The 263,963-nt window shown below is 42.1% G+C and overlaps 2 protein-coding genes across 4 annotated transcripts; both read left to right on the plus strand.

The window, feature by feature from the left end:
* The first annotated feature begins 24,606 nt into the window (after positions 1–24,606).
* Positions 24,607–160,684, plus strand: LOC106583888 (seizure protein 6 homolog). Of its 3 annotated transcripts, none has more exons than XM_014168513.2 (19): positions 24,607–25,122; positions 26,540–26,616; positions 28,059–28,124; positions 50,996–51,196; positions 51,320–51,453; positions 84,380–84,572; positions 85,048–85,233; positions 85,500–85,683; positions 122,733–122,896; positions 129,166–129,360; positions 129,530–129,668; positions 130,192–130,388; positions 130,628–130,822; positions 153,815–154,009; positions 155,256–155,447; positions 155,601–155,636; positions 158,115–158,232; positions 158,426–158,537; positions 159,323–160,684. In XM_014168513.2, exons 2-19 carry the CDS (start codon positions 26,559–26,561, stop codon positions 159,350–159,352), a joined length of 2,595 nt encoding a protein of 864 aa, XP_014023988.1. In that variant the 5' UTR covers positions 24,607–25,122; positions 26,540–26,558; the 3' UTR covers positions 159,353–160,684. The 3 variants fall into 3 exon arrangements, with proteins under 3 accessions (XP_014023988.1, XP_014023987.1, XP_014023989.1); XM_014168512.2 differs by having other exon boundaries at positions 24,609–25,122; positions 28,059–28,187; XM_014168514.2 differs by lacking the exon at positions 28,059–28,124 and having other exon boundaries at positions 24,609–25,122.
* Positions 160,685–165,805: 5,121 nt separating this feature from the next.
* LOC106583883 (exportin-6) lies at positions 165,806–244,776 on the plus strand. The gene is made up of 23 exons (XM_014168507.2): positions 165,806–166,027; positions 180,004–180,094; positions 180,917–181,029; positions 183,764–183,961; positions 197,258–197,417; positions 208,241–208,318; positions 208,585–209,107; positions 212,704–212,830; positions 213,108–213,217; positions 213,641–213,749; positions 213,965–214,057; positions 214,360–214,429; positions 229,231–229,390; positions 229,776–229,868; positions 231,502–231,652; positions 232,001–232,147; positions 232,627–232,813; positions 238,832–238,946; positions 239,203–239,374; positions 239,553–239,714; positions 240,716–240,814; positions 241,798–242,028; positions 244,155–244,776. Exons 1-23 carry the CDS (start codon positions 165,806–165,808, stop codon positions 244,254–244,256), a joined length of 3,513 nt encoding a protein of 1,170 aa, XP_014023982.1. The 3' UTR covers positions 244,257–244,776.
* Positions 244,777–263,963: the final 19,187 nt, after the last annotated feature.

A 263,963-nucleotide genomic window follows, 5' to 3' on the forward strand; every position in this document is an offset into this window, starting at 1 on the left:
TTCCACAACGACCATGGTCCCACCTGGCGGTGGATTTCCTGACCGATCTCCCGCCGTCTCAGGGCAACACTACGATCCTGGTCGTTGTGGACCGGTTCTCTAAGTCCTGCCGTCTGCTTCCGTTACCCGGTCTTCCTACGGCCCTGCAGACCGCGGAAGCCTTATTCACCCACGTCTTCCGGCACTACGGGGTGCCCAAGGATATCGTCTCAGATTGAGGCCCCCAGTTCACGTCCCGAGTGTGGCGGGCGTTTATGGAGCGACTGGGGGTTTCGGTCAGTTTGACCTCGGGGTTTCACCCCGAAAGTAATGGGCAGGTAGAAAGGGTAAACCAGGAGGTGGGCAGGTTTCTGCGGTCCTACTGCCAGGACCGGCCAGGGGAGTGGGCAAGGTTCGTGCCATGGGCCGAAATGGCTCAGAACTCTTTGCGCCACTCCTCCACCAACATGTCACCATTCCAATGTGTGTTGGGTTATCAGCCGGTCCTGGGGCCATGGCATCAGAGCCAGACGGAGGCCCCTGCGGTGGAAGAATGGGTTCAGCGCTCAAGGGAGACCTGGGACGCTGTGCAGGAATCCCTGGAACGAGCCAGGGAGCGACAAAAGGAGAGCGCTGACCGGCACCGCAGCGAGGCCCCCGTGTTCACCCCAGGGGAGAGAGTCTGGCTCTCGACCCGGAACCTGCCCCTCCGCCTGCCCTGCCGGAAGCTGGGTCCGCGGTTTGTGGGGCCATTTAAAGTCCTGAGGAGAATAAACAAGGTGTGTTACAGATTACAACTTCCTTCTTATTATCGTATTAACCCCTCGTTTCATGTGTCTCTCCTCAGGCCGGTGGTAGCTGGTCCGCTGCAGGAAAATGAGGTACGGGAGGTCCCTCCACCCCCCCTGGACATCGGGGGGCCCCCGGTGTACACAGTCCGGTCCATCTTGGACTCCAGACGCCGGGCGAGGGGCCTGCAGTACCTCGTGGACTGGGAGGGGTACGGCCCGGAGGAGAGGTGCTGGGTACCGGTGGAGGACATATTGGACCCAGCGCTCATCCGGGAGTTCCACAGCCTCCATCCGGATTGCCCTGCGCCTCGCCCTCCGGGGCGTCCTCGAGGCCGGCGTCGGCGCGCTGCGGGAGCCGCACGTCAGGGGGGGAGTACTGTCACGACACCGACGGATGGTGGCGCCCCTCCTCGGCCAGGCGGGGCTCGGCGGTCGTCGTCGCCGGCCTACTAGCTGCCATCGATCCTTTTTTGTTTCACTTTCTGTTGGTTAGGTCTAGGTAGGCACGCACCTGTTTTGGGTTAGTCATTAGTAGGGGGGGGTTATTTAGTTTAGCGTAGGATGTCTGTGTTTTGTGCGTGATTGTGTTTCTTGTCCGGTTTATGTGCTTGAGGAACGTGTGCTGGTTTTCCTCTGCCTGTGGTTGGTTTCGTTGTGTTCACCACCGCAGAAGTATTTAAGGGCTGCGTCCCTATATTTTTGGCGACCACATCCATTTTCTTGAATAAAGAAGTGTGGTCAAGAATTCTCTGTCTCCTGCGCCTGACTCTACCTCTCCTGCTTTTTTTTGGAGCCAGCCCGTGACAACGTCTTTGATTCGGTGGACTGATATAGGGTACATACCATTTTAAATCTGCAATATGTAACTTTTTGGGCGACTTCACCAAATTCACATAAAAATGTGAGTCATTCTCACTGAAAGCAAGTCTGAGAAGCGGTAGATATGTTCTATGTGCGCTATTTCTATGCTTCCCGTTCTTAAGTTTTAGCTTATTATACTTTCACTTTTGTACACCAGCTTCAAACAGCTGAAATACAATATTTTTGGTTATGGAAAATATTTTGTTCACAGCGGTTTACATGGTATAATGATTATCTACACTATACTTGCTTGTTTTGCCACATAAACTGAAATTAGGCAAACTGTTAGAATTTTAGCAACCAGAAAATGGCAGAGCGATTTGTGAATAGTGCATCTTTAATATTAGAATTAGAATGGATCAATACAATGGAATGGCCCACCCTGTTCTTCATTCACAAGTGGTGATTATGCACCGTTGCTTCCCCTCGCTTATCAACTCACCCATTCTACCCCTTTCTCCCCATCATACTTTACTTAAAATTTTTCATCTGTTGTTATATGTGTGAAATTAGTTTACGTTCAGATTTGAGGAAATTATCAGGGTGTTTATCTGCTGGGCACTACACTTTCAACTGGAAGAAGGAGCGGAGCAGGCCCTACTGTCAGGAGGAGATGCAATGGGGAAAACCATTCAAAAAAGAACATGCCCTCCTAAAACTCAAACAGTTCTGTTTGTGATATTAAGATTCTAACGCAGACAGTATGTTATATAGACTTATTTAGGAAAAGTCAAGGACGGAGGGTGGCATGACTTAAAAAATTGCAGAGTAATAAATAAATTCAATTATTGAGCAGTCAGAATGACTGCTTCAGCAGTTCTAGCGTTAAAGGTAGACTCAGCAATATTATGTAGATGCAGAAAGAAAACAGCAGAGTGAGTCAATTTCCACAACAAATAAGAGTGTTGAAGTGCAAGGCTCAACTTCTCCTCTGTTTTGGTGCACATGCACAGAAAGGGTGTGTGACTGTGTGAGAGTGAAGTGTTGCATATATCACCATGTTAAAATCTTTGGTGTTGCTCGTGGTAAAGTCATTTAAGAAAGGGCTTTTCATAGCACCATAAAAGTTCTATATAGAACCTTTTGAGCATGTTTTTTATTTATTTTATTTAACTAGGCAAGTCAGTGAAGAACAAATTCTTATTTACAATGACGGCCTACCACTGCCAAACCCTAACCCGAACGACGCTGGTTGAATTGAGCACCGCCCTATGGGACTCCCAATCGCGGCCGGTTGTGATACAGCCTGGAATTGAACCATGGTCTGTAGTCTCTAGCCTTAGACCGCTGCGCCACTCGGGAGCCCAAAATGGTTCTTTATTAGACGTTTAAAAAGGGGTTCTATATAGCATCATAAAGGTTCCACTATTGTTACTGTACCTTTTCTGGTACAACAGTTGAAGTCGGAAGTTTACATGCACCTTAGCCAAACACCTTAGCCAAACACATTTAAACTCAGTTTTTAACAATTCCTGACATTTAATCCTAGTAAAAATTCCCTGTTTTAGGTCAGTTAGGATCACCACTTTATTTTAAGAATGTGAAATGTCAGAGTAATAGTAGAGAATGATTTATTTCAGCTTTTATTTCTTTCATCACATTCCCAGTGGGTCACATAACCTCAATTAGTATTTGGTAGCATTGCCTTTAAATTGTTTAACTTGGGTCAAATGTTTCGGGTAGCCTTCCACAAGCTTCCCACAATAAGTTGGGTGAATTTTGGCCCATTCCTCCTGACAGAGCTGGTGTAACCGAGTCCGGTTTGTAGTACTCCTTGCTCGCGCACGCTTTTTCAGTACTGCCCACCAATTTTCTATGGGATTGAGGTCAGGGCTTTGTGATAGCCACTCCAATACCTTGACTTTGTTGTCCTGAAGCCATTTTGCCACAACTTTGGAAGTGTGCTTGGGGTCATTGTCCATTTGGAAGACCCATTTGCGACCAAGCTTTAACTTCCTGACTGATGTCTTGAGATGTTGCTTCAATATATCCACATAATTATCTTCCTCATGATGCCATCTATTTTGTGAAGTGCACCAGTCCTTCCTGCAGCAAAGCACCCCCACAACATGATGCTGCCACCCCCGTGCTTCATGTTTGGGATGGTGTTCTTCGGCTTGCAAGCCTCCCCTTTTTTCATCCAAACATAACAATGGTCATTATGGCCAAACAGTTCTATATTTGTTTCATCAGACCAGAGGACATTTCTACAAAAAGTACTATCTTTGTCCCCATGTGCAATTGCAAACCGGTCTGGCCTTTTTATGTAGGTTTTGGAGCAGTGGCTTCTTCCTTGCTGAGCGGCCTTTCAGGTTATGTCGATATAGGACTCGTTTTACTGTGGATATAGATACTTTTGTACCTGTTTCCTCCAGCATCTTCACAAGGTCCTTTGCTGTTGTTATGGGATTGATTTGCACTTTTCGCACCAAAGTACGTTCATCTTTAGGAGACAGAACGCGTCTCTTTCCTGAGCGGTATGATGGCTGTGTGGTCCCATGGTGTTTATACTTGCGTACTATTGTTTATACAGATGAACGTGGTACCTTCAGGCATTTCGAAATTGCTCCCAAGGGTGAACCAGACTTGTGGAGGTCTACAATTTGTTTTCTGAGGTCTTGGCTGATTTTCCCATGATGTCAAGCAAATAGGCACTGAGTTTGAAGGTAGGCCTTGAAATACATCCACAGGTACACCTCCAATTGACTCAAATGATGTCAATTATCCTATCAGAAGCTTCAAAAGCCATGACATAATTTTCTGGAATTTTCCAAGCTGTTTAAAGGCACAGTCAACTTAGTGTATGTAAAGTTCTGAAATTGTGACACTAGAATTGTGATACAGTGAGTTAAACGTGAAACAATCTGTCTCTAAACAATTGTTGGAAAAATGACTTGTGTCATGCACAAAGTAGAGGTCCTAACCAACTTGCCAAAAGTATAGTTTGTTAACAAGAAATTTGTGGAGTGGTTGAAAAACGAGTCTTAATGACTCCAACCTAAGTGCATGTAAACTTCCGACTTCAACTGTATATAGAATCATTTTTGTTAAAGGCCCAGTGCAGGCAAAATTCAGTTTTTCTGTGTTTTGTGTCATATATGTACAACAGCTGGTGAAACTAACACTGTAAAAGTTTTTCAAAATGTGATCAGTGTTATTTGCTGATAGTTGCTAGCTGAAAATACAATCTACACAGCACCTTTTAATCAGAAGGTTTTGCATAGGTTGAGTTTTGGCCTGCCTGGTGACATCACCAGAAACAGAGTTCCAAACCTCTCTGCCAATAACAGCTAGTTTTCAGGTTACATATCCCTTCAATTAGGTCCTTCACTCAGACCACTCCCAGACAATCCTAGCAAAAGTCATGCTTGAGAAAAGTTGTTTTTGCTAAAAAATCTATTTTTGTTTCTTTTTGAATATTTTAATGGAACACATATTATGGTAAGGTACTTAATTGTTACATAGAATTGATTTGATATTGAGATAAAAACAGCAGCATTGGGCCTTTTAAGTGTGTAGGTGGCACCTGAGATTCTGATTCACCTTTATCAGTTTTCTCTAGTGTCTTTTCAAAATGCAGGCAATTTTTGCCAGACTTGGCACAGATACACAAACACTTGGTTTACAAACAATGGAGTAAATCAACCACTAACACTTTATTTGGATAGTCTATCTGTAGATGCTCTACAGACTATTAGTAACATTTCAACTAACTATCTACTAATCCTAAGCATTAACCCTTATTATAATCCTTAACTTAACCCTTGCCCTACTTAATGCCCTAATACATATTCTATACCGTACCCTAATCACACATTTAGAAGGGGTTGGGTTAAATGCAGAAGACACATTTCAGTTGAATGCATTCAGTTGTACAACTGACTAGGTATCCCCCTTTCACTTTCCCTTTCCAGTTGCTTATGAAAATATAGTTTGTTGATAGTATGACCATCTGTAGAGCATCTACAGATGGACTATCTGTACTATCGAAATAAAGTGTGACCAACCAACCAACAACCCATATTTTGGGTTATGATGGGGTTAGACAGTTGTATTAAGCTCATCAGGCATTTCATATTCTTCAAAAATCAATGGGTATATCATTAATTGAAATTACTGTAAATTTCAGATTTCACATTACCTGCTCCGGAGTCCTTTATGAATGCGTCCCATGCCAGCCCAGCTGTAGCGCTTTGCATACTCCTGCAGTGCTGCATACAGCTTCCTGCCACTCGCTGTGGCCTGGGCTGGGAACAGGGCATGGCTCAGCACAGGGGTCAGGTAGCCTCGCCCCTGTTCCTCCTCTCCCGTCTCCATGGAGATGCAGGGAGTCCCCTGATCTCCAGTGGCCATCTTTGATGTGGCACTGCACTCTGCTCCCGCACAGCTGCCGGCACGAGACAACACAGAGTGCCTGGAGCCGGACTTGTGCTTTCCTGCGATGGCTCGGCCTGGGGCTGGCGGGTCGGAGCCCACCCTGTAACAATACCATAGGAAGAGGAGCAGCAGGGTCCACAGGAGCCCACTCAGAGGACGGACCCCCAGCTCAGCACAGGGGGGCAATGGGAGCAGATCCATGGGCCAGCACATCCTACAGTGATGAACTGAAATAACAGAGGGGAACTAAAAGAGAAAGAGCAGCAGATAAGTAAGCTATAGAAGGAGGAAGCGAGAGAGATATCAATAGATGCCGGCCCTGGACTATAAGGCATGGTCAATGGAAATTGAATTTAAATCGCTTTTTAGTCCAGGACCAGGCATAATGAAGAGATGTGCAGCAATACGGAGTAACAGGTACCAGTCAGAGAGAAGTAGTTGAGCTGTTTTTCTTGATTTCATCCAGAGAGACATTACTGTTTATGCACAGTGAAAATTCGACATGTACAGTGCATTCGGAAAGTATTCGGAAAGTATGACTTTCTTTACATTTTGAGACGTTACAGCCTTATTCTAAAATGCATGAAATGATTATTATCTACACACAATACCCCATAATGACAAAGCAAAAACAGGTTTTTAGAAATGTTTGCAAATGTATTACAAATAAAAAACATAAATACCTTATTTACATACAGTACCAGTCAAAGGTTTGGACACACCTACTCATTCCATAGTTTTTCTTTATTTTTACTATTTTCTACATTGTAGAATAGTAGTGAAGACATCAAAACTATGAAATAACACATATGGAATAATGTAGTAACCAAAAATGTGTTAACCTCTTACATCTAGACGTTCCGCTAGCGGAACACCTGCTCCAATATCCAATGATAGGCGTGGCGCGAATTACAAATTCCTCAAAAATACAAAAACTTAAATTTTTCAAACATATGACTATTTCACAGCATTTTAAAGACAAGACTCTCCTTTATCTAACCACACTGTCCGATTTCAAAAAGGCTTTACAGCGAAAGCAAAACATTAGATTATGTCAGCAGAGTACCAAGCCAGAAATAATCAGACACCCATTTTTCAAGCTAGCATATAATGTCACAAAAACCCAGAAGACAGCTAAATGCAGCACTAACCTTTGATGATCTTCATCAGATGACACACCTAGGACATTATGTTATACAATACATGCATGTTTTGTTCAATCAAGTTCATATTTATATCAAAAAACAGCTTTTTACATTAGCATGTGACATTCAGAACTAGCATACCCCCCGGGGAATTTACTAACAATTTACTAAATTACTCACGATAAACGTTCACAAAAAGCATAACAATTATTTTAAGAATTATAGATACAGAACTCCTCTATGCACTCGATATGTCCGATTTTAAAATAGCTTTTTGGTGAAAGCACATTTTGCAATATTCTAAGTACATAGCCCAGAGTACCATCACGGGCTAGCTATTTAGACACCCGGCAAGTTTAGCCTTCACCAAAATCAGATTTACTATTATAAAAGTTTGATTACCTTTTGTTGTCTTCGTCAGAATGCACTCCCAGGACTGCTACTTCAATAACAAATGTTGGTTTGGTCCAAAATAATCCATCGTTATATCCGAATAGCGGCGTTTTGTTCGTGCGTCCCAGACACTATCCGAAATGGTAAATCAGGGTCGTGCGCATGGTGCAATTCCTGACAAAAAGTCTAAATATTCCATTACCGTACTTCGAAGCATGTCAACCGCTGTTTAAAATCAATTTTTATGCAATTTATCTCGTAAAAAAGCGATAATATTCCGACCGGGAATCTCCTTTTCGGCAAACAGAGGAAAAATCACAAAGACGGGGGCAGCCAGGGCACGTGCCTAAGCCCACAGTCCCTTGATCGGCCACTTGAGAAAGGCGATAATGTGTTTCAGCCTGGGGCTGGGATGACAACATTCAGGTTTTTCCCGGGCTCTGAGCGCCCATGGAAGACGTAGGAAGTGTCACGTTAGAGCAGAGATCCTTTGTAAATGATAGAGATGGCAAAGAAGTTCAAGAAATGGTCAGACAGGCCACTTCCTGTAAAGGAATCGCTCAGGTTTTGACCTGCCATTTGAGTTCTGTTATACTCACAGACACCATTCAAACAGTTTTAGAAACGTTGGAGTGTTTTCTATCCAAAGCCAATAATTATGTGCATATTCTAGTTACTGGGCAGGAGTAGTAACCAGATTAAATCGGGTACGTTTTTTATCCAGCCGTGAAAATACTGCCCCCTAGCCATAACAGGTTAAACAAATCAAAATATATACTGCTCAAAAAAATAAAGGGAACACTTAAACAACACATCCTAGGTCTGAATGAAAGAAATAATCTTATTAAATACTTTTTTCTTTACATAGTTGAATGTGCTGACAACAAAATCACACAAAAATAATCAATGGAAATCCAATTTATCAATCCATGGAGGTCTGGATTTGGAGTCACACTCAAAATTAAAGTGTAAAACCACACTATAGGCTGATCCAACTTTGATGTAATGTCCTTTTAAAACAAGTCAAAATGAGGCTCAGTAGTGTGTGTGGCCTCCACGTGTCTGTATGACCTCCCTACAATGCCTGGGCATGCTCCTGATGAGGTGGCGGATGGTCTCCTGAGGGATCTCCTCCCAGACCTGGACTAAAGCATCCGCCAACTCCTGGACAGTCTGTGGTGCAACGTGGCGTTGGTGGATGGAGCAAGACATGATGTCCCAGATGTGCTCAATTGGATTCAGGTCTGGGGAACGGGCGGGCCAGTCCATAGCATCAATGCCTTCCTCTTGCAGGAACTGCTGACACACTCCAGCCACATGAGGGCTAGCATTGTCTTGCATTAGGAGGAACCCAGGGCCAACCGCACCAGCATATGGTCTCACAAGGGGTCTGAGGATCTCATCTCGGTACCTAATGGCAGTCAGGCTACCTCTGGCGAGCACAAATAGGGCTGTGCCGCCCCCCAAAGAAATGCCACCCTACACCATGACTGACCCACCGCCAAACCGGTCATGCTGGAGGATGTTGCAGGCAGCAGAACGTTCTCCATGGCGTCTCCAGACTCTGTCACGTCTGTCACGTGCTCAGTGTGAAACTGCTTTCATCTGTGAAGAGCACAGGGCGCCAGTGGCGAATTTGCCAATGTTGGTGTTCTCTGGCAAATGCCAAACGTCCTGCACGGTGTTGGGCTGTAAGCACAACCCCCACCCGTGGACGTTGGGCCCTCATACCACCCTCATGGAGTCTGTTTCTGACCGTTTGAGCAGACACATGCACATTTGTGGCCTGCTGGAGGTCATTTTGCAGGGCTCTGGCAGTGCTTCTCCTGCTCCTCCTTGCACAAAGGTGGACGTAGCGGTCCTGCTGCTGGGTTGTTGCCCTCCTACGGCCTCCTCCACGTCTCCTGATGTACTGGCCTGTCTCCTGGTAGCGCCTCCATGCTCTGGACACCACGCTGACAGACACAGCAAACCTTCTTGCCACAGCTCGCATTGATGTGCCATCCTGGATGAGCTGCACTACCTGAGCCACTTGTGTGGGTTGTAGACTCCGTCTCATGCTACCACTAGAGTGAAAGCACCGCCAGCATTCAAAAGTGACCAAAACATCAGCCAGGAAGCATAGGAACTGAGAAGTGGTCTGTGGTCCCCACCTGCAGAACCACTCTTTTATTGGGGGTGTCTTGCTAATTGCCTATAATTTCCACCTGTTGTCTATTCCATTTGCACAACAGCATGTGAAATGTATTGTCAATCAGTGTTGCTTCCTAAGTGGACAGTTTGATTTCACAGAAGTGTGATTGACTTGGAGTTACATTGTGTTGTTTAAGTGTTCCCTTTATTTTTTTGAGCAGTGTATTTGATATTGGAGGTTCTTCAAAGTAGCCACCCTTTGCCTTGAAGACAGCTTTGGGGTCTGAATACTTATGTAAATGTGATATTTCAGCATTTTCTTTTTTATAAATTTGCAAACATAAAAAAAAATGTTTTTGCTTCGTCATTATGGTGTATTATGGGGGGGATGATTTAATCCATTTTAGGATAAGTTTGTAACGTAACAAAATGTGGAAAAAGTCAAGGGGTCTGAATACTTTTTTGATTGACATTCATTCAAAATAAATGCTCTGTAATGTTTGCCTTGGGTATTGGGATCAGACTAGCTTAATAAGACTTGACAGAATAAAACAATGTGGTGTGAGCTCATCTGTAGGATGGATAAGTACTACAGAGTCTGCTTTTATTTTGATCAGGATGCTTTCTCCGTCTCCAATGAGAACTAAGAAAAAACTATAACTATACTGAATTATGTAGGCTACTCAATTGTGTTAAATTAAAAAGTGTGTTCACCATTGCTGGACTCTTACAGGATAAACAGCTGGATGTACAGCCTGGTCTCATAGACTAGACGTATCATAGTAAAAGTAAATCCGGGACACTGAAATTAGTATGATATGTTAAGTTTGCTCTAGTTACATAAGACAGAAGGTTACTTAACGCAAAAATGAAAGGAGGGTGGGCAAATAATTTGAACGTCTAGAAACCCAAAGGTCGCGTGTTTGAATTTCATCACGGACAACTTTAGCATTTTAGCTAATTAGCTACTTTTCAACAACTTGATACTTTGCAACTACTTAGCATGTTAGCTAACCTTCGCCTTACCCTAACTGTAACCCTTTTAGCTAACCCTTCCCTAACTTTAACCTAACTCCTAACCTTAACCCTAACCTTAACCCTAGCTTCTAGCCTTAGCCACAACAAATTGGAATTCATAACATATTGCATGTTTTGCAAATTCGTTCATGATACATTCATAATGTATCATACGAAATGGATGATGGACATTGTCAGCGGTTTTGGTTTTCCATTTATATTTCAAGGTAGCACGCTGGCACGTAAGGTTCACCAATTTGTATCACCTCGTTAATAAGTATGTGTTACACCTGTGCTGGTCTGTCCATCTCGTTAGTCAGAAGGTGTTTCACCTGTGCTAGCCCAGGTGAAATTTAAGAGTGTCTGGCCCAGTGCTCCAATTGAGCTTGAGAGATGTTGGAAGAGCTACACTTCACGGCAGCTGAGGTGCGATTTGGAGCTCAATCTATTTAAGTTTGAAAGAAGCCTGATTTTTTTTGTGTTTCCCCTGTTTGTTTTGCTCTATATTCTTTTTACTGCCCACTAGGTCTGCCTCTTTTCGGAGGCAGACCTAGTGGGCATCCATGGTGGGTGTCTTTTAGAATCCCTTACTAGTGGCTTTGCCAACGTTCAATGGGTACCCACCTGGGTGCCTTTCAGAACCCCTTTTAAACCCTTTTTTGTTTTGGTTGTCAAAATGGGGGCTCGTCCAGGATCTTGGTTCCCATGATCCTGGATGAGCCAGCTTGTACCTCCTTTTAACGAAAAAGAAGCGGATGTATATTTTACTCTGGTGGATTGCCACATTCCTAAAATGGCCGCAAGATATTTAGTCACTGCTCCTCCAAAGTGTTGTTGTGGGAAAGGCTCAAAGTGTACGCCGCTTTATCTCTTGACCATGTTCAGATTGTAACACTGTTAAAGCTGCTATTCTTCGGGTTTACGAGTTGGTCCAAGAGGCGTACAGACAACAGTTACACAAATTACGAAAGACAGAATCACAAAGCCATGTTGAGTTTGCAAGGGAACAAGCATATATTTTTGATCAGTGGTGTGGTTCTCAAGAGGTAAAGGACCTGGAGGATTTAAACACTCGTACTTCGAGTAGTTCAAGAATTGCCTTCACGAAAGGGTTACGACCTACATTTTTTAGCACAAGGATCTCACTCTTGAGAAAGCTGCAGTTCATGCAGATGAGTTTGTGACACATACAACTACCTTCACAAACAAAGCACCTAGTAATTATCCTTACACAAAAAGCAATCAACTGAAGTCACGTCATACTACAAGATTTCAGGCTTTTTCTACAGTGCCCAAAGATAAAGATTGGCAGAAAACTGTTTTTTCGTATCTGCTAGTTTGTCATTACTGCCGTGGGAAAGGACACATTGTCCTTGGTTGAAACAGAAAACTTACAGAGAAAAATACGTTTCTTCTTGTGGGAGCCATTAATAAGTCTGGTTGGGATTGGTGTACGTATCTCCTAAAAAAGATTTTGGAAAAGATGTGTATGAACCCTTTGTTTCAGACAGGTTCGTGTCTCTGCTGAGTGGCGATACTTTTAAGAAGCAGGTAAAGATACTTTCATGCACTGGGGCAGCCCAATCCTTAATTTTGGAGGGTGTTTTTGCCTTTGCCTGACAGTTCAGCAACTAGTTACAGTATGGTAGTACAAGGCGTGGAGATGGGTTGCATGGAAGTTCCTTTGTATTCAGTAATGTGGAACTCGAGTCTGATCTTATTTATGGTTCCGTTGTCGTTGGAGTGAGGCCTAGCCTATTGCTGAAGGGGGTCTCATTCATTTTGGGAAACGATTTGGCTGGAGGGAAGATCGTGCCAAATCCTGTCATTTGTAAGGAACCCAGAGTAGAGGAATCTGATGGGTTATGAGAATAGTACCCTAGTGTTCCCAGCGTGCTATGCGTAAGAAAGTTGCCGGGAGAAAGTCTAATGTTGAAGAGGATGTCAGAGATCCCACCATGGTCAATCTGTCCGAGATGTTTATGGGTGATCCTGATTTCGCTAAAACTGCTCACGATGGCAGGCCATTTTGGGGTCAGTTTCTCTTGACCATTATGTACACTCCAGATGGTTTGTTTTCCTACCTTTGTCTCCTGTTCTGGTTACGAAATGCCGGAGCCATGTTTCAAAGGCTCATGCACATTGTTCTATTTGGTCTAGAAAATGCTGAGGCATATTTGGATGTGGTCGTATTTACCACCACCTGGCCACAATACCTTCAGGATATAAGGAGTTTGTTCGGGCGTTTCGCAGCTGCCAAACAGCGAAATTGCCCAAGCAACAGTGAAATATTTTGGGAAGATGGTAGGGCAAGGGAGAGTCCGAAAAAGTAGATGCCATCAATAACCTTCCAGTGCTAGCTTCTGTGCCGATTCTTGGAAGACCTGGCTCACAATTTATTTTGACTGCACGTTTTGCCATATTAGGAGATTAGCTTTGGTCGTTCCAAAGGGATGAAAGAACGTCTGTGATTTTACACACACAGAGACAGAGAGAGACAGAGAGAGACAGAGAGAGACCAGTAGAAACCATGTTTATATTGGAGAAGGTGACGCATTTAAGTTGATCATGTTGTGAGATGGAAGTTATTTTCTGTTGGTTGTGATGAGATTATGAAAATATTGGATATATTTGTTGTGATGAGATGAAAATATTGGATATATTTGTTGTCTTAAGAGGGAAGGTGTTACCAGTTTTGGTTTTCCATTTATATTTTGAGGTACCACGTAGGCTGCAACGATTGGTTTCACCATGATAGTTGGTATGTGTTATACCTGTGCTAGGCCAGGTGATATTTAAGAGTGGCTGGCCCAGTGCTCCTGTTGAACTTGAGAGATGTTGAGAGAGCTACACTTCAGCTGAGGTGTGATTTCAAGCTCAACCTATTTAAGTTAGAAAGAAGCAGCCTCTCAAGTGGTGCAGTGCTTGAGGTGTCACTACAGACCAGGGTTCGACCCCCGGCTGTGTCACAGCCAACCGTGACCGGGAGACCCATGGGGGGTGCACAATTGGCCTAGCGCTGTCCGGGTTAGGGGAGGGTTTGGCCGGCCGGGATTTCCTTGTCCCATAGCGCTCTAGCAACTTCTTGTGGCGGGCCGGGCGCCTACAAGCTGGCTCCGGTCGCCAGCTGGACAGTGTTTCCTTCCTGGTTAAGTGAGCAATGAGTCAATAAGCAATGCGGCTTGGCAGGGTAGTGTTTCAGAGGACGCATGGCTCTCAACCTATGCCTCTCCCGAGTCCGTAGGGGAGTTGCAGCGATGGGGCAAGACTGTAACTACCAATTGGGGAGAAAAAGGGGTAAAAGTAAAAAATAAAGGCCAGATTTTTGGTGTCCCCCCTGTTTCTTTTACTCCATGTTCTTTTTACTCCCGTTACGAAGTTGTTGTGGTTTTCTTTTAGTTTGTCTTTTCAGAGGCAAATCTAGTGGGCATCCATGGTGGGTATCTTTTAGAACCTCTTTCAGTGGGCACCCATATGGGTGCCTTTCTGAACCCCTTTCTGTTTTGTTTTGGTGATCAATGATTTTTCTTTGTTAGTTCCCTTTGTTGTGAGCGACATTTTGAGTTTGTCAGCTGGGAACGTAACATCCACTAATTACCATACAAAACATAACATATCATACTAAATGGACTATTTCGTATTTACATACAGAATAATACAAAATGCTCTGAGCCCAGGTTGGAATGTAAAGCAGAAACATGACATAATCAAATCACTTCTTCTTGTTACCTGACATGACAGTGAAATATGTAACAAAGTTGTGGTCAATTAAAAGTAAACTTTAAGATAAAAATGTAAACCATACGCAATGCTTTTATTCATCATGTTATCTCACAGGCTTTTTATTTGAGAGAAACAGTGGTGTAGTTGACCCTGGTTGACCCTGGTCAGTCAATCAAATGCTCTTCCCTCTGCCAGCCTCTAGCTGACTCAACAGTTAACATGTCAACTTCTAGTGAATCTTTTTTTCATTTCAACAATTTACTATCTGTGATGTGCTAGATGCCTTGCTTAAGATTGATGTAAAGTACCAGTCAAAAGTTTGGACGCCTACTCATTCCAGGGTTTTGCCTTATTTTTACTATTTTCTACATTGTAAAATAATAGTAAAGACATCAAAACTATGAAATAACACATATGGAATCACGTAGTAACCAAAAAAATTGTTAAACAAAACTAAATATATTTTATAGCTGAGATTCTTCAAAGTAGCCACCCTTTGCCTTGATGACAGCTTTGCACTCTTGGCATTCTCTCAACTACCTTCATGAGGAATGCTTTTCCAACAGTCTTGGAGTTTCCACATATGCTGAGCACTTGTTGGATGCTTTTCCTTCACTCTGCGGTCCAACTCATCCCAAAGCATCTCAATTGGGTTGAGGCCGGGTGATTGTGGAGACCAGGTCATCTGATGCAGCACTCCATCACTCTCCTTCTTGGTCAAATAGCCCTAACACAGCCTGGAGGTGTGTTTTGGGCCATCGTCCTGTTGAAAAACAAATGATTGTCCCACTAAGAGAGAACTAGATGGGATGGCGTATCGCTGCAGAATGCTGTGGTAGCCATGCTGGTTAAGTGTGTCTTGAATTCTAAATAAATCACGCACAGTGTCACCAGCAAAGTACCACCACACCTAATTTAACACACCTGATTCTACTAATTAGCTGCTCAACAAGACCTTAACTAGCTGAATCAGATATGCTAAATTAGGGTTGGACTGAAAACCTACAGGACAGGAAGATCTCCAGGAAGAGGGTTGGGCAGCCCTGAGCTAGAGCCCCTAGGTCTCAACCCCACCCTGTGCAATTGGGTCCTGGACTTCCTGACAGGCCGACCCCTGGTGGTGAAGGTAGGAAACAACATCTCCACTTTGCTGATCCTCAACACTGGGGCCCTACAAGGGTGCATGCTCAGCCCCCTCCTGTACCCCCTGTTCACCCATGACTGCGTGGACATGCACGCCTCCAACTCAATCATCAAGTTTGCAGACGACACAACAGTAGTAGGCTTGATTACCAACAACAATGAGACAGCCTACAGGGAGGAAGTGAGTGCACTTGGAGTGTGATGTCAGCAAAATAACCTCTCACTCAACGTCAACAAAACAAAGGAGATGATCGTGGACTTCAGGAAACAGCAGAGGGAGCACCCTCCCTATTCACATCAATAGGACAGCAGTGGAACATTTAAGTTCCTCGGCGTACACATCACAGACTAATTGAAATGGTCCACCCACATAGTGTAGTGAAGAAGGCGCAAAAGCACCTCTTCAACCTCAGGAGGCTGAAGAAATGTGTCTTTTCACCTAAAACCCACAAACTTAGACGCACAATTGAGAGAATCCTGTCGGGCTGCATCACCGCCTGGTACGGCAACTGCACCACCCACAACCGCAAGGCTCTTCAGATGCGGTCTGCACAACGCATCACCGGGGGCAAACTACCTGCCCTCCAGGACATCTACAGCACCCGATGTCACAAGAAGGCCAAAAAGATCATCAAGGACAACAACCACCCGAGCCACTGCCTGTCCACCCGCTACCATCCAGTACAGGTGCATCAAACCTGGGACCGAGAGACAGCTTCTATCTCAAGGCCATCAGACTGTTAAACAGCCATCACTAACACAGAGATGCTGCTGCCTACATACAGACTTGAAATCATTGGCCACTTTAATAAAAGGATCACTTGTCACTTTAATAATGCCACTTTAATGTTTACATATCTTGCATTACTCATCTCATATGTATATACTGTATTTTATACAATCTATTTATTTGTATTATTTTATTTAACCTATATTTAACTAGAAAAGTCAGTTAAGACCAAATTCTTATTTACAATGACAGCCTAGCAAAAGGAAAAAGGTGTCCTGCGGGGATGGGGGCTGGGATTAAAAATATAAATAAATTAAAGAAAAATATAGGACAAAACACACATCACGACAAGAGACAACACTACATAAAGCAAGACCTAAGACGACAACAGAGCATGGTAGCAACACATGACAACAACATGGTTGCAACATAACATGGCAGCAGCACAACATGGTAGCAGCACAAAACAGGGTACAAACATTGTTGAGCACAGACAACAGCGGTCTTTGAATGAAGAGATTGAGATAAAACTGTCCAGTTTGAGTGTTTGTTGCAGCTCATTCCAGTCGCTAGCTGCGGCAAACTGAAAAGACGGGCGATCCTTTAACAGAATGTGACTGGCAGAACGGGTGTTGTATGTGGAGGATGAGGGCTGCAATAGATATCTCAGTTAAGGGGGAGTGAGGCCTAAGAGGGTTTTATAAATAAGCATCAACCAGTGGGTATTGCGACGGGTATACAGAGATGACCAGTTTACAGAGGAGTATAGAGTGCAGTGATGTGTCCTATAAGGAGCATTGGTGGCAAATCTGATGGCCGAATGGTAAAGAACATCTAGCCGCTCCAGACCACCCTTACCTGCCGATCTATAAATTACGTCTCTGTAATCTAGCATGGGTAGGATGGTCATCTGATTCAGGGTTAGTTTGGCAGCTGGGGTGAAAGAGGAGCGACTACGATAGAGGAAACCAAGTCTAGATTTAACTTTAGCCTGCAGCTTTGATATGTGCTAAGAGAAGGACAGTGTACCGTCTAGCCATACTCCCAAGTACTTGTATGAGGTAAGTACCTCAAGCTTTAAACCCTCAGAGGTAGTAATCCCAGAGGGGCATTCTTCTTACCAAACCACATGACCTTTGTTTTGGAGGTGTTTAGAACAAGGTTAAGGGCAGAGAAAGCTTGTTGGACACTAAGAAAGCAGAGCGTTTAACACAACATCCGGGGAGGGGCCAGTTGAGTATAAGACTGTATAATTTGCATATACATGGATGAGAGAGCGTCCTACTGCCTGAGCTGTGTTGTTGATGTAAATTGAGAAGAGCGTGGGGCCTAGGATCGAGCCTTGGGGTACACCCTTGGTGATAGGCTGTGGCTGAGACAGCAGATTTTCTGACTTTATACACTTTCAGAGAGGTAGTTAGCAAACCAGACCAAAGACACCTCAGAGACACGAATACTCCTTAGCCGGCCCACAAGAAGGGAGTGGTCTACCGTATCAAAAGCTTTGGCCAAGTCAATAAAAATAGCAGCACAACATTGCTTAGAATCAAGGGCAATGGTGACATCATTTAGGACTTTTAAGGTTGCAGTGACACATCCATAACCTGAGCGGAAACCAGATTGCATACCAGATAGAATACTATAGACATCAAGAAAGCCAGTCAGTTGATTGACGTTTTCCCAACTCTTTTGATAAACAGGGAAAAATATACATTAGCATCTTGCCTATGCCGCTCTGTCATTGCTCATCCATATATGTATATATTTTTATTCCATTCCTTTACTTAGATGTGTGTGTATTAGGTAGTTGTTGTGTAATTGTTAGATTACATGTTAGATATTGCTGCCCTGTCGGAACTAGAAGTGCAAGCATTTCAATACACTTGCAATAACATCTGCTAACCATGTGTATGTGACCAATACAATTTCATTTGAGCTGTCATCAAGGCAAAGGGTAGCTACTTTGAAGAATTGTGTTTTGTTTCACACTTTTTGATTACTTCATGTGTCATTTCATAGTTTTGATGTCTTTACTATTATTCTACCATGTAGAAAATAGTAAAATAAAGAAAAACCCTGGAATGAGTAGGTGTCCAAACTTTTAACTGGTATTGTAAAAAAATACATTTTTGCTGCAGCTCTCTGGCCCACTGATTTGCTGAATCATTAACCCATATTTTTTACCTGACGATTATACTCTCCCCAAGGTTTGGAAGGGGGAGTACATGACCTAAATAATTATCGGCATATTTCTAAACTTTCTTGCCTGGCTAAACTATTAAAATCATTTAATTCTCAGCTAAGATGTTTCTTATCTTTGAAATGTATTCTAAATGTACATCAGTCGGGTTTTAGACCAGGTCATAACACTATCTCTGCTGCATCCCTAGTTATAAATGATGTGGTTAACTGTATGGCTGAAAAGCAACATTGTGCCGCCCTCTTCATTGACCTGTCAAAGACTTTCAAAACTGTTGATCACTCACTGCTAATTAATTCAGAGGATTTCCTTAATTGGCCTAGACCAGGCTGCATGTAATTGGTTTGAAAATTACTTGACAGAACTCAATGTACTGATGGTGTAAAATCAGGTTTCCTGGATATTACAAAAGGTTTCCCGCAAGGGGGTCGATTCTGGGTCTTGTACTGTTTACATGAACAATGTCGACCTGCACTTGTAAACTGCACTTGTATGCCGGTGATACTGATGTTTATGCTATTGCCCCCACTTTTGACCAGACTCTATCTGAACTACAGTCTGCCTTTATTGTACTACAGAAACTTTATTGACCTGAAATTAGTACTGAATGCAGGTAAACCAAAGCATTTCTTCTCTTGAGCGCATAAAAATAAGTCTGATTTAAACATATGCACTGGTGTCCAAATTGATTGTGTCCGTGCTTACAAATATCTGGGCATCTGAATTAGAGGTTGACCGATTATGATTTTTCAACACCGATACCGATTAAATCGGACGATTTTGTAATAATGAATATTACAACAATACTGAATCAACACTTATTTTAACTTAATATAATACATCAATAAAATCTATTTAGCCTCAAATAAATAATGAAACATGTTCAATTTGGTTTAAATAATGCAAAAACAAAGTGTTGGAGAAGAAAGTAAAAAAGTGCAATATGTGCCATGTAAGAAAGCTAATGTTTAAGTGCCTTGCTCAGAACATGGGAACATATGAAAGCTGGTGGTTCCTTTTAACATGAGTCTTCAATATTCCCAGGTAAGAAGTTTTAGGTTGTAGTTATTATAGGACTATTTCTCTCTATACGATATGTATTTCATATACCTTTGACTATTGGATGTTCTTATAGGCACTTTAGTATTGCCAGTGTAACAGTATAGCTTCCGTCCCTCTCCTCACTCCTACCTGGGCTTGAACCAGGAACACATCGACAACAGCCACCCTCGAAGCAGCGTTACCCATGTAGAGGAAGGGGAACAACTACTCCAAGTCTCAGAGCGAGTGACGTTTGAAACACTATTAGCGCGCACCCGCTAACTAGCTAGCCATTTCACATCGGTTACACCAGCCTAATCTTGGGAGTTGATAGGCTTGAAGTCATAAACAACGCAATGCATTGCGAAGAGCTGCTGGCAAAACGCACGAAAGTGCTGTTTGAATGAATCCTTACGAGCCTGCTGATTTCTACCACCGCTCAGTCCGACTGCTCTATCAAATCATAAACTTAATTATAATGTAATAAACACACAGAAATACGAGCCTTAGGTCATTAATATGGTCGAATCCGGAAACTATCATCTCAAAAACAAAACGTTTTTTCTTACAGTGAACCAGTCTGTATTTTATCTAACGGGTGGCATCCCTAAGTCTAAATATTCCTGTTACATTGCACAATCTTCAATGGTATGTCATAATTACGTAAAATTCTGGCAAATTAGTTCGCAACGAGCCAGGCGGCCCAAACTGTTGCATATACCCTGACTCTGCGTGCAATGAACGCAAGAGCAGTGACACAATTTCATGTTAGCAAGCAATATTAACTAAATATGCAGGTTTAAAAATATATACTTGTGTATTGATTTTAAAGAAAGGCATTGATGTTTATGGTTAGGTACATTGGTGCAACGATAGTGCTTTTTTCGCAAATGCGCTTGTTAAATCATCACCTGTTTGTCGAAGTAGGTTGTGATTCGATGAGAAATTAACAGGCACCGCATCGATTATATGCAACGCAGGACCCATGGAGTGCAATGTAAGGCAGGTGGTTAGAGCGTTGGACTAGTAACCGGAAGGTTGCAAAAATGAATCCCCAAATCCCCCCTGAACAAGGCAGTTAACCCCCATTCCTAGGCCGTCATTGAAAATAAGAATATGTTCTTAACCTCTATGGGCAAGGCGGGACGAATTCGTCCCACCTACGTAACAGCCACCTGAATTCAGTGGCGCGATTTTTGAATCGTTTGAAATACTATTACTTCAATTTCTCAAACATATGACTATTTTACAGCTATTTAAAGACAAGACTCTCCTTAATCTAACCACACTGTCCGATTTCAAAAAGGCTTTACAACGAAAGCAAAACATTAGATTATGTCAGGAGAGTGCCCAGCCAGAAATAATCAGACACCCATTTTTCAAGCTAGCATATAATGTCACAAAAACCCAAACCACAGCTAAATGCAGCACTAACCTTTTATGATCTTCATCAGATGACACACCTAGGACATTGTTATACAATACATGCATGTCTGTTCAATCAAGTTCATATTTATATCAAAAAACAGCTTTTTACATTAGCATGTGACGTTCAGAAAAAGCATACCCCCCGCAAACTTCCGGGTAATTTACTAACAGTTTGCTAAATTACTCACGATAAACGTTCACAAAAAGCATAACAATTATTTTAAGAATTATAGATACATTACTCCTCTATGCACTCGATATGTCCAATTTTAAAATAGCTTTTCGGATGAAGCACATTTTGCAATATTCTAAGTACATAGCCCAGCCATCACGGCTAGCTATTTAGACACCCGGCAAGATTAGCCTTCACCAAAATCCTATTTCCTATAAGAAAAATGTTCTTACCTTTCCTGTTCTTCGTCAGAATGCACTCCCAGGACTTCTACTTCAATAACAAATGTAGGTTTGGTCCCAAATAATCCATCGTTATATCCAAATATCCTCTGTTTTGTTCGTGCGTTCTAGACACTATACGAATGGTAAATAACGGTTGCGCGCATGGCGCATGGCGTGACAAAAAATGTCTAAATATTCCATTACCGTACTTCGAAGCATGTCAACCGCTGTTTAAAACCAATTTTTATGCCATTTATCTCGTAGAAAAGCGATAATATTCCGACCGGGAATCTGCAATAAGCTAAACAGCCGAATGAAATTTCTCCACGGGGGCGAATCGTTAACACGCCTCATTCAATGGTCCTCTGATCGGCCACTTGGATAAGGCGATAATCTGTTTCAGCCAGAGGCTGCCTCGTCATCGTTCAGGTTTTTCCCGGGTTCTGAGAGCCTATTGGAGCCCTGGGAATTGTCACGTTACAGCTAAGATCCTTACTCTTCAATAAACAGATGCAAGACGCACGACTCCTTGTCAGACAGGCCACTTCCTGCATGAAACCTTGTCAGGTTTTTGCCTGCCATAGGAGTTCTGTTATACTCACAGACACCATTCAAACAGTTTTAGAAACTTTAGGGTGTTTTCTATCCAAACCTGAACAATAATATGCATATTCTAGCTTCTGAGTTGGTGTAGGAGGCAGTTAAAAATGGGCACATATTTTTTCCAAAATTCTCAATACTGCCCCCTAGCCCAAACAGGTTAATCTGATTTACCTAGTTAAATAAAGGTGTAAAAAAAAATACAAAAAATAAATCGGCAAATCGGTGGCCAAAAATACCGATTGTTATGAAAACTTGAAATCGGCCCTAATTAATCGGCCATTCCGATTAATCGGTCGACCTCTAATCTGAATAGATTAAAAGCTGTCCTTTGAAAATAATATTGATGAGTTCAGATGCTGAGAATAAAAATGGGTTTCTTCAATAGAAATAGGTCCTGCCTCTCGCTAAATAGTAGAAAGCAGATTATTCAGTCAATGTTTGTCGGTCCTCGACTATGGCGACATCATCTATATGAACACAGCTGCCACTTCACTAAAGCTGTTAGATGCAGGTTATCATAGCGCACTGTGCTTTATTACGGGTGACAATTTTAGTACTCATCAGTGCATTCTCTACCAGAATGTTGGTTGGCCCTCTTTGATGTCACGTAGGTTGATACATTGCTAGTTTTTCATTTATAAAGCCATTTTACAATAAGTCCCACTGTACCCAACATAATTACTCAACTTTAGACATGAGTTATCACAGGGCTAGTCCTTGCCGTTCTGGCGCCCTAGTCAAGACCAAAAATTATCCCCCCCTTATGCTCACTGGGATGTAGCCCACCATGTCGGCCGCAATGGAATTTTATGAATGCCCATCCATGTGGTAGGCCCATCATTTGCAAAATGGGCCGTTGCATTGGCTTTATTAGTCCTGATTCCTGTGACTAATCAATTTGGCTATTTAAACTCTGAATATCAGCTACCCAAAGTTATCAGCAATTATTGTGAGCCTATTTTCAATGTGTTTACACAGCAGGAAATGCAGAAGTATTTTCTTTTTCGCTATGATCAGCTTGTCAGAAATGTAAGGATACAAACTTCAAACCACTGATCATGACAATCGTGTGAAACTCCTGGACAACAGTTGTGATTGTCCATTCCATATTGTCCATTTTACTTTGACCTGTCCTGTTTTTAGGATATGTTTGTTAAAATAACAGTGCATTTTTTATTTGATTGTGCGCCATTTAGGTGAGGGTATTTGATTTGAGAAACCTGCATGATGTAGAAAGTGTCCGTCTCATTACATTGATATTCATTTTATCTCCAGTCTGTAGGCTACAGAAAAGGCCACATACTCTTTCTACCATATCCTATATCTGCTACATGATTTATGTTAGGCTACTTTTGGGACGGAAAGTTGGTGGAGCGCCACAGTGATGCGTCTCTCCAACAGCACCCTATAGAGACATGCTGGGAATAGACAAGTAAAATATTTTGCGCCCTTGCCTTTGACAAAGTGAGCACTGTTTATCACACATAGGCATTAGCACTCACATAAAAAGTCCATATGCCACTGGTTGAGAGACATTGTCATTGTTTTTGGGCAGAATTATGTGAGTTTTTATGTGTTGGAGGTGCGTCTTGGTTAGTTTAGCTCAGAATATGTCGCCATCGTCAATCTGCCGCCATAAGTGGGCTGGCCGTACCTGGTCTCAGGGTACTCTGGAAGTTACTTTGGTCTCTACTGAGTTAGCTAAACCAGCTTTAAGTTTTATTGCACCTTATCTTCAAAATGTTCTTAAATTTGATATTCTGGTGCCTCTAGGGAAATTCAGAAAGCTGATTTGAGGACCTTGTTACTTATAAATGTGTTTGTTTTTTATGACCGTTTTTTTCTTTCTGCTTGCATTTTGTATTTATATTTTGTGTGTATTTTCTGCAATGTCTGTAATTCAGGGATCATCTGTAAAAGAGACCTTGGTCTCCCTGATAAAATAAAGGAGAAAAAAATAACAGTTGAGGAATCATATTATAACTTGTCTGATTGAGCTTACCATCTTGCACACATCCAAATACATAGGCCTATTAGATTTACTGTATGAGCGAAGGTCTTTTTTGGCTTACACAAAAATAACGTTCCCCCCTAGAACGGTCCCCCCGTGCATTAACAAGGTATCATCGTTAGCGCACATTTCAGTAAACATATTGACAACATAGCACAACTGCGCAGATACTTCCACCACAGCCTTTCACTTGTGATTTTGTCGATGAAAATCATTGTAAAATAAGCGTTCCCAGGCGAATGTCCAAATATAGTGAGGAGGGGGGTGGGGGCAAAGCATTGAGTAGCCTAGGCTATTTATTCTGAAGATAGTCGACATTTAAATATACAGGCTATATTGTGTAGGGCATTCAGTTCTAGACAACCATTAAAAAGGTATCTGGTAAGCGTGCATGCATGGATCCTAATACATTTTAATTGTAGCCTAATGACTCACCACTGTCACTCTTTTTTTCTGTCCTTCACTGTCTATCTGTCTTGATGGGCTGAGCCGATGCAACTCGATCATAGTAGTAGTAGAATATCGTCCTTTACGGAAAATACCGAAGGGTATTTCATTTTAGACTTTGTTTATTTATCGTGTGGTCAATTCAGTGTTTCAGCACTGTTAGTGTACAGCTCTTCGCCAAGAGAACCAAGTTCATGCAAATCTGCGAACATCCACCAGGGCGCATCTGTGAGCTATTACTCCCGATTTAAATGCCCTCACTCACGCCAACGTTTCAACCATACGCGTAGAAACAGCTACCAGCGTTCTACACACCCGCTCGCCTGCTTCGGGGCCAAGAAATAAGAGAGAGGCGGGATAGACATGCCATCAAGGACAAAGGGGGAGCGGATTCAGAAGACAGCAGGATACCTTTCCACATATTTGGGAAAATCAATGGTAGTGATTAGGATATTAGAGGGGTGTAGTCACAAAACCCCCTATATACTCACACAAAGAGCAGGGCCGGGTGAAAGTAAATTATAATTTAAACAAATTTAACGCGCAGCGTCAGCGCTGGTATTTTATGTAAGGGACTCGAAGGAACGCAGTAAAAGAGAACATAGCTCAACCAACAATAGCCAGATTTTTGACTGAAACGCGAATACCAGTGTGTAAGAGAAGCGGATAATAATAGGGGGATAGTTCAGGACGTGATTTTCCAGGTATGTATGTTTCCCTCGCTGTTAACTATTACGCATAGGCCTAATAATAAGCGCAGGTCTCTTTTTCTTATCCATCACCTTGCACAACAAACGCTACCTGCAATGAGATCTTAAACCAAACAAATATACTCCGTTTTTCTCAGACGCAAATACAAATTAGGCCTATTCATTTTTGAATAGTGATTGTCGGGCAAATATAATGAGTTTGTGGATATTTTGAAAACGAAGAGGGATGTGATAGCCTTTTCCTCTTATGTTCTGTTGTGAGATAGATTTACATGGTGAGATATTGATGGAAGGCAACACTAAAAACACCAATGATAAACAATACTGCACTGCTAATAATATCACGTTTTGAGCAATTTCACCAAGGCACTTTTATTGTAGGTTTAAATATACATAATGGGATTATGGGGATATGTTCAATGACATTGAAATGCTTGATATACCCATGTATATACTTAAACATCTCTTGAGTTTAGCACAACTGTCATAGCATGACCTTACCCTAACCTATCATAACCTAAAATAATGTTTTATTACCCAATTGTTTACAAATAACAATAATGTGAACACATGTAAATACATGTTTTAAACTGTCATGTGGATTACATTAGTCTATGAATTTGAGAGGGGTTTATACATTTGGAATGGATGGTTTGGGGAAATGAACCCTCCCTAATACACATTTTGTAAATTAGAATGTGTTCTTAATTTACTTGCCTGATTAAATAAAGGTTACATAAAATAAATAAACAACCGTTTTAAACATTTTGAAGCTATACCTTGTTTGTTTATTGTTTGTAAAGAATGGAGCAATACAACCTTGGCTTATGATGGAGTAAGACAGTTGGGCTAAGCCCATGTGTATGTTATATTCTTTAGGAATCAAAAATGTAAATTACCATGAACAGATTCCCAGGTCACAGACTGCACCTTTTTAATATCTGTCTCTCTAAAGCAGGGGTGTCAAACACATTTTGCCCTGGGGACCTCATTCGGTCTTCAGTGAGGTCCGGAGGGCCGCACCGAAATTTGTTATATTTCTTGCCTGTTGAAATAAAGGTCAATTATAATTTTTTTAATTGTACTTTTGTATTTTTTTTTTGTCCACCACCACCGCGAGCCAGATTGTACCCCCTCCGTATGTTTGACACCCCTGCTCTAAAGCTTAAGAAAACTACAGTTTTACTGTAGGTTTTTAATGATCAGTGTAGTTGCTGGTGCTGTTGTTCTGATTGATTAAAGTACAATACTGCAGTAAGGCATGCATTGAGAAATGTACTCAGATTTTGAAGCATTTTCCTTTTGCTCTCTTGCTTTACATTCTTACCATCATATAAGTTGTATCTGTTCTCCCTGCCTTCCTCAAAATCTCTTTCTCTCCCCACTTGTGTTTCCCTCCACTCTCTGTCAGGCTGTTCTGATACTAAGCCATGGTGTCTACAGTTCTTGCTGTGACACTATCTGTCACCATCCTCCACCTAGCTACAGGTAACGTGTGTGTGTGTGTGTGTGGGTTAGTGCTGAGCGATTAACTGAAATGTTGGTTATTTTTTGTTTTTTAAATAACAAATTGACTGAAATCAGTTACATTATTTGAATTTCATGTCATTCAGCTTTTTTTCTGTGAGCTCAATGCAATGTGCACTGTAGTTTCTCTAGAGATAAATCAGATCATATGCCCGAACTGTGCTTAGAGGTAGGGAATTGTAGTTTATCACAACAGTCCAAATTTCTTTATACCGTAGTTATCCGCAGAAAATTGTATAATTAACTACAAGGATCATAATCCATTGTGCGGCTAAACTTGTCCGGTCTTTGTTTCTTTTACGCCTGCTACTTAAGAGAGAAGAATTCACAATCAAGAGGTGATATATAGAGAGCAGTTTATTTGCGAGGTATCTCTACCTGAAAATACCGTACATGATCTAAGTGATTGATAGTTGGCATTCAGCAGTCATAACAGTATGGCTTATTTACTTTGAAAAACTACAAAAATAGTGTCTTTGTTAGACAGCATAGCCAGCAGCTCTATAGAGATGAGATGATGACTTGGAATTACATAAGTTGTCAAATAAAACAAATGTAATATACACAACAACTGAAATATTTTAGTAAAGTAAAGTAATGTGAATAACTGATGGTTAATATTGTCACGTCCTGACCAGTAATGGGGTTATTTGTTATTATAGTTTGGTCAGGACGTGGCAGGGGGTATTTGTTTTATATGGTTTTGAGTATGTGTTTATGTAGAGGGGTGTTTGATTTATGTATTCTGGGGTTTTGGTCATTGTATCTTTCTATGTCTGTTCTAGGGTGTTTAATTCTATGTTTAGGTATTTGGGATTGGGGCCTTCAATTGGAGGCAGCTGTATATCGTTGCCTCTGATTGAAGGTCCTATAATTACGAGTATGTTTGTTTTGGGGATTGTGGGAGGTTGTTCTTAGCACTGCTGTATTTAGCCTGCAAGACTGTTAGTTTGTTCGTTTCTTGTTTTGTGTATTTAAGTGTTCACTAATAAAGTTAAGATGAGCACTTGACCCGCTGCACCTTGGTCCATTTACTACGACGATCGTGACAAATATATGATAAACAGTCATGGGCAGTCACTACTATCATGGGACTTTTATTAATGGATGTATCTGTGTTACAGCATTCAACTCACATATTTAAAACATCTAATGTTTAAAAAAATTATTGAAATCGAACATTTTGATATTTTTTTAAATAATCGAACCGACCTCAAAAAGCTCTAATCGCTCAGCACTGGTGTGTGTGTGGGAGTGAGAGAGATAGAGAAAGAGGCAGCAATGTTTCTTGTGAAAAAAGAAACGAATTTGCCAAATCATAGTTTAAATTCCTCCCTTTCCTCTGAAGTTTTTTTTTTTCATCCCACAAGTCATTATATATATATATATATCTTTCCTCTTAGGTGGGAGCTTTGTGACCCCTGACCATGAGGCTACTCCCACAGCAAGTCCTGGTCCCCATCCATTGGGTGAGCTGATCCATGCAGCCCTTCTGAGTAAGGAGTACCTGGGCCATGCCCCAATTAATACAGGTAGTATAGCTCACCAATAGCAGATTTAGATTATTCTATCAATACTGATATTCATTAATATCATTCAAATGTTATTCGTTTTATGCGCCAAACACAACCTTACAGTGAAATGCTTACTTACGAGCCCCTAACCAACAATGCAGTTAAAAAAAAATACGGATAAGAAATAAAAATAACAAGTAATTAAAGAACAGCAGTAAAATAACAATTGCGAGACTATATACAGGGGGGTATTGGTACAGAGTCAATGTGTGGGGGCACCGGTTAGTTGAGGTAATATGTATATGTAGGTAGAGTTATTAAAGTGACTGCATAGATGATAACAGAGTAGCAGCGGTGTTAAAGAGGTGGGGGGGGGGGCGCATTTCATTAGATGTTCAGGAGTCTTATGGCTTGGGGGTAGACGCTGTTTAGAAGCCACTTGGACCTAGACATGGCGCTCCGGTACCGCTTACCGTGCGGAAGCAGAGATAACAGTCTATGACTAGGGTGGCTGGAGTCTTTGACAATTGTTAGGGCCTTCCTCTGACACCGCCTGGTATAGATCCTGGATGGCAGGAAGCTTGGCCCCAGTGATGTACTGGGCCGTTCGTACTACCCTCTGTAGTGCCTTGCAGTCGGAGGCCGAGCAGTTGCCATACCAGGCAGTGATGCAAACAGTCAGGATGCTCTCGATGGTGCAACTCTTGAGGGGGAATAGGCTTTGTCGTGCCCTCTTCATGACTGTCTTGGTGTGCTTGGACCATGTTAGGTATGTGGATGTGGACAATATGCTACTATTAATTAATAATAACAACAGTAATACTTTTATTTGTGAAGCCCTTTTCAAATGAACCAAAACCAACTACATATATAGAAGGGTAGGTTGGGGCCAAGATGCGGGCCAATCAGCACACATGACAAAACTGTGCATGTTTAAAATAGGGATGGGCAACTTTCATGGGGTTGGGGGCCACAAAAAATAACTTATCACAGGGGACTGTAGTGGCTTGTGGTTCTGCGTATCCATATCCACACATGCAGTCCTTTTGGGGCCCTAAGCAAAATTAAGTTTTACACATCATTTCCTGCAATTCTACACATTTTGCAATGGGGTGTTGAGAAAATTGATACATTTTATGAATCATTTCATGCAATTCTACTCATTTTGCGATAGGGTGTAGAGAAATGTTTGCATTTTTTTATATAATATCTGACAGAGTGACTTGTTATCAACGTGGGCCCCCCGGTCGGTATTTCAACCATTATTACTACAAGTTTAGATAGCTGGACACAAGGCTAACTTACAATCTAAAAAATGTTAGCTGACTTGAGCTAATTCAGTGACTTTCATTAACTGACATCACAAGAGATAACTGCTGATGCAAAACTATATTTCAAAATTGCACCTTGTGTATTCTACTATTGTGGGCTCTCCTTCTCCATGGCCGACATGAGTAAAACATTTAAACGTGTTAACCCTCGCAAGACTGCTGGCCCAGACCGCATCCCTAGCCATGTCCTCAGATCATGCGCCAACCAGCTGTCTGGTGTGTTTACGGACATATTCAATCAATCCCTATCCCAGCCTGCCTTCCCCACATGCTTCAAGATGGTTGTTCCTGTTCCCAAGAAAGCTAAGGTAACTGAACTAAATGACTATCGCCCCGTAGCACTCACTTCTGACATCAGGAAGTGCTTTGAGAGACTAGTCAAGGATCATATCACCTTCACCCTACCTGTTACCCTAGACCCACTCCAATATGCTTACTGCCCCAATAAGTCCACAGACAATGCAATCGCCATCACACTGCACACTGCCCTATCCCATCTGGACAAGAGGAATACCGATGTAAGAATGCTGTTAATTGACTACAGCTCAGCATTCAACACCATAGTACCCTCCAAACTCATCATTAAGCTTGAGACCCTGGGTCACGACCCCACCATGTGCAACTGGGTCCTGGACTTCCTGACGGGCCGCACCCAGGTGGGGAAGGTAGGAAACAACATCTTCACTCCGCTGATCCTCAACACTGGGGCCCCACAAGGGTGCATTCTCAGCCCTCTCCTGTACTCCCTGTTCACCCACGACTGGGTGAGCATGCACGCCTCCAACTCAGTCATCAAGTTTGCAAATGACACCACAGTGGTAGGCTTGATTACCAACAATGACGAGACAGCCTACAGGGAGGTAGTGAGTGCCCTCGGAGTGTGGTGTCAGGAAAATAACCTCTCACTCATCGTCAGCAAAACAAAAGAGATGATCATGGACTTCAGGAAACAGCAGAGGGAGCACCCCCCTATCCACATTGACGGGACAGCAGTGGAGACGGTGGAAGGTTTTAAGTTCCTCGGTGTACGTATCACAGACAAACTGAAATGGTCCACGCATACAGACAGTGTGGTGAAGAAGGCGCAGCAGCGCCTCTTCACCACACTGAAGAAGGGGCAACAGTGCCTCTTCAACCTCAGGAGGCTGAAACAATTTGGCTTGTCACCAAAAACCCTCACTAACTTTTACAGGTGCACAATTGAGAGCATCCTGTCGGGCTATATCACCGCCTGGTACGGCAAACTGCACCGCCCACAACCGCAGGGCTCTCCAGAGGGTGGTGCGGTCTGCATAATGCATCACCGGGGGCAAACTACCTGCCCTCCAGGACACCTACAACACCCGATGTCACAGGAAGGCAAAAAAGATCATCATGGACAATAACCACCCAAGCCACGACCAGTACACCCCGCTTCCATCCAGAAGTTAAGATCCGTACAGGTGCATCAAAGCTGGGATGGAGAGATTGAAAAATAGCTTCTATCTCAAGGCCATCAGATTGTTAAACAGCCCCCACTAGCACAGAGAGGCGGCTGCCTACCTACAGACTTGATATCATTGGCCACTTTAATAAATGGAACACTACTCATCTCATATGTATACACTGTACACTGTGTCCTTCACTATCTATTGCATCTTAGTCGCTCTGTCACTGCTCATCCATATTTTATACTTATGTATTCTCATCCCATTCCTTTACTAGATTGTGTGTATTAGGTTTTGTTGTGGAATTTGTTAGATATTACCTGTTAGATACTGCTGCACTGTCATATCTAGAAGCATAAGCATTTCGCTACACTCGCAATAACATCTGCTAGCCATGTGTATGTGACCAATAACATTTGATTTGATTTTTAATTTGATATTCTAACTCTCAATAGTAAGTTAAGCTAAAATGAAAAATCCCAGAAATTTTCCAAGCGTATTTCTCTAAAATTTTTGGCACAAATGTGTTTACATCCCTGTTAGTGAGCATTTCTCCTTTGCCAAGATAATCCATTCACGTGACAGGTGTGGTATATCAAGAAGCTGATTAAACAGCACCTTGTGCTGGGGACAATAAAAGGCCACTCTAAAATTTGCAGTTTGTTACACAACACAATGCCACAGATGTCTCAAGTTTTGAGGGAGCGTGCAATTGGCATGCTACTGCAGGAATGTCCACCAGAGCTGTTGCCAGAGAATATAATGTTAATTTCTCTACCATAAGCCGCCTCCAACGTCATTTTAGAGAATTTACATACATGTGGTCTGCAGACTCACAACCGCAGACCACGTGCATGGCGTCGTGTGGGCGAGTGTTTTGCTGATGTCAACATTGTGAACAGAGTGCCCCATGGTGGCGGTGGGGTTTTGGTATGGGCAGGCAGGCATAAGCTATGGACAGCGAACACAATTGCATTTTATCGATTGGCAATTTAAATGCATAGAGATACTGTGACGAGATTCTGAGGCCTATTGTCGTGCCATTCATCCGCCGCCATCACCTCATGTTTCAGCATGATAATGCATGGCCCCATGTCGCAAGGATCTGTACATAATTCCTGCAAGCTAAACATTTTCCAGTTCTTCCATGGCCTGCATACTCGCTAGACATGTCACCCATTGAGCGTGTTTGGGATACTCTGGGTCGATGTGTACGACAGTGTTCCAGTTCCCGCCAATATCCAGCAACTTCGCACAGCCATTGAAGATGAGTGGGACAGGTTGGATGGGGAGCATTGCTGCACAGCTATTTTTAGGTCAGGTTCAAGTCCAGGGTCTGGATGGGCCACTCAAGGACATTCAGAGACTTGTCCCAAAGCCACTCCTGCGTTGTCTTGGCTGTGTGCTAAGGGTTGTTGTCCTATTGGAAGGTGAACCTTCGCCCTAGTCTGAGCTCTCTGGAGCAAGTTTTCATCAAGGATCTCTCTGTACTTTGCTCTGTTCATTTTTGCCTCAATCCTGACTAGTCTCCCAGTCCCTGCCGCAGAAAAACATCCCCACAGCATCCCCAGTACCCTTCCCCAGATCTGTGGCTCGATACAATTCTGTCCCCGCACTCTATGGACAATTTCTTCGAGCTCATGGCTTGGTTTTTGCTCTGATATGCACTGTCAACTGTGGGACCTTTATATAGGCAGGTGTGTGCCTTTCCAAATTATGTCCAATCAATTGAATTGACCACAGGTGGACTCCAATCAAGTTGTAGAAACATCTCAAGGATGATTAATGGAAACAGGATGCACCTGAGCTCAATTTCGAGTCTCATGGCATACTTATGTAAATATGGTATTTCTAAAAACCTGTTTTTGTTTTGTCATAATGGGTTATTGTGTGTAGATTGCTGAGGGAAAAAAGTGTTTGTATATATTTTTATTGAAGTTGTACAAAATGTACATCAATGTAAGTAGAACGATTTTACCATATCTCAACCACCCTTCCTCCCTCCACACAACACTTCCACCCCCCAGTCCCTTCCTTACTTCTACGCCCTTCCTCAGTCCACCCACCTCAATTCCCTCACAACCACTCACCCCAACCATCTCCCAATCCTTCCACCCCATATACCCACCCCACACCCTTCCACAGTTCGGTCCTAGAAAAAAAACATTCCACAGCGATATCACAACAAATAAACAAGAATACAGGAAAAATAAAATTGGCTCACATACAAACAACTCAATACAGATTCAAAATACAAAAAGTGGAGCAACAGAAATAAATAAATAAATTATCAGTAAACAGACGAACTTGCTTGTACTGGATAGCATTATATTGATGACTGCATCTATAATGTAATGACTACTTGGAAACCTTAAAGCATCTCGTCAGAGGGGAACTTCTGCAAGTCATTGAAGTATGATATAAATGGTTGCCATTTTCTAACAGAGAATACTTCATTTTCTCAAACTTTAGGAAGAACATTACATCGTTAAGCCATTGAGAAGTAGAGGGGGGCTGAGCAGACTTCCACTGGAAAATAATTATACGTCGAGCCAATAAGGATGTAAAAGCAACAATATCGGCATGTTTGGGTCCAAGGAGAACAAGTCTTCTGAAATACCAAAAACAGCTACCAAGTGTCATCATTGCAGGTTAATTTCAAGCACCTCAGATAATTAAAAAAACAATTGAATCCCAGTAATTTTGTAGTTTAGAACATTGAATGAACTAAGATCACATGTTGAGACATGACATCTATCACACTCATGATTTACATTTGGATATACAGTATTTCAGACAATCTGGATTTGGAAAAATGCACTCATATAAAAACCTTAAATTGTATGAGACCAAGACGAGCACAAGATGTAGTGGAGCGTACTCTATCAATCGCCTCATCCCACCACTCTTGTGTAAATTCAACACCCATTTCCCGTTCCCAAGCAGATTTAGTTTTGTTAGTGGAATATTTGTCCAATGACATAATACACAGATCTGAGAAATGACTGCTTTCTGTCGAAGTAATAGAGTCAATATGCCATTCCAGGGTTAGCAAGGGGGTGGAGCAGGGAAGCCAGAACATTGGGAGGAGACACAATGCCGAATTTGAAGGTAACTGAAAAAGTGAGATGGAGGCAAAGAGTATTTAGAGGCCCGGTTGGGAAAACTAGAAAAAATTCCATCTACATATAAGTCTTGGAAGGACTTAATACATTTACTTGTCTAGTAAGAGAAATCATTATCTATTAGGGAAGCGGAGAATAAGTTATTCTTATCAATAGGATCCATAGTAGATGCAGAGGAGAAATTAAAATGCAGTCGAAACTGATACCAAATGTTAAGTGTGGAAAGCACTACAGGATTGCCAGTATAGCGAGTGGAGGATGCTGGGAGAAAAGAGCAGAGTAAAGTAGGAAGAGAAGCAGAAATACAAGAATGTGCCTCTAGGTGGCACCATGGGGTATCTGGAGCATGTAACCAGAATGGCAATTTCTGAAAGTTGTCTGCCCAGTAATAGTATAAAAAGTTGGGTAGTGCAAGCCCTCCACTAAACTTGCATCTCTGAAGTAAAGATCTACTGACTCTGGGTACCTTTCCTCCCCAGATAAATGTGATAACAGCCTGATTGATTGACTTGGTAAAACAATGGGAGAGATTGAAATAGATAATGGAATTTGGGTAAAGGGTTAATTTTTACAGCATTAATCCTTCCTATAAATGATATTGGTAAGTTACCCCATCTCTGACAATCTGATTTCATTTGCGTAAGGAGGGGAGCAAAGTTTGCAGAGAAAAGAGAATGTAATTAACGAGTTAGGTTCACTCCAAGATATTTGAAACCAGAGCAGCTAAGCTGAAAGCCAAGTCTGTCTGCTGGAGTTGTAGCGCTGATTGGGAAGCACTCACTTTTCTGGAGATTCAGCTTATAACTGGAGAAGAAGTTCTTCAGAATGTGAGCAGACGACTTGCCCTGTCTCCATGTTCATAGTAGGTACCACGTGAATGCAATAATAACTGTTCTGCATCTGTAAAATCAAATTTGATTTATTTGTCACATACACATGGTTAGCAGATGTTAATGCTAGCAGATGTTAATGTTAGCAGATGTTAATGCTAATGAAATTCTTGTGCTTCTAGTTCCGACCATGCAGTAATATCTAACAAGTAATCTAACAATTTCACAACAACTACCTTATACACACAAGTGTAAAGGAATGAATAAGAATATGTACATGAAGATATATGAATGAGCGATGGCCGAATGGCAAAGGCAAGATGCAGTAGATGGTATATAGTACAGTATATACATATGAGATGAGTAATGTAGGCTATGTAAACATATAAAGTGGCATTGTTTAAAGTGGCTAGTGATACATTTATTACATACATTCTTCATTATTAAAGTGGCTAGAGATGAGTCAGTATGTTGGCAGCAGCCACTCAATGTTAGTGATGGCTGTTTAACAGTCTGATAGACTTGAGATAGAAGCTGTTTTTCAGTCTCTCGATCCCCGATTTGATGCACCTGTACTGACCTCGCCTTCTAGATGATAGCGGGGTGAACAGGCAGTGGCTCGGGTGGTTGTTGTCCTTGATGATCTTTTTGGCCTTCCTGTGACATCGGGTGGTGTAGGTGTCCTGGAGGGCAGGTAGTTTGCCCCCGGTGATGTGTTGTGCAGACCTCACTACCCTCTGGAGAGCCTTACGGTTGTGGGCGGAGAAGGTGCCATACCAGGCGGTGATACAGCCCGACAGGATGCTCTCGATTATGCATCTGTAAAAGTTTGTGTTTTTGGTGACAAGCCAAATTTCTTCAGCCTCCTGAGGTTGAAGAGGAGCTGCTGCGCCTTCTTCACCAGGCTGTCTGTGTGGGTGAACCATTTCAGTTTGTCCATGATGTGTACGCAGAGGAACTTAAAACTTTCCACTTTCTCCACTACTGTCTCATCGATGTGGATAGGGGGCTGCTCCCTCTGCTGTTTCCTGAAGTCCACGATCATCTCCTTTGTTTTGTTGACATTGAGTGTGAGGTTATTTTCCTGACACCACACTCCAAGGGCCCTCACCACCTCCCTGTAGGCCGTCTCGTCATTGTTGGTAATCAAGCCTACCACTGTAGTGTCGTCTGCAAACTTGATGATTGAGTTGATGTCGTGCATGGCCATGCAGTCATGGGTGAACAGGGAGTACAGGAGAGGGCTGAGAACGCATCCTTGTGGGGCCCCAGTGTTGGGGATCAGCGGGGTGGAGTTGTTTCCTACCCTCACCACCTGGGGGCGGCCGGTCAGGAAGTCCAGGACCCAGTTGCACAGGGCGGGGTCAAGACCCAGGGTCTCGAGCTTAATGACAAATTTGGAGGGTACTATGGTATTGAATGCTAAGCTGTAGTCGATGAACAACATTCTTACATAGGTATTCATCTTGTCCAGATGGGATAGGGCAGTGTGCAGTGTGATGGCGATTGCGTCCTTGACTAGTGATATGGTCCTTGACTAGTCTCTCAAAGCACTTCATGATGATGGAAGTGAGTGCTGCGGGGCAATAGTCATTTAGCTCAGTTACCTTAGCTTTCTTGGGAACAGGAACAATGGTGGCCCTCTTGAAGCATGTGGGAACAGCAGACTCGGATAAGGATTGATTGAATATGTCCGTAAACACACCAGCTAGCTGGTCTGTGCATGCTCTGAGGACGCTGCTGGGGATGCCGTCTGGGCTGGCAGCCTTGCGAGCGTTAACACGTTTAAATGTTTTACTCACGTTAGCTGCAGTGAAGGAGAGCCCAAAGGTTTTGGTAGCGGGCCGTGTCAGTGTCACTGTATTGTCCTCAAAGCGAGCAAAGAAGTTGTTTAGTTTGTCTGGGATCAAGACATCGTGGTCCGCGACGGGGCTGGTTTTCCTTTTGTAGTCCGTAATTGACTGTAGACCATACCACATACCTCTCATGTCTGAGCCGTTGAATTGCGACTACTTTGTCTCTACAGTATACTGACGCTTAGCTTGTTTGATTGACTTGCATAGGGAATAGCTACACTGTTTGCATTCGGTCATGTTTCCGGTCACCTTGCCCTGATTAAAAGCAGTGGTTCGCGCTTTCAGTTTTGCGCGAATGCTGCCATCAATCCACGGTTTCTGGTTGGGGAAGATTTTAATAGACGCTGTGGGTACACCGATTCACTTGCTAATAAACTCCCTCACCGAATCAGCATATTCATCAATGTTATTGTCCGACACTATGCGGAACATATCCCAGTCCACGTGATCGAAGCAATCTTGAAGTGTGGAATCCGATTGGTCGGACCAGCGTTGAACAGACCTGAGCATGGGCGCTTCCTGTTTTAGTTTCTGTCTATAGGCTGGGAGCAACAAAATGGAGTCGAGGCCAGATTTTCCGAAAGGAGGGCGGGAAAGGGCTTTGTATGCGTTGCAGAAGTTAGAATAACAATGATCCAGGGTTTTGCCAGCCCGGGTCACGCATTCGATATGCTGATAAAATGTAGGGAGCCTTGTTTTCAGATTAGCCTTGTTAAAATCCCCATCTACAATAAATGCAGGCTCGGATATGTGGTTTCCAGTTTACATAGAGTCAAATGAAGTTCTTTCAGGGCCATCTGTGTCTGCTTGGGGGGGGGATATACAGTGAGGGAAAAAAGTATTTGATCCCCTGCTGATTTTGTACATATGCCCACTGACAAATAAATGATCAGTCTATCATTTTAATGGTAGGTTTATTTGAACAGAGAGAGACAGAATAACAACAAAAACATCCAGAAAAACGCACGTCAAAAATGTTATAAATTGATTTGCATTTTAATGAGGGAAATAAGTATTTGACCCCTCTGCAAAACATGACTTAGTACTTGGTGGCAAAACCCTTGTTGGCAATCACAGATGTCAGACCTTTCTTGTAGTTGGCCACCAGGTTTGCACACATCTCAGGAGGGATTTTGTCCCACTCCTCTTTGCAGATCTTCTCCAAGTCATTAAGGTTTCCAGACTGACGTTTGACAACTCGAACCTTTAGCTCCCTCCACAGATTTTCTATGGGATTAAGGTCTGGAGACTGGCTAGGCCACTCCAGGACCTTAATGTGCTTCTTCTTGAGCCACTCCTTTGTTGCCTTGGCTGTGTGTTTTGGGTCATTGTCATGCTGGAATACCCATCCACGACCCATTTTCAATGCCCTGACTGAGGGAAGGAGGTTCTCACCCAAGATTTGACAGTACATGGCCCCGTCCATCGTCCCTTTGATGCGGTGAAGTTGTCCTGTCCCCTTAGCAGAAAAACACCCCCAAAGCATAATGTTTCCACCTCCATGTTTGACGGTGGGGATGGTGTCCTTGGGGTCATAGCCAGCATTCCTCCTCCTCCAAACACGGCGAGTTGAGTTGATGCCAAAGAGCTCCTTTTTTGTCTCATCTGACCAGAACACTTTCACCCAGTTGTCCTCTGAATCATTCAGATGTTCATTGGCAAACTTCAGACGGGCATGTATATGTGCTTTCTTGAGCAGGGGGACCTTGCGGGTGCTGGAGGATTTCAGTCCTTCACGGCGTAGTGTTACCAATTGTTTTCTTGGTGACTATGGTCCCAGCTGCCTTGAGATCATTGACAAGATCCTCTCGTGGAGTTCTGGGCTGATTCCTCACCGTTCTCATGATCATTGCAACTCCACGAGGTGAGATCTTGCATGGATCCCCAGGCCAGGGGAGATTGACAGTTCTTTTGTGTTTCTTCCATTTACGAATAATCGCACCAACTGTTGTCACCTTCTCACCAAGCTGCTTGGCGATGGTCTTGTAGCCCATTCCAGCATTGTGTAGGTCTACAATCTTGTCCCTGACATCCTTGGAGAGCTCTTTGGTCTTGGCCATGGTGGAGAGTTTGGAATCTGATTTGATTGATTGCTTCTGTGGACAGGTGTCGTTTATACAGGTAACAAACTGAGATTAGGAGCACTAACGTCCCACCCTAGTCAACAGCCAGTTGAATCCCGTGGTGCGAAATACAAATACCTCAAAAATGCTATAACTTGAATTTCTCAGACATATGACGATTTTACACCATTTTAAAGACAAGACTCTCGTTAATCTAACCACACTGTCCGATTTCAAAAAGGCTTTACAACGAAAGCAAAACATTAGATTATGTCAGCAGAGTACCAAGCCAGAAATAATCAGACACCCATTTTTCAAGCCAGCATATAATGTCACCAAAACCCAGAAGACAGCTAAATGCAGCACTCACCTTTGATGATCTTCATCAGATGACAACCCTAGGACATTATGTTATACAATACATGCATGTTTTGTTCAATCAAGTTCATATTTATATCAAAAACCAGCTTTTTACATTAGCATGTGACGTTCAGAACTAGCATACCCCCCGCAAACTTCCGGGGAATTCGCTAACATTTTACTAAATTACTCACGATAAACGTTCACAAAAAGCATAACAATTATTTTAAGAATTATAGATACAGACCTCCTCTATCCACTCGATATGTCCGATTTTAAAATAGCTTTTTGGTGAAAGCACATTTTGCAATATTCTAAGTACATAGCCCAGGCATCACGGGCTCGCTATTTAGACACCCGGCAAGTTTAGCACTCACCATAATCATATTTACTATTATAAAAGTTTCATTACCTTTTGTTGTCTTCGTCAGAATACACACCCAGGACTGCTACTTCAATAACAAATGTTGGTTTGGTCCAAAATAATCCATCGTTATATCCGAATAGCGGCGTTTTGTTCGTGCGTTCCAGACACTATCCGAAATAGTAAAGAAGTGTCACGCGCATGGCGCAATTCGTGACAATAAAATTCTAAGTATTCCATTACCGTACTTCGAAGCATGTCAACCGCTGTTTAAAATCAATTTTTACGACATTTTTCTCGTAGAAAAGCGATAATATTCCGACAGGGAATCTCCTTTTCGGCAAACAGAGGAAAAAATCCCAAAGGCGGGGGCGGCTAGTGTCCCTTGATCGGCCACTTGAGAAAGGCGATAATGTGTTTCAGCCTGGGGCTGGAATGACGACATTCTGTTTTTTCCCGGGCTCTGAGCGCCTATGGACGACGTGGGAAGTGTCACGTTAGAGCAGAGATCCTTAGTAAATGATAGAGATGGAAAAGAAGTTCAACAAATGGTCAGACAGGCCACTTCCTGTAAAGGAATCTCTCAAGTTTTGACCTGCCATTTGAGTTCTGTTATACTCACAGACACCATTCAAACAGTTTTAGAAAATTTAGGGTGTTTTCTATCCATATGTAATAAGTATATGCATATTCTAGTTACTGGGTAGGAGTGGTAACCAGATTAAATCGGGTATGTTTTTTATCCAGCCGTGTCAATGCTGCCCCCTAGCCCTAACAGGTTAAGTGATTCCCATAAGAGATAATGAGAGGTTCAGCTTGTCTGATTTAAAATCTGATTTAAAATCTCGCGTCTTGTGACGGCCGGCCGCCCAACAACCTGCCCACTTACATTTACATTTACATTTAAGTCATTTAGCAGACGCTCTTATCCAGAGCGACTTACAAATTGGTGCATTCACCTTATGATATCCAGTGGAACAACCACTTTACAATAGTGCATCTAAATCTTTTAAGGGGGGGGGGTGTTAGAAGGATTACTTTATCCTATTCCTTAAAGAGGTGGGGTTTCAGGTGTCTCCGGAAGGTGGTGATTGACTCCGCTGTCCTGGCGTCGTGAGGGAGCTTGTTCCACCATTGGGGTGCCAGAGCAGCGAACAGTTTTGACTGGGCTGAGCGGGAACTGTGCTTCCTCAGAGGTAGGGGGGCCAGCAGGCCAGAGGTGGATGGACGCAGTGCCCTTGTTTGGGTGTAGGGCCTGATCAGAGCCTGAAGGTATGGAGGTGCCGTTCCCTTCACAGCTCCGTAGGCAATCACCATGGTCTTGTAGCGGATGCGAGCTTCAACTGGAAGCCAGTGGAGAGAGCGGAGGAGCGGGGTGACGTGAGAGAACTTGGGAAGGTTGAACACCAGACGGGCTGCGGCGTTCTGGATGAGTTGTAGGGGTTTAATGGCACAGGCAGGGAGCCCAGCTAACAGCGAGTTGCAGTAATCCAGACGGGAGATAACAAGTGCCTGGATTAGGACCTGCGCCGCTTCCTGTGTGAGGCAGGGTCGTACTCTGCGAATGTTGTAGAGCATGAACCTACAGGATCGGGTCACCGCCTTGATGTTAGTGGAGAACGACAGGGTGTTGTCCAGGATCACGCCAAGGTTCTTAGCACTCTGGGAGGAGGACACAAGGGAGTTGTCAACCGTGATGGCGAGATCATGGAACGGGCAGTCCTTCCCCGGGAGGAAGAGCAGCTCCGTCTTGCCGAGGTTCAGCTTGAGGTGGTGATCCGTCATCCACACTGATATGTCTGACAGACATGCAGAGATGCGATTCGCCGCCTGCTTATCAGAAGGGGGAAAGGAGAAGATTAATTGTGTGTCGTCTGCATAGCAATGATAGGAGAGACCATGTGAGGATAAGACAGAGCCAAGTGACTTGGTGTATAGCGAGAATAGGAGAGGGCCTAGAACAGAGCCCTGGGGGACACCAGTGGTGAGAGCGCATGGTGCGGAGACAGATTCTCGCCACGCCACCTGGTAGGAGCGACCTGTCAGGTAGGACGCAATCCAAGCGTGTGCCGCGCCGGAGATGCCCAACTCGGAGAGGGTGGAGAGGAGGATCTGATGGTTCACAGTATCAAAGGCAGCAGATAGGTCTAGAAGGATGAGAGCAGAGGAGAGAGAGTTAGCTTTAGCAGTGCGGAGAGCCTCCGTGACACAGAGAAGAGCAGTCTCAGTTGAATGCCCAGTCTTGAAACCTGACTGATTAGGATCAAGAAGGTCATTCTGAGAGAGATAGCAGGAGAGCTGGCCAAGGACGGCACGTTCAAGAGTTTTGGAGAGAAAATAAAGAAGGGATACTGGTCTGTAGTTGTTGACATCGGAGGGATCGAGTGTAGGTTTTTTCAGAAGGGGTGCAACTCTCGCTCTCTTGAAGACGGAAGGGACGTAGCCAGCGGTCAAGGATGAGTTGATGAGCGAGGTGAGGAAGGGGAGAAGGTCTCCGGAAATGGTCTGGAGAAGAGAGGAGCGGATAGGGTCAAGTGGGCAGGTTGTTGGGCGGCCGGCCGTCACAAGACGCGAGATTTCATCTGGAGAGAGAGGGGAGAAAGAGGTCAAAGCACAGGGTAGGGCAGTGTGAGCAGGACCAGCGGTGTCGTTTGACTTAGCAAATGAGGATCGGATTGCACTTGACCCTATCCCCTGTCCCCCAGGGCTCTGTTCTAGGCCCTCTCCTATTCTCGCTATACACCAAGTCACTTGGCTCTGTCATATCCTCACATGGTCTCTCCTATCATTGCTATGCAGACGACACACAATTAATCTTCTCCTTTCCCCCTTCTGATAAGCAGGCGGCGAATCGCATCTCTGCATGTCTGTCAGACATATCAGTGTGGATGACGGATCACCACCTCAAGCTGAACCTCGGCAAGACGGAGCTGCTCTTCCTCCCGGGGAAGGACTGCCCGTTCCATGATCTCGCCATCACGGTTGACAACTCCCTTGTGTCCTCCTCCCAGAGTGCTAAGAACCTTATCGTTCTCCACTAACATCAAGGCGGTGACCCGATCATGTAGGTTCATGCTCTACAACAATCGCAGAGTACGACCCTACCTCACACAGGAAGCGGCGCAGGTCCTAATCCAGGCACTTGTTATCTCCCGTCTGGATTACTGCAACTCGCTGTTGGCTGGGCTCCCTGCCTGTGCCATTAAACCCCTACAACTCATCCAGAACGCCGCAGCCCGTCTGGTGTTCAACCTTCCCAAGTTCTCTCACGTCACCCCGCTCCTCCGCTCTCTCCACTGGCTTCCAGTTGAAGCTCGCATCCGCTACAAGACCATGGTGATTGCCTACGGAGCTGTGAAGGAAACGGCACCTCCATACCTTCAGGCTCTGATCAGGCCCTACACCCAAACAAGGGCACTGCCTTCATCCACCTCTGGCCTGCTGGCCCCCCTACCTCTGAGGAAGCACAGTTCCCGCTCAGCCCAGTCAAAACTGTTCGCTGCTCTGGCACCCCAATGGTGGAACAAGCTCCCTCACGACGCCAGGACAGCGGAGTCAATCACCACCTTCCAGAGACACCTGAAACCCCACCTCTTTAAGGAATAGGATAAAGTAATCCTTCTAACCCCCCCCCTTAAAAGATTTAGATGCACTATTGTAAAGTGGTTGTTCCACTGGATATCATAAGGTGAATGCACCAATTTGTAAGTCGCTCTGGATAAGAGCGTCTGCTAAATGACTTAAATGTAATGTAATGTAAAAGTATCAATAGAAATGGTGATAACGTTACAGAAGTCAGACAGGAGAAGAGAATTGAATCTCCAACAGAGAAGATTACGAGTTTGTCCTGATAGGACTATGTTGAGGGCTAAAGGTCCATTGTCAGAAATTACAATGGGTAAATAATCAGAAGAGGTGACATTTGGAAGTAACTTATGATCAATAAAGAAAGTCAATATGAAAAAAATAATGGTGTACATGTGACAAGAAAGAATACTCTCTTGCCTAGGGATTCTTAAATCTCCAGGGATCTGTACACCCATTCTGAACCATAAAATCTGAGAAGAACTTTGACATAGCAGAAGGAGACATAGTTCTGGGGTTGGAGCGGTCTAAAGCCGGGCTAATAACATAATTCAAATATCAGAAGATGGGTCTTCAGAGAAGGTATTTTCCCCAGCAACCCATTGGTAAATTCTACATCATCAAAATTGGGAGCATTTTCATTTACCAATACTACAGGTGTCTGCCAAATGGTCCCAGTTATGATTAAGTATCTCCCATTACTGTCTGAAATAACATTAGTAGTAGGGAAATGTATTATTTTACTAACCAAAATTGCAACCCCTTTGGCTTTGGAGTTAAAGTCTGAATGGAAAACCTGACTGCACCTGGAGTTTGGTAGCCTTGTGATCTTTAATGCATAAATTCTCTTGTAAAATAAAGTCTCTTGTAAAAATACATCTGCTTTTAGTTTTTTCAAATGGGAGAAGGCCCTAGACATCTTAACATGATTATTCATTGTCTTAGTATTGCAAGATAAAAACTTTATAGGATTAGGCCTACCTATTCCAATATTACTATTATTGTTAGCCATCAAAAATATTGAAAGTTGTGAAAACAGACCAAGCATTTGCAAAGATAACCGAGAAAACTGATGAAAAAAGCAATAAATAAATAAATAAATAAAAAATATGACCAAAAAAGGTCACTCTCTCCCCTCCCACACAGGTTGAAGTTTGTGCCGCTTCGGTGCATATAAACAGAAAACCTTCCTATCCTAACACAGAGAGGCTCCATAGCACGAGTAGTGAAATACATTTAAAAAGGCATTCACAAAACGGTAAAGTAGGTCAACAGGTAACAAAGACAGAAAACCCCATAACAGTAAAACGGAACTGGCCTGACTCAGGGACTCTTCAATCAGTGCAACACATACAATGATGGCCAAATAAGGATGGGCAAATAAGTTTCCCGCAGTATGTTCCAACAAATTGTGTCAAACGCTCCACAGAAATGCTGGCCCATGATGACTCCAATGCTTCCCACAGTTGTGTCAAGGTGGCTGGATGTCCTTTGGGTACACACAGGAAACTGTTGAGTGTGAAACACCCATCAGTGTTGCAATTCTTTACACAAACTGACAGTGTCTGTGAGAGGTTTGGAGCAGATTGACATAAGGAATAGCTTCACTGCATTGGTGTCTGATCTACCTTCTCTTTCATCGCTGGGATTGCCTGTGTCTGCGACGACTGTGCTGTCTCCAAATACACTGACTCCAACAGCGACTTCGTCCAGCAGTAGCTCCTTTCCCTCTCTCTGTATCTGATGGGGCACTGCCTGCTGTGGGAGGTCTGGACTTATTGCTGTGAGCAGCGGGAGTATGCTATCCTGCTTCTCGTGGGCCTGTGAAAGGTTCAATGGGTGTATTTCTCCATCCCCCCCATTTTTAGCTCTTTTCTGGGATGTTTGATTGTTTTCATTACTTTACTGGGAAGCATAGAAGAAGTAGACATGCTATTTATGTTAGTGCAGGGTTGTATTGTGCAGTTCAATGGTGAGAAATGTCTCAGTCCCTGGAGCAAAAACGTTGTGCTATTCAGGAGCACGGGTACAGAATATCAATAAGCTACTCCCAAACATTTTAAACCTGTAGTATCTTATTTCATGTGGGATTCAATGACATTATGAAGGGCAGCGCTGAACAGCTGATGATGGATTTTAAAGAAGTGATTGGGTCTCTTCTTCACACCAACAAGCGCCCCATAATATCTGTCCCTGTGCCCTCCCTAAATCATGGCATTGAACGTTTCAACAGACTTTTAGCCCTCCATAACTGGCTACGAGACGATTGCAGCTCTGTGGGTATAACATTTATTGACAATTGTGATACCTTCTGGAAACAAAGCTTGTTTTATACGAAGGATGGGATCCACCCAAATCCTTTGTGTTACTGGGTCCTTCCAAAGTATTATAAGGCAACGTTGAGACAATGACTTATCAATGACCCAAGCCCAGCTCAGTTAATCCTTACCATTGTGTCACTGAGTTGTCATAATGCTTCTGCAAATGTACATTATTCCAGGGGTGTCTATGTCACTCTAACTACCCTGAATGCCTCTGCTAATCCTACAGCTATTGTATGCAGTAATTATGTGCCTATGAACCAGAGTTATACTGTTAGCACTGAGGCGGTGTACCCAAGTAGGAAGTCTAGTGTGTGCACCTCACCCTGCACTAACATAAATAGCATGTCTACTTCTTCTATGCTTCCCAGTAAAGTAATGAAAACAATCAAACATCCCAGAAAAGAGCTAAAAATAGCCCACGTTGTAATGTTTGTCGTAAGGAGTGGATCAAAATGCAGCGGGTATATTGATCATCTTCTGATTTATTAAAGAAAACACACTTAAAACAAAACAAACGACAAAAACAGTCCCGTAAGGTGCACAGACTATACAGGAAACAACCACCCACAAAACACAAGAGAAAACTAACCCAACTAAATATGGCCTCCAATTAGAGGCAACGACAACCAGCTGCCTCTAATTGGAGGTCCTACCAAAATCCCAACATAGAAATAGAAAAACTAGATAAACACATAGAAATAGAAAATGTAGAACATAAAACAAAAAACCCGAACCACACAAAACAAACACCCCCTGCCACGCCCTGACCAAACTACAATAACAAATAACCCCTTTTACTGGTCAGGACGTGACACACGTTAACATATGTAGCCTAAGAAACAAGGTTCATGAAATCAATAATTTGCAAGGAACAGATGACATTCATATTCTGACAATCTCTGAAACACTTATATAATACATTTGATACAGTGGTAGCAATATATGGATGGTTATAACATCTACATAAAATACAGAAATGCCACAGGTGGAGGTGTTGTCATTTGATATTCAGAACCACATTCCTGTAAAGCTTAGAGGATCTCATGTTAAATACTGTTGCAGTAATATGGCTACAGGTTCTTCTGCCTCACCTAAAGCCCATTTGGGTGGGAAGCTGATGTAGACCACCAAGTGCTAACAGTCAGTATCTGGATAACGTGTGAAATGCTTGACAATGTATGAAATATAAACAGAGGTATATTGGCTGGCTTTCATCAAGCTGCCCACTCAAGAAAACGCTTCAGGTCATACAAAATGTTTTGTAGTGATTCCTATGAATCCTAATTTTGCTGGACCCCAGGAAGGGTAGCTGCTGCCTTGGGGATCCATAATAAATACAAATATAACAATTACAGCATACAAAAGCTGTAGGATCAGCAGAGGCGTTCAGGGCAGTTAGAGTGACATGGGCGTTGGTAGACATTGTGTCTACCAACGCCCATGGGATAATGTACATTTGCTGAAGCATTATGACAACTCAGCGACACAATGGTAGGGATTAACCTGTTATGGCTAGGGGGCAGTATTTTCACGGCTGGATAAAAAACGTACCCGATTTAATCTGGTTACTACTCCTGCCCAGTAACGAGAATATGCATATAATTATTGGCTTTGGATAGAAAACACTCCAAAGTTTCTACAACTGTTTGAATGGTGTCTGTGAGTATAACAGAACTCAAATGGCAGGTCAAAACCTGAGAGATTCCTTTACAGGAAGTGGCCTGTCTGACCATTTCTTGAACTTCTTTGCCATCTCTATCTTTTACAAAGGATCTCTGCTCTAACGTGACACTTCCTACGTCTTCCATGGGCGCTCAGAGCCCGGGAAAAACCTGAATGTCGTCATCCCAGCCCCAGGCTGAAACACATTATCGCCTTTCTCAAGTGGCCGATCAAGGGACTGTGGGCTTAGGCGCGTGACCTGGCCGCCCCCGTCTTTGTGATTTTTCCTCTGTTTGCCGAAAAGGAGATTCCCGGTCGGAATATTATCGCTTTTTTACGAGGTAAATTGCATAAAAATTGATTTTAAACAGCGGTTGACATGCTTCGAGGTACGGTATTGGAATATTTAGAATTTTTTTGTCACGAATTGCGCCATGCGCACGACCCTGATTTACCATTTCGGATAGTGTCTGGGACGCACGAACAAAACGCCGCTATTCGGATATAACGATGGATTATTTTGGACCAAACCAACATTTGTTATTGAAGTAGCAGTCCTGGGAGTGCATTCTGACGAAGACAACAAAAGGTAATCAAACTTTTATAATAGTAAATCTGATTTTGGTGAAGGCTAAACTTGCCGGGTGTCTAAATAGCTAGCCCGTGATGCCTGGGCTATGTACTTAGAATATTGCAAAATGTGCTTTCACCAAAAAGCTATTTTAAAAATCGGACATATCGAGTGCATAGAGGAGTTCTGTATCTATAATTCTTAAAATAATTGTTATGCTTTTTGTGAACGTTTATCGTGAGTAATTTAGTAAATTGTTAGTAAATTCCCCGGAAGTTTGCTAGTTCTGAACGTCACATGCTAATGTAAAAAGCTGTTTTTTGATATAAATATGAACTTGATTGAACAAAACATGCATGTATTGTATAACATAATGTCCTAGGTGTGTCATCTGATGAAGATCATCAAAGGTTAGTGCTGCATTTAGCTGTCTTCTGGGTTTTTGTGACATTATATGCTAGCTTGAAAAATGGGTGTCTGATTATTTCTGGCTTGGTACTCTGCTGACATAATCTAATGTTTTGCTTTCACTGTAAAGCCTTTTTGAAATCGGACAGTGTGATTAGATAAAGGAGAGTTTTGTCTTTAAAATGCTGTGAAATAGTCATATGTTTGAAAAATTTAAGTTTTTGTATTTTTGAGGAATTTGTAATTCGCGCCACGCCTATCATTGGATATTGGAGCAGGTGTTCCGCTAGCGGAACGTCTAGATGTAAGAGGTTAACTGAGCTGGGCTTGGGTCATTGATAAGTCATTGTCTCAGTGCAGCCTTATAATGCTGTGCAAGGATCCAGGAGCCAGGTTTCCTTCCTCTCCAGCAACTGAATGAGGAAGGAGGCCTGTATCTTTGTAGTGACTGGGTGTATTGATACACCATTGAAAATGTAATTAATAACTTCACCATGCTCAAAGGGATATTCAATGTCTTTTTTTTACCCATCTATCAATAGCTGCCCCTCTTTGTGAGGCACTGGAATACAGCCCTGATCTTTGTGGTTGGATCTGTGTTTGAAATGCACTGCTCAACTGAGGGACCTTACAGATAATTGTATGTGTGGGGTACAGAGATGAGGTAGTCATTAAAAAAGAATGTAAAAAAATCCTTAAGAATCTTGCTTCAATCTAAGTAACATAATACAATAATTGTTTTGCATGGGCTGCATCTCAATCCACCGCACCCACCTATGTCAGCCTTCCGCATCTGTGGTGGAAGGTGATAGAGCTACAGTGGTGTTTTTCAGACCATGAGTCATCCCCATAAGACTTCTCACGAGAATGTCTGTAGAGTCCAAAATAATATTGACCATTCTATGGAAAAAACACGATGGTGTTCTCCGCTTTGCTCAACAACCCCCACAAGTGTCACAGGAATCATCTGAAGTTAACCCGGTATCGATTAAAACATTTTATGGATGTATGGAGGTAGTTTTGTGACAACAAAAAACTAAAAATATTCCCTGAACTTTCTTATGTCCTATATATAGGACAGACATTTCAAAACCTTATTCCTTATGATGTATTTTTTGACTGTCTGTTTTGCCATTTATGAATGTGTTATTCAATGTGTTCTTATGGGCTATAGTAGTAATGGCAGAATTCTATATTTTATCAAATACTAAAACAAATATTTTGATTTTTGTGTGACCATCTTAATCTTACATCTAGATGTTCCGCTAGCGGAACGCCTCGCCAATATCCAATGATAGAGCGTGGCGCGAATTACAAACTCCTCAAAAATCCCAAATCTTCAATTTTTCAAACATATGACTATTTTACACCATTTTAAAGACAAGACTCTCCTTTATCTAACCACATTGTCCGATTTCAAAAAGGCTTTACAACGAAAGCAAAACATTAGATTATGTCAGGAGAGTACCCAGCCAGAAATAATCACACACCCATTTTTCAAGCTAGCATATAATGTCACAAAAACCAAAACCACAGCTAAATGCAGCACTAACCTTTGATGATCTTCATCAGATGACACTCCTCTAGGACATTATGTTATACAATACATGCATGTTTTGTTCAATCAAGTTCATATTTATATCAAAAACCAGCTTTTTACATTAGCATGTGACGTTCATAACTAGCATACCCACCGAAAACTTCCGGTGAATTTACTAAATTACTCCCGATAAACGTTCACAAAATACACAACAATTATTTTAAGAATTATAGATACAGAACTCCTTTATGCAATCGCGGTGTGCGATTTTAAAATAGCTTTTCGGTGAAAGCACATTTTGCAATATTCGGAGTAGATAGCTCGGCCATCACAGGCTAGCTATTTTGACACCCACCAAGTTTGGCACTCACCAAACTCAGATTTACTATAAGAAAAATTGGATTACTTTTGCTGTTCTTCGTCAGAATGCACTCCCAGGACTTCTACTTCAACACCCAATGTTGTTTTGGTTCCAAATAATCCATAGTTATATCCAAATAGCGGCGTTTTGTTCTTGCGTTCAAGACACTATCCGAAGGGCCGTCGCGTATGTGATAAAAAAAATGTCAAAATATTCCATTACCGTACTTCGAAGCATGTCAAACGCTGTTTAAAATCAATTTTTATGCGATTTTTCTCGTAAAATAGCGATAATATTCCGACCGGGAGACCTTGTTTTCGTTCAAAGACTGAAAGAAGTAAAATGGTGTCTTCACATGCATGTGCGCACCCGTGTCATTGTTCTCAGATCGACCACTTTCCAAATCCCCTACTGTTTTTCGCCCAGGGACTGCAGAGTCATCATTCCCCGTTCTGGCGCCTTCTGAGAGCCTATGGGAGCCTTAGAAAATGTCACGTTACAGCAGAGATCCTCTATTTTCCATAAAGAGGCTATAGAAGGACAAGAAATGGTCAGAGAGGGCACTTCCTGTATGGAATCTTCTCAGGTTTTGGCCTGCCATATGAGTTCTGTTATACTCACAGACACCATTCAAACAGTTTTAGAAACTGTACGGTGTTGTCTATCCAAATCAAACAATTATATGCATATTCTAGTTTCTGGGCAGGAGTAATAACCAGATTAAATCGAGTACGTTTTTTATCCAGCCGTGAAAATACTGCCCCCTATCCTAAACAGGTTAAAACAATTCCATATGTTAGCTTAGTAGAATCCCCTTCCACTTTGATATTATGGAGTATTGTGTATAGGCCAGTAAAAATCTCAAGTTATTCCATTTTAAATTCATACTGTAGCACAACAAAATGTGTAAAAAGTTAAGGGGTGTGAATACTTTCTGGAAATTGATCCGACTACAAAAGAGGGGGCCCGTGGGCCGCCAGTTGCCCATCCCTGGTTTAAACACTCTGCCTTTATTGCAGGAACAACAACCAAACCTATTCAGGCTGTACCACAGCTTGGGCAGACTGAGCCTGCAGCCACTGTGATGCTAACCACAGCCCTGACCTCATCGCCCCCAGCCAGCCAATCAGGAGCAGGGAAAACTGTAACATCACCCACAGAGGAGGAGACGACAACCACTTTGATCACCACCACAACCATCACCACAGTGCATATGCCAGGTAAATGAATGGTGGAATTGCATGCCTAACATTATGTACAATGTAGTGTTTCATAGGCATTACTTCCAAAGGGTTGAGATATTTGTGCATTTTCAGTCAAGTATCCTGACTTTCTCTCTCCAGTGCAGTGCAATGCCAGTCTCTCTGGGATGGAGGGCATTGTGGAGTCTCCAAATCCTCTCTCCTCATCCCCTTACTCTCCTCTGGAGTGCATCTACAGCATCACAGTGTATCTGGGTTATGGAGTGGAAATTCAGGTAAGGCACCGTTAGTCATCAAATCAAATAAAATGTTTCACATGCGCCAAATACAACAGGTGTAACCCTTACAGTGAAATGCATACTTACAAGCCATTCTCCAATAATGCTGTTTTAAGAAAAATAAGTGTCAAGTAAGAAATTGAAAGTAAAATGTATTTTTAAAAAGTAACAGGTAATTAAAGAGCAGCAGTAAAATAACAATAGCGAGGCTATATACAGGGGGTACCGGTACATAGTGAATGTGCCGGGGCACCGGTTAGTCAAGGTAATTGAGATAATATGTTGTTTTTTAAAAATCTAATGCTATTGAGACCAAAAGCTCAAGAGAAGTTTCAAGTGTTTATTACCAAGGATGCCATCAGCTGAGTGCATACATTTAGAAAGTTCATAACACATTTTATACTCTCCCCTCCTTTGGTCATCACCCTCTTGTAACTGTCACCTCCCCAGCTATACATTTTATGACTCCAATGAGTTTCCCTTATCTCCCCTGTGGAATGTCCATGGTCCTCTCTCTGTTCAGCTAGATGTCAGAATCACACCCGTCCATCTCAATTGTCCTGGGCCTGACCATGCTCTCTGATCCTAGGCAATTTCTCTGATCCTAGTATTCAGACCCCTTGACTTTATCCACATTTTGTTACATTACAGCCTTATTCTTAAATGTATTAAATCGGGTTTTTTCTCATCAATCTGCACACAATAACACATAATGACAAAGCAAAAACAGGTTTTTAGAAATGTTAGCAAATGTATTAATAACACAAAAAGAAAATAGCATATGTACATAAGTATTCAGTCCCTTTACTCAGTACTTTGTTGAAGCACCTTTGGCAGCGATTACAGCTTCGAGTCTTCTTGGGTGTGACCAGGGTTGGGTAAGTTACTTTCTAAATGTAATCAAATCAAATCCAAATCAAATCAAATGTTATTGGTCACATACACATGGTTAGCAGATGTTAATGCGAGTGTAGCAAAATGCTTGTGCTTCTAGTTCCGACAGTGCAACAATATCTAACAAGTAATCTAACAATTCAACAACATCTACCCAATACACACAAATCTAAGTAATGGAATGGAATAAGAATATATACATATAAATATATGGGCTCCCGAGTGGTGCAGCGGACTAAGGCACTGCATCTCAGTGCAAGAAGCATCACTACAGTCCCTGGTTCGAATCGGGAGTCCCATAGCGTGGTGCACAATTGTCCCAGCATCGTCCGGGTTTGGCCAGGGTAGGCCATCATTGTAAATAAGAATTTGTTCTTAACTGACTTGCCTAGTTAAATAAAGGTCAAATAAAAAATGGATGATCAATGACTGAGCGGCAAAGGCAAGATGCAATAAATGGTATAAAATACAATATATAGAGATGAGTAATGCAAGACATGTTAACATTATTATAGTGACAAGTGATCCATTTATTAAAGTGGTCAATGATTTAAAGTCTGTATGTAGGCAGCAGCCTCTGTGTTAGTGATGGCTGTTTAACATTCTGATGGCCTTGAGACAGCTTCTATTTTTCAGTTTCCCAGCCCCAGCTTTGATGCACCTGTACTGACCTCGCCTTCTGGATGGTAGCGGTGTGAACAGGCAGTGGCTCGGGTGGATGTTGTCCTTGATGATCTTTTTGGCCTTCCTGTGACATCGGGTGCTGTAGGTGTCCTGGATGGCAGGTAGTTTGCCTCCGGTGATGCGTTGTGCAGACCACACCACCCTCTGGAAAGCCCTGGGTGGTGTAGTTGGGGTGGACCATTTCAGTTTGTCCATGATCTGCATGTAGAGGAATGTAAAACTTTCCACCTTCACTGCTGGCCCGTCAATGTGGATAGGAGGGTGCTCCCTCTGCTGTTTCCTGAAGTCCACGATCATCTTCTTTGTTTTGTTGACGTTGAGTGTGAGGTTATTTTCCTGACACCACACTCCGAGGGCCCTCACCACCTCCCTGTAGGTCGTCTCGTTGTTGTTGGTAATCAAGCCTACCACTGTAGTGTCGTCTGCAAACTTGATGATTGAGTTGGAGGCGTGCATGTCCACGCAGTCATGGGTGAACAGGGAGTACAGGAGAGGGCTGAGAACGCACCCTTGTGGGGGCCCAGTGTTGAGGATAAGCGAAGTGGAGATGTTGTTTCCTACCTTCACCACCAAGGGGCGGCCTGTCAGGAGGTCCAGGACCCAATTACACAGGGCGGCGTTGAGATCCAGGACCTCAAGCTTAATGATGAGTTTGGAGGGTACTATAGTCTTGAATGCTAAGCTGTACCCAATGAACAGCATTCTTACATAAGTATTCCTCTTGTCCAGATGGGCTAGGGCAGTCTGCAGTGTGATGGCGATTGCATTGTCTGTGGACTTATTGGGGCGGTACGCAAATTGAAGTGGGTCTAAGGTGACAGGTAAGGTGGAAGTGATATGATCCTTGTCTAGTCTCTCAAAGCACTTCATGATGACAGAAGTGATTGCTACGGGGCTATAGTCATTTAGTTCAGTTACCTTTGCCTTCTTGGGTACAGGAACAATGGTGGCCATCTTGAAGCATGTGGGGACAGCAGACTAGGATAGGGAGAGATTTAATATATCCGTAAACACACCAGCCAGCTGGTCTGCGCATCCTCTTTAGGACGCGGCTAGGGATGCCGTCTGGGCTGGTAGCCTTGCGAGGGTTAACACGTTTAAATGTCTTACTCACTTCAGCCACGGAGAAGGAGAGCCCACAGTCCTTGGTAGCGGGCCGCATTGGTGGCACTGCATTATCCTAAAAGCAGGCAAAGAATGTGTTTAGTTGTCTGGAAGCAAGACGTCGGAGTCCGTGACGTGACTGGTTTTCCTTTTGTAGTCCGTGATTGTCTGTAGACCATGGTGCCTACATCTCGTGTCTGGGCTGTTGAATTGTGACTCCACTTTTTCTCTATACTGACATTTCCCTTGTTTGATTGCCTTGCGGAAAGAATAACTAAACTATTTGTATTCGGCCATATTCCCAGTCACCTTTCCATGATTAAATGCAGTGGTTCACGCTTTCAGTTTTACGCGAATCCCGCCATCTATCCATGGTTTCTGGTTAGGGTAGGTTTACCAGTTACGAGTTACCTGTGCAAAATTGCAATCAGTAATGTAACTTTTGGATTACCCAAACGCAGTTGCGTAATCTGATTGCATTCCATTACTTTTAGATTATTTTCCCCTTAAGAGGCATTACAAAAATAAAAAAATGTATGTTACCAATTGAACGACATCTATTGCAGGATAAATCAATGTTAAAGTTTACATAGCTAGCCATATATGGATGTTAAATCTTACTTTATGGGTTTATTATGTTGGTTTCTTCTAACCCATCGCTTTCTACTACATTATAATAATACGATTGAATTAGAGCTTTACATTAAACCAAAGTCTATCAGAATTCCAGTCATTCAGTCATTGTGACAATGAGTCGTCATAATGCTGCATCAAATGTTCATGATCTTAGGGGCATAGGCTAATACAATGTAAGTAATTTAATATATGTACCCCTAATTGCACCGAATACATCTGTTTATCCTACAGCAATTGTAAGCAGTAATCATGAGCCTATAAACCAGAGTTACACTGTTAGCACTGAGGCAGTGTGCAATAGTGGGAAGACCACTTTATGCAGCTCACCCTGCACTATCAGCTCCAATGTAAATAACATGAGAAAGTCTACCTCTGATAAGCTTCCCAGTAAAGCATTAAACACAATCAAGCAACTCAGAAAAGTGCTAAAAAATAGCCCATATTAACATATGTAGCCTAAGAAACAAGGTCCATGAAGTCAATAACTTGCTTGTAACGGATGACATTCATATTCTGACTGAAATCTCTGAAACTCACGTAGATAACACCTTTGATGATACAGTGGTAGCAATACATGGTTATAACATCTACCGAAAAGACAGAAATGCCAACCGAGGCGGTGTTGTGGTCTATATTCAGAACCACATTCCTGTAAAGCTTAGAGACGATCTAATGTTAAATACTGTTTGAGTAATATGGCTACAGGTTCATCTGCCTCACCTAAAGCCCATTCTTGTGGGAAGCTGCTATAGACCACCAAGTGCTAGCAGTTAGTATCTGGATAATGTGTGTGAAATGCTTGATAATGTACAGTATGTGATATCAACAGAGAAGTATATCTTCTGGGTGATTTAAATATTGACTGGCTATCATCAAGCTGCCCACTCAGGAAAACACGTCAAACTGTAACCAATGCCTGCAACCTGGATCAGGTTGTCAGTCATCCTACCAGGGTAGTTACAAACAGCACAGGAATTAAATCATTAACATTTTACTAACGCTGCAGATATTTGCTTTGAAGCAGTATCCAAATCCATGGAATGTAGGGATCACAATATAAAATCCGTATCTAGGAAAACCAAACTTCCAAAGGCTGGGCCTAATATACTGTATAAGAGGTCATACAAGAAGTTTTGTAGTGGGAGAATGTTTTGGGGAAAAAGCCTACTTGGCTCCTTCATTCATTGAATCAGATGGCTCATTCATAACAAATCCCACTGATATTGCAAACTACTTTAATGACTTTTTCATTGGAAAGATAAGCAAACTTAGGGATGACATGCCAGCAATAAACGCTGAAACTACACATCCAAGTATTGGACCAAATTCTGAAAGACAAGAATTGTACTTTTGAATTCCATAAAGTCAGTGTGGAAGAGGTGAAAAAATGATTGTTGTCTATCAACAATGACAAGCCACTGGGGTCTGACAATCTAGATGGAAAATTACTGAGGCTAATAGCAGAAGATATTGCCACTCCTATTTGCCACATCTTCAATGTAAGCCTACTAGAGAGCGTGTGCCCTCAGGCCTGGAGGGAAGCTAAAGTCATTCCGTTACCCAAGAATAGTAAAGCCCCCTTTACTAGCTCAAATAGTTGACCAATCAGCCTGTTACCAACCCTTAGTAAACTTCTGGAACAAATTGTGTTTGACCAGATACAATGCTATTTTACAGTAAACAAATTGCCAACAGAATTTCAGCATGCTTATAGGGAAGGACACTCAACAAGCACAGCACTTACACAAATGACTGATGATTGGCCGAGAGTAATTGATGATAAAATGATTGTGGGGGCTGTCTTGTTAGACTTCAGTGCAGCTTTTGACATTATTGATCATAGTCTGCTACTGGAAAAATGTATGTGTTATGGCTATAATGTGGAAAAAGAGTTACTTGTCTAACAGAACACAAAGGGTGTTCTTTAATGGAAGCCTATCAAATATAATCCAGTTAGAATCAGGAATTCCCCAGGGTAGCTGTTTAGGCCCCTTGCTTTTTTCAATGTTTACTAGCAACATGCCAGTGACTTTGAGTAAAGCCAGTGTTTCAACACTATACACGTCAGCTACTACAGCAACTGAAATGACTGCAACACTCAACAATGAGCTGCAGTTAGTTTCAGACTGGGTGGCAAGGAATATGTTAGCCCTAAATATTTCTAAAACTTAAAGCATTGTATTTGGAACAAAACACTCATTGAACCCTAAACCTCAACCACATCTTGCAATAAATAATGTGGAAATTGAGCAAGTTGAGATGAATAAACTGCTTGGAGTGACACTAGATTGTAAACTGTCATGGTCAAAACATATTGATGCAGTAGTAGCTAAGAATGGGAGGAGTCTGTCTATAATAAAGCGTTCTGCCTTATTAACAACACTATCACTGATTTTGTCGTACCTTGACTACTGGTCAGTCGTGTGGTCAAGTGCCACAAAAAAGGATGGCTGTTCCTTGGATGTACACAGAGAGCTAATGTTAATAATATGCATGTCAATCTCTCCTGGCTGAAAGTGAAGGAGAGATTGATTTCATCACTACTTTCATTTATGAGAGGTATTGACATGTTGAATGCACCGAGCTGTCTGTCTAAACTACTGGCACACAGCTCGGACACCCATGCATATCCCACAGACATGCCACAAGAGGTCTCTCACAGTCCCCAAGTCCAGAACAGACTATGTGAGGAGCACAGTACTACAAAGAGCCATGACTACATGGAACTCTATTCTACATCAGTTAACTGATGCAAGCAGTAGAGTCAGATTAAAAAAACAGATAAATATACACCTTATGAAATAGCGGGGAATGTTAACACACACACAAGCATACGCACACACACGCTAGCACACGCACTCTGCACACGCTTACATTGTAATATTGTTTTATGGTGGTATTATACAGTTTGTATTGTAGACATGTAGTGATATAAAAATCTTATATCTTCTGTTTTATTTGTGATGTAAGTGCCTGGAGGCAGGTGCTCCAGAGCCCCAAATGCTCCTGGCCAGTTCAGTATCCTCTGCTCAGTTGCGCTGTGTATTTAACATTTTCATACTGCAAAAGAGTTTTGTTAGGATGGCAACTCACTTCCGACAGTCATGCCAGTTCCTCTCCACTCTTTCTTCATTTTCAAACCCTCAATATTCATGATATCAATTAATTCTGTATATTTCTATTAAAAATATGTTTCTTTTCAATCTCTTTTCAAATTCAAAACTCAGGTTCATCATTATTCCAGAAGAATTTACACTTATCGCCATACCTTTTTTTTTTTTCATACCAGATTAGGTCAATTTCTCATCACTTACAGAAGTCCTTTTTTTTTTTTTAAGTCTCCCGGACCACCTGAAGAACTGCAACAGAACATCTACTGGACATTCCATTCAATAACCTTCTGCCTATCTGTCACTGTTGCTTAAGCATTTTACATGAGTCCCTTCTCTTTATTTTCTTCTTTTTTTTACCCTGATCCATCATGTTTTTCTTTTTCTTTGTGTAAATCCCCAACTATCTGTTTCTCTTTTTTAATGGTCAGGATATCATGTTTTTGTTTATTTTGTTCTAGTAATATTTGAAAGGGGGCGATACCTTACAATATAATAACATATGCCATTTAGCAGACACTTTTTATCCAAAGTGACTTACAGTCCTGCGTGCATACATTTTAAGTATGGGTGGCCCGGGAATCAAACCCACAATCCTGGCATTGTAAGCGCCATGCTCTACCAACTGAGACATATAGGACCACAACCACTGTACCACGCAGCACACGTGGTACAGTGGTTGCTCCAAAAAGGTTTTGCGATTATGCTGCGGGACTTAAAGGTAATTTGTGGTTTAGTACGGTACCCTGCATCACCACTTCATTGCTCCAGACCAGCGCAAGGGGGAGTTAGAGCACTGATTATGCTTTTGGGTCGTACTGTGTCTCTAACTGACAATGAATGGGTGACATACACCTACAGTTGAAGTTGGAAGTTTACATACACTTAGGTTGGAGTCATTAAAACTCGTTTTTCAACCACTCCACAAATTTCTTGCTAACAAACTATAGTTTTGGGAAGTGGGTTAGGACATCTACTTTGTGCATGACACAAGTCATTTTTCCAACAATTGTTTACAGACAGATTATTTCACTTATAATTAATTCAATGTATCACAATTCCAATAGGTCCGAAGTTTACATAAACTATGTTGACTGTGCCTTTAAACAGCATGGAAAATTCCAGAAAATGATGCCAATGCTTTAGAAGCATCTGACAGGCTAATTGACATCATCGTGGGCGGCAGGAAGCCTAGTGGTTAGAGCGTTGGACTAGTAATCGAAAGGTTGCAAGATCAAATTCTCGAGCTGACAAGGTAAAAATCTGTCTTTCTGCCCCTTAACAAGGCAGTTAACCCACTGTTCCTAGGCCATGATTGAAAATAATAATTAGTTCTTAATTTACTTGCTGAGTTAAATAAAGTCAATTGGCAGTGTACCTATGGACATATTTCAAGGCCTACCTTCAAACTCAGTGCCTCTTTGCTTGATGTCATGGGAAAAATCAAAAGAAATTAGCCAAGACCTCAGAAAATAAATTGTAGACCTCCACAAGAATGGTTCATCCTTAGGAGCAATTTCCAAATGCCTGAAGGTACCACGTTCATCTGTACAAACAATAGTATGCAAGTATAAACACCATGGGACAATGCAGCTGTCATACCGCTCAGGAAGGAGATGTGTTCTGTCTCCTAGAGATGAATGTACTTTGGTGTGAAAAGTGAAAGTCAATCCCATAACAACAGCAAAGGACCTTGTGAAGATGCTGGAGGAAACAGGTACAAAAGTATCTATATCCACAGTAAAACGAGTCCTATATCGACATAACCTGAAAGGCCGCTCAGCAAGGAAGAAGCCACTGCTCCAAAACCGCCAAAACAAAACAGACTATGGTTTGCAATTGCACATGGGGACAAAGATCGTACTTTTCGGAGAAACATCCTCTGGTCTGATGAAACAAAAATAGAACTGTTTGGCCATAATGACCATCATTATGTTTGGAGGAAAAAGCTGAAGAACACCATCCCAACCGTGAAGCACGGGGGTGTCAGCATCATGTTGTGGGGGTGCTTTGCTGCAGGAGGGACTGGTGCACTTCACAAAATAGATGGCATGAGGCAGGAAGATTATGTGGATATATTGAAGCAACATCTCAAGACATCAGTCAGGAAGTTAAAGCTTGGTCGCAAATGGTTCTTCCAAATGGACAATGACCCCAAGCATACTTCCAAAGTTGTGGCAAAATGGCTTAAGGACAACAAAGTCAAGGTATTGGAGTGGCCATCACAAAGCCCTGACCTCAATCCTATAGAACATTTGTGGGCAGAACTGAAAAAGTGTGTGCGAGCAAGGAGTCTTACAAACCTGACTCGGTTACACCAGCTCTGTCAGGAGGAATGGACCAAAATTCACCCAACTTATTGTGGGAAACTTGTGGAAGGCTACCTGAAACATTTGACCCAAGTTAAACAATTTAAAGGCAATGCTACCAAATACTAATTGAGGTTAATGTAAACTTCTGACCCACTGGGAATGTGATGAAACAAATAAAAGCTGAAATAAATCATTCTCTCCACTATTATTCTGACATTTCCCATTCTTAAAATAAAGTGGTGATCCTAACTGACCTAAGAGGGAATTTTTACTTGGATTAAATGTCAGGAATTGTGAAAAACTGAGTTTAAATGTATTTGGCTAAGGTGTATGTAAACTTCCGACTTCAAATGTAAATAGAAACTGATAATTGTGCATGACTTAAGTATTACTTACTAAAACTTTTGTTACACTGTTGTCATTATTTTATTTTGCTCTTACTCTAGTCCTGTAGCCAACTCCCGACCGATCACATTGTACAGCACCAGAGTGGTGCAACGGTCTAAGATACTGCATAGCAGTGCAAGCTGTGTTGCTACAGATGCTGGTTCAATACCTGTGCCAACCTTGACTGGGAGACCCATGAGATGACTGTAGGTTTTGGTTTCTCTCCCTCTAAAAACAGAAATATATAATTCTAAATAACAAACTGGCTTTATTTACAAATTAGTAATAATGTCTCAGCCCTTTTTCTCGCTCATTTTTCATTATTTGAAAATGAAATCATCTCCAAAATATTGTTATTTTTTAAACAAAGCGATTATTATTATTGATTAAGAATTATATAAAAGTTTGTTGGATATTCTCACAGTTATATTATTAACCCTTTTATTAGCAGGACAATATATATTGGTAATATTAGTAATGGCAATTGCTCAAATTGGTCATATTGGTCGTGGCGCACAATGGGATTGCCTTGTAGTTCTCCAGCTGTATCCACTGAAAGAGCGCAAGGTTCAAGGCACGAGGGCAGGGATGGGCCACAGAGACGCGCACAGAAGACCGACCTAGTCCAGGAGGATGGGGGAGGGGGGGGGTCGCCTGGTGCCCAAATGGATGACGTATGTCACGCAGTTGAGAGTCGAGTGTGGAGACGATAGGATTCGGTTCAGTCAATCATCCCGATAAGCCCTTCCCAGCTAGTTTATGCTGGCTAGCTGACAACAGCAGCAGCATGGTGCTAGTTAAATAAAAGTGCAGTTCACATTGATGGGCGAAGGAGAAATCATTTGTAATATTGATCACCATCTGGATTTGGTCACCATCTCCAATTTGTTCCATTCCACTTGATCTTACTTTGAGTACCCATGAGAAATAACTTTTAATATTGGTAGTAACCATCTGGATGTCACCGTGATACAGTGCTCAATGGGTAGGTAACACCACCAATTTGTCTCAGCCCTTTTTGACAGGCAGCATAAGGGCTGAAAGAGGCACTACAGAAAATGCTTTTATTAAACACACAAGAAATACTAGCATAGTAATCAAATGTGCTACAATATCTTTATACAATTACCAATTATACATTTATTCTGAATGAGGATGGGAATTAAGAATCTCCGATGAGTATACAAAACTTTAGGATCACCTACTCTTTTCATGACATGAAAACAGGTGAAAGCTAGCCTGTTAGGGCTAGGGGGCAGTATTGACACGGCTGGATAAAAAAACATACCCGATTTAATCTGGTTACCACTCCTACCCAGTAACTAGAATATGCATATACTTATTACATATGGATAGAAAACACCCTAAATTTTCTAAAACTGTTTGAATGGTGTCTGTGAGTATAACAGAACTCATTTGGCAGGCAAAACCCTGAGACATTTTCTGACAGGAAGTGGATACCTGATGTGTTGTATTACCTTTAAACCTATCCCATTGAAAAACACAGGGGCTGAGGAATATTTTGGCACTTCCTATTGCTTCCACTAGATGTCACCAGCCTTTACAAAGTGTTTTGAGTCTTCTGGAGGGAGATCTGACCGAACAAGAGCTATGGAACGATGATGGCCCATTAGACACCTGGCGCGCGAGTTCATGTTGGGTACCCTCGTTCCAATACGTTATAAAAGAGTATGCATTCGTCCACCTTGAATATTATTCATGTTCTGGTTAAAAAGGCCCTAATGATTTATGCTATACAACGTTTGACATGTTTGAACGAACGTAAATATATTTTTTCCCCTCGTTCATGACGAGAAGTCCGGCTGGCTTAGATCATGTGCTAACAAGACGGAGATTTTTGGACATAAATGATGAGCTTTTTTGAACAAAACTACATTCGTTATGGACCTGTGATACCTGGAAGTGACATCTGATGAAGAGAATCAAAGGTAATGGATTATTTACATAGTATTTTCGATTTTAGATCTCCCCAACATGACGTCTAGTCTGTATCGCAACGCGTATTTTTCTGGGCGCAGTGCTCAGATTATTGCAAAGTGTGATTTCCCAGTAAGGTTATTTTTAAATCTGGCAAGTTGATTGCGTTCAAGAGATGTAAATCTATAATTCTTTAAATGACAATATAATATTTTACCAATGTTTTCTAATTTTAATTATTTAATTTGTGACGCTGACTTGACTGCCGGTTATTGGAGGGAAACGATTTCCTCAACATCAATGCCATAGTAAAACGCTGTTTTTGGATATAAATATGAACTTGATAGAACTAAAAATGCATGCATTGTCTAACATAATGTCCTAGGAGTGTCATCTGATGGAGATTGTAAAAGGTTAGTGCATCGTTTTAGCTGGTTTTATGGTTTTGGTGACCCTGTCTTTGAATTGACAAAACATTACACACAATTCTTGTAAATGTACTGTCCTAACATACTCTAAATTTATGCTTTCGCCGTAAAACCTTTTTGAAATCGTAAAACGTGGTTAGATTAAGGAGATGTTTATCTTTCAAAGGGTGTAAAATAGTTGTATGTTTGAAAAATTTGAATTTTGACATTTATTTGGATTCAAATTTGCCGCTCTTGAAATGCACCTGCTGTTGATGGAGTGCACCACGGGTGGGACGCTAGCGTCCCACATAGCCCCAAGAGGCTTTAGGATCCCTTATTGACGTCACTTGTTAAATCCACTTTAATCAGTGTAGATGAACAGGAGGAGACAGGTAAAATAAGGATTTTTAAGCCTTGAAACAATTTAGACATGGATTGTGTGTGTGTCATTCAGAACACCTTCCTAATTGTACTATTATGATAGTAGGTGCCAGGCGCACCGGTTTGAGTGTGTCAAGAACTGAAAGGCAGTTGGGTTTTTCGACTCAATATTAGGAAGGAGTTCCTAATGTTTTCTGCACTCAGTGTATAGCCTACTTTTTATCACAGTATCTTTCTGTCAGGGCTCAAAATGAAAACCTGCCTTTCGGGAGAGTTTCAGCAAGCTTGGAGAACTGCGTTCTTTGGTGAAAGAGCATGAGATTACTATATATGAGCACATGATGCTCAACAGTCATATCAGGCAATGTTATTGGAGTGACAGAGAGTTAAACATGAGGAGACATGTTGAGACGGCATCACTTACTATAGATTATAGCCCATGTCGACTGTCTACTTTACTAGGGGGCATCGCCACTCATACAATGCCTTCAGAAAGTATTCACACCCCTTGACTTTATCAAAATTCAAAATATATTTTTTTAGAGCAGACATTGAATATCCCTTTGAGCATGGTGAAGTTATTAATTACACTTTGGATGGTGGATCAATACACCCAGTCACTACAAAGTGTTATGTTTGAGGCAAATCCAATACAACACATTACTGAGTACATCTCCATATTTTCAAGTATAGTGATGGCTGCATCATGTTATGGGTATGCTTGTAATAGTTAAGGACTGGGGAGATTTTCAGGATAAAAAAGAAACGGAATGGAGCTAAGCAGAGGCAAAATCCTTGAGGAAAACCCGGTTCAGTCCGCTTTCCACCAGACACTGGGAGATTAACCTCTTGGGGCTAGGTGGGACGCTAGCGTGCCACCCGTGGTGCACTCCATCAACAGCAGGTGCATTTCAAGAGCGGCAAATTTGAATCCAAATAAATGTCAAAATTCAAATTTTTCAAAAATACAACTATGTTACACCATTTGAAAGATAAACATCTCCTTAATCTAACCACGTTTTACGATTTCAAAAAGGTTTTACGGCGAAAGCATAAATTTAGAGTATGTTAGGACAGTACATTTACAAGAGTTGTGTGTAATGTTTTGTCAAGTCAAAGACAGGGTCACCAAAACCATAAAACCAGCTAAAATGATGCACTAACCTTTTACAATCTCCATCAGATGACACTCCTAGGACATTATGTTAGACAATGCATGCATTTTTAGTTCTATCAAGTTCATATTTATATACAAAAACAGCGTTTTACTATGGCATTGATGTTGAGGAAATCGTTTCCCTCCAATAACCGGCAGTCAAGTCAGCGTCAGAAATTAAATAATTAAAATTAGAAAACATTGGTAAAATATTATATTGTCATTTAAAGAATTATAGATTTACATCTCTTGAACGCAATCAACTTGCCAGATTTAAAAATAACCTTACTGGGAAATCACACTTTGCAATAATCTGAGCACTGCGCCCAGAAAAATACGCGTTGCGATACAGACTAGACGTCATGTTGGGGAGATCTAAAATCGAAAATACTATGTAAATAATCCATTACCTTTGATTCTCTTCATCAGATGTCACTTCCAGGTATCACAGGTCCATAACGAATGTAGTTTTGTTCAAAAAAGCTCATCATTTATGTCCAAAAATCTCCGTCTCGTTAGCACATGATGTAAGCCAGCCGGACTTCTCGTCATGAACGAGGGGAAAAATATATTTCCGTTCGTTCAAACATGTCAAACGTTGTATAGCATAAATCATTAGGGCCTTTTTTAACCAGAACATGAATAATATTCAAGGTGGACGAATGCATACTCTTTTATAACGTATTGGAACGAGGGTACCCAACATGAACTAGCGCGCCAGGTGTCTAATGGGACATCACCGTTCCATGGCTCTTGTTCGGTCAGATCTCCCTCCAGAAGACTCAAAACACTTTGTAAAGGCTGGTGACATCTAGTGGAAGCAATAGGAAGTGCCAAAATATTCCTAAACCCCTGTGTTTTTCAATGGGATAGGTTTAAAGTCAATACAACACATCAGGTATCCACTTCCTGTCAGAAAATGTCTCAGGGTTTTGCCTGCCAAATGAGTTCTGTTATACTCACAGACACCATTCAAACAGTTTTGGAAACTTTAGAGTGTTTTCTATCCATATATAATAAGTATATGCATATTCTAGTTACTGGGTAGGATTAGTAACCAGATTAAATCGGGTACATTTTTTTTATCCAGACGTGCAAATGCTGCCCCCTAGACCCAACAGGTTAATTCACCTTTCAACAGGATAATTTCCTAAAGCAAGGACAAATCTACACTGGAGTTGCTTACCAAAAAGACTGTTAATGTTCCTGAGTCGTCAACTTACATTTTTGACTTAACACTGGAACCGCTAAAGCAGTAATTTTGACTGATAATTAATTAATTTTATTACTCTGCCATTTTTAAAGCCCTGCTCCATCCTTGACTTTTCCCAAATAAGTCTATATAAAACACACCGCCGTTGTTAGAATCGTAATATCACAAACAGAACTGGAGTTATAACCAGGTGCAGTGGCCAGTTGATAATCACCCCGACAATTGCCTGGAAATTGAGCCTAAACTAGATCGACACTAATTTCACACATACATTGCATTCGGAAAGTATTCAGACCCTTTCATTTTTTCCACATTTTGTTACGTTACAGCGTTATTCTAAAATGGATTAAATGAATACAAATCCTCATCAGCCTACACACAATACCCCATAATGACAAAGTGAAAACAGTTTTTTTGAAGATTTTGCACATTTATTAAAATGAAAAACCGAAATACTTTATTTACATAAGTATTCAGACCCTTTGCTATGAGGCTCGAAATTGAGCTCTGATGCATCCTGTTTCCATTGATCATCCTTGAGATTATTCTAAAACTTGATTGAAGTTCACCTGTGGTAAATTAAATTGAATGGATATGATTTGGAAAGGCACACACCTGTCAATATAAGGTCCCACAGTTGACAGTGCATGTCAGAGACAAAACCAAGTCATGAGGTCAACGGAATTGTCCGTAGAGCTCCGAGACAGGATTTTGTTGAGGCACAGATCTGGGGATTTTTTTTTGCAGCATTGAAGGTCCCCAAGAACACAGTGGCCTCCTTCATTCTTAAATGGAAGTAGTTTGGAACCACCAAGACTTCCTAGAGCTGGCCGCCCAGCCAAACTGAGCAATTGGGAGAGTTGGGCCTTGGTCAGGGAGGTGACCAAGAACCTGATGGTCACTCTGACAGAGCTCCAGAGTTCCTCTGTGGAGATTGGAGAACCTTCCAGAAGGACAACCATCTCTGCAGCGCTCCACCAATCAGGCCTTTATGGTAGAGTGGCCAGACGGAAGCCACTCCTCATTAAAAGGCACATGAAAACCCGCTTGGAGTTTGCCAAAAGGCACCTAAGGCACCATGAGAAGGCACCAAAAGGCACCATGAGAAACAAGATTCTCTGGTCTGATGAAACCAAGATTAAACACTTTGGCCTGAATGCCAAGTACAGAGAGATCCTTGATGAAAACCTGCTCCAGAGCGCTCAGACTGGGGTGAAGGTGAACCTTCCAACAGGAAAACGACCCTAAGCACGGAGCCAAGACAACACAGGAGTGGCTTCGGGAAAAGTCTCTGAATGTCCTTGAGTGGCCCAGCCAGAGCCCGGACTTGAACCCAATCAAACATCTCTGGAGAGAGCTGAAAATAGCTGTGTGGCAACGCTCCCCATCCAACCTGACAGAGCTTGAGAGGATCTGCAGAGAAAAATGGGAGAAACTAAGGGAATACAACAAAAATGTAATTGTAATCCGTTACGTTACCAACAAAAATATTGTAATCAGATTACAGATACCTTTAAAAAACTAAATGATTACTCCTAGGATTACTTATATATTCAGAAGGATGTTTGCGAAAAAAATCTTTGTTACTTCTCTGTTTTCTCAAGTACATTCAAATCAGTATTGAAAAAAGGCACAAGTTTAAGTTTGTTCCACCTGAGCGACCACAAGTCAGAGACCACTATGATGACACACCAAATGTGTTTGATGGATCGTGGGAAAAGAGCAGGAATAGGCTTTTTTAGGCTAAAGTCCTAGCTATGTCTTCCAATGGTGTGACTGCTGTCGATATCCAAAGATTATCCAATTTGAATAAATGCTTGGAGGTAAGGATGACAGCAGTGATGTAGTCTATGGCGATACAGATATCACTTATTATTGGTATCTACTGTACATAGTTCATTGATGTGAATCACACTTCTGTTCTCTCATTTAGCTATTTTCGCCTTATGGATTGTGGTTGTTGTGGATGGCTGTTCACAAATCTAAATGTGTATTTGAACCCAATAATGGTTGAATTCAACAAGTTTAAGCTGCCTATCAATCATTGTTTTTGAAACCAGTGGACAGCCAGTGAAAAATGTGCTCTTGCAACAGCTGCATAGTGTGGATCCAAGCCGATTGAATTAAAGTGGGGCTTTTATTGCTCAATCTAATTCTTGCTAATAAAAGAAAATCCATAAGCATAATGGAAACATGCTCGAACTTGCACACTTTTGATAGACTTAAAAGGGGCATTCTGTAGTTGCAACATCCATTTTTGGATTTATAAATTATATATATAGCCCAACAGAGCCGCAGGATTCAAAATAAAATATATAAAAACACTGTCAGCTTTTAAATCAAGGTCTTTAGTTCAGGTTTCAGCATTCGACAGGTTTCAGTTTCGGTCTTACGACCAACAATACAACTTTCCCGAATTGGGTCCTTTGTTCGTACACCCCAGGGCAATTTAACTTATTCCAGAGGCTGCTCCAAAACACCGCCGGTGGAGAAGAGGTATTCGCAGTGGACTTCTAGTCCAACTCAAGAGGCGTGAACACCATCCACTGCTTCTGAGTATATTACTCGGTAATGTTCAGTCTCTGGATAATTAACCTGTTTAGGATAGGGGGCAGTATTTTCACGGCCGGATAAAAAACATACCCGATTTAATCTGGTTATTACTCCTGCCCAGAAACTAGAATATGCATATAATTGCTTGATTTGGATAGAAAACACCCTAAAGTTTCTAAAACTGTTTGAATGGTGTCTGTGAGTATAACAGAACTCATATGGCAGGCCAAAACCTGAGAAGATTCTAAACAGGAAGTGCCCTCTCTGACCATTTCTTGGCCTTCTATAGCCTCTTTATTGAAAACAGAGGATCTCTGCTGTAACGTGACATTTTCTAAGACTCCCATAGGCTCTCAGAAGGCGCCAGAACGTTGAATAATGACTCTGCAGTCCCTGGCTGAAAAACAGTAGAGCATTTGGATAGCGGTCGATCTGAGAACAATGAAACGGGCGCACGCGTGCACATGAAGAGTCCAGTTTACATTTTCAGTCTTTGACCGAAAACGACGTCTCCCGGTCGGAATATTATCGCTATTTTACGAGAAAAATCGCATAAAAATAGATTTTAAACAGCGTTTGACATGCTTCAAAGTACGGTAATGGAATATTTTGACATTTTTTGTCACGATACGCTCCGGCACGTCACCGTTCGGATAGTGTCTTGAACGCAAGAACAAAACGCCGCAATTTGGATATAACTATGGATTATTTGGAACCAAAACAACATTGGGTGTAAACTAGAAGTCCTGGGAGTGCATTCTGACGAAGAACAGCAAAGGTAATCCAATTTTTCTTATAGTAAATCTGAGTTTGGTGAGTGCCAAACTTGGTGGGTGTCAAAATAGGGCTATCTACTCAGAATATTGCAAAATATGCTTTCACCGAAAAGCTATTTTAAAATCGGACATAGCGATTGCATAAAGGAGTTCTGTATCTATAATTCTTAAAATAATTGTTATGTTATTTGTGAACATTTATCGTGAGTAATTTAGTAAATTCACCGGAAGTTTTCGGTGGGTATGCTAGTTCTGAACGTCACATGCTAATGTAAAAAGCTGGTTTTTGATATAAATATGAACTTGATTGAACAAAACATGCATGTATTGTATAACATAATGTCCTAGGAGTGTCATCTGATGAAGATCATCAAAGGTTAGTGCTGCATTTAGCTGTGGTTTTGGTTTTTGTGACATTATATGCTAGCTTGAAAAATGGGTGTGTGATTATTTCTGGCTGGGTACTCTCCTGACATAATCTAATGTTTTGCTTTCGTTGTAAAGCCTTTTTGAAATCGGACAATGTGGTTAGATAAAGGAGAGTCTTGTCTTTAAAACAGTGTAAAATAGTCATATGTTTGAAAAATTGAAGTTTTTTGGATTTTTGAGGACTTTGTAATTCGCGCCATGCCCTATCATTGAATATTGGAGCGGTGTTCCGCTAGCGGAACATCTAAATGTGAGAGGTTAGTAGACGAGCTCAGGGCATGGATCTCCTTCCAGAGAGACATCAGGGATTGTAACATACTCTGTTTCCTGGAAACATATCTCTCTTGGGATATACTGTCCCCATCCGTTCAGCCATCTGGTTTTTCAGTACATCGTGCAGACAGAAATAAAGAACTCTCCGGAAGAAGAAAGGCGGGGTGTATGTTTCATGATTAACCACTCATGGTGTGATTGTGATAACATACAGCAACTCAAGTCCTTTTGTTCACCCGACCTAGAATACCTCACAATCAAATGCCGACCGTATTACCTCCCAAGATAATTATCTTTGGTTATAGTCACAGCCGTGCATATTCCCCCTCAAGCCGATAGCACGACGGCCCAACTTGTTAGGGCTAGGGGGCAGTATTTGCACGGCCGGATAAAAAACGTACCCGATTTAATCTGGTTACTACTCATGCCCAGTAACTAGAATATGCATATAATTATTAGCTTTGGATAGAAAACACTCTAAAGTTTCTAAAACTGTTTGAATGGTGTCTGTGAGTATAACAGAACTCATATGGCAGGCCAAAACCTGAGAAGATTCCATGCAGGAAGTGGCCTGTCTGACAATTTCTTTCCATGCAGGAAGTGGAAATCTGATTTGTGGAATCCACATCAATACTTTGCCTATGAAACACACCGTGAGTTAGGATTCATTTAGCACTTCCTAAGGCTTCCACTAGATGTCAACAGTCTTTACAAAGGGGTTTGAGTCTTCTATGGTAGAAACTGACCAAAAGAGAGGCTTGGAAAGTTGGTCAAAGAGGGAGGGCCATTACTACTATAATGCGGACGCCCGTGGGTACCCTTTTGTTCCGAAACGTTTAGTAAGACAATGCAATCGTCCGCCTTGAATATTATTGAAGCTCTGATTGAAAAAGGCCCTAAAGATTTATGTTATACAACATTTGACATGTTTGAACGAACGTAAATATATACTGCTCAAAAAAAAAAGGGAACACTTAAACAACACATCCTAGATCTGAATGAAAGAAATAGTCTTATTAAATACTTTTTTCTTTACATAGTTGAATGTGCTGACAACAAAATCAAACAAAAGTAATCAATGGAAATCCAATTTATCAACCCATGGAGGTCTGGATTTGGAGTCACACTCAAAATTAAAGTGGAAAACCACACTACAGGCTGATCCAACTTTGATGTAATGTCCTTAAAACAAGTCAAAATGAGGCTCAGTAGTGTGTGTAGCCTCCACGTGCCTGTATGACCTCCCTACAACGCCTGGGCATGCTCCTGATGAGGTGGCGGATGGTCTCCTGAGGGCTGTGCGGCCCTCCAAAGAAATACCACCCCACACCATGACGGACCCACCGCCAAACCGGTCATGCTGGAGGATGTTGCAGGCAGCAGAACGTTCCCCATGGCGTCTCCAGACTCTGTCACGTCTGTCACATGTGCTACAGGGGCCTTCCATGTAGCTCAGTAGGTAGAGCATGGTGTTTGCAATGCCAGGGTTGTGGGTTCGATTCCCACGGGGGGCCAGCACAGAAAAACAAAAATGTATGAAATGTATGCATTCATTACTGTAAGTCGCTCTGGATAAGAGCGTCTGCTAAATGACTAAAATGTAAATGTAAATGTAATGTGCTCAGTGTGAACCTGCTTTCATCTGTGAAGAGCACAGGGCGCCAGTGGCGAATTTGCCAATCTTGGTGTTCTCTGGCAAATGCCAAACGTCCTGCACGGTGTTGGGCTGTAAGCACAACCCCCATCTGTGGACGTTGGGCCCTCATACCACCCTCATGGAGTCTGTTTCTGACCGTTTGAGCAGACACATGCACATTTGTGGCCTGCTGGAGGTCATTTTGCAGGGCTCTGGCATTGCTCCTCCTGCTCCTCCTTGCACAAAGGCGGAGGTAGCGGTCCTGCTGCTGGGTTGTTGCCCTCCTACGGCCTCCTCCACATCTCCTGATGTACTGGCCTGTCTCCTGGTAGTGCCTCCATGCTCTGGACACTACGCTGACAGACACAGCAAACCTTCTTGCCACAGCTCACATTGATGTGCCATCCTGGATGAGCTGCACTACCTGATCCACTTGTGTGGGTTGTAGACTCCGTCACATGCTACCACTAGAGTGAAAGCACCGCCAGCATTCAAAAGTGACCAAAACATCAGCCAGGAAGAATAGGAACTGAGAAGTAGTCTGTGGTCACCACCTGCAGAACCACTCCTTTATTGGGGGTGTCTTGCTAATTGCCTATAATTTCCACCTGTTGTCTATTCCATTTGCACAACAGCATGTGACATTTATTGTCAATCAGTGTTGCTTCCTAAGTGGACAGTTTGATTTCACAGAAGTGTGATTGACTTGGAGTGACATTGTGTTGTTTAAGTGTTCCCTTTATTTATTTGAGCAGTGTATTTTTTTTGCACATTCGTGACGACAAGTCCAGCGCGCCTCATACATTATGAGTAGCCTTCGGAACGCGCTAACAAGAAGGAGTTATTGGGACATAAATTATTAACTTTTTCGAACAAAACTACATTTGTTGTGGACCTGGGATTCCTGGAAGTGCCTTTTGATGAAGATAATCAAAGGTAAGGGAATATTTACAATAGTATATTTGATTTTAGATGGTTCCAAGATGGCGCTAACCTGTATCACCTAGCCTATTTTTCTGAGCATAGGACCTCGTTTATTGCAAAGTGTGATTTCCCAGTAACGTTATTTTTAAATCTGGCAATGCGGTTGCATTCACGAGATGTTAATCTATAATTCTTTGAATGACAATATAAAATTTTAACAATGTTTTCGAATAGTAATTTTGTAAATTGTAGCGCTGATTCACCGGAAGCATTTGAGGGAAAATATTTTCTGAACGTCACGCGCCGATGTAAAATGCTGTTTTTATATATAAATATGAACTTTATCAAACAAAAAATGCATGTATTGTGTAACATGATGTCCTAGGAGTGTCATCTGATGAAGACTGTCAAAGGTTAGTGCTGCATTTAGCTGTGTTTTGGGTATTTATGATGCATGCTAGTTGCTTTGAAAATGGCAGTGTGATTATTTTTGGCTGGGTACTCTCCTAACATAATCTAATGTTTTGCTTTTGCTGTAAAGTCTTTTTGAAATCGGACAACGTGGTTCGATTCAGGAGAGGTGTATCTGTAAAATGGTGTAAAATAGTCATATGTTTGAGAAATTGAAGTTATAGCATTTATGAGGTATTTGTATTTCGCGCGACGCGATTCCACTGGCTGTTGACTTGGGTGGGACGCAAGCGTCCCAGGTTCCCAGACAGGTTAAGGAACTACACTGAACTTTATGCAAACTGGAAACCACATATCGTGAGGCCACATTTATTGTAGCTAGGGATTTTAACCTCTCTAGGGGGTGTGGGACGCTACCGTCCCACCTGGCCAACATCCAGTGAAATTGCAGAGCGCCAAATTCAAAAACAGAAATACTCATTATAAAAATTCATAAAACATATAAGTGTTATACATCGGTTTAAAGATTAACTTCTTGTTAATTCAACCATGGTGTCAGATTTCAAAAAGCATACCATGCGATTATCAGAGAAGCGCCCAGCAGCCAAATCATTACAAACAGTTACCAGCCAAGTAGAGGAGTTACACAAGTCAGAAATAGTGATAAAATGTATTAATTACCTTTGATGATCTTCATATGGTTGCGCTCACAAGACTCCAATTTACTCAATAAATGTTATTTTTGTTCGATAAAATCCCTCTTTATATCCAAAAACCTCAGTTTTGTTCGCGCGTTTTGTTCAGTAATTCACAGGCTCAAAGGCAGTCACAACAGACAGATGAAAAATCCGAAATGTTTCAGTAAAGATCGTAGAAACATGTCAAACGATGTTTATAATCAATCCTCATGTTGTTTTTAGTTATAATAATCAATAGCATTTAAACCGTACAATAGCTACGGGGTGGCAGCGTAGCCTAGTGGTTAGTGTTGGACTAGTAACTGAAAGGTTGCAAGTTCAAATCCCTGAGCTGACAAGGTACAAATCTGTTGTTCTGCCCCTGAACAAGGCAGTTAACCCACTGTTCCTAGGCTGTCATTGAAAAAAGAGTTTGTTCTTATAATTAACCTCTTACATCTAGACGTTCCACTAGCGGAACACCTGCTCCAATATCCAATGATAGGCGTGGCGCGAGTCAATTTTTCAAACATATGACTATTTCACAGCATTTTAAAGACAAGACTCTCCTTTATCTAACCACACTGTCCGATTTCAAAAAGGCTTTACAACGAAAGCAAAACATTAGATTATGTCAGGAGAGTACTCAGCCAGAAATAATCAGACACCCATTTTTCAAGCTAGCATATAATGTCACAAAAAACAAAACCACAGCTAAATGCAGCACTAACCTTTGATGATCTTCATCAGATGACAACCCTAGGACATTATGTTATACAATACATGCATGTTTTGTTCAATCAAGTTCATATTTATATCAAAAAACAGCTTTTTACATTAGCATGTGACGTTCAGAACTAGCATTCCCACCGAACACTTCCGGTGAATTTACTAAATGACTCACGATAAACGTTCACAAAAAACATAACAATTATTTAAAGAATTATAGATACAGAACTCCTTTGTGCAATCGAGGTGTCCGATTTTAAAATAGCTTTTCGGTGAAAGCACATTTTGCAATATTCTGAGTACATAGCCCGGCATCACGGGCTAGCTATTTAGACACCCAGCAAGTTTAGCCTTCACCAAAGTCAGATTTACTATTAGAAAAGTTTGATTACCTTTGGTGTTCTTCATCAGAATGCACTCCCAGGACTGCTACTTCAATAACAAATGTTGGTTTGGTTCAAAATAATCCATAGTTATATCCAAATAGCGGCGTTTCGTTCGTGCGTTCAAGACACTATCCGAAGTGTAAATAAGGGTCACGCGCATGACGCATTTCGTGACAATGTTTTTTGAAATATTGCATTACCGTACTTCGAAGCATGTCAACCGCTGTTTAAAATAAATTTTTATGCCATTTTTCTCGTAAAAAAGCGATAATATTCCAACCGGGAGCGGTGGTTTTCGTTCAAAGATAAAACATGGAGTCCACTCGTGCACGCGCCTGAGTCTCACAGTACTGTTACCGGCCACTATCCAAACGCGCAACTTTTTTTCAGCCAGAGCGTGCAAAGCCACCATTCAGCTTTTTGCCGCCTTCTGAGAGCCCATGGGAGCCGTAGGAAGTGTCACGTGACAGCAGAGATCCCCTGTAATGGATAGAGATAATCAAGAAGGCCAAGAAATTGTCAGACAGGGCACTTCCTGCATGGAATCTTCTCAGGTTTTGGCCTGCCAAATGAGTTCTGTTATACTCACAGACACCATTCAAACAGTTTTAGAAAATTTGGAGTGTTTTCTATCCAAAGCTAATAATTATATGCATATTCTAGTTTCTGGGCAGGAGTAATAATCAGATTAAATCGGGTACGTTTTTTATCCGGCCGTGAAAATACTGCCCCCTATCCATAACAGGTTAACTGACTTGCCTAGTTAAATAAAGTTAAATAAAGGTAAACAAATGTAAAAGGACAACAAGAAAGGTGTGCTCTCGGTTGTGCACATGACACTGCAGTGTCCACTCATTTAGACTGGTCTTACTCATTTTTCAGAATACAAGCTTTAAACAATTTCTAAAGACTGTTGACATCTAGTGGAAGCCATAGGAAGTGCAATTTGAGTCCTAAGTCAATGGATACTGTAATGGCATTCAATAAAATACTACAAAAATAAAATAAATCCCACTTCCTCAATGGATTTTTCTCAGGTTTTCGCCTGCCATATCAGTTATGTTATACTCACAGACATTATTTTAACAGGTTTGGAAACTTTAGAGTGTTTTCTATCCAAATCTACCAATTATATGCATATCCTAGCTTCTGGGCCTGAGTAGCAGGCAGTTTACTTTGGGCACGCTTTTCATCCGGAGGTGAAAATAGTGCCCCCTACCCTAGTGAGGTTAACAAAGCAAATTTGAGGAAAACACAACCGAAGTTCTACCAACACATTGACTGTAGTACGCTGGTAAAACATTGGACCACTGCTACTCAACTTTTCGAAATGCCTACTAGCCCCTCCACCACCCTCCCTTCGGCAAATCTGATCACGACTCCATTTTGCTACCCCCTTCCTATAGGCAGTAACTCAAACAGGAAGTTTCCATGATAGGGTCTAGTCAAAGCTGGTCTGACCAATCGGAATCCATACTTCAAGATTGTTTTGATCACGCGAACTGGGATATGTTATGGGTAGCCTCTGAGAATAACATCGACAAATACACGGATACGGTGAGTGAGTTCATCAGGAAGTGTTTAGATGTTCTACCCACTGTGACTATTAAAACCTAACCAAACCAGAAACTGTGTATAGATGGCAGCATTCACGCAAAACGGAAAGCGCGAACCACCGCATTTAACCATGGCAAGGTGACTGGCAATATGGCTGAATACATACAGTGTAGTTATTCCCTCCGTAAGGCAATCAAACAGGCAAAACGTCAGTACAGAGACAAAGCGGAGTCGCAATTCAACGGCACAGACATGAGACATATGTGGCAGGATCTACAGCCAATCACGGACTACAAAAGGAAAACCAGCCACATCGCAGACCCGACGTCTTTCTCCCGGACAAGCTAAACACCTTCTTCGCCCGCTTTGAGGATAACACAGTGCCACCAACGTGGGCCGCTACCAAGGACTGTGGCTCTCCTTCTCCGTGGCTGATGTGAGTAAGACATTTAACCTCTATGGGCTAGGTGGGACGCTAGCGTGCCACCCGTGGTGCACTCCATCAACAGCAGGTGCATTTCAAGAGCGGCAAATTTGAATCCAAATAAATGTCAAAATTCAAATTTTTCAAACATACAACTATTTTACACCCTTTGAAAGATAAACATCTCCTTAATCTAACCACGTTTTACGATTTCAAAAAGGTTTTACGGCGAAAGCATAAATTTAGAGTATGTTAGGACAGTACATTTACAAGAGTTGTGTGTAATGTTTTGTCAAGTCAAAGACAGGGTCACCAAAACCATAAAACCAGCTAAAATGATGCACTAACCTTTTACAATCTCCATCAGATGACACTCCTAGGACATTATGTTAGACAATGCATGCATTTTTAGTTCTATCAAGTTCATATTTATATCCAAAAACAGCGTTTTACTATGGCATTGATGTTGAGGAAATCGTTTCCCTCCAATAACCGGCAGTCAAGTCAGCGTCACAAATTAAATAATTAAAATTAGAAAACATTGGTAAAATATTATATTGTCATTTAAAGAATTATAGATTTACATCTCTTGAACGCAATCAACTTGCCAGATTTAAAAATAACCTTACTGGGAAATCACACTTTGCAATAATCTGAGCACTGCGCCCAGAAAAATACGCGTTGCGATACAGACTAGACGTCATGTTGGGGAGATCTAAAATCGAAAATACTATGTAAATAATCCATTACCTTTGATTCTCTTCATCAGATGTCACTTCCAGGTATCACAGGTCCATAACGAATGTAGTTTTGTTCAAAAAAGCTCATCATTTATGTCCAAAAATCTCCGTCTTGTTAGCACATGATCTAAGCCAGCCGGACTTCTCGTCATGAACGAGGGGAAAAAATATATTTACGTTCGTTCAAACATGTCAAACGTTGTATAGCATAAATCATTAGGGCCTTTTTAACCAGAACATGAATAATATTCAAGGTGGACGAATGCATACTCTTTTATAACGTATTGGAACGAGGGTACCCAACATGAACTCGCGCGCCAGGTGTCTAATGGGACATCATCGTTCCATGGCTCTTGTTCGGTCAGATCTCCCTCCAGAAGACTCAAAACACTTTGTAAAGGCTGGTGACATCTAGTGGAAGCAATAGGAAGTGCCAAAATATTCCTCAGCCCCTGTGTTTTTCAATGGGATAGGTTTAAAAGGTAATACAACACATCAGGTATCCACTTCCTGTCAGAAAATGTCTCAGGGTTTTGCCTGCCAAATGAGTTCTGTTATACTCACAGACACCATTCAAACAGTTTTAGAAACTTTAGAGTGTTTTCTATCCATATATAATAAGTATATGCATATTCTAGTTTCTGGGCAGGAGTAATAATCAGATTAAATCGGGTACGTTTTTTATCCGGCCGTGAAAATACTGCCCCCTATCCATAACAGGTTAACTGACTTGCCTAGTTAAATAAAGTTAAATAAAGGTAAACAAATGTAAAAGGACAACAAGAAAGGTGTGCTCTCGGTTGTGCACATGACACTGCAGTGTCCACTCATTTAGACTGGTCTTACTCATTTTTCAGAATACAAGCTTTAAACAATTTCTAAAGACTGTTGACATCTAGTGGAAGCCATAGGAAGTGCAATTTGAGTCCTAAGTCAATGGATACTGTAATGGCATTCAATAAAATACTACAAAAATAAAATAAATCCCACTTCCTCAATGGATTTTTCTCAGGTTTTCGCCTGCCATATCAGTTATGTTATACTCACAGACATTATTTTAACAGGTTTGGAAACTTTAGAGTGTTTTCTATCCAAATCTACCAATTATATGCATATCCTAGCTTCTGGGCCTGAGTAGCAGGCAGTTTACTTTGGGCACGCTTTTCATCCGGAGGTGAAAATAGTGCCCCCTACCCTAGTGAGGTTAACAAAGCAAATTTGAGGAAAACACAACCGAAGTTCTACCAACACATTGACTGTAGTACGCTGGTAAAACATTGGACCACTGCTACTCAACTTTTCGAAATGCCTACTAGCCCCTCCACCACCCTCCCTTCGGCAAATCTGATCACGACTCCATTTTGCTACCCCCTTCCTATAGGCAGTAACTCAAACAGGAAGTTTCCATGATAGGGTCTAGTCAAAGCTGGTCTGACCAATCGGAATCCATACTTCAAGATTGTTTTGATCACGCGAACTGGGATATGTTATGGGTAGCCTCTGAGAATAACATCGACAAATACACGGATACGGTGAGTGAGTTCATCAGGAAGTGTTTAGATGTTCTACCCACTGTGACTATTAAAACCTAACCAAACCAGAAACTGTGTATAGATGGCAGCATTCACGCAAAACGGAAAGCGCGAACCACCGCATTTAACCATGGCAAGGTGACTGGCAATATGGCTGAATACATACAGTGTAGTTATTCCCTCCGTAAGGCAATCAAACAGGCAAAACGTCAGTACAGAGACAAAGCGGAGTCGCAATTCAACGGCACAGACATGAGACATATGTGGCAGGATCTACAGCCAATCACGGACTACAAAAGGAAAACCAGCCACATCGCAGACCCGACGTCTTTCTCCCGGACAAGCTAAACACCTTCTTCGCCCGCTTTGAGGATAACACAGTGCCACCAACGTGGGCCGCTACCAAGGACTGTGGCTCTCCTTCTCCGTGGCTGATGTGAGTAAGACATTTAACCTCTATGGGCTAGGTGGGACGCTAGCGTGCCACCCGTGGTGCACTCCATCAACAGCAGGTGCATTTCAAGAGCGGCAAATTTGAATCCAAATAAATGTCAAAATTCAAATTTTTCAAACATACAACTATTTTACACCCTTTGAAAGATAAACATCTCCTTAATCTAACCACGTTTTACGATTTCAAAAAGGTTTTACGGCGAAAGCATAAATTTAGAGTATGTTAGGACAGTACATTTACAAGAGTTGTGTGTAATGTTTTGTCAAGTCAAAGACAGGGTCACCAAAACCATAAAACCAGCTAAAATGATGCACTAACCTTTTACAATCTCCATCAGATGACACTCCTAGGACATTATGTTAGACAATGCATGCATTTTTAGTTCTATCAAGTTCATATTTATATCCAAAAACAGCGTTTTACTATGGCATTGATGTTGAGGAAATCGTTTCCCTCCAATAACCGGCAGTCAAGTCAGCGTCACAAATTAAATAATTAAAATTAGAAAACATTGGTAAAATATTATATTGTCATTTAAAGAATTATAGATTTACATCTCTTGAACGCAATCAACTTGCCAGATTTAAAAATAACCTTACTGGGAAATCACACTTTGCAATAATCTGAGCACTGCGCCCAGAAAAATACGCGTTGCGATACAGACTAGACGTCATGTTGGGGAGATCTAAAATCGAAAATACTATGTAAATAATCCATTACCTTTGATTCTCTTCATCAGATGTCACTTCCAGGTATCACAGGTCCATAACGAATGTAGTTTTGTTCAAAAAAGCTCATCATTTATGTCCAAAAATCTCCGTCTTGTTAGCACATGATCTAAGCCAGCCGGACTTCTCGTCATGAACGAGGGGAAAAAATATATTTACGTTCGTTCAAACATGTCAAACGTTGTATAGCATAAATCATTAGGGCCTTTTTTAACCAGAACATGAATAATATTCAAGGTGGACGAATGCATACTCTTTTATAACGTATTGGAACGAGGGTACCCAACATGAACTCGCGCGCCAGGTGTCTAATGGGACATCATCGTTCCATGGCTCTTGTTCGGTCAGATCTCCCTCCAGAAGACTCAAAACACTTTGTAAAGGCTGGTGACATCTAGTGGAAGCAATAGGAAGTGCCAAAATATTCCTCAGCCCCTGTGTTTTTCAATGGGATAGGTTTAAAAGGTAATACAACACATCAGGTATCCACTTCCTGTCAGAAAATGTCTCAGGGTTTTGCCTGCCAAATGAGTTCTGTTATACTCACAGACACCATTCAAACAGTTTTAGAAACTTTAGAGTGTTTTCTATCCATATATAATAAGTATATGCATATTCTAGTTACTGGGTAGGAATAGTAACCAGATTAAATCGGGTACATTTTTTTTATCCAGACGTGCAAATGCTGCCCCCTAGCCCTAACAGGTTAAACATGTTAACCCTCGCAAGGCTGCCGGCCCAGACGGCATCCCTAGCCACATCTTAAGAGCACGCGCAGACCAGCTGGCTGGAGTATTTATGGACATATTCAATCTCTCCCTATCCCAGTCTGCTGTCCCCACTTGCTTCAATATGTCCACCATTGTTCCTGTATCCAAGAAAGCAAGGGTAACTGAGCTAAATGACTATTGCCCCGTAGCACTCACTTCTGTCATCATGAAGTGCTTTGAGAGGCTAGTTAAGGATCATATCACCTCTACCTTACCTGATACCCTAGACCAACTTCAATTTGCTTTCCGGCCCAATAAATCCACAGCCGCTGCCCCATCCCATCTGGGCAAGAGGAAAACCTTTGTAAGAATGCTATTCATTGACTATAGCTCAGCATTCAACATCATTGTACCCTCCAAGCTCATCATTAAGCTCGGAGCCCTGGGTCTGAACACCGCGCTGTACAACTGGCTCCTGGACTTCTTGACGGACCGCCCCCAGGTGGTGATGGTAGGAAACAACACCTCCACTTCGTTTATCCTCAACACAGTTGCCCCACAAGGGCGCATGCTCAGCACTTTCCTGTACTCCCTGTTCATCCATGACACGCCTCCAACTCCATCATCAAGTTTGCAGACGACACAACAGTAGTAGGCCTGATTGCCAACAATGACGAGAGAGTCTACAGGGAGGAGGTGAGGTTCCTGGGAGAGTGGTGCCAGGAAAATAACCTCTCACTCAACGTCAACAAAACAAACAGCACCTGAAGTGACAGGAAGGCCAAAAAGATCATCAAGGACATCAACCACCTGAGCCACGGCCTGTTCACCCCTCTATCATCCAGAAGGCAAGGTCAGTACAGGTGCATTAAAGCTAGGACCAAGAATAAAAAACAGCTTCTATCTTAAGGCCATCAGACTGTTAATTAGCCATCACTAGCCGGCTTCCACCCGGTTAAGCAACCCTGCACCTTAGAGGCTGGTCCCCTATATACATAGACTTGTAATCACTGGCCACTTTAATAATGCAACACTAGTCACTTTAATAATGTTTACATACTGCAAGACTCATGTCATATGTATATACTGTATTCTATTCTACTGTATTTTAGTCAATGCCACTCCAACATTGCATGATCTAATATTTATATATTTCTTAATTAGATGATTTTACTTTTAGATGTGTGTATTGTTGTGACTCGTTTTTAGATGCTACTGTACTGTTAGATACTACTACACAAGCATTTCGCCACACCCGCAATAACATTTGCTAAATATGTGTATGTGACCAATAAAATTTGATTTGATTTGATAGCAGGGGGTGTAAAGCCATAACACATGAGTTTTTCCATCAACAGACTATGATCGATAATCTCAAAAGCCGCACTGCAGTCTAACAAAACAGCTCCCACATTCTTTTTATCATCAGTTTCTCTCAGCCTATTATCAGCCATTTGTGTAAGTGCTGTGCTTGTTGAATGTCCTTCCCTATGAGCGTGCTGAAAGTTTGTTGTCAATTTTTTTACAGTAAAATAGCATTGTATTTGGTAAAAAAAATTTTTTTTTCCAAAACTGTACTAAGGGTTACAGGCTGATTGGTCAGCTATTTGAGCCATTAAAGCGGGCTTTACTATTCTTGGGTAGCGGAATTACTTTTGCTTCCCTCCAGGCCTAAGGGAACGCACTTTCTAGTCGGCTTAGATTTAAGATATGGCAAATATGAGTGGCAATATCATCCACTGTTATCCTAAGTCATTTTCCATCCAAGTTGTCAGACCTCAGTGGCTGGTCACTGTTGATAGACAACAATCATTTTTTCACCTCTTCCACACTAACTTAAGAGAATTCAAAATTACAAGGCTTGTCTTTTCTAATTTGATCAGTTATACTTGTCAGCATTTGTTGCTGGCATGCCATGCCTAAGTTTACGAATCTTGCCAATTAAAAAATTGTTAAAGTAAATGACAATATCAGTGGCTGTTGTGATGAATGAATGATGGAGCTGAGTTTGCCTTTTTCCCATAATGTCTTTATACACTGCTCAAAAAAATAAAGGGAACACTTAAACAACACAATGTAACTCCAAGTCAATCACACTTCTGTGAAATCAAACTGTCCACTTAGGAAGCAACACTGATTGACAATACATTTCACATGCTGTTGTGCAAATGGAATAGACAACAGGTGGAAATTATAGGCAATTAACAAGACACCCCCAATAAAGGAGTGGTTCTGCAGGTGGTGACCACAGACTACTTCTCAGTTCCTATGCTTCCTGGCTGATGTTTTGGTCACTTTTGAATGCTGGCGGTGCTTTCACTCTAGTGGTAGCATGAGACGGAGTCTACAACCCACACAAGTGGCTCAGGTAGTGCAGCTCATCCAGGATGGCACATCAATGTGAGCTGTGGCAAGAAGGTTTGCTGTGTCTGTCAGCGTAGTGTCCAGAGCATGGAGGCGCTACCAGGAGACAGGCCAGTACATCAGGAGATGTGGAGGAGGCCGTAGGAGGGCAACAACCCAGCAGCAGGACCGCTACCTCCGACTTTGTGCAAGGAGGAGCAGGAGGAGCAATGCCAGAGCCCTGCAAAATGACCTCCAGCAGGCCAGAAATGTGCATGTGTCTGCTCAAACGGTCAAGCCGAGATCCTCTCTAAGCTTTACAGGAATTTGATTCTGAATATAAACAGCAACACCTCCACCATTGGCATATGCCAGTATTCTGCTGAATCTTTCACACTTGCTAGAATCAGTTCTTTAAAATCCATTTTGAGAATTTCCAAGCTAGCCCTCCTAATGTTGTTTGACCCCACATGGACTACGACAGCGTCAGCTCCCGGCAACTGTCGTAGAACGGTCGAAAGCAGCCTTGTAATGTCCTGTACTCATACTCCAGGATAGCACAGAGTTTTTTTTTTACTGTGAAACTGGCAATGACGACAGCTGGTGCAATGGCTGAGGAGGAACATCCGTTCTTTCGCCTCAACTGATTTCGCAAACCCTCGAGGACCGAAGGGCCCGATGGGTCGGAGCCAGCTGTAGTATCCATTGTGGATGATGAATGGGCTGGCGTCTCAGACAGCCTCACGGTGGATCTGAACCCGAGGTAGAAGCCACCGGAGAGGAAAACGGAACAGACAACAGAGGCGCAGGTACCTCTGGATCCGATCTCGAATTGGAAGCCCCCAGGGAAGAAGGTGCCGGAACCTCTAGATCCAGGGCGGCGAAGCTGTTTCTAGTCTGTGTCCGGTCCGGGCTTAACATCTCCAAGGAGGCCCCCGTTGCCAGAGGACACTGCTTTCAATTTCCACGGCAAGTGTTATATCTCCATGGCTGGTTGGTAGGATTGAGAACAGGAACATCCACCAAGTCATCCAGGAGCATCCCACCAACTCCATTCTCCAGGGAAGGGGGAGACCCCTTCTGAGAGGGATTGCTGCAGAGTACCAGCCAGTCGACTGTGGGGAGCAGACACTTCCACCAGGCTAGAGCGGTGTCCGGCTATTGGGGTAGAAGAGAAAGAAAAAGTAGGTGGGTGTGGATTCCCCAGCTACCTGTTTGCTAAGAGTACCCATTTCGCCCCTGTAGTCCTCTGCAAGCAAACAGTTGCAGTATACATCATGTGAAATCCATTCGACATTGTGTAGAACCAGTTTAGAATAATGTAAACATGTTGGTTACTAACCAGTGTTAGGCATTTTTACTCCTCAATGATTCCTTAATGAATCACTAGATGTCCACCATCTCCCCTCTCCCCAGGTGAAGAAAGTGAACCTATCCAAGGACGAGTCCCTGACTATCCTTGGCTATGGAGGGACGGGACCAGAACTCTTAGCCAATGAGACCCTGATGCGTGAGGGTCAGGTGATTCGAAGCTCAACCAATCAGGTGCAGATTTACTACCGCAGTCTCCGGCAGACTGATCATGGTGTGTTCAGCCTACACTATCAAGGTAAATTCAGAGTGGCGTCTTTTCTTTTTCAAGAAAACATGTTTGAGTCAATACAATGGTTTTATAAGGGTGTTGCCCACAACAAGGAGGGGAAGCACATCAAACTTGAGGTGATTATTTTAGTTTAATACAACAACAAAAAATGAAACAACTACTCAAATTTCGCATGAATACATTATCAAGGTGTATCACATCCGGCCGTGATTAAGAGTCCCATAAGGAGGCGCACAATTGCCCCAGCATCGTCCAGGTTTGGCCAGGGTAGGCCGTTATTGTAAATAAGAATTTGTTCTTAGCTGACTTGTCTAGTTAAATATATATCTTTTTATAAAATAAAAGGTATTCCACCCCAGTGAGCGCTTTGAGTGTGATGGTTTGTTCACATGTCATCCTGCCTTGTTTTGTACAATTGATCTGTAGCACTCTCTCTTTCCTCCATCTTTCTCACTCCCTTAATCTGTCCTACATGCAACAGCCTTCCTCCTCTCCTGCTTGTTCCCTCTTTCTCCTGAGGGAGGGGGTGTGACAGTAACGGACATCCACCCCGGAGGCCAGGCCCACTTCCACTGTGACCCTGGCTTCCAGGTCAGGGGCCACGAGGTAGCCAACTGCTTGAACATGACTCAACCCCATTGGAGCTCTCCTGAACCTCAGTGTGTGGGTTAGTGTTCGCTATCTTCTGACTGTAGAATCTTTGACCATGTCAATAGGATACAACAATTGTCTGGCCTGCACAGAAAATGTGTTTCCTGAAACGGACAATGCAGCTTTGTTGTGGCCAGTATGGGTACTGTGAGCTCATTGGAAATTGTTTGTCCATGGAAGGCCCCACATCTCACACAGTTGAGGGAAGTGCTGATGTTTCTGTGGCTGGCCCCAACGCCAGTATATAACTGATGACTCTTGATTGTTCTTCCCAACTGTTAGCTGTGTCATGTGGAGGGTGGATCCGAAATGCGACCGTGGGTAGAATCTTCTCGCCGCCTCCTCCATCTACGAGTAACCATAGCAACAGCAATAATCTGAGCTGCCATTGGCTACTGGAGGCCAAGGAGGGACACAGGCTTCACCTCCACTTTGAGAGGGTTGCGCTGGACGAGGACAATGATAAGTAAGTTAACCTGTTGGGGATAGGGGGCAGTATTTGCACGGCCGGATAAAAAACGTACCCGATTTAATCTGGTTACTACTCCTGCCCAGTAACTAGAATATGCATATAATTGTTTGATTTGGATAGGAAACACCCTAAAGTTTCTAAAACTGTTTGAATGGTGTCTGTGAGTATAACAGAACTCATTTGCCAGGCCAAAACCTGAGAAGATTCCAAACAGGAAGCGCTCTCTCTGACTATTTCTTGGTCTTCTTGATCATCTCTATCCAAAACAGGGGATCTCTGGCATAACGTGACATTTTCTAACGCTCCCATAGGCTCTCAGAAGGCGCCAGAACATTGAATGATGACTTTGCAGGCCATGGCTGAAAAACAGTAGCGCATTTGGATAGTGGTCGATCTGAGAACAATGAGACTGGGGCGCTCGTGCACGAGAATCCACCATGTTTACTTTCTCTCTCTTTGAACGAAAACAACGACTCCCGGTCGGAAAAATTGCATAAAAATTGATTGTAAACAGCGTTGACATGCTTCGAAGTACGGTAACGGAATATTTCGAATTTTTTTGTCACGAAACGTGCCGGACGCGTCACCCTTCTTTACCCTTCGGATAGTGTCTTGAACGCACGAACAAAACGCCGCTATTTGGATATAACTATGGATTATTTGGAACCAAACCAACATTTGTTATTGAAGTAAAAGTCCTGGGAGTGCATTCTGATGAAGAACAGCAAAGGTAATCCAATTTTTCTTATAGTAAATCTGAGTTTGGTGAGTGCCAAACTTGGTGGGTGTCAAAATAGGGCTATCTACTCAGAATATTGCAAAATATGCTTTCACCGAAAAGCTATTTTAAAATCGGACATAGCGATTGCATAAAGGAGTTCTGTATCTATAATTCTTAAAATAATTGTTATGTTTTTTGTGAACGTTTATCGTGAGTAATTTAGTAAATTCACCGGAAGTGTTCGGTGGGAATGCTAGTCACATGATAGTCACATGCTAATGTAAAAAGCTGGTTTTTGATATAAATATGAACTTGATTGAACAAAACATGCATGTATTGTATAACATAATGTCCTAGGAGTGTCATCTGATGAAGATCATCAAAGGTTAGTGCTGCATTTAGCTGTGGTTTTGGTTTTTGTGACATTATATGCTAGCTTGAAAAATGGGTGTCTGATTATTTCTGGCTGGGTACTCTGCTGACATAATCTAATGTTTTACTTTCGTTGTAAAGCCTTTTTGAAATCGGACAGTGTGGTTAGATTAACGAGAGTCTTGTCTTTAAAATGGTGTAAAATAGTCATATTTTAGAGAAATTGAAGTAATAGCATTTCTAAGGTATTTGAATATCGCGCCACGGGATTCCACTGGCTGTTGAGTAGGTGGGACGCAAGCCCATAGAGGTTAAGATGTTAAAAGGTGCAATCTGCAATTGCTACATCCTTTGTTTTACTTTACTTTTAAATTAATGATATATACCCTGTGATCCTTAAAGAATAGAACTTATAAATGCTCATGAGCTTAGTTCAACTGTCTTACCCCATCAGTACCCAAAATATAACCTTGTTTTTACTTCTATCTAATTGTAAACAAACACTGTATAAAGTTTCTTACTTCTCATGGACTTTGAAAAAGTGAAGTTGCATAAGTACAACAATAATTTGGCTGCATTGTATCGTGAGTTCAGCATAGACCATCATAGGCTGGTCCAGTATAGTTGCTGGTTTTTCTGGTGACCAGCCTTTACTGTGTTTTTGCTGGTGACCTGCCTTCGCTGTGTTTTGGACACTAGTGTTAGTTTGTCATAACCTAACAGACAACTAGTCAAAGCTCAAATCAAGTTCATTCACCCAATGGGTCAAACAGCTGAAAAGACAAAGACATTTTTCCACCAGCACAGTCTCCTCCTTCCACATTAAGACAGCCAATACATATCTGTTGCTAGGAGGGAAGTTAACTTCTTAGCCAACAGCCAATGGGATCGCATGGTGCGAAATACAAAAACAACTAAAATACCACAATTCAGTTTTCTCAAACATACGACTATTTTACACCATTTGAAAGATAAACCTCTCCTGAATCCAACCACGTTGTCCGATTTCAAAAAGGCTTTACAGCGAAAGCAAAACATTAGATTATGTTAGGAGAGTACATGGACCAAAATAACCACACAGCAATTTTCCAAGCACGCATATATGTCAATAAAACCCAAAACACAGCTAAACGAAGCACTAACCTTTGATGATCTTCATCAGATGACACTCCTAGGACATTATGTTATACAATACATGTATGTTTTGTTCATTCAAGTTCATATTTATATCCAAAAACAGCTTTTTACATTGGCGCGTGATGTTCAGAAAATGTATTCCCACCAAAAACTTCCGGTGAATTTACAAAAATACTCATCATAAATGTTGACAAAATACATAACAATTATTTTAAGAATTATAGATACAGAACTCCTTTATGCAATCGCTGTGTCAGAGTTTAAAATAGCTTTTTGGCGAAAGCACATTTTTCAATATTCTGAGTACATAGCTCGCCATCACGGCGAGCTATTCAGACACCCGCCAAGTTCGGGGCAACCTAAACTCAGAATTAGTATTAGAAATATTGTATTACCTTTGCTGATCTTCATCAGAATGCACTCCCAGGACTGCTACTTCCACAAGAAATGTTGTTTTTGTTCGAAATAATCCATAGTTATGTCCAAATACCTCCGTTTTGTTCGTGCGTTCAGGTCACTATCCAAAGGGTAACGCGCGAGCGCAATTCAAGACACAAAAAGTCAAAATGTTCCATTACCGTACTTAGAAGCATGTCAAACGCTGTTTAAAATCAATTTTTATGGGATTTTTTACGTAAAATTGCGATAATATTCCAACCGGACAATAGTGTATTCATTCAAGGAGAAAAATAAAAAACAGCGTGCTCGCGGGAACGCGCATAATCAATCTCTTTGTCCTCAGGCAGACCACTCAGTAACTGAGCTCCTATACTCTGCCCAGAGACAGGAGAAGGCTCAATCCACTTTCTGAAGGCTTTAGACAGCCAATGGAAGCCTTAGAAAGTGCAACGTAACAGCACAGATACTTTAGTTTCGAAAGGGACTAGAAAGAAGGACTACATTTCTCAGATCCTACACTTCCTGGTTGACTTTCTCAGGTTTTTGCCTGCCATATGACTTCTGTTATACTCACAGACACCATTCAAACAGTTTTAGAAACTTCAGAGTGTTTTCTATCCAAATCTACTAATAATATGCAGTTTAAATCGGGTATGTTTTTTCATCCGGCCGTGAAAATACTGCCCCCTAACCATATCAGGTTAAGTGATGTGTAATAAAACTGTTCCTTCTCACTTCATCTGACCTCGGCCCACATTCCTCACTAATCCACAGCTATCCAACCATATCAGTGACCAAAACCAAGTGATTGCCTTTTCCCTCACTCAGTAACTTTCCAGACCGCTAGTTCTTATCCACCCTCCATTTGTATTTGTATTTATTATGGATCCCCATTAGCTGCTGCCAAGGCAACACAAAATCCACATATACGTGTGTGTGTATAGTGCCTATGTTATTGTGTGTTTGTATGCATGTGTCTGTGCCTATGTTTGTGTTGCTTCACAGTTCCTGCTGTTCCATAAGGTGTATTTTTATCTAACTTATTCCTTGCCACGCATTCTGAAACTAACTGTTGCAATTATTTCAATCGCTGTGGTAGCTGACGTGTATGGTGTTGAGTCATCCGCATACATAGACACACTGGCTTTACTCATTGACCCCACCATATACATTCCTTATAAACTCAGCAAAAAAAGAAACTGCCCTTTTTCAGGACCCTGTCTTTCAAAGATAATTTGTAAAAATCCAAATAACTTCAGAGATCTTCATTGTAAAGGGTTTAAACACGGTTTCCCATGCTTGTTCAATGAACCATAAACAATTAATGAACATGCACCTGTGGAATGGTCGTTAAGACACTAACAGCTTACAGACGGTAGGCAATTAAGGTCACAGTTATGAAAACTTAGGACACTAAAGAGGCCTTTCTCTTGACTCTGAAAAAACCCAAAAGAAAGATACCCAGGGTCCCTGCTCATCTGCGTGAACGTGCCTTAGGCATGGTGCAACGAGGCATGAGGACTGCAGATGTGGCCAGGGCAATAAATTGCAATGTCCGTACTGTGCGACGTCTAAGACAGCGCTACAGGGAGACAGGACGGACAGCTGATCGTCCTTGCAGTGGCAGACCACGTGCAACAACACGTGCACAGGATCGGTACATCCGAACATCACACCTGCGGTACAGGTACAGGATGGCAACAACAACTGCCCGAGTTACACCAGGAATGCACAATCCCTCCATCAGTGCTCAGACTGTCCGCAATAGGCTGAGAGAGGCTGGACTGAGGGCTTGTAGGCCTGTTGTAAGGCAGGTCCTCACCAGACATCACCAGCAACAACGTCGCCTATGGACACAAACCCACCGTTGCTGGACCAGACAGGACTGGCAAAAAGTGCTCTTCACTGACGAGTCGCGGTTTTGTCTCACCAGGGGTGATGGTCGAATTTGCGTTTATCGTCAAAGGAATGAGCGTTACACCGAGGCCTGTACTCTGGAGCGGGATCGATTTGGAGGTGGAGAGTCCGTCATGTTCTGGGGCGGTGTGTCACAGCATCATTGGATTGAGCTTGTTGTCATTGCAGGCAATCTCAACACTGTGCGTTACAGGGAAGACATCCTCCTCCCTCATGTGGTACCCTTCCTGCAGGCTCATCCTGACATGACCCTCCAGCATGACAATGCCACCAGCCATACGGCTCGTTCTGTGCATGATTTCCTGCAAGACAGGAATGTCAGTGTTCTGCCATGGCCAGCGAAGAGCCCAGATCTCAATCCCATTGAGTACGTCTGGGACCTGTTGGATCGGAGGGTGAGGGCTAGGGCCATTCTCCCCAGAAATGGGTGGGGTGGGGTAACATCTCACAGCAAGAACTGGCAAATCTGGTGCAGTCCATGAGGAGGAGATGCACTGCAGTACTTAATGCAACTGGTGGCCACATCAGATACTGACTGTTACTTTTGATTTTGACTCCCCCTTTGTTCAGGGACACAATATTCCATTTCTGTTAGTCACATGCCTGTGGAACTTGTTCCGTTTATGTCTCAGTTGTTGAATCTTATGTTCATGCTTTACATATGTTAAGTTTGCTGAAAATAAACGCAGTTGACAGTGAGAGGATGTTTCTTTTTTTTGCTGAGTTTAAATGTAATCTAGGTATCCTTTTTCCCTTTCCCTTTAATCATTAACTTCTAGTATAGCAAGTATTTCAAGCTATAATCTAACAGTCTCTCCTTATTTAATAGTTTCTCCATACTGTTCCACATTATAGAAACTTTGAAATTGCTTATAAAGAAAATAAAACATGATTAACATTCACAGTTGAATTGTATATTTACACCTCAGAGAGTGGCCTCTGATCTATAATCACACTATGCACACTCTTATCCCCATTTACATTTACATTTACGTCATTTAGCAGACGCTCTTATCCAGAGCAACTTACAAATTGGTGCATTCACCTTATGATATCCAGTGGAACTACCACTTTACAATAGTACATCTATATATTTTTTTTGGGGGGGGGTTAGAAGGATTACTTTATCCTATCCCAGGTATTCCTTAAAGAGGTGGGGTTTCAGGTGTCTACAGGAGGTGGTGATTGACTCCGCTGTCCTGGCGTCGTGAGGGAGCTTGTTCCACCATTGGGGTGCCAGAGCAGCGAACAGTTTTGACTGGGCTGAGCGGGAACTGTGCTTCCGCAGAGGTAGGGGGGCCAGCAGGCCAGAGGTGGATGAACGCAGTGCCCTTGTTTGGGTGTAGGGCCTGATCAGAGCCTGAAGGTACGGAGGTGCCGTTCCCCTCACAGCTCCGTAGGCAAGCACCATGGTCTTGTAGCAGAAGCGAGCTTCAACTGGAAGCCAGTGGAGTGTGCGGAGGAGCGGGGTGACGTGAGAGAACTTGGAAAGGTTGAACACCAGACGGGCTGCGGCATTCTGGATGAGTTGTAGGGGTTTAATGGCACAGGCAGGGAGCCCCGCCAACAGGGAGTTTGCAGTAATCCAGACGGGAGATGACAAGTGCCTGGATTAGGACCTGCGCCGCTTCCTGTGTAAGGCAGGGTCGTACTCTGTGAATGTTGTATAGCTGAACCTACAGGATCGGGTCACCGCCTTGATGTTAGCGGAGAACGACAGGGTGTTGTCCAGGGTCACGCCGAGGCTCTTAGCACTCTGGGAGGAGGACACAATGGAGTTGTCCACCGTGATGGCGAGATCATGGAAAGGGCAGTCCTTCCCCGGGAGGAAGAGCAGCTCCGTCTTGCCGAGGTTCAGCTTTAGGTGGTGATCCGTCATCCACACTGATATGTCTGCCAGACATGCAGAGATGCGATTCGCCACCTGGTTATCAGAAGGGGGAAAGGAGAAGATTAATTGTGTGTCGTCTGCGTAGCAATGATAGGAGAGACCATGTGAGGATATAACAGAGCCAAGTGACTTGGTGTATAGCGAGAATAGGAGAGTGCCTAGAACTGAGCCCTGGGGGACACCAGTGGTGAGAGCACGTGGTGCGGAGACGGATTCTCGCCACGCCACCTGGTAGGAGCGACCTGTCAGGTAGGACACAATCCAAGAGTGAGCCGCGCCGGAGATACCCAACTCGGAGAGGGTGGAGAGGAGGATCTGATGGTTCACAGTATCAAAGGCAGCAGATAGGTCTAGAAGGATGAGAGCAGAGGAGAGAGAGTTAGCTTTAGCAGTGCGGCGAGCCTCCGTTACACAGAGAAGAGCAGTCTCAGTTGAATGACCAGCCTTGAAACCTGACTGATTTGGATCAAGAAGGTCATTCTGAGAGAGATAGCAGGAGAGTTGGCCAAGGGCGGCACGTTCAAGAGTTTTGGAGAGAAAAGAAAGAAGGGATACTGGTCTGTAGTTGGTGACATCGGAGGGATCGAGTGTAGGTTTTTTGAGAAGGGGTGCAACTCTCGCTCTCTTGAAGATGGAAGGGACGTAGCCAGCGGTCAAGCATGAGTTGATGAGCGAGGTGAGGTAAGGGAGAAGGTCTCCGGAAATGGTCTGGAGAAGAGAGGAGGGGATAGGGTCAAGCGGGCAGGTTGTTGGGTGGCTGGCCGTCACAAGACGCAAGATTTCATCTGGAGAGAGAGGGGAGAAAGAGGTCAAAGCATAGGGTAGGGCAATGTGAGCAGGACCAGCGGTGTCGTTTGACTTAACCTCTCTGGGCTAGGCGGGACGAATTCGTCCCACCTACGTAACAGCCACTTGAAGCCTGTGGCGCGATTTTCAAAACCTTAAAAATCCTATTACTTCAATTTCTCAAACATATGACTATTTTACAGCTATTTAAAGACAAGACTCTCGTTAATCTAACCACACTGTCCGATTTCAAAAAGGCTTTACAACGAAAGCAAAACATTAGATTATGTCAGCAGAGTACCAAGCCAGAAATAATCAGACACCCATTTTTCAAGCTAGCATATAATGTCACAAAAACCCAGAAGACAGCTAAATGCAGCACTCACCTTTGATGATCTTCATCAGATGACAACCCTAGGACATTATGTTATACAATACATGCATGTTTTGTTCAATCAAGTTCATATTTATATCAAAAACCAGCTTTTACATTAGCATGTGACGTTCAGAACTAGCATACCCCCCGCAAACTTCCGGGAATTCGCTAACATTTTACTAAATTACTCACGATAAACGTTCACAAAAAGCATAACAATTATTTTAAGAATTATAGATACAGACCTCCTCTATGCACTCGATATGTCCGATTTTAAAATAGCTTTTTGGTGAAAGCACATTTTGCAATATTCTAAGTACATAGCCCAGGCATCACGGGCTAGCTATTTAGACACCCGGCAAGTTTAGCACTCACCATAATCATATTTACTATTATAAAAGTTTGATTACCTTTTGTTGTCTTCGTCAGAATGCACTCCCAGGACTGCTACTTCAATAACAAATGTTGGTTTGGTCTAAAATAATCCATCGTTATATCCGAATAGCGGCGTTTTGTTCGTGCGTTCGAGACACTATCCGAAATGGTAAAGAAGGGTCGTGCGCATGGCGCAATTCATGACAAAAAAATTCTAAATATTCCATTACCGTACTTCGAAGCATGTCAACCGCTGTTTAAAATCAATTTTTACGCCATTTTTCTCGTAGAAAAGCGATAATATTCCGACAGGGAATCTCCTTTTCGGCAAACAGAGGAAAAAATCACAAAGGCGGGGGCGGTCGGGTCACGCGCCTAAGCCCAGAGTCCCTTGATCGGCCACTTGAGAAAGGCGATAATGTGTTTCAGCCTTGGGCTGGGATGACGACATTCAGGTTTTTCCCGGGCTCTGAGCGCCTATGGACGACGTAGGAAGTGTCACGTTAGAGCAGAGATCCTTAGTAAAAGATAGAGATGGAAAAGAAGTTCAAGAAATGGTCAGACAGGCCACTTCCTGTAAAGGAATCTCTCAGGTTTTGACCTGCCATTTGAGTTATGTTATACTCACAGACACCATTCAAACAGTTTTAGAAACTTTAGGGTGTTTTCTATCCATATGTAATAAGTATATGCATATTCTAGTTACTGGGGAGGAGTGGTAACCAGATTAAATCGGGTATGTTTTTTATCCAGCCGTGTCAATACTGCCCCCTAGCCCTAACAGGTTAACAAACGAGGATCGGATGTCGTCGACCTTCTTTTCAAAATGGTTGCCAAAGTCATCCGCAGAGAGGGAGGAGGGGGGGAGGATGATTCAGGAGGGAGGAGAAGGTGGCAAAGAGCTTCCTAGGGTTAGAGGCAGATGCTTGGAAGTTAGAGTGGTAGAAAGTGGCTTTAGCAGCAGAAACAGAGGAGGAAAATGTAGAGAGGAGGGAGTGAAAAGATGCCAGGTCCGCAGGGAGGCTAGTTTTCCTCCATTTCCCCTCGGCTGCCCGGAGCCCTGTTCTGTGAGCTCACAATGAGTCGTCAAGCCACGGAGCAGGAGGGGAGGACCGAGCCGGTCGGGAGGATAGGGGACATAGAGAGTCAAAGGATGCAGAAAGGGATGAGAGGAGGGTTGAGGTGGCAGAATCAGGAGATTGGTTGGAGAAGGTTTGAGCAGAGGGAAGAGATGATAGGATGGAAGAGGAGAGAGTAGCAGGAGAGAGAGAGCGAAGGTTGTGACGGCGCAATACCATCTGAGTAGGGGCAGAGTGAGTAGTGTTGTAGGAGTGCAAGACGGAAAAGGATACAAGGTAGTGATCGGAGACTTGGAGGGGAGTTGCAGTGAAATTAGTAGAAGAACAGCATCTAGTGAAGATGAGGTCAAGCGTATTGCCTGCCTTGTGAGTAGGGGGGGACGGTGAGAGGGTGAGGTCAAAAGAGGAGAGGAGTGGAAAGGAGGCAGAGAGAAATTAGTCAAAGGTAGACGTAGGGAGGTTAAAGTCAACCAGAACTGTGAGGGGTGAGCCATCCTCAGGAAAGGAACTTATCAAGGCGTCAAGCTCATTGATGAACTCTCAAGGGAACCTGGAGGGCGATAAATGGTAAGGATGTTAAGCTTGAATGGGCTAGTGATTGTGACAGCATGGAATTCAAAGGAGGAGATAGACAGATGGGTCAGGGGAGAAAGAGAGAATGTCCACTTGGGAGAGATGAGGATTCCAGTGCCACCACCCCTGCTGATCAGATGCTCTCTGGGTGTGCGAGAACACATGGTCAGACGAGGAGAGAGCAGTAGGAGTAGCAGTGTTTTCTGTGGTAATCCATGTTTCCGTCAGCGCCAAGAAGTCGAGGGACTGGAGGGTAGCATAGGCTGAGATGAACTCCCCCCCCTCATCGTACAATTGATAATGACATATCAGCTGGAGCTTTTGACTTTCTCTATTTACTCCTTCTGCTTCCAAAGAGAGTGATAGCACAAGACTTGAAAAGCAAAATGAAACACAAAAAATAACAAGTATTAATAAGCAAATGTAAGTAATTATAACGTCATAACGAGTCAAGCAAAAAATATATTCCATGATATTCTTAAGATATATGTGTTAACTGAATACAAGCAAGTGATGTCTGCTAAATAATCAAGTTAGGTTTCTCCATAAATAAATCATTTTAAATAACAAACTGGCTTTATTTACAAATTAGTGAGAATGTCTCTCCCCATATTCAAGAATTGCCTTTTTCTCGCTCACTCTAGGTTAAATGAAAACAAAATCTCCAAAATATTGTTTCCTCAGGTTTTCACCTGCCATATCAGTTCTGTTATACTCACAGACATTATTTTAACAGTTTTGGAAACTTTAGAGTGTTTTCTATCCAAATCCAATTATATGCATATCCTAGCTTCTGGACCTGAGTAGCATGCAGTTTACTTTGGGCACGCTTTTCATCCAAAATTCCGAATGCTGCCCCCTACCCTAGTGAGGTTAAGCTTTATTTTGATGTATTACACTTATGATTTTATGAAAGTTAAATATTTATAATTCTGTAGTTAGAATTTCGCGCTCTGCAATTTCACCAGATGTTGGCCAGGTGGGACGTTACTGTCCCACCTGCCCATAAGACGTTAAACAAAGTGATTATTATTATTATTATTAATTAATTTAGAATTATATAAACGCCCCTTAGGATCTGTGAGAATATCTAACGGAAAATGCCCTTTAGATATAAATTTAGAATCTCCAATCCTCTAACTGTAATTATTGGCGGAGAGTCACGTCATTGAAAAAAAAAATAGTTCTGGTAGCAGTAGTTTGAAAGTTATCACCTGACCTTCAGCTGATTTTAGAACCTTGGCACATTATGTCCATCTGAGGCAAAAGAGAAAATATAGTTTCATTCTTTAGGCTGTGGTCTTCACTGTAAGGAGTACCGTGTGTGGTCCAGATCAATGTAGTCCCAACACCCCCGCCTGGTGGATCTTGATGTACAACTCGATCTCCGGGATTCAGCCTGTACTCTCGGTTATCTACAGGTGCCTGCTCCTCATGTGCTGCTTTCACCTGGGAATATACACACTGCAACGCATGGGTCATTTTCTGACAATAGTACAACATAGACTCTCCCATTATTGCCAGATCGCCAATTTGTGATGTGAATACAGCTCCTGACATTCTCATCGGTTTCCCCGTTACCACTTTATGTGGTTGTGAGTCCTGTGGTTGCGTTAGTTCATGTCCTCATTAACATCAGTACCACAGGTAAATTCGAAACCCAGTCTTTCCCTTCGGTGCTCAACATTTTGGCCAATTTGTCTTTAATCAAACAGTTCTGACGCTCCATAATCCCCGCTGAAATGTGTCACTTGATTGGAGTCTAGTGTCCAGAATAAGGCCCATCTTGGTATCACTTCCCTTAACCATGTTTGTGCTACAAAGTTTGCTAAAACTTAGGAAGTTGCAAATACTTCTGTCCATCTGGAGAATCTGTCCACCACTACCATGCATGAGTCTTTCCACTGCTTCGATGGAGTGGCCCTATAAAGTCTATCTGTAATTATGTAAAATGTTCCTCCGGCAGGGGTTGCTGTCGGGCAGGAGTAGGCATTGTAAGTGCAATATTGTGTTGGGCACAAATCTCAATTTTTTTAACCCAGTCCTAAAACGTTCCCAACACCCCGTTTCCCCACCACGTCGAGAATACATGTTCACAGCCATGACGGCAGGTAGCCTAGTGGTTAGAGCGTTGGGCCTGTAACCAAAAGGTTGCTAGATCAAATCCCCAAGCTGAAAAGGTAAAAATCTATAATTCTGCCCTTGACCAATGCAGTTAACCCACTGTTCCTAGGCTGTCATTGTATGTAAATAAAAATGTGTTCTTAACTGACTTGCCTAGTTAAATAAAATAAAAACAGCTGATTGATGTGTTGGTCCATGATACATTTCAGAAACAGTAATACGTATCCTGCTTGGTGCTATGGGCCTTCCAGTGGTAGTATTATACCACAACCTCTCATTGTCTACTTGGCACCAATGTTCTAATTACTCCCACATTTCTTTCTTGTTAGTTTGCTGCTGTAAATCCTTTAGACTTAGAATCCCAGCCTTGTATTCGCAATATTTACATGTGGTTTCTTAACACCTCATCTTACACAAATCAAATTCTACAGTTGTAGACCTTACTGTGAAATGCTTACTTACAAGCCTGTTATGGATAGGGGGCAGTATTTTCACGGCCGGATAAAAAAACGTACCCGATTTAATCTGATTATTACTCCTGCCCAGAAACTAGAATATGCATATAATTATTAGCTTTGGATAGAAAACACTCCAACGTTTCTAAAACTGTTTGAATGGTGTCTGTGAGTATAACAGAACTCATTTGGCAGGCCAACACCTGAGAAGATTCTGTACAGGAAGTACCCTGTCTGACCATTTCTTGGCCTTCTTGATCATCTCTATCCAAAACAGGGAATCTCTGCTGTTACGTGACACTTCCTACGGCTCCCATAGGCTCTCAGAAGGCGGCAAAAAGCTGAATGGTGGCTTTGCAGGCCCTGGCTGAAAAACATTAGCGCATTTTGATAGTGGTCGATCAGAGAACAGAGACTGGAGGCGCGTGCACGAGGCGACTCCATGTTTTTAATTATTTCGTCTTTGAGCGAAAACAGCGACTCCCGGTCGGAATATTATCGCTTTTTTATGAGAAAAATAGCATAAAAATTGATTTTAAACAGCGGTTGACATGCTTCGAAGTACGGTAATGGAATATTTAGAATTTTTTTGTCACGAAACGCGTCGGGCGCGTAACCCTTCGTCACCCTTAGATAGTGTCTTGAACGCACGAACAAAACGCCGCTATTTGGATATAACTATGGATTATTTTGAACCAAACCAACATTTGTTATTGAAGTAGAAGTCCTGGGAGTGCATTCTGACGAAGAACAGCAAAGGTAATAAGATTTTTCTTATAGTAAATCTGACTTTGGTGAGTGCCAAACTTGGTGGGTGTCTAAATAGCTAGCCCTGTGATGCCGGGCTATCTACTTAGAATATTGCAAAATGTGCTTTCACCGAAAAGCTATTTTAAAATCGGACACCTCGAGTGCATAGAGGAGTTCTGTATCTATAATTCTTAAAATAATTATGTTTTTTGTGAACGTTTATCGTGAGTAATTTAGTAAATTCACCGGAAGTGTTCGGTGGGAATGCTAGTTCTGAACGTCACATGCTAATGTAAAAGCTGTTTTTTGATATAAATATGAACTTGATTGAACAAAACATGCATGTATTGTATAACATAATGTCCTAGGCGTGTCATCTGATGAAGATCATCAAAGGTTAGTGCTGCATTTAGCTGTGGTTTTGTTTTTTGTGACATTATATGCTAGCTTGAAAAATGGGTGTCTGATTATTTCTGGCTGGGTACTCTGCTGACATAATCTAATGTTTTGCTTTCGCTGTAAAGCCTTTTTGAAATCGGACAGTGTGGTTAGATAAAGGAGAGTCTTGTCTTTAATATGGTGTAAAATAGTCATATGTTTGAAAAATTGAAGTTTTGGGATTTTTGAGGAATTTGTAATTCGCGCCACGCCTATCATTGGATATTGGAGCAGGTGTTCCGCTGGCGGAATGTCTAGATGTAAGATTAACCAACAATGCAGTTTTAAGAAAGAGTTAAGAAAATATTACTAAATAAAAAAATATATAAATAAATAAAAAAGTAAGACAATAAAATAACAATAATGAGGCTATAAACAAGGGGTACCGGTACCGAGTCAATGTGCGGAGCTACAGGTTAGTCAAGGTAATTTTTACATGTAGGTAGGGGTAAAGTGACTATGAATAGATAATTAGCAGCAGTGTAAAAACAAGGGTGGGGTGACTGGAGTCCATGACAATTTTTTGGGCCTTCCTCTGACACCGCCCAGCATATAGATCCTGCATGGCAGGAAGCTTGGCAGCAGTGATGTACTGTGCCATACGCACTACCATCTGTAGCGCCTTACGGTCGGAGACCGAGCAGTTGCCATACCAGTCAGTGATGCAACCGGTCAGGATGCTCTCGATGATGCAGCTGTAGAACCTTTTCTAGGATCTGGGGACCCATGCCAAATCTTTTCAGTCTCCTGAGGGGGAAAAGGCGTTGGTGTGCCCTCTTCATGACTTTCTTGGTGTGTTTGGACCATGATCATTTGTTGGCGATGTGGACACAAAGGAACTTGAAGCTCTCAACCCACTCCACTACAGCCCCATCAATGTGAATGGGAGCGTGTTCGGCCCTCCTTTTCCTGTAGTCCACGATCATCTCCTTTGTCTTGCTCACATGGAGGGAGAGGTTGTTGTCTTGGCACCATACTAACAGGTCTCTAACACTTCCTCCCTATAGGCCGTCTCATCATTGTCGGTGATCAGGCCTACCACCGTTGTGTCGTCAGAAAACTTAATGATGGTGTTGGAGTCAGGCTTGGCCACACATTCATGGGTGAACAGAGAGTACAGAAGGGGACTAAGCATGTACCCCTGAGGGGTCCCCGTGTTGAGGATTAGCGTAGCAGATGTGTTGTTGCCTACCCTTACCACCTGGGACGGCCAGTCAGGAAGTCCAGGATTCAGTTGCAGAGGGAGGTGTGTAGTCCCAGGGTCCTAAGCTTAGTGATGAGCTTTGAGGGAACTATGGTGTTGAACGCTGAGCTGTAGTCAAGGAATAGCATTCTCACATAAGTGTTTCTTTTGTCCAGGTGGGAAAGTACAGTGTGGAGTGCATCATCATGACCAGCTTTTCAAAGCACTTCATGGCTACAGACGTGAGTGCTATGGGTCTGTAGTCATTTAGGCAGGTTACCTTAGTGTTCTTGGGCACAGGGACTATGGTGGTCTGCTTGAAACATGTTGGTATTACAAACTCAGACAGGGAGAGGTTGAAAATGTCAGTGAAGACACTTGCCAGTTGGTCAGCGCATGCTCGGAGCACACGACCTGGTAATCCGGCTGGCCCTGCGGCCTTGTGAATGTTGACCTGTTTGAAGGTCTTACTCACATCGGCTGCAGAGAGCGTGATCACACAGTCATCCGGAATAGCTGATGCTCTCATGCATGTTTTAGTGTTACTTGCCTTGAAGTGAGCATAGAAGTAATTTAGCTCGTCTGGTAAGCTCGTGTCACTGGGCAGCTCTCAGCTCTCTCCCTTTGCAGTCTGTAATAGTTTGCAAGCCCTTCCACATCCGACGAGCGTTGGAGCCAGTGTAGTACGATTCGATCTTAATCCTGTATTGACGCTTTGCCTGTTTGATGGTTCGTCGGAGGGCATAGCAGGATTTCTTATATGCTTCCAGGTTAAAGACCTGCTCCTTGAAAGTGGCAGCTTTACCCTTTAGCTCAATGTGAATGTTTTCTGTAATCTATGGCTTCTGGTTGGGGTATGTAAGTACAGTCACTGTGGGGATGATGTCCTCGATGCACTTATTGATAAAGCCAGTGGCTGATGTGATGTACTCCTCAACGCCATCAGAAGAATCCCAGAACATATTCCAGTCTGTGCTAAACTACAGGACTGCTTTGCTAGCATCTGCTTCATCTGACCACTTTTTTTAAAGACCGAATCACTGGTGATTCCTGCTTTAATTTTTGCTTGTAAGCAGGAATCAGGAGGATAGAATTATGGTCAGATTTGCCAAATGGAGGGCGAGGGAGAGCTTTGTACACATCTCTGTGTGTGGAGTAAAGGTGGTCAAGAATTTTTTTTCCCTCTGGTTGCACATTTAACATGCTGATAGAAATGAGGTAAAACTGATTCAAATTTCCCTGCATTAAAGTCCCCGGCCACTAGGAGCGCCGCCTCTGAATGAGTGTTTTCCTGTTTGCTTATGGCGGTATACAGCTCATTGAGTGCGGTTTTAGTGCCAGCATCGGTCTGTGGTGGTATGTGGACAGCTATGAAAAATACAGATGAAAACTCTCTAGGTAGATAGTGTGGTCTACAGCTTATTATGAGATACTCTACCTCAAACGAGCAAAATCCTTGAGACTTCCTTAGATATCGTGCACCAGCTGTTGTTCACATATATGCATAGGCCCCCGCCCCATGTCTTACCAGAGGCTGCTGTTCTGTCCTGATGATGGAGTGTATAACCCACCAGCTGTATGTTCTTAATGTCGTCGTTCAGCCACGACTCGGTGAAACATAAGATATTACAGTTTTTAATGTACCATTGGTAGGATAAACATGCTTTCAGCTCGTCCCATTTATTTTCCAGCGATTGAACATTAGCTAGCAGGACGGAAGGCAAGGGCAGATTAGCCACTCATTGCCTGATCCTCGCAAGGCACCCTGATCTATTTCCACGAAATCTCAGTTTCCTTCTCCAGCGAATCATGGGGATCTGGGCCTGGTCGGGTGTCTGTAGTAGTATATCCCTCCCATCTGACTTATTAAAGAAGAACTCGTCATCCAGTTTGAGGTGAGCAATCGCAGTTCTGATGTCCAGAAGCTCTTTTCTGTCATCAGAGACAGTAGCAGAAACATTATGTACAAAACAAGTACCGAACAATGCACAAAAAAAAACTAATAGCACGGTTGGTTAAGATGGCAGCCCTCCCCTCCGGCGCCATCGTAATTTCTACTACGTATTTCGCTTACGCTCGGTGGCTGATGGTGATGCTGAATTTGGATCCGTGCTTGGGGTTGTGCGTCTTCGGGAATAGGGTTGTCCTCCCCTGGTGCTATTTGTTCCGGATAATATGTAACCGGGGTTGCGTGTGTTGGGCGCACATCTCTATGATTGCCTGAATCATGCTGATCCACTATCCAGTCCTGGATTACTATATCCGGACTCATAAAGTGCCTGTCCTCTGCCTCACGCAACCCATATCGCTCTTTTTCCTCTTTAAGAGAGGGGTATAATGGTGGCCCACTAGATAAGACCTGTTTCACCTTGTAGCATGGGTCGAATGGCGGAGCAGTGGCAATTGCATATACAGTGCCTTTTGAAAGCATTCGGACCTCTTTCGCCACATTTTGTTACGTTACAGCCTTATTCTAAAATGGATTAAATGAATAAAAATCCACAGCAATCTACACACAATACCACATAATGAAAAAGCAAAAACAGGTTTTTAGAAATTAAAAATTAAACAAAAACATAAATACTTATTTACATAAGTATTCAGACCGTTTGCTATGACACTCGAAATTGAGCTCAGGTGCTTCCTGTTTCCACGAATCATACTTGAGATGGATCTACAACTTCATTGTTGTCCACCTGTGGTAAATTCAAAAGTCTATATAAGGTCCCACAGGTGACAGTGCATGTCAGAGCAAATATCAAGCCAGGAGGTCAAAGGAATTGTCTGTAGAGCGGATTGTGTCAAGGCACTGATCTGGGAAGGGTACCAAAAAATGTCTGCAGCATTGAAGGTCCCCAAGAACACAGTGGCCTCCATCATTCATAAATGGAAGAAGTTTGGAACCACCAAGACTCTTCCTAGAGCTGACCGCCCGGCCAAACTGAGCAATCGGGTTGAAAGGGCCTTGGTCAGGGAGGTAACCAAGAACCCAACGATCACTATGACAGAGCTCCAGAGTTCCTCTGTGGAGATGGGAGAACCAGCGTTACACTGTTAGCACTGAGGCGGTGTGCAATAGTAGGAAGACCACTTTATGCAGCTCACCCTGCACTATTAGTTCCAATGTAAATAACATGAGTAAGTCTACCGCTGATAAGCTTCCCAGTAAAGCATTAAAAACAATCAAGCAACCCAGAAATGTGCTAAAAAAAAGCCCATATTAACATAAGTAGACTAAGAAACAAGGTCCATGAAGTCAATAACTTGCTTGTAACAGATGACATTTATATTCTGACTATCTCTGAAACTCACTTAGATAATACCTTTGATGATACAGTGGTAGCAATACATCGTTAAAACATCTGCAGAAAAGACAGAAATGCCAACGGAGGCGGTGTTGTGGTCTATTTTCAGAACCACATTCCTGTAAAGCTTAGAGAGGAGCTAATGTTAAATACTGTTGGAGTGATATGGCTACAGGTTCATCTTCCTCACCTAAAGCCCATTATTGTGGTAAGCCGCTATAGACCACCAAGTGCTAACAGTCAGTATCTGGATAATATGTGTGAAATGCTTGATAATGTATGTGATATCAACAGAGAAGTATATTTTCTGGGTGATTTAAATATTGACTGGCTATCATCAAGCTGTCGACTCAGGAAAAAACGTCAAACTGTAACCAGTGCCTGCAACCCGGATCAGGTTGTCAGTCAACCTACCAGGTTAGTTACAAACAGCACAGGAATTAAATCATCATGTATTGATCATATTTTTACTAACACTGCAGATATTTGCTTTAAAGCAGTATCCAAATCCATAGGATGTAGTGATCACAATATAATAGCCATAACTAGAAAAAACAAAGTTCCAAAGGCTGGGCCTAATATAGTGTATAGAAGAGGTCATACAAGAAGTTTTGTAGTGATTCATATGTTGATGATGTAAAGAATATTTGCTGAGGTGTGTAATGAGGAGCAACCAAATGCTGCACTTGACGTATTTATGAAACGACTTGTTCCAGTTACTAATAAGCACACACCCATTAAGAAAATGACTGTAAAAACAGTTAAATACCCTTGGATTGATGAGGAATTTAAAAATTATGTTGTTGAGAGAGATGAGGCCAAAGGTATGGCAATTAAATCTGGCAGCCCAACTGATTGGCAAACGTAATGCAAATTAAGGAATCATGTGACTAAACTAAATAAAAATAAACTACTCAGTGAAACAAAGATAAATTATATAAAAAATGATAGTAAAAAGCTTTGGGGCACCTTACGAAGTTAAGGCTAGGCGTCCTGCTAGCGGTGAAACCGGTGAAACTTCCGGTGAAACCGGAGGGCCGCGATTCAAGTAAATAATCATACAAATGATGTATATTAAACATTTAGGAACATACAAGTGTCTTATATCGGTTAAAAGCTTGAATTATTTTTAATCTAACTACATTGTCCGATTTACAGCGAAAGCATGCCATGCGATTGTTTGAGGACGGCGCCCCACATCAAAATATTTTTCCACAGGCACAGGTTTCATAAATTCACAAATAGCAATTAAATATTCACTTACTTTTTGAAAATCTTCCTCTGATTTGTCATCCAAAGGGTCCCAGCAATAACATGTAGTGTTGTTTTGTTAGATAAAATCCTTCTTTATATCCCAAAAAGTCTGTTTAGTTGGCGCCATCGATTTGAGTAATCCCCTCGTTCAACATGCCAAGATAGGAATCCGAAAATCTTACCCTAAACTTTGTTTCAATGAGTCAAAATACATTTCTATTTAATCCTCAGATACCCTAAAATGTAATTCAACTATAATATGTAATACGGAAAGAAGTATGGTCAATAGGAAAACGATATTAGCTGGTGCATGTCCTCTTCCTCGCACACATACACGAATTTCGTAGTCTGTATCTCTGTGGTAAAACGTATTATTCTTAATTCTTCCTCGTTTTGGAAGAAACAAGCCTGAAACCTTGAACAATGTGTCCTGACACCCAGTGGAAGCTATAGGAATTGCATCAGAGCTAGATTTCAGAACGCCGCTATTCTTTCCATTGTAAGAGCATGGGCTCTCAAAAAAAAATTCAGGTTGGTTTTTCTTTGGATTTTCTCCTACCATAGCTATTGTGTTATAATCTCCTACATTATTTCTACCAACTTCAAAGTGTCTTCTTTCCGATGGTTCCAATTATATGCATATCCTGGCTTCAGGGCCTGAGCAACAGGCAGTTTACTTTGAGCACATCAGTCAGGCAGAAATTGAGAAAAAAGGACCCTAGCCCTAATGACATTTTGGGGGGAAAAGCCAACTCAGCTCCTACATTCATTGAATCAGATGGCTCATTCATCACAAAGTCCACTGATATTGTAAACTACTTTAATAACTTTTTCATTGGCAAGATAAGCAAATTTAGGGATGACATGCCAGCAACAAACGCTGAAACTACACATCCAAGTATATCGGACCAAATTCTGAAAGACAAGAATTGACTTTTCCGTAAAGTCTGTGTGGAAGAGGTGAAAACATTATTGTTGTCTATCAACAATGACAAGCCACCAGGGTCTGACAATCTAGATGGAAAATTACTGAAGATAATAATAGACAATATTGCCACTCCTATTTGCCACATCTTCAATTTAAGCCTACTAGAGAGCGTGTGCCCTCAGGCCTGGAGGGAAGCTAAAGTCATTCCGCTACCCAAGAATAGCAAAGCCCCCTTTACTGGCTCAAATAGTCGACCAATCAGCCTGTTACCAACCCTTAGTAAACTTCTGGAACAAATTGTGTTTCACCAGATACAATGCTATTTTACAGTAAACAAATTGACATCAGAATTTCAGCATGCTTATAGGGAAGGACACTCAACAAGCACAGCACTTATAAAAATGACTGATGATAGGCTGAGAGAAATTGATGATAATATGATTGTGGGGGCTGTCTTGTTAGACTTCAGTGCAGCTTTTGACATTATTGATCATAGTCTGCTGCTGGAAAAATGTATGTGTTATGGCTTTACACCCCCTGCTATAATGTGGATAAAGAGTTACTTGTCTAGCAGAACACAAAGGGTGTCCCTTAATGGAAGCCTATCAAATATAATCCAGGTAGAATCAGGAATTCCCCAGGGTAGCTCTTTAGGCCCCTTGCTTTTTTCAATGTTTAATAACGACAGTTCACTGAGTAAGCCAGAGTGTCTATGTATGCGGATGACTCAACACTATACACGTCAGCTACTACAGCGACTGAAATGACTGCAACACTCAACAAAGAGCTGCAGTTAGTTTCAGAGTGGGTGGCAAGGAATAAGTTAGCCCTAAATATTTCTCAAACTAAAAGCATTGTATTTGGAACAAAACACTCACTAAACCCTAAATCTCAACTTAATCGTGTAATAAATGTGGAAATTGAGCAAGTTGAGATGACTAAACTACCTGGAGTAAAACTAGATTGTAAACTGTCATGGTCAAAACATATTGATGCAGTAGTAGCTAAGATGGGGAGAAGTCTGTCTATAATAAAGCGATGTTAACAACACTATCAACAAGGCAGGTCCTACTGGCCCTAGTTTTGTTGCACCTTCAGTACTGTTCAGTCGTGTGGTCAGGTGCCACAAAAAAGAACTTAGGAAAATTGCAATTGGCTCAGAACAGGGCAGCACGGCTGGCCCTTGGATGTACACAGAGAGCTATATTAATAATATGCATATCAATCTCTCCTGGCTGAAAGTGGAGGAGAGATTGACTTCATCACTACTTTTATTTCTGAGAAGTATTGACATGTTGAATGCACCGAGCAGTCTGTCTAAACTACTTGCACACAGCTCGGACACCCATGCATACCCCACAAGACTTTCCACAAGAGGTCTCTACACAGTCCCCAAGTCCAGAACAGACTATGGGAGGCACACAGTACAACATAGAGCCATGACTACATGGAACTCTATTCCACATCAAGTAACTGACGCAAGCAGTAAAATTACTTTTAAAAAACAGATTAAAAAAACACCTTATGGAACAGTGGGGACTGTGAAGCAACACAAACATTGGCACAGACACATGCATATCCACACACACACACACACACACACACACACACGATAACATACGCACTATACATACACATGGATTTAGTACTGCAGATATGTGGTAGTGGTGGAGTAGGGGCATGAGGGCACACAGTGTGTTGTGAATGTATTGTAATGTTTTAAAATTGTATAAACTGCCTTAATTTTGCTGGACCCCAAGAAGAGTAGCTGCTGTAAATATATGACAGCCCGCTTGAAGTTTGCCAAAAGGCACCTAAAGATTTTCTGGTCTGATGAAACCAATGTTGGCCTGGAGGAAACCTGGCACCATCCCTATGGTGAATCGTTGTGATGGCAGAATCATACTGTGGGGATGTTTTCAGCAGCAGGAACTGCGAGACTAGTCAGGATCGAGGCAAAGATGAACGGAGCAAAGCACAGAGAGATCCTTGATGAAACCTGCTCCAGAGTGCTCAGGACCTCAGACTGGGGTGAAGGTTCACCTTCCAACAGGACAACAACCCTAAGCACACAGCCAAGACAACGCAGGAGTGGCTTCGGGACAAGTCTCTGAATGTCCTTGAGTGGCACAGCCAGAGCCCAGACTTGAACCTGATCGAACATCTCTGGAGAGACCTGAAAACACCTGTGCAGCAACACTCCCCATTCAACCTGACAGAGCTTGAGAGGATCTGCTGAGAAGAATAGGAGAAACTCCCCAAATACAGGTGTGCTAAGCTTGTAGCGTCATACCCAAGAAGACTCAAGGCTGTAATCGCTGCCAAAGGTGCTTCAACAAAGTACTGAGTAAAGGGTCTGAATACTTATGTACATTTAATACTTCCTTTTTTATTTTAATAAATTAGCAAAAACCTGTTCTTGCTTCGTCATTATGGGGTATTGTGTGTAGATTGATGAGGAAAAAAATAATTTTATAATAAGGCTGTAACCTAACAAAATGTGGAAAAAGTCAAGAGGCCCAAATACTTTCCGCAGGCACTGTACACCTCCACACTTATTTTGATACTGTTGAAGTGCAACCAGGAGTTGTTTTATGTTTTTGTCTATCCTCAAGGGCTCCCTCTAATTCCTGATTGAGGTTTTTACTCTTTTCTAGCACAATAGCCAATTCCTGCTTCTGTTCATCTAATCTATGCGCACGCCCTTCGGATATGCTCAGTTTTTTATTTGTCGCTTCGTTCTTGTCTACTACCTGCTCCATTTTACCTGGCAGGTGTCTATTTTTCTCTTTTTCCATATTTATCCGCTGCTGATAAAATGCTGTGGTCGTATTGTGGTCTGGAACGTTCCCTGATTTCAGTATTCCACACTACGATTGCATCCATACACTTTTGGCTGGTTTTAAACTATCCATCTTCAGGATAATGTGTACCAATTTTGTACAATTTGGCACATTTTTTCCACCATTTATTTGGTTGTTGGTGTTGGTCATATTCCTTTTATAATGCCTCTAATGCTTTGGTGACATTTTCCCCTTCTACCCCTCCCACTCCGGGAGTCTCCTGTCCTCTAGAAGCAATATCAGTTATTATTGACTCAGTGTCACCCCCCAACGGCGTTAAGTAGTGACAGCTTAGGCTATCAATAATTTGGTCACTACTGTGTTCTGTCAATTCACCACAGGCAATTGTGGATGACTAATGTGTAGCATGGAAAGGGGTTTTAGTCCAATTTCTCAACATAAAATACTACTGTTCCCAACAATCCTCATTACCGAAAATACTCACAGTTGTCCTCCTATTTCCACCGAATCTGTCATGGTTCTCCAGTCCAATATGGAATGGACCAACCTCTCTCTTTATTGCTGCAGTTACTACAGACTAATCTTATTCAAACATTCACACACATACACCCTACAGCCTCATGGCCACCGCAGCTGGGCTATCCCCCCCCCCCACACACACACACTTACAGATCTAGATCTAGCAGGGAACCAACCCCACCTGGGATTTACCCCCTAGGACTTACCCTCCGCAGGGACTACCCTGCTCAGGCTTACCTTCCGGGACTTACCATATACCATAAATCTACGACCGGTCGTTATACAATGAGACTACTGAATAAGCTCAGGCTTTCTAGGTCCATGTTCTATTATTTTTCAGCCTACGACTCTCATCTCCCCAAGATGTCAGAATGAATGGTAACAGGTGTAGGAACTGTGCCTACCTTGTTTTTTGTGCCGGCTCCTGCTCCACTGATTCGGACTCTCCAGTTCGACTGTAAATCGTGGTGAATCCTGCTGACAACGCCAACTGTTCGCTTCTGACAAAAAACTGACAACTAGTCAAAGCTCAAACCGAGTTTTCACCCAATCGGTCAAACAGCTAAAAAGACAAAGACAGGTTTCCACCAGCACAATAATTTATACCCTCCTGTTAGGCAGTCTCCTCCTTGCACATCTAGACAGCCAATACATCTCTTTTGCTATGCAGGAAGTTAAGCAATGTGTGTAATAAAACTGTTCCTTCTCATTTCATGTGATCTGACCTGAACTCGGCCCACATTCCACACTAATCCACAGCTATCCAACCTTATGAGTGACCGCAACCAAGTAATTGCCTTTTCCCTCGCTCAGTAACTTTCCAAACCCCTAGATTTTATCCACCCTCCATTGAACCCACCATACACATTCCTTATACAAGTTTTTATTTTATTTTTATTTAACCTTTATTTAAACAGGGAGTCACATTGAGATTAAAAATCTATTTTACAAGAGAGCCCTGTACATATTACAATACAAACAGAATATTAAAACAACATATACAATCATTTAATTCAGCACAATAAACAAAAATAAACATTTAATAAAAGCAATCACATTCAACTACATAGAGGTCCTCAATTAATCATTTGAACTGCCTGAGTGGCACCAGGACATCTAACTACAGTGAACTCTGCAGATTGTTCCAAAAAACAAAACGCAGATTTTCCCAAATCTTTGGAGACTGGAGGAATCTCTAGTGTTATCCATTCCTGTGAACGGGTTTGGTAACTTATGATTCTTATCTTAATGATGTTACATATAGAGGGAGTTTCTGTAAGATTGCTTTGTAAATAAATAAAAGAGAATGCAGCTCTCTTCTTACAGACAGAGGGGTCCATCTCACATTTTTATACAGACTACAATGATGAGTCCTAAAATTGTCCCCTGTGATAAAATGTATTGCTGAATGGTAGACTGCATCCAAGGGTTTTAAAACAGAGGTTGCCACATGCATGTTAACAATATCACCAACATCCAATACAGGGAGAAGCGTTGTTTGAACAATCTTTCCCCTATTTTTAATACTAAGGCATGATTTATTTTGATATAAATGTCACGGCTGTTCGAATGATCGGACCAAAATGCAGCGTCGGTTTCGTTCCACATATTTATTGGACTGTGAAACTTAATGCGATACAAAAATAAACTGAAGGAACAAAACAACAAACCGTGACGTAGGAGGAACAAACACACTCACAAAATATAATCACCCACAAAACACAAGTGGGACAAAAGCAACTTAAATATGACCTCCAATTAGAGACAACGACAACCGGCTGCCACTAATTGGAGGTCATACCAAACAAAAACCAACCTTGAAATACAAAACTAGAAACTAAACATAGAAATACAAAAAACGGACAAACACCCCCTGTCACGCCCTGACCTACTCTATCATAAAAAATAACAACTTACTATGGTCAGGACGTGACAATAAAAAACAATCTTGGATCTTAGCTTCTTAGACATATTTTTTGTGTGTTACGAAGGACAACTTGTCATCAATCCAAACACCCAGGTACTTATATTGAGAAACAAGCTAAATTTGGGCTCCATTTATAGTGAAAACTTGCAGGTCCTCAGGGTCAACATTTCATAACCTAGCGAACAGCATGAGCTTGGTTTTACTTGTATTTTACACAAATTTAAGATCTGTGAGTGATTTCTGAATTGAATCAAAATCATGCTGAAGTTCATGAATGGCCTGCTGCACTGAGGTGGCACAGGAATACAAAACTGTGTCATCTGCATAGAGATGAATGTTACAAGTATTAACAGTGTTTCCTATGTCATTAATATAGAAAGTGAACAATAATGGACCCAAAAGGCATTGACGAGATCATTAACAACTAGTGTGGTTGCTGTGGTAGTTCTATGCCCAGGCCTAAACCCTGATTGGTTTATATTAATAATACAATTATCAGATGAAAAGGAACAAAGTTGTACATTACCCAAGGATTCAATAATCTTAGCTAAAGAAGGTAGTCTTGAAATGGGGCGATAGTTATCAAGATCATTTGTATCCCCACCCTTATGGAGTGGCAGCACATATGCGTATTTCCATGCTCTTGGAATACTTCCTGATAACAATGTTAAATAAGAAATGTGGGCTTACTGAGCCAGCAATATGGGGTGCTGCACACTTAAGCAGATCAGGCTCCAAATGATCAGCCCCTGTGGATTTTTTTTGGTCTAACGTTAACAAAGCTTCCAGGACTTCTTTATCAGTGAATTCCCGAAAAGAAAACTCCTGACCAGCATTTTCAGTATCATTCAATAGATTTTCACCATCTACATCCAAACTAACTACTCAGCAGATATAAAATGGTGATTAAATGCATTAATTATATCAATTTTGTCAGTAATAGGGCCAGAATCTAAATCATTTAATTTGGGGAGAGAAGATGAGACACAACCCTTGAGTGATTTAACAGCTTTCCAGAATTTTGCAGTGTTCCCTGTACATTCAGATAGTGTATTAACATAATAATCAGATTTTGCTTTTTTAACTAGTTTTACACACAGATTTCTCAATCACATAAAAGATTGCCAGTCTGGGCCCGAGTCTGTGAGTCTAGCTTTGGCCCAGGCAGCATCTCTGTTGTGTATGACTTCAGATAGCTCTGGACTGAACCAAGGGCAAGACCGATTTTTAATTCTCAATTTGATAATTAAAGGGAGCATGTTTATCTACAATATAATTGAAAACATTTGTGAAGGGGTTCAGAGCCAACTCTGGGTCAGGTATAGATGCAATACAATCAAAATCACAAAAATAAAGGTCACAAAAAAAGGCCTGTTAATTGAAATGTTTTAAATTCCTCTTGTTGATAAAGAGGATTGGATCGAGGCATCCATATATCCCTGACACATATAATGGGACAGTGGTCACTAATATCCTAAGCAAATACCCCACTCTCACTGGAGTATTTGTAAATATGAGGTCAATCAAACTCGATTTCGTAGGGTCTTTTAAGTTCTGTACTAATCTAAATTTGACTGCTGATTACAAAGCCCACTTGTCCAAAGTCATTTATACAGTCAGCATCCTGCGTTCCCATGCAAGATTAAAATCTCTGGCGATCAACACCTCTGGGGTAGTAAAAATGGTAATTAAATCAGTAAGTTCGTTTAGTACACACTTCTTGGCGGAGGGTGGACGATAGATTCTTCTAACTGTTATTTTTGAGTTTGAAACCAACTGAAGACTTAATAAAGCCAACAATTAAAATTGTTTAGGACTGGAGGTAGCCATTAACAGAGACACAGAAAGAATATTCCTTGTGTAAATAGCAACACCACCACCTTTGCCTTTCTTATCAGCCCTAAACACATTGTAACCAGCCATAGAAACCTCAGAGTGCAGGGTTTTATCAGTTAACCAGGTCTCAGATACAATAAAAATATCAGGGTCTGCCTGAGGCCCAGATCTCGACATGATCCATTTTAGGTAATAAACTACGAATATTAAGATGTAAAAATGGCAAACCTTTTCAGCATTTAAAATCATACAGAGTTTCAATACAAGTCAGATTACTTTGAGATTTCAGAACAACAGGAGACTCAAAGATTGGATTATACTATACCTATTAGGAAAATAAAACAAAGTAGGAATTTAAATTACATTTCTCCGGTTAGCACCATTTGGCATGTCACCACTTTCAGATACAACATGTGGAACTCTCATAGAGACCAAAGTGGAGATGGTAAAAACTGACTAACATGTAATGCTAATATTGTCCTCACATCAATTTAGTTGGCCAATAACCTTTCCAATGTTTGATGATAACAACTGGGTGCCATTTTCACCCAGGTGAATTCCGTCTTCCACAAAGTAGCCAGGCCTATTCCAGAAGGACATGCCCAAGTCCTTGGTCAGACGTATTAACCACTGGTGAAGAGACCAAATATGGCTAAAACACTCACAACGGCAAGATGGAATTGGGCCTGAGACAATTATATGTCTTGCTAATTTCTGAGCATTCTCCAAGAGTTGTAAGAAATTGTCTCTTAGCTTTACAGATTTCACACGCATAATATCATTAGACCCAATATGGAACACAACAGTTTTCAGAGCAGGAATCTGTTTCTTGATGGTGGGCATGATTTCAGATAAATCCAATATCTTAGCTCCAGGAAAACAAAGTGTACGGGTATTTCGGACTTCCACCGATCTAACCATGCTTCCCATAATAATGGTTGATGGCTGTTATCCATTTCGAGCCGGAAATGGACAGGGGGCTTCTTTAATAACTCGCCCCCCACAAATGATAGGAATAGTAGACTACAGTGAAGCAGAACCTACCTTATTCCCCGGCGATGCCATCACAATGTTGGCCGATACCGAAGGAACCTCCGACGCTTCATGAGAAGATGGAGCTGTTATCATTAACTTCTAGTATAGCAAGTATTTCAAGCTAGAATCCAATACTGGTAACCAGCATCAAGTCATATCATGCTGGCTTGCAAAGTGATGTTTAATTCACAGTGGAATCCAGCCAGGGTGGGGATATCCAACAATTGGAACGTTTCTTCACCCACAATCTGCATTCAGAAGAACTGCCAGGATTAAAAAGAAGAATGAATGAGACTACCTAAACCATCTAAACTGGAACAACCATTTCAGTAATGAGTGCAAGAAGTCCGTCTAACATATTGGATTAGTTTAGAAAAATGTATGTTATTTATCTTTGTGTAAAATAAGATTAATGAATCAATCAAATGCAAAAACAAACAAAACTAAAACGATATTGAAACAAACCATTTTAAAACTCAACTGCAATGGAGCATGCTGGGAAATATGATAATGATGGGTGTGGTCAGACCAGTTTGACCAACTAAACCATGTTGGACCTGCATAGAACAGCATGGACCAGCTTGGTCACCACCATACCACTATCCAAAACACAGTGAAGGTTGGTCACCAGTGTACAAAACACAGTGAAGGCTGGTCACCAGCTTGACCAGCTAGACCATTCTGGTAAACCAGCATGTCCTGCTAGACCATATGCTGGTCAGACCAGCTTGACCAACTAGACCACAAAACAATTTGGTTGTGCATCAGATGTTTTTCTCTTATGTCAGTCACTGACAGTCACTCAATTAGTCATGTCAGCTAACAGTTTTTTGATTGGTAAGTTAGTCTAGCCAGCTATCTAAACATGTCGCATACCAACCAGGCTTGCAGGACACGTGCCCATGGGCCCTGACCTGTAGGTCACTCTAATTCAGATATCATATTAACATGGCTTGCAGGACACATGGAAAAAATTGTAGAACTGCAGGAAATTATTTATAAAATATTTTCTCTCTGCAGCGTGGCAAAATGTGTGGAATTGCAGAAAATCTGCGTTAAAACGGCAACATTTCTCTATGCCCCATGGAAATATGTGTAGAATTGCCGGAAATGTACTTTAAAACGTACATTTTCTATCCGCCGTGGGGGCCCTCTTGCTTAGGGCCCCCAAAAAGCTAGGGCCGGCCCTTGCTACTGGTATAATGCATTTAGTTAAGAGAGTTAAGTAGTTTAACTGCACAAATAGATTGATTGCACAAATCAGTTGACTACATGTGTGGGTATAGCTCTGGGTACGCCACTTTTTTTTGTGGCCCCCACATCAAAGTTGCCCATCGCTGAGTTAGACCAGCTAGACCATGCTGATCAGACCAGCTTGACCAGCGTCTGAACAGCACTGACCAGTAATAGACTTTCATGGACCAGCATAAAATAGCATGGACCAGCTTGAAATGTATGCTGGTCTATGCTGTTTTTTCTAAGCAGGGATGTTATTTTGTATATCGGTGCAAGATGTATAAAATACGTTCAAATACCCTGTGTAAATAAGCTCTATTAGAGTTGCTGTCTCATGGACAGACTACGTAAACTACGTACAATAGATCTGTCATGATACCACAAGATGAGTGAGATAATGATCAGCATTAGTTACAGTAGTTTGGACATGTCTGTAACTTGCAAAGAGTGAGGGTGGAGCTCTTCGTTCCAGTTCCAAACCTCATTCTATCTCTTCTCTTAACATGTATGGACCCAGAATTTAATCGAGCATCTGACCAAGACTTTAGTTCTGGGTTAAACTAAGATTATATGTAAGTTATCACTGCAACAATGAGAATGCCACAGTGTATTTAGTGATCTTTGTTGACTGGTGTTTTGGCTCACTGACCGCAATTTACTGCTTGTTTCTACAGCACCAACTTGCGAGTTGGTCATCTCCCGCTCGTACAGTGTATGTGCAGCCAGGATCAATAGAGAGAGTAAGGCCTCTGCTTTCTCTCTGTTTGCCGTACTGATGTGTGCTTGTGTGTTTGCCATTTCACTGGCTGTGCTTGTTTCGGGAGGCGGAGTTAGGGCTGTATTTGCGAACCCACTGAAGCTCATAGCAAACTTTTAGTAAATTATTTTCAAGAACAGAGACACAGAAGCCCAGCTAGCCTGTAGTTTCAAATGGAGGTTGCTAACAAATGTTTTCAACGCTGCAGGAGCTGTGTTGGTGGGAGTGTTGCCGCTCTGTCGTCTCTCCGCAGCCGACTGGCTGGTGCCCTGCAGGGATTCCTCCCTGAATAGGTCTCCACATTCCCTGGAGAATGGAGTTAGTAAGATGCTTCTGGATGACTTAGTGGATGTTCCTATTCTTCACCCTACCAAGCAACCATGGAGGCATGTCACTCGCCGTGGAGTTTGAAAGCAGCAGCCTTTGGCAATAAGGGCCCCCTTGGTGGTGGTAAGCCTGGATCGGATACATACTTCAAACAACTTCACCGCCCTGGATCCAGAGGTTCCGGCACCTTCATCCCTGGGGGCTTCCACTTTGAGATCAGATCTGGAGGTACCTGTGTCTTCGTCCCATGTTCTGTCTCCCTCTCTGGTGGCTTCTACCTCGGGTTCAGATCTTCAGAGCTCCCCCCTTCGTTGGACCATGAGGGTGTCTGGGCGAAAGAAAGTCCAGACCTCCTCAGATATTTCACCAGCTGTCATCATCGACAGCTCTATGGTGAGAAACATCTCAGTTCCCGGGGCAAAAACTCTGTGCTATCATGGAGCATTGAGTACAGGACATTACAAGACTGCTTCCTACCATTCTCCGACAGCTGTCGGGGACTGACGTTGTCGTAGTCCATGTTGGGTCAAATGACATTAGGAGGGCTAGCTCGGAACTGCTGAAAATGGATTTTGAAGAACTGATTCTAGCTCTGAAAGAGTACAAAAAGCTGTCAATTATTTCAGGCCCGGTACCACCGCTGGGCCACGGCTGTGAAAGATTCAGGAGGCTACTGGCATTACACACCTGGCTAAAATACTACTGTAGATGTGTTGCCATAGCTTTTATAGATAACTTTGACACCTTTTGGAAACAGAAGATGCTCTACAGGAATGACTCCATCCTAATCATCTTGCCTCCTGGACCCTGTCCACGCATTTCAAGGCTGCGTTGAGACAATGACGTATCAGTGACCCAAGCCCTGCTCAGATAATCCCTACTATTGTGTCGCTGAGTTGTTATAGTGATGCTGCAAATGTGCATTGTCCCAGGGGTGTTGGCAGTCAAGAGAGTAACCTAATTTATGTCCCTCTAACTCCCCTCAATGCCTCTGTCAATCCTACGGCTATGCAGTCCTATGCAGTATTAATGCGCCTATGAACCTGAGTTATACTGTTAGCACTGAGGAGGTTTGCCCTAGTAGGAAGTCCACTGTGTGCAGCTCACTATCATTATCAGCTCAAACATATCACTGTCATGTCTACCTCTGATAAGCCTCCCAGTAAAGCAATAAAACAATCAAGAATTCCAGAAAAGTGCTAAAAATAGCCCACATTAAACTGGTCCCCGGCTACCTTCAGTCTAGTCTTGTGTGGTTTATAGGCATGCTAGACCATAACAACCGACAAGTACGTGTGTGTTAAAGACTCACCTTTTCATAGAGAGGTCATATTAGTGTTTGGATGCTACAGACTGTAGTTGGCAGATTGGCTGTACCGACGACAAATGAGTCCCGTGACGCTTGTGGGGGTCGTAGAGCAAAACGGAGAACAACATCGTGTTCATGAGAGTCATTTCTCCGTAGACTGGGTTGTAGGCCAAATAGTTTGGATGCTACATCAATTTTTTTATTATGCGAGTTAGCATTCCGCTACCCAAGAATAGCAAAGGATCCTTTACTGGCTCAAACAGACGACCAATCAGCCTGTTAATCACCCTTAGTAAACTTTTGGAAAAAATTATGTTTGACCAGATACAATGCTATTTCACAGTAAAAATTAACAACAGCATGTGTATAGGGAAGGGGCATTCAATATGTACGGCACCTACACAAATGACTGATGATTGGCTGAGAGAAATTGATAATGAAAAGTTTGTGGGATCTGTTTTGTTATACTTCAGTGCAGCTTTTGACATTATCAATCATAATCTGCTGCTTGAAAAATATATGTGTTATGGCTTTACATCCCCTGCTATATTGTGGATTGAGTGTTACCTGTCTAACAGAACACAGAGGGTGTTCTTTAATGGAAGCCAATCCAACATAATCCAGTTAGAGTCAGGCATTCCCCAGGGCAGCTGTCTAGGTTTCAGAATGTGTGGCAAGAAATAAGTTAGTCCCAAATATTTCAAAAACTAAAAGCATTGTATTTGGAACACATCATTCACTAAACACTAAACCTTGTTGAAACATATTGATGCAACAGTAGCTAAAATGGGGAGAGTCCATAATCTGTCCATAATAAAGTGCTACTCTGACTTCTTAAGAACACTATCAACAAGGCAGGTCCTACAGGCCCTAGTTCTGTCGCACCTGGATTACTGTCCAGTCATGTGGTCAGGCGCCACAAAGAGGGACTTAGGAAAATTACAATTGGCCCAGAACAGGGTAGCACGGCTGGCCCTTAAAAGTACACGGAGAGCTAACATTAATAATATGTCAATCTCTCCTGGTTCAAAGTAGAGGAGAGATTGACTTCATCACTACTTGTATTTGTGAGAGGTATTGACATGTTAAATGCACCGAGCTGTCTTTTCAAACTACTAGCACACAGCTCAGACACCCATGCATACCTCACAAGACATACCACCAGAGGTCTCTCACAGTCTCACAGGTCTCTCACAGTCCCCAAGTCCAGAACAGCTGCACCATCGAGAGCATGCTGACTGGTTGCATCAATGACTCGTATGGCAACTGCTCGGCCTCCGATCGCAAGGCACTACAGAGGGTAGTGCGCATGGCCCAGTACATCACTGGGGCCAAGCTTCCTGCCATCCAGGAACTCTATACTTGGCAGTGTCAGAGGAAGGCCATAAAAATTGACAAAGACTCCAGCCACCCTAGTCATAGACTGTTCTCTCTGCTACAGCATGGCAAGCTGTTCCGGAGTGCCAAGTCTAGGTCCAAGAGGCTTCTAAACAGCTTCTACCCCCAAGCCATAAGACTCCTGAACATCTAATCAAATGGCAACCCAGACTATTTGCCTTGCCCCCCCTTTACACTGCTGCTACGCTCTGTTATTATAGTCACCTTAAAAACCTCTTAGCGACACATCTGGTGAAATTGCAGAGCGCCAAATCCAAAATAAAAAATCGTAATATTAAACATTCATGGAAATACAAGTGTCTTACATCATTCAAAAGCTTAGAATCTTGGTAATCGAACTGGTTTGTCAGATTTCAAAAAGGCTTTATGGCGAAAGCATAGCTTTCGATTATCTGTGGACAGCGCCCCACATCAACATATTTTTCAAACCAGCACAGTCGTCACAAAATTACAAATGCCGATAAAATAAATCAGTTACCTTTGAAGATCTTGCTCTGTTTGCAATCCCATGGGTCCCAGCTACACAATAAATGGTCGTTTTGTTCGATAAAGTCCTTCTTTATATCCAATAAAGTCTGTTTAGTTGGCACCATTGATTTCAGTAATCCACTCGTTCAACATGCATACAAAGGAATCCAAAAAGTTACCGGTAAAGTTCGTCTAAACAAGTCAAATGATGTTTCTAATTAATCCTCAGGTACTCTAATATCGAAATAAACAATAATAATTAATACAGAGATTAGTATGTTCAATAGGGAAGATAAATAATGAAGAGCACGCCCTCATTCACGCGCGCCACAAGACTACTTTCCTAATGAGGGACACCTTGGATAAACTACAACTACTTGTTCGTTTTTCAAGAAACAAGCCTGAAGACTGTTGACATCTAGTGGAAGCCATAGGTACTGCAATCTGGGGGCTATTTATTTGGATATCCCATAGGCATCCATTGAAAAGGACTGTGTCCTCCAAAAGAAAAATTCCGGATGGGTTTTCGCCTGCCATAACAATTCTGTTATACTCACAGACATTATTTTAACAGTATTAGAACCTTCAGGGTGTTCTTTATCCAATTCTACCAATTCTATGCATATCCGAGCTTCTGAGCCTGAGTAACAGGCAGTTTACATTGGGCAGGTCAGACAGGCGGAAATTAAGGAAAATAGACCCTACCTAACCCTACTTACATGTACATATTACCTCAATTACCTTGACTAACCGGTGTCCCCGCACATTGACTCTTTACCGGTACCCCCAGTATATAGCCTAGCTATTGTTATTTTACTGCTGCTCTTAATTATTTGTTACTTTGATTTCTTTTTCTTCTCATCATTTTTTGGGGTGGTGTTAAAAAAATATTAATATATACATTTTAAACTGCATTGTTGGTTAGTGCTTGTAAGCAAGCATTTCACTCTTGCATTTGGAGCGTGTGACAAATAAATTTGATTTGACTTTATTTGAGACTATGGGAGGAGCACAGTACTACATAGTGCCATGATCATATGGAACTCTATTCCACATCAAGTAACTCATGCAAGCACTAAAATTGGATTTAAAAACAGATAGGTATACACCTTATGGAACAGCGGGGACTGTGAAGAGACACTCACACAGGCACAGACACATGCATTCACACACACACGATACATACGCACAACATACACGCGTACACCTGGATTTTCTGTTGTAGATATGTGGTAGTAGAGTAACGGCCTTGGTAGCAGCTAATGGGAATCCATAATAAAATAAAATACCATGGTTAAACATCTTGAAGGAATAACCTCTCTCCTTTCACCCTTCTTTTCTACCTTCTTTCCTTCCTTTCATCTTTCCTTCCTTTCTACCATCCATCCTTCCTTCCTACCCACTATTCTTCCTCCCTCTGCACCCCCTTTCTCCCCACCTGCATACAAAGCTCTCCCCCGCCCTCCATTTGGCAAATCTGACCATAATTCTATCCTCCTGATTCCTGCTTACAAGCAACAACTAAAGCAGGAAGTACCAGTGACTCGCTCAATACGGATGTGGTCAGATGACGCGAATGCTACACTACAGGACTGTTTTGCTATTACAGACTGGAATATGTTCCGGAATTCATCCAATAGCATTGAGGAGTACACCACCTCAGTCATCGGCTTCATCAATACGTGCATCGACGACGTCGTCCCCACAGTGACTGTACATACACATCCCAACCAGAAGCCATGGATTACAGGCAACATCCACATTGAGCTAAAGGCTAGAGCTGCCACTTTCAAGGAGCAGGAGACTAATCCGGACACTATAAGAAATCCTGCTATGCCCTCAGATGAACCATTAAGCAAGCAAAGCGTCAATACAGGATTAAGATTGAATCCTACTACACCGGCTCTGATGCTCGTCGGATGTGGCAGGGCTTGAAAACTATTACGGACTACAAAGGGAAACCCAGATGCGAGCTGCCCAGTGATGTGAGCCTACCAGATGAGCTAAGTGTCTTTTATGCTCGCTTCAAGGCAAGCAACACTGAAGTGAGAATGCTGTTCATTGACTACAGCTCAGCGTTCAACACCATAGTGCCCACGAAGCTCATCACTAAGCTAAGGACTCTGGGACTAAACACCTCCCTCTGCAACTGGATCATAGACTTCCTGACGTGCCGCCCCCAGGTGGTAAGAGTAGGCAACAACATGTCTGCCACACTGATCCTTAACACTTGGGCACCTCAGGGGTGTGTGCTTAGTCCCTCCTGTACTCCCTGTTCACCCACGACTGCGTGGCCAAACACAACTCCAATACCATCATTAAGTTTGCCGATGACACAACGGTGGTAGGCCTGATCACCGACAACGATGAGACGGCCTATAGGGAGGAGGTCAGAGAACTGGCAGTGTGGTGCCAGGACAACAACCTCTCCCTCAATGTGAGCAAGAGAAAGGAGCTGATCGTGGACTACAGGAATAGGCGGGCCGAACAGGCCCCCATTAACATTGACGTGGCTGTAGTGGAGTGGGTCGAGAGTTTCAAGTTCCTTGCTGTCCACATCACCAAGGAACTATCATCGTCCAAACATACCAAGACAGTTGTGAAGAGGGCAAGACAACACCTTTCCCCCTCAGGAGACTGAGGGCCTTGGTCAAAAGGTTCTACAGCTGCACCATCAAGAGTATCCTGACCGGTTGCATCACCGCCTAGTATGGCAACTGCTTGGCATCTGACAGTAAGGCTCTAAAGAGGGTAGTGTGAACGGCCCAGTACATCACTGGGGCCAAGCTTCCTGCCATCCAGGTCCTATATAATAGGCTGTGTCAGAGGAAAGCCCATAAAATTGTAAGAGACTCCAGTCACCCCATTTATAGACTGTTTTCTCTGCTACCGCATGGCAAGCGGTACCGGAGCACCACTTCTAGGACCAAGAGGCTCCTCAACAGCTTCTACACCCAAGCCATAAGACTGCTGAACAATTAGTAAAATCGCCACCGGACAATTTACATTGACCCTCCCCCTCCCTTTTGTACACTGCTGCTACTCGCTGTTTATTATCTATGCATAGTCACTTCACCCCCACCTACATGTACAAATGTCCTCAACTAACCTGTACCCCTGCACACTGACTCGGTACCGGTGCCCCCTGTACATAACCTCATTATTGTTATTCTTATTGTGTTACTTTTTAATTATTACTTTTTATTTTAGTCTACTTGGTAAATATTTTCTTAACTCTTCTTGAGCTGCACTGTCAGTTAAGGGCTTGTAAGTAAGAATGTGACCAATGAAGTTTGATTTGATTTCCGCCTCTCTACTCTTCTTTCTTTCTTCCCCTCCATCCTTTGTTCTCCCTCTTTGTCAGGCTGATTGTGCGAAGCGGAAACAACTCCATGGCTCCGCTGCTCTTTGACTCAGACCTGGACGATGTTCCAGAGCGTGGCATCGTGAGTGAGGGCTCCATACTCTACCTGGAGCTCACGGCCGACTCCTCTTTCATCCCGTTACTGCTAGCTCTGCGCTATGAAGGTGAGACCTTAAAATGCTCCCAGCATCAGTACACAGTTTCTCTTGTGTCTTTCTCACTCTTAATTGTTAATTGACTGTGCAGTACAGTCACTGATGCTTGCTTTAATTTAGGACTGTCCCTGTCAAAATAAACGCTAGTGTCCCACCTGGCCAACATCCAGTGAAATTGCAGAGCACCAAATTCAAAAACCGAAATACTCATTATAAAAAATTCCTCAAACATACAAGTGTTATACATAGGTTTAAAGATTAACTTCTTGTTAATCCAACCACGGTGTCAGATTCCAAAAAGGCTTTACGGCGAAAGCATACCATGCGATTATCTGAGAACAACGCCCAGCAGACAAATCATTACAAACAGTAACCAGCCAAGTAGAAGAGTTACACAAGTCAGAAATAGAGATAAAATGTATCACTTACCTTTGATCTTCATATGGTTGCACTCTGAAGACATTCATTTACTCAATAAATGTTCATTTTGTTCGATAAAGTCTCTCTTTATATCCAAAAACCTCCGTTTTGTTCGTGCGTTTTGTTCAGTAATCCACAGGCTCAAACGCAGTCACAACAGGCACGAAAAGTCCAAATAGTATCCGTAAAGTTCATAGAAACATGTCAAATGATGTTTATAATCAATCCTAAGGTTGTTTTTAGCCTAAATAATTTATAATATTTCAACCGGACAATAACGTCGTCAATATAAAAGGTAAACAAGAAAGGCGCGCTTTCGGCTCGTGCATGAAAAATCTCTAGGCCACTGTAGTGTCCACTCATTCAGACTGGTCTTACGCTCTCATTTTTCAGAATACAAGCCTGAAACAATTTCTAAAGACTGTTGACATCTAGTGGAAGGCATAGGAAGTGCAATTTGAGTCCTAAGTCAATGGATACTGTAAAGGCATTCAATAAAAAACTTTTTATTTTTATCCTACTTCCTGGATGGATTTTTCTCAGGTTTTTGCCTGCCAAATCAGTTCTGTTATACTCACAGACATTATTTTAACAGTTATGGAAACTTTAGAGTGTTATCTATCCACATCTACCAATTATATGCATATCCTATCTTCTGGGCCTGAGTAACAGGCAGTTTACTTTGGGCACGCTTTTCATCCGGATGTCAAAATACTGCCCCCTACCACAAAGAAGTTAAGCATACTGTTTGATTAAATAATTAAGACACACAAATGACTCAAGAAAGGTCAGACTGTGTTAAAAAAATGACAGCGAGTGCCTGTGTGACTGGCGCACATTGTCTCGCTCTCATCGCATGCATATAACCAATAGGGCCTGACCTATAGCTTATCATAATCACATCAATACATTTGTTATAACAAACTCCAAACACAGTAATGTCGACAGCAAAATGGATGAGGAAGACGTGAAAAATGCAAAACGGGCGAATGTTTACTGGTTGCTCAAGAGGGAAAGGGGAAGTCAGATCTGTGGAAGACATTTGACTTAGCTGTGGAAACTACTGGAGATCAAGATAAAGGAGGGTATAGGAGCAAGCGTTGCATGAGTATTATGTGTGCCAAACAGCTGCTGTTAAATTACAATATTATTATTTTTTCTGACCATTTGGAACTGTGTAAACAACACTAAATAAATAACTGTACCAGAGAGTCTGTTCTAACACAAAATAAATCATATAAAGCCTTTATTACAGCAGACAAAAAATTGTTGCATGCATTCTTGAATTGCAGTTTATTTGTTGTTTAGGCAAATTATTCGAAGCTCCCTTTGTTATTTCATTTTAAAACTAAAATGCTTGATTGCATTTCAAAGCATAAATGTCTCGCATAGTGTGATGGCATGAACGAATGAATGATTGATTCAGTAGCCTATATATTGAAATGTAGGCCTAAGTAAGTTACGGTATTAAGACTAAACAGGACACCCTCTTATGCCTACAGTTCAATGGTGGTTATACAAGACCTACTAATGCTAACGACATGACTTATTATTATAATGATGATCATAATAATAATGGTAATAATAACCATAAGAAGGAGATCAAGAAAAAGGAGGGTATAGGAGCAAGAGCTGTGTGCATATTATGTGTTAGATTACAATATGATTTTTCTGCCTGTTTGGAACAGTGTAAACAACCCTAAAGAATTAAGTAATGCCAGTCTGTTCTAACGAAAAAACAATTGTAAAGCCTTTATTACAGCATAGCAAAGATTAAAAACAGCCAAATCTGCTTTATCCGACATTGTGCCATTGCATGAGGCTTGGTGCTCACAGAATCAGTAGGCTATTAAACAAACACTCAAACAGAAGCAAGATCTGTCTTCTGTAGATATATATGGTTGATTTATAAAGCCAGGCACAATTAACAGTTAGGCTATTGATTATAGATCTAATTAAGTTGGGGTTTGCGCTCTCCTCAATTTTCGTAGACGATTAGGCTGTCATGGTCAAAACATATTGATACAACAGTAGCTAAGATGGGGAGAAGTCTGTCCATAATAAAGCACTGCTCTGCCTTCTTAACAACACTATCAACAAGGCAGGTCCTACAGGCTCTGGTTTTGTCGCATCTGGACTACTGTTCAGTCGTGTGGTCAGGTGTGACAAAGAGGGACTTGGGAAAATTGCATTTGGCCCAGAACAGGGCAGCAAGGCTGGCCCTTAAAAGTACACAGAGAGCTAACATTATTGTTATGCATGTCAATCTCTCATGGCTCAAAGTGGAAGAGAGATTGACTTCCTCATTACTTGTTTTTGTAAGAGGTGTTGACATGCTGAAGGTACAGAGCTGTCTGTTTAAAATACTAGCACACAGCGTTATGGAACAGTTGGGACTGTGAAGTAACACAAACATAGGCACACACATGTACAAATTGATTTTGCGTTGTAGATATGTAGTAATGGAGTATGGGCCTGAGGGCACATACTTAGTGTGTTGTAAATTCTGTAATGAATGTATTGTAATGTTTCTAAAATGTTGTAACTGCCTTAATTTTGCCGGACCCCAGGAAGAGTAGCTGCTTCCTTGCCAGTGTCACGTTGTATAATGATTGGAGGCAGGTGCAGGTATGCGTAATAGGGGTTTTTATTTTCTCCACCCAAACAAAAGAGCGACGTGTTAACCACTAAATAATACACGGGACGAGACCCGTAAAACAAGTGCAAAATGGAAGCCGATATAATAGGACAGGTACTCACACAACCAATGGACATGGTAACAACAAAACCGACAAGAACAATGGGGAACAGAGGGCACATACTGTATATACACATACTAATCAGGGGGAATGGGAACTAGGTGTGCATATTGAGACAAGACAGTCCGGGGTTGGTGGTAATGAATCCAGTTCAGTGACGCCTACAAGGCCGGTGACGTAGACCTCCGGAGCTGGTGAACGAAATGAGCAGCACCACCGGGAGGATTCGTGACAGGAAGCAGATAATGGGGATCCATAATAAATACAAACCCTATTCGCATTGGACTAGTATTACTAGAGAATGTTGGTTATGTAATTGTTACACCAGAATGTCCATTATTCCAGAGGACGATTCGGACGGGTATAGTTTTTGTCCAAACTTCCCCCTGTAGTTCTTTCTTTTTTTCAAGTAAATTGACAGTTATGACGGAAGCCTGGAGGTTTCTTTGTAGGCGTGAAGATATTTCAACAAGTCCAGGCAATAACAGGGCTACACTGATAACTCGAGCTTGGTTCCCAAGTTTCTAAACCATACAAATCCATCTTTGGTATAGTGTTGCCATAATATTTCAGTTGAGGAAGTGTGATCATAATAATAGGATATTTTAGCGATCCGCAGTAGACGTCCTAAATGCCCCCCAGCCTTCAGATGTGAGTTAAACAGTGCACTTGTACTTGAGATACATTTTAAGGCTATGGAATGCGAAAGTGAACTTTGTTGTCAGTTGTATGCTGCTATTAACAGGAAGGGTTAAATTAAATAGGCACAATATTTTTTACAGACGCATTTGGCAATATTCAATTCATACGCACAAAACATATGAACAAAAGCATTCATTGAAAGTTGATGCATGTAGGCCCTTCACACAGTGCATTCGGAAACTATTCGGACTCCTTTCCTTTTTCCTTATTTTAAAATGGATACAATTATTTTTTTCCTCACTCTACACACAATACCCCATAATGACAAAGCGAAAACAGGTTTTCAGACATTTTTGCTGATTTATAAAAAAAACTGAAATACCTTACTTATAAAGTTTTCAGACCCTTTCCTATGAGACTTGAAATTGACATCACATGCATCCTGTTTCCGCTGATCATCCTTGAGATGTTTCTACAGCTTGACTGGTGTCCACCTGAAGTAAATTCAATTGATTGGACATGGTTTGGAAAGGCACACACCTGTCTATATAAGGTCCCACAGTTGACCGTGCATGTCAGAGCAAAAACCAAGCCAAGAGTCCGAAGGAATTGTCCGTAGAGCTCCGAGACAGGATTGTGTCGAGGCACATATCTGGGGAAGGGTACCAAAACATTTCTGCAGCATTGAAGTTCCCCAAGAACACAGTTTTCTCCATCATTCTGAAATGAAAGAAGTTTGGAACCACCAAGACTTTTCCTAGAGCTGGCCACCCAGCCAAACTGAGCAATCGGGGAGAAGGGCCTTGGTCAGGGAGGTAACCAAGAACTGATGGTCACTCTGACAGAGCTCCAGAGTTCCTCTGTGGAGATTGGAGAACCTTTCATCTCTGCAGCACTCCACCAATCAAGCCTTTATTTTGAGTGACCAGACGGAAGGCACTCCTCAGTAAAAGGCCCATGACAGCCCGCTTGGAGTTTGCCAAAAGGCACCTAAAGGACTCTCAGACTGAGAAACAAGCTTAAACTCTTTGGCCTGAATGCAATGCGTCACACCTGGAGGAAACCTGGCACCATCCCTGCGGTGAAGCATGGTGGTGGCAGCATCATGCTGTTTTGTTGTTTTTCAGTGGCAGGGACTGGGAGACTAGGCAGGGTCGAGGCAAAGATGAGCAGAGCAAAGTACTGAGAGATCCTTGATGAAAACCTGCTCCAGAGTGCTCAGGACCTCAGACTGGTGCAAAGGTTTACCTTCCAAGAGGACAACAACCCTAATCACACAGCCAAGGCAACGCAGGAGTGACTTCGGGACAAGTCCCTGAATGTCCATGAGAGAAAATAGCTGTGTTGCGACGCTCCCCATCCAACCTGACAGAGCTTGAAAGGATCTGCAGAGAAGAATGGGAGAAACTCCCCAAATACAGGTATGCCAATCTTGTAGCATTATACCCAAGAAGACTTTAGTCTGTAATCGCTGCCAAAGGTCCTTCAACAAAGTACTGAGGAAAGGGTCTGAATACATATGTACATTTAATACTTCTTTTTTTATTTTAATAAATTAGCAAAAACCTATTCTTGCTTCGTCATTATGAGGTATTGTGTGTAGATTGATGAGGGGGGATAAAATGCTTTAATACATTTTAGAATAAAGCTGTAATGTTACAAAATGTGGAAAAAGTCAAGGGGTCTGAATACTTTTTGATGGTAATACTAGACTATGCGCAGCACTTCGTTCAATTTATTGAATCAGTCATTGTTTTCTTGCTCAAACCGTGAGCAACACCTGTCAAACTCAGATATTTCTCTCAAAACACAGGGATGTCGATTCTCTCAAAACACAGAGACTGGTATTAATCAGAGGACCTTGGAGTTTGCCAAAAAGCAGTAGGTTATTCTGGCTGAAATGACTCTACTGCCATGTACTGACATGGCAGATTCGGATGGGACAAAAATTACAGATATGGTGTTTTGTGTTTGTGCACATAATTACATTACCCGATTCACCCTTCTGAATAGTGCAAGGCTGTTTCCTCGTCTCTGCTGCTGCTGCCTCTGCCGCATTGTTCTCAATCCCAATATGCTGGTTAATTTTGCTATTATGCACATAGCTTAATACACTAGTAATATTAGCTTTATTAGTGTTGCACTATTCTTTTTTTCCAAATATAACAATATACAATTTCAGTATCACATGTCTTAAAGTGATGGACTGTGCCATTGCCGTGGCCTCCGCAATGGATTAGTCCAATGATACAGGCGGGAATCAAACAGGTGTCTTGTGCACCATAAAAAAATACATCTTGGTCGACCAACAGTCTATAGACCAAACAATCGACCAGTCGACTAAATGGGGTCAGCCCTACTTTAGTTCATCTTATATTATGCTTTATCCTACTTCTCTCTCTTTCTCTCCTCATATTCACATGAGCACACTATTTTATCTCTCTCGCTATCTCTCAGCCTTTGACGGGGAACACTGTTATGAGCCCTACTTGCCCCATGGGAATTTCAGCAGCAGTGACATTACCTTTCCGTTGGGCACCACAGTCATCTTCTCCTGCTCCCCAGGCTTTGTCATGGAGCAGGGCTCCGGGGTCATTGAGTGTGTGGACCCAAGCGATCCACACTGGAATGAGAGTGAGCCTGTGTGTAAAGGTAATACTATTGAATACTACCATTTCATTATGATAATGTGTTCTTAAAGCCCCTTTCATTCACTAAAATAAAAAAAGATAATAATACAAGTAATGTTACAATAACTTTTTCTCCCCCCCTTCCATATCTTGCTTTCTATCTTCCGGCCCTAACTCCTGCTCTCTCTCAGCTTTGTGTGGGGGAGAGTTGACCGATCCCTTCAGCACTGTTCTGTCCCCTGATTGGCCACAGAGCTACTCCAAGGGGCAGGACTGTGTGTGGCAGATCCATGGTAATGAGGAGAAGCGCATCGAACTGGACATCCAGATGTGAGTTTGGCCTCTCCAACTCCCAAAAGGCATTATTTTGGTCTTTGAAGCTGTGGTTGGAGCATTTGGGAGAGGGAATTTTTCTCCTTGAATTTTCCCATTGCCTCAGAAACCTCACTGCATAACATGAGCGCTCCCTTTGCATATTTTTTTTTTTTTACCACTACACCGGAGGTATATCATGGAGATAGAACTCAAATTAAGTATGTGTGTGCATGTTTTGTAAGGAATATACTTAAAGCATAAAACAAAGGTTGAACAATGTGAATCTTGCGTTTCGTCGCTTCACTGATGGCTGCTTCCGTGGCTGGTGTAGCAAGTCTCATTGATTTTAATGGGTGCGTTTCAACTGTGACTGACATATATTAAAAAAATGATGTGATGCTTCCAGTGAAGTTTTTATTGTAAGGATTAGAAATGACAATGATTGTGAGAATATATATTTTATGATTCCATTTGAAGTGACATTGTGATTAAAGTGAAAGTTGTTTTCCTCTCTTCATGTATTTTGTCTCCCTCAAAGTTTGAATATCCGCCACAACGACGTTCTCACCATATTCGATGGTCGTGACCTCATGTCCCATGTGATTGGCCAGTACATGGGGTCACGAGAGCGTTTCCAGGTCGTGTCAGGTGGTTCTGAGGTCACTATTCAGTTCCAGAGTGACCCTCACGACTCCTCCTTTATTCTCAGCCAGGGGTTCCTTATTCACTACCGTGGTACGTACACATACAGGACTTTTACATACAGGACATTGCATACACATAAAGGACATGATATGCAGAACATTGATTGCCCATACATAACATCACACAAATACAATATGTACATTTTCCTGCCGTGTATTCAGTGAGGCAATATGTTAATAACTTTGTAGATATAATATGAACATTATATCCTCCTGAACAAGCACTTGGTTTATCCTACATCTAATGACATCAACTTCTTTCACATCCAGAGGTAGAGCCTAATGATACCTGCCCTGCCCTCCCTCAAATCGAATTTGGCTGGATTAGCTCCTCCCACACCTCTCCCGTGAGGGGAAGTGTGTTGACCTATCAGTGCCAGCCGGGGTACGACATCAGTGGCTCTGACATCATCACTTGCCAATGGGATCTTTCCTGGAGCAACAGCCCACCCACCTGCATCAAAGGTGAGCTAAAGTGCGTTCCTGCCCGACTACATTGCTAACTCATGCCAGATCATATGTTGTAGCAATCTGGTGCCCGACGGCACAGTCAATATGGTATGCAACCATTGGTTGATGCAACGCAACACCTGAGCAGGGGAACACAACCCGAACTTCCAACAACACTTTGGGTGTGTTTGAGAGCATCACTTTTGCTCTGTTGCAGATCACCGACTGAGCATACTAACTGATTTAAAAATCACTTTACATCTTAGAGGTTGAGTAAGGCAGATCAATCAGATCTCGCGTTAACTGGCAATAGTCGACACCCACAATAGCTGTTTTGGTGGTGTTGGAGGTGGAACTGAATTGGCGTTTTCAAATTGGTGAGCAGCTGCACTTGATAATTGTCATGAAGCCAGACCTGTCCCACTCACATTCGAAGTTCAGAAAGAGAAAATGTAGGCTACATAGAAATAATGACACTCAAATAAAAAATCATTAAACAAAATAATGAGAATTTCTATCAGCCTAATCAAGGTGTAGATTTACATCTCATATTCCAGTGTTCGAACTTGTAAGCAAGGCTATATGGGATTACTCTGAATGCGACTCTGAGCAGCCAATGGCAATGTCTGCGTTAGGTATAAGGCCAGGAGACGTTTGTAGATTTGACAGCTCTAACACAGTTCCACCTCCGACGCTGCCCAAACAACCACTATGCAGATGTTGGCTAATTTGAATAGAGCCTTAGGTCTTTCAGACACTTAAAGGGAAGATTGCAGAAATAGGTTGCTGTTAAACATTCTGATCATCTTTCCTATTAAAAGTTCTCAATATGACATATCACTTTACATTTGTTTTTTGGGAGAAATTTACATTTATCCGAATTTGACACGTCATGTTGGAAATTGTTTGGAAAAGTGATGTCAAGAGAATAACACACGAGTGAATACACAGCAGGAGTGAGCCACTGTCCACATAAGACGGTAAAGGCCCACATCATACCGAGTCCTCATTGGCACTGAATAAAACCAACTTATCATCTGACCATATCCTGTGATTTCTTTATTCTGTATCAGCAAAAAATGTATCACTTATACGGTGTGTAGGCTTTTAGCATAGTCTTTTTTACACCCCTGCTGGCTTACCCCTACTAGCTAACCACTAGCAGCCTTGAAACACATCACTTTTTAGCAGTTCAGAACATCTGCATTTCTTGTGCTGTTACACAAAAATCAAGATAAACTTTTACCATCATAGTAGACATTGAACATCTATAACAAAAAAACTCTGTTGTTGGGCGATAGTACAGTGGTTCTTCCTTTAAAAGTTGCGTCATACTACAGCACAGCTTGCAGCGTGCTGCATAAATGTATGGCACGTTGGAGTGCATGAAGTCATATTATTTTACTGTCAGCCATTGTTGTTGTTAAGGCTAGTTTGACCACCAGAGGGCATCTTTGAGAAGCGAAGTTATTGAAATGACATGGAGCTCTAGGCCTAAGAGTCCTGTTTAGTGTAGCTGTTTTAGCTTAACTTATTTATTGGCATAAAGGCCTACTTCAATATACAGTATATCAATCATTCCATCATTCATTCATTTGTGCATGTCATCACACAGCATGCAAATCATCCAAGTCTTAAAATACAGTCAAGCATTTTAGTTATAAAACAAAATAACAAAGAGATTCTTGAATAATTAAATAATTAATGAACCGCATTTGACTGTTTTTAATATTGGCTGTACTAGAGACTTTAAAACCTTTTTTTGTAGAAATTAAGCTTAATTAAATTGATTAATATTATGTTGTTTCTATTCCAAGAAAAATTAAAATGCATTTTATAGTAGCCTATGTAGGCCTCAGGGTTTCCGTTAGAAAAAAATGGCGCTGTACAAAGTGACCAGTTGGGAGTAGGTCTAGGCTGCTAAGTGACTGCGAGGGAAGAGCAAAATAATCACATTTCCACACCCTAATTGTAGGCTAACCAATACCCAAACGGAGTATGTGAAAATACAAATCGGATTTATCAAGACCAGTCCCCATACTTGTCTCAAAGCAGCGCAAAACGGTGTTAAAGTAGTTGACCACACACAGATAGGCTATTACTTGAAATCCTATTATAACAATTGGATGACTTTGGGTGTTTCAGTAAGCAACAATTTGGTGCCTTCATTAGCCTACTTTATTCCAATATTTCTGTCATTCAGTGATATTTATTCCCATAGTAATTCATTATGAATACCTAGGATAGGATAAAGTAATCCTTCTAACCCCCCCCCTTAAAAGATTTAGATGCACTATTGTAAAGTGGTTGTTCCACTGGATATCATAAGGTGAATGCACCAATTTGTAAGTCACTCTGGATAAGAGCGTCTGCTAAGTGACTTAAATGTAAATGTAAATGTAAAAATTATGGATCTATCCAGATGTGGTTAGAAAACAGTGCATTTGGTGGGCTATGCAAAGAGATGGGAGAAGTGATATGCCTCGCAAACATCCATTAATACATTCAAAGTCCCAATGAATAAACCGCAACATGTCGGCTAAAGTGATTGAATTCACAAATGTATTTGACTTTTTTAAATAGTGGCTGTACTTGTCACACCCTGATCTGTTGCCATTGTCTTTGTGCATGTCTCTACCCCCCTCCAGGTGTTGCCCATCTTCCCCATTATCCCCAGTGTATTTATACCTGTGTCCTCTGTTTGCCTTTTGCCAGTTCATTTTGTTCGTCAAGCCTACCAGCGGTTTTCCCCTTGCTCCTGTCTGTTTCTAGTTTCTAGTTCCTGTTTTCTAGTTTTCCCGGTTTTGACCATTCTGACCCTGAGCCTGCCTGCCGTTCTGTACCTTTTGGACTCTTATCTGGATTACTGACCTCTGTCTGCCCTTGACCTGTCGTTTTGCGTGCCCCCTGTTCTAGTAATAAACTTTTGTTACTTCGACACTGTCTGCATCTCATTTTTTTAGTTGCAGCCTTCTTCCTTCCCCTTGGACCGCTCGAGGACAGTGTACATCATAACGCTAATGTCCGGGAGGGTACTTGCCTGGGCCACGGAGGTGTGGGAGCAACAGTCCACTGTCTGCATCAGTCTGGAGGAGTTTGTGGAGGAAGTTCGGAAGGTATTTGATTCTCCGTTGTTCGGGAGAGAGGCTGCTCGTAAGCTGCTCCATCTATGTCAAGACTCCCATAGTTTGGCAGACTACGTGGTGGATTTTCACACATTTGCTCGACATGTTCCTGCATGGAGTATCAGAGGAAGTAAAGGACGGGCTTGCAGCCCGGGACTACTGAAGGATCTCGACTCGCTAATCGCCACCATTCGGAACGATTGGCGACTACGGGAGCAAAGGAAGGAGAGCAGGTTCGATTTCACTCGTCCGCCCAAGCCATCCACCTCGCCTCCGAGACCTCCCGGAAGTCCCCAATGGCTCTGTTGCCGAGAGAACCGGAGGCTACCCGAGTTACACCGAGAATATCCGAAGTCTGCCAATTAACCTCTATGGGCTAGGTGGGACGCTAGCGTGCCACCCGTGGTGCACTCCATCAACAGCAGGTGCATTTCAAGAGCGGCAAATTTGAATCCAAATAAATGTCAAAATTCCAATTTTTCAAACATACAACTATTTTACACCCTTTGAAAGATAAACATCTCCTTAATCTAACCACGTTTTACGATTTCAAAAAGGTTTTACGGCGAAAGCATAAATTTAGAGTATGTTAGGACAGTACATTTACAAGAGTTGTGTGTAATGTTTTGTCAAGTCAAAGACAGGGTCACCAAAACCATAAAACCAGCTAAAATGATGCACTAACCTTTTACAATCTCCATCAGATGACACTCCTAGGACATTATGTTAGACAATGCATGCATTTTTAGTTCTATCAAGTTCATATTTATATCCAAAAACAGCGTTTTACTATGGCATTGATGTTGAGGAAATCGTTTCCTCCAATAACCGGCAGTCAAGTCAGCGTCACAAATTAAATAATTAAAATTAGAAAACATTGGTAAAATATTATATTGTCATTTAAAGAATTATAGATTTACATCTCTTGAACGCAATCAACTTGCCAGATTTAAAAATAACCTTACTGGGAAATCACACTTTGCAATAATCTGAGCACTGCGCCCAGAAAAATACGCGTTGCGATACAGACTAGACGTCATGTTGGGGAGATCTAAAATCGAAAATACTATGTAAATAATCCATTACCTTTGATTCTCTTCATCAGATGTCACTTCCAGGTATCACAGGTCCATAACGAATGTAGTTTTGTTCAAAAAAGCTCATCATTTATGTCCAAAAATCTCCGTCTCGTTAGCACATGATGTAAGCCAGCCGGACTTCTCGTCATGAACGAGGGGATTTATTTCCCTCATTAAAATGCAAATCAATTTATAACATTTTTGACATGCGTTTTTCTGGATATTTTTGTTGTTATTCTGTTTCTCACTGTTCAAATAAACCTACCATTCAAATTATAGACTGATCCTTTCTTTAACAGTGGGCAAACGTACTAAATCAGCAGGGGATCAAATACTTTTTTCCCCCACTGTACATATGCTTAAATCATCAGTTATTTTTATGCAGTCTAGAGATCAACCTGTACTTAGTTTTAGAAATACCTTATTTACATAAGTATTCAGACCGTTTGCGATGACTCGAAATTGAGCTCAGGTGCATCCTGTTTCCTTTGATCATCCTTGAGATGTTTCTACAACTTGATTGGAGTCCACCTGTGGTAAATTCAATTGATTGGACATGATTTGGAAATGCACACACCTGTCTATATAAGATCCCACAGTTGACAGTGCATGTCAGAGCAAAAACCAAGCAATGAGGTCGAAGGAATTGTCTGTAGAGCTCTGAGACAGGATTGTGCCGAGACACAGATCTGGGGAAGGGTAACAAAAAATGTCTGCAGCATTGAAGTTCCCCACGAACACAGTTTTCTCCATCATTCTTAAATGGAAGAAGTTTGGAACCACCAAGACTCTTCCTGGAGCTGGCCGCCCAGCCAAACTGAGGATTCGGGGGAGAAGGGCCTTGGTCAGGGAGGTAACCAAGATGGTCACTCTGACAGAGCTCCAGAGTGCCTCTGTGGAAATGGGAGAACCTTCCAGAAGGACAACCATCTCTGCAGATCTCCACCAGTCAGGCCTGTATGGTAGAGTGGCCAGACGGAAGCCTCAGTAAAAGGCACATGACAACCCGCTTGGAGTTTGCCAAAAGGCACCTAAAGGACTCTCAGACCATGAGAAACAAGATTCTCTGGTCTGATGAAACCAAGATTGAACCTTTGGCCTGATAGCCATGTCTAATGCTCATCACCTGGCCAATACCATCTTTTCGGTGAAACATGCTGGTGGCAGCATCATGCTGTGGGTTTGTTTTTCAGCGGCAGTCAGGATCAAGGGAAAGATGAACAGAGAAAAGTACAGAGACATCCTTGATGAAAACCTGCTCAAGAGCGCTCAGGACCTCAGACAAGAAGACTCAAGGCTGTAATCGCTGCCAAAGGTGTTTCAACAAAGTACTTTTAATACATTTGCAAAGAATTCTAAAAACCTGTTTTTGCTTTGTCATTATGGGATATTGTGTGTAGATTGATGATTGGAAAAACGATTTCATCCATTTTAGAATAAGGCTGTAACGTAACAAAATGTGGAAAAAGTCAAAGTTGTCTGAATACTGTCCGAATGCACTGTATTGTGCAACCTTCCCTTTAAGGATCATTATTTACTGTACAAACAACAGCTGCAAATCCCAATAAAACTGCATTACGTTTTGAAGTTTAATTTCCTTGCTTTGTCCAACACTATAATGAATCTAGCAAATACGTTTTGTGGTTCATATTGCACTATTTATTTAGTTTCATAGTGCAACTGTTTGCTAGCAAGTTTCTCAAACTGGCTTTAGCCATGAGTGGAGCAGGGTGGTTGACATGGGTTCAAATACTCTATATGAAAAATAAAAAACTATGTTTTTAGTAAGTCATTGGTCTGAAACCGAAAAAGAAAGTCAATTCACGAGCACTACAATGCCAGCTCTACCAAGATTTTCCAGCACACAGCTTTGACCTACTATTATATTTCAAACAATGAATAGGCATGTTGCTTAGGATTTAAACCTCACCAATCCTGGCTGTGCCGTCTGGAGATTATAAGAGTACATGGCCATTAAGGCTAGATCGTTCGTCAAGATGATCAAATGTTCATAGATGACCAACAGGGTCAAATAATAAACACAGTGGTTGTAGAGGGTGCAACAGGTTAACACCTCAGGAGTAAATGTCAGTTGGCTTTTCATAGCTGAGCATTCAGAGGTTGAGAAAGCAAGTGGAGTAGAGAGAGCGAGAGAGAGGGAGGGAGGGAGAGGGAGAGGGTCAAAAACAACAGGTGCGGGACAAGGTAACAGGTCAGGGTTCCATAGCCGCAGGCAGAACAGTTGAAACTGGAGCAGCAGCACGACAAGGTAGCACGTCTGGTGAACAGGTCAGGGTTCCATAGCCACAGGCAAAACAGCAGAAACTGGATCAGCAGTACGATCAGGTGGACTAGGGACAGCCAGGAGTCATCAGGCCAGGTAGTCCTGAGGCATAGACCTAGGGCTCAAGTCCTGAGAGCGAGAGAGAGAGAGAGAAATGCCTTCAGAAAGTATTAACAGCCCTTGCTAACGAAGAAAAGAGCACAGACTGAATATTTCCCAAGTAAATTGTTTATTTAATATTTTTATGAAGCTACAACATTTACATGAGAAATGTGAACACAATGGTGCTGTTGACCTTAGGGTGTTTAAAACCCCCTAGAGTCGATTGACACACCTGTGCATAACACAGTGACATAATTTTGCTCCTTGTGTGTTTATGCTAGATTTACCGTTTCTTAACATGGGGCTTGTGAAAGTGTCCTTTTTCTACACACGATAGGATCTGGACAAGAAATCACCAATATCGAAAGGGGAGACTCATGAACAAGAAGGGTTGTTCTGCTTTACAACGCACACAAGCTTCAGGGGAATCGTCTGTAGGTAACCCAGTACCGGGCTGTAAAAATAGTTAAAAGGTAATGGGGGTAAACTGTTTCACGAATAACGTGACCTCGTGACCTAGATCTCTCATCTATAGGACAGACACTTCAAAACCTTGTTACTTATGATTTATTTTTGTACTGTTTGTTATTCAATGAGTTTCTATGGGCTCTAGCAGTTTCTATGGGCTCAATGTTTCGTCAAAGAAAGAAAAAATATACCTACAGGCGTCCTAAAATTCCAAATCAAATGGCTAAATGATGAAACAATGCTAGCTTAGTAGATATTGCAGTCTAAGGGCTTAGACTTACAGGGTGTTAAGTGGCAACTACAGAATTTACATGAGGCAAGTGATAACTGACAGAGTTGTGGACTCAAGTCACATTTGTTTGTTTTTTTACCCTTATTTTACCAGTTAAGTTGACTGAGAACACATTCTCATTTACAGCAACGACCTGGGGAATAGTTACAGGGGAGAGAAGTGTAATATTCATATGTGAATACATACTGAATTATAATTGGATGCATTTTACCGCCGTATCATACTGTGCGGTGATTGGTTAAGACCACCCAGACGGTTAGGTCATGGTCAGTTGATCGTGGTTGGAGAAAGGCTAACATGTAGTTGTAGCTAGTTAATAAAGAGTTATGTTAAGAAACATCCTGTAGTTCTGCGTTTTATTATTTTGTACAAAGCGTACAAAACAAGACATGGTGTCAGAGTAAATGGTCTTAAAAGATGGATTTTTCTGGAGTTCCTTCACCTCGAATGGACTGGGAGTCTACAAACTTACCCGATGCATGGCGTAAGTACAAACAGCATGTGGAGCTAATGTTCACGGGTCCTCTGAAGGAAAGAGGAGAAGAGGAAAAATGTAGCTACCTGCTCCTCTGGATCGGTGAAAAAGGGAGAGATATTTACAACACATGGACACTTACCGAGGCTGAATCAAAGGTACTGAAAACATACTACGATCGTTTTGAAGCATATGTTGTGCCGAAGACTAATACAATTTTCGCTAGGTACAAATTCCATGAGAAAGTACAGGGAGCTAGCGAGTCTTTTGAACAGTTTGTGACTGAGCTGCGTCTGCTTGTGAAAGACTGTGATTATGCAAACAAGGATGAGATGGTCAGGGACCGTATTGTATTTGGAATACACTCACCGCGAGTGAGAGAGAAACTTTTGAATGTTGGGTCTGAGCTAACGCTGGACAAAGCTATCGACATAGCCAGATCTCACGAGCTAGCACAGGCTCAGATGAAAACCATTTCGCACGGCAGCACGAGCGCATCACGTGAGCAAGCAGTGCACGCAGTCAGGCAGACATCAAAGCACACCTCCGGTGCCCAGAGAGAGCATTTCAGAACGGAGAGAGACATAACTCCAAAACAGAGCGACACAGACTCAAAACGCCCCAAAACATGTGGATATTGTGGATACAAAGTGCATGGCGAACAAGGAAATTGCCCAGCTAGAGGCAAACAGTGTACTAAATGTGGTAAATGGAATCACTTTGCAAAAGTGTGCAGAGCTTACCGTGGAAAAACAGTACACACAGTGAGTGAAGATGAAATGTCAATCAAAGAGTCAAATGATGATGAACTGTTTATTGATTCAGTGACACAGAAAAGTCACATATCAGAGACAGAGCAAGCCTTTGCTGACATTGAGATAAGAACACAAGGCACAAAGCTAAAGTTCAAACTAGACACTGGTGCACAAGTAAACATTATTCCTCTGAATAAGTACCGCAGCTTGACATCTGAGTGCGAGCTACAGCCCACCATGCGCAGACTGACTGGTTATGGTGGTGAACAGCTCCCAGTAAAAGGCACATGCACTTTCAAATGCAAATACAAAGAAAGTGACATGATGTTGGACTTTTACATTGTTGACACTAGAGCACCTGCAGTGCTAGGTCTTAAAGCATGTTTAGACATGGACCTCATCAAGCTAGTTTTATCAGTAACAGCACCAGTAGAGACAGAAAATGTACTGGAGGAGTTTGCTGATGTCTTTACAGGAATAGGATTATTCCCAGGAGAATGTACCATTCACCTTGACCCAGACGCAACCCCTGTGGTCTACCCACCGAGAAAGATTCCCCTTGCTCTCCGTGCCCGTCTGAAGAAAGAGTTGGAGAGCATGGAGCAATCTGACATAGTCACCAAGGTTACAGAACCGACTGACTGGGTAAACGCGTTAGTGGTGGTGGAGAAACCACGCACAGGCAAGCTCCGAGTATGCCTCGACCCAAGAGACTTGAACAAGGCTATCAAACGGCCCCATTACCCTTTACCGACGCTAGATGGTATCACGCACAAGCTCGCGGGAGCACACTACTTCAGTGTCATGGACGCTAGATCAGGCTACTGGGCTATCAAGCTCACAGAAGAGTCATCTAAGCTCACAACATTCAACACACCGTTTGGACGCTACAGGTTCCGATACCTGCCTTTTGGGATTATCTCAGCCCAAGACGAGTTTCAGCGAAAGATTGACGAAGTATATGAAGGCCTCGACGGAGTTATGGCAATTGTGGACGACATCCTTGTTTATGGTCGAACCAAAGAGGAGCACGACCGAAACCTCCGTGCGATGCTGCAAAGGTCCCGCGAGAGAGGAGACCGGCTCAACCCCGAGAAGAGCACAGTCAGCGCTACAGAGGTCAGCTACTTCGGACATCTTCTCACAGCGAATGGAATCAAGCCAGATCCACAGAAGATCTCAGCCATAAAAGAAATGGAGCCACCAAAGAACCGTGCAGAGCTGGAAACAGTGCTTGGCATGATCAACTACTTAGCCAAGTTCGCACCCAGCCTCTCCAATGCTAATGCACCCCTGCGTCAACTGCTAAAGCAGTCCAGTGAGTTTCTTTGGGACAAGCAACACGACATTGCTTTCCAGAATGTGAAAGACTTGATCACGAGAGAACCAGGACCAATCCTTGCCTACTACGACCCCAACAAAGAGCTCAGACTCCAAGTGGACGCGTCAAAGTATGGACTAGGTGCAGTGCTACTGCAAGAAGGAAAGCCCATCGGCTACGCTTCCAAATCTCTCACAGACTGTGAAATCAACTACGCTCAAATCGAAAAGGAGCTCTATGCCATTCTGTTCGGATGTAAACGTTTCCATCAGTACGTATATGGACGACAAGTCATTGTGGAATCCGACCACAAGCCCCTTGAGTCAATCATGAGGAAACCACTAGCTGCAGCCCCGCCAAGGCTACAGAGAATGATCCTTCAACTACAAAAATACGACTTCACAATCCAGGCAAAGACATCCCTGTCGCAGGCACACTCTCCAGGAAGTTTCTTACCTACAAGGACAGCAGCCTCAGTGAGGGCATGGACATGCAAGTGCACACTGTGTACAGCAACTTACCAGTTAGTGACACGAAACTGAAGGAGATCCAAGCAGAAACAGACAAGGACTCACAACTCACACAGCTGAGGAAAGTCATACAGGATGGATGGCCTGAGGAGAGGAGAAAATGCCCTCAGAGCGTCTCAGAATTCTGAAACCATCGTGATGAACTATCACAGATCAACAGAATCATTTTCAAAGAAGAGAAAATCATTATTCCTACCAGTCTCAGAGAAGAGATTTTGACAAAGATCCATGCTGGACACATGGGCATGGAAAAGTGCAAACAGAGAGCACGGGACATTTTGTTTTGGCCTGGAATGTGCAAACAAATAGAGGACATTGTTGGTAGATGCACCATCTGTCTTGAAAGACGCCCCTCAAACACCAAAGAGCCAATGTTACCTCACTGTATCCCAGACCGACCCTGGCAGGTTGTGGCAACCGATCTGTTCACCTGGAACAACGACGACTACATCGTAACAGTGGACTACTACAGCAGATACTTCGAACTCAACAAGCTTCACAGCACCACATCTGCAGCTGTGATACACAAGCTGAAAGCAGCCTTTGCCAGGCATGGCATTGTAGAGACTTTAATATCTGACAATGGGCCCTGTTACAAATCAAATGAGTTTGAATCCTTCACAAAAGCATGGGAGTTCACACATGTCACCACAAGCCCACATTACCCTCAAAGTAATGGCCTTGCTGAAAAATCTGTGCAGATTGCTAAATCACTCATGGACAAAGCAAAAGCAGACGAGAGACCCCTACCTCAGTCTCCTTGAATACCGCAACACTCCAGTTGACAACTTCAAATCCCCAGCCCAGCTGTTGATGAGCCGCAGACTTCGCTCAACCCTTCCCAGCACCAACCAGCAGCTGCAACCTGAGGTTGTCAGCTACAAGGAAATGCATGAAAAACGTGCACAGAGACAACAACAACAAAAGCGATACTACGACAGGTCAGCTAGACCACTGCCACCACTGATCGACGGAGAGTCAGTTAGAATCCAGGAGCATGGCCTCTGGAAACCAGGAGTCGTCATCCAGCCAGCTGACACTGAACGTTCATATCATGTCTGCACAGCAGAAGGAGCAGTGTACCGCCGCAATCGTCGTCACTTACTGAACACAAAAGAACAACACACTGATGAGATTAACTGTTCCCCTGAAAGAGAACGTGATGGACTAAACACACACACAGCACAACATACACCACACTTACCTGCAACACCACAAGAGCTGTTGACTGACACAGAAGCATGCTCAACATCATATCGCACAAGGTCAGTAAGAGAGGTCAAGCCCAGAGCTGTCCTCGACCTGTGAAATGTCAAAGGGTGTAGGCGGATCGCTGCCCTAAAAGCGTTCCAGACTGTAAACTTGTTATTGAAAGTTCACTTGACATGTTTTGGTATTGTATTTGTTTGAAATGTTAAGATGTCATTTCTACAGTGAAAGCTGAGTTGCTGAGAATCCCTTGTTTGAAAAGTTGGATCATTGTTTCAGAGTCTATGTTGATTCAGTTGGTGTATTATGCAATATAAATGGTTACTTACCTTGAGTTCAAACTACAGAGCATGTATCCAAAAGAAAAGCTTAGAATATGTAAAACATTTGTATTTTGTTTAAAAGAAGGGGGATGTAATATTCATATGTGAATACATACTGAATTATAATTGGATGCATTTTACCGCCGTATCATACTGTGCGGTGATTGGTTAAGACCACCCAGACGGTTAGGTCATGGTCAGTTGATCGTGGTTGGAGATAGGCTAACATGTAGTTGTAGCTAGTTAATAAAGAGTTATGTTAAGAAACATCCTGTAGTTCTGCGTTTTATTATTTTGTACAAAGCATACAAAACAAGACAAGAAGGGGGGATGAATGAGCCAATTGTAAGCTGGAGATGATTAGGTGACCATGATTTAGCCATGAAACTGGGGTTAACACCCCTACTCTTACAATAAGTGCCATGGGACCTTTTGTGACCACAGAGAGTCAGGACACCCATTTAACATCCCATCCAAAAGATGGCAACCTACACAGGGAAATGTCCCCAATCACTGCCCTGGAGCATTGGGATATTTTTTAAGACCAGAGGAAAGGGGGCCTCCTACTGGCCGAGTCTAACTCAAGTCACAAATTTGGTGATTTGAGATTCGACTTAATAGAAAATAAAATGACTTGACTTGGACTTGAGACTGATGACATGAAATTATCTGGCTAGGTTTTGTAATGTTTTGTCACAAATTTTGTGGCACAGAGACTACGTAAGAGGTGTCACGCTCACTCTAACCGCAGCCAAAGACAGTAGCCGCAGCATCGCCCGTGCAAAAAAACCTGCATCAGATTGGCTAGTGAAACGCACACTTGGCTCTATGATTGGACCAGCAAACTGTCAATCATCACAGGTCGGGTGGTGAGCTTGCGAACAGATTTCTGATTTGCTGTACAGCTATAGGATCTGGTGCAGAGCAAATGTCAAATTGTAGGGAGAGAGGATTGCCATAATAAATACATATGCAGCTCCAAAAATTGTTTGGTGATCACGAATATTAATTGTTTATTTTGCAAGCTCATCAGCAATGGGGCAACAATTACTAGCATAGGCATACTGGTATTTTGGTATGTAACAATTGCTTGAAATTGATCATTTACATATGAAGCTTGCACTCTCCAAACTCCCGCCAATGGAGAATGTTTTATTGCTCTTGTTTAAATCCATCTAATACAGCAATAATTGCAAACGTTTCTTCATCATTCCATCCCCATACCGTTTATTGCAAATAAATCTACACTCTGAGCACGTCAACCTGCCTTGCCTTCTGCTGATTTTATGCCCTTACTACTGCTACATGGTCACAATTACATAGGCTAATCAAAATGTGTAGACAAATAAATGTAAATGTAGACAAAATAATGAAAGGGGCTGTCTGGTGGCCTCAATAAATAGACAAAGATTTGTAGTTGAACAAGTCATTGCATGTTTAGATTTATTTTTTCTTGACTTGAGACTTGACTTGAAAACTTGTAACTCGACTAGACTTGACTTGGTCTTAGAATGCACGGCTTGGACTTCACTCGAGTCTTGACCCATTCTACTTGGGACTCGACTTGAGACTCGAAACTTGAGACTTGCTTGTGACTCGAACAATATTGACTTGGTCCTACCTCTGATAACTGAGCAATACATTTTCAACTAATGGATGTTTAAAAGAGAATGAACAAAATTGAAAAAATGTCAACAACAAAAACAAAATACAAACCCAGTTCAGAGCTATTGACGCTTGAAGTGAACTTTGGAGATGGTGGCCCTGTATTTCAGCAGCTACTCTTCCTGGGGTCCAGCAACAATAAGGCAGTTATGTACAATAAAAAATATTACATTACATAACGTTACATTTCATAACCCATTAAGTGTGTGCCCTCAGGCCACTATACTACCAAATATCTACAATACAAAACCCATGTGTATCTGTGTGTAGAGTGCGAGTGTTAGCATGTGTATGTGTATTTGTATGCCTGTGTCTGTGCAGTCCCCGCTGTTCCATAAGGTGTATTTATATCTGTTTTTTTCATCTGATTCTACAGCTTGCATCAGTTAGCTGAAGTGGAATAGAGTTCAATGCAGCCATGGCTCTATGCAGTACTGTGCACCTCCCATAGTGTGTTCCGGACTTGTGAAAAGACCTGTTGCGGAGTGTCTTGTGGGGTATGCAGACAGCTTGCAGCATTCAACATGTCAATACTTGTTACAAAATCAAGTAGGGATGAAGTCAATCTCTCCTCTACTTTGAACCATGAGAGTGACATGCATACTATTAATGATAGCAGCCTTGCTTGGCCCTCTTTGTGGCACCTGACCACACGACTGGACAATCCAGGTGCCACAAAACAGGGGCATGTAGGACCTGCCTTGTTGATAGTGTTGTTAAGAAGGTAGAGCAGTGCTTTATTATGGACAGACTTCTTAGCTACTGTTGCGTCAACATGTTTTGACCATGACTGTCACGTTCTGACCATAGAAAGCTTTTATTTTCTATGGTAGAGTAGGTCAAGGTGTGACAGGGGGTTTTGTCTAGTTTATTTATTTCTATGTTGGTTCTAGTTTCTTTTTTCTGTGTTGGGTTTTTTGTCTAGTTTCTGTATTTCTATGTGGGGTTCTAGTTTCTTTATTTATATGTTGTTGTTTTTTGGGATGATCTCCAATTAGAGGCAGCTGGTTATCGTTGTCTCTAATTGGGGATCATATTTAAGTTGTTGGTTTTCCCACTAGGTTTTGTGAGAGATTATTTTGAGTAAGTGTATGTTGCACCGCTTCGTCATGGTTTGTTGTTTTGTTCATTAGTTTATTTATATGTCTTGCATAGTTTCACAGTTACAATAAAATGTGGAACGATACACACGCTGCGCTTTGGTCCCATTCTTCAGACAGTCGTGACAATGACAGTTTACAATCCAGGGTTTCTACAAGCTGTTTATTCACATGAACTTGCTCAATTTCCACATTAATCATCACAAGATTTAGTTGAGGTTTAGGGTTTAGTGAATGATTTGTCCTAAATACAATGCTTTTAGTTTTGAACTATTTAGGACTAACTTATTCCTTGCCAGCCGTGCTGAAACTAACTGCAGCTCTTTGTTAAATGTTGCAGTCCTTTCAGTCGCTGTAGTAGCTGACAGGTATAGTGTTGAGTCATCCGCATACATAGCCACACTGGCTTTACTCAAGGCCAGTGGCATGTCATTATTAGAGATTGAAAAAAGTAAGAGGCCTAGACAGCTGCCCTAGGGAATTCCTGATTATACCTGGATTATGTTGGAGAGGCATCTCTGTATTCTGTTAGGCAGGTAACTCTTTATCCACAATATAGCAAGGGGTGTACAGCTATAACACATATGTTTTTCCAGCAACAGACTATGATCGATAACGTCAAAAGCTGCGCTGAAGTCTAACAAAACAGCCCCCACAATCCTTTTATCATCAATTTCTCTCAGCCAATCAGTCATTTGTGTAAGTGCTGTGCTTGTTGAGTGTCTTTCCCTATAAGCTTTCTGAAAGTCTGTTGTCAATTTGTTTACTGTAAAATAGCATTGTATCTGGTGAAACACATCTTTTCCTAAAAGTTTACTAAGGGTTGGTAACAGGCTGATTGGTCGGCTATTTGAGCCAGTAAAGGGGGCTTTACTATTCTTAGGTAGCAGAATGACTTTTGTTCCCTCCAGGCCTGAGGGCACAGACTTTCTAATAGTCTTACATTGAAGATATGGCAAATAGGAGTGGCAATATCGTCCGGTATTATACTCAATAATTTTCCATCCAAGTTGTCAGACCACGGTGTCTTGTCATTGTTGATAGACAACAATAATCTTTTCACCTCTTCCACACTCACTTTATGGAATTCAAAATTACAATGCTTGTCTTTCATAATTTGGTAAAATATACAGTTGAAGTCGGAAGTTTACGTACACTTAGGTTGGAGTCATTAAAACTTGTTTTTCAACCACTCCACAAATGTCTTGTTAACAAACTATAGTTCTGGCAAGTCGGTTAGGACATCCAACTTTATGCATGACGCAAGTACTTTTTCCAACAATTGTTTACAAACAGATTATTTCACTTTTCACTGTATCACAATTCCAGTGGGTCAGAAGTTTACATACACTAAGTTGACTGTGCCTTTAAACAGCTTGGAAAATTCCAGAAAATTATGTTATGGCTTTAGAAGCTTTTGATAGGCTAATTGACATCATTTGAGTCAACTGGAGGTGTACCTGTGGATGTATTTCAAGGCCTACCTTCAAACTCAGTGCTTCTTTGCTTGACATCATGGCAAAATCAAAACAAATCAGCCAAGACCTCAGAAAAAAAATTGTAGACCTCCACAAGTCAGGTTCATCCTTGGGAGCAATTTCCAAACACCTGAAGGTACCACGTTCATCTGTACAAACAATAGTATGCAAGTATAAACACCATGGGACCACGCAGCCGTCATACCGTTCAGGAAGAAGACGCGTCTCCTAGAGATGAACATATGATGAACACATGTACTTTTTGGAGAAATGTCCTCTGGTCTGATGAAACGAAAATAGAACTGTTTGGCCATTATGACCATCATTATGTTTGGAGGAAAAAAGGATAGGCTTGCAAGCCGAAGAACACCATCCCAACCGTGAAGCACGGGGGTGTCAGCATCGTGTTGTGGTGGTGCTTTGCTACAGGAAGGACTGGTGCACTTCACAAAATAGATGGCACCATGAGGAGGAAAAGTATGTGGATATATTGAAGCAACAACAAGACATCAGTCAGGAAGTTAAAGCTTGGTCGCAAATGGGTCTTCCAAATGGACAATGACCCCAAGCATACTTCCAAAGTTGTGGCAAAAAGGACAACAAAGTCAAGGTAATGGAGTGGCCATCACAAAGCCCTGACCTCAGTCCTATAGAAAATGTGTGGGCATAACTGAAAAAGCCTGTGCGAGCAAGGCCTACAAAGCTGACTCAGTTACACCAGCTCTGTCAGGAGGAATGGGACAAAATTCACCCAACTTATTGTGGGATGCTTGTTGAAGGCTACCTGAAACGTTTGACCCAAGTTAAAGAATTTAAAGGCAATGCTACCAAATACTAACTGAGTGTATGTAAACTTCTGACCGACTGGGAATATGATGAAAGAAATAAAAGCTGAAATAAATCACTATCACTATTATTCTGACATTTTACATTCTTAAAATAAAGTGTTGATCCTAACCTAAGACAGGGAAATTTTACTTTGATTAAATGTCAGGAATTGTGAAAACTGAGTTTAAATGTATATGGCCAAGGTGTATGTAAACTTCTGACTTCAATTGTACTTGGATGTGTAGTGTCAGCGTTTGTTGTTGGCATGTCATGCCTGAGTTTGCTAATGTTGCCAATGAAAAGATCATTAAAGTAGTTGACAGTTGTCACGAACCGGCTCGAAGTTCGAACAAAAAGGGAGACAATGTGGAGATAACGAATAACAAAATATATTTATTAACGGAAGTAAACTAAATACAATTAACAATGTGTGTAGTCAGTAATCAGTAGTGTAAGTGATTTGCAGTGTGAGTGTTTGCGTGCATAAATATGATGATGAGGGGTGTTGAAAGGTGCCAAAGCAAACAAACGGCCACAAAATGCCACAACCAAAATCTATCAGTGTGTCTGCATGGAGATTGTCTCCCCAATGAATGCGGAAGAGGTGTATTTATCCCGGGACACACCCGAGCCCAGGTGTGTCCCATTTCGCTGAAGACCCTCGTGGCTCTGCCAACCGTCATCCTATTAAGGAAAACAAGAGCAAAGAGACAGAATACGGCAGACAGAGTGGGAGGATCGTCACAGCAGTATCAGTGGGTTTTGTGAAGAATGAGCCATCTGATTCAATGAATGACGGAGCTGAGTTTGCCTTTTTGCCCAAAATTTCATTTAAAGTGTCCAAAGCTTTTTACTACCATTCTTTATATCATTTATCTTTGTTTCATAGTATAGTTTCTTCTTTATTTAAATTCAGTTTAGTCACTTGATTTCTCAATTTGCAGTATGTTTGCCAATCGATTGTGTTGCCAGACTTATTTGCCATACCTTTTGCCTCATCCATCTCAGCCATACCATTTTTCAATTCCTCATCAATCCAAGGGGATTTAACAGTTTTCACAGTCCATTTTCTTAATGGGTGCATGCTTGTTAGTAACTGGAATAATCAGTTTCATAAATGTTTCAAATGCAGCGTCTGATTGGTCCTCATTACCCACCACAGACCAGCAAATATTCATTACATCATCATGGGAATCACTACAAAACGTATTGTATGAGCTCTTATACACTATATTAGGCCCAGCCTTTGAAACTTTGGTTTTCTGAGATATGGCTACTCAATTGTGATCACTACATCCGATGGATTTGGATACTGTTTTAAAGCAAATTTCTGCACCATTAGTAAAGATGTGATCAATACATGATGATGATGCACAATTGAGAGCATCCTGTCGGGCTGTATCACCTGCTGGTACAGCAACTCAACCGCAAGGCTCTCCAGAGGGTGGTCTGCACAAAGCATCACCGGGGGCAAACTACCTGCCCTCCAGGACACCTACAGCACCCGATGTCACAGGAAGGCCAAAAAGATAATCAAGGTCAACAACCACCCAAGCCACTGCCTGTTCACCCGTTACCATCCAGAATGCAAGGTCAGTACAGGCGCATCAAAGCTGGGACAGAGAGACTGAAAAACAGCTTCTATCTCAAGGCCATCAGACTGTTAAACAGCAATCACTAACTCAGAGTGTCACGGCTGTTGAAAGGATCGGACCAAAGCGCAGCATGGTTGTAGTTCCACATATTATTTATTACCGTGAAACGTTGCAATAGACCAAATACTTGAAACAACAAAACAACAAATCGTGACGCAGAGAGAAAACATACTACTCAAAAATTAACAACCCACAAATGGAAAAACCCCCTACATAAATATGATCTCCAATTAGAGACAACGAGAAACGGCTGCCTCTAATTGGAGATCATCCCAACAAGCCCAACATAGAAATAAAAACCTAGAAAACCACCATAGAAACAGATAACAAGCAAACCACCCAAAAACACCCCCTGTCACGCCCTGACCTAATCTACTATAGAAAATTACATCTTACAAGGGTCAGGACGTGACACAGAGAGGCTGCTGCCTACATACAGACTCAAATCATTGGCCACTTTAATAAATGGATCACTAGTCACTTTAAATAATGCCACTTTAATAATGTTTACATACCTTACATTACTCATCTCATATGTATATACTGTATTTTATACCATCTATTGCATCTTGCCTATGCCGCTCAGCCATCGCTCATCCATATATTTATATGTACTTATTCTTATTCCATCCCTTTAGATTTGTGTGTATTAGGTAGTTGTTGTGGAATGTTTAGATTACTTGTTAGATATTACTGCACTGTCAGAACTAGAAGTACAAGCGTTTTGATACACTTGCATTAACATCTGCTAACCATGTATATGTGACCAATAAAATTTGATTTTATGTCATTCCTGTGCTGTTTGTAAATGCCCTGGTAAGATGACCAATAACCTGAACTAGGTTGCAGGCACTGGTTACAGTTCGAAGCGTTTTCTTGAGTGGGCAGCTTGCTGAAAGTCAGTCAATATTTAGGTCACCCAGAAAATATACAGTCTATATACCAAAGTATGTGTACACCGCTTCAAATTAGTGGATTCGGCTATTTCAGCCACACCCATTGCTGACAGGTGTATGAAATCGAGCACACTGCCATGCTATTGCCATAGACAAACATTGGCAGTAGAATGGCCTTACTGAAGAACTCCGTGACTTTCAACATGGCACCGTCATAAGATGCCAACTTTGGAAGAACTTGACTGGCCAACACAGAGCCCAACCCAACATCGAACACCTTTGGGACGAATTACAACGCAGACTGCGAGCCAGGCCTAATCGGCCAACATCACTGCCCGACCTCACTAATCCTCTTGTGGTTGAATGGAGCAAGTCCGTCAGCAATGTTCCAACATCTAGTGGAAAGCCTTCCCAGAAGAGTGGAGGCTGTTATAGCAGCAAAGGGGAGACCAACTCCATATTAATGCCCATGATTTTGGAATGAGATGTTCGATGAGCAGGTGTCCACATACTTTTTTTCATGTAGTGTATTTAAATCAATGTTATGATAAATAAAATTGAATTATCCATGAGAAAGATTTTTGTGCTGACATCTGATCTTCTCATGCATCTGAAGAAAATTCTAAACTGCAACAGGTGCTATGTCATTTGGAGGTGGACTGGGGCGAGCCTCGGGAACATTTCAAATTGTGATTGACAGTTCAAGAGTGTCATGACTGTCCTGTGAGGATCACAATGGGTCAGATCAACTTGGCAATGGTTTACAATAACCAGACCTCCTCTCACCCGCAGAGGGAGGAGGGAACTGGTGTGGGGGTTTTGACACCTCCACACCCTGTCGTAAATTAAGGTAGAAGAAGGCTCTCTCCCCTTTATCTTCAAATGTGCATAGGAATGTGTCTTTATTTCATAGACTTTTCCCACCAAAACTCTTAACATGGTCAAACATGAATAATGGAACAATAATTCTAACATAAGAATGTGGGGAGCGAGTGGGGAGCAATGGAAAACAAATGTAATATTGCTTTTCATTTTGTGATGTCACAAAAAAACTGTATGGGCGAAATAATGTAACTTGGAAAGTATATCCCCTTCATCTGTCAAGTTTCCATCCAATACGTTGTGCATATAATATGAAAAATGTAGAATGTATTTTTGTTAAGATATGATTGTGATTTTAGGAGGTGTAACAGAATCTTTCTCCTATAAATTGTGCATAAGTAAGTAGCCACACCCCGAGTGAGGTCGGAGAGCGTGTCAGACTGAGGGAACAATCCCCTTTTGACCAGAGTGCATAAAAAGCATTGCCAACAAAATTAACATTAGACCAGGAAACCTGAGGCGGGAGCTAAACGTTTGAAATGGTTGGAACTTTGATCGTCAACATGAGGTGAAGAAATAAATTCACCTTCCTTTAGACCAGAGAGACGGCAAGCTGCAGCTCATGTCCATCGTGGTCCGAATCCTGAATACCTACACGAGATACCTACACGAGGAAGAAGAGGAGAGAAGCTCACCTCTCAGACAATCACTGAGACAGCTGATTAACGTTAGCTGTCTGGAATCAGATATCTAGAAAAGCGAATATAAGTGAGACTTTCCTACTACGCTCATCACCAATGGGAACCGTCGACATGGCTGGCTAGTTATCTTCCAGAGTAAACAACAGTAGAAGACGGGAAAGGGGAGGCCCCTATCGGACAATCAGAGCCATACAGCTTACCACTGAAAGGCCAACAACCTTCTTAAGGAGACTGGTTCTGACCAGACAAAGGCACTCACGCGTAAATACATTCATGATTTCTTGTTCCAAACAGGCGGCGGTTTGTGTGCAAACTATATGATTAACGTTACTTTGAGAATAATTCTGAAATCTATCAACGATAAGTGTCTTTTTCCTCTCTCTCTCTCTCTCTCTCTCTCTCTCTCTCTCTCCATGTCGTTGTGTAAAAATCCATATTGTCTCATGTAGTAAGTGTGTATGTTTATTCTGTGTTATTATTTAGTTAGCTAGGAAATAAATAATTAAACCGATTTGTGTAGTACTGAATCATGAGTAAGGTTGGGTTTTTTTCAGATCCAAGAAGGTTACGACTGTTCAGAATGATGATATGATAAGAGGTAATGATTAATAAGATGACTGTTTATCGATATAATAGATATATATCTTATAGAGTTTGATTCGGGAAATGGTAACTCTTTAAACAACCTCTTCTGTGGTGCCCCAAATTCCTAATGAGTTAGTTGTTACATGATTCATTTAATCGAGTAACAATTAAACATAGTCAGTGGATTAAATAAATAACAGTCATCAGATTAATAAAAATAAAGTCACAACAGGAGTTTCATGTGTCGCTTTTCAAAAAAAACAAAGCTAATTGAGCTGCATAATTTATTTTCAACTTTTGCATGCAAACCCCACTTTGGGAACATAATGCCAAGGTACCAGAGGACAATAGACTCAACATTACAATTCAGCATGATACATGTGGCACCAAAATATATTTAATTAACATATCATTTTTTTATGTTATGATTTGCTCAAGCTATATATTTCATAAATATATTCTGGAAATACAGTATATGTAAATATATATATATATATTTCCCCCTCATATACTGTATGTACATACACTGAGTGTACAAGACATTAGGAACACCTTCCTAATATTGAGTTGCACCCCTTTTTGCCCTCAGAACAGCCTCAGTTCATCGGGGAATGGACTCTACAAGGTGTCGAAAGCGTTCCACAGGGATGCTGGCCCATGTTGACCCCAATGCTTCCCACCACAGGAGGCTGCTGAGGGGAGGACGGCTCATAATAATGTCTGGAATGGAGCAAATGAAATAACGTCAAACACATGAAAACCATGTGTTTGATGTATTTGATACCATTCCACTCATTCCGCTTCAGCCATTACCACAAGTCCGCCCTCCCCAATTAAGGTGCCACCCACCTCCTGTGCTTCCCACAGTTGTGTCAAGTTGGCTGGATGTCCTTTGGGTGGAGGACCATTATTCCCAGCAGCGTTGCCGTTCTTGACACACTCAAACCGGTGCGTCTAGTTCAAAGTCACTTAAATCTTTTGTCTTGCACATTCACCCTCTGAATGGCACACATACACAATCCATGTCTCAATTGTTTTAACTGGTGACATCAGGAAAGGATCATAGCTTTCACCTGGATTCAACTGGTCATGGAAAGAGCAGGTGTTCCTAATGTTTTTTATACTCAGTGTATATTATAATGCATTAGTTTTCTATATGGGTTTATTCAGGGACAATGGACAATCATCTACATATCAGAAAAGAAGTGTGTTGGAGTTCACTCATTTAGCTCTGTTTCATCTGTAGTACCAGGGTAGATTAAAAAAAATTATACAAATATTAGATCATGTCTTGTATACCCTTATCGTCCGCAGTCCAGCAGTGTCCTGATCCGGGGGAGGTGGTGAACGGAGCGCGTTCGGTACACCCAGAGTCTGGATTCACTGTTGGAACAGTGGTGCGCTTCTCCTGTAACCAGGGTTACCAGCTGGAGGGCCCTGGCCAGATCTCCTGCCATGGACGGGATACGGGCACCCCCAAGTGGAGTGACCGCAGCCCCAAATGTGTCTGTAAGTCATTCCTCTGGGTGTTTGTCTGTGTGTGTTGAGATGGATGTCAAACACTGTAATCCTATGGGACTATACAGTGCCTTCAGAAAGTATTGACTTTTTCCACATTTTGTTGTGTTACAAGGTGGATTAAAATAGATGTAATTGTCTTTTTTTTGTCAATGATCAACACATAATACTGTAATGTCAAAATGGAAGAAAAATTGTAACATTTATAAAAAAAAATATATAAAAAAAATATTACAAATAAAACACTAATATATTGTATCTGGATTAGATAAATATTCAACCCCCTGAGTTGAATCAGCTTTGGCAGCGATTACAGCAGAGTCTTTCTGGGTAAGTCTCTAAGAGCTTTCCACACCTTGGTTGTGCAACATTTGCCCATTATTCTTTTCAAAATTCTTCAAGCTCAGTCAAATTGGTTGTTGATCAATACTAGACAACTATTTTCATGGCTTGCCATAGATTTTCAAGCAGATTTAACTCGGCCACTCAGGAACATTCACTGTCTTGGTAATCAACTCCAGTGTAGATTTGGCCTTGTGTTTTAGGTTACTGTCCTGCTGAAATGTGAATTCATCTCCCAGTGTCTGTTTTGAAGTCACCTTCGGCCTCATGGTGAAATCCCTTAGCAGTTTCCTTCCTCTCCAACAAGTGAGTTAGGAGGACGCCTGTATCTTTGTAGTGACTAGGTGTATTGATACAGCATCCAAAGTGTAATTTATAACTTAACCTTGCTCAAAGGGATATTCAATGTCTGCTTTTACATTTTTTACCCATCTACCAATAGATCTTTGTGGTTCAATCTGTGTTTGAAAATCACTGCTCGATTCAGGGACCTTACAGATAATTGTATGTGTGGGGTACAGCGACAAGTTAGTCATTGAAAAAAATTATGTTAAAAATGTTTATTGCACACAGAGTGAGTCCATGCAACTTATGTTACTTGTTAAGCACATTTTTACTCCTGAACTTATTTAGGCTTGCCATAACAAAGGGGTTGAGTACTTATTGACTCAATACATTTTAGCTTTTCATTTGTAATTCATTTGTAAACATTTCGAAAAACCTAATTCTACTTTCACATTATCCGGTATTGTGTGTAGGCCAGGGACAAATAATCTCAGTTTAATCAATCTTCAATTATACAACAAAATGTGGAAAAAGGGCTATTAATACTTTCTGAAGGCATTGCTCTCACTCTCTCTCTTTCCCTCCATCTTTATTTCTTTTCCCTAAACAGTGAAGTATGACCCATGCCCAAACCCAGGTGTGCCAGACAATGGTTACCAGACATTGTACAAGCATAGCTACCAGGCAGGAGAGACGCTACGTTTTTTCTGCTATGAGGGCTATGAACTCATTGGGGAGGTTATTATCAACTGTGTCCCGGGCCACCCATCTCAATGGAACAGTCCACCACCCTTCTGCAAAGGTGACAATCTACATTGAACTGCTGGAAATGAGGATGAGGGGTTAGAGGGGTTTCAAGAAATTCTGCATGAGAATTGAAACACTTGAACATATTGTAAAGAATGAATGAGGAATGATGATCTTATAATAATAATAATTTGCATCTCTCTATCAGTGGCATACGAGGAGCTGTTGGATGATCATAAAATAGGTGATTTTTTGTCTCCTTCTACATCTTCTTTAGGGGAATTTCGACACTTTTCAACCTCATATTCATTCTCCAGTTGTAACGGCCGTCGTTAAAATGAGACCAAGGTGAAGCGGAGGATGTGTTCATCTTTCAAGATATTTAATGGATCGCATGAACACTACAAAATAAACAAAACGACCAGCAACAGTTCTGTCCGGTTACACACTAAACAGAAAACAATCACCCACAAAACCCAAAGGAAAACCAGGCTACTTATGTGTGACTCCCAATCAGCAACAACGAACTACAGCTGTGCCTGATTGGGAGCCCGCTCCACCCTTGGCTTCGACCACTTAGGTGGCGCCCCTAGCTGCGCCGGAGGACTGGTGGGCGACCCTGGCTGCGCCCGGCTGGCGGGCGTCCCTGGCTGCGCCCGGCTGGCGGGCGACCCTGGCGGCTCCGGGCTGGCGGGCGGCACCAGGCTGGGGAGACATGAAGGAGGCCTGGCCCTGGGCGCAGGCACAGGACTCACCAGGCTGGCGGCGGCTCTGGCGGCTCCGGGCTGGCGGGCGGCTCTGGCGGCTCTGGCCCAGGATTCACCAGGCTGGGGAGACATGAAGGAGGCCTGGCCCTGGGCGCAGGCACAGGACTCACCAGGCTGGGGAGACATGAAGGAGGCCTGGCCCTGGCGCAGGCACGGGACTCACCAGGCTGGGGAGACCCACTGGAGGCCTGGTCCGTGGAGAAGGCACAGGACTGACCAGGATGGGGAGACCCACTGGAGGCCTGGTCCGAGGAGGAGGCACAGGATAAACCGGGCTGTGGGGGAGCACTGGAGTTCTGGTACGTAGGCTCTTTACCCACACTCCAGGCTAAATGCCCACTTTGGCCCGGCTCGGGCGGAGCACAGGCATTGGGCGAACTGGACCCTCCCAGCGCCCTGGAGACACAGTGCGCAGAGCCGGTGCAGGATAACCTGGACCGAAAAGGCGCACTGGAGACCAGACGCGCTGAGCTGGCACAATCCGTCCTGGCTCGATGCCTGCACTCGCATGGCACTTCCGGGGGGCTGGCCTATAGCGCACCGGGCTATGAACGTGCACTGGAGAGACCGTGCGCTTAACCGCAGAACACGGTGCCTGACCAGTACTGCGCTGCCTCCAGTAAGCACGGGGAGTTGGCTCAGGTCTACCGCCTGACTCCGTCAATCTCCCCATGTGCCCCCCCAAAAATATTTTTGGGGCTGCCTCCCGTGTCCGTCGCTCTCCCTCGGCAGGTTGTTGCAGTGGTCAAATAATTGATCCCATGTCCAGTCAATCCTTGACTCCAACACCTCCAGCGACCAGGATGCCATGACCTCCCGAGCACGCTGCTTCATCCCCTCATTGTGCTGCTCCTTCCTCCGCTGCTTGGTCCATCTTTGGTGGGTTATTCTGTAACGGCTGTCGTTAAAATGAGACCAAGGTGCAGCGGAGGATGTGTTCATCTTTCAAGATATTTAATGGATCGCATGAACACTACAAAATAAACAAAACGACCAGCAACAGTTCTGTCCGGTTACACACTAAACAGAAAACAATCACCCACAAAAACTACAGCTGTGCCTGATTGGGAGCCACACACGGCCCAAAACAACGAAATACAAAAACATAGAAAAATGAACATAGAACGCCCACCCAATGTAACACCCTGGCCTAACCAAAATAAAGAACAAAAAACCCCTCTCTATGGCCAGGGCGTTACACCAGTTCCTTACAAAGACTATGAGATTCATGGTGACACAGGGAGAAGGAAAATGCCTCCCCCTGGCTAGAAACTCAAAGTAGGTTTTTTAAAAATAGTATTTTGTTTTTACATTTTTTTTACTTTTAATGCAATTTGATGATGTCATGACATTTCTTCTTATTTCTAACTACAGAACATTGAAATGTCATGGTAACCAATTTTCAACATAGACAAACCTTGTATGATGAATTTGTACTTTTGAAACAACGTCATATCTTCAACTTTATCTCCACTATGAGATATTTTTAAATCCAGTTTACATTTACATTTAAGTCATTTAGCAGACGCTAGTTTATCAACAAGTTGTTATGTTGGATTCACGTCTCCATCTCAACCAAAAATCAATGTTGAAGAATAAGGCAGGGATTCAATCTGATCACGGGTTGTGGAAAATGCGGATTTTAAGGTCAATGTTCCTGCGTTCATGGAGATCAGCTTCGCGGTAAATGCTGCAGATTCCGGCTCAATCATAGGAACACATTGGGAATTCTAGAAACTTTTGGCTGTCTTTTTGAGTGGGTGAATATAGGTTGTAATCTCATTGATCAATGTCTCAACCAAATATTACCCAATTGCCCATGTTGAAATTACGTGGTGTGCTCAGTGGGATGGTGCTGGAAATAATGAAAATGAGGTTGAAAAGTGGTGAAATTCCCCTTTAATCGTCTTTATTTAACTTCTTCTTTAATTTATTATTTTTGATTATTTCCCTAGTATCCCAGTCATTTGAGCCCTCCCACCAGATGCTAAGTGAGAACATTGCCTTGGCAATCATCCTGCCAATCATCCTGGTCATCCTTCTGATTGGTGGAATCTACATGTATTACACAAAGTATGTGCTGCGCAGTTCAGCAGTCACAATTCAAATGCATTCTTCTTACTTTCACCAAATATTGGCATGGTTTGACCTAACACACACACACATATATTCACACAAGAGTACTGAGCCATTGCATAGATCAGATATCAGAAGTTGACTGTATGCTGTATTCTCTCCCTTTAACATTTATTTCCCTCTCCCTCAGTGTATGTAGACTGCAGTGGAAGCCACTTTTCTGGAAGTCTCTCTCTCACACCCACTCATACAGCCCAATTACTGTGGAGTCTGACTTCAACAACCCTCTATATGAGGCAGGGGTGAGTATTTTCTCTATTTTTGCCTAATGGGTAAGTATTGCTCTCACTTTGGGGCTAGATTCTATCAGATCTGCGCTAGCCAACATCCGCATAGCGGTTGTTTTGGAAGTCTCTGAGGTGGAACTGCGTTAGAGAGGTCAAATCCACAAGTGGTTCCATGCGTTACCCTATCACAGACTCTGTCATTGGATGCAACGAAACCACACCCAACTTTAAACCCGACAAGTCATGCAGCCGTATTACAAGTTCAAACACTCTAATGTGTGATGTTCTATTGTCTACAACTCGATTAAACTGATAGGCTACAAATCCCCCCATCCAAATTAACATGAAAACCTGCATTAGCCAGTCATTATTTCTATCATGGATAGCCCTGTCTGTGTAACCAACTGGGAATCAAACCAAGGTTATTAGTATAACTAAACCACCAAGTAAAATTGTTCTATCTGTTCTATGTCACTAAGCTAGAGTTTAATGTAGAGCTCATGTACAGGTATATTGTATCAACTTTAATAAATTGACAATTATTTTTTCAACTTTTCACCTTTTGACTAGTATTTAGGAAAATATTCTCTGTAACTTTGCTTTTTATTTGGAAGTTGGAAGTTGCCATGCTATTGACTGTAGGTTAACGAAAAGTGAATACTCTAGTCCATTGCTTATGAATCCTGGAGATTGCATGTCCTAAACTGCTGAGGATATTTTGCTGTAGCATTTAAAACCAACTATTTTCTTCTTCAAATTAATAGTTTTTCGGGTCTGTTGTATTGCTACCTGGTTCCTAGGACACACGGGAGTATGAGGTGTCCATTTGAAGAAGAAACGTCTTGAGAAGAATTAAAACCCACAGATAGATAAAGAGATCTGGAGGAAGAGGGACAACTTTCTTTTTCCTTCAGATGACTTCTTTCACTCCCCTCATCGCCCATCCCGCTATTTCCTCTTCCCTGCCTCTCTCTTTCATTCTCTCTTTATCTTTGAGTTTGTGTCTTTACACCTCACTTTTCTTTTGTGTCTCTCTCTAATTTCCCAGTCGCTCTTTCTGTCAGTGATTGTAGGTTTGCGTCTCCTTGGGCCAGATTCAATCCGACCGTGTTTTGGCCGCTAAGCACATTTTAAAGGCAATGTTCCAGCGCTAGTGGAGACGACATTCACGGTAAATGCTGCATATGTCGGTTCAATTGGAAATTACCTTTAGATGTCAATCGCACTTTAACGTGGATTTTCCACGGCCCAGATTGAATCTAGGCCCTTGTCTTCATCTGTTCATAGTGTGCAGCGATGACTGTCTCCCAGTGGTGTGCTGTTTTCCACAGTCCAACTTTCTGTCTAAAATTAGGATTGGTGCCTTACAGAGGTTAAGTGGTGGATAATATGGAAGAGACATAAAGAGGGAGGGCCAGAGAGGGAGAAAGAGGAAGAGCTGAGATATATTTATGAGGTAAAAAAAAGAAAAGGGAAAGACAGGAAAGCAGACACACTCTCTCATGCTCAGTTGCACACAGTATACACACACAGACACACCGAGAGAGAGCGAAAGAGAGAGAGCGAGAGAGATGCATACACACATTGAATGTAAATAATTGGTGGAATATTGAGGCTCATATATACAGAAAATTCAGTGGCAAAATATAACATTGCATAATGTAATGTATCTTCATGTTTCAACTTCCTTGCCATAGTAAAATGTAAAATTACAAAGACAGCGTTTCATATTGTTCTTTGCCATTTTTGAAGTGTATTTCCACTTGATGTTGAATGACATTGAGAGAAAGGTGAGGACTTGAATGTTGTCACGCTTATAGCACGCAATGGTTGTATATTTTACCGCTTCTGCTGAATCATGTTATGATTATCAACGATTATCATTGTTATCAGTGCAAATTTGAAGTTGTTGTATATGCACAATGTTGAAGAAAATAAGCTAACTTGGCTGCTTGCTGTGATGCAATATTTAACTGATATGCTTTTAGAATTTCTTACCAGTTTATTGTCTGAACAGTAAATCTACTTTAATTAATTGTGCCAATATAGGGGTCCAGGGGACTCTTTTGCATTGTAAAGGTATTATTTACATTATATTTTGTCATGAAGGCATTATTTATTTGCTGAAATTTAAGATTAAATCAAAGTCTGAATGGTGAAAAGAGGTCTTGTCTTCATTAAATACAAATGTTTGTAGTCCTGTGTGGCTCAGTTGGTAGAGCATGGTCCTTGCAATGCCAAGGTTGTGGGTTTGATTCCCACGGGGGACCAGTATGAAAATGTATGCACTCACTACTGTAAATCGCTCTGGATAAAAGCATCTGCTATATTCTTTAAAAAATTGTTATAGCTTTTAAAGTCTATTGTGCATGTACAGAAGACTGAATGCCCAAGACAAAATATCAGATTACCAATTTAATCGGTTAATCAGATTGAGGAACAAATTGAGTTGACCAACCCTTTAAGCCTGTCAACCATATTTACTGACATAGGAGATAAGGGTGACAGCACATACTAATTTATACAAAAACACCAATCAAACACAGAGTGGGAAGGAGAAATGTAGTTACACATAAATATGGTGAGGAATGTGTCACACAGCAAAATAAACCCAAAACACTGTTTTGGTTCTGTAAATAACCAAATAACAGTAAACGAACAATTCTAGCATGGGATGCCTGTGCAAATTGGTATCATTTTCATTGTGTTGGCCTATTTCCAGATAGTCAAAAGGATGTGGAATCACAACCATGTCGAGTTCATGTACAGCAATTGCAAAATGGATTTAGTCTTAAAGGGGACTGTGACACATTTACTGTATACATTCATTGCAAGTGACAACAGGGTGAAATTAAACAAAATAGTTCAAACAGAGAATGTAAATGAGGCTCAGGTTCAAAACCTATTGCCCGTGGAGAGTTTAAAAGAGAGAATGTCAACTGCTCAGAGAAGACCCTCAGACTGCCAGTATTTCTGTTCTCTCTTGCCTGACCTTCAGCTAGCGAGGTATGTTGTCTTTGGCTCCGCAATTTTTCAATATAAAACCGTGGTGCCTGAGAGCTGTGACTGCGCCAAGGGCTAACATATTGTGCGTTGTCTCTTCGTACGCAGGGCAAATAAAAATCCAACAAGCAGACCTCCAGTTGTGGCAGTGTCCTCATTAAATTACCCAACGCAGAACGAACCATGCTACAAACTGGTGCCAAGACCTGCCGACTGGTCAGCTCAAGCCGACCACTGGAGCTGTGCATGTGGATGAGGTGCACGATCTGCGCATGCGCACTTGTTGATGGTTTGCTATAAGTGAATATATACTGTAAATAATGAAGGTGAATGTAGCATATTCACCTGATAAGTGTATTTGTGCTTATTTGTATGTTTTGGAGGAATTTGTTTATTGCAACAACAAAAAAATATTTGAATGCCGAGAATTACGTTGAGCCATGGAAGACTCTCAAGTCCATAAAACGAGTTATGCTGGGGATTTTAGTGTGGGTAGAGGGAGGGGTGTCCTTGCATTTACACCATTTGTACAGTCAGCTCCTGGGAGTAGAGTGTTTGCTAGTCCTGAGTTTACAAGCACTGGGAGGGGTAGGCTGTTTACTCCACCTGACCAGGGTATCCCACCTCTGTTTTTTGATGTACCATCATCCCCAGTCCTCAGTAATAATGGGACACCTCCGAGTCAGCTTAGTGACCTTATTAAACAGATTGGTTCAGAGATAGGAGAATCTATCAGAGCAAGTTTACTGCAGCCTGGGGCTTCAAGTCTTTTTCCTGCCCATCCCCCTCACAAACCCAAGCAGTTTCCCCTGCCTGAGCAATGTGGGTCAACTTTTATTGATGCGTCCAAGCTGAATCTGGTTGTGAAGTCAAATATTAGTGCTCCACCTTTCTTTAGGGTGGATGGCTCAGATAAGTACTCTGTCCTGGAGTGGGAGGAGCTAATGGGAGTCTACCTAGAGATGAGGGGTTACACTGGGTCTGAGCATGTTGGGGAGGTGATGTCTAGGCTCATGGGGAGGGCAAGGGATGTGACCAAAGTCTGGATGTGTAACAACGCTGTTGTCACATATGTTAAGGCAGTGTTCAGTGTTCTCAAGCAACACTTTGGGGATACTGTCTGCTCAGGTATGCCATTAGCTGATTTCTATTCAATCAAACCATATGCTAAAGAGGGTCCACTAGATTTCTGGATTAGGCTTAACAAAGCTGCAGAGGCAGCTGAACAGTACCTTGTAAGCGAGGGTAAGACCTTGCCCAATCAGTGCTCAGAGTTGGCAGTCATGTTCGTACACAACTGTCCTGATAAAGAGTTAACCCAAGTGTTCAAAGCAAACCCCTTCTTGACTGGACAGCCAGTGAGGTACAGGATTGTTTGGATGAACTTTTAAGGGAGTATAAAGCATGTAGAATACAACTTTCACAGCAGGTGGTTGCCGTCTTTGACTCCCCCCAGGAGGAAGGGGATCCTGTGAGTAGGCCAAATGTGTCATTTATTTCTCGATGTGGCCGTGAACCAGAACAGGCCCCACCTGTATCTGAGGGTGGGACATTAGAGAAAGTTTTGAGTATGTTAGAGAAGGCTCTTGTCAGCAATACTCAGTCTGTGAACAGAGGGCCCCATAAAACAGTTCCCCAAACGTCAGCGTGAGTGCGCTGTCTGTGAAAGCTCACTGTCAGAAGCACCTGTGTTTCAAGTGCTTCTCTCCTGGCCACATGAGCTTTGACTGTAGTGAGACTGGGCAGCGAAGGAGCCCTGGATTTGGACAGACCGGCAGGTCTCAGGAAAACTAGAAAGCCTCCATTCTAAGGAGGGCAATGTGGGGCAGTCTCATTTTTCCTCCACTGATGATGATATCCAAACTGTTTATTCTTATTTTTGTGAGTCAGTACCCAAGAACAACACGGTAATTTTTCAGAACACAATGAAAATTACTCAGAATGACAGTTTGTTTTACACCACCGTGCTATACAGGATAAGGTTGAGCTGAGGGGGATGTTAGAGAGTGGGTCCATGGCTACTACTCTGCGCGCAGATATTGTACTGCGGTTGAGGGCGGCAAGAGTGGTAGAGGGGAACTTTCTAGCTCCTTCAGACATCATCCTGGTGGGTTGTGGTGGGACGCAAACAAGCCCAGTGGGGCATGTGTGACTTAAAAATGTAGCTTTATGGCTTCAGTTATGTAGTCCCAGTGCTTATTGTAGATGGGCAGGTTGATGAACTCATTGTGGGCACTAACGTGTTGAAGTCTCTGATTAGACAGTTCAAATCAAATGACAGCTACTGGTGGGTGGTCCTTCTGGCCAGTGTGATGACAGCCATTTCCTGCGTCTTCTATCAAATCTGAAGAGATGGAGAGGAGACTCCATCCAGTTAAAGTGGGCACCATTAAGTTGAAGAGAGCAGTAACGCTCCAACCCATGAGTGAGCATCTGGTGTGGGGCCGCCTACCCCCAAAGTCAAAACTCTCTGTGGGCAGTACTGTTGTTGTCGAGCTCAGCACATCTTGTTGTGTGAATCGACACATATTAGTAGGGAGAGTAGTAACGCCTCTGTGTGGGGATGGATGGCTCCCTGTGAAGATTTTTAATCCAACAACATCGCCAGTTACCCTGAGATGAAATGCTAAAGTGGCGGATGTGTACCCTTGCATTGCATTGGAGGATTTTGATGATGTCAAGCAGCAAGCAGCTTACCAGAACGTGGCAAAAGTACACTGTGACAGCTCACATGCCAGTCTGACAGCTAAGAGTTCAGTTGGTGGCAGTGTAGTTAATGGCAACAGTACACTGAGCAATCTTGGACTTCAAGGCATGTCTGTTGAGGAGTGTCCAGTTTCACAGTTCTGGAAAGACAAACTTGTCAGTTTAATTGAGAAGTATGACACAGTGTTTTCTGGACATAGCCTAGACAATGTGGCGAGGCAAAAGAGTTCTGATGACCGCCCATTTTGATTACTTTATCGTAGGCTTTCCCCAGCTCATTACCAAAAACTCAAGGAAATCGTCAGAAAATCCAGCAGCGAGTATGCCTCTCTATTGGTGCTGGTATGGAAAAAGAACGGGGACTTGCGTCTATGTACTGACTTTAGGTGGTTAAATGCCCGCACAGTAAAGGATCCTCATCCTCTGCCTCATCAGGCTGATGTACTGGCTGCGCTGGGAGGTAATGCCTTCTTCAGCACAATGGATTTGACGTTAGGGTACGTGCCACTGCATGAAGAGGATAAGAAATACACTCCCTTTTCCTCTCCTTTAGGTCTGCATGAGTACAGTCATTTACCTCAGGGCCTTTGCAACAGCCCAGCTACTTTTATGAGAATGATGCTGACCATCTTTGGTGATCAAAACTTTCTGTCTCCTTTGCTATTTGGATGATCTGATGGTTTTTGCTAAGACGGAGGAAGAGAGTCTGCAGAGACGTGAGATGGTTTTTCAGCGGTTGCAGCAGCACAATCTTAAACTGTCTCCGTCTAAGTGCAAGTTTTTGAGGAGGTCTGTTAAGTTTTTGGGCCACATCATTTCTCAGGAGGGTGTAGCCACTGACCCTGCTAAGGTTCAAACCATTTTAAATGTGACTGAGAGTGAGATGATGGAAGCTGATGGTGTCACTCCGTCTCCTAGCAAAATCCGTTCTTTCCTTGGTATAGTAGTATACTATCAACACTACATTGAGAATTGTTCCATGGTTGCTAGGCCATTGTTTCAGCTAACTACAGGTCAGAAGTAGCCTCGGAGAGGCAAGGGTAGAAAGAGGCCTAGTCCCTCTCGCAGACTCACTGCTGCAGACTGGACTGCCGAATGTCAACTCGCTTTTGAAGCTTTGAAAGCAGCACTAGGCACTGCTGGCTCATCCATATTTTTCTCAGCCATTTTTACTTTCTGTTGATGCATCTACTAGTGGTTTGGGAGCTATACTATCCCAAGTCTAAGATGGGAAGGCCATAACCAGGCCAATAGCTTTTGCTAGTAAATCTCTTAATCATGCACAAACCAAGTATCCTGCTCACCAACTGGAATGTCTAGCCATGAAATGGGCCATTCATGATAAATTCAGCCATTGGCTGCGAAGGCATAAGTTTACTGTGTGGACCGACAACAATCCACTCAAGAATATTCTTACAAAGCCGAGACTTGATGCATGCGAGCAGAGATGGGTTGCGAAGCTGGCACCCTTTGATTTTGATATCCAGTACGTACCAGGGCCAAAGAATGTTGTTGCTGATGCTTTGAGCAGAGAGCCATTTGTCCGCTCCAAAGTTCTGCACCGACTGACAAGAATGCCATATGATCTCCTGCTGGAGGAAGCCAGAGGTCTTCGAGTGGATGATGTTCAAGACATGTTACGCCTCTCCTGTGAGCAGCTCGAGGCCGACTGTAGAACGTCTATGGCTCCTGAGAGTGAGTTGAGTAGAGCTGGAGACGATGTCAGTGGGTTGGTTTCCTGTGAAGAGGTGTCTGCTGTCCTCCATGCCCACCGCCGATGGGATGATGGTGCCAGAGTGAGGGCCGTTTCACATGTGCAGCACTTTGAGAAATTGATGTCCATGGGTCAGAGCCCATTACCTGTGCTTACACACAAGGAGCTGTATGATAACCGGTCACTGGATCCTGTCATCAGCAGAGTCATGTTCTTTGTAGATAGAGGCTGACGCCCATCTAGGAGTGTCACGTCCTGACCAGTAAAGGGGTCATTTTGTTATTTTAGTTGGTCAGGACGTGGCAGGAGTGTGTTTGTTTTGTGTTGTTGGGTTTTTTGGGTTAGTTCTATGTTATGTATTTCTATGTTTGATTTTCTAGTATTTCTATGTTCAGGGTTTTGGCTTGGCCTTCAATTGAAGGCAGCTGTTCTTCGTTGCCTTTAATTGGAGGCCATATTTAAGTGGGTTTATTTTCTCTTGTGTTTGTGGGTGGTTGTCTCCATGTATAGTTAGGTTACATTACAGGACTGTCGTTCATGGTCTTGTTTTGTTTCAGTGATCACGTTTAAATAAAAGTATAAGTATGGACACTTACCACGCTGCGTATTGGTCCGATATTTCTTCCTCCTCAGAAGATGAAACTTATGACAAGGAGAGAGTGAGTCCTTGAAGCTAAAGAAACAGTTTACACTCTCAGACAGTGGGGGAAACTCACCATCCGGTTAGGGATTCTGTATCATGTCTCAAAACACCCAATGAGTAAGAAGAAAATATTCCAGTATGTCATACCTGTGTCTTTGAGAGGCCTCGTGTTGAAGGGAGTTCATGATGATGCTGGTCATCAGGGTCAGCAACGCACATTGTGGCTCATGAGACAGCGGTTAAACTGGGAATCTATGGAAAAGGATGTCAAGGAATACGTGGCCCACTGTAAGAGATGTGTGTTGAGTAAAGCACCTGAGCCTGAAGCAAGAGCTCCACTCGTTTCCATTGTGACAACGGAACCTTTAGAACTTGTGTGTATTGATTTCTGGACTGCAGAAGATTCAAACAATTCTATTGATGTGTTAATAGTAACTGATCACTTTACTAAGCTGGCATGTGCATATCCATGTCCAAACCAGTATGCTAAGACTGTTGCTTGTGTTCTCTGGAACAATTTATTCTGCATTTATGGGTTCACTGATTGTATCCATTCTGACAGGGGTGCTAACTTTGAGAGTTCACTTATTGCACAATTACTTCAGTTTGGTGTTGAAAAGTCCCACACCACACCTTACCATCCCATGGGTAATGGTCAAGCAGAACGTCTGAATCACACACTGGGTGGTATGATTAGAGCTCTGCCCGCTAGGTCCAAGGCTAAATGGCCTCAGATGTTGAACACATTGAAATTCTCCTATAACTGCACTGTTCACGAGACTACTGGGTTTCCACCCTTCTTCTTGATGTTTGTACGCACCCCTAGGTTGCCGGTAGATGTTATGTTTGAAAGTGTGCCTGTTGGATGGGGACACAGTAGATGTGGATAAGTATGTCCAGTCTCTGGGTGAGGATCTGAGAGAGGCCATGACATTGGCCCAGCAGCATGCCAAAAAGCAACAAAAGAGGCAAGCCGAGGTTTACATTCGGTAGAGAAGGGAGACAGAGTTGTACTTGCTAACAAGGGGGAGAGGGTCAAGAAGAAACTGGCTGATCGCTGGGAGAATGTGGTGTACATAGTTTTTGCGAAGAACAGCTCACTGAACACATATCGTATCCAACACCCTACCAGTGGACGCATCAAAACTGTGCATAGGAACCTGATTATGCCAGCCAACTTTCTGCCTTTGCCTTCTTGGAAGGAACCTGAGCGTCACGGATCTGTATCGAGTGGTGACGTGATCTCTGTGATGTCTGCAGAGTCCAGCTAAATGGATGGGAGTGACGGGGTAGCACTGGGTAGCAGGCCTTCCTGAGTCTTCTGGGAGGATACTCCAAGAGGATGGTGACGTTCCAGCTGATGGAAGTGAAGTGGAACAACCGTATGAAGTCCCCTTGAGTGAGCTGTGCTCAGCAGAAGTGAACCAGAGCGATATCCCCGAAACCTACAAGAGTTCTGATAGCAAAACTCCATTCAGTGTGGATGATGCTATGACAGATGATGTTAACTTGGTTGAAGACGGTTCGTCAGCGTGGTCTGTGACAATCTACCAGGATTCTGATCAGTCATCTGACACTACTAGTGTTGAGTCTGTAACTGAAAGTGTGCTGGCTCCGGATATGCCGATCTGCAGTACTCCCCATCCTGAGGTTAGACCTCTGAGCACGGTTAGAGCTGTCCGTGACATTCCTGCTAGGTTTTTGAGTGAGGGTGTTCGGACTAGAGTAGGTAGACTTATTAAGCCAGTGAATAGGCTAATCCAAACTATGTCTACACAAAAAATAAAACAGTTCATGGTATTTCAGTGACGGTAGGATATTGCCTACCCTTTATATATATATATATATATATATATATATATATATATATATATATATATATGTGTAGTAATCTAAGTGTGTCTTAGAATGATTTATTGGTTTGTGTAATATATTCGACAATTCATGTAACTTTGTGTGTAGTCCATCAGCAGAAAATGTATATGGCATTTTTTTGTACACAGTTGAATAAGGGATTAGCTACCCCTTATTTTTCCTAATCCCTCACGGGATAGCTTTTCAGCTGGTCGACCATTTTTGGGTCTAGAATTAAGGGACAACACTGGGTTACTCTGTCGCTGTCACAGTATCCACAGAAAATGGTGCCCCTCCTCGGCCGGGCGGCGCTCGGCGGTCGTCGTCGCCGGTCTACTAGCTGCCACCGATCTATGTTTCTGTGTTCGTTGTGTTTTGTCTGTCTAAGTCCGCACCTGTTTTCGTTTCTGTCATTAGTGGGGGGGGGGGGGGGGTGTATTTAGTTTGTTCCTGTGGGTGTTGTGTGTTGTGTGGGATTATTTTTGATTGTCAGCGGGCAGTGTGGTTGTACTTTGTATGTTGCTCCAGCATTTTATTATTTGGAGTATCGATTTAAGCCGGGCTGCGCCCCGTGCGTATTTTCGCCTCTTCATCTGGATTACCCGTTTCCCTTTTGGGGTTTTCTGCGATCTCTGTGTTGTTGATACACCTAGCGTGTTGAGTGCCATTAAACTTCGGCCTACTGAACTATCACATCTTGCATTTGACTCTGCTCCTTCCTCCTGCCCTACATACCCGTGACAGTCGCCCTGTGGGTGTGACATGCTTCTTATTTTTTTCTTTGCTTCGTTACCTTCGAGGTAATGTGTTTTGAATTGTGCCGATAAGAATGTAGCAGTGTGATGTTGTTCCCCTAGATTATGCACCAAGTTGCACACAAGGACCAGTTCAAATAGGCCAGGTCAAGAGGGGATGTTAATAATTTTATTAAAATAATTCAGTGTTTTTTTTATTTAATTACAGCTGCATAGCTAATGTTATTTTTTGTGTACAAACACTTTTTCATATCTCTGTTGTAAATACACTTGATTGTAAAAGTTTTGTATATTTTGGTTTGGTACATAGTGGGTTATCTGTATTTCTGTACCCCCCCTATTGTTCTCTCTTGCCTGACCTTCAGCTAGCGAGGTATGTTGTCCTTGGCACTGCAATTTTTTATATAAAACTGTGGTGCCTGAGAGCTGTGACTGCGCCAAGGGCTAACATATTTTGTGTTGTCTCTTCGTGCGCAGGGCAAATAAAAATCCAACAAGCAGACCTCCAGTTGTGGCAGTGTCCTCATTAAATTACCCAACGCAGAACGAACCATACTACACAGACAATAGACTTTACAAATGACATGCCTTTAAAAACATTAACATGTAGTGTGCGTACGTGCAGCTCAATCAAATCTCAGACACCCAAGATATTGGGAATTAATACTACCACTTAGAGACAGAAAGTTGTGTTAGAGGTTTATCAGATGAAGAAATCATAAGCTTTATGAAAACTGAATCAGAGGAACAGCGTGTAACTGGAGATGTTGACGTCGAAATAAGCGAGGATACACTGAAATTGGTTTTGTCAGATGAGGCACATTTTGGAGGTTCTGGCATACTGGATGGTTCAGGCATTTGGAGGGTTCAGGCACCTCTATGTTGCTATAAATGTGTATTTTCCTTAATATGTTTTATAATTTTGTATGTGTTTGATGTATTTATGCAGGGCTCATCTGTAAAAGAAGCAGTAGTCTCAGACTTATTAAAAATTTAAAAAATACCACTCCAAATAACGGTGTTTACACTGACTAGTGATGAATGGGAGAGGGTCCATTCAAAGAGAAGTAGTAGGTATTTCAAAAAGTTATCATGGGTAGGCCTATTTGTAGGAAAGATTAAAATCCAATCCTTACTGTGCAGTACATTTTAGATTCAGTTGAAGTCGGAAGTTTACATGCACTTCGGTTGGAGTCATTAAAACTCATTTAAACTATAGTTTTGGCAAGTCAGTTAGGACATCTACTTTGTGCATGACACAAGTAATTTTTCCAACAATTGTTTAAAGATAGATCATTTCACTTAAAATTCACTGTATCACAATTCCAGTGGGTCAGAAGTTTACATACACTAAGTTGACTGTGCCTTTAAACAGCTTGGAAAATTCCAGAAAATTATGTCATGGCTTTAGAAGCTTCTGATAGGCTAATTGCCATTATTTTAGTCAATTGGAGGTGTACCTGTGGATGTATTTCAAGGCCTACCTTCAAACTCAGTGCCTCTTTGCTTGACATCATGGGAAAATCAAAAGAAATCAGCCAAAAATTGTAGACCTCCACAAGTCTGGTTCACCTTTGGGATCTATTTCCAAATGCCTGAAGGTACCACGTTCATCTGTACAAACAATAGTAAGCAAGTATAAACATCATGGGATCACGCAGCCGTCATACCGCTCAGGAAGAAGACGCGTTCTGTTTCCTAGAGATGAACGTAAAAGTGCAAATCAATCCCAGAACAACAGCAAAGGACCTTGTGAAGATGCTGGAGGAAACAGGTACAAAAGTATCTATATCCACAGTAAAATGAGTCCTATATCAACATAACCTGAAAGGCTGCTCAGCAAGAAAGAAGCCACTGCTCCAAAAACGCCATTAAAAAAGCCAGACTACGGTTTGCAACTGCACATGGGGACAAAGATTGTACTTTTTGGAAAAATGTCCTGTGGTCTAATGAAACAAAAATAGAACTGTTTGGTCATAATGACCATCGTTATGTTTGGAGGGAAAAGGGGAAGGCTTGCAAGCCGAAGAACACCATCCCAACCGTGAAGCACGGGGGTGGCAGTATCATGTTGTGGGGGTGCTTTGCTGCAGGAGGGACTGGTGCACTTCACATAATAGATGGCATCATGAGACAGGAAAATGATGTGGATATATTGAAGCAACATCTCAAGACATCAGACAGGAAGTTAAAGCTTGGTCGCAAATTAGTCTTCCAAATGGACAATGACCCCAAGCATACTTTCAAAGTTGTGGCAATATGGCTTAAGGACAACAAAGTCAAGGTAATGGAGTGGCCATCACAAGGCCCTGACCTCAGTCCTGTAGAACATTTGTGGGCAGAACTGAAAAAGCGTGTGTGAGCGAGGCCTACAAACCTGACTCAGTTACACCAGCTCTGTCAGGAGGAATAGGCCAAAATTCACCCAACTTATTGTGGGAAGGTTCTGGAAGGCTACCCAAAACGTTTGACCCAAGTTAAACATTTTAAAGGCAATGCTACCAAATAATAATTGAGTGTATGTAAACCTCTGACCCACTGGAAATGTGATGGAAGAAATAAAAGCTGAAATAAATCATTCTCTCTACTATTATTCTGACATTTCACATTCTTAAAATAAAGTTGCGATCCTAAGTGACCTAAGACAGGGCATTTTTATTTGGATTAAATGTCATGAATGGTCAAAAACTGAGTTTAAATGTATTTGGCTAGGTGCATGTCAACTTCCGACTTCAACTGTATCATACATTTTCAGTAGCTCAGAAATGGATATACAAAAACTATATCTTAAAATAAATGGATACTGTGGCCAGTCTTCATGCGAGCTAAAATTATTTATTGTTCTGGAATGCACTAGATTTCCATGTCTCATATTCAGGCAATATCATAACTTCAGATAAAGATGGCATAAAGAACAATTTGAGCTCCAGAGAGGGAGCAACTTTTTTTATTTATTTAACAAGGCAAGTCAGTTAAGAACAAATTCTTATTTACAATGACAGGCTTCCCCGGCCAAGCCATAACCCAGATGACGCTGGGCCAATTGTACACCGCCCTATGGGACTCCCAATCACGGCTGATTGTGATACAGCCTCTAGTCAGTACGCCTCTAGCACTGAGATGCAGTGCCTTAGACCGCTGTGCCACTCGGGAGCCCCCCCAAATTGCATTGTCATTACATAATACTGCCCTATAGAAGATGCACAGGGAATTAATTGCCAATGCCGACCTCCGATACTTGGCCACTCAGAACAGAAGTGGCATTGGAGTAGATTTTTATTTAACAACGCACAAATAACTTTGGGGATTCTGATGAAATCAAGTCACTACAATTAATGAAAGAAAAACTTGAAAATGAACAAAATACGGTTATCAAGGTGTTCATTCATGTTTTAGTAATATGACCAAGCACAGTGCAGCATTTGCTAAGTCCTGTGGAGCAGAACTATTGTCAATATGAATAGTCAAGCAGGAAAGTTGAACAGCCATTCTAAAAGTGAACCATGCAATTCAATGAATGAACTGCAGTGCAGATTATTTGAGAACTGGGCAATGAGGAAGTTCTGAAAGAAACGCAATCACCTTTCATTGAGCGTTTCATTGAAATACAGACACAAAGGATCAAATAAAATAGTATCAGTTAGTGTCCAATGCACAGATCAAAACATATACTTTAAGAAAGGGCTGTTGGACACATTTTTCAAAAACGTTCTCCTTGTAATACTAATTTGGTCTGACCTTTTGGCAGGAGATTTACAGAGGTTTTCACAGGCAAGGTTTTCACAGGGCTTCACAGGCAAGGATATTGCTGCCAGTAAGATTGCACCTAAATCAACCATTTATCGGATCATCAAGAACTTCAAGGAGAGCGGTTCAATTGTTGTGAAGAAGGCTTCAGGGCGCCCAAGAAAGTCCAGCAAGCGCCAGGACTGTCTCCTAAAGTTGATTCAGCTGCGGGATTGGAGCACCACCAGTACAGAGCTTGCTCAGGAATGGCAGCAGGCAGGTGTGAGTGCATCTGCACGCACAGTGAGGCGAAGACTTTTGGAGGATGGCCTGGTGTCAAGAAGGGCAGCAAAGAAGTCACTTCTCTTCAGGAAAAACATCAGGGACAGTGATATTCTGCAAACGGTACAAGGATTGGACTGCTGAGGACTGGGGTAAAGTCATTTTCTCTGATGAATCCCCTTTCCGATTGTTTGGGGCAAAAAGCTTGTCCGGAGAAGACAAGGTGAGCGCTACCATCAGTCCTGTGTCATGCCAACAGTAAAGCATCCTGAGACCATTCATGTGTGAGGTTGCTTCTCAGCCAAGGGAGTGGGCTCACTCACAATTTTGCTTAAGAACACAGCCATGAATAAAGAATGGTACCAACACATCCTCCGAGAGCAACCTCTCCCAACCATCCAGGAACAGTTTGGTGATGAACAATGCCGTTTCCAGCATGATGGAGCACCTTGCCATAAGGCAAAAGTGATAACTAAGTGGCTCGGGGAAAAAAACATTGATATTTTGGGTCCATGGCCAGGAAACTAGCTAACGTTAGCTAGCTAACAGTACACTTGAAATGAAACCACTTTCTGTTAAAATTAGAAACGTGTAATATCTGAAAATGTAGCTAGCTAGACTGTCTTACCAGTATAAATCATGGTTGGATGCGTCTCCTGTCTGATGCCATGCATGGTTGCCCTTAGTTTGACGATGTAATCCAGACTGGTGTTTTCTCCATCTCCTTAGCTATCATACTCGAATTCCACTGATTTCAAAACTCGGTCCTCCAGAAAGTGGAGAGCATATGCAACCGATGTGAAATGGCTAGTTAGTTAGCGGTGGTGCGCGCTAATAGCGTTTCAATCGGTGACGTCACTCGCTCTGAGACCTGAAGTGGTTGTTCCCCTTGTGTTGCAAGAGCCGCGGCTTTTGTGGCGCGATGGGTAACGATGCTTCGTGGGTGTCAGTTGTTGATGTGTGCAAGGGTCCCTGGTTCGAGCCCAGGTTGGGGCGAAGAGAGGGACGGAACCTACACTGTTACACATACACATAATGTTAGCTAGCGAGCCAGCTAGCTAACAGTACACTTTAACTTGACATTAGGTTTATGCAGTTTTACTACGTGATACATTATTTTTAAAGAGACGCTTTTGACACGATTACCTAGACATACTGACCAGCTCCAATAAACAGGCGCATGCTATATGGCAGACCAATCCTCTCTCGGTATGTCCAGCCCACTCATTATCTCAGCCAATCATGGCTAGCAGGAAGGTTGCTCACTTCTGTGGCTAAACCAACTAGGCTCCTAATTTAACCATTTTATTCGTATTTACAGATGGCATACAGGTTTCACATTCGAGAAGGCATTTCTGCCAAAAAACGCATTTTGATAAAAAATTATTTTTATGTTCAAACGGCTCTCCTGTGAAATCGTGACTTGCGACATACGCCTAGTTTCCTGAATCGGGTTACATTTTAATAAAATCAACAATGTTCATTGAGCTTGTCTAATGCTTTAAGCTTAGGGTTTGATGCCTCGGAGATCTATGTAACCAGAAGGAGGAAAAAAAGCTTAATCTGACCCAACTATTCTCCTGCTCCTGCTGGCTTTTGCAGATTCAGCCATTACTCTCCTAAAGTTGCCGGTAATGGGCTACACAAGGAGTCTGCAACCTTTCTCATGTGGAATGCCAATTTATCTTACCATTTCTACCGATCTGCGTGCCAGTTATGGTTTTCATATGCACATTTTTGTGATACAGTTTAGTTTAATTTATAATAATCTTCATATCTCAAAATCATTGTCATGTGGTTAATCAAAATTCTATCCAATCTAAATCAAAATGACGCAATCCTAAAAAGTAACTTCCATTGCCAACTATGTAAAAATAGCTTACATAAAGCCAACAAATTAAAACATTGCTGCCTGCAGGTAGAAAACATCCTGATTAAATTATATATTTTTAAATCCTATAAATCGCATTGGCTTCACATGGCCTGTCTGCAACGAAGTTATCGACTATTAACTTGGGGCCTGCTCAAAGCTTGCGCTAGCGAACTTGCATCATTGTATAAAATATTCCAATTTTCTACTGCTTGAGCTCCTGTTCCTCTTATAGAATATTAGATCAAAAGTATTGTGGATCTCCTGCACGTAAATATAAACAGTACCAGCACCCAAAATGAGTACTGGAACCTTTTTCAGTCCAAGTCGAGCACTGATAAGAAGCCTATTTCATGACGTTTCCACTGGATCGGAGTATGTCATTTTTTTTCTTTCAAGCTGAGTGGTTATCGAAAGGGAGAGAGCTGGAAAGATTTTTCAAATATACTGAGGAACTAAATCAAATCAAATTCTATTGGTCACATACACATGGTTAGCAGATGTTAATGCGAGTGTAGTGAAATGCTTGTGCTTCTAGTTCCGACAGAGCAGTAATATCTAACAAGTAATCTAACAAATTCACAACGACTACCTTATACACAAAATGTAAGGGATGAATAAGAATATATACATATAAATATATGGATGAGCGATGGCTGTGCGGCATAGGCAAGATGCAGTAGATGGTATAGAATACAGTATATACATATGAGATGCGTAATGTAGGATATGTAGACATTATTAAAGTGGCGTTATTTAAAGTGACTAGTGATACCATTATTTAATCCATTTATTAAAATGGCAAGAGATTTGAGTCTGTATGTTGGCAGCAGCCACTCTGTTAGTAATGGCTGTTTAACAGCCTGATGGCCTTGAGATGGAAGCTGTTTTTCAGTCTATTGTAATTCTCAATTGAGGTAAAAACAGACTTTGATTGCTTGCTGTTTGAGGTGAAGAAAACATTACTTTGAGAAGCTCCACAGGTCGTTAGTGGTGGTGTGTTAAGCCAATCAGAAATACTATCAGATCCCCAAATGGGCACATTTATATGCCTACGTTTGTGCGCAGGCCAGGTAGCCTATAGGCCTATTTCTATGCATGCGCGTCCTTACTCAACATTGACAGGAGCGCTCCAAACAAAAGACAATGACTAAATTGACAGAACTTGTAAATGGAATTTAGTAAACCAAATTATGAAACAATGAATGTGCATAAATTGGTGGGAGAGTGCATTCTGGAGAGAGAAGTGCATTGTGCATCTGGGCGCATGGTCAATCCGACATCTGCATTGGCCATTTACGGTGATACGGCCTCAGCAGAAGTCAGGGCATTCATACATTTGCTTCTCGGAGCAGTGCAGAGCTGTTGTCAAGGAAGTGAGTTTGTGTTTATACAGGATGTACTGCCCCCACATACCAATGCGGAGCTATACAGAGCCTTCCGCATTGTTACAAAATTTGGGAGTTGCATGGTGATGCAGTACAGAGCTTGATTTGGCCTCTGCATGCCTCTAGAGGCTCCGTAATTGCGTCACACCCTCCGTATGGAGCCTCTGACAACATTTTCAAATCGAGCATAAATTGGCTTTTAGTCTAGGCCTCCGCAGTTGATTAGTTCACTGAGATGGACATATATAATTGGATTTATTTGTTACTGCTCGACTAAAACAATCTCGGTCGACCAACAGCATAACGGCCAAACAATCGACCACTTGACTAATTGGGGTCAGCTCTACTGAGGACAGGTGATTTTTACGTGCTACACGCTTCAGCACTTGGCTGTCCTGTTCTGTGAGCTTGTGTGGCCTACCACTTCGCGGCTCGAGCCGTTGTTGCTCCTAGACATTTCCACTTCATAATAAAATCACTTACAGTTGACCCGGGGCGGCTCTAGTAGGGCAGAAATTTGATGAACTGACATTGAAAGTCACTGAGCTTTTCAGTAAGGCCTTTCTACTGCCAATAACTACCACATTCAACAGCCTGATCAACTCTATGCGAAGGAGATGTGTCGCGCTGCATGAGGCAAATGGTGGTCACACCAGATACTGACTGGTTTTCTGATCCACGCCTCTACCTTTTTTTTTAAAGATATGCCTCTGTTGGTCACAGATATCTGTATTCCCAGTCATGTGAAATCCATAGATTAGTGCATAATGCATGTTTTAAATTGAAAATTGACTGATTTCCTTATGAACTGTAACTCATTAAAATCAAAATTGTTGCATGTTGTGTTTATATTTTTGGTCAGTTTAGTTGTTTTCTGTCAACTTAGCTGAAGCCATATTGTTGTTTTTGTCTGTTTACTTGGCGTTGTTTAGTAGGCCTTCTTTGTCTGTTCGTATAATTATTCCATTGCTGACGACGTCTGTTGTGATCCAAGCCCATGCTTGCTTGCTCTTATTATTTATTCTCGCACAGGCATGTTTACTGAGCGACAGATCATAACAAAATAAAAAGACAAATGTAGATTGTTTATTTTGATTGTTCAAGTGTTGTGGCATAAGTGTCGGGAGAAGTCTTTCTCCTCGAAAGAAACAATGCATGAGGCAAGCGAATTAGCCTAGCTTCATCTAAATCTGTGTCTAGAATAAATTCACTTTCATGAGGAGCTGGAGTATGGTCCTGTATGACTGTTGGTAGAGCATGGTGCTTGCACCGCCAGGGTTGTGAGTTCGCTTCCCGGGGCCCTCCATACATAAAATGTATGCAAGCAGCCTTGTAAGTTGCTTTGGATAAAAATGTCTGCTAAATGGTATCTATTATGTATGAATATGGAGCTAGATAACTGCCAAAATGTTGAACAAACGTATCGTTAGGATCGTAAGAAAATCCATACATACATTTTTAGGATCGTAAGAAAAGCCATGCGTGAAACATGAAACGTAAATGAGATGTGATCTTTGAACATACCAACACCATGTTAGGATTACGGACTAACATTTTAGGCTTGAACAAATCTTGTGTTGCAATTCTGACGTACAATAATACCTTTCAGAGATCCTGGCAATTTCATCTCACCAACAAAAAAAACATACACCAAGTGGCCTGTGAGTTGTGCTACGAGAACAAGCATACCACAGTACAAAAACCTGAAGTCAGGGACACCGGAAAGATGTATCCTGCACGTTTTCAAGTTGTCTCTCTTTTCTATTACTCAGTTGAGTTTACTTTACATTTAGGTAGGTAGTGTAATGGATTTGTTTGCCGGAGCAAGTCTAGATAGCCCTAGCTGTATTATACCTACAAAAATGAAGTTTCAGTCCGCTGGGTGTACCTTATCAAAATACAGTGCAATTGGAAAGTCTTCAGACCCCTTGACTTTTTCCACTTTTTGTTACAGCCGTACTCTAAAATGGATTAAATAAAACAATTTCCTCATCAATCTACACACAATACCCCATGGAGGCGAGCAGGCCAGAGGTGGATGAACGCAGTGCCCTTGTTTGGGTGTAGGGCCTGATCAGAGCCTGAAGGTACGGAGGTGCCGTTCCCCTCACAGCTCCGTAGGCAAGCACCATGGTCTTGTAGCGGATGCGAGCTTCAACCATCTGGCAGTCTGAGGGACAAATCTGGGTTTGGCGGATGCCAGAAGAATGCTACCTGTCCCAATGCAGAGGGTAAACTGTAAAGTTTGGTGGAGGAAGAATAATGGTCTGGGGCTGTTTTACATGGTTCGAGCTAGGGCCCTTAGTTCCAGTGAAGGGAAATCTTAATGCTACAGCACACATTCTAGACGATTCTGTGCTTCCACCTTTGTGGCAACAGTTTGGGAAAGGCCATTTCCTATTTCAGCATGACAATGCCCACGTGCACAAAGCAAGGTCTATACAGAAATGGTTTGTCGAGATCAGTATGAAAGAACTTGACTGGCCTGCGCAGAGCCCTGACCTCAACCATATTGAACAATTTTGAAATGAATTGGAAAGCTGACTGCAACTCAGGCCTAATTGCCCAATATCAGTGCCCGACCTCACTAATGCTTGTGTGGCTGAATGGAAGCAAGTCCCTGCAGCAATGTTCCAACATCTAATGGAAAATCTTCCCAGAAGAGTGGAGGCTGTTATAGCAGCAAAGGGGGGGACCAACTCCATGTTAATGCCTCTGATTTTGGAATGAGATGTTCGACATGCAGTTGTCCACATACTTTTGGTCAGGTAGTGTATGTAGCCAATACATTTTGAATTCAATAGCATTGCTTGTGAACTTCAAAGCTGTAACAATTTTATGCTTTGGTTAAAGGCTGCATACACATACTAGTATTAGTCATCGACCCTGCTCTAGAGTACACATTCTGGGTGATGCCATACAACGTTATCATCGCAATGGCGAGCTCTCATTGGCTATTGCTGATCACTGTTCAAAATGTTTCGTTGCACATCTCAAACTACAACGGCATTTCAGGTTTTGTGCCGATAAAATCAAACATGTTTGAAAATATCCGGACAGCTCAAAGACGGGATCGGTAGCCCCTAGATTGTGTCTCTGACCCACTCACATTCAATGAGTGTCGGTGACGGCTCTACGCCCTGAATAGGCAACGACATCGGGATTTATTCTCCGATCTCGAAAACTAAATCGTAGCCAAAATTGTGTAGTGCATGCCCGGCTTAATAACAGGATAGCTTCATCCACTGTCCCTGTCTCCATAGCGGGCTTGAACTAGTGATCCACTGATCGCAAACACTCAGACCGCCCTTGACAACGTACAAACCAATTGAGCTAAAGAAAACGATCCAATACGCTAGCTCCATTGGCAAAATGTTAAGCTAGCTGTGGAGTGAGCTTAGGTCACATTCTTAACTCTGATAAACTAACAATTTTTTTCTTCTTAAAGCTCTCTACCTATCGCTCATATTTTCCAATTCCTCTTCCCCGCCTATCTATCATTCCTCCCTCCCTCGCTCCCTTCCTCCTTTGATCCGGCAGGCATCAGAGGAGAGCTCACTGCGCGCTCTGGAGAGTCTCCTGACAGAGTTCTTCCACAGCTGTACAACCAACGAGCGCAAGAGAGAGATTGGTGAGTGTGGTAGTGCCGTGCCAAATTTGATCTGGGTGCAGAAACCTGCCCATTCAAAAGTATTGTTGTGCAACCATCTGAGCAAGTCTGTCCACCCTTATGAAATTTGGCATGATAGTAGAATGGACCAGAGCCATGTACTGTGGTACACTTTATATGTGACTTAAAATTGTAATGGGTGCTGCTATGTTGGCTCAAAGTTCCATGATAATTGCATTCATGCAACGCTATTGTCATGGAACGTTTGGTCCCGAAATAGTGGCCTGTTTGCAGAACTTTTTATATTGATTTGCTATTGACTATAGAGTGCGGATGCCATTTTAATTACAGATACAGGTAATATATCCTCATATTTTTTAAGTAAAAGAATGCAGTGCTGCGGCAAAGGACTCGTAGTGAGGACGACTTGCTACTACTCTGAACTGTGTTTGGTGAGCTTTCTGTCGCCAAGAGCTGCTGAGGCATCACCCAAGTGGGTGCTACACATTTTGAAGGAGGAGAGATCCAGTAGCTACACGACAGACTGGTTCCCAGAGTAGTCCTCTACATGATCGTCTGATCAAGTCATGAACCCATCCCTCTCCATCATTGGAGGATGCATGCACTCAAAGACTTGGCCTCTAATAGTTGACCTAACTAGCTAGGCTATTCATGATTTTGTTTGTTTTTTGCTATTTAAGCGCTTTGACATTCTTATGAAAAGTACTATAGAAATGTTATTATAGTTGTGATAAGTTGTCATAATTACCTTTTATGTAAGCGAGGACTTGAAATGACTCAACATAAAATTAAAATAAATCATGTGCTTCCTTTTTTCTGCAGAAGAGCTGCTGAATAACTTTGCTCAGCAGATGGGAGCATGGCGCTACTGCTTGTACTTCCTCTCCAACACTCGCAACGAGTATGTGATGATGTACAGTCTCACAGTATTTGAGGTAAGTTCATTTGGTGAACGTTATGAATAGTCCAGTAGTAGTAAGAGGACACCGTTACATAGCAATGGTTATTTTAATGGGGCTGCTTTCTGTTGATAAATAAACTCAAGAAATTCTCAGTACTTAATGCAGATGTCACACATTGACATTTTCAGAACATGAGATCTGGTGTTAAAGACAGATCTCTTGCTCGGAGATACTTTAAACTATAGTTTATTTTATAGTAAACTAACATTGGCTAACCTGTTGATAGTTAAATTGATGATCAAAGAACTCCAGTGGACCTTCCAACCCCCCCTGCATGCAGAGCGAGCTGCCTGCGCGCAGGGAGCGAGTGAGAGGAGCAGCTAATGGATTTACTTACGAGGAAGTTATTTTTGGTTTTAGCAGGGCCTGGGTAGGTTGAGTAGGGCCTGGGTAGGTTGAGTAGGGCCTGAATGTCACGGGCGTGGGTAGGGCTTAAAATGCAAGCCCATGCAGGGCTCTACGTGGTAGCCAGGGCACAAAAACAGAGGTGAAGTTGAGCCTTGCGCTCCACTCTTAGTTGTTGTGGAAATTACTATGCTGTTTACTTTCTGCATGTACGTGATATCGCAGTCTAACTTTAAATTACACAACTTTCCCCAGGTATTTTATATCATATCGTCTAGTGTGGCGGATGAATCAGAATTAGTTGGGTAACATAGATAATTAAGATGTTTTATTTGCATAATATGCTTATGTAATATACTTGCCATATGTGAATGTATCTGTTAAACCATGTGAAGGGATGGCGTGATTAATGGGGAACCAATTACTTGTCTCCACAATGTCTGTGCGCAAGTCACTCCCTCCTTTGGCATTGGGGGAAGGTGTATGGCAGTGTCTGGACCATTGTATGTCCCCTCTGATGTTGCACTTATCTTGGGATAGTGTATGACCTAGAGGCTCACTCCCCTCAGTGAGCTTGTCCAGGAGTGGAGTCAAGAGGGGGTTTACTTGAGATGGGAGTATCTAGAGTTGTCAATTGATTTATGCCATTGGATGAGCTAATGGTTCTGTTCTATACCGTACCAGGGAGAGACGTTTCCAGTTTGGGGTAGGAGGACCAGACACTGGTCTGTACAATGAAAGCTGTTGACACAACAGTTGCTGTCTGATATGTTTTATAGATATATTTCATACAAAACTTACCCTTGTGACCCATTCTATGTATCTGTGATTCGTCATGTATGTTGAGAGGGGTGTATCTTGGCTATAAAAGATCTTTGTACTTTTGTGTAATCACTTTTCAATGGTTCGTTAGAGATAGCGCATCATTGAAAGTCAAAGTGCTTTTGCAAAAGCTCTTAATTATTAAAGATGTAGTTATAAGTATAACTCTGACTGGTGTGTGAAGTTTATAATTCTCCTCATTTGGTAATGCAGAAATTAGCCACCACATTAGTTAGGCTGGAACACAGAAAATAATATGTTTAGTCATAACTGCACTGTGATTTTAATTTTGTGAATTTTATTAATGTTAAGGATCCCAATTTAGTTTAAATAGATGTAACAAAAATCTCCATTACTAATGCTTCATTAAATTTGGCGATATCCTTTTAATGAGGAACTGTTTTGGGGATTTGGATGAAGCTTGGGATGAGTCTGCATCTTGTGGTCAGCCCTGGGGCCTGTGGCAATATAGCTTGAAAATAAGCTGTTTTTGTTCATGATTTCAATATTAAACACGACTTAACACAGGATTTTCTCTTAAAACATTCTTATGACCTCTTCAGTGTTTTCTGAAACTGTGTTATGGGTACCTCTTTGAGTACTAGGAGAGACAATCTGTAATGTAAGGTTATGTAGGCTTTTGCAGTGGTTTCTGTAGCCTACAGTATATAATTTAAGGGATACTTTTGGATATTGTCAATGAGGCCCTTTATCTACTTCCCCAGAGTCTGATGAACTCATAGATACCATTTTTATGAAGAAAGTTAGAGGTAGTTTCACGAGCCAATTCTGACTCTGGGGAAGTAGATAAAGGGCCTCATTGACAAAATCCAAAAGTATCCCTTTAAGCCACTTTTTCTCGCGGTGTGAATTTATAATTATGAACGTCACTAAAAGCCCAAAGATATAAACTGTCCGCCATAATGCTTCATAAGTTTTATTAAGCTTCATAGCGTGTGTCATAAATTATATTGTCATAATATATATTTGACAAGTTATCTTGTGTATGTGACTTTGGGTGTCTTGAAAGTAAAATGTATTATTATAATGCGATAAGTGCATTGTGACATATTGCAGTGTTCTTTAGTCTTATGACACCTGAATATAACGGCTGCATAATAACATCATGTCAAAACCGTCAGAAAACGTGTTGGGCTGCTCATAATGTTGCAACATTTTAGTATTTTATGATGGTGTTACAATGCAGAACAGTAATTAATGGCTAAACCTACCCCAGGGTGGTCACAAGGTACACCTTTTCCAACTTAAAATGTCTGTTCAAATGAGAATTTCCCTTAACCCATAGTCGTTTTATAACCCTTGTTATTGTTAACACATTGATATTAGACATGTACCCGACCTAGTGGTATGTTGCTGATGACTGGAATGAATATGCAAGAGAAGACACCCTACACTTTGTAACTGAGTCTCAGCTATCACATGATAGGCCTAATTATGGTTATGATCATGATAAGTTATAATGGTGTTTTAAAGCAAGTTTGGCTAGTTGAAATAAATCTGCCCATTGTTGCCTTTTCAGAACCTGGTCAATAAGATGTGGCTGGGAGTAGCCTCACAGGACAAGATGGAGCTCCGTAGCTGCCTGCCCAAGCTGTTGCTGGCCCAGCACAAAGCTATGCCCTTCTTCATACGCAACAAACTCTGCAAAGTCATAGTGGATATTGGTCGTCAGGACTGGCCCATGTTCTACCATGATTTCTTCACCAACACTCTTCAGGTATGCCCTGCTAAAATTGTGTTAAATATGTTATGTTGGCTTTGTCAATACAGCAAACTAATATTTTATTTGAATAGTCCCTCACAAATGGTTCATAGAGGTTCAACTAACTTTCCACTAGCCCTAAACCTAACTCAAGTTGTTGCATATCAGGAAGGAATAGGGCAGGGTTCCTGAATAGGCGGCCCCCCAGGTTTTCTGAGCAAAAATAACAAATTAGTTTTATTTGTAATACTTTTCGTTGTTGGACATAAGACTATAAAATCACCAGGAAATCAACTCAGTTATTTTAATTTAGAAAATCTATTAGCACGTTTTCCCATGCATAAATGGAGGCATATGTGATTGTATCCAAATGTAATCAAGGTTTGAATTAAAAAATATATATATATATTGTGAGTGTACAAAACATTAAGAACACCTTCCTAATATTGAGCTGCAACCTCCCTCCTCCTTTTTGCCTTCAGAACAGCCTCAATTCGTCGGGACATGGACTCTACAAGGTGTCAAGCATTCCACAGGGATGCTGACCATGTTTACACCAATGCATTCCACAGTTGTGTCAAGTTTGCTGGATGTTCTTTGGCTGGTGGACCATTCTTGATAAACTGTTGAGTGTGAAAAACCCAGCATACCCTGTACTATCATAACCCTTTCAAAGGCACTTAAATATTTGTATTTATTATGGATCTCCATTAGCTGCTGCCAAAGCAGCAGCTACTCTTCCTGGGGTCCAGCAAAATTAAGGTAGTTTATACAATTTTAAAACATTACAATACATTCACAGATTTCACAACACACTGTGTGCCCTCCGGCCCCTACTACCACATATCTACATTACTAAATCCATGTGTATGTATAGTGCGTATGTATCGTGTGTGTATGCATGTGTATGTGCCAATGTTTGTGTTGCTTCACAGTCCCCGCTGTTCCATAAGGTTTTTTTTTTTTAAATGATCTGTTTTTAAAATGTAATTTTACTGCTTGCGTGAGTTACTTGAGTCATGGCTCTATGTAGTACTGTGTACCTCCCATAGTCTGTTCTGGATTTGGGGACTGTGAAGAGACTTCTTGTGGGGTGTGCATGGGTGTCCGAGCTGTGTGCCAGTAGTTTAGACAGACATCTCGGTGCATTCAACATGTCAATACCTCTCATAAATAAAAGTAGTGATGAAGTCAATCTCTCCTCCACTTTCAGCCAGGAGAGATTGACATGCATATGCATATTATTAATATAGCTCTTTGTGTACATCCAAGGGCCAGCCGTGCTGCCCTGTTCTGAGCCAATTGCAATTTTCCTAAGTCCTTTTTTGTGGCAGATGACCACACGACTGGACATTAGTGACGGTGCGACAAAACTAGGGCCTGGAGGACCTGCCTTGTTGATAGTGTTGTTAACATCGCTTTATTATAAACAGACTTCTCCCCATCTTAGCTACTAATGCATCAATATGTTTTGACCATGACGGTTTACAATCTAGTGTTACTCCAAGCAGTTTAGTCATCTCAACTTGCTCAATTTCCACATTATTTAGTTTAAATTTAGGGTTTAGTGAGTGTTTTGTTCCAAATACAATGCTTTTAGTTTTAGAAATATTTAGGGCTAACTTATTCCTTGCCACCCACTCTGAAACAACTAACTGCAGCTCTTTGTTGAGTGTTGCAGTAATTTTAGTCGCTGTAGTAGCTGACGTGTATAGTGTTGAGTCATCCGCATACAGAGAAACTCTGGCTTTACTCAGTCAGTGGCATGTCGTTAGTAAACATTGAAAAAAGCAAGGGGCCTAAACAGCTACCCTGGGGAATTCCTGATTCTACCGCGATTATATTTGATAGGCTTCCATTAAGGAACACCCTCTGTGTTCTGTTAGACAAGTAACTCTTTCCACATTATAGCAGGGGGTGTAAAGCCATAACACACATGTTTTTCCAGCAGCAGACTATGATCAATAATTTCAAAAGCTGCACTAAAGTCTAACAAGACAGCCCCCACAATCATTTTATTATCAATATCTCTCAGCCAATCATCAGTCATTTGTGTAAGTGCCGGCTGAAAGTCTGTTGTCAATTTTACTGTAACAATACAATAGCATTGTATCTGGTCAAACACTATTTTTTCCAGAAGGTTACTAAGGAGTAACAGGCTGATTGGTCGGGCTGATTGGTAACAGGCTGATTGGTCGGCTATTTGAGCCAGTAAAGGGGGCTTTACTATTCTTGGGTAGCGGAATGACTTTAGCTTCCCTCCAGGCCTGAGGGCACACGCTCTCTAGTAGGCTTAAATTGAAGATGTGGCAATATCGTCTGCTATTATCCTCAGTAATTTTCTATCTAGATTGTCAGACCTTGGTGGCTTGTCATTGTTGATAGACAACAATAATTGTTCCACCTCTTCCACAATGACTTTATGGAATTCAAAAGTACAATTCTTGTCTTTCAGAATTTGGTCCGATATACTTGGATGTGTAGTTTCAGCGTTTGTTGCTGGCATGTCATCCCTAAGTTTGCTTATCTTTCCAATGAAAAAGTCATTAAAGTAGTTTGCAATATCAGTGGGCTTTGTGATGAATGAGCCATCTGATTCAATGAATGAAGGAGCCGAGTTGGCTTTTTTCCCAAAAATGTCATTTAAGGTGCCCCAAAGCTTTTTACTCTCATTCTTTATATAATTTCTTGGTTTCATAGTGTAGTTTATTTTTATTTAGATTAGTCACATTATTTCTTAACCTCTTACATCTAGACGTTCCGCTAGCGGAACACCTGCTCCAATATCCAATGATAGGCGTGGCGCGAATTACAAATTCCTCAAAAATACAAAAACTTCAATTTTTCAAACATATGACTATTTCACAGCATTTTAAAGATAAGACTCTCCTTTATCTAACCACACTGTCCGATTTCAAAAAGGCTTTACAGCGAAAGCAAAACATTAGATTATGTCAGCAGAGTACCAAGCCAGAAATAATCAGACACCCATTTTTCAAGCTAGCATATAATGTCACAAAAACCCAGAAGACAGCTAAATGCAGCACTAACCTTTGATGATCTTCATCAGATGACACACCTAGGACATTATGTTATACAATACATGCATGTTTTGTTCAATCAAGTTCATATTTATATAAAAAAAAAGCTTTTTACATTAGCATGTGACGTTCAGAACTAGCATACCCCCCGCAAACTTCCGGGGAATTTGCTAACAATTTACTAAATTACTCACGATAAACGTTCACAAAAAGCATAACAATTATTTTAAGAATTATAGATACATAACTCCTCTATTCACTCGATATGTCCTTTTTGGTGAAAGTGTTTCTTAGGCTAATTGTTAATATAAGCTATTAGCACATTTATGGGTTGCTTGATTGTTTTTAATGCTCTACTGGTAAGCTTATCAGAGGTAGACTTACTCATTTTATTTACATTGGAGCTTATAGTGCAGGGTGAGCTGCATGAAGTGGTCTTTCTACTATTGCGCACCGCCTCAGTGCTAACAGTGTAACTCTGGTTTATAGGCTCATGATTACTGCTTACAATAGCTGTAGGATAAACAGATGTATTTTGGCGCAATTAGGGGTACATAAATTACATTGTGTTTGCAATGCCCCTAAGATCATGTACATTTGATGCAGCATTATGATGTCTCGTTGTCACAATGGTACGGATTAACTGTGCTGGTCCTGGATCATTTACCAGTCATTGTTTCAACGCAGCCTTGAAATGGGTGAACACAGTCCAAGAGCCAAGATGATTTTGATGGACTCCGTCGTTCCTGTCGAGTATCATCTGTTTCCAGAAGGTGTCAAATGTATCAATAAAAGTGACTCCAGCAGAGCTACAGTAGTATTTTAGGCAAATGTGTAATGCCAGCAGTCTGCTGAATCTATCACACCCGTGGCCCAACGATGGTACTGGACCTGAAATTATTGGCTGTTTTTTGGAGTCTTTTAATGCTAAAATAAGTTCTTTAAAATCAATTTTCAAATGTTCCGAGCTAGCCTTCCTGATGTCTTTTGACCCCACATTTACTATGACATTGTCAGCTCCCGGCATCTGTGGTAGAACAGTCAGAAGCAGCCTTGTTATGTCCTGTACTCGTGCTCCTGGGTAGCACAGGGTTTTTCCCTTGGGGAGAGAGTTGTTTCTCACCATAGAGCTGCCTATGATGACAGCTGGGGATGTTGAATGGGCCGGTCTCTCAGGCAGCCTGTCTTGCCCATTCACCCTCTGAATGGCACACATACACAATCCATGTCTCAAGGCTTAAAAATCCTTCTTCAACCTGTCTCCTCCCCTTCACCTATACACTGATTGAAGTGGATTTAGCAAGTGACATCAATAAGGGATCATAGACTAACCAGGTGAATCTAAGTGAAAGCTACAGTTGAAGTCGGAAGTTTACATACACTTAGGTTGGAGTCATTAAAACTAGTTTTTCAACCACTCCACAAATTTCTTGTTAACAAACTATAGCTTTGGCAAGTAGGTTATGACTTATACTTTGTGCATGACACAAGTCATTTTTCCAACAATTGTTTACAGACAAATTATTTCACTTATAATTCACTGTATCACAATTCCAGTGGGTCAGAAGTTTACATACACTAAGTTGACTGTGCCTTTAAACAGCTTGGAAAATTGCAGAAAATGATGTCATGGCTTTAGAAGCTTCTGATAGGCTAATTGACATAATTTGAGTCAATTGGAGGTGTACCTGTGGATGTATTTCAAGGTCTACCTTCAAACTCAGTGCCTCTTTGCTTGACATCATGACAAAATCAAAAGAAATCAGCCAAGACCTCAGAAAAAGAATTGTAGACCTCCACAAGTCTGGTTCATCCTTGGGAGCAATTTCCAAACGTTACCACGTTCATCTGTACAAACAATAGTATAAACACAGTGGGACCACGCAGCTGTCATATCGCTCAGGAAGGAGAAGCGTTCTGTCTCCTAGAGATGAACGTACTTTGGTACGAAAAGTGCAAATCAATCCCAGGACAACAGCAAAGGACCTTGTGAAGATGCTGGAGGAAACGGGTACAAAAGTATCTATATCCATAGTAAAACGAGTCCTATGTCGACCTAACCTGAAAGGCCGCTCGGCAAGGAAGAAGTCACTGCTCCAAAACCGCCATTAAAAAAGCCAGACTACGGTTTGCAACTGCACATGGGGACAAAGATCGTACTTTTTGGAGAAATGTCCTCTGGTCTGATGAAACAAAAATAGAACTGTTTGGCCATAATGACCATCATTATGTTTAGAGGAAAAAGGGGGAGGCTTGCAAGCCGAAGATCACCATCCCATCCGTGAAGCACGGGGGTAGCAGCATCATGTTGTGGGGGTGCTTTGCTGCAGGAGGGACTGGTGCACTTCACAAAATAGATGGGAAATGATGTGGATATATTGAAGCAGCTTCTCAAGACATCAGTCAGGAAGTTAAAGCTTGGTTGCAAATGGGTCTTCCAAATGGACAATGACCCCAAGCCTATTTCCAAAGGTGTGGCAAAATGGCTTAAGGACAACAAAGTCAAGGTATTGGAGTGGCCATCACAAAGCCCTGACCTCAATCGTATAGAAACTTGGTGGGCAGAACTGAAAAAGTGTGTGCGAGCAAGGAGGCCTACAAACCTGACTCAGTTACACCAGCTCTGTCAGGAGGAATGGGCCAAAATTCACCTAACTTATTGTGGGAAGGTTGTGGAAGGCTACCCGAAACGTTTGACCCAAGTTAAACAATTTAAAGGCAATGATACCAAATATTAATTGGGTGTATGTAAACTTCTGACCAACTGGGAATGTGATGAAATAAATAAATAAATCATTCTCTCTACTATTATTCTGACATTTCACGTTCTTGAAATAAAGTGGTGATCCTAACTGACCTAAGACAGGGAATTTTTTCTAGGATTAAATGTCAGGAATTGTGGAACACTGAGTTTAAATGTATTTTGCTAAGGTATGTAAACTTCCGACTTCAACTGTATATCATGAAAAGAGCAGGTGTTCTTAATCTTTTGTATACTCAGTGTTTGGGCCTCATGTGGTCAATTTGCAGCATACAAATTATTTATAACTATGTTCCAACCATCCGCTCAAGAAATAAATGCTCCATGGCTGAATGTAATTGGGGGCCCTGGAATAGGACGAACTCTTGGTCACAATTAACAACTTGATACTTTATTTATCTAAATATTAAAATAACGATGTTTAGGCCGTCAATGGCCTTCATCAGAATGTTGTTGCATATCAAGTAGCACTTGATCGATGTATTTATTATTTAGGTTTGTACGCCTTTTATAGGGGGCTACCTAAATAAAGTTTTGCCCCCAAACAACGTTACAATGATGGAAAAAAAACAGAACAACCGACAATGCCAAACAGAAGCTAAGTAAAGTGGCATAGGCCTCTCATTTGCTACATTAGTCTTCAAATGGTCACCCTGCTACCATTTTTTAAAAGGATAGGTAATCGATATATATTTATTACATTACATTTACATTTAAGTCATTTAGCAGACGCTCTTATCCAGAGCGACTTACAAATTGGTGCATTCACCTTATGATATCCAGTGGAACAACCACTTTACAATAGTGCATCTAAATCTTTTAAGGGGGGGGGGTTAGAAGGATTACTTTATCCTATCCTAGGTATTCCTTAAAGAGGTGGGGTTTCAGGTGTCTCCGGAAGGTGGTGATTGACTCCGCTGTCCTGGCGTCGTGAGGGAGCTTGTTCCACCATTGGGGTGCCAGAGCAGCGAACAGTTTTGACTGGGCTGAGCGGGAACTGTGCTTCCTCAGAGGTAAGGGGGCCAGCAGGCCAGAGGTGGATGAACGCAGTGCCCTTGTTTGGGTGTAGGGCCTGATCAGAGCCTGAAGGTATGGAGGTGCCGTTCCCTTCACAGCTCCGTAGGCAATCACCATGGTCTTGTAGCGGATGCGAGCTTCAACTGGAAGCCAGTGGAGAGAGCGGAGGAGCGGGGTGACGTGAGAGAACTTGGGAAGGTTGAACACCAGACGGGCTGCGGCGTTCTGGATGAGTTGTAGGGGTTTAATGGCACAGGCAGGGAGCCCAGCCAACAGCGAGTTGCAGTAATCCAGACGGGAGATGACAAGTGCCTGGATTAGGACCTGCGCCGCTTCCTGTGTGAGGCAGGGTCGTACTCTGCGAATGTTGTAGAGCATGAACCTACAGGATCGGGTCACCGCCTTGATGTTAGTGGAGAACGACAGGGTGTTGTCCATGATCACGCCAAGGTTCTTAGCACTCTGGGAGGAGGACACAAGGGAGTTGTCAACCGTGATGGCGAGACCATGGAATGGGCAGTCCTTCCCCGGGAGGAAGAGCAGCTCCGTCTTGCCGAGGTTCAGCTTGAGGTGGTGATCCGTCATCCACACTGATATGTCTGACAGACATGCAGAGATGCGATTCGCCGCCTGGTTATCAGAAGGGGGAAAGGAGAAGATTAATTGCGTGTCGTCTGCATAGCAATGATAGGAGAGACCATGTGAGGATATGACAGAGCCAAGTGACTTGGTGTATAGCGAGAATAGGAGAGGGCCTAGAACAGAGCCCTGGGGGACACCAGTGGTGAGAGCGCATGGTGCAGAGACAGATTCTCGCCACGCCACCTGGTAGGAGCGACCTGTCAGGTAGGACGCAATCCAAGCGTGGGCCGCGCCGGAGATGCCCAACTCGGAGAGGGTGGAGAGGAGGATCTGATGGTTCACAGTATCAAAGGCAGCAGATAGGTCTAGAAGGATGAGAGCAGAGGAGAGAGAGTTAGCTTTAGCAGTGCGGAGAGCCTCCGTGACACAGAGAAGAGCAGTCTCAGTTGAATGCCCAGTCTTGAAACCTGACTGATTAGGATCAAGAAGGTCATTCTGAGAGAGATAGCAGGAGAGCTGGCCAAGGACGGCCATATGTATGTATAATATATGTGTATCTCTCAACTGTTTTAGCATCTGGCAAATTGTGCATGGAGAGCACTTGGCTGCAATCCATAATTTCATTAATTTGCTTGACAGGCAAAAGGTTAAAGGTCCAATGCAGCTGTTTTTATAGCAATATAAAAAAAAATTCTGGCTAACAATTAATTACCTTACTGTAAGAGTTTTCAATTAAAATGGTCAAAAAATAAACAAATCAATGTCTCAAGCAAGAATTTTGCTTTGACTGTCTTGGAGTGGTCTGAGTGCGGAGGGGAAAACTGAAAACAACCTCTTATTGGCAGAGAGGTTCGGAATAGGACTGTTGTGGTGACCGTATTACTGCCACACCGGCGGCCACGAGTCATGTAGACAGTCAAATTCCACGTGATCGCTTAGTCACGGTAATTAGTCTTCTCCAAGCTCTGATGCTCCTGTTGGTCATATATGCCTACCAAACTTGCTAACTGCCTCGTACTCAGCACTCTATTGTCCCTCTAATCACTCTGACATCTATGCAAATGTAATCGAAAATCTAATCAAACACTTAATGAGAGACCATGAGCTCATGTTGCGCAACATTTCTATAGGCAATGCAATTGCAGGAGAAAACGGAGTGATGGCCTCTATTAAAAAGAGGAGGATCCCATCAGCCTTCTATAGGCTAGGCCTACTATATTTATTTCTCAACTTTCCTAATATTAAACACATTGTTTATCTTTACAACAGGAGTATAGCCTACCTGGCTGGCATGAAAATGAACCACAGGAAAAGCGTCCTCCCTTCGCTGTACATTGTCTATGCACGTATTTCTTCCCTCTGCCCCTGTGCCGAGACAGGTGCGTGATAATGTTCCATTCTAAATCAAAACAAATTTCACACATATATTTAAAGACAAGATTGAATCAAGAATAGTCTGATGGGTGACAATATTAGCATATCACTTGTGAATTATATATTATCACTTGTGAATGATGCCCAGCATAAGGCAAGAAACGATACCTTTTTTTTGCGACTTTTTCTAATCCTAGTCGCACACCTCATTTAGCCTAGCCCATAGGCCTATATGTTTTGATAAGGTTTGTATCACAACTAAAGTGACCAAATTAAGCACATTAATCCACTTTACAAGGGGTGTAGAGCCTAACTGGCATACATAAGCAGCATGTGAGTTTCAAGTTTGGGTAAGATAATTTTCACCATTAAAAATGCACCTTTTTAATAAAAGCATTACATGCATAATTGCAATTGCAGTCACTTTTTATAATGATGTTTTCCTGCTAATGGAACATTTGTGCTTATAGCCTACTGCCATGTGCACATTGCTGCTCTTATAATGTGAAGAAGTAGCCTAATAGTTTATCAACATTCTAAGCTAAACGTTCTGATCTGTTGCGTCAGCCACATTGTGTAAAGTTTTTTTGTATTAATTTGGGCTTTATCATCCCAGACTATGTTTGGAATATTTATTTCTCGCACAGAATAGGTAAACTTTTGTACTATGGGGGATAGTAGATTGACATAGGCTAGTGCGTTTGCTGTTCATTAGGCCTACTCATCTTGTTGGCTGACGAAAAGGAAATGTGGACAGTTCTTCCAATATTTTTAATATGCACCCTGGAATTGGATAAGGACGCGCTCAGTTGCGTCGCCGATGTGTCTGTCTTCTCTTGTAGCCAGTGGTGTAAAGTACTTAAGTAAAAATACTTAATAGTACTACTTAAGTATTTTTGGGGGGTATCTATACTTAACTATTTATTTTTTTGACTACTTTTACTTCACTACATTCCTAAAGAAAATAATGTACTTTTTACTCCATAAAACTCCCTGACCCAAAAGTCATTTTGAAGGCTTAGCAGGACAGGAAAATGTCCAATTCACTCACATATCACGAGAGCATGTGGTCATCCATAGTGCCTCTGATCTGGCAGACTCATTAAACACAAGTGCATCATTTGTAAATTATGTCTTGAGTGTGCCCCTGGATATCTGTACATTTTTAAAAACAAGAAAATGGTGCCTTCTGCTTTGCTTAATATAAGGAATTTCTAGTAGTTTTTACTTTTGTAACTTAAGTATATTTACAACCAAGTACTTTTAAGCTTTTACTCAAGTAGTATTTTACTGGGTGACTAACTTTTACTTGAGTAACTTTCTATTAAGATATCTATACTTTCACTCAAGTATCACAATTGGGTACTTTTTCCACCACTGCTTGTAGCCTGTGAGGAAAAACCTGATCACGTGATGGAGGGCCATGTGAGTGTGAGGTGCTTCGGAGCGCGCAGCACTCAGGAAGAAGGGTACAGCTCAGCTCTCCAGGCCAAGGGCACAACGGCCACTGGCCGCAAAAGGCATGGATTATTTTTAGGGTACACTACGACTACTCAAAGGGGATGCCGCCGTGAAATTCTAGGCATTATCAAGTGCTTGTCAAATTGTGAATAAGAGACTGATGAAGTGTGTAAAGCCTGCACAAAAAAATCTAAGCAGAGCTCATGCCTTTCAAGTGACTTTTTTCACATCATCAGAGTCGCATCATGCAGCCTTACAATGTATTAAAAATCAAAACATATAGCCCAACGTTTGTATTTTGACTACTCCGGGCCTTAAACATTTGCATTTGCAATTGGAAGCCTTTATTATAGGTTATCATCCCAATGTCATCATCCAGTCCTATGCAAACTCTATGTACAGTTGCAGTACAAGGCTGAGAAAGTTTGTGAACCCTTTAGAGTTTTCTGTATTTCTGCATAAATGTGACCTAAGATCTTCAAAACAAGCTAACATGCTCTCCCCTGTAATGGTGAGAGCATGTTGGCATGTTTTGTTGTAGCCTCTGTAACCTTATCACTCATCATTATTCAAGAAAAATCTGGAATGAAATCATGATCATGGCAATATCAGGATTAATTTAGGAGTGTTCAGAAAAGTAATCTATTATTACATACACCTTAGCCAAATACATTTAAACTCAGTTTTTCACAATTCCTGACATTTAATCCTAGAAAAAATTCCCTGTCTTAGGTTAGTTAGGATCACCACTTTATTTTAAGAATGTGAAATGTCAGAATAATAGTAGAGAATGATTTATTTCAGCTTTTATTTCTTTCATCAAATTCCCAGCGGGTCAGAAGTTTACATACACTCAATTAGTATTTGGTTGCATTGCCTTTAAATTGTTTAACTTGGGTCAAACGTTTTGGTTAGCCTTCCACAAGCTTTCTACAATAAGTTGGGTGAATTTTGGCCCATTCCTCCTGACAGAGCTGGTGTAACTGATCTGGTGTAACTCCTAGCTAGCACACGCTTTTTCAGTTCTGCCATCAAATTTTCTATGGGATTGAGGTCAGGGCTTTGTGATGGCCACTCCAATACCTTGACTTTGTTGTCCTTAAGCAATTTTGCAACAACTTTGGAAGTATACTTGGGGTCATTGTCCATTTGGAAGACCCATTTGCGACCAAGCTTTAACTTCCTGACTGATGTCTTGAGAAGCTGCTTCAATATATCCACATCATTTTCCATCTATTTTGTGAAGTGCACCAGTCCCTCCTGCAGCAAAGCACCCCCACAACATGATGCTGCTACCCCCGTGCTTCACGGTTGGGATGGTGATCTTCGGCTTGCAAGCCTCCCCCTTTTTCCTCTAAACATAATGATGGTCATTATGGCCAAACAGTTCTATTTTTGTTTCATCAGACCAGAGGACATTTCTCCAAAAAGTACGATCTTTGTCCCCATGTGCAGTTGCAAACTGTAGTCTGTTTTTTTTATGGCAGTTTTGGAGCAGTGGCTTCTTCCTTGCTGAGCGGCCTTTCAGGTTATGTTGATATAGGACTCGTTTTACTGTGGATATAGATACTTTTGTACCTGTTTCCTCCAGTATCTTCACAAGGTCCTTTGTTGTTGTTCTGGGATTGATTTGCACTATTCGACCCAAGTACGTTCATCTCTAAGAGACAGAACGCGTCTTCTTCCTGAGTGGTATGACGGCTGCGTGGTCCCATGGTGTTTATACTTGCGTACTATTGTTTGTACAGATGAACGTGGTACCTTCAGGCGTTTGGAAATTGCTCCCAAGGATGAACCAGACTTGTGGAGGTCTACAATTTGTTTTTCTGGGGTCTTGGCTGAATTCTTTTTATTTTGCCATGATGTCAAGCAAAGAGGCACTGAGTTTGAAGGTTCTGACCCACTGGAATTGTGATACAGTGAGTTATAAGTGAAATAGTCTGTCTGTAAACAATTGTTGGAAAAATGACTTGTCATGCACAAAGTAGATGTCCTAACCGACTTGCCCAAAACTATAGTTTGTTAACAAGAAATGTGTGGAGTGGTTGAAAAACGAGTTTTAATGACTCCAACCTAAGTGTATGTAAACTTCCGACTTCAACTGCATACTACAAGTTTGTTGAGTTACAAGCGGGATGTAGTCATTCCGTGCAACGAATATGGGACCAAATACTAATCTTGTGACTACATTAATACACTTTTATTGAGCTCAATAATATAGAGGTTCACATACTAGGTCCAATTTTTGCAGCAGTACTGAAAATGCTAAAGGGTTCACAAACTTTATCTCACCACTTTGTATATTCCTATATATTCAGTATGTACAGTAGGGCCATGGTGAAACCAGTTTCGCGCTACTTGTTAGTATCGTGACAAGGAAACAATACATAAAGCGGATTTAACTTCTTCAGAGAAACAGCCCTAATGTTGGAAATTAACATCATTATGTTGTCATCCAGAGTCACACTTATTTGTTTTCCAAGCTATAGCACACAATATTTCACATACAACAGGTTTTTTAAAGACCAAAGAGTTTGGTCTGCTTTGTGTTTACATTTTGACATGGAAAACATCTTGCCCAAATGTACATTTATATTGCTCTTCAATAAGTATATTTTGGGGTTTTAGACATACTAACAGTAACACAATAAATTAACATACACAAAATGTACAGTATTGAGCTATGCCATTTCAAAAATAGGGTTTTCGAGGTGACAGTCACAATCAGATTGATGTTTAAAGTACATTTAGTTTCTTCTATTTTTTTGTTCAAAAGTGAGGCCACCACTTCTTTGATTGTGGACAGGTACCCTGATGTATGTGTGTGTGTGTGTGTGTGTGTGTGTGTGTGTGTGTGTGTGTGTGTGTGTGTGTGTGTGTGTGTGTGTGTGTGTGTGTGTGTGTGTGTGTGTGTGTGTGTGTGTGTGTGTGTGTGTGTGTTGTTTTTGCCGTGATCGTGTGTTGTTTTTGCCGTGATCGTGTGTATAATTCCTAATGCTACTACTGGAGAAGTAAAGGCTACGGAATGCATTTTTGCTGTGATGTTATCACAAATTGATGTGTGTGTTACTGCAGCTGATCCAGTCTCCTACCATGTCCTCCCTGAGGCTGGTTTTGCTCAAGACCTCGTCCGAGGAGCTGGCCTGCCCGCGGGAGGATTTGAGCGTGGCACGGAAAGACGAGCTGCGCAAACTGTTGCTGGAGCAGGTCCCCACAGTGCTGGGACTACTGACAGGTGAGCAACTTCACCCATTCATTACAATGTGAAGTTGGGAGGTGAAACACTGGCCATTCACCAAGCGGAGTGGTTGAAGGAGTTGGAGAAGGCAAAACTGCTCCAGCTCCTTCAAGTTGGATGGGTTCCGCTGGTGTACAGCAATCTTTAAGCCATACCACAGATTCTCAATTGGATTGAGGTCCGGGCTTTGACTAGGCCATTCCAAGACATTTAAATGTTTCCCCTTAAACCACTCGAGTGTTGCTTTAGCAGTATTCTTAGGGTCATTGTCCTGCTGGAAGGTGCACCTCCGTCCCAGTCTGAAATCTCCGGAAGACTGAAACAGATTTCCCTGAAGAATTTCCCTGTATTTAGCGCCATCCATCATTCCTTCAATTCTGACCAGTTTCCCAGTCCCTGCCGATGGAAAAACATCCCCACAGCATGATGCTGCCACCACCATGGGGTTCTCGGGGTGATGAGAGGTGTTGGGTTTGCGCCAGACATAGCGTTTTCCTTGATGGCCAAAAAGCTCAATTTTTGTCTCATCTGACCAGAGTACCTTCTTCCATATGTTTGGGGTATTTCCCATATGACTTTTTGCGAACAAAGCTCTGTGGAGTGTACGGCTTAAAGTGGTCCTATGGACAGATACTATCTCCCCTGTGGAGCTTTGCAGCTCCTTCAGGGTTATCTTTGGTCTCTTTGTTGCCTCTGATTAATGCCCTCCTTGTCTGGTCTGTGAGTTTTGGTGGGCGGCCCTCTCTTGGCAGGTTTGTTGTGGTGCCATATTCTTTCCATTTTTTAATAATGGTCTTTTTTTTTTTACTTCTCCACAACTTTCTCCCTGACCTGTTTGGAGAGAGCTCCTTGGTCTTCATGGTGCCGCTTCCTTGGTGGTGCCCCTTGCTTAGTGGTGTTGCAGACTCTGGGGCCTTTCAGAACAGGTGTGTGTATATACTGAGATCATGTGACAGATCATGTGACACTTAGATTGCACACAGGTGGACTTTATTTAATAAATTATGTGACTTCTGAAGGTAATTGGTTGCACCAGATCTTATTTAGGGTCTTCATTGCAAAGAGGGTGAATACATATGCACGCACCACTTTTAAACAAGTATTTTTTTTTATTTCACTTCACCAATTTGGACTATTTTGTGTATGGCCATTACATGAAATCCAAATAAAAATCCATTTAAATTACAGGTTGTGATTCAACAAAATAGGAAACGCCAAGGGGGATGAATACTTCTGCAAGTCACTGTATGTTAGTCAACCAAAATCGAGTAGGAGGTGCCATGGTTAAAGCAGTCTGGCTTGCTCTATAAAACTTGCACAGTACACTTGGGGAGAAAGGCACAACGCAGCTCTCTGGGCTGCAAAAAAGGCATGGAATTCGGGGCATTATCAAGTGCTTGTCAAATTCTGAATGAGAGACTATTGGAGTGTTTACAGCCTGCGCAAAATAACAAAGCAGAGCTCATGCCTTTCACTCTACTTTTTTCAAATCATCATTAGTCTCATCATGCAGCCTTACAAATCTTTTTTGCAAAATTAACAAATGTTGCCCACAGCCATTTGGCATAGCCACATCAGGACCTAACATAGGACAACTCAAGAGTATGCTATTATTTTCTTCTGGAAAAGACTACATTTTCTTCATATCATGCTTCTTTAGACCTGTCTAAAATAAATAATGGATTTATTATGAAGGTGTAGGCTATATTACATGGATTTATTTGACTTTTTAAAATGGCTTGAAGGCTGTGTGTGGAAGCCAGGAGATGCTACATTTGTTTATGTTAATTAACGGTCAATTACCGTGAGGCCGACAGTTATTTGCTTGACAATCACCAGCGGACACCGCCACAGCCCTAGTGCTGACTGAACATGTTTGTCCAAGAGGAAGATGAGTTCTTGCTGGCTATCATTAACAAGTGTCGACTCCTCATTCAGTTCCCATGGCACTTACAACGTTTTTGTTTTTTCACAGTGCAGTGCATTTCAAATGCTCCTTGCTTGATGTGATGCGTGCCTATACAGAATCCTTTGGTTCTATCAATAGCATGCTTCCAGTTACAGTGCCTTCCTAAAGTATTCACACACCTTTACTTTTTTCACTTTTTGTTGATACAATCTGAATTTAAAATAGATTAAATGTAGATTTTTTTTTGTCACTGGCACAATACCCCCATTATTATTTATTTGTAAACACAATACCCCATCAAGCGGAATTATGTTTTTGTAAATGTTTTACAAATTCATTCAAAAAGAAAAGCTTAAATGTCGTCAGTCTAATTATTCAACATCTTTTGTTATGGCAAGCCTAAGTTCAGAATTAAAAATGTGTTTAGCAAGTCACATAATAAGTTAAGCAAACAGATTCAACCACAAAGACGAGAGGTTTTCCAATGCCTCGCAAAGAAAGGCACCTACTGGTAGATGGGTAATAAAAATAAAAAAGCAGGCATTTAATATCCGTTTGAGCATGGTGAAGTTATTAATTACGCTTTGGATGGTGTATAAATACACCCAGTCACTACAAAGATACAGGCGTCCTTCCTAACTCAATTGCCAGAGAGAAACCATAAGGGCAATGGTGACTTTAAAACAGTTACAGAGTTTTATGGCTGTAATGGGAGAACAGAGGATGGATCAACAAGATGAGTTACTCCACAATATTAACCTAATTGACAGTGAATAAAAAAATATTCCAAAACATGCATCCTGCAAAAAATGTGGCAAAGCAATTTACTTTTTGTCCTGAATACCTTTCATGTTTGTGGAAAATCTAATACAACACATTACTGAGTACGACTCTACGTAATTTTCATGCATAGTGGTGGTTGCATCATGTTATGCAGAGTTTTTCAGAACAAAAAAGAAATGGAATGGAACAAAGCACCACTTTCCACCAGACACTGGGAGATGAATTCACCTTTCAGCAGGATAATAACCTAAAACACAAGGCCAAATCTACGCTGGAGTTGTTCACCAAGAAGACAGTAAATGTCCATGCGTGGACATTTCCTGTTTTGACATAAATCTGCTTGAACATCCTATGGAAAGACCTGAAAATGGTTGTCTAGCAATGATCAACAACCAATTTGACAAAGCTTGAAGAATTTTGAAAAGAATAATGGGCAAATGTTGTACAATTCATGTGTGAAAACTCTTAGACTTACCCAGAAAGACGCACACCTGTAAAAGCTGCCAAAGGTGATTCTAACATGTATTGACCCAGGAAGTTGAATTCTTATCTAATGAAAATATATTAGTGTTTTATTTTTTCTCACAAATGTATTTTGTGTAGATTGTTGACATAAAATGACAAATGGTATGACTGTCACGTCCTGACCAGCAGATGGAGCTGTTGTTGTAGTTTTGGGGTCAGGACGTGGCAGTCTTGTGTGTGTGATTGTTCTGTGTTGGTCTTGTGACTCCTGATCAGGAACAGCTGGGGATCGTTGTTCCTGATTGGGAGTCATATATGTAGGAGTATGTTTGTCACTTGGTTTTGTGGGTAGTTGTTTTTGCACTGCGTGTTGTGTGCCTGCAAAACTGTTCCTGTCTTATATTTTGTTTGTATTGTTAAGTGGATGCTCTACTCCTTTATTTTTATTAAAGATGAGTATTCACATACCTGCTGCGCCTTGGTCCATTTCCACAGAAGACAGCCGTTACAGAACTACCCACCACCAAAGGACCAAGCAGCGGAGAAGAGGAAAAGAGGCAAGTGAGGGAGGAATGTTGGAGGCAGCCCCAAGAATTTTTTAGGGGGGGGCACAAGGGCTATTTGGCGGGGCGAGATTACAGCCCCAGGCCAGCTCCCCGTACCCTTGTAGGGCAGACTGGACAGGTCCCGTGCTTTGGGGTTGGGGCTGTGGTGAGGCCTGGGATTTTCAGGCCGGTAGGCAAGGTACCAGCGCCCCGCATGTGCCAGGGCGAAGTAAGCATCGAGCCGGAAGGGGTGATGCCAACCCTGCGCTCAAGACCACCAGTGCGCCCTTTCGGTCCGGTGTTTCCCGCCAGACGCACTAGCATGGAGGTGCGTGTCTCCGGGCTGGCACGTCCTATACCAGCCCCGCGCATCAGGAGTCTAGTGTGTCAACCCAGCCTCGCCAGTCAACCATCACCAGAGCTGCTCGCCAGTCAACAGTCTTCATCAGAGCTGCCCGCCAGTCAACAGTCATCATCAGAGCTGCCCGCCAGTCAACAGTCATCATCAGAGCTGCCCGCCAGTCAACAGTCATCATCAGAGCTGCCCGCCAGTCAACAGTCATCATCAGAGCTGCCCGCCAGTCAACAGTCATCGTCAGAGCTGCCCGCCAGTCAACAGTCATCGTCAGAGCTGCCCGCCAGTCAACAGTCATCGTCAGAGCTGCCCGCCAGTCAACAGTCATCGTCAGAGCTGCCCGCCAGTCAACAGTCATCGTCAGAGCTGCCCGCCAGTCAACAGTCATCGTCAGAGCTGCCCGCCAGTCAACAGTCGTCAGAGCTGCCCGCCAGTCAACAGTCGCCAGAGAGGTCAGACTGCGCTGAACTGCCGGAGTGGTCGGACTGCGCTGAACTGCCGGAGTGGTCGGACTGCGCTGAACTGCCGGAGTGGCCGGACTGCGCTGAACTGCCGGAGTGGCCGGACTGCGCTGAACTGCCGGAGTGGCCGGACTGCGCTGAACTGCCGGAGTGGCCGGACTGCGCTGAACTGCCGGAGTGGCCGGACTGCGCTGAACTGCCGGAGTGGCCGGACTGCGCTGAACTGCCGGAGTGGCCGGACTGCGCTGAACTGCCGGAGTGGCCGGACTGCGCTGTTCTGCCGGAGTGGCCGGACCGCTCTGCCGGAGTGGCCGGACTGCCCTGATCTGCCGGAGTGGCCGGACTGCCCTGTTCTGCCGGAGTGGCCGGACTGCCCTGTTCTGCCGGAGTGGCCGGACTGCCCTGTTCTGCCGGAGTGGCCGGACTGCCCTGTTCTGCCGGAGTGGCCGGACTGCCCTGTTCTGCCGGAGTGGCCGGACTGCCCTGTTCTGCCGGAGTGGCCGGACTGCCCTGTTCTGCCGGAGTGGCCGGACTGCCCTGTTCTGCCGGAGTGGCCGGACTGCCCTGTTCTGCCGGAGTGGCCGGACTGCCCTGTTCTGCCAGAGTGGCCGGACTGCCCTGTTCTGCCAGAGTGGCCGGACTGCCCTGTTCTGCCAGAGTGGCCGGACTGCCCTGTTCTGCCAGAGTGGCCGGACTGCCCTGTTCTGCCAGAGTGGCCGGACTGCCCTGTTCTGCCAGAGTGGCCGGACTGCCCGGTTCTGCCAGAGGTGCCCGCCTGCCCTGATCTGCCAGGGTGCCCGGCCTGTCAGGATCAGCCCGAGTGGTCCTCCTGCCCTCCGGTCCGGCCCGAGTGGTCCTCCTGCCCTCCGGTCCGGCCCGAGTGGTCCTCCTGCCCTCCGGTCCGGCCCGAGTGGTCCTCCTGCCCTCCGGTCCGGCCCGAGTGGTCCTCCTGCCCTCCGGTCCGGCCCGAGTGGTCCTCCTGCCCTCCGGTCCGGCCCGAGTGGTCCTCCTGCCCTCCGGTCCGGCCCGAGTGGCCCGCATGCCCTCCGGCCCGGCCCGAGTGGCCCGCATGCCTTCCGGCCCGGCCCGAGTGGCCCGCATGCCTTCCGGCCCGGCCCGAGTGGCCCGCATGCCTTCCGGCCCGGCCCGAGTGGCCCGCATGCCTTCCGGCCCGGCCCGAGTGGCCCGCATGCCTTCCGGCCCGGCCCGAGTGGCCCGCATGCCTTCCGGCCCGGCCCGAGGGGCCCTCCTGCTCTCCGGCCCGGCCCGAGGGGCCCTCCTGCTCTCCGGCCCGGCCCGAGGGGCCCTCGTGCTCCCCGGCCCGGCCCGAGGGGCCCTCCTGCTCCCCGGCCCGAGGGGCCCACCTGTCCTCCGGCCCGGCTCGAGGGGTCCGTCTGCCTGGCGCAGCTATCGGCTCCACCGAAGTGGGCGACGCCGAGGGTGGAGCAGGGTCCACGTCCTGCACCGGAGCCACCTCCAGGATAGGTGGGTTGGGGAGGGAGGGTGTAGCACAGTGCCGTCGTTGACGGCAGCCACCCTCCCTTCCCTCCCTTATTGTTTAGGGGTTATTGTTTATGGGTTTTGTTGGGGATTTTGTTTGTTGGTGGTTTTTCGTTGTTAGGTGCATTCCGGGGTCTGCACCTTGAGGGGGGGGTACTGTCACGTCCTGACCAGCAGATGGAGCTGTTGTTGTAGCTTTGGGGTCAGGACGTGGCAGTCTTGTGTGTGTGATTGTTCTGTGTTGGTCTTGTGACTCCTGATCAGGAACAGCTGGGGATCGTTGTTCCTGATTGGGAGTCATATATGTAGGAGTATGTTTGTCACTTGGTTTTGTGGGTAGTTGTTTTTGCACTGCGTGTTGTGTGCCTGCAAAACTGTTCCTGTCTTATATTTTGTTTGTATTAAGTGGATGCTCTACTCCTTTATTTTTATTAAAGATGAGTATTCACATACCTGCTGCGCCTTGGTCCATTTCCACAGAAGACAGCCGTTACAATGACAAAGTGGGTTGTGGGAAGTTGAAGCTCATCAAGGTTAAATAAAAGATCTACACAATAAAAAAAATACTCAAATACTCAAATGCTATTTAGAGAACAGGAAAAAACAAACAAAAATTACCCCGGACATTAGTTATCACCACAATATAAGATTTAAAGGTCTGTGGAACGGCATATATAATGTTAACCAGTACTAAAACATATCATAAATTGACTCATTTACTTGTGGAACAGTGAAACTTCAAATGCTGACAGCCATAGCTATTTCTTTCACCATAAAATTGCACCTTTATAATAAAAGATTACAAGCATCTATCATCGCATTTGCAGACTAATGTAATATAGGCTACTATTCCTAATGTGAGGAGTATATTGCATAGTCATTATTTATGTTAATAATATAACCCAATCACTGTTAGCAAGACACAGTTCTGAACAATGCCTTCCTTAGCGCGTAGGGACAGAGTAGGCCTAAACGGAGACCATTCATAGCATGGGGAAAATGTGGCATTTTATAAACCCTAACCAAATGGATCGCTCCTACGGAGTGAGTCACATGGCCATGGCTTGCTTTATAAAACAGGTAGACAGGCATCGAGGGACCAAAACAACTTTATTAAATGCAACCATCTAATCTAGGCCTGCGAAAAGGGGAGACACACATTTTACAATACATCCATCTAACCTGGAGGAGGAAATTAGTGTTGCCAAAAAAGCTTTCCAATGGTACTGATTTGAAGGATAAAGACAGTGAATATGTGCACACTCACAAGGAAAATATGGCAGATGCTCTCCACTGGTGCTAGTAATACAGGCTACTGTTTGGTCATTTGGGAGTTCAACATTTTGATAACTATGGACAGATTAGTATTTTCTTTGTCTTCTCTTTTCAGCAGTAACCATTTACTTTCTAAACAATTTTTTCCTACGATTGTATTTAGAAATATTTCAATAGGCCTATTTATCTGCTTTTCACTGGCCGATGCAACTCAGCCTACCAAATAGCTGATTGTTATTTGCCGGGCGCGGTGCCCAAATTGCGAGTTAAAACAATCCACAGCTACTTTTTAAAATAATCTAATGATCCTCTGTGGCCAAATCATGCACTCTGGGTAAGTATTTTGAATTATTTATTCATGTGTAGGCACGAGTAATTATATAACACATTTTGGCAAATTCAATTTGCCCCTAGACTATGCCGTCATCAATGTGAAAGTAACCGGTGCATAAAACAGCTAGCCATGAGGCTTACGAGGCCAAGTTCAAATGCTGACATCAAATTTAAAGCAATTGGCGCACTGCCTAAACGGCTGACTGGCAAAGCAAACTCTGGCACGGTCTCTGCTCTCTTGTGAGAGAAAGGGGCGCAGGCTGGCAGCTTCTCCCTGAGAGATGCTCAGCATCATCCTAAAGCCAGCCACCCAATATGTTAAACAGCTGTTGCATTTTAATCGGGATTGGAATGATTTTATTCAACTTTTTTGTAGCTTTATTCTACATTTTTGGTCTTGAGCTAGGGTATGGCGACTGCCATACCCAACTGACGCCCCTGAATTGTATGCATTTTGCCATGGCTAATGCTGTGTCCTCTGCTCAAACATTATAGCAAAATCAATGGGCATATGCTCTGAATGCCCAGTTTTTTACATTTTCTATTCTACCTAACTTTAGCTTTTATTTGATTGTTAGTGCTCAATGGTATTATACAAAAATAATAAAAATGAAATGTATATATTACGTCTATCTTTTCTGCATGCTTTCTATCTGGTTTTGGTGGTTTAAGATGACACAAACTGTTTTTTCATCCCAAAAATTACCGCTTAGATCGCCTGCGTAAGAATTTTCTATGTAGAAAAAACAATCTAATTAGCTCCGATGACTGTAATTTCCTCCATATTAAAGGGATAGATTTTGGCAATGAAGCCATCTATCTACATTTCAGAGACGGATGAACAGCTAGCATGCTAACTGTTCCTGTAGACTTAGTTTCTCGAGCCTGTGCTAATGACTATCTATAAACTTCCTTCATACTAGATGCAGACATGAAAATGGTAACCATGATGGTATTTTGTTGCAGCTAACGATATTCATAAAATACTTATTTTTCACACAAAAAATCTCCCCCAAATTATTTTTTTTCTTTATAAAAAAACAAAAAACAAAGGCGGACTCCCCTGCAGTACCTCGGGCCGCAGACCCCAGTTTGAAAACCCCTGGCCTAGGCTATGCACAGCCTGTTACTCCATCCAGCTCCTCATCATCAAAGATCAGAAACACCGGCCAGCCAGCTCCAAAAACTGTTTGTTTTTTGTTTCTGTGTTATCGTCTCTTTTATTTTGTAACTAAGTTCAGCTTAGTAGCTAGGTCTACTGTGTAGGGCTGACATCAATTACTTGACTGGTCGATTGTTTGGTCGACCTCAATGTTTTATTTATTTTTTCATTAGCATATATACAGTTGAAGTTGGAAGTTTACATACACTTAGGCTGGAGTCATTAGAACTCGTTTTTCAACCACTCCACACATTTCTTGTTAACAAACTATAGTTTTGAGAAGTTGGTTAGGACATCTACTTTGTGCATGACACAAGTCATTTTTCCAACAATTGTTTACAGACAGATTATTTCACTTATAATTCACTGTATCACAATTCCAGTGGGTCAGAAGTTTACATACACTAAGTTGACTGTGCCTTTAAACAGCTTGGAAAATTCCAGAAAGTTATTTAATGGCTTTAGAAGCTTCTGATAGGCTAATTGACATAATTTGAGTCAACTGGAGGTTTACCTGTGGATGTATTTCAAGGCCTACCTTCAAACTCAGTGCCTCTTTGCTTGACATCATGGCAAAATCAAAACAAATCAGCCAAGACCTCAGAAAAATAATTGTAGACCTCCACAAGTCTGGTTCATCCTTGGGAGCAATTTCCAAACGCCTGAAGGTACCACGTTCATCTGTACAAACAATAGTAAGCAAGTATAAACACCATGGAACCACGCAGCCGTCATACCACTCAGGAAGGAGACGCGTTCTGTCTCCTAGAGATGAACGTACTTTGGTCGAAAAGTGAAAATCAATCCCAGAACAACAACAAAGGACCTTGTGAAGATGCTGGAGGAAACCGGTACAAAAGTATCTTTATCCACAGTAAAACGAGTCCTATATCGACATAACCTGAAAGGCCGCTCAGCAAGGAAGAAGCCACTGCTCCAAAACTGCCATAAAAAAGCCAGACTACGGGTTTACAACTGCACATGGGGACAAAGATTGTACTTTTTGGAGAAAAGTCCTCTGGTCTGATGAAACAAAAATAGAACTGTTTGGCCATAATGACCATCGTTATTTTTGGAGGAAAAAGGGGGAGGCTTGCAAGCCGAAGATCCCATCCCAACTGTGAAGCACAGGGGTGGCAGCATCATGTTGTGGGGGTGCTTTGCTGCAGGAGGGACTGGTGCACTTCACAAAATAGATGGCATCATCAGGTAGGAAAATTATGTGGATATATTGAAGCAACTGCTCAAGACATCAGTCAGGAAGTTAAAGCTTGGTCGCAAATGGGTCTTCCAAATGGACAATGACCCCAAACATACTTCCAAAGGTGTGGCAAAATTGCTTAAGGACAACAAAGTCAAGATATTGGAGCGGCCATCACAAAGCCCTGACCTCAATCCCATAGAAAATTTGTGGGCAGAACTGAAAAAGCGTGTGCGAGCAAGGAAGCCTACAAACCTGACTCCAAACTTGACACCAGCTCTGTCAGGAGGAAGGGGTCAAAATTCACCCAACTTATTGTGGGAAGCTTGTGGAAGGCTACCTGAAATGTTTGACCCAAGTTCAACAATTTAAAGGCAATGCTACCAAATACTAATTGAGTGTATGTAAACTTCTGACCCACTGGAAATGTGATGAAAGAAATAAAAGCTGAAATAAATAATTCTCTTTAGTATTATTCTGACATATCTATTTCTTAAAATAAAGTGGTGAGCTTAAATGTATTTGGCTGAGGTGTATGTAAACTTCCGACTTCAGCTGTATACAGTACCAGTCAAAGGTTTGGACAGACCTACTCATTCCAGAGTTTTTCTTTATTTTTACTATTTTTACCATTACATACTGTATTTGATAACATTCCGCTCCAGTCATTACCATGAGCCCGTTTTCCCCAATTAGGTTGCCACCAACCTCCTATGATCTTTACCAACCCCCTTCTTTCTCTCCCTCCCATCGCTCTCTCTGTTCTGTGGGTTCTAGTGGTGTGATATGCACACATCCATAATAACACTTCTCTACATTTCTACCCTGCAGGTATCCTGGAGACGATTTGGGATAAGCACAGTGTTACGGCTGCCACCCCCCCTCCCTCTCCCACCTCAGGAGAAAGTGGTGAGAATGTGGGCTGTAAATCAGGTTGTTCACACCCTTTACGGATCTGATTCGATTGTATAGACTGGCTGTAAGTAGGTGATGCTACTGCTTTCACCAACCCAGTTATCTCAGATCAATAAGGGGGAGTGAACAATGGGGGAGGAGACAACTGTGCTAAGTGTATTTGTGAAGGTTGTATGACTATGTGTATGAGAAAGGGAGCGGGGGAGAGAGAATGTTAATCCGGCCTCTCATTTGCTCTCGTCCCCCCCCCTCCCTTTAAGGAGATTTGCTGGGCAGTCTATTGCAGGGCACCCAGTACTCCAAGCTGCTATCCCAGCCCATCCCATCACTGGATGATGACAGTGAACAGTTGTGCTACCTAGCTCTAGAGTGTCTAGCCCATCTATTCAGCTGGATCCCCCTTTCTACCAGCATCACCCCTTCCCTCCTCGCCTCTATCTTCCACTTTGCCCGTTTTGGCTGTGACCTGCGGGTCAAGCCCAAGACTCCCCCTTCCATTTACTTGTTGTCCTCGTCCAATGGCGAGCATGCTCCCCCTGCCAATGGCGGTGCTCGGCCCGGGCATCAGACGGGAGGTGGCAGCGGCAGGCAGGTGGACAGGTCGCGGCTGGGAGTGCTGGCCATGACATGCATCAACGGGCTGGTGTCCAAGAACTGTGTGCCACTGGACTTTGAGGAGTACCTGCTGAGGATGTTTCAGCAGACTTTCTTCATGCTACAGAGGCTGACAAGGGAGAACAATGCACACACCATCAAGAGCTGGCTGCAGGAGCTGGACGAGAGGTATGCCCACACATGGAATTAAATAGAACACATACAGTACCTTCAGAAAGTATTCACACCCTTTGACTTTTTCTACATTTTGTTGTTACAAAGTGGAATTAAAATTGATTTGTCATTTTTTTCCCAATGATCAACAGAAAATACTCTTTCAAATTGGAAAAGAAATTCAAACATTTGTAAAAAAAAAAAAAAAAACATATATGGGAAATAAAACGCTAATATATCTTGATTAAAAAAGTATTCAACTCCCTGAGTCAATACATGTAAGAATCACTTGGCAGTGATTACAGCTGTGAGTCTTTCTGGGTAAGTATCTAAGAGATTTCCACACCTGAGTTAAAATCACATTTTATTTGTCATATGCGCCGAATTTGCCCATTTTATTCTTTTCAAAATTCTTCAAGCTCTGTCAAGTTGGATTGTTGATCATTGCCATTTTCAGGACTTGCCATAGATTTTCAAGCAGATTTAAGTCAAAACTGTTACTCGGCCACTCATGAACATTCACTGACTTCTTGGTAAACAACTCCAGTGTAGATTTGTCCTTGTGTTTTAGGTTATTATCCTGATGAAAGGTGAATCAATCTTCCGGTGTCTGGTGGAAAGCAGACTGAACCAGGTTTTCCTCTAGTGTGTTTAGCCCCATTCCATATATGTTTTATACTGGAAAAACTCCCCAGTTCTTAACGATTACATGCATATCCATAACCCGTGATGCAGCCAGCACTATGCTTGAAAATATGGAGAGTGGTAGGTACTCAGGACAAAATGCTAATTGCTTTTCCACATTTTTTGCAGTATTACTTAAGTGCCTTGTTGCAAACAGGATACATGTTTTGAAATATTTTTATTCTGTACAGTCTTCCTCAATTTCACTCTGTCAATTAGGTTAGTATTGTGGAGTAAAGTAACTACAATGTTACAATGTCAGCTTTGTCCTATCACAGCCATTAAACTCTTAACTGTTTTAAAGTCGCCATTGGCCTCATGGTGAAATCCCTGAGCAGTTTCTTTCCTTTCTGCCAACTGAGTTAAGAAGGACGCCTTTATCTTTGTAGTGACTGGTGTATTGATTAGGGCAGACCCCATTTAGTCAACTGGTCGATTGTTTGGTCGATAGGCTGTTGGTCGACCAATATTTATTTCGTCGAGTAGTCGCAATGTTTTTTTGTTGTTTTCATGGTGCACAGGAAACCTGTCTGATTCGTTGCGGAAGCCACAGGCATTGCACAGTCCATCACTCTAAGATGTGATGCAGAAAATGTATATGGTTGCCTCATGCAACCGCAATATGTCGGATAAAGCAATTTCATAGATTTGGACAGGAAGCACCTGAGCTCAATTTCGAGTCTCATAGCAAAGGGTCTGAATAATTACGCAAATAAGGTGTTTCTGTTTTATTTTTTGATTAATTAGTAACATAACAAAATGTGGTAAAATCAAGAGGTCTGAATACTTTGGCCATATTGCAATATTCAATATTTTTTTTAATGTTAAATAGCAGGCTACATCAAATGACCATTGCTTTTAGGGGTGGAATCGATTATCCTGATTGGATAAGAAGTACTTTAGTTACAACATACTTACACAAAAAAATACTACACTGAACAGAAATATGAACGCAACATGTAAAGTATTGGTCCCATGTTTCATGAGCTGAAATAAAAGATCAGAGAAAAGTTCCATACTACACTGAACAGAAATATAAACGCAACATGTAAAGTATTGGTCCCATGTATCATGAGCTGAAATAAAAGATCAGAGAAATGTTCCATACTCACAAATAATCCAGGAGGAGTATTTCTGTCTGTAATAAAGCTCATTCCGATTTGCTAGGCTTGGCTCCCCATTGGGTGGGCCTAGCTCCCAAGTTGGTGGGCCTACCCATGGCTGTGCCCCTGCCCAGGCATTTGAAATCCATAGATTAGGGCCTAATTAATTAATTTCAATTGAATGATTTCTTTATATGAACTGTAACTCAGCAAAATCTTTGAAATTGATTGTTGCGTTTATACTTTTGTTCAGTATAATAACACAGTAACTCACTGCTTAAATATAACAGGTCATCAGTGTCCTGGATTCCACTTTCTACATTCTGTTTCTCTGTTGGCATAGTGTTTTGACAGCTACACCAGATGCATTTCATGGAGAAAGCATATAAAAAAATTAAAAAACTTGACATGCTTTTTTCAGGTGTCTCTATAGTCTTAACTTTTGTCTAAGTTAACAAACTATTTAACATTTCAAGGAAATGAAGTCAGTGTAAACTTTATTTAAGTGAGCCTTTTGTGCTGCTAACACACAACTTCTGGTGCATCAAATACTTTATCAGATACCTCTTTATTGTCATTAAGTGCATCGGATTGCTCGGGTTGTAAGCACAGGTAGACTTTTTAGAGGGGGAGGGGGCTAGGGACAGGCTTTGAGAGGAGTGATCAGTGCATGACATGGATATAAAGAGTAACGGTACCTATTTCAGTCCACTTCAAGTCTGCTATTTCTGTTCAGTGCAGAATTTGAATACCTCAGCCCCTAGAATCAAATCAAGTAGCTGGCCAGTGCATACAAGATTTGGTTATTGGTTCAGAAATGTAGCCTGAGACTTCAATGCAATGTAGAGCGTGACCAGTATGGGGGCAAGTAGCCTTTGGGTTACTGGGTTGGGCCAGTAACCCAAAGGTTGCTGGTTCGAATCCCCAAGGCAACTAGGTGAAAAATCAGTTTGTGGCCTTGAGCCGGCCAAATGAATAAAATGTAGAAATGCACCAATTCCAAAGTTTTTCAGCTGTGGAACAGTTTTCTGCACATATTGAGGTCCAAAAGAAATACAGGCCCACAAAGATGGAATCAGCATTCAAATCCTATCATTTGAAAACTAAACTTTGATTAAACTAAAGAGGCTAGACAGGATCTTGGAAACAAAATTGCAATTTTCTTTTTTAGACCTTATGTTTTGGATTTGATGTGTCAATGTATGGCTCATACATGCATAATATCTGCAGTCCTCTCAGATTCCCAGGGGAGAAAGTCACAGAATCCTGACATTCTAACCTGGCGTCATTTAGGCCCAGTGCAGTGCACAAGACCTGCATACTCGTTCCTGTCATGTAGGCACGCTCTGAAGCAAAAGGGTTAAGAATGCAAGCGGGATAAAGGATACAATTTCTTTACATTCATTTATGGTTAATCAAACATGTTAACGTAAATATCTCAAAAGTACCCGTTTAGATTTAGTAGATGTTGAGTGTTAAACAATATACTCTACAAGTCCATTTTCAGAGTGGGCTCTCGTACTTATTGTTTATGAAAACACACTGCTTTTGAAATTTTGAGCATGGTTTAGTTAGAGCATGTGATTCAATTTAAATTGAGTGTTTTAGAAAAATGTAGACAGATGTCTGAGGGACAAAAAGACATTCTGGTCATGGAACGACCCACATCTGACGTTGTACACAAAACTACTGGCTGGAATTATACAAAACCTTTTTCTCCATCCATTGTGAAGGCAGGTATGAAGGCCAATATCAGTCAACCAATATATTGGTTTGGCTCTAATGCAAAGATATATGTGGCACTCTCTCCCTCTTTGTCTGCAGTTATCTAGAGAAGTTCACTGACTTTCTGCGCCTGTTCGTCAGCGTGCACCTTCGGCGGATCGAGTCCAACGCTCAGTTTCCTGTGGTGGAGTTTTTAGCCCTGTTTTTCAAGTACACTTTCAATCAGGTAGCACATTCTTTCAGACATTTTGTTTATTTTCTACATGTGCCTTTACGCTGCTCACAGGGGCTGCTGACACTAAAATATTCTATGGAAATTGTGGCCAAATACTTGCATAATGTTCAAGTATGTGCGTACTGCAGTATCGTATACCGCAGTTGGGGAAAGATTAGAGAAAAAGATGGCTTCCATAATAATATTACCTAGTTTGACTGTTGAGGAATCAGAGACCTCTATCATGTACTGTAGAGAAAATGACTGCTCTTCTATCCTATTGTTCTAGCCCACCCACGAAGGCTATTTTGCCTGTTTGGACATCTGGAGTATCTTCTTGGATTATTTAACCACTAAAATCAAAAGTAGGCTGGGTGACCAAGACAGTGTGCTGAACAGGTATAACTGAATGGCTTTAATGTCATTTTCAGTGTTGCTCTGGTTCTACTTGTATATAAAGCAAAGGAATTTGGATGTACTATCAAGAACGTCTTCTGATGCGTGAAACATTTATGGATCAGTGCCTGTAACGCAAGGTTCTCCAACTTTGATTTTGTAGAGCTACTGGTTGTGCAGACTTTTATCCCAGCCCATCACTTGATCAACACACCTGATTCAAGTAATCATAGTATTCAGTCTGGGATTTTATCAGCGGAATATGTCTTACTGAAGGGCTTAAACGAAAGCTTGCACACCCAGTAACTCTTGAGGGCCAGAGTTGCTATAATGTTTTTAATATGGTTCTGTCGTTAGTTACTAGCCTCTTGTATGGTGCTGCTTCTTCTATTGGCCGCTAATCTGGCCGCTTGTGCTGTTCTTCAGGTATAAGGATGCTTTAGTGCTGCTATTAAAAGAGGTTCTCAACCGAATCCAATTCCGATATAATCAAGCCCAGTTGGAGGAGCTGGATGATGAGACCCTGGATGATGATGTAAGAGGCTTTACTTCTCGCACTGCTTTCGTCAGTATTGCTGAGAATTATATTTGTCTGCACCTTTATTACCTAGTGTGTTGAAGGAACATTTTGTTGTCCCCATTATATCATACATATTACAACAGTGTGTATACACACACACACACACACACACAGACTGCTTGTTTTTCCTCAACCTGTATCAATAGTTTCACTCTTTATGCTTACCATAGCAACAGACTGAATGGCAGCGGTACTTGCGGCAGAGTCTGGAGGTTGTTGCCAAGGTGATGGAGCTGCTACCGTCCCATGCCTTCGCCACGTTTGTGAGTGTTCTCCTTGTTTCTTCTCATTTTATATTCCTGGAAAAATACCAAAAAGGTCAGCACACTGTGATGCTCCTAATTATTAAAATGTTAATGATTTTAAAGGGGGTATTATGTGCAATGAATGTGCCGGCCTTTTTAGTCTTGTTCATGTATCACCTTTCACCCTGCATTCGTTTAATGTGATGTGCTTATGACAACATGACATTATCTTATATCTTCAAGACTAAACGTCTGACAAACATTGATTTTGGAGTTAAATATTTCATAAATCCCTGACTCCTAAACCATTTCTCTCTCAGTTCCCTGTCCTTCAAGAGGACTTGGATGTGTACCTGGGTTTGCAGCAGTTCATCGTCACTTCTGGAAGAAGTGAGTGAACATTTTTGCATGAGACATTTTATTAGTCATATGCACAGAATACAGAGGGGTGTTAATGGTACAATGAAATGCTTACTTGCGAGTTCTCCTCAGCAGTAAAGTGAGAAAGAATATATAAAAATTGTCTATTAAAATAACATCAAATTGATCAGAAATACAGTGTAGACATTGTTAATGTTGTAAATGACTATTGTAGCCGGAAACAACTTTTTTTTTTTTATTGTTTTTATGGAATATCTACATGGGCGTACAGAGGCCCATTATCAGCAACCATCACTCCTCTGTTCCAATGGCATGTTGTGTTACCTAATCCAAGTTTATCATTAGAAAACCCTTTTGCAATTATGTTAGCACAGCTGAAAACTGTTGTTCTGATTATAGAAGCAATAAAACTGGCCTTCTTTAGACTAGTTGAGTTTCTGGAGCATCAGCATTTGTTGATTTACAGGCTCAAAATGGCCAGAAACAAAGACTTTCTTCTGAAACTCGTCAGTCTATTCTTGTTCTGAGAAATGAAGGCTATTCCATGCGAGAAATTGCCAAGAAACTGAAGATCTCGTAAAACGCTGTGTACTACTCCCTTCACAGACCAGAATAGGAAGGGGAGAGAGAGGCCCCGGTGCACAACTGAGCAAGAGGACAAGTACATTAGGGTGTCTTGTTTGAGAAACAGACGCCTCACAAGTCCTCAACTGGCAGCTTCAATAAATAGTACCCGCAAAACACCAGCCTCAACATCAACAGTGAAGAGGCAACTCTGGGATGCTGGCCTTCTAGGCCAAGTTGCAAAGAAAAAGCCTTATCTCAGACTAGCCCATCTTAATCATTTATTTTTATTGACCAAAGAACTCCTCCCTCTGCAACTGGATCCTGGACTTCCTGACGGGCCACCTCCAGGTGGTAAGGGTAGGTAACAGCACATCCGCCACGCTGATCCTCATCACAGGGGCCCCTCAGGGGTGCGTGCTCAGTCCCCTCCTGTACTCCCTGTTCATGCATGACTGCATGCCAGGCACGACTCCAACACCATCATTAATTTTGCCGATGACGCATTAATTTTACCGACAACGACGAGACGGCCTATAGGGAGCCTATAGGGAGCCTATAACCCTAACCCTAGACCCACTGTATATCCATTGTTTTTGTCAAAATTGCTCAAGCTCAGTAAATTTGGTTGGTAATCATTGATAGACAGAAATATTTAACACAGATTACGGATGGAGACTGGACCATTCTGGAACATTCAGCACCTCTTGGAAGGTCATGCTGGTGTGTCTTTGTGTAATTGTCCTGCTGAAAAATACAACTCTATCCCAGGGTTAGGTTTTCAGTAGCCTAGTTTTATTTAACCTTAGAACATTGCTTGTAAGCAAACATTTCACGGTAAAGACGACACCCTTGTATTTGGCACGTGACATAAAATGTTACTTGCATTGCCGACGCATGCCATATGATAAGCTGCAAAATGGTTTCACATACAATACCAGTCAAAGGTTTGGACACACCGACTCATTCAAGAGTTTTTCTTTATTTTTACTATTTTCTACATTGTTAAAATAATAGTGAAGACATCAAAACTATGAAATAACACATATGGAATCATGTAGTAACCAAAAAAAGTGTTAAACAAAATATATTTTTTATTTGAGATTCTTCAAAGTAGCCACACTTTTCCTTGATAACAGCTTTGCACACTTTTGGCATTCTCTCAACCAGCTTCATGTGGAATTATTTTCCAGCAGTCTTGAAGGAGTTCCCACATATGTTGAGCACTTGTTGGCTGCTTTTCCTTCACCCTGTGGTCCAACTCATCCCAAACCATCTCAATTGGGTTGAGGTCGGGGGATTGCGGAGGCCAGGTCATCTGATGCAGCACTCCATCACTCTCTTTCTTGGTCAGATAGTCCTTACACTGTCTGGAGGTGTGTTGGGTCATTGTCCTGTTGAAAAACAAATGATAGTCCTACTAAGCGCAAACCAGACGGGATGTCGTATCGCTTGCAGAATGCTGTGGTAGCCATTCTGGTTAACCCGTTGGGGATAGGGGGCAGTATTTGCACGGCCGGATAAAAAATGTACCCGATTTAATCTGGTTACTACTCCTGCCCAGTAACTAGAATATGCATATAATTGTTTGATTTGGATAGAAAACACCCTAAAGTTTCTAAAACTGTTTGGTGTCTGTGAGTATAACAGAACTCATTTGGCAGGCCAAAACCTGAAAAGATTCCAAACAGGAAGTGCTCTCTCTGACTATTTCTTGGCCTTCTTGATCATCTCTATCCAAAACAGGGGATCTTTGGCATAACGTGACATTTTCTAACGCTCCCATAGGCTCTCAGAAGGCGCCAGAACATTGAATGGTGACTTTGCAGGCCATGGCTGAAAAACAGTAGCGCATTTGGATAGTGGTCGATCTGAGAACAATGAGACTGGGGGCGCGTGCACGAGCCGACACCATGTTTTTATTTTTTAGTCTTTGAACGAAAACAGGGTTTCCCGGTCGGAATATTATCGCTTTTTTTTACGAGAAAAATCGCATAAAAATTGATTTTAAACAGCGGTTGACATGCTTCGAAGTACGGTAATGGAATATTTAGAATTTTTTTGTCATGAAACGCGCCGGGCGCGTCACCCTTTACCCTTCGGATAGTGTCTTGAACGCACGAACAAAACGCCGCTATTTGGATATAACTATGGATTATTTGGAACCAAACCAACATTTGTTATTGAAGTAGAAGTCCTGGGAGTGCATTCTGACGAAGAACAGCAAAGGTAATCCAATTTTTCTAATAGTAAATCTGAGTTTGGTGAGTACCACACTTGGTGGGTGTCAAAATAGCTAGCCCGTGATGGCTGGGCTATCTACTCAGAATATTGCAAAATGTGCTTTCACCGAAAAGCTATTTTAAAATCGGACACTGCGATTGCATAAAGGAGTTCTGTATCTATAATTTTTAAAATAATTGTTATGTTTTTTGTGAACATTTATCGTGAGTAATTTAGTAAATTCACCGGAAGTGTTAGCTGTGGTTTTGGTTTTTGTGACATTATATGCTAGCTTGAAAAATGGGTGTCTGATTATTTCTGGCTGGGTACTCTGCTGACATAATCTAATGTTTTGCTTTCGTTGTAAAGCCTTTTTGAAATCGGACAGTGTGGTTAGATTAACGAGAGTCTTGTCTTTAAAATGGTGTAAAATAGTCATATGTTTGAGAAATTGAAGTAATAGCATTTCTAAGGTATTTGAATATCGCGCTACGGGATTCCACTGGCTGTTGAGTAGGTGGGACGCAAGCGTCCCGCCTAGCCCATAGAGGTTAAGTGTGCCTTGAATTCTAAATAAATCACAGACAGTGTCACCAACAAAGCACCATCACACCACCACCTCCATGCTTCACGATGGGAACCAAACATGCGGAGATCATCCGTTCACCTACTCTGCGTCTCACAAAGACACGGCAGTTAGAACCAAAACATTTTTAATTTGGACTCATCAGACCAAAGGACAGATTTCCACCGGTCTAAAGTCCATTGCTCGTGTTTCTTGGCCCAAGCAAGTCTCTTCTTGTTATTGGTGTCCTTTAATAGTGGTTTCTTTGCAGCAATTCTACCACGACGGCCTGATTCACGCAGTCTCTGAACAGTTGATGTTGAACTCGGTGAAGCATTTATTTGTGCTGCAATCTGAGGTGCAGTTAACTCTTAAGAATTTATCCTCTGAAGCAGAAGTAACTGTCTTCCTTTCCTGTGGCAGTGCTCATGAGAGACAGTTTCATCATAGCGCTTGATGGTCTTTGCGACTGCACTTGAAGAAACTTTCAAAGTTCATGAAATGTTCTGGATTGACTGACCTTCATGTCTTAAAGTAATGATGGACTGTCTCTTTGATATTTAGAGTTGTTCTTGCCATAATATGGACTTGGTCTTTTACCAAATAGGGCTATCCTCTGTATACCACCCATACCTTGTCACAACACAACTGATTGGCTCAAATGCATTAAGAAGGAAAGAAAGTCAACAAATTAACTTTTAATAAGACACACCTGTTAATTGAAATGCATTCCAGGTGACTACCTCATGAAGCTGGTTGGGAGAATGCCAAGAGTGCAAAGCTGTCATCAAGGTAAAGGGTGGCTACTTCGAAGAATCTCAAAAATAAAGTGATTTTTTTATTTGTTTTACACTTATTTGGTTACTACGTGATTCCATGTGTTATTTCATAGTTTTGATGTCTTCACTATTTTTCTACAATGTAGAAAATAGTCAAATAAATTAAAACCCTTGAATGAGTAGGTGTGTCCAAACTTTTGACTGGTACTGTAGCTCAAATACTGCTAGAGAGAATGAAAGTCAAATAAAACAGATTGTAGATCTTACAACCTAGACAAAAAGGAAATGTTAATTTGAGAATACAACAGACACATTAAAACCAAACCCCTTCCCCTCTTTATTGCAGAATTGTGATTAACCTCTCTCGGGTACACCTAGTCAACAGCCAGTGGAATCGAGTGTCGCGATATTCAAAAACCTTAAAAATGCTATAACTTCAATTTCTCAAACATATGACTATTTTACACCATTTTAAAGACAAGACTCTCGTTAAACATAACAATTATTTGAAGAATTATAGATACAGAACTCCTTTATGCAATCGCGATGTCCAATTTTAAAATAGCTTTTCGGTGAAAGCACATTTTGCAATATTCTGAGTAGATAGCTCGCCATCACGGGCTAGCTAATTTGACACCCACCAAGTTTGGTACGCACCAAACTCAGATTTACTATAAGAAAAATTGGATTACCTTTGCTGTTCTTCGTCAGAATGCACTCCCAGGACTTCTACTTCAACCACAAATGTTGTTTTGGTTCAAAATAATCCATAGTTATGTTCAAATATCCTCTGTTTTGTCCGTGCAGTCAGGTCCCTATCCGAACGGTGACGCGCGGACGCATGTCGTGACAAAAAAATTCAAAATATTCCATTACCGTACTTCGAAGCATGTCAAACGCTGTTTAAAATCAATTTTTATGCGATTTTTCTCGTAAAATAGCGATAATATTCCGACTGGGAGACGTTGTTTTCGTTCAAAGACTGAAATAAGAAAATGGTGTCTTCACGTGCACGCGCACGCCCGTGTCATTGTTCTCAGATCGACCACTTTCCAAATGCGCTACTGTTTTTCAGCCAGGGACTGCAGAGTCATCATTCCCCGTTCTGGCGCCTTCTGAGAGCATATGGGAGCCTTAGAAAATGTCACGTTACAGCAGAAATCCTCTGTTTTCGATAAAGAGGCTATAGAAGGCCAAGAAATGGTCAGAGAGGGCACTTCCTGTATAGAATCTTCTCAGGTTTTGGCCTGCCATATGAGTTCTGTTATACTCACAGACACCATTCAAACAGTTTTAGAAACTTTAGGGTGTTTTCTATCCAAATCATATGCAAATTATATGCATATTCTAGTTTCTGGGCAGGAGTAATAACCAGATTAAATTGGGTACGTTTTTTATCCGGACGTGAAAATACTGTCCCCTACCCAAGAGAGGTTAATCAACATTGACACTAGTTCATTTTGTTATCAATAGTTTAACAATTAAAACATTTTTAAACACTTCACTTCAAAGAATCTTCGTCACTTCAGAATGTACAAATAAGGTAACTCGTATGTGAAGATTAGACATATTAAATCTAAACAACAGTAGATAATTGAGTTGTAAGAAGTGGGCTATTATAACTAAAGCATAATTTCAAGTGAACAAAATAAACTCTATCTATTGGGTGAGCAGACTACTATTCCAGTACAGCAATAGCACACTTGAGGTTTAATAAGTTGAATCAGTTGTTATATTGCTGGGCTGAAACAGAACCCTGCACACCCAGCAGACCTCCAGCAGGGTTGGCCTGCTCTAATTGTATTAGGTTTATACATTGTGTGATGTTTAACTGTATTTTTGTGTACATTTGCTAACGTAGGTAGGCCAACAGATACAGTGCCTTCCGAAAATATTCACACCCCTTGACTTTTTCCACATTTTGTTTCACAGCCTGAATTTAATATTTATTAAATTGAGATTTTGTGTCACTGGTCTACACACAATACCCGATAATGTCCAAGTGGAATTGTTTTAGAAAATGTTATAAATTCATTACAAATTAAAGTTGGAATGTCTTGAGTCTATAAGTATTCAACCCCTTTGTTATGGCAAGCCTAAATACACTGTGTATAAAACATTAGGAACACCTGCTCTTTTCCATGACACAGACTGACCAGGTGAATCCAGGTGAAAACTATGATCCCTTATTGATGTCACCTGTTAAATCCATTTCAATCATTGTAGATGAAGGGGAGGAGATTGATTTAAAGAAGGATTTTTAAGCCTTGAAACAATTGAGACGTTGCTTGTGTATGTGTGCCATTGAGGGTGAATGGGCAAGACTAGATTTACTTGCCTTTGAACGGAGTATGGTAGTAGGTACCAGGCACACTGGTTTGAAAGTGTGTAGAACTCCAATGATGCTGGGTTTTTCATTCTCAACAGTTTCCCATGTGTATCAAGAATGGTCTACCACCCAAAGGACATCCAGCCAACTTGATACAACTGTGGGAAGCATTGGAGTCAACATGGGCCAGCATCCCTGTGGAACACTTTTGACTCCTTGTCCACGAATTGAGGCATAATGGGATGCGAAGTTCAAGAGTAAAAATTTGCTTAGCATATATAATAATAATTTTTGGGGTGCTTATTTGTCAAGTTGCATACAAATGTGTAATGGACATTTTAGTTTTTTGCATATCCCAACTCCCCCTGAGACATCCACAGGGTGTCGCTGTGCCTTTGAGCAAGGCACTTAACCCTAATTGCTCCAGGGGTGCTACACAATGGTGACTCTGGCCGTGACCACACTAAGTTGCTTTGACTCTCTGTGCAATAATAGCGTTTAACATGATTTTTGAATATCTACCTCGTCTGTACACATACACATACACATAATTGTAATGTTCCTCAGTCGAGCAGTGAATTTCAACCACAGGTTAAACTACCAAGACCAGGGACGTTTTCCATTGCCTTGCAAAGGACACCTATTGGTAGATGGATAAAAATAAAACAAGCAGACATTGAACATCCGTTTGAGCATGGTGAATTTATTCATTACACTTTGGATGATGTATCAATACACCCAATCACTACAAATACACAGTCGTCCTTCCTAACTCAGTTGCAGGTGAGGAAGGTAACAGCGCAGAGATTTCACCATGAGGCCAATGGTGACTTTAAAACAATTGAATGACTGTGATAGGAGAAAACTGAGGATGGATCAGTGACATTGTAGTTACTCCACAATACTAACCTAAATGACAGAGTGAAAAGAAGGAAGCCTATACAGAATAAAAAATATTCCAAAACATACATCCTGTTTGCAATAAGGCACTAAAGTAAAACTGCAAAAAATGTATTTCATACAAAACATTAAGTTTGGGGCAAATCCAACACATCACTGAGTACCACTCTTCATATTTTCAAGCATGGTGGTGGCTGCGTAAATGTTATCGGTATGCTTGTCATCAACAAGGACTAAGGAGTTTTTTATAATAAAAAGAAATCTGCTTGAAAATCTATGGCAAGACATGATTATAGAAATGATCAACAACCAACTTGACAGAGCTTGGATAATTTGTTCGTTCAAATATTGTACAATTCAAGTGTGCAAAGCTCTTAGAAACATACCCAGAAAGACTCACAGCTGTAATCACTGCCAAAGGTAACTCTAACGTGTTGACTCGGGTGTTCAAATATACCCTTACTTATGTAAATGAGATGTATTTATTTCATTTTCAATTAACTTGCAAATATTTCTAAAAACATGTTTTCACTTTGTCATTATGGGGTATTGTGTGTAGATGAGTGAGAGGAAAATAAATCTATTTAACTTCTCTGGGATATGTGGGACGCCTCGACAACAGCTAGTGAAATTGCCTGGGCGCCAAATTCAAAACAACAGAAATCTCATAATTAAAATTCCTCAAACATACAAGTATTATACACCATTTAAAAGATAAACTTCTTGTTAATCCAGCCACAGTGTCTGATTTCAAAAAGGCTTTACGGCGAAAGCATACCATACGATTATGTTAGGTCAGCACCTAGTCACAGAAAAACATACAGCCATTTTCCAGCCAAAGAGAGGAGTCACAAAAAGCAGAAATAGAGATAAAATGAATTACTAACCTTTGATGATCTTCATCAGATGGCACTCATAGGACTTCATGTTACACAAAACGTATGTTTTGTTTGATAAAGTTCATATTTATATCCAAAAATCTCCGTTTACATTGGCGCGTTATGTTCAGTAATGTTTTGCCTACAAAACAACCGGTGATTTTGCAGAGAGCCACATCAATTTACAGAAATGCTCATCATAAACTTTGATGAAAGATACAAGTGTTATGCATAGGATTATAGATAAACTTCTCCTTAATGCAACTGCTGTGTCAGATTTAAAAAAAGCTTTACAGTAAAAGCACACCATGCGATAATCTGAGTACAGCGCTCAGCCACCAAAACAAGCCATACAGATACCCGTCATGTTGTGGAGCCAACAATAGTCAGAAATAGTGTTATAAATTCACTTACCTTTGATGATCTTCATCAGAATGCACTCCCAGGAATCCCAGTTCCACAATAAATGTTTGTTTTGTTCGATAAAGTTAATCTTTATGTCCAAATACCTCCTTTTTGTTTGTGCGTTTAGTTCACTAATCCAAATGCACAAGGCGCGGGCACTAAGTCCAGACGAAAAGTCAAAAAAGTTCCATTACAGTTCGTAGAAACATGTCAAACGATGTATATAATCAATCTTTAGGATGTTTTTTATCATAAATCTTCAATAATATTCCAACCGGACAATTCCGTTCTCATCAGAAAGGAAAGGGAACGGAGCTTGCTCTCACGGCCGCACACGATCAACAACTCAGCTGAGCCACTGCTTAGAGGGGTCTTATTCGCTCCCCTTTCACAATAGAAGCCTGAAACAACGTTCTAAAGACTGTTGACATCTAGTGGAAGCCTTAGGAAGTGCAATCTGACCAAATTTACACTGTATATTGGATAGGCAATCACTTGAAAAACTACAACCTCCGATTTCCCACTTCCTGGTTGGATTTTTCTCAGGTTTTCACCTGTCATATGAGTTCTGTTATACTCACAGACATCATTCAAACAGTTTTAGAAACTTCAGAGTGTTTTCTACCCAACTCAACTAATAATATGCATATCCTAGCTTCTGGGCCTGAGTAGCAGCAGGCTGTTTACTCTGGGCACGCTTTTCATCTGGACGTGAAAATACTGCCCCCTATCCCAAAGAAGTTAAACCACAAAATGTGGAATAAGTCAATGGGTATGAATACTTTCTGAAGGCACTATATAACCCATGGCATATAAGATATATCCTTAGTCTCTTGCGACATTCATTAGGAGTGCAATCTTCATTTGCAAACAGGCTTTCACAGCTTTCCATATCTGATGACAGAAAACATCGCAAAGACACAGGCTTCATTATACTCAAATTAGATGTTGCTATTATCTCTTTGTCCTCAAAGTTTTCCCCTCTAGGGACTCGAACTGGAGAATCTTTTCATAATGTCCTCCCACAAGATAACCTGCCCTATGCCGTATCCTACACTCCTTTTACTGAGAGCTGGAGCAGCAATTTCACCCCTTTTCATGGCTGTTATTTACAAATGCATTTGGAGACTTTTTATTTTACTATTAATTACATCACAATAGCTATCTAAAAGGAAGTTAGCTAGCTGATTTAATTTACTTAGCTAGTAAAGTTAGCTCGTTAGCAGGTTAGTTGAGTTAGCCTACAAAGGCGCCTACTGTAGCCCGCTTACATTTTAAAAATGTATTTACTTACTTGAATAGGTTCTCGCACAGCCTCAGTTTTTTTGTGTTCTTACCAAAACAATATAATGGCCTTATTATTAAAAAAAAAAAAACATTTTTTAGGGGTGGATCAGCTTAATATTGCGGAAAGAATATTGCTTCCATCAATGTAATTGTCTGCATCATTTCCAATCCCCCATATATTTTTGGGGTATATATATATATATATATTCCATACACGCATGCATACATATACACATATATACATACCTATATACCTTTATTATTATTCCCTGCAAACCCTACCACCGATCCCCCCCCAATTGGAGTAAACTAATAAACACTTTGGCTTTTACCTTAAATTTATTCATCTTATACACATTTTACAGACAGTCTATTTTACAATAGTTATTTTTTGTTTGTTTTTAGTCCTTCCTCTATTTCTGATGTCCATACAGTTTGATTTCTATTTGTAACTGTGCTATATCACAAAAGTTCTGAACCTGTATACATTTTACATTTTGCATTATTATTATTATGTAAAAAAAAATATCCTGGTAGCAAAGCATAACGTTAGCCAGCAGCCTAACGAATGGAGACGAGGCAAAACGTTTTTTTTTTCAAGAGCAGTTTAGAACGTGTTGTGACGTGTTGAAGCATTTTCGATTTCATTAAATATCAAATCAAAAATCAAATTTTATTCGTCATTTACACATATTTAGCGGGTGTTGCGAAATGCTTGACTTGCCAAGTTAAATAAAGGTTAAATGTAGATATTTACATTTTTTATTCTAAGGGGGGGGTTATTAAAATGTAACATCCAATCAAAATCTTGCCACTGGGAGCCAGTAGACCATTCAAACTGTTTTTGCAATACAACATTCTACATGACCTCCAAGGGAGGCGTGACGACGATGTGATTTTTGAGATAAGGAAATGCAAGACTAGGTTTTCAAAAGACTGAATGGTAAAGACACACCAGAATAATTTGCCAGAAAGGCTTTTTTAGAGGAGTTGAGTGGACCATTCTCATTCCTGAAAAAAATGTTCTTCATAATCAGAGACCAGGTTTTAATATTGCTCTCCATCAATGATTCTCAACCAAATGTACAGTCGTGGCAAAAAGTTTTGAGAATTACACAAATATACATTTTCACAAAGACTGCTGCCTCAGTTTGTATGATGGCAATTTGCATATACTCCAGAATGTTATGAAGAGTGATTGGCCACGACTGTACTGAGCTTGGGCAGTGGCCATCTAGTAATGGGTCGGAACCGCTTTGCCTCCAGAAGAGCCTGAATTCTTCGGGGAATGGATTCTACAAGGTTTTGCATTCAAATGTTGCTCAATTGCTATGAAGGGACTGAACTTGTGCCAGGAAAACATTCCCAACACCATTACATTGTTATTGTATCTTGTTATAGTTTTTTTTATATTTTACTTTATGGTCTCGGGGCACTATTGAAAATGAGACCCTGATCTCAGTTGTGCTCCCCTGATTAAATAAAAGTTAATAAAACAGCCTGTACCGTTGACACCAGGCAGGGTGGGGCCATGGACTCATGCTGCTTACGCCAAATCCTGACTCTTCCATCAGCAACAGAAACCAGGATTCGTTGGACCAAGCAGTGTTTTTACACTCTTAAATTGTCCAGTGTTGGTGATCGCGTGCCACTGGCACCGCTTCTTGTTGTTTTTAGCTGATAGCATTGTAACCCGGTGTGGTCATCTGCGACGAGGACCAACTCGATTTGCGTTTAAAGATGCAATTCTGCATACCACTGTTGTACTGTGCCGTTATTTGCCTGTTTGTGGCCCTTCTGTTAGCTTGCATGATTGTTGCCCTTCTCCTTTGACCTCTCATCAATGAGCTGTTTTCGCCCACAGGACTGTTGTTGAACTGACTGTTTTTTTGTTTGTCAACATTCTCTGTAAACCCTAGACACTTGTGCGTGAAAAGCCCAGGAGGCCGGCCATTTCTAAGGTACTGGAACCTGCGTGCCTGGCACAGACGATCATACCAAGCTTCAAGTAGCTTAGGTCACTAGTTTTGCTCATTTTAATGTTAAATTGAACAGTAACTGAATGCCTAGATGCCTGTCTGCCTGCTTTATATAGCAAGCCACGTGACTCACTGTCTGTAGGAGAAAACCATTTTTGTGAATAAGTGATGTACCTAATAAACTGTCCTCTGAGTGTATGATGCCCTAAGAATTGTGCAGTTGGTAGAATGTTATTCAAAATTATTCACAGCTGGTAGAATGTTATTCAAAATTATTCACAGCTGGCTGGCTACAAACGGTGCTTCCACCAAGTATTAGCTCTAGGGTGTGAAGATGTACACAATCAAGACATCTTAAAAATGTGGAGGATCTGTAGGGGTAAAAATCATAATTGTGGTATCCAGAAACAACTTTTAGTGCCTATCTCATTGGTACAGGTGTAGATTTTAAGGAATTGGATAGGTCTAAGTGATATGGTAGTTGCTCTCATAGGCTGGGCCATTTTTCTAACACCTAACCAGTTCTCTCAGGGGGCAGGGGCTAGGGGTTGTTTGCCTTTCATTTTCAGACATGAAAAAGCACTGGAAAAGACACTTTCAGTACTGCAAGAGTCTTCTGAACAGCGTACATTGCATGTCGTGGACTGTTAAAAAAAACGAAAACAAGAAAAAACAACATTGTTATTACAAGAAGCTGAGCATGTGCTTATCCTCATCTCTAGCCCCAAGAAGTTCTGGAAAATGGTTAAAGAGCTGGAGAATAAACCACCCGCCCCACAGCTGCCCATGTTCCTTGATGTGGTTGTTACTGACAAGAAGCACATGGCTGAGCTCTTTAATCACCACTTCATTAAGTCAGGATTCCTATTTGACTCAGCCATGCCTCCTTGCCCGTCCAAAATGTCTTCATCTCCCACCCCTTCTAATGTGACTATTCCCGATGCGTCTCCCTCTTTTTCCCCTGCCCCGCTACAAAGTTTCTCCATGCAGGCAGTCACTGAGTCTGAGGTGCTAAAGGAGCTCCTTAAACTTGACCCCCAAAAACCATCTGGGTCAGATGGTTTAGACTATTTCTTCTTTAAGGTTGCTGTCCCTATCATCGCCAAGCATATTTCCAACCTTTTTAACCTGTCTCTCCTTTCTGGGGAGGTTCCCATTGCTTGGAAGGCAGCCACAGTTTGTCCTTTATTTAAAGTGGGAGATCAAGCTGATTCTAACTGTTATAGACCTATTACTATTTCGCCCTGTTTATATAAAGTGTTGGAAAAACTTGTCAATAATCAACTGTCTGGCTTTCTTGATGTCTATACTATTCTCTCGGGTATGCAATCTGGTTTCCGCTCAGGTTATGGATGTGTCACTGCAACCTTAAAGGTCCTCAATGATGTCACCATTGCCCTTGATTCAAAGCAATATTGTGCTGCTATTTTTATTGACTTACTGACAAAGCTTTTGATATGGTAGACCATTCCATTCTTGTGGGCCGGCTAAGGAGTATTGGTGTCTCTGAGGGGTCTTTGGCATGGTTTGCTAACTATCTCTCTGAAAGTGTATAAAGTCAGAAAATCTGCTGTCTCAGCCACTGCCTGTCACAAAGGGAGTACCCCAAGGCTCAATCCTAGGCCCAACGCTCTTCTCAATTTACATCAACAGCATAGCTCACGCAGTAGGAAGCACTAATCCATTTATATGCAGACGATACAGTCTTATACTCAGCTGGCCCCTCCCTGGATTCTGTGTTAAACACTCTACAACAAAGCTTTCTTAGTGTCCAACAAGCTTTCTCTGCCCTTAACCTTGTTCTGAACACCTCCAAAACAAAGGTCATGTGGTTTGGTAAGAAGAATACCCCTCTCCCCACAGGTGGGATTACTACCTCTGAGGGTTTATAGTTTGAGGTAGTCACCTCATACAAGTACTTGGGAGTATGGCTAGACGGTACACTGTCCTCCTCTCAGCACATATCAAAGCTGCAGGCTAAAGTTAAATCTACTCTTGGTTTCCTCTATCGTAATCGCTCCTCTTTCACCCCAGCTGCCAAACTAACCCTGATTCAGATGACCATCCTACCCATGCTAGATAACGGAGACGTAATTTATAGATCGGCAGGTAATGGTGCCTTCGAGTAGCTAGATGTTCTTTACCATTCGGCCATCAGATTTGCCACCAATGCTCCTTATTGGACTCATCACTGCACTCTATACTACTCTGTAAACTGGTCATCTCTGTATACCCATCGCAAGACCCACTGGTTGATGCTTATTTATAAAAACCCTCTTAGGCCTCACTCCTCCCTATCTACTGCAGCCCTCATCCTCCACATGCAATATCCGTTCTGCCAGTCACATTCTGTTAAAGGTCCCCAAAGCGCACACATCCCTGGGTCGCTCCTCTTTTCAGTTCGCTGCAACTAGTGACTGGAACAAGCTGCAACAAACACTCAAACTGGACAGTTTTATCTCAATATCTTCATTCAAAGACTCATTCATGGACACTCTTACTGACAGTTGTGGCTGCTTTGTGTGATGTATTGTTGTCTCTACATTCTTGCCCTTTGTGCTGTTGTCTGTGCCCAATAATCTTTGTACCATGTTTTGTGCTGCTACCATGTTGTGTTGCTACCATGTTGTTATGTTGTGTTTCTACCATGCTGTGTTGTCATGTGTTGCTGCCTTACTATGTTGTTGTCTTAGGTCTCTCTTTATGTGGTGTTGTGTTGTCTCGCTTGTCGTGATGTGTGTTTTGTCCTATATATTATTTTTTTAATCCCAGCCCCCGTCCCCGCAGGAGGCCTTTTGGTAGGCTGTCATTGCAATTAAGAATTTGTTCTTAACTGACTTGTCTAGTTAAATAAAGGTGAAATTAAATAAATACAAAATCTCTACTTTTTATTTGTGGCAGGTCAGAGACTGAACATCACAGCAGAGAATGATTGTCGGAGGCTGCACTGCACCCTCAGAGACCTCAGCTCCCTACTTCAGGCTGTCGGGAGGCTGGCTGCGTATTTCATTGGGGACGTTTTCACCGCACGCTTCAGCGATGCGCTAGCAGTGGTGGAGAGGTTAGTGTGCCACACTGCTTCCTTCAGTCACTTCCATTGAAATGTCAGTTTAATTCCTGAATTGGCTTAATTAAAATGGAACTGACCCCCTTGCTTCTGTCAAACATCAGTATCTACCTTCGTTTTGGTTCTTAGTGCCTACCCCTTTGGTGGCCTCCAATATGTGAAGAAGAGCGTATTTTCCAGACTGACCACTTACACTTGAGATTTAATTATTCTAAGTTAAATAATCTTGCCACTTTTCAATAATTAAGTCTTGATTTGGAATTGACAATGCAGTACTTCCTGAATTGAAATCAAATCCTGTGTTGTATTACAGGTGATAATTTTGATAAAGAAATCATTCAGATTGCATCATTTAATGTCTCTGCACTTGTGTTTCTAGGTTGGTGGAGGTCACATGCTATGGCTCTCAGATCAGCCTGTATGACTTGGAGACTGCCGTGCCATCTGTGCTCAAGCCTGACCTCATCGACGTGTGAGTGTCAACCGTTTACTGCCACTGTCTACAGTGCCTTCAGAAAGTATTCGCATCCCTTGACTTTTCCACATTTTGTTGTTACAGCCTGAATTTAAAATGGATAAAATGTTGATTTTGTGTCACTGGCCTACACAATACCCCATAATGTCAAAGTGGAATTATGTTTTTAGAAATTTTTACAAATTAATTACAAATGAAACGCTGAAATGTCTTGAGTCAAGTATTCAACCCATTTGTTGTGGCAAGCCTAAATAAGATCAGGAGTAAACATTTCCTTTAAGTCACATAATAAGTTGCCTGGACTCACTCTATTAGAGGTTTAATATGATGTTTGAATGACTACCTCATCTCTGTACCCCACATATATACAATTATCTGTAAGGTCCCTCAGTCGAGCAGGGAATTTCAAACACAGATTCAACGACAGACTAGGGAGGTTATATTGCCTTACAAAGAAGGGCACCTATTGGTAGATGGGTAAAAATAAAAAGCACCCATTGAATATCCCTTGAGCATGGTTAAGTAATTCATTACACTTTGGATACACCCAGTCACTACAAAGATACAGGCGTTCTTCCTAACTCAGTTGCTGGAGAGGAAGGAAACCGCTCAGGGATTTCACCATGAGGCCAATGGTGACTTTAAAACAGTTACAGATTTTAATGACTGTGAAGGGATAAAACTGAGGATGATTCAACAACATTGTAGTTACTCCACAATAGTGTGAAAAGGAGGAAGCCTGTACAGAATACAAATATTCCAAAACATGCATCTGGTTTGCAATAAGGCACTAAAGTAAAACAGTAAAAATTGTGGCAAAGAAATTAACTTTATGTCCTGAATACAAAGCGTTATGTTTGGGGCTAATAAATGGAATAGAGAACCTGGTTCAGTCTGATTTCCAAAAGACACTGGGGGAGACATTCACCTTTCAGCAGGACAATAACCTAAAACACAAGGCAAAATATACGCTGGAGTTGTTTACCAAGACGACGTTGAATGTTCCTGAGTGGCTTAGCTACAGGTTTGACTTATATCGGCTTGAAGGTCTATGGTATGACTTGAAAATGGCTGTCTAGCAATGATCAAGAACCAACTTGACAGAGCTTGAAGAATTTTTCAAAGAATAATGTGCAAATATTGTACAATCAAGGTGTGCAAAGCTCTTAGACTTGCCCAGAAAGAACCAGAAAGACTCACAGCTGTAATCGCTTCCAAAGGTGATTATAACATGTATTTATTCAGGGGTGTGATACTTATGTAAATTAGATATTTCTGTATTTAATTTTCAATAAAATTGCCAACATTTCGAAACATGTTTTCAATTTGTCATTATGGGGTATTGTGTGTAGATGGATGAGAAAAAAATCAACTTCATCCATTTTGAATTCAGGCTGCAACACAACATTGTGGAATAAGTCAAGAGGTATGAATACTTTCTGAAGGCACTGTAGATATAAAGTGGATTCGTCACAAATTGCTGTCTTTTACTCTTGTCTGTAGACATAACTTCAGAATTCACCCCTTTATTAAACCAACAATTTGTGATAAGAAAATAGTCAGAGAGCATTTGATTCTCTTGGCAAATTTAACTGTATTGTCACAGTTGTTAAGGTCTGTTTGTGTCCAGCCATGCCCAGTCCTTGGCGGCGTTGCAGGCCTACTCCCACTGGCTGACTCAATTCTACAATGAGGTCCAGAGGCACAACCAGAGCCGCTTCATCAGCCTCGTCACCTCCACCAGCCTCGTCACCTCCACCACACCACTCATCACTGCCAAAGTAACCGCACACACACACACACACACACACACACACACACACACACACACACACACACACACACACACACACACACACACACACACACACACACACACACACACACACAGTATGTGATAGTAACAATATGTCTGTGTTAAATCTTACCTAGTTGCTAATGTTGTGCAATTGGTATGATATGACACCCAGTGTTTCCATTTGTATGCCGACCAACTGAACTTGCATGTTTGTGTTCTCATTGGCCAAAAACTGGTTATCAGATCATTTTAGCAAGTCAACTAAGAATCTTTGCAGACTTGTCAATTCCTTGTATTACCTATTTCATGTCAAATTGTCTTTCTATTCTAGGTACCCGAAAAGTTGCTGCTGTCGGCATGCCATCTCATGCTGTCCATGGCGACCACCGTGCGTCCTGTTTTCCTGGTCACGTTGCCCGCCGTGCAGAACATCTTCAACCGCATCACAGAGAGCCAGACTCGCAGGCTCCCCCAAGAGGTCAGAGTGCGCTATTATGGCTTCAATGTTATTTTGAGGCTTAGGGCCTAGATTCAATCCGACCGCGGGTTGTCGTCAATGCCCGGCCTTAATCTATTTCCTGATTAGAAGTGGAGTACTTAAAATAATAACTTTTCTCTGTCCGGATTCTGGGGTGTCCCGCTTTAGTGCTCTATCTAATCTGCCAAAGTTGACATGATTTTGTGTGTGTGTGTGTGTGTGTGTGTGTGTGTGTGTGTGTGTGTGTGTGTGTGTGTGTGTGTGTGTGTGTGTGTGTGTGTGTGTGTGTGTGTGTGTGTGTGTGTGTGTGTGTGTGTGTGTGTGTGTGTGTGTGTGTGTGTGTGTGTGTGTGTGTGTGTGTGTGCGCACAATGTCTCATGGAATGTCTATACCCCCCTCCTCCTATAGTCACACCTGCTGGAGTGTGTATGGTTATGCGTGGAGGAATCTGTCTAATGTGTGTGTCTCCACTCCTCCAGGCCCACATGCTCGTGTGCAGGGCTCTGTCCAACATGCTGCTGCTGCCTTGGTCTAACCTGCCAGAGAGCGAGCAGCAGTGGCAAACCCGCTCCAGTAGCCACGCCAGCCTGCTGGCTGCCCTTACCCGCCACTACCGCCTACTGAGCACTGCCAACCAGCCACCACACCGCCTTGGCCTGGAAGACAGTCAGTTGGGCATCATGCCATTTATCATCCTTACGTCTCCTGTAGTTTTGATATCGCTTCCTTCTGCAGTCCTGTTTCAGATGGTATTTACTAAGAAATAATGTGGGAGAAAAGATGTGATAACAATGGGTACTTTTTAGTACTTATTTCTAGGCATGGACGGTAGATCAGGGTATTTTTAAGTACCAACGGTATGATTTTCAATAGCGCCAAAAGCCTTTTTTTTTTTTTTACTAAAATTATATTAAGTATGTTTATAAAGACTACATGGTGCAAACATGATGTGACGATCCACTGTTGAGCAGCACAAGAGAGGTGATCAAGTTACACTTGAAATTCACTACTAATGTTTGCTAGCTACATATCTTATATCTTAAGTTAACTATCTAAGATGTGCCAAATACATTTTCTCCAGCTCAGCTATGCATTTGGTTTGCTAACTTGCTAGCTATAAGTAGCTAGCTTTCAAGTTTACGCTTATTGGTTACAGCAGAGACAATCTATTCCCACCTGGATCTAGTGTGAGTAGCCTTTTTGAGATAGTTATGTGACTTTATTAGCTGGGTTGTCTGTCCTTACATTTAGTTTATGTTCGTTTGCTCTTATTAGCATTTAGCTAGCATCCCCTATGGGAATTTGCTAGTACCTTGTTAGCAAAAATAAATAATGTTTGGAAAGAAATTGAGCCCCTTGTGAGCACTGCAGGTAATACCGTATACCCCGATATGGTACATGAAGGTATGGAAGTTGGGATACTGCCCAAACCTACCTATTTCAACTCAGTTGGTAACTGCTTTGTACCAAATGGTGTACAGTGCATTCGGAAAGTATTCAGACCCCTTGACTTTCTCCACATTTTGTTACGTTAGTCTTATTCTAAAATAGATTCAATTGCGGGGTTTTTCGCATCAATCTACACACAATACCCCATAATGACAAAGCAAAAACTTATTTTTGACATTTTTGCACATAAAAAAATATTAAATTTAAATAAGTATTCAGACCCTTTACTCAGTGCTTTGTTGAAGCATCTTTGACAGCGGTTACAGCCTCGAGTCTTATTGGGTATGACGCTACAAGCTTGGCACACTTGTATTCGGGGAGTTTCTCCCATTCTTCTCTGCAGATCCTCTCCAGCTCTGTCAGGTTGGATGGGGAGCGTCGCTGCACAGCTATTTTCAGGCCAACAGTTCAATCGTGGTTTCATCAGACCAGAGAATCTTGTTTCTCATGGACTGAGAGTCCTTTAGGTGCCTTTTGACAAACTCCAAGCAGGCTTCCATCTGGCCACTCTATCATAAAGGCCTGATTGGTGGAAGGTTTTCCTATCTTCAAGGTGTAACTGAGTGAGCATTCGGTTCTTGGTCACCTCCCTGACCAAGGCCCTTCTCCCCCGATTGCTCAGTTTGCTCTAGGAAGAGTCTTGGTGGCCACTGTGTTCTTGGGGACCTTCAATGCTGCAGAAATGTTTTGGTACCTTTCCCCAGATCTGTGCCTTGACACAATCCTGTCTTGGAGCTCTACGGACAATTCCTTCAACCTCATGGCTTGGTTTTTGCTCTGACATGCACTGTCAACTGTGGGACCTTATCCAGACAAATCATGTCCAATCAATTGAATTTACCACAGGTGGACTCCAACCAAGTTGTTGAAACATCTCAAGGATGATCAATGGAAACAGGATGCACCTGAGCTCAATTTCGAGTCTCATAGCAAAGGGTCTGAATACTTAGGAAAATAAGGTATTTCAGTTTTTTATTGGTAATACATTTTCAAAAATGTCTTAATCTGTTTTCACTTTGTCATTATGGGGTATTGTGTAGATTGATAATTTATTTTATCCATTTTAGAATAAGGCAGGACACGGTTTAATTACTGTTTAACGGATGCCCCGCCTCTCTTTTCTCCACACCCGGATTTTTAAAAATAATAATCAGATGTGTTCATTTTTGTCCAATATATGCGGCTCTTTGTTTATAATGCACTGTCCGCTCTCCCTTGAGGCTTTCCAAATTTGATGCCGAAGAGACCAAACAGACTCAGATCACACGCTCAGATCATGTTCACGCTGGCACATGCAGGCGACTTGCAGATGTTTCATTTCTCTCTCATGCGGTCATGGCTGAAGCCAGCGCAAATTCCTACTATTTATGTGTCCAGGTTAAACGTGGGACATCCCTCATTATAAACAAACAGTCGGTTAAATTCATGATTATTGCGTCGTTTTTAGATCTATTAGAAGCGATTAATAGACTAAACAACAATGTAATTGTTGGCCAGAGATCAATGCATTCATCAGCAAAGACGCAGTGCAAGCTAATAGTATTTTGGACAACCAAATTGAAGTCAAAATGATTGATGAAATCGAAGTGTGTCAGCTGTATGGTTATTTGCGATTCAAAACATTTTACCGGTACTACAGGTAGAAGTAGGCCAACCGATAACACCATGACAGAATGCATTTGAAGTGATGATGCTCCGCCGAGAACAGCAAGCATGTCCAGCAAAGTACATCGCCAGTGGCACGCACACACTTCGTGCAGATCAGCAGGTGTGGGCTTTTCGGGGCAGCCGGACGAGACAATCAAAGGAGGATGCGGTGAGCAAAGTTACTGGGCTCGAATTTAGTCACGCTTGCTGTATATGGATTGATGCTTCTTATTGTGCATGTTATAAACCAAAAAAAATTGGGATGATGGAAGTTTATACTCTATGGCTGGATTTATGTATTTTTTTTCCAATGCTACATTAATTTGGCAGACCTAACTTGATAGACTAGGCCTTGTAGAAAGAGGGTCAATGAGAGGCCTAATCATATTTGTATGAATATTTTGTTAACGCCTAGGCTATAGAGATGCATTCAGGTAATGAACTCATTATGCGTCAACATTTTAAATCGATTACAATTCTTTATTGTTAATCATTCTTGAATTGGTTAGGCTATACAATTAAGTAGATTAATGAACGGTGGTAAGGTACTGTTATTCCTTATCCACCTAATTATTTATTTTTTCGCTCGCTCGCCTCACTTTTCTGGGGGGAAAATCCGTTAAGCAGTGAATCAATTTTGTCTGGCCTAAGGCTTTAACAAAATGTGGAAAAAGTCGAGGTGTCTGAATACTTTGTGTTTAATTCCATGCATAAATATGAAGTTTGATTAAATGTAAAGGTAATTGAGGGAATAATTCTGTCATTATAATACCACTCTACCATGGCATTCCAAAAAAAACTACAGAGTAAAATTCAGACTGAGTAAAGCTCTTTTTTGACGGGGACAATGCACAATAAACACACCAGAATAATCTAGTAATCTCACCCAGAAGTTTAATGCACTGATTGTTAGAAAGGGACACTAGAGACATTATGCGTTTGGCCTTATAGCATAAACCCAAGCATCTTTCTTACCCCCTACGCCTCAAGTAATTTTACAATGTAACGTTAGACGTGTGATTTGCCTGAGCAAGGTCAATGTATGTGACAAAAACGTTGCACTTAACAAAATGTTTATTTGCAAGTACACACAGTGTGCAACTGTCCGTTCAACCATTCTAACAATGTGACATTTCACATTTTCAATGACATTCGCAAGATTCGGAGTGTTGCAATGTTGTTTTTTGTCTACTAAAGGGTCGGCTCCTTGTGATACGCTCTGGCGTTCAACATACTTTTTTACTACCTGAAAATGTAGACGCTGTATCATTCATTCTGCTGCCATGGGGGCAGTGTTGTCGCTTGTTTCCTTCATCTGATATACAGTGGCTTGAGAAAGTATTCACCCCCTTGGCATTTTTCCTATTTGGTTGCCTTACAACCTGGAATTAAAATGGATTTTTTGGGGGGGTTTGTATCATTTGATTTACACAACATGTCTACCACTTTGAAGATGCAAGAAATAAGATCAAAAAACTGAACTTGAGCGTGCATAACTATTCACCCGCCCAAAGTCAATACTTTGTAGAGCCACCTTTTGCAGCAATTACAGCTGCACGTCTCTTGGGGTATGTCTCTATAAGCTTGGCACATCTAGCCACTGGGATTTTTGCCCATTCTTCAAGGCAAAACTGCTCCAGCTCCTTCACGTTGGATGGGTTCCGATGGGGCACAGCCATCTTTAAGTCATACCACAGATTCTCAATTGGTTTGAGGTCTGGGCTTTGACTAGGCCATTCCAAAACATTTAAATGTTTCCCCATAAACCACTCGAGTGTTGCTTTAGCAGTATGCTTAGAGTCATTGTCCTGCTGGAAGGTGAATCTCCGTCCCAGTCTCAAATCTCTGGAAGACTGAAACAGGTTTCCCTTAAGAATTCCCCTGTATTTAGCGCCATCCTTCAATTCTGACCAGTTTCCCAGTCCCTGCTGATGGAAAAACATCCCCACAGCATTATGCTGCCACCACAATGCTTCACTGTGGGATGGTGTACTTGGGGTGATGAGAGGTGTTGGGTTTGCGCCAGACATAGCATTTATCTTGATGGCCAAAAAGCTCAATTTCAGTCTCATCTGACCAAAGTAGCTTCTTCCATGTGTTTGGGGAGTCTCCCACATGCCTTTTGGTGAACACTTTAAGCAATGGCTTTTTTCTGGACACTCTTCCGTAAAGCCCAGCTCTGTGGAGTGTACGGCTTAAAGTGGTCCTATGGCAGATACTCCAATCTTCGCTGTAGAGCTTTGCAGCTCCTTCAGGGTTATCTATGGTCTCTTTGTTGTGCCTCTGATTAATGCCCTCCTTGCCTGGTCCGTGGGTTTTGGTGGGCGGCCGTCTCTTGGCCGGTTTGTTGTGGTGCCATATTCTTTCCATTTTGTTAATAATGGATTTAATGGTGCTCCGTGGGATGTTCAAAGATCTGTACTTCTCCACAATTTTGTCCCTGACATGTATGGAGAGCTCCTTGGTCATCATGGTGCCGTTTGCTTGGTGGCTCCCCTTGCTCAGTGGTGTTGCAAACTCTGGGGTCTTTCAGAACAAGTGTGTAAAAATACTGAGATCATGTGACAGATCATGTAACACTTGGATTGCACACAGGTGGACTTTATTTAACTAATTATGTGACTTCTGAAGGTAATTGGTTGCACCAGATCTTATTTAGGGGCTTCATACCAAAGGGAGTGAATACGCACCACTTTTCTAGGGGGGGTTGAAACAAGTAATTTTTTCACCAATTTGGACTATTTTGTGTATGTCCATTACATGAAATCCAAATAAAAATCTATTTAAATTACAGGTTGTAATGCAACAAAATAGGAAAAACGCCAAGCCAAGGGGATGAATACTTTTGAAAGGCACTGTATAGGCTATTCATTAAAGTAGCCTATTTAGCATCGATAACCAAATATAATCTCATCAGCTGTTCAAACCGTAAACCAAACAAGAATCCACCCAAAAGGTTGGCTATTTCGAAATGGTAGAACCTGCTGTAGCCAACTAGCTAGCCATGTGCTTTTTTTACTCTGTGACCAAAACATGATGATGTTCTATGTTTAGCTGATATGGGAGTTAATACGCAAGCAGCATATCAAAGTGGGATAATGTTTTAGGTTACACCGGCAAGTCAAATAATATTTGGCACGGCATATTTTTTTCATTATGATTCATTATGATTATTTCACATGGAGATATGGGAAGCTAAAATAGCTAGCTAGCTTGCTATGTTTTTATCCAGGCTAAAGTCAGCTAGCCAGGCTGCCAGCTAGCTATTACTAGTAAGGGAAGGTGACTCTCTTTCTTGTTTTCACAAAATTAAAATGCCAAATTTTGCCCCTTGTGAATGTGAGTGGGACGGCAAGGATGTCATGTTACCAAAAGGTGTCCTCTACTCCAAAAATCCCACTCCACCCACATGCACACACGTACGGTAGATCAACGGAGTTAAGCTTGTAGTTTGCAGATTTCAGATTTTCTCTATGACTTAAAATGTCATTTTCACTCAACATTCTGGTCGTTGATTTGATATAATGCCAAAACTGAGTTATTCTTTCTGACATTGTCTTTCCCGCTGTCACTCCCTCTCTCCTCAAGATGTGACAGATGAGATGCTGAGCTTCTTCTTCACACTGTTTCAAGGCCTGCGTGTTCAGATGGGCGTGCTCTTCACCGGACATATTATACACATCTTCCTCAGCATGTTCACCAGGTAGGACACACACGCTTAGATACAACTATAGTGACCATTTTTAAGCTACAATCTGGGATTCGGAAAACAACAAAACAGCAGCCCTGCCACATGTTTTGATATACAGCTGAGGGATGAGGCTAGAGAAATGTAACCGATCTAAAATTAATAGACAGCGCTGTAGACGCAAGGACTGGCTGTCCTCAACATCCCCGTGATTGTTTTACACATTTTGAAGCTATAACTTGTTTTACATTCTTGTGTGTGTCCGTCCCAGGGAGCAGCTGGCAGCCAGTATCTTGCAGGAGGGCAGCGCAGGCTGCCGAGTGTTGGAGAAGTTCCTAAAAATTCTCCAGGTGGTGGTTCAGGAGCCCGGCCAGTCCTTCAAACCCTTCCTACCCAGCATAATATTTATCTGCATGGAGCAAGTCTACCCTATTGTGGCTGAGGTGAGAGTGCACTCTCTCATTCACACAACATGTTTGTACACACTGATTTAAAAAAAATGGATACACTGTGTGTGGTATATCGATCGATTGTGTTGGACACTGGGTCAGCAAAAAATACGAATTTCTGATCAACAATGGATAATAAAGATCTATTGTGATTTCTTTGTCTGTCCCACAGCGTTCTTCTCCAGACGTCAAGGCAGAGATGTTTGAGCTGCTATACCAGGTGCTTCACCATAACTGGAGGTACTTTTTCAAGACCTCTGTCCTAGCCAGCGTGCAGAGGGGGTTGGCTGAGGAGGCCATGGAGAACGAGGCCCAGTTTAGTGCTGCCATGCAGGTGTGTGTGGAGGAGGGAGGGGATGCTGGATGCTGACACCATGTTTAGCTAGCTCATGTTAGATAGCACATTGAAAAGTACTGCGGTAGTCACACATGACACGAATTACCACCATAGCTGGATCCTTCATTCATTTTTTAGGAATTAAGCTAGCTAGCTTGCCTGTTATGCTAGCGATGACGCTAACCGTTTAGCTAGCTAACGTTAGCAAGCTAAATACATGGTTATGAGTCTGGCTGGCATGAGTTTGAGGTAATGTTAGTTACAGCATGGTGAGGGTGAATTCAATTCGTCATTAGCGAAGCCAGCTGCACAGTCACATATTGGCAACCAGCAACATGACATCATTTCTAAATTCTTGACGCAATGGAAACGCAATTCGAGTGAGCCCATCAAGGCCAGCCCAACCCGTATTGACTTCAAAGTGCCAATGAAAGCTTTAGTGAATTTGTCAATACATTTCCGAAAATGTCTAAACGAAACTGCAACGCCAAGTTAATAATAGCCTTTTTTAATATTTACCCCATGTACATGATATAATTGGCTTATAGCACCCTTCTAATCAGAGAATTCCACCTCCTGGCCTTTCAGTTTTATAGCTATCACAATTCATGGTTTGCCTGCTGACTTTTTGGAAATTTTAATATTCAAATGTAAGTTGTACTCACAATTCAGCATGTTGCTGCCATTTGTACAATGTTCTGTTTAAAAAACTCTAATACCATATTCCTTACAGGGTTGTGATCAATTCGAATTGAAGTCATTCAATGACTTCTCAATTACTTAAAATTCAATGACTTCACAATAATCTGAAAAGTAGAAGCTATTTATTTCAAATGTTTTTCCTCTTTCTGAATGAACTGCCTTCAATTCGAATTGACCCCAACCAACCGTGGATTATAACTATCCAGTTATTTCGGTGTCTAGGGGGAATTGGTTATGGGTTGTTTTTGGACAGGGCCGTAGAATTCCCTGACATGGGCTCAAATCTGTTTATCTAGGCTTTTGGGCAGTCTTTCCTGCAGCCGGACATCCACATCTTCAAGCAGAACCTCTCTTATCTGGAGTCCCTCAACAGCAAGCACAAGCTCTACCATAGAGTGAGTTCAGCTCTTATCTGCCATACCATTAGCTCCAAAATGACCCTTTGTCTCTTCTTTGTGACACTTTATTTGAATGGTCACACTTAATAACCTCACCTCATATGGTTGTCATTATGGAAATATGATTACTATTCTATTTCTATCTAATTCTCAACTATATATACAAAAGTATGTGGACACCCCTTCAAATTTGTGGATTTGGCTTTTTCAGCCACACCCGTTGCTGACGGGTGTATAAAATCGAGCACACAGCCATTCAATCTCAATAGACAAATATCGGCAGTAGAATGGCTTTACTAAAGAGCGCCGTGACTTGCAACGTCGCACTGTCATAGAATACCACCTTTCCAACAATTCAGTTCGTCAAATTTCTGCCCTGCTAGAAATGTAAGTGCTGTTATTGTGAAGTGGAAACGTCTAGGAGCAACAACAGCTCAGCCGCGAAGTGGTAGGCCACACAAGCTCACAGAACGGGACCACCGACTGCTGAAGCGCACAGAACAGGACCACCGAGTGCTGAAACTGCAACGTCAGCACAAGAACTGTTCGTCGGGAGCTTCCGTACCCAAGCCTAAGATCACCATGCGCAAAGCCAAGCTTCGGCTGGAGTGGTGTATAGCTCTCCGCCATTATACTCTGGAGTAGTGGAAACTTGTTCTTTGGAGTGATGAATCACACTTCACAATCTGACAGTCCGGACAAATCTGGGTTTGGCGGATGCTAGGAGAACGCTACCTGCCCCAATGCATAGTGTCAACTGTAAAGTTTGGTGCAGGAGGCCCCTTAGTTCCAGTGAAGGGAAATCTAACGCTAATACCTTTTTTGCACTGTTGGTTAGAGCCTGTAAGTAAGCATTTCACTGTAAGGTCTACACCTGTTGTATTTGGCGCACGTGACAAATAAACTTTGATTTGATTTAAAATTGAATGATTCTAATATTGGTGTTTGGCCACACTGTTCTTTCTGTCTGTCTATTCCAGAAGCTGTTCCGGACATCCATGCTGTTTCATTTCATCAACGTGCTCCTACAGGTGCTCCTCCACAAAAGTCACGACCTGCTTCAAGAGGAGATCGCCCTGGCCGTGTACAACATGGCCTCCGTGGACTTTGATGCCTTCTACTCCGCCTTCATGCCCGAGTTCCTCAATGGCTGTCAGAGCGTGGACGCCAACCAGCGGGCGGTGCTCTGCCGCAACTTTAAACTGGAGCGGGTGAGACTTAATGGGAATGGGTTTATAGAGTGGGTTATGGCCGCGGCAGTGGGAGTCTGGGGTAAGGTTAGGTATACTGTATTTCATAGTAAAAGAGGTGGTGGGGTATTAGCCCAATATTATATGGTTATGTGCTCTTGGAATTATCAGAGACTCTGGACTGAGAAATACGAGTGGAAAACTGTGGTAGCATCATTGTATCTCAGATTTTCCCATTTCAACGGGATGCTTACAGGATATACAGTGAGGGGAAAAAAGTATTTGATCCCTTGCTGATTTTGTACGTTTGCCCACTGACAAAGAAATGATCAGTCTATCATTTTAATGGTAGGTTTATTTGAACAGTGAGAGACAGAATAACAACAAAAAAATCCAGAAAAACACATGTCAAAAATGTTATAAAATGATTTGCATTTTAATGAGGGAAATAAGTATTTGACCCCCTCTCAATCAGAAAGATTTCTGGCTCCCAGGTGTCTTTTATACAGGTAACGAGCTGAGATTAGGAACACACTCTTAAAGGGAGTGCTCCTAATCTCAGTTTGTTACCTGTTTAAAAGACACCTGTCCACAGAAGCAATCAATCAATCAGATTCCACACTCTCCACCATGGCCAAGACCAAAGAGCTCTCCAAGGATGTCAGGGACAAGATTGTAGACCTACACAAGGCTGGAATGGGCTACAAGACCATCGCCAAACAGCTTGGTGACAACAGTTGGTGCGATTATTCGCAAATGGAAGAAACACAAAAGAACTGTCAATCTCCCTCGGCCTGGGGCTCCATGCAAGATCTCACCTCGTGGAGTTGCAATGATCATGAGAACGGTGAGGAATCAGCCCAGAACTACACAGGAGGATCTTGTCAATGATCTCAAGGCAGCTGGGACCATAGTCACCAAGAAAACAATTGGTAACACACTACGCCGTGAAGGACTAAAATCCTGCAGCGCCCGCAAGGTCCCCCTGCTCAAGAAAGCACATATACATGCCCGTCTGAAGTTTGCCAATGAACATCTGAATGATTCAGAGGACAACTGGGTGAAAGTGTTGTGGTCAGATGAGACCAAAATGGAGCTCTTTGGCATCAACTCAACTCGCCGTGTTTGTAGGAGGAGGAATGCTGTCTATGACCCCAAGAATACCATCCCCACCGTCAAACATGGAGGTGGAAACATTACGCTTTGGGGGTGTTTTTCTGCTAAGGGGACAGGACAACTTCACCGCATCAAAGGGACGATGGATGGGGCCATGTACCGTCAAATCCTGGGTGAGAACCTCCTTCCCTCAGCCAGGGCATTGAAAATGGGTCGTGGATGGGTATTCCAGCATGACAATGACCCAAAACACACGGCCAAGGCAACAAAGGAGTGGCTCAAGAAAAAGCACATTAAGGTCCTGGAGTGGCCTAGCCAGTCTCCAGACCTTAATCCCATAGAAAATCTGTGGAGGGAGCTGAAGGTTCGAGTTGTCAAACGTCAGCCTCGAAACCATAATGACTTGGAGAAGATCTGCAAAGAGGAGTGGGACAAAATCCCTCCTAAGATGTGTACAAACCTGGTGGGCAACTACAAGAAACGTCTGACCTCTGTGATTGCCAACAAGGGTTTTGCCACCAAATACTAAGTCATGTTTTGCAGAGGGGTCAAATACTTATTTCCCTCATTAAAATGCAAATCATTTTATACAATTTTTGACATGCGTTTTTCTGGATTTTTTTTTTTTTTCTGTTTCTCACTGTTCAAATAAACCTACCATTAAAATTATAGACTGATCATTTCTTTGTCAGTGGGCAAACGTACAAAATCAGCAAGGGATCAAATACTTTTTTCCCTCACTAATTGTTTAATTACTATACAATCTGTTGTGCATGTGATTTTACATATGTACAACAAAATGTCTAAATTTCCCGTGGCCCATATTTGGGAATGGGGGAGGGCCAGGGGGCACACTGTGGGCTTATAAACAAACTCCCATATGCAACATGCAATTTACATTGGCTCTTTTCCAATATATACACTAGCACACACTGGTGGGATGGTTCCAATGGGTGTTACGGTACATTGAATGTTTGCATGGCTTCAAATGTTTGATTTCTTTGTAACCAGTGCCTCCCCCCTCTCTCTAGGACTTGCCCTCCTTCACTCAGAGTGTGCACAGACTGGTAAACGACCTGCGTTATTACAGATTGTGTAATAGCAGCCTTCCTACGGGCACTGTCAAGCTATAGCACATCGCCCATGGGCGCGCTCCACACAGCTCAGATTTTCAACATTGGGGTCTGTCTAAACCAGTGCTGGCCACTCCCCTCCTATCTACCCCCTCTACTTCTGAGCCACCACCTCTATTGAGCCTCCCAGGGGGATAGGAACTCCACATGGGCTGGCCTGTCTTTTGGGTTGGGAGGGGTTTGGGTTGAAGATTCTCTGAGAAAAGTACGGACTGGCGGTTGTGCTCTTGGACCTTCATTTCTGCTGTAGAGGGTTTTTATTATTACATTTCTTAGCAACGCCCTCCTTCACTTGTCTGTTGCCATTGATGATGACGAGGCCAAATTGATGGGCGGCAAGATGGGCAGACCTGGTCTTGTCTAGACCCAATTTAAACCCAGACTGAAGCGGTCTGAGACGGGGGCCAGGCTGGGATTCAGCACTTTCCAACTGGATTTTGAGTTTTTAAAACAAACGTGTACGCTTTTATTGATCTTGCCTTCAGTTTTTCATTTCCAAAGGAGACAGACTTTCAACTTGTCTTTCATATCATTCCATTCTGAAACAGAATAAACTATGCTTAATTAATAACGTTTTTTTTTTTTTTTTAAGTATTTGTTTTGTGCTATGACATTGTGACACTGATGAATCTTGCAATGTCAATGTTTTTGCAATTCTTTCAAATGTAAAGTAGACTTCAAAAGAAAGCAATGTACAATGATTATAAGGTTGGAATAAAAAAAACTGCATTCACAGGGGGTTCTCCAGAACTGACTATGAAACTGACAATACCACCCTGGTTTCCGGTTTCCTGGATTCTCCATTAAAAATGCTGTTTAGTCCAGGACTAGGCCTAATCTGTGTGGGATACCAGCCCTATGTGTGCTCCAATAATTCAGGATTAGTTCATCTGACTAAGCAATGACAAAGAAGTTGGCTAAGAGCACATAGACAGACTAAAACTCTAAAATATATTTTATTAGGCTATGGATATTTTCACTGTTTAACCTAGTGCAGTTAAGGTCATAATGGTCTATTTCACAGTGTTTTAAAAAATATGCCTTGTGGGATTAGACTATAGAAGAGATGTATTTATTGTCTGATGTTCACAGATATTTGCTTTAACGTACAAGAAAATGCACTGCGATAGTGTGAGATGGGTTGATGAATAGATAGATAGGCCAGACATAACATCAAACATAGAACTTCGGGCCTCCCGAGTGGCGCTGTGGTCTAAGGCACTGCATCGAAGTGCTAGCTTTGCCACTAGAGTTCCTGGTTCGAGTTTAGGCTCTGTCGCAGCCGGCCGCGACCGGGAGACTCATGGGGCAGCGCACAATTGGCCCAGCATCGGCCGGGTTAGGGGAGGGTTTGGCCGGCAGGAATGTTCTTGTCCCATCGCGAACTAGTGACTCCTGTGGCGGGCCGGGCGCAATGGACGCTGACACCGTCGCCAGGTGAACGGTGTTTCCTCCGACACATTGGTGTGGCTGGCCTCCGGGTTAAGCAGGCGTTATGTCAAGAAGCAATGCGACTTGGCTGTGTTTCGGAGGACGCACGGTTCTCGACCTTCGGCTCTCCTGAGTTGCAGCGATGGGACAAGACTGTAACTACCAATTGGATACCACGAAATTGGGGAGGAAAAAGGGGTAAAAAAAAATAAAAAACTGAAATTCATGAAAAACTAAAATGACAGCTTAAGGACTCTTACTCTAAGGATCCACTATAACGTGACATTCGGATAGCCACTCTAGCGTAGCCCTTGTGTGGGTGCTAGCAAGCTATCTAGCATGCTAGGTACCGCAAGGTATCAATAGCCAATCCAGTAGGGTCTGGAAGCTATAGTGAGCTTTGATTGGTCAATAGTGCCATGATATCGCAGAGTATTAGTATAAAGTTCAGCCTTCCCTAAATTTGCTCCCGCCCTGTTCACGCTCCCTCACCCATGCTCGAAACGCCCAACGGTCCCCCCGCTGACTCCTCTACATTGTAGAATAATAGTGAAGACATCAAAACTACGAAATAACACACATGGAATCATGTAGAAACCCAAAAAGTGTTAAACAAATCAATATATATTTGAGGTTCTTCAAAGTTGCCCCCCTTTGCCTTGAAGACAGCTTTGCACACTCTTGGCATTCTCTCAACCAGCTTCACCTGGAATGCTTTTCCAACAGTCTTGAAGGAGTTCCCACATCTGCTGAGCACTTTTCCTTCACTCTCTGGTTTAGGAGAATATTCCATCAACGTCCCACCAAACATATACAGAACATGGTGGCCATGTTCTCAGAACATAAGATATTAATGTTCTAGATACATTTCATGGGAACGTTGCAAGAACATTTCTGTGTCTCAGTTGGCAGGACGTTTCCTGATGGAACCAAAGAAATGTCCCCCCCCCCCAAATAATAATAACTGACATCACACCTTGTTGCCAAGCCAGTCAAGGCCCTGATTTGGTGAACCACTGACCCATTAATAGCTCTTTGTCTGTTGGCAAGGTTAGGGATACTCACACACAATGCTTTTAACAAAGTGTTTTCAGTTTACATACAGTGCATTGGGAAACTATTCAGACCCATGGACTTTTTCCACATTTTGTTACGTTACAGCCTTATTCTAAAATGGATTAACTCGTTTTCCCTCATCAATCTACACACAATACCCCATAATTACATTTACATTTAAGTCATTTAGCAGACGCTCTTATCCAGAGCGACTTACAAATTGGTGCATTCACCTTATGATATCCAGTGGATACCCATAATGATAAGTATTCAACCCTTTACTCAGTAATTTGTTGAAGCACTTTTGGCAGCAATTACAGCCTCGAGTCTTCTTCGATATGATGCTACAAACTTGGCACACCTGTATTTTGGGAGTTTCACCCATTCTTCTCTGCAGATCCTCTCAAGCTCTGTCAGGTTGGATGGGGAGCGTTGCTGCACAGCTCCAGAGATGTTTGATCAGGTTCAAGTCTGGGCTCTGGCTGAGCCACTCAAGGACATTCAGAGACTTGTCCCGAAGCCACTCCTTCATTGTGTTGGCTGTGTGCTTAGGGTCATTGTCCTATTGGAAGGTAAACCTTCGCCCCAGTCTGAGGTCCAGTGCACGTCAAGGATCTCTCTGTATTTTGCTCCGTTCATCTTTCCCTCGATCCTGACAAGTCTCCTAGTCCCTGCCGCTGAAAAACATCACCACTGCATGATGCTGCCACCACCATGCTTCACCGTAGGGATGGTGCCAGGATTCCTCCAGATGTGACACTTGGCATTCAGGCCAAAGAGTTCATTCTTGATTTCATCAGACCAGAGAATCTTGTTTCTCATCGTCTAAGAGTCTTTAGGTGCCTTTTGGAAAACTCCAAGCAGGCTCTTATGTGCCTTTTTACTGAGGAGTGGCTTCCGTATGGCCACTCTACCATAAAGGCATAATTGGTGCAGTGCTGCATAGATGGTTGTCCTTCTGGAAGGTTCTCCCATCTCCACAGAGGAACTCTGGACCTCTATCAGAGTGACCATCGGGTTCTTGGTCACCTCCCTGACCAAGGCCCTTTTCCCCCGATTGCTCAGTTTGGCCGGGTGGTTGGTGGTTCCAAACTTTTTCCATTTAAGAATAATGGAGGCCACTCTGTTCTTGGGGACCTTCAATGCTGCAGAAACTTTTTGGTACCATACCCCAGATCTGTGCCTTGACACAATTCTGTCTCGGAGCTCTACGGACAATTCCTTCGACCTCATGGCTTGGTTTTTGCTCAGACATGCACTGTCAACTGTGGGACCATATATAGACAGGTGTGTGCCTTTCCAAATCATGTCCAATCAATTTAATTGAGGTGGACTCAGGTGGACTCCAATCAAGTTGTGGAAACATCTCAAAGATGATCAATGGAAACAAGATGCACCTGAGCTCAATTTCAAGTCTCATAAGCGAAAGGTCTGAATACTTATGTAAAACAAAAAAAATGTTTTCGTTTTGTCATTATGGGGTATTGTGTGTAGATTGAGGAAAATCTATTTTAGAATATGGTAACAAAATGTGGAAAAAGTCAAGGGGTCTGAATACTTTCAGAATGCACTGTACTTGGTACACTTTGACATATATGATAACAGTTCACATTTATACAGCAATTATTACTCAACAATCCTCACCTAGGATTTGAACTCGCAACCTTTTGGTTCACGGTACATCAATCTTCCTGCTACACCACCATGGCTGTCATGTTGCTCCCGAGTGGCGCAGCAGTCTAAGGCACTGCATCTGTGCTTGAGGCGTCACTACAGACACCCTGGTTCGAATCCAGGCCGTATCACAACCAGCCGTGATTGGGTGTCCCATAGGGCAGCGCACAATTGGCCCAGGTTTGGCCGGACGCATCGGTTAATCTGACTATTTTCATCATTGATTTGATTTATGTAAATAAGGTATTTCTGTTTTTTATTTGTAATACATTTGCAAAAATGTCTGAAAACAAGTTTACTTTCCCATTATGGGGTATTGTGTATGGACTGTTGAGGAAAAAAATCCACTTTAGAATAAGGCTGTAATGTAATGTAACAAAATGTGGAAAAAGTCAAGGGTTCTGAATACTTTCTGAAGGCACTGTTCACCCTCATACACATGGTTATGGGTTTAAAAAAAGAAGACACCTGTAGGATGTCAGATATAGAGTTAAAATGTACTAAATTTTTTATTTGCATCCCAATATTACACTTTAAATACATCACAGAAGACTGAAATAACAAAACCGTTTCACATAGAAACACAGAATGTTTGGCATTTTTTGTAAATAATGTTATTTAATTATGAAAAATATTAATAACGTTCCACCCATGAGGCCACTAGGTCATTTGACTGCAGGAAAGGGCTACAAGAGTTTCGATTGAAAAATGAGAAATAAGCGACAATAGTACTGTTTGTCCATTTTGAGACGCCGTAGCCAATATACACTTCCTCAAAATACTCTGAATTAATTTAACTCAAGAAATCTATCATTAATGTTGATGTTTTTGCCGAGGAGATCTTAGTCGTACGATTTTACTTCTAACTAATGTTTGGTGCCCTAAATTAAAAATGTGCATGAAAACCAGTCGTCACTAGTTGAAATACAACAAAGACTTTATTGAAGAATCCCTACTATTGACCAATCACTGATGAAGGGGCGTAGACTTCAGCTACCTACTTCAGCTTGCTTCGAGAGAAAAAAATGTTGTGTGCCCAAACAGCCGAAAAACCTTAACGAAGTCCAAAACAAACAAAAACATCACAGAATGTAATAATATATGCAAACTCTTATGAACTGTTTCAGCTGGGAAGCATGTGGATACCTTTCCACCTATCAAGTTGTTTCAGATCTACACAAGTGCCTAGGGATGAGGGGGTAGGGTTTCTTCTGGACAGGACAGGGCCTAACTATACTGGCCCAATAAGCACATGTCCTATAGAGATATCCTTTATTGGGACAGTGGTTAGGGCATTCATCATTGGTGCTGGTGGCCTGGGTTTAAGACCTGTTACGGGAATCACCCTACTCTCACATTCTTAGCAAAATATGTTAATATCATTATAAAATAAGTTTGTTGCAGGTCTCGAACCCAGGCCACTAGCCCAAGCTATAGTCTTCTGTAGGGTGTGGTAGTTATTTCTTTATTATCAAATGAGGCGAGACAAACATATCACACAAGTCAGAGTTATACTTAAACTAAATCTTTATTCACTTATTAATAAGGAAAGCATGTCACACTACACACACAAGTGCATGATGTGAGTGCTCTGCAATAACGATGGCTGGTCGACGAACCACCCTTTAGATGATTCGTTGAGAGCCCCGACACAAAGGATACAAAGATCATCTTTAGCAAAAATACACCCCCTTAGTCTACAATGCAAACAACAGATGTGTGGAATGGGTCACAAGGTTAGGATTTGTATAAAATAAATGAATAATTCACAGCAGACAGTATCTGCTGTAAAGACTGTTCTCATTGTTTGGAAACCAAGGTCTGGTCACCAAAACAAGGTTCCTCTCATAATTATCCAAACCCGACCCATCTCAACCCTGGTATTTACCAATACACAAACACTAACTCATGCTATGGAATGGTTTCTTTAGGTTTTATCACCAAAGGCATCGTAAATCCACTGTCAGCATTATTAAGCCCCAGAGGCCCAATTCAGAAGACCACGCACAGATGAGTGTCTTAATTTTTGTAACTTTTTTTATTTAACCTTTATTTAACTAGGCAAGTCAGTTAAGAACAAATTCTTATTTACAATGACGACCTACCCCGGCCAAACCCGGACGACACTGGGCCAATTGTGTGCCGCCCTAAGGGACTCCCAATCACGGCCGGATGTGATTCAGCCTGGATTCAAACCAAGGGACTGAGATGCAGTTTCTTAGACCGCGTTCTAAGAACCCTATTCTATTCCATAAAACAACCATTTGATGCAATATCAGTATTATAACATAATCTTGTAATTTTGCTCTCACAAGGGCTGAATCTGCCGAGTTGATGTGTACGCTTTAGAATGTTTTAATTATAGCCTATGCCTGGACTTTTCTCAGTTTTATTTTACAATTTGTATTATGTTAAATATTAGTCACTATCAGGAGCCAGAGTCAGTAATACCCACATACATGTATAACTGTCACTTTAGTGTTAGTTTTCTTCAATTTGTAACTCACATTTTGCATCATTCCATTCCATTTACCTTTCTTTCCTCTGTCACGTCCATGTAAATTGTTCCTGAGGGTCGCTAGCATTAGTGGGTTGAATTAGGTTAATGTTGTGCAATAATTTGGGACATGTAGCCCATTTGAATCATTATTAAACTCAGACCACACATAGCAGGTTAAACCTGGAGCATGGTTCACGACTACTGGGCCGTTGTCATACAGTTCCATGATTAATGAGAATTAGTGTAGAGTTATAGGACTATTGTTCAACCCCTATTGTACATTTTTCCAACTTCCAAAATTTCATGGATTGAACTTGAAATTGAATTGAACTTGAAATTGAAAACTTTCAGGATGAATACAGCAAAAACCAAACGTATTTGTTTTATGATTCATACATACTTTCCTAACCCAAGAATGTGCCTAAATAATCGACAAAATCTGAATACTTTTAAATCTACCAGTTGGTGCTGAAACAAAGAATAAGATAAATATACTGAACAAAAATATAAATGCAATATGCAACAATTTCTAGGATTTTACTGTTACAGTTCATATAAGGAAATTACTAAATTTAAATTAATTAATTAGACCCTAGTCTATGGATTTCACATGACTGGGAATATAGATATGCATCTGTTGGTCGCAGATACCTTTAAAAAAAAGTAGGGGAGTGGATCAGAAAACCAGTCAGTATCTGTTGGGACCACCATTTGCCTCATGCATCGCGACACCTGTCCTTTGCATAGAGTTGATCAGGCTGTTGATCATGGCCTGTGGAATGTTGTCCCACTACTCTTCAATGGCTGTGCAAAGTTGCTGGATATTTTGCGGGAGCTAATGTAGTACATGTCGATCCAGAGCATCCCAAACGTGCTCAATGGGTGGCATGCCTGGTGATTTTGCAGGCCATGGAAGAACTGGGACACTTTCAGCTTCCAGGAATTGTGTACAGATCCTTGCAACATGGGGCTGTGCATCATCATGCTGAAACATGAGGTGATGGCGGTGGATGAATAGCACGACTCAGGATCTCATCGCAGTATCTGTGCATTCAAAATTCCATCAATAAAATGAAATTGTGTTTGTTGTCTGTAGCATATGCCTGCCCATACCATAACCCCACCGCCACCATGGGGCACTCTGTTTACAACGTTGACATCACAAACCACTCGCCCACACAACGCCATACACATGGTCTGTGGTTGTGAAGCCGGTTGGATGTACTGCCAAATTCTCTAAAACGACGTTGGAGCCGGCTTATGGTAGAGAAATTAACATTCAATTCTCTGGCAACAGCTCTGGTGAACATTCCTGCAGTCAGCATGCCAATTGCACGCTTCCTCAAAACTTGAGACATCTGTGGCATTTTCTTGTGTGACAGAACTGACATTTTAGAGTAGCCTTTTATTGTCCCCAGCACAAGGTGCACCAGTGTAATTATCATGCTGTTTAATCAGCTTCTTTATATTCCACACCTGTCAGGGGGATGGATTCTCTTGGCAAAGGAGAATTGCTCACCAACAGTGATATAAACAAATTTGTGCACAGCATTTTTAGAGAAATAAGCTTTTTCTGCTCATGGAACATTTCTGGGATCTTTTATTTCAACTCATGAAACATGGGACCAACACTTGACATGTTGTGTTTGTAATTTTGTTCAGTATAGATGGCATTCTTTCATTGATCCATATATATTCTGAACCTGTTCTCTCTATATAATCTATTGACTCTGTGGACAAAATTCGTATTAAAGGTACACTGTATTTAAAGGGATGGCTTAAGATAAATGTACTGAAAACCCTATTGAATAAACTCTGCGAGAAAATCTGTTGTCCAGCAAGTGGGAGGGTATTCAGCGGTTGAATTAAACGTATTCAGAGAGCGCAAGGTAGCCACACTTGCAGAGCATTTTATGCAACTGAATAAAGTAAGTCTGACATCCAAATACTGAGAAGTGCGTAGGAAAGGCATGCGTACGTAGGAAAGGCGTGCGTACGTAGGAAAGGCATGCATACGTAGGAAAGGCATACATTCCTAAGTCGGAATCAGACTCAAAGGAGAGCAATAGCAATGGAATCTTTTGTAGGCACTAACTCCATCATGGTTTGTTGGACAACGCCTATGGGAAACTTAATGGATTTTTTGTCGGGTTTTTGGATAAACTGCAAAAATAAGGCTTAGGAGATCTCATACATTTTGTCCAGGAGAGAATCTTCATCAACTAACGTCACTTTTTTTGAATAAGTATTTATGTAATTCAAAAAAGCACATAAAGCACATGAAGGCTTCATAATTAATAAAGGTCATATTAACTGACTGATACATTATAATCTCATAGAACAGAATGTATAAGATCTCCTAAACCTGTGTTAACAGACCTTATTTTCAACGTTAATCACAAAACCCTATTCTTTCCCCAATTATTTTCGCCACAGGAATGGCTGAACAAACCCAGAGATAAATCACTTCCTGGTTTTAGGACTACAAGCTGGCGAGCTCAGGGGCAAAAATCTGATATCAACTTTGGAGGGGACAATTACATGAAATTTTCTCAAGAGCAATTCCTGAGGGGGACACCAAAAGTAGTGCTGTAACACATAGCCTACGTCGTAATATGGTCCCGTGTGGCTCAGTTGGTAGAGCATGGTGTTTGCAATGCCAGGGTTGTGGGTTCGATTCCCACGGGGGACCAGTACGGAGAGAAAAAAAAATGTATGAAATGTATGCATTCACTACTGTAAGTCACTCTGGATAAGAGCGTCTGCTAAATGACTAAAATGTTAAATGTATATTGAGGAACCATAATTACTACAACTGGATAATTGATAGGTACAGTAGTTAACTGAAGGGTTCTCTCAAATGTTTAAATCATTATAATACTACTAATAATAATAGTTATAGCAGTGTTCCTTATCAGTCCAGTATGTATGCAAGTATTTGTATTTACAACCAGCAATACCAAGAAAGGCCAGTAGGTGCCAAGGGTACTGTGTATGGGTGCAGTTTTCGTAAATACAATGAACATGGTGTGATCTCATCTAAAATAATCTCCATTGAGAACCATCACAAAGTTGGTGTCTGTATTGAATTTACCTTTTTATTTAACTTTTTCTGATACATTTATATGGTCATTAAATATGCCACTGGCCTGAATCTACTACAATAGCTTTACAAGAACAAAAAGCTCAAAATAAGTACAGTTCTAAAAGCAAAAGAACTACTTCAATGAATAACCCAAATAAATCAACCAACATATCCTTCAAAAATACTGTTTTATCGTTCATTCAGTGTCTCAACTCTTCAAACAGCAGCTAGGGACAAGTATGTCACACGCGGTTCCGCCATGAAAACATCATCGGCATCAACAACATCCTGAGGGCCCGCCGCATCGAGTGCATGAGGGACGTGTATTCTTTTACCCCGAAAAGGGAAAGGGGGATGCCTGGTCAGTTGTACAACTGAATGCATTCAACTGAAATGTGTCTATAGTTGTCAAGATCATTTCTATCCCCCTTTATGGAGTGGCAGCACATATGTGGATATCCATGCTTTTGGAATACTTCCTGATAACAATGTTAAATAAAAAATGTGGGCTACCGAGCCAGCAATAAGGTGTGCTGCACACTTAAGCAGACCAGGCTCCAAATGATCAGCCCCTGTGGAGTTTTGTCTGATGTTAACAAAGCATCCAGTACTTCTTTATCAGTGAATTCCCGAAAAGAAAACACCTGACCAGCATTTTCAGTATCATTCAATAGATTTTCACCATCTACATCCAAACTAATCTTTTCAAGAGCTGGCTTTGAAATACATTAAAATATAAAGCCCGCAGAGATAAAATGGTGATTAAAATGCATTAATGATATCAATTTAGTCAGTAATAGGGACAGAATCTAAATTAATTTCTTGGGCTAGAGAAGAGGACACAACCCTTCAGTGATGAGGAGACACAACCCTTCAGTGACAAAATTTAGCTGGGTTCCCTGTACATTCAGATTAACATAATAATCTGATTTTGCTTTTTTAACTTGTTTTACACACAGATTTCTCAATAGCCTAAAAGACTGCCAGTCTGGGCCCGAGTCCGTGAATCTAGCTTTGGCCCAGGCAGCATCTCTGTTGTGTATGACTTCAGAGAGCTCTGGACTGAACCAAGGGCAAGACCGATTTTTAATTCTCCGTTTTTTATGAAGTGGTTCATAGCCAACTCTGGGTCAGGTATAGATGCAATACAATCAAAGTCGCCAAAATAAAGGTCACAAAAAAAGGCCTATTCATTGACATTTTTTTAAATTCCTTTGGTTGATAAAATGAGTTTTGGATCGAGGCATCCGTATATCCCTGATGCATACAATTGTCACGTCCTGACCAGTAGAAGGGGTTATTTGTTATTGTAGTTTGGTCAGGACGTGGCAGGGGGTATTTGTTTTATGTGGTTCGGGGTGGTGGTGTGTTTAGTAGGGTGTTTGATTTATTATTCTGGGTTTTGGGCACTGGTCTATGTTAATGTATTTCTATCTTTAGTCTAGTTCTTTGTATTTCTATGTTTAGTTAATTGGGGATTGGACTCTCAATTGGAGGCAGGTGTTTTCTAGTTGCCTCTGATTGAGGGTCCTATATATATGTATGTGTTTGTTTTAGTGTTTTGTGGGAGATTGTGCTGGGTATAGCTTTGTTGCCTTACCGGCCTGTTATTAGTCGTGTGTTTTTTGTGAACGTATTTATTTTGGTTTACCTTCTTTGTCCGTTTTAATAAAAGAAGATGAGTGCACATTTCCCCGCTGCGTCTTGGTCCACTTTACCCGACGACAACTGTGACAGAATCTCCCACCAACCAAGGACCAAGCAGCGGGGTAAGGAGTAACGGGATAATTATATGGACTATCGGTTGTTTTGGACGTGGGAGGAGATTTTGGCCGGAGAGGGCCCATGGAGGAAGTCTGGTGAGGACCGGGAACGCTACCGGGGAACACGGCTGGCTAGGAACCCGGAGAGGCAGCCCCAATATAAAAAATTTGGGGGGCACACGGGTAGGTTGGCTAAGCCAGGCAGTGGACCTAAGCCAGCTAGCTCCCTGTGCTTTTTATGGGGAACAGGTGGAGAAGAGAGCGCCGGAGTATGCGGAAGTGCGCATGATCTCGCCCATACGCACGCACAGTCCAGTGCGAGTGATCCCAGCCCCTCGCAAGTGCCGTGCTAGAGTGGGCATCCAACCTGGAAGGAGGGTGCCTGCGCAGCGCATCTGGTCACCGGTACGCCTCCTAGGTCCAGGCTACCCTACGCCCGCTCTACGCACGGCAACCATCAGGCCCCTGCACAGCCCAGTTCGCCTTGTGCCAGCACTTCGCTTGTGCAGGGCTACTAGTTCCATCCAGCCAGGACTTCTTCTCTGTAGCCATCCGTGAGCAGGCACTGAAAGTCAGGGTGTTCGACTTCATCCCAGAACAGGGCAAAGCATATACAACTCCTGCAGCATTGATAGCACAATAAGTCCTCCATTTGTGCTAAACCCGTGTTTGCTTTTTGCAAACACACAAAAACTTTACCAAGACCAAAAACTCACAACATCTAGGGGGATGAGTACTCTCTCCCCTCTAACACACACTTAAGTCGGAGCCAAAATCTCGTAGTCTTCGTGTGCTTGAAAGGTTTGTGGGCTTGGGTCAATTCTGAATAGAGTTGCAAATTGGTCATTAATTCCAATTAAATTCTAGACTATGAATTGAATTTGAATTGGCCACACCACAGGAGGAAGAATTTGAATTGAATTTGAATTAAAGAAATTCTTCAGTACTTTTGTATACTTTTTAGACATTTCTTCTGAAAGTAGAGCTCACAAACCAAAAGTGGTCCCTGAAAATATAGTACTACTTCACATATGTGCAGATATGTGTCATGGGAATTCTGTTCCCAATGTTCATAAACAGAACTTCAATTAGACTACTCAGTCTGCACCCCAGAGTTTGTAAGATTCTGGTTAAATGACACAGACGGAGGCCCAGCCTACAATAGTCAACCATGTTTATTCACGAGAGCTCTGAAATTCATACAATGCACACAGCCTTTTATATTACACATTTCGTCATACAAATGCCCCTCCTCTTCTCTAACATTGTCAATGCTGCTCCAATACATACATTGCTTATCATATCCTGCACATGCTACATAATCTACTGCAAGCCTAACGGTTTCTCCCCTCCCTAGGTGGGGAGACCTTCCTGTTATCAGTTTCACAGCAGTCACAAGTTGTCTGCTGTCTGTTAACAGTTCCACTTTTTCTTGAATGTCTTGCTTACATTGCTAAATCATTAAGCTTCAACTTTTCCTACACACACACATTAGTACATTCATCTTATAATCACTCGGTTATACATTTTCAGGGTGAAATAATTTAGTCAAACCTTTAATCATATAATTTCCATTACAATATGTGTACCATGTCATGCTCTCTCTCACTCTGCTGTGTCTGCATCTTGCAAGCTGTCACTCAAATGGCGAGGGGCTGAAGTTCATTGGCTCGAAACCAAATTGCTAGGGGCTGGCCCACATGGGGGGGGGTAATGTAGGGAAAATTATGCAGCACATCTTCCAGAAAAACAGGGGATTTTGTGGCTAATTGTGATAAAACATTAATTCTTCTAATTCGGAAAGTATTCAGACCCCTTGACTTTTCCCACATTTTGTGAAGTTACAGCCTTATTCTAAGATGGATTAAATTGTTTTTAAATACAATCACATGTAAAAACACATGCACAGGATCAGTACATCCAAACATCACACCTGCGGGACATGTACAGGATGGCAACAACAACTGCCCGAGTTACACCAGGAACGCACAATCCCTCCATCAGTGCTCAGACTGTCCGCAATAGGCAGAGAGAGGCTGGACTAAGGGTTTGTAGGCCAGTTGTAAGGCAGGTCCTCACCAGACATCACCGGCAACAACGTCGCCTATGGGCACAAACCCACCGTCGCTGGACCAGAAGGGATTGGCAAAAAGTGCTCTTCACTGACGAGTCACAGTTTTGTCTCACCAGGGGTGATGGTCGGATTCGCGTTTATCATCGAAGGAATGAGGGTTACACCAAGGTCTGTTTTATTTTATTTAACCAGATAGGCCAGTTGAGAACAAGTTCTCATTTACAACTGCAACCTGGCCAAGATAAAGGAAAGCAGTGCGACAACAACAACAGCACAAGAGTTATACAACAAACGTACAGTCAATAACATGATAGAAAAATCTATATACAATGTGTGCAAATGTAGTAAGATTAAGGAGGTAAGGCAATAAATAGGCCATAGTGGCAAAATAATTACAATTTAGCATTAACACTGGAGTGATAGATGTGCAGATGATGATGTACAAGTAGGGACACTGGTGTGCAAAAGAGCAAAAATAAATAACAATATGGGGATGAGGTAGTTGGGTGGGCTATTTACAGATGGGCTGTGTACAGGTGCAGTGATCGGTAAGCTGCTCTGACAGCTGATGCTTAAAGTTAGTGAGGGAGATATAAGACTCCAGCTTCAGTGATTTTTGCAATTCGTTCCAGTCATTGGCAGCAGAGAACTGGAAGGATAGGCGGCCAAAGGAGGAGTTGGCTTTGTGGATGACTAGTGAAATATACCTGCTGGAGCGCGTGCTATGTGGGGTGTTGCTATGGTGACCAGTGAGCTGAGATAAGGCGGGGCTTTACCTAGCAGAGACTTGTAAATGACCTGGAGCCAGTGGGTTTGGCGATGAATATGAAGCGAGGGCCAGCTAACGAGAGAATACAGGTCGCAGTGGTGAGTTGTATATGGGGCTTTGGTGACAAAATGGATGACACTGTGATAGACTACATCCAATTTGCTGAGTTGAATGTTGGAGGCTATTTTGTAAATGACATTGCCGAAGTCAAGGATCGGTAGGATGGTCAGTTTTACGAGGGGATGTTTAGCAGCATGAGCGAAGGAGGCTTTGTTGTGAAATAGGAAGCCGATTCTAGATTTAATTTTGGATTGAAGATGCTTAATGTGAGTCTGGAAGGAGAGTTTACAGTCTAACCAGACACCTAGGTATTTGTAGTTGTCCACATATTCTAAGTCAGAACCGTCCAGGGTAGTGATGCTAGTCGGGCGGGCGGGTGCGGGCAGCGATCGGTTGAAGAGCATGCATTACTAGCATTTAAGAGCAGTTTGGGGGTTTGTTAACAGAGTGTCCAAAGAAGGGCCAGAAGTATACAGAATGGTGTCGACTGCGTAGAGGTGGATCAGAGAATCAACAGCAGCAAGAGCGACATCATTGATGTATACAGAGAAGAGAGTCGGCCCAAGATTTGAACCCTGTGGCACCCCTATAGAGTGCCAGAGGTCCGGACAACAAGCCCTCCGATTTGACACACTGAACTCTATCTGAGAAGTAGTTGGTGAACCAGGCGAGGCAGTCATTTGAGGAACCAAGGCTATTGAGTCTGCCGATAAGAATCCGGTGATTGACAGAGTCGAAAGCCTTGGCCAGGTCGATGAAGACGGCTGCACAGTACTGTCTTTTATCGATGCCGGTTATGATATCATTTAGGACCTTGAGCGTGGCTGAGGTGCACCCATGACCAGCTTGGAAACCAGATTTCATAGCGGAGAAGGTATGGTGGGATTCGAAATGGTCGGTGATCTGTTTGTTAACTTGGCTTGCGAAGACTTTAGAAAGGCAGGGCAGGATAGATATGGGTCTGTACTGGATGGTCCATCATGGTCTGGGGCGGTGTGTCACAGCATCATCGGACTGAGCATGTTGTCATTGCAGAGAATCTCAATGCTGTGCGTTACAGGGAAGTTATCCTCCTCCCTCTTGTGGTACCCTTCCTACAGGCTCATCCTGATATGACCCTCCAGCATGACAATGCCACTAGCCATACTGCTCGCTCTGTGCGTGATTTCCTGCAAGACAGTTATGTCAGTGCTCTGCCATGGCCAGAGAAGAGCCCAGATCTCAATCCCATTGAGCACGTCTGGGACCTGTTGGATCGGAGGGTGAGGGCTAGAGCCATACCCCCCAGAAATGTCCGGGAACTTGCAGGTGCCTTGGTGGAAGAGTGAGGTAACATCTCACAGCAAGAACTGGCAAGTCTGGTGCAGTTGTTGCGGTAGGTTCCTTGTTCCTTGTCAATCATTGGCTTATTGGTGAAATCAGCAATCAGACAATATCTTTAAGTAAATCAATCAAACCTTTATTAATATAATTGCAGACAGAAGTTGACAACGCAAACATAGCATGCATGTTTCCGAGTAAGTTCTGCAAAATAAAAAAGGTCCAAGTTGCTTTAATATGCTTGCAGTCAACCCCTAGTGATGTAACTGCCTACGTCAACACCTTCTACTCATGAGACCAAGCCCATGCATATACAGAGCCCATGCATATACAAACTTGCAGGAGAGAACAATAGTCCAGTGTTTTCTAAGGACTCAGCAGTAATTTTCCACTCCCGTGTGGCTTACAGTGGTATGTCTGACTTGTCTCTTATCTCTTTCACTCCCCTGCAGGGTTCTGTGTCTGTCTATGAATCTCTTTTAGTCTTGAGGCGCTTTCTCACAGACACCCTGTTTTGACTGCAATAACTCACACATCTCTCAAACCGTTTCTTGTAAGAGGCAGAGACTAGAAAAGAACTGTGGAACAATATTAAACCTTATAATGCATATATATCTCATCTGTGGTCCAGGATCCTATAAATGTAGTGGGGGAGGGGTCGTATAGCACTTCCCCTTCTATTAATACAACATAAGCATAATCAATTATTACAATACATCAATCATTTGGTGCAGCCCCTATCATGACCCCAAGGTGACCCCATCACAGTCCATGAGGAGGAGATGCACTGCAGTACTTAATGCAGCTGGTGGCCACACCAGATACTGACTGTTACTTTTGATTTTGACCCCCTTTTGTTCAGGGATGCATTATTCCATTTCTGTTAGTCACATGTCTGTGGAACTTGTTCAATTTATGTCTCAGTTGTTGAATCTTGTTATGTTCATACAAATATTTACACATGTTAAGTTTGCTGAAAATAAATGGAGTTGACAGTGAGAGGACGTTTTATTTTTTGCTGAGTTTACATACATATAATATACCTTTATTATTTGAGCACACCCCTTCCCCAATTAGAGCCAACTAATAAACAGTAACACTGAGGCTTCTACCTTCAGTTTATACATTTTACAGACACAATCTATTTTACAATAGTTATATTTTGGTTGTTTTTAGTCCTTCCTCTGTTTCTGAAGTCCATCCAGTTTGATTTCTATTGTAACTGTGCTATTTTACAAAACTTCAGAACCTATATACATTTTACAGACCACGTTTGTTTTACTTTGGTTATCTTGTTGTTATTAGTCCCACCCTTCAGCTCCATTCAACCCCTCCCATCTATATGTTAACGCCATCCATTTTGTATTTCCATTTGCCATATATTTTTCAACTCTGCTATGATGCTTCACAAAAGTACTGAACCTTTCTATTCTAATAGCTTCTACAGATTGAAAATTAAAGATAACATTTTTTGCAAAAATAATTTGTATATTAATGATTGATTGACTATGACTTTTCAAATCACCCAGTATTGCTATCTGCAGCATTAGTTATAGGTAAATGTTGCAATTCTTCTGCCATTCCTAGACCTGTGACCAAAAACCAGCTACATATGAACAGTACCAAAATAAATGATCTAATGACTCTGCCTCCTCGCAGCAAAATCTGCAGAGCTGGGAAGATTGTATCTCCCATATATATAACATATAACATATATAACATTGCAAGAATTTTGTATAATAATTTATATTGAAAAATGTGATGTTTTGAATCCAGCGTTGTTTTGCGTGTCAATTCATAAACCATGTGCCATGGAATCGGTACATCGCAAATCTCTTCCCAACTATTTTGCAATTGTCACGCTCTGACCTAGGAGAGCTGTGTTTTCTCTGTTTAGTTAGGTACGGGTGTGATAGGTGGGTGGGCATTCTATGTTTTGGTTTTCTATGTTTTGGCCAGGTATGGTTTCCAATCAGAGGCAGCTGTCTATCGTTGTCTCTGATTGGAAGCCATACTTAGGCAGCCTGTTTTTCCCTTTGTTTTCGTGGGTAGTTGCTTTCTGTTTAGTTTGTTTAACCTGACCGAACTGTTGGCTGTCATTTTGTTTATTTTGGCTAGTGTTCGTTTTCATTAAAAAATAACGATGAGCACTCAACATGCTGCGCCTTGGTCTCCTCTATATGACGCCCGTTACAGCAATTTATATGGCACAGCTGTCAATTTTTTGGTCCTTAAATGAAATAGGTATATGTTTTTATTTATCTTAATTTTCTTTAACCATTTATGGTTACAGACAAGTTCCTTACTTTTTCCTCCTACTTGCCTCTTCCATTTTTGTGGTAATGCTGCAATTAGTTGGTTGTAATTTTAGGTAGAGCAGATCATTTCCATATGTCTGTGTTAGCTTCATGTGTGACATAACTCCACCAATCCTATTTATGATATCATTTACAAAAATTATACCTTTTAAAAAAAACAACATTTTATTGAATTTTTTTTTAATCAATTAGTATATTTGAGTTTAACAACATTTGTTGTGTTATTTGTTCTGTCTTTTCAGGTGGGTTAAACTGAAATTGCAACCAACTTTCTAAGGCTTGTTTAAAAAATAATGATATTTTGGAGATGATTTTGTTTTCAAACAACCGAAAGTGAGCAGTTGTAATATGAATAAAGGGAAAAAGGCCATTCTTGAACATCGGGTGAGACATTCTTACCAGTTTACTAGAGAACCATTTCGGATTTAAGTAAAGCTTTTGTATGACTGATGCCTTTAAGGAGAGGTCTAATGCTTTAATAATTAATCATTTCTGCCCTCCAAATTCATATTCGATATATAAATAGGCCCTTTTCATTTTGTCTGGCTTGCCATTCCAAATAAAATCTAAAATTTTTTGTTCATATAATTTAAAAAGCAGGTCACTAGGTGTAGGCAAAACCATGAACAAATAGGTAAACTGTGATATGATTAAAGAGTTAATCAGGGTGATTTTTCCACAAATAGATCCACAATCCATAGGTATGGCTGTACAGTGAAATAAGTATGCCCCCAATGCAATTCTAAAGTCTAATACATCCAGTGTGATTTCAACAGCTTTTTGTCAAATGAACAAATTGTTTTTTGATTTTATATAACATTTCAACCTCGTTTAGCATGATCTATTCAATTATGGCATAATTACATTTGTATTAATTTGCATCACTGTCAATGACATACTTTTATTTTCAAGGCTAACCGCAAAGTCCACTATTGTGGCTAGCTTCACATAGATGGCCCGACCACCATTATCAAATAAGAACTGCTTTATAAATGAGGGTTATTTTAGTTGATGACACCTAGCTAATTGAATAGATCATGCTAAACGAGGTTGAAATGTTGTTATATAAAATCAACAAAAGACAATTTGTTCATTTGACAAAAAGCTGTTGAAATCACACTGGATGTATTAGACTTTAGAATTGCATTGGGGGCATACTTATTTCACTGTACAGCCTTACCTATGGATTGTGGATCAGTCTACTCAGTGACAGTCTACTCAGTGACACCCAGAGAACCATTAGCGTCATAGCTCTTATTGCAGGACTCTGAAACAACTGTGAATTGAGCCACATTTATTGTCAACCCATGTCTATTGAACACCATTCCTGAGGAAAAACAATACTGCGTGGATGTTTTGGAGTCTGATAACTCTGAGGAGGACGTTGGGAAAAAATATATTGGGGATTGAGTAGACTGATACCTGATAAGAGAATTATCTAATAAAGGTAAATGAATCAATAAACCATGATGAATTATTAGTCATACAGCATGGTTAATGAATAATCAATGTAATGATCAATGTAGGGATCGATTAGTCTGATTAGTTCCGGAAAGTCCAGGAACCACTGGAGAGGGAAAGAAATGTGTGTATGCAATTAGTATAGAGAGATAGAGAAGCAGATGGTCAAGGGAGTAAAACCTCAGAGAGCTCCTAA

Source organism: Salmo salar, chromosome ssa23 (assembly GCF_905237065.1).
Source record: "Salmo salar chromosome ssa23, Ssal_v3.1, whole genome shotgun sequence".
Taxonomy (NCBI): domain Eukaryota; kingdom Metazoa; phylum Chordata; class Actinopteri; order Salmoniformes; family Salmonidae; genus Salmo; species Salmo salar.

Bases quoted from the DNA above. Each gene is read 5' to 3' on its own strand.
- LOC106583883 (XM_014168507.2), top strand. From the start codon at position 165,806: ATGCCATATGATCTCCTGCTGGAGGAAGCCAGAGGTCTTCGAGTGGAT. The intron at 208,319-208,584 runs GTGAGAATGTGG...CCTCCCTTTAAG, and splicing joins TCCCACCTCAGGAGAAAGTG to GAGATTTGCTGGGCAGTCTA. The intron at 239,715-240,715 runs GTGTGTGTGGAG...CTGTTTATCTAG, and splicing joins AGTTTAGTGCTGCCATGCAG to GCTTTTGGGCAGTCTTTCCT.
- LOC106583888 (XM_014168512.2), top strand. From the start codon at position 26,559: ATGGTGTCTACAGTTCTTGCTGTGACACTATCTGTCACCATCCTCCAC. The intron at 155,448-155,600 runs GTGACAATCTAC...TCTCTCTATCAG, and splicing joins TCCACCACCCTTCTGCAAAG to TGGCATACGAGGAGCTGTTG. The intron at 155,637-158,114 runs GTGATTTTTTGT...TTATTTCCCTAG, and splicing joins GTTGGATGATCATAAAATAG to TATCCCAGTCATTTGAGCCC.